Genomic DNA, 213192 nt, shown 5'->3' with positions numbered 1-213192 from the left:
GAAATGGCTATTAGATGTTTTCAAACCCGAGGGTGCATATGACGTCACACATTATGGCGCGTAAACTAGCGAAAGAAAATATGCATATCGCAAGATTTGAATTTCATCGCTTTCAAACGCGAAAACTATGCAAAATATTTCATTTAAAACACATTTAAAGTAGTTTTAGGCATAAAAAGAATTAATTTTGATGAAAAAATGAAAAAGTTTAGAAACATGCGTGGTGTCCTTTAACAGTAACACCACGCTGTCAACGTATTAGAAGGTACAAACAACGAATTACAGTGATATAATAACCAGTTTTTGTATTTCCATTCCCCATGAATGCTGATTTACTTCTTGTTTTTTCTATCAACCAAAACCATGCGATTTAATTGTGTACCAGAGACCCGCATATTTTGTGCCTTATGACCTATCAAAGTACAATGACTCAGACTTATTGTGACTTCACAATAAACTTCGTTTACCGTGACGTTAAAATGGAAATGCACGAGGCTGTGTCTTTGTTGTTGCCCGCGTCATTAGGAACACTGGGGTTTCTTCATTTAACTGGGCATGAAAGTGAAACAAGAGATATCCGAAGGGGTGAAACACGATGTTTTGTTGCAGGGCAAACACGATGGTCACGTGACCTTCTCGACCAATCAGATTCTGTTTTACTAGTGATTCTTTATATGAGGTATAATAATACAGAATTCATACTCGTATTGTCCGATATTCACTGTTTTGTTGTGCTGACTGATATTGCCAGTTGATTAATTAATTAATGATTTATTTCTTGTTGTGCTGACTGATATTGCCAGTTGATTAACTAATTAATGATTTATTTGTTGTTGTGCTGACCTGATGTTGCGTAGATCCAGTACAGCAACGTGTCCATCCTGTGTCCCGATGACCACCGACACATCAGACAAAAATTGACAACAGTTGACTGGACCATGGGCAGGAAATTCAAACACCTACAACACACAACAGGGGAGGTTACTCAAACACTTACAATGCACAACAGGGGAGGTTACTCAAACACTTACAACACACAACAGGGGAGGTTACTCAAACACCTACAACACACAACAGGGGAGGTTACTAAAACATCTACAACACACAACAGGGAAGGTTACTCAAACACCTACAACACACAACAGGGGAGGTTACTCAAACACTTACAACACACAACAGGGGAGGTTACTCAAACACCTACAACACACAACAGGGGAGGTTACTCAAACACCTACAATACACAACAGGAGAGGTTACTCAAACACTTACAATGCACAACAGGGGAGGTTACTCAAACACTTACAACACACAACAGGGGAGGTTACTCAAACACCTACAACACACAACAGGGGAGGTTACTCAAACACCTACAACACACAACAGGGGAGGTTACTAAAACATCTACAACACACAACAGGGGAGGTTACTCAAACACCTACAACACACAACAGGGGAGGTTACTCAAACACTTACAACACACAACAGGGGAGGTTACTCAAACACCTACAACACACAACAGGGGAGGTTACTCAAACACCTACAATACACAACAGGAGAGGTTACTCAAACACTTACAATGCACAACAGGGGAGGTTACTCAAACACTTACAACACACAACAGGGGAGGTTACTCAAACACCTACAACACACAACAGGGGAGGTTACTCAAACACTTACAACACACAACAGGGGAGGTTACTCAAACACCTACAACACACAACAGGGGAGGTTACTCTAACACCTATAACACACAACAGGGGAGGTTACTCAAACACCTACAACACACAACAGGGGAGGTTACTCAAACACCTACAACACACAACAGGGGAGGTTACTCAAACACCTACAACACACAACAGGGGAGGTTACTAAAACATCTACAACACACAACAGGGGAGGTTACTCAAACACCTACAATACACAACAGGGGAGGTTACCAAAACACCTACAACACACAACAGGGGAGGTTACTCAAACACTTACAACACACAACAGGGGAGGAAACTCAAACACTTACTACAACACACAACAGGGGAGGTTACTCAAACACTTACAACACACAACAGGGGAGGTTACTCAAACACCTACAACACACAACAGGGGAGGTTACTAAAACATCTACAACACACAACAGGGGAGGTTACTAAAACATCTACAACACACAACAGGGGAGGTTACTCAAACACCTACAACACACAACAGGGGAGGTTACTCAAACACTTACAACACACAACAGGGGAGGTTACTCAAACACTTACAACACACAACAGGGGAGGAAACTCAAACACTTACTACAACACACAACAGGGGAGATTACTTAAACACCTTCAACATACAAAAGGAGATATAATATATTGATATATGGTGATGTACAGATTATCACTGACTTTCGGTCAGTATTTTTTTAATGATATGAATATCCCTCCCACAACTTAACTAAAAACAACAAGAGGCCCATGGGCTACATAGCCAACCTGAGTCATCTTGGACCTGCCATTGTTTAGCTTTTGTGATTTTCAAACGATTTTCTTTTATCAATCTTTATTTCCATGAAAAATGTTGACCCCTTATTGTGGCCCCAATCTAGCCCCAAAGGATCAAACATAACTGAAAATGAATTTACATAACAACGATTCCTAAAAACCAATATGACTAACATATGACCTTGCTGTTCTGGATAAGACCAAAGTCAGAACGACATAGATCATGATATGATATAAAGAGCTTGCCATAAGAAATCTATGTACAAAATATGAAAGCTCAATCTTAAATAGTTCAGCAGACATTAAATAGGTAAGTTTTTATTAGAAGTAGGTCAAATTTCCAGGTCAAGGTCACAAAGTCAAGCTTCACAAAATAATAAGGTCTTGCCATAAAGAAACTATATACAAATTATGAAAGCCCTACCTTAAATAGTGTAGGACATACTGAATAGGTCAGGAATTTTTTTCTTTCAAAAAGTAGATCAAACTTCAAGGTTAAATGATCAAACATCATTGTGTAGAAGTTCTTGCCATAAAGAATCTATATACAAAATATGAATGCCACACCTAAAATAGTTCTGAATATATTTAATAGGTTATGTATCCTTAAAAGTAGGTTAAACTCCCGAGTTTCAGGTCACAGGGTCAAAGATCATGATATCAAATAGAAGGTCTTGTTATAAGAAATATATATACATGATATGAAAGATCTACCTCATATAATTCTATGGGGATCCGGGTTAGAATAGATCCTCAGTACCCCTTTGCTTGTCGTAAGAGGCGACTAAATGGGGCGGTCCTTCGGATGAGACCGCAAAAACCGAGGTCCCGTGTCACAGCAGGTGCGGCACGATAAAGATCCCTCCCTGCTCAATGGCCATCAACTTAATTAGTAGATTATCATCCAGGGTCACCAAAAAGTATGGGGCGGGTGGGAGGATTTTATTTTTTAATTTTTATTTTCTGGGAAAAATATTAAAGACAAACGAGTTTTTTCTTTTCAACAGATGCGCATCATTTAACAGTTTAATGCCAGATGGATATAAATGTATGCTATTTTCACATACGAATTCCAGGTTAAGTTTTAATTTCAAACAGAAATATATCTAACTTCTTCAACATTTACGCCTGTAAGAACGTGAGAAATTAAGAAAACCATATAGATCTATTAGACTATTTTCTTCACGTGGCTTTTCTCGTTGCTACATGTATACCGGAAATGTAAACAAGAAGTGTAAATACCGGAGTCGGACATGAACATTTTCCGGAAATCGCAAGTTTCACAAAATAAAAAAATTCGGGGCGGGTAAATTTTTGAGGGGCGGGCGGGGATGATAATCTATCAATTAAGTTGAATTGGCCTAAGTGCCGAGCATAGGCTTAAATTTTACAGCCCTTCACCGGCAGTGGTGACGTATCCATATAAGCGAAATATTTTCGAGAGGGACGTTAAACAATATTCAATCAATCAATCTGCCTTATATAGTTCAGGAAATATAAAATAGGTAATATTTTTATTAAAAGTAGGTTTAACTTCCAGGCCTAGGTCACACAAAATTGATTACACAAAAGGTCTTTTTGTAAAAAATATATATACATAATATGAAAGCCCTAGCATAAAAAGTTCAAGAGACTTTTAAAGATATTACCATGTATCAGCATAGAACACTTTGATCCCCCATTGTGGCCACATCCGACCCCCGGGGACCATGAAGTGCACAAGCTTGGATCTATTCAATATCAGGAAGCTTTCATGAATATTTGTACTTTTCTGGCCCAGTGGTTTTTGAGAAGATTTTTAAAGATCTTCCGTATATAATCGAATGTAAAACTTTGATCCCCTATTGTGACTCCACCTTACCCCCGGGGGCCATGAGTTGAACAAACTTGAATTTGCACTATGTCAAGAAGCTTTCGTGTTAATTTCAACTTTTTTTGACCCAGTGGTTCTTGAGAAGATTTTCCTTATATATTTGCATGCAAAACTTTGATCCCCTATTGTGTCCCTAACCTACCATTTTGAACAAACTTGAATCTGCTTCTACATCAGGAAGCTTTCATGCAAGTTTCAACTTTTCTGGCCCAGTGGTTCTTGAGAAGATTTTTAAAAAATTCAAATTCATTTATTTCCCTATATATATACTCGCATGTAAAACATTGATCCCCTATTGTAGCCCTAACCTGCTACCAGGGGATATGATTTTATCCAATTTGAATCTGCACTGTGTCAGGAAGCTTTCATGTAAATTTGAACTTTTCTGACGCAGTGATTCTTAAGAATAAGATTCTTAAATGGCCCCAACCTATTTTTGTAATTATCTCCCCTTTGAAGGAGGCCTGGCCCTTCATTTAAACTTGAAAGCCCTTCACCCAAGGATGCTTGGTGTCAAGTTTGGTTGAAATTGGCAGTGGTTCTGGAGAAGAAGCAGTAAAAAATGTGAAAAATTTACAGACGGACGATGTACAACGCCCGGGGTGATCAGAAAAGCTCACTTGAGCTTTCAGTTCAGGTGAGCTAACAATGATTGTTGTCAAGGAATGATTCTGTTTTGTCATATAACTATTATAACAGTACAGAAATGAAGGTGTAAAGTGAGGCAAACTTTTTACAGTGTTTTACTAATAATACAAATAGATCAAACCAAATTATGACATCAAAAATATTAATAATTACAAAAATAAGAATTTTCTTTAAATCAGTTCACTCTGAAAATGGCTTGAGTAATATATGTAAGAAAATGAGTTCATGGAGCAGCATTCAGCATTATAAATAGAAATGAGTTCATGGAGCAGCATTCAGCATTATAAATAGAAATGAGTTCATGGAGCAGCATTCAGCATTATAAATAGAAATGAGTCTGAAAATCAACTCTAGATGAATCTGCTGGTTTTGAGTTACATGCATGTTTTGAAACTTGGAGTGTATCGACCTTGCTCTGCACTGCGTTTACTAGACAACTCTGGATTGAATGTTTGTCTATCTCACAGACATGTAGTAGATATATCTGTTACAGAGTGAAGGTGACCAGTTTTATCAGGAGGGACACGGAGATGTTCCAGGACGACTCTAGAGACACATGGCACTGCATGTGTACTTACAATTTTTAATATGATACAGGTCTGTACTTTTGTCAGATTGTGTGTACTGATTTTGGTGTAATTAAAATTTGACAAATATGTACATCCTTTCGATGATGTGCAAGATGCACATATAAAAATATGAATTTGAGGAGTACACATTTTCTTGACCAAGACTTATTGTTGACCTTTCACCCTGACCTGACCTTGATTTTTGATATCGTTCTGACTTTGACTATTCACCTCATCATTTATGAACTGTGGATCTCACTAAGGCTAAAGTTGCAGACAAACAGACAAACTGAAAAAAGGACCAACCTGTCCCTAACTTCAAAAATAAGTCAGCATTAGAATTCTCACAGTACCTTTTTACGGTTTTGGAGTCCGTAGCCTTGTACAGTAGAATTCTCACACCCCAGTAACAGCAGCTTTGCATCAGTACCAATCTCTCTATCAGCTATAATAATTACACAATATCAATCTATCAGCTGTAATAATTATACAATATCAATCTATCAGCTGCAATTATACAATATCAATCTATCAGCTGTAATAATTATACAACATCAATCTATCAGCTGTAATAATTATACAACATCAATCTATCGGATGTAATAATTATACAACATCAATCTATCAGCTGTAATAATTATACGACATCAATCTATCAGCTGTAATAATTATACAATATCAATCTATCAGCTGTAATTATACAACATCAATCTATCAGCTGTAATAATAATTCAACATCAATCTATCAGCTGTAATAATTATACAATATCAATCTATCAGCTGTAATAATATTATACAATATCAACCTATCAGCTGTAATAGTTATACAATATCAATCTATCAGCTGTAATAATTATACAACATCAATCTATCAGCTGTAATAATTATACAATATCAATCTATCAGCTGTAATAATTATACAATATCAATCTATCAGCTGTAATAATTATACAACATCAATCTATCAGCTGTAATAATATTATACAATATCAATCTATCAGCTGTAATAATTATACAATATCAATCTATCAGCTGTAATTATACAACATCAATCTATCATTTAAAATCATACAATATCAAACTATCAGCTGTAATAATTATACAATATAAATCTATCAGCTGTAATAATAAAACATCAATCTAACAGCTGTAATTATACAATATCAATCTATCAGCTGTAATTATACAACATCAATCTATCAGCTGTAATAATTATACGACATCAATCTATCAGCTGTAATAATTATACAATATCAATCTATCAGCTGTAATTATACAACATCAATCTATCATCTAAAATCATACAATATCAATCTATCAGCTGTAATTATACAATATCTCTCTATCAGCTGTAATTATACAACATCAATCTATCATCTAAAATCATACAATATCAATCTATCGGATGTAATAATTATACAACATCAATCTATCAGCTGTAATAATTATACAATATCAATCTATCAGCTGTAATTATACGACATCAATCTATCAGCTGTAATAATTATACAATATCAATCTATCAGCTGTAATTATACAACATCAATCTATCAGCTGTAATAATTATACAATATCAATCTATCAGCTGTAATAATTATACAATATCAATCTATCAGCTGTAATTATACAACATCAATCTATCAGCTGTAATTATACAACATCAATCCATCAGATGTAATAATTATACAACATCAATCTATCAGCTGTAATTATACAATATCAATCTATCAGATGTAATAATTATACAACATCAATCTATCAGCTGTAATAATATTATACAATATCAACCTATCAGCTGTAATTATACAACATCAATCTATCAGATGTAATAATTATACAACATCAATCTATCAGCTGTAATAATATTATACAACATCAATCTATCAGCTGTAATAATATTATACAATATCAATCTACCAGCTGTAATAATTATACAATATCAATCTATCAGCTGTAAATATACAACATCAATCTATCAGATGTAATAATTATACAATATCAATCTATCAGATGTAATAATTATACAACATCAATCTATCAGCTGTAATTATACAATATCAATCTATCAGATGTAATAATTATACAACATCAATCTATCAGCTGTAATAATACAACATCAATCTATCAGCTGTAATAATTATACAATATCAATCTATCAGCTGTAATTATACAACATCAATCTATCATCTAAAATCATACAATATCAATCTATCAGCTGTAATTATACAATATCTCTCTATCAGCTGTAATTTCACAACATCAATCTATCATCTAAAATCATACAATATCAATCTATCAGATGTAATAATTATACAATATCAATCTATCAGCTGTAATTATACAACATCAATCTATCAGCTGTAATAATTATACAACATCAATCTATCAGCTGTAATAGTTATACAACATCAATCTATCAGCTGTAATTATACAACATCAATCTATCAGCTGTAATAATTATACAACATCAATCTATCAGCTGTAATAATTATACAATATCAATCTATCAGCTGTAATTATACAACATCAATCTATCAGCTGTAATTATACAACATCAATCCATCAGATGTAATAATTATACAACATCAATCTATCAGCTGTAATTATACAATATCAATCTATCAGATGTAATAATTATACAACATCAATCTATCAGCTGTAATAATATTATACAATATCAACCTATCAGCTGTAATTATACAACATCAATCTATCAGATGTAATAATTATACAACATCAATCTATCAGCTGTAATAATATTATACAACATCAATCTATTAGCTGCAATTATACAACATCAATCTATCAGATGTAATAGTTATACAATATCAATCTATCAGCTGTAATTATACAACATCAATCTATCAGCTGTAATAATTATACAATATCAATCTATCAGCTGTAATAGTTATACAACATCAATCTATCAGCTGTAATTATACAACATCAATCTATCAGCTGTAATAATTATACAACATCAATCTATCAGCTGTAATTATACAATATCAATCTATCAGCTGTAATTATACAACATCAATCTATCAGATGTAATAGTTATACAATATCAATCTATCAGCTGTAATTATACAACATCAATCTATCAGCTGTAATAATTATACAATATCAATCTATCAGCTGTAATAGTTATACAACATCAATCTATCAGCTGTAATTATACAAAATCAATCTATCAGCTGTAATAATTATACAATATCAATATATCAGCTGTAACAAGAGGTACTGTGAGCAATGCTCACTAAGAATACCCCCCGCTTACCCCAATCTCCCAAAGGGTGTTGGTAATAGGTATAAACTACCTCTTTTCTGAGTGTTGCTACTTCGATGTCCAGTGCGCATGACCTCTGACCTTTTGACCCCAAAATCGATAGGGAACATCTTCATCCCACGGGTAGTCCATATGTATGATATGGTGACTAGGTGGAAAGGATAACGCTTTGGAGCCCGGAAACCATATTGCTACTTCAATGTCCAGTGCGCGTGACCTTTGACCTTTTGACCCCAAAATCGATAGGGAACATCTTCATCCCATGGGTAGTCCATATGTATGATATGGTGACGGTAGGTGGAAAGGATAATGCTTTAGAGTCCGGAAACCATTGCGTCTACAGACGGACGGACGGACGGACAGACGGACAACCCGATTCCAGTATACCCCCCCCCCACAACTTGTTGCGGGGGGTATAATAATTATACAACATCAATCTATCAGCTGTAATAATTATACAATGTCAATCTATCAGCTGTAATAATTATACAACATCAATCTATCAGCTGTAATAATTATACAACATCAATCTATCAGCTGTAATAGTTATACAACATCAATCTATCAGCTGTAATAATTATACAATGTCAATCTATCAGCTGTAATAATTATACGACATCAATCTATCAGCTGTAATAATAAATAAGAAGTAATGATCGCATTTTAATGTATGTTGCAGGTTAACCTCTGATGTTGAGAAATGTTTTGAAATATAGAAGCCAATGTGTTAGCCAAGACATTTATATTTCAAACAACATTTCGAGACCAAGGAGGTTATCCTGCAACATACACAAAAACGAAAACTTTATTTTCATTTTACTACGGCTCAGAAATATATAGCTGACCGTTTTCCTATGTAGCTCCGAATTACGTGTAGGTCTATCAATAACCTCCATTCACAAGGGTGTATCATTTATGTCCATTCACAAGGATGACACTGTATCAGTAATTTTGGAGGAAAATTTTCAAGCTGAGCCACCCCCCCCCCCAAACCCCCAAAGAGTATAAACAAAGAGTGACAACTCTACTACATGACCATACTACATTGAGATAGACAGAGTTATCTTTCTTTCTCATGTGTATTCAAATTTTTTAGAATTTATTCAACCACCGTGGGGATCCGGGTTAGAATAGGTCCTCAGTAACCCTTGCTTGTAGTAGAAGGCAACTAAATGGGGTGGACCTTCGCAAAAACTGAGGTCCCGTGTCACAGCTGATGTGGCACAATAAAGATCCCTCCCTGCTCAAAGGCCATAAGAGCTGAGCATAGGCCGAAATTTTGCAGCCCTTCACCGGTAGTGGTGACGTCTCCATATGAGTGAAATATTCTCTAGAGGGACCTTAAACAAAATACAATCAATCAATCAATTCAACCACCAAAATAAACCAAAAATTAGCATCCTGCCAAAAAATCCTGCTAGACAGTAAATGTGTATCCATTTTATGTGTAAGGTGTTCTGTAGCACAGATGTTAAGTGATCAAAAGCATTTACATTTTATGATCCCTACAGCTGTAGTGGTAAGCCGGGTTTGATCGCCGGTGGCCAGTTAGCTGAAGTTTTTAGAGCACTTGACTAGAGATCCGGAGGGCCCGGGTTCGAATCCCAGTCTGGTCTGTTGCATTTTCTCCCTTCCTGTTACATTTGGTGCCATTGACCACCACTGGACTTGCAGGTGAGATTAAGTCCTGCCAGGGGCAAAATAAGCCGGGTTCGATCACTGGTGGCCAGATAGTTCAGTTGGTAGAGCACCTGACTACAGACTGGGGGGGGGGGGGGGGGGAGGGGGGGGGGGCAGGTTTGAATTCCAGTTTGGTCCGTTGCATTTTCTCCCTTCCGGTTACACAGCTACATTCTCATCTTCACTATTAAACCAAGGGTTTACGATCCGCTCCGCTTCTCTACAAACCCTTGGCAAATTTAGTGCGATTTTCATAGCTTTGAGTGGCGCTCTCTAGCGGATGGAGAAAGCAACCTGTTTGGATTTTATCATGCTTATCCAATGAAAAGGTGTGTTTCAGCTACTGTTAAAATTTGTTTAGAAATGGCTGCGCTCGTTGTTTAGAAATGGCTGCGCCCAGAGAGTAATGCAATGTGGTATGCAAATCATTAATAATAAATTTAACTATCTCTTAATTGCATACTTGAAAAAGAAATCAGGGAGAATATTATTTAGAAAATAAACATGTGTGAACCCATGAAATATATGTAGTCGTTGAGTCTATGTCTAAAAATAACCCCACGTGTGCAAGGTGAATTCCAAATTGAGGAAAATAGCTCTGACGCAACTGTCTAAATCTGGGATAGATAAAACATAAAGCAACGAATTACAAGAGATGTTTGATATTAAACTTATGGTACAGTATTGTAGTAAAAAAATGCACTTCTTTATGCAGATATGAGTCTGAACTGCGCACATGGCATCATTGGTTTGGAAAAGTATTTGATACACGGCCGACTGACAGTTGTAGGTATCTAAATTCCTTTGTTTTGCACGTGATCTAACGTAACACGTTCTCTGATTGAGCAGTGGACTTTCCCTGCGTCCAATCATATGCTGAAAGTTGAGGCTACGAAAACCGCACTAACTCTGCCAAGGGTTTGTAGAGAAGCGTAGCGGATCATAAACCCTTGGCTAGCGAAGATGCCACATTCTATCATATCTATATTTTTGTATGACCATATCTCACAACTTATGATAATACTGTCATCACATCTCTATCAAATATCCCGAGCATATTCACCCTGGAATCTTAATATCTGACTTGTTCAGGAGACACAAATTTCATAATTTTGTGTCAACCAACAATGCTTGGAAAGCTGGCATAGAATCAAGCCAACTGTTGTCAAGCAGCTGGGATTAATAAAGCAGAAAAAAGAACAAAACCGGATAGTGAGTTTACTGAAGGAGTGGTAGAGGCCATCGCACTCAACACCATCCAGTCTATTTATCAGAATTTCCACAGTGAAATTTTTAAAACTTCAGTACATGTATTGTCTCTTTACAATCTATTCTAACAATACCCACCCCTATCTAGCACCACCTAGGGGCCTGAACCATTGACTCATGGGTCATAAATTTCAATAAAGGCCTGTAAAAGTTTGTCTTCTAGATGTCTCAGAGTAGAAAAATCTTTTTTTTTTAAAAAAATACTGCTACAGTTTTAAAAGTTTTGGTCCTGTCCCTTGTTAGGGGAGGAGGTGTACACCTGAGTGAATACTTTGTTCTCTGTGAGTATCTGTAATTAAGTGACATACTTACTAGGTAACTCTGAAGTATTCTATATTGAGGGAATACTATTACAGCGACTTACTAGGTCACTCTGACGTATTCTATATTGAGGGAATACTATTACAGTGACTTACTAGGTCACTCTGACGTATTCTATATTGAGGGAATACTATTACAGCGACTTACTAGGTCACTCTGACGTATTCTATATTGAGGGAATACTATTACAGCGACTTACTAGGTCACTCTGATGTATTCTATATTGAGGGAATACTATTACAGCGACTTACTAGGTCACTCTGATGTATTCTATATTGAGGGAATACTATTACAGCGACTTACTAGGTAACTGTGACGGAGCTTCCAGGTTCAACGAATCCTCGACGTTCTGAATGCAACAACAGTTGACCTCACCCCCATTCTCATCATATGACCCTAAACACTGCTGTTGGCCCACATCCCAGAGGCGGGCTGACCCGTCCTTACTGCATGAAAGAACATTCCGTCCTCGATCCACTATGGCTGTGTCATTTATTGCTGAAAGACAGTGACAAATTCAAGCATAAAAAGTGTCATACATGTACCCAGCAACACAGCCGGCATCCAATACACAGCAACATAACTGGATCTAATAATACCCAGCAACACAGTTGGGTCCAATACCCAGCAACACTGCCGGGTCCAATACCCAGCAACACCACCGGGTCCGATACCCAGTAACACAGCTGGATCCAATACCCAGCAACATAACTGGATCTGATACCCAGCAACACCACTGGGTCCGATACCCAGTAACACAGCTGGATCCAATACCCAGCAACACTGCCGGATCTGATACCCAGCAACACCACCGGGTCCGATACCCAGTAACACAGCTGGATCCAATACCCAGCAACACCACCGGGTCTGATACCCAGCAACACAGCTGGATCCAATACCCAGCAACACCATCGCGTCCGATACCCAGCAACACCACCGGGTCCGATACCCAGCAACACAGCTGGATCCAATACCCAGGTTTATTTCTGATATCTATATTCTACTTTCACTTCAGTTGGAATTCCAAGTCGTTGAAATAGAAGTACTATATTTATCTGTATGCATACATGCACTGGGGCTAAGCCCGTTTGGACCCCAACTCTGTGATACCATAAATATATACATATATATAAATATATATATATATGGTATCACAGAGTTCAGGCCCAAAACAGGCTTAGCCCCTGTGCATACACATTGTTTACAACAGCAGCACCTTCATGAGGAAATGGCTATCATTACAATACGTGTATGTAAAAATATCAAAGGCAAAATCACTGGAAATCTTTGTACAAAGTCTACTGTAACTTAAATGTGCTTCTAGAGGTTGCTACAGTACACGTGATTCTCCCCATCTAATTAGAGTTACCTGCCCTGTGTCCTGTTAAGGTGGCAGCACATTTGCCAGTTTCTGCTGACCAGAATTTTAGCTGCATGTCTGCTCCTCCGCTGAGAAGTACAATCCCCGACGGGAAAAATCGGCATGTGTACACGTCACCATAGTGACCGACAAAGTCCCTCTGTATCAATAGTAGAAAACAAAGATAATAGTAAATTAAACAAAGATACAGTGTAATAGTAAATTAAACAAAGATAATAGTAAATTAAACAAAGATAATAGGAAATTGTGTCTGATTGAATATGTACTTGATTTTAAATACAACATCAACTTCTGTACCAAAATATCATTCCTTTCTAAGCAACATGAAGAAAACTTCTGCAGGAAATTCAAATGAATCTCTTCACATTATACAGTCAAATCTGTATTAATTAGTCACCCGTGGGAATCAGGAAAAGTGACCTTTGTAGAAAGAACTCATTATGATATATGCTAATAGATAACTATTTGCTCATCCAACTAATCGATCTAATTCAACTGAGATTATATTCTCAATCTTGCCATGCTTAATTGCTTGTATTTATTAATTTAGTAGCAGCACATTTTGAAACCATCTAGCTGCACTACATTCAAAAGATAAACCCTGGATGTAAGTCATGTGATAAATCAGAAGGGCTGCTATACACCGGGGAAAATGGCGGTTTTTGGTATGAAATTTGATGATCACTCGCCCCCTTACACAGGTGGTCTCTTGATAAAGTTATGCTATAATTAGATGGGATTTTTAATTGGGAGGAAATAAAATGACTGAATGATTGATATAGAGGTGACCCCTATGGCGAGTCTGACTGTATCTTGATGAGGGTATGTTTAGCTGTGAGAGCTAGGACTGAAGGAAGACATGCAGAGTGCATGGAATGAGAACACTGTACTTTTTATCTAAGGGAGATTAAAGCTGAACAGAGAGAGAAAAAAATTAACAGACCAGACTGGGATTCAAACCTGGGCCCCCTGAATCTCTAGTCAGGTGCTCTATCAACAAACCAGACTGGGATTCAATCCCGGGCCCCCTGAATCTCTAGTCAGATTCTCTACCAACAGACCAGACTGAGATTCAAACCCGGGCCCCCTGAATCTCTAGTCAGATTCTCTACCAACAGACCAGACTGAGATTCAAACCCGGGCCCCCTGAATCTCTAGTCAGATTCTCTACCAACAGACCAGACTGGGATTCAAACCTGGGCCCCCTGAATCTCTAGTCAGGTGCTCTATCAACAAACCAGACTGGGATTCAATCCCGGGCCCCCTGAATCTCTAGTCAGATTCTCTACCAACAGACCAGACTGGGATTCAAACCTGGGCCCCCTGAATCTCTAGTCAGGTGCTCTATCAACAAACCAGACTGGGATTCAAACCCGGGCCCCCTGAATCTCTAGTCAGGTGCTCTACCAACTGACCAGACTGAGATTCAAACCTGGGCCCCCTGAATCTCTAGTCAGATTCTCTACCAACAGACCAGACTGGGATTCAAACCTGGGCCCCCTGAATCTCTAGTCAGGTGCTCTATCAACAAACCAGACTGGGATTCAAACCCGGGCCCCCTGAATCTCTAGTCAGATTCTCTACCAACAGACCAGACTGGGATTCAAACCTGGGCCCCCTGAATCTCTAGTCAGATTCTCTACCAACAGACCAGACTGGGATTCAAACCTGGGCCCCCTGAATCTCTAGTCAGATTCTCTACCAACAGACCAGACTGGGATTCAAACCTGGGCCCCCTGAATCTCTAGTCAGATTCTCTACCAACAGACCAGACTGGGATTCAAACCTGGGCCCCCTGAATCTCTAGTCAGATTCTCTACCAACAGACCAGACTGAGATTCAAACCCAGGCCCCCTGAATCTCTAGTCAGGTGTTAACTGAGCTATCCAAGCTACTGGCGATCGAACACCTGACCGCCACAAACTATTTGTCAAGGTCATAGATTAAACTGTTTGGGTTAAATTCATGTGATAGAGAAACATTGCCTGATGTTATTTTGAAAAGACATTAATATGTTTTATGGTGTGACCGTGTTTGAGGGCGAAGCAAACAAGTTTTGGCATTAGTCTCTATATCCAAAACAGGACAAAAACAACCTGAAGTTAGCATGCGGACGGAGCTGTATCAAAGCATCCTAATTTTGGACATTTGATCCGCCTATATATTGAACGCGGGAAATATAACGCAATCGATGTAAACAGTACATTGTGACGTCATATTCAGCGTTGTTATTTAGCAAATTTACAAACATAGCGTTTGAACCACAACAAAAAACATGGTGTTAATCGTGGAGTGATTATATATGATTAAGAAAATAAGATTTACATGCTTTTACGGATTTTATGTAACATCTCAGTATGACGTGAACTAGGGTATACGAGATTCAAAATGGAGGAATACATGTCCACACACTAATATTCGAATCGACGCCATTGGTACCAAACTTTTCAAGTTCCAGATGTTTGTAAAACACATATGCCCCCCATGGTGCAAAATTGAAAAGGGTTATACACACACCTCATTTAATTAATAGTATTATCATCAATTCAAAATATTGAGCAGACAATATCTTCCTATGTCAAGAGTGAATTGACCATGTGACCTAAAAATCAATAGGGGTCATCTACTCCTTATGCTGTACCAGTGCAGTGAAAGCGAAATGTCGTCGGACCAACGGACATGTCCGGTAATTTGACTCTCGGTCCGGTAAACTTCATTATATTTTCGGTCCGAATGTCTGGTGACTTTCCAGCAACGGTTTCGAAAACTACGCAGCATTGTCCCCCCTTATATAACTGGTACCGATAAACGGTACCATTTCCAATGCCAAAAACCGTTGATTTTTCCCAATTTTGAGACTAAAAATTCCCAATTCACTTGCCGAAAAATAGACTGCTGAAATCGTAATTTTCTTAGTCTGAAACGTTGTACGAGTTAACTAAAATGTTCCCTTCCGGTATTAAATCGAAAGTACAGATCATGGCAGTGTGTTTTGTACGATGATTCCTTATGTTTCACAACAACAAATATTACCGTTAAGAAGTTTATAAAGAGATGAATACTTCTTGTTTTGTTGTATTTTTTCTTTTCTTATAGCTGAAATCATTTGCCTATACATTGGTAGAAAATTCCCAATTTGTTCGATTTTGACGCTATTTTTCCCAATTGAATGGGTACCGGTACCAGTGGGTAGAGAAAAAAATCGCTGCTACGTTTCGACTTCCAGTTCCATTTATAAAAAAAAACATACAAAAACGGCAACATGTTCCAATTAAAATGGAACAGTAATGCAGTCCACAGTAAACCTTTAAAACGAAAATCCAATGACCAGGAGGCTCAAAGTCTTTCATGTTTTAATATAAAAATACTACTACTTTTTTTCGGTCTGGTAAAATGTGATTCGGTCCGGTAATGTTCCTGTGTTTACCAGACCGAATGTCCTGTAAAACATTTCAACATTTCGTGATCACTGCAGTGTACCAAGTTTGGTACGTGTCAATCAAGCAAATAATTCTTAAAATATAGGAGACAATATATTACTATGTCCAGTTCAACTATTGACTTTTGACCTCAAAATCAATATGGGTCATCCTCTCCTGAAGATGTACCAGTGTACTAAGTTTGATGTCTGTCAAGCAAAGGGTTCTCTGGACATTGAATGGTCAGTATATTCCTATGCCCAGTTTGACCCTTGACCTTTGACCATATGACCTCAAAATCAATACGGGTCATCTACTCCTTAGGATGTACCAGTGTGCCAAGTTTGATGTCTTTCAAGCAAAGGGTTCTCGAGATATTGAGTGGACATTATATTCCTATGTCCAGAGTAGATTGACCCTTGACCTTTGACTTTTTGATCTGAAAAACAATAGGGGTCGTGTTCCACTCATATCCAATCCACATATGAAATATCATTATCATCAAGTGAATGGTTCTCAAGATATTGAGCGGACAACATGTGGTCTACAGACCGACCGACAGTTGCAAAACAATATGCCCCTTCTTTTTCAAAGGGGGGCATAATAAAATAAATCTACAAATTTCCAAACTTGCAACAAGTGAAAAGAAAAGAAAACCCTTGAGTTACCTACCCTGACTTCTCCAGTGTCTGTCTGCCATAGGCGTAACTTTCCCTCGCTGTCGGAGGACACACCCAGACCTCCATTTGTAACATCCAGACAAACCACCTGAAACATAACCAATCCAATATACAAAACAAAGCACCTGAAATATAGAGATTCTGATTTACAAGACAAACCACTTTATACTTAAAAATTTCAACTTATTTCTAGTTTAGTAGACTAACCACCCTAAATATCAAGTGTTTTAAATTACACAGTATATGAATTCAGCTTACGTTCCAAATAAGCTGATGGTCTAAGGGCAATAACTCAAACTTGAGTCTTGAATCTCAACTTTTCAAAACTTAAATCATCGTTACGTAGAGTCATTATAATGATAGGTGCAATTTTGTGGATTTCTGATCATAAAAATTGGATCATCGGATTGTAGATGTGTCCGACGTCCCACGTTTCATGTCCAGACTGGGAACCCGACGTCCCATGTTTCATGTCAAGACTCGGAACCCGACGTCCCACGTTTCATGTTTGGGAAGCTACATAAATCAAGTTAAGGCCATATGAGCAGAATATCTAACGAGGATTTAATTTTGGCATTATTAGTGAGAGTGATGAAATTGCTAAAATTTATTCCATATCAGATGTAATATTTATCTTTCCTGGAATTATAAAGTCACTAAAATTAGCTCTCATTATATATATGGCGAGAATTCCATCGTCATCTAAAGTATGCTTTTAGACTTGCTAGATGGTCAAGCGGTCTAGCACGTTGGTTACACGCTGCTAGGAGATTTGGTTCCGCAGGTCGTGAATTCAACCCCGGGTAGGGGCGGAAGTGGGTATCCAAATAAAGTGAAATTTTCTGAGCTTTATATATATATATATATATATTGGTCTCCCTAAAAATACCACTTATACAGGATTCTGAAAATAGCTGCAGACTGAAAGAGCTAAAATTGGTACTGGTATCTCACTGCTGTTATCACAGTAAATACACTATTGACATGATCTCCGTTTTGTGTTTTCTATATAACCATTTACAGTCTATGACCTACATTTTGTGTTTTCTATATAAATATTTATAGTTTATGACCTACATTTTGTGTTTTCTATATAAACATTTACAGTCTATGACCTACATTTTGTGTTTTCTATATAAACATTTACAGTTTATGACCTACATTTTGTGTTTTCTATATAAACATTTACAGTCTATGACCTACATTTTGTGTTTTCTATATAAACATTTATAGTTTATGACCTACATTTTGTGTTTTCTATATAAATATTTACAGTCTATGACCTACATTTTGTGTTTTCTATATAAACATTTACAGTCTATGACCTACATTTTGTGTTTTCTATATAAATATTTACAGTCTATGACCTACATTTTGTGTTTTCTATATAAATATTTACAGTCTATGACCAACATTTTGTGTTTTCTATATAAACATTTACAGTCTATGACCTACATTTTGTGTTTTCTATATAAACATTTACAGTCTATGACCTACATTTTGTGTTTTCTATATAAACATTTACAGTTCATGATCTACATTTTGTGTTTTCTATATAAACATTTACAGTCTATGACCTACATTTTGTGTTTTCTATATATAACCATTTACAGTTCATGATCTACATTTTGTGTTTTCTATATAAACATTTACAGTTTTCCTTTCACTGTGAATTGATCTGAATGTAGTGTTTGGAGCCACAAATTTCCTGGTCAGATTACTCGAGTCCTCTGTGTATGATATCGTGATGGACCTCTGAAAAAAAAATGAAAGTATATTTCAAATTCTCCGTATTTATAAATATAGACATCTAGACTCAAGTCATAATGAACAAGCCATAATTAATTGTACAGTCATTTTTCATTTTTCTACACCCAGTTTAGGTCTGAATATAAGTCCCTTCCCCTTTCAAAAAGTTAATATTTACCAATTTTCCCCCATTGATTAGATTGCCTTTTCCCCACATTTTGCATTGTTGTTTTTGTAATCATATGAAAATTTAGAGAAAATAACTGAAAGCGTTATGAAAGAGAAAATTTCAAACTGTGACAGTGTTATTTTCATAGCAAATTATTTGAGTAAACGATGTTAGAATTACACACTAGGTTTTGACACTAGGCACGTCCAACCGACCGAGTTCACTATATGATAGGTCCAGTCGGATAAAATGTTGATTTACTAGTCCGACTGGTCGTGTTGAAAAAATCTAGATCTAGAAAATATAAACATCACAAACACCTAGAATATGTAAACATCACAGAGACTCAGAAAATGTAAACATCACAGACACCTAGAAAATGTAAACATCACATAGACCTAGAAAATGTAAACATCACATAGACCTAGAAAATGTAAACATCACATAGACCTAGAATATGTAAACATCACATAGACCTAGAAAATGTAAACATCACATAGACCTAGAAAATGTAAACATCACATAGACCTAGAAAATGTAAACATCACATAGACCTAGAAAATGTAAACATCACAAACATAGAAAATGTAAACACCACAGAGACCTAGAATATGTAAACATCACAGAGACCTAGAATATGTAAACATCACAGACACCTAGAAAATGTAAACATTACATAGACCTAGAATATGTAAACATCACGGAGACCTAGAATATGTAAACATCACAGAGACCTAGAATATGTAAACATCACAGACACCTAGAAAATGTAAACATTACATAGACCTAGAATATGTAAACATCACATAGACCTAGAATATGTAAACATCAGAGAGACCTAGAATATGTAAACATTATATAGACCTAGAATATGTAAACATCACAGAGACCTAGAATATGTAAACATCACGGAGACCTAGAATATGTAAACATCACAGACACCTAGAAAATGTAAACATCACAAACACCTAGAATATGTAAACATCACATAGACCTAGAAAATGTAAACATCACAGACACCTAGAATATGTAAACATTACATAGACCTAGAATATGTAAACATCACATAGACCTAGAATATGTAAACATTACAGAGACCTAGAATATGTAAACATCACAGAGACCTAGAATATGTAAACATTACATAGACCTAGAAAATGTAAACATCACAGAGACCTAGAAAATGTAAACATTACATAGACCTAGAATATGTAAACATCAGAGAGATCTAGAATATGTAAACATCACAGACACCTAGAATATGTAAACATTACATAGACCTAGAATATGTAAACATTACATAGACCTAGAATATGTAAACATCAGAGAGACCTAGAATATGTAAACATTACATAGACCTAGAATATGTAAACATCACAGAGACCTAGAATATGTAAACATTACAGAGACCTAGAATAAGTAAACATCACAAACACCTAGAAAATGTAAACATCACAAACACCTAGAATATGTAAACATCACATAGACCTAGAAAATGTAAACATCACAGACACCTAGAATATGTAAACATTACATAGACCTAGAATATGTAAACATCACATAGACCTAGAATATGTAAACATTACAGAGACCTAGAATATGTAAACATCACAGAGACCTAGAAAATGTAAACATCACAGAGACCTAGAATATGTAAACATCACAGACACCTAGAAAATGTAAACATTACATAGACCAAGAATATGTAAACATTACATAGACCTAGAAAATGTAAACATTACAGAGACCTAGAAAATGTAAACATCACAAACACCTAGAATATGTAAACATCACATAGACCTAGAAAATGTAAACATCACAGACACCTAGAATATGTAAACATTACATAGACCCAGAATATGTAAACATCACAGACACCTAAAATATGTAAACATCACAGAGACCTAGAAAATGTAAACATCACAGACACCTAGAATATGTAAACATTACATAGACCTACAATATGTAAACATCACAGAGACCCAGAATATGTAAACATCACAGAGACCTAGAAAATGTAAACATCACAGACACCTAGAATATGTAAACATCACAGACACCTAGAATATGTAAACATCACAGACACCTAGAATATGTAAACATCACAGACACCTAGAATATGTAAACATCACATAGACCTAGAAAATGTAAACATTACAGACACCTAGAATATGTAAACATCACAGACACCTAGAAAATGTAAACATCACAGAGACCTAGAAAATGTAAACATCACAAACACCTAGAATATGTAAACATTACATAGACCTAGAATATGTAAACATCACAGAGACCCAGAATATGTAAACATCACAGACACCTAGAATATGTAAACATCACAGACACCTAGAAAATGTAAACATCACAGACACCTAGAATATGTAAACATTACATAGACCTAGAATATGTAAACATCACATAGACCTAGAATATGTAAACATCACAGACACCTAGAATATGTAAACATCACAGACACCTAGAAAATGTAAACATCACAGACACCTAGAATATGTAAACATTACATAGACCTAGAATATGTAAACATCACAGACACCTAGAAAATGTAAACATCACAGACACCTAGAATATGTAAACATTACATAGACCTAGAATATGTAAACATCACAGAGACCCAGAATATGTAAACATCACAGAGACCTAGAAAATGTAAACATCACAGAGACCTAGAAAATGTAAACATCACAGAGACCCAGAAAATGTAAACATCACAAACACCTAGAATATGTAAACATCACAGAGACCTAGAAAATGTAAACATCACAGAGACCCAGAAAATGTAAACATCACAAACACCTAGAATATGTAAACATCACATAGACCTAAAATATGTAAACATCACAGAGACCTAGAATATGTAAACATCACAGAGACCTAGAAAATGTAAACATCACAAACACCTAGAATATGTAAACATTACAGAGACCTAGAATATGTAAACATCACAGACACCTAGAATATGTAAACATCACAGACACCTAGAAAATGTAAACATCACAGACACCTAGAATATGTAAACATTACAGAGACCTAGAATATGTAAACATCACAGACACCTAGAATATGTAAACATCACAGACACCTAGAAAATGTAAACATCACAGACACCTAGAATATGTAAACATTACATAGACCTAGAATATGTAAACATCACAGACACCTAGAAAATGTAAACATCACAGACACCTAGAATATGTAAACATTACATAGACCTAGAATATGTAAACATCACAGAGACCCAGAATATGTAAACATCACAGAGACCTAGAATATGTAAACATCACAGAGACCTAGAAAATGTAAACATCACAGAGACCCAGAAAATGTAAACATTACAGAGACCTAGAATATGTAAACATCACAAACACCTAGAATATGTAAACATTACAGAGACCCAGAAAATGTAAAGCATCTAGTACAGCAGAGAGAAGGAAACTATAAAATGTAAACATCAGAGAGACCTAGGAAATGTAAGCATCACAGAGACCGAGAACATTCACCTTTGTGATCTCCTGTACGGTGAATCCGTCACTTCCTGTCACGTACGGAACACCGTCACTAGACAAGCCTTGGTTATGTAGACTTCCGTGAATGGCTGGTTGGGCTGTGATAGAAACAGACTATATCATTAGATATCAGTACAGAGCTGTGTAATAGAGACAGACTATAACATTAGATATCTCTACAGAGCTGTGTAATAGAGACATACTATAACATTAGATATCTCTACAGGGCTGTGTAATAGAGACAGACTATAACATTAGATATCTCTACAGGGCTGTGTAATAGAAACATACTATAACATTAGATATCTCTACAGGGCTGTGTAAAAGAGACAGACTATAACATTAGATATCACTACAGGGCTGTGTAATAGAGACAGACTATAACATTAGATATCACTACAGGGCTGTGTAATAGAGACAGACTATAACATTAGATATCACTACAGGGCTGTGTAATAGAAACATACTATAACATTAGATATCATTACAGGGCTGTGTAATAGAGACAGACTATAACATTAGATATATCTACAGGGCTGTGTAATAGAAACATACTATAACATTAGATATCTCTACAGGACTGTGTAATAGAGACAGACTATAACATTAGATATCTCTACAGGGCTGTGTAATACAGACAGACTATAACATTAGATATCACTACAGGACTGTGTAATAGAGACAGACTATAACATTAGATATCTCTACAGGGCTGTGTAATAGAGACAGACTATAACATTAGATATCTCTACAGGGCTGTGTAATAGAGACAGACTATAACATTAGATATCTCTACAGGGCTGTGTAATAGAGACAGACTATAACATTAGATATCTCTACAGAGCTGTGTAATACAGACAGACTATAACATTAGATATCACTACAGGACTGTGTAATAGAGACAGACTATAACATTAGATATCACTACAGGACTGTGTAATAGAGACAGACTATAACATTAGATATCTCTACAGATCTGTGTAATAGAGACAGACTATAACATTAGATATCTCTACAGAGCTGTGTAATAGAGACATACTATAACATTAGATATATCTCTACAGAGTTGTGTAATACAGACAGACTATAACATTAGATATCTCTACAGGGCTGTGTAATAGAGACAGACTATAACATTAGATATCTCTACAGAGCTGTGTAATAGAGACAGATTATAACATTAGATATCTCTACAGGACTGTGTAATAGAGACAGACTATAACATTAGATATCACTACAGGACTGTGTTAAAGAAACAGACTATAACATTAGATATCACTACAGGACTGTGTAATAGAGACAGACTATAACATTAGATATCCCTAATAATGTAGAGACAGACTATAACATTAGATATATCTACAGGGCTGTGTTATAGAGACAGACTATAACATTAGATATCACTACAGGGCTGTGTTATAGAGACAGACTATAACATTAGATATCTCTACAGGACTGTGTAATAGAGACAGACTATAACATTAGATATCTCTACAGGACTGTGTAATAGAGACAGACTATAACATTAGATATCTCTACAGGGCTGTGTAATAGAGACAGACTATAACATTAGATATATCTACAGGGCTGTGTTATAGAGACAGACTATAACATTAGATATCACTACAGGGCTGTGTTATAGAGACAGACTATAACATTAGATATCTCTACAGGACTGTGTAATAGAGACAGACTATAACATTAGATATCTCTACAGGACTGTGTAATAGAGACAGACTATAACATTAGATATCTCTACAGGACTGTGTAATAGAGACACACTATAACATTAGATATCTCTACAGGGCTGTGTAATAGAGACAGACTATAACATTAGATATCTCTACAGGACTGTGTAATAGAGACAGACTATAACATTAGATATCTCTACAGGGCTGTGTAATACAGACAGACTATAACATTAGATATCACTACAGTGTAATAGAGACAGACTATAACATTAGATATCTCTACAGGACTGTGTAATAGAGACAGACTATAACATTAGATATCACTACAGGACTGTGTAATAGAGACAGACTATAACATTAGATATCTCTACAGATCTGTGTAATAGAGACAGACTATAATATTAGATATCACTACAGGACTGTGTAATAGAGACAGACTATAACATTAGATATCTCTACAGGGCTGTGTAATAGAGACACACTATAACATTAGATATATCTACAGAGCTGTGTAATAGAGACAGACTATAACATTAGATATCTCTACAGGGCTGTGTAATAGAGACACACTATAACATTAGATATCTCTACAGGGCTGTGTAATAGAGACAGACTATAACATTAGATATCTCTACAGAGCTGTGTAATAGAGACAGACTATAACATTAGATATCCCTAATAATGTAGAGATTGACTATGACATGAGATATGAGGATATCTCTACAGGTCTGATTTTCTTTTTTTTTTCATGTACAAAAGAATCAACATTATTACTATTATACATTTTACGATGTTTAAATACAGTGCTCCCTCGATATGTTGCCAACATTTGTTCAAGAAGAATTCGGGCAATAAAGAAGGAGTGGCAATATAACGAATTCATAATTACGGACAATTCACTGAGCAATCAAAAGAAATTCAATATCATAAAGTTATTTGGACTCCATTCTGTATAAACATTTAAATTAGCTTGAGTTTAATTCTACAATTATCGGTAACTAACCTGGCCACCAGAATACCTTGTCTGAACTGTCACACTTCAACGCACCCTATCAAAGTACAGGTGTCATTACAGATGGGTGTTAGGTAATTCGCATTATTATCAAGGGTAAACCCTATAAAATTTGACCATTCGTTTGTGAAAATCAGTGACATATGGCATTATGCTGGGTTGGCATTATAACGGGGGTGTTAACGTGGGAGGAAATCTGTTCTTTAGGATTTTCAGGCAATAAGTGGGGCGGCATTATAACGGGGGCAATATATTGAGGGAACACTGTATGTGTTTGTACAGATGTAAACATTTCTTAAACCTGAGCAAAATAATGTAACTTTTTACCTCCAGATTTGTATGAGACCCAGACCTTTTCTTCATATTCTCTGAAATGAATTCATTATCAAATTATCAGAATTGTTTTTGTTCATACTGGAAATGTTTTTCTAATGAACATACAATATAATCCTGGGTTTTGCATCAATTAAAATTCTTTTTCATAGTAAAGATCAACATAGACTTTGACTCGGTTACAATCACTCAGTACCACCACCCCAGTACCACCACCCCCATCCTCCTTGTCACAGTATATGAAGTGTAGTCTACAACTCTCTGTATTTTTCTGTATTTTGATTTGACAAATGCATGACATATTTTTACATTGTCTCAAAATTGGGAATTTTTAGACTAGTAAATTGGATATTGAACAAGGTCCTAATCAATTTAGCAAACACATTTAAATCTAAATATGCTGCAATCTTTCAATATTATGATGAGATTAAAAAAAAGTGTTCTATATCAAACTATCAGGGATTTATCCAGCATTTAGATGTTACTACCCATTTTATATTTAATTTTAAGGGGACTTTTTGAGAATGAATGCAGTTGTGAGCTTCCAGAGGATGGGGGTGGGGGACGACAATGGAATATAAATTGACTGATTACTCATTTTATCTATATTGTAAGCCTGACAATTATAGAAAATTACTTAAAATATATAAAAATGATTTTGTTGAAAATTCTCATACACTTTTGTTAAGTTTCTACAAATGAAGGGGATTTTTTATCTGTGGAAGGGGAAATATCCATTTATTGCCAAAGGCCTTTAGGGGAAAGGTACCTTTTACCGGTAGTAAATACAACCTAGATAAATACCTGGCTATATATGAGAATTATAGTTATACATTTTAAATGAAATTTAACTCAAACGGAATAAAAAAATAATAAAGCTAATTTCTTATTTAATCATGTATTTAGTGAGCTCCATTTCAAAATATTCATGATCACATGACGTTGCAAGTGGAATTTCGAAAATAAACAAATACAAAGTGAAGTGAAAGCGTGGACGACCTGCAGGCTGTTGGCGGGACACATTCAGCGATAAAAGACAGTCTGAACCAGGACAGAGGGAGCCACTTTAAGCTATGGAGGGGGTTAAATCCCCATTCAGTACGACTACATACTCAGAGTTCTTGAAATCTCTTTTGAAGTGTCAGACATTTGGTCTGACACTGTTAGAAATAGTGTCAGCCCAAACAAAATTTTGTCAGTCCAGAAAAAAAATGCATCGCTTTAGAGGTTTTCATAAATTTTATTTAAAATCAACTACATATGTAACTGTATTCAATCTCCATCTCAGCTATAAGTTAATAAATTATCTTTTCATACCCTTTCTCATCTTCCCTACACTCTGAATGAATCTTCCTCACTTTCACTATCTGAGTCACTTTCTTGTTCTATTTCTCTCTCACCCTCCACTTCTCTCTCATCTTCCATTTCTCTCTCTATCCTGTATATTCCTCTCAACTTTTTTCTCATCTTCCTCTGCAATTGTTGTAACAACTCTTTCTCTCACTTTTGCCCAGGTGTATAAAATTTGGTCTTTCTTCAGTTTCGACTTTGAGCAAATTGTGTCACCAAGCAATAGGTAAAACCGCTGCAAACAAAAGCCGTTGTCTCCCAGATTGCCAGGCGGATTGAAACAATGGGTTTCTCTTCTCCTCGTAGTTCCTCACAACTGATTCCTCGCGTTTACGTTTCACTGTGTTGCTGGATTTTGCATCAGTTTGAAAATCTATGGGCCACACCGCTGCCATTTTTTCCCGGTAAAAAAACGGACTTCGATCCTGATCTTATATCGGCCATCAGGACCGACAATTAAGTAACTTGTGTCGGACATTTACTACTTTTATCGGATAATCCGATATTACCGACACTTTTCAAGAACTCTGCATACTGTAAATGAAATCCTCATCTCCCATGGTATTTCTAAGTCACGAGCTATTGTGGACCGGTATACTAGAAACTTCCCAAATCATCATATTCTCCTTACATTGAGTAGACCAGTACTCCTTTAATACCACTATATAATTTGTCGAAACTGTCAAATCTTATTACTTTTTTATAGTTTTTATAGTTTATCATACTGATAAACTTTTGGTATGGTTTCTAAAATCGAAAGAAATCATATTTAACACAGCACACGTCTTGTTTAAGCACTTTATTTTGTTTGTTAAACATGTTAAAGTTGGCCTCAATTTTGAAAATAAGTGTCGACTAAAATTTAAAAAAAAAGAGAGGAAAATTGCACTTCAGCTTCATGAAAATTGAGGATGAGGCATTCTACAGGTTAAGAACACTTCCCCTGTAGCGAAATCTTGCTAAAAGGTGATTACCATAAACAGGTGTTTTGATTAAAAATAATGGCAAATTCCCAGCAACGCTGAATAAGCGAGACACACTCAACATGACACGAATTGTCTCTATAAAATTGACAACACAGTCAAGAAAATTCTTATCAACGTTGCTGCATAAGAGGGAAGGAGGCTGAAATCCAACATCTTGAGTGTTCGTTTTTTGGGTTTTTTTGGGGTTGGTTGGTTGGGGTTTCCTTTTTCCACTTGCATTTTTAGAAGTATCACACATTTTAGCACCTTTTCTTCTTTACATGTGAAACATGAGGAGATATGCTCCAAGGCCACGGGTGTTTTTCTCGGTTGTACGGGATATATTTACTCTTGCTTAAAAGGGATAATCGCATTTTCCAGAGAATATCTCGCTGTAGGGGAAGTGTTTCCAACCTTAGTGTGGTTATGATTACTGGATCCGTGGATGAGAGTCTTAGTGTGGTATTACTGGATCAGTGGATGAGTCTTAGTGTGGTATTACTGGATCCGTGGATGAGTCTTAGTGTGGTATTACTGGATCAGTGGATGAGTCTTAGTGTGGTATTACTGGATCAGTGGATGAGTCTTAGTGTGGTATTACTGGATCCGTGGATGAGAGTCTTAGTGTGGTATTACTGGATCAGTGGATGAGAGTCTTAGTGTGGTATTACTGGATCAGTGGACGAGAGTCTTAGTGTGGTATTACTGGATCAGTGGATGAGAGTCTTAGTGTGGTATTACTGGATCAGTGGATGAGAGTCTTAGTGTGGTATTACTGGATCAGTGTATGAGAGTCTTAGTGTGGTATTACTGGATCAGTGGATGAGTCTTAGTGTGGTATTACTGGATCAGTGGATGAGAGTCTTAGTGTGGTATTACTGGATCAGTGGATGAGAGTCTTAGTGTGGTATTACTGGATCAGTGGATGAGTCTTAGTGTGGTATTACTGGATCAGTGGATGAGAGTCTTAGTGTGGTATTACTGGATCAGTGGACGAGAGTCTTAGTGTGGTATTACTGGATCAGTGGACGAGAGTCTTAGTGTGGTATTACTGGATCAGTGGATGAGAGTCTTAGTGTGGTATTACTGGATCCGTGGATGAGAGTTTTAGTGTGGTATTACTGGATCAGTGGATGAGAGTCTTAGTGTGGTATTACTGGATCAGTGGATGAGTCTTAGTGTGGTATTACTGGATCAGTGGATGAGACTGGGAGTCTTGGCTTGTGAAGGTGTACTCAGTGCTCACTACTGCGAAACATGCATCAGAAAGAACTTCCAGTTAGATAGTGGCAGAGAATTGTTTGTAAGGGTTGAATAAATGAGTTTGCTTAATAAAATATTCATGGAAAAAGAGATACTAACTTTAAAACTTCATCCCAGTCCGACTGCAATATAATTCTGTTCATCATGTTTATTGTAGTGAATATAACTCAGATCCCGAACCCGATGCATTTCATTTGTCCAAAAAGAAATTATGACTTTTTAATTTCGGGCGGTATTACGAGATTGGATGTCGTAATTACGTGATTAATTACTTTGTAGTTACGAATTCATTTCCAGGCAGTATACAGAACAAATAAAGTCAAATTCTCTTCTTTTATGAATATAATAAATGTACTATTTAATTGCGTGTGCATACATATCTACTCCGAGAATAAAGGTTACTGAAAGCCACTGAAATTGATAGGCTACAATTTCCATCATTCGCGTTGATTGACGTCATGAAAGACATTCCCCCCCCCCCCCCCAATCGATCGGTAATCTTGCCTCGAAGTTGTCTAATTTACATTTTAAAAATGTGAGATTAATGAAAACCCAACTAATTTCAAATCGAATTCCTGAATCCGCCGTATAACACAGAGATTCGCCCATATATCTTACAATTCTATCAATTATATCTAAAAAGTGCATATTACACAGAAAACATAGTAGCCTTTACCAGACAAATGTCCATAGCATTTCGTCAAGGAGCTGTGACTGGGTGTGTATATACTTGGTTAAGAAGCAGGGTGGTCAAAAACCCGTTGGGATTTATTATTTTTTTTATTTTTTTTTTTTATCTCTTTTCCTTTAAAAAAAAAAATCTTTGTGTGTTTGTGTGTTCAACAGCTGCAGTACTCGCATCAACAACAACATGCTGGTTGATATTTTATCTAATATAAACTTATTTTCCGTAGCCTATATGCTATAAAGTGTTTGAGATTGATCACTGTTCATTATTTTCACCGTTTTCATCAGACATTATTCAAGATCCCATTTTTTACAAACAGATTCCTCAGCATGCTGGAAAACTCAGAGAAAATGAGGATGATTTGCCGTGATTTTGGTACAATGGTGTACTCAAAGTCAGTTCCGGTGTATGTGGAAAATTCGGAATATGCAATCACATACACTATATTAAGGAGGTACTCTACATCGTCATAATGGCTGACTCACTTTAAAAACATGGATGAAAATATAAATATCAGCAATATTTGTCTCTTCATTTCATAGATTATTGCCTAGCTGAGTAGCTCAGTAGGTTAGCACGTCGATTGCCGCGCTAGCTGTGGGTCACGGACTCGAGTCCAGCAGAGGTTTTTAATTTTTTTTTCCAGATTGCTTTTTACTAAAACTGCATTTTTTTTTTACTAAATGAAGTAAATTTGAAAGTTTTCAATTTTAAAATATTGTTGTACATATCCTCCACTTTTCACCCATTTTAAAGTTCTCTGGTATAGCATTCTCCATAAACGTTTAGACTAGGCTGAGAACGTATGCTATGTAAATGCCCCGTGTCCGCAGCGCGTGAAATAGACTCCGTATTACTGATAGAATTAAATACCCCAGCCCGAGTAAACACACGGGAATTAGACTGTTAACAATTGTTTATTAAATAACCAATACCCGACAGTAAATAACGCCGCATCGTTTTACAATTCTGTCAATGAACAAAGTCTTATATCGGAAAGTGAATTTGGGGAAGGTAAAAAAAAAAAAAAAAAAATCGAAGGTCTCAGTTTGTTTAAGCATATCACGAGCAAATAAATCTATCAGTGTTTGAAAATTGCTTTAGTGAAAGTGAAAGGTGCAGGCGTTTGTTTGGCGTCCCCGGATACCAAGATATGCGGTAAATGTATTAAAACATGGTGCATATATTATCTTTCCGGAGAGAATATGGATTCTAAACTGCCATGATTACAGGTTAAGTGACCCATACATTGGATGTAGGTTTGTGTCAAACTTTCATTTAATTCGGATTTGCATGAGTCAATGTATAAAACCGCAGTATCTAAATATATATGCCGTTCTAATATGCACAGGGAGAAAAAACAAAGAGATTAAGAATCTGTGACAACGATTAACTTTATTTATATATTTGACGTTCTTTGGACTTTGGAATAACGAATCGTGAACCTTTCTGTTGAAGACTTAGCGTACACCTTCTAAATCCAGACCATACCAACTGCCTGCCAGGGTATCAGTTGCTGGATAAACTGTTCTTAATCTAGCAAATTAAATAATCCGTTTTAAGTTGTAAGATTAATTAAATACAGCGCCAGCCTTTCTATTTATGGTACTTTACCGGGGCAGTAGAGTTTATTTCGAGGTTTCCATTGTAACACGATGGCCTCCTCTCCGTCCGCAGAACGCCAGTCGCCCTCTGGAGTAGCAGGCAGAAGGGCGTACATTCCATCCTGGCTGTTTCATTTACCCCCCACACGAGAACAACGAATGATGGATAAGATTATCCCGACCCCTCAGGAAAGAAAGGCATTGCGGGACCAGGCCCGCGCTCTGCAGCGCGGAAACTCTCCAAAAGAGAATTTGATCAAGTCAATTGAGGACTTTGGTAACAACAAGACAATCAAAGCGAGGCCAGGTTACACAATTTTATCCCTCGACACCAACCGGACTTCCTTTGAACACGAAGAGAAGGAACAGGAATATCAAGATCTCAGGAAATTATTATTTGATCCGAAACTTAAATCTAAGTCTGATTTGGATGCACAGACAATTGGGTCCAAATCCACCGGAAATCGACGTAAAAACCGCGGGAAATCTTCAACGACAGTTTCAACGACCATAACGGCAACGACGCGTGACTCCAGAAACGACGGGGGCACCCAGAGCTTGTCCGTCAAAGACTTCATGCAGACCACCGGTATCGGACTAGATCATTTCCAGAAACATTTAATGTGTGTTAAAAAATTAGCTAAGCGTTACCGGAAAACCAGGAGAACACACTGCATCCCGGGGATCACCGTACAAGTGTTCGATTGAATGTCACGTGAGCGATTGATCACACCACACGAATACTGCGCAATTTGTGTCTCGTTGAATCTGTTGAGAACGATAACTGACGCTTGTGACTATTACACCGTGTGTATGTCCACAGTACCCCAATGCTTAAAACGGAACGCTTTTATAACTGAGTGTAATGTTAAATACCAGGTTTGAAGTGTTATATGTATAAATTATTGTGTTATAAAATCTAATTAAGCTGTTTAAATGTTTCTATGTTTGCCTAGCTCATATTTCCATACACGACTCTCTCTCTCTCTCTCTCTCTCTCTCTCTCTCTCTCTCTCTCTCTCTCTCTCTCTCTCTCTCTCTCAGGAATGTGCTCTCTGAATATCCATAGTTGTGCATGCATTTCAAACCTTTGAATGTTGCATTGTATTGTTCATTCAATAATTCTAAACATGATATATTTTACCTACTGCGTTCTACTTTTTTGCATACCATGCCATGTTAATAAAAAAGGTACGTTATCTCTGATTATCTTACGTTATCTCTCATTATCTTACATTATCTCTCATTAGCTTACCTTATCTCACATTATCTTACATTATCTTACATTATCGTACGTTATCTCTCATTACCTTACGTTATCTCTCATTACCTTACGTTATCTCACATTATCTTACGTTATCTAACATTATCTTACCTTATATCTCATTATTTTACGTTATCTCACATTATCTTACGTTATCTCTCATTATTTTACGTTATTTCACAATGCCTCTGCTTAACCTAACCGTAGCTCTGCTAAAACTAACCCTTGCTCAGCTTACCTTAGCTCCGCTAAACCCAATTCCTTATCTCGGCTAAGGATAACACTAGCTCAGATAAAGCTAACATTAGCTCTGCTAAAGCTAACCCTTGCTCAGCTAACCCCAGCTCTGCTAAACCCAATTTCTTACTTCAGCTAAACTTAACACTAACTCAGCTAAACTTAACAATGGCTCTGTTAAACCTAAAACTAACTCTGGTAACTCTAGCTCCAGCCCTGGTATCCCTACTATTAACCTAGCCTAAAACTAACCCCGGTAACTCTAGCCCCAGCCCTGGTATCCCTACGATTAACCTAGCCTAAAACTAACCCCGGTAACTCTAGCTTCAGCCCTGGTATCCCTACTATTAACCTAGCCTAAAACTAACCCCGGTAACTCTAGCCCCAGCCCTGGTATCCCTACTATTAACCTAGCCTAAAACTAACCCCGGTAACTCATGCTTCAGCCCTGGTATCCCTACTATTAACCTAGCCTAGTACTAATCATAATCCAACGAAATCTAGCCCTACTAACTCTAAAATGGTAAATCAAAGGTTCAAAATATGTGGTATACAATTTAATACGTCATACTGAACCTACACTGTATATCAATAATTAACATAACAGGAAGGATCTAATTTAATAAATCTATGTTTTAATGATTATACGCGATATGAAACAACTCAAACATGATATCGTATCAATATTGTCAACACTGAGATAACGATAATATCGAATTTGTAGAGTGAACTAGACATGGATATTATCTAATATCATGTTATGTTATCTTACATTATCTTATATTATCAGACGTTATCTTACATTATCATATCATTTACGTTATCTGACATTATCTTATATTATCATACGTTATCTTACATTATCATATCATTTACATTATCTGACATTATCTTATATTATTTTATGTTACCTTACAGTATCATATATTATTTTACGCCATCTAACAAAATATTTCACGTTATGTCACAATATTTACATTTGCCAATGAACTTCCTTATATGATAGTACTAATGAAATTGAGATTCAATTTCGTGTAACATTAAGTTGGTCACGTGATCACTCGTTTCATGCGCATGAATACAATCACCGCTTCAAAAGTCAGTTCCTGTACTTTCACCTGGCCTCTTGCTTATGTAATGCAGTGGGGGGATTTAGACACACACACCCCCATTTGCCACAAATTTAAATAATAGAAATAGTGTGAGTAATATTCCAGATTGGCACCCAAAATGGCTGAGTATTTTGGCTAATACTTGACTTTCACACACACCCTTCGTAAACCCTGGACCCGCCACTGTAATGACATCATAACAGAAACAAACACAGCAGGATATTTTTACGGTGTTTAATTTGTAAACAAACAAGAATTTCATCAATTTATAAAATAGAAACATTAAACATACCGTTCTGTTGTTTCATTTTTAAAAGTTTTAAATACCGTCTGCAAATATGCCTAAATTGCAACTTGTGCATGGTGAATTTATAAAATTAAGTTAATTCTAAGATATTGGAAGCGAAAAAATGTAGGCAGAATTATAAGCGTATTTACTTTATGATGATAAGTTAACTTGTTGTTTCCTGGCAACTGCCATCACGGCTATGACTCGGCATGATCAAAAGCGAGGCTGGTTTTGAGGCTCGAAAAATTATATCCATGTCAGGGTGTCGGTGCGAGTCTTCGTTAAAATCCTGCAACAGAAATCTCTAAAGTGAACAGGGGCGGATCCAGGAATTGTGGTTACGGGTGGCGCCACTTTATGAGGCAGTGGGTCCAGGGCGAAGCCCTGGTCGGTGTCAAGGGGGCAAAGCCCCTGGAAGCTCCTGGATTTTACAGATTTTTATGGCACGCCAAATTCACAAAAATGAGCTAAACATAGTTTCACAGTTGATAAACTAGGTTTATCGACTGTAAACTATAGTTTACGAACTGTAAACTATAGTTAACGATTCGTTAACTATAGTTTTATCCATAAAACCATATTTAACGGTTGTAAACTATAGTTTACAAATGCTAATCCAAGTTTATCTGTCTTTAAATAAACGTTAACAATAGATTTTGCTGATAAATACAGATTCACATTTGTAAACTATAATTTACATTCGTTAACTATAGTTCACAATTGTTAATCCTAGTTTCACAAATTGTGATATCATATTTATCAGACTTGTAAACCGAAGTTTACAATCGTGAAACCGTATTTATCAGATAAACTATGTTTTGCAATCGCTAATGATTGTTTTCATTGTTAATTATAGTTTACGCTTGTGAAAGATAGAGTATCTGTTTACTATGGTTTACAGAAGTGAAATATAGATTAACGTCGTTAACTATAGTTTACGGTCCGTAAACTATAGTTTACAGTCGATAAACCTAGTTTATCAACTGTGAAACTACGTTTAGCTCATTTTTGTGAATTTGGCGTGCCATAGATTTTATATGGTTTGAAATATTTCTCCTATTTAGTCATTTGTACTATTTTCTATCATTTTGACAAGGTGAAATTAATAAAATTATCAAAATTTTAAGGGTTTTTTTTTGGGGGGGGGGGAAATTAAGTTCTCCCAATAAAGCAATTCAAGAAATCAAAAGATTTTGTCATTGATTTCTCCGGGAGTGGAAGAAATTATTGCTTCTTTTATCGTTTAGTACATTTTCCGAAACAAAATACCGCGATCTACCTTAAATTTGAAAAATTAAATCCGCCACTGTTGAACAAAAACTCCATCAGTTCGTTTTTATTTTCTCTTACACACACTGAGAGCAACCTACTTGCACTTTGTCTGAATCTATCCTACTGTCCCGAATCGTCTCCTACATGGCTACAAACATGTGTCCTAATGATGAACATGCCGTTGTTTCTTTCCAAAACCTGACTAAGAGCTTAACGTTAACTTGACCCATCATATCCCCATCAATTCTCTCAGATCGCGACCAAATTACATCACGGATATAGGTAACTCCACTCTTCTTGTCTTCATTTCAGTTAACTTTACGCTCTAAATTACCTTTATTTTACACCTGTTTCGTCTTTTTCTAACCTTTTCAATTGAGTATCCATATCATATATTCTCTTTAATATTGTTCCTAATTTTTCATTCGATAAAACTCTTACGAATTATATTTTGTGTTCTACGATCGTTATTTCGGTCATCTGCTACATAATCATGGAAGCTCGGTAAGAACACAAATAAAATTTAAATAGAAAATATAAATATAAGAAATAAAATATAATTTTTGAGTGTTATTGGGATAGGACATGAAGTTGGTACGTGATCAAATCTACTATAACACCCTTCGGGCGTTATAGGATTTAATCACGTGACCAATTTCATGTCATATCCCGATAACATTAAAAAATATCTTCTTTTTTAATTATCTTATAATATTTTACGTTATCTCACATTTTCTTACATCGTCTTGTTTTATTTTGCGATATCTTATATATTATCTCACTATCTTATATTATCTCACTATCTTATATTATCTCACTATCTTATTTTATCTCACTATCTTATATTATCTCACTATCTTATATTATCTCACTATCTTATATTATCTCACTATCTTATTTTATCTCACTATCTTATTTTATCTCACTATCTTATATTATCTCACTATCTTATATTATCTCACTATCTTATATTATCTCTTTATCTTATACTATTTGAAGTTATCCTATATTATCTCACTATATTTTGCTTTATCTCACATGGAGAGAATGCATGGATAGTAACGTACAGTCAGTGGCGTAACTACACGGCAGCATTGTATGCACGTGCTTACAAATATTTTCGTTAAATTTTTATTACATATTACGAAAAATGTCCTAAGCTCCTGGGGGCTGCCCCCCCCCCCCCCCGACTCCCTCCTTACAAATATTTCAAACCTAGCTCCGCCACTGATAGTTGTTCTGTGGTCATCCTGTAAATATGGCTTTCGTGATAGTATGTCATCTTCTAAATCGAAGTCCAGTATGGCGTTTCGTGATAGTAGGACACTACCATCGAGTTTGAGATTCGGTCTTACTGGGTATTTCCAGAAAATGCGGGGGTGGGGGTATCCCTGTTTTTGACGTATCCAGCACTTTAAACCCGTTGCAGCGTTAAAGGTTATTCGTGAACAATGGTAGAGGTTTATTAGTTAATCCATACGTGTATATTTAAAACTCCAATGAATACAAACCTTTACGGGGAATTATCGATTAAAGCCCCAAGTTAATCAACAATTCATTATATTAATCTTCAAATACATCTAATCTATGAATAAATTAAAACGTTTGTTGTTCAGTCTCTTGCAGTAAGACGGTAGAGATGAGAATTTTTAGAAGTAACCCTGTACATACCTCATCTCTTCGATTGTTCGTTTGTTTTTCAACCCTTCGTGAATTATTCACTCATATTGAAACCATCTGTAGGCAACATTCAACAAATCCACATGAATCATGCTGTTTAGAGTAGCAGTGAGGGCTGACTGTGTCGACGTCTGTCATGAAATGACACTCCGGGGTTTTAAGGTCTCATTCAGGAGACCCATAACTCTCTAATTGTTTTATATATACCTCCTTAACTAATTGTCTTATACCTCCCTAACGAAGTGTTTTATAACTCTTTAACTAATTGTCTTATTTTTTTTTTACTTTATGATACATACAGATTCTTTATTTCTTAAGCTATACAGCTCATCGGTTATAAATACAAAATATTTACAAATATATACAAATAATACAGTAGAGGGTGAGTAGACATACAGATACAATTTTGAGGATATAAAATCAATGCATTTCAACATACGTATAACAATACACGTGAATAATATGTCGTAGCAAGTACAGGAATTGTCTTATGTATACCTCTTTAACTAATTGTTTTTATATCTTCTTAACTAATTTTCTTATATACCTCCCCAACTAATTGTCTTATACCTCTTTAACTAATTATCTTATACCTCTTTAACTAATTGTCTTATACCTCTTTAACTAATTGTCTTATACCTCTTTAACTAATTGTCCTATACCTCTTTAACTAATTGTCTTATACCTCTTTCACTAATTGTCTTATACCTCCCCAACTAATTGTATTATACCTCTTTAACTAATTGTCTTATACCCCTTTAACTAACTGTTTTATATACCTCTTTAACTAATTATCTTATACCTCTTTAACTAATTATCTTATACCTCTTTAACTAATTGTCTTATACCTCTTTCACTAATTGTCTTATACCTCCCCAACTAATTGTATTATACCTCTTTAACTAATTGTCTTATACCCCTTTAACTAACTGTTTTATATACCTCTTTAACTAATTATCGTATACCTCTTTAACTAATTGTCTTATACCTCTTTAACTAATTGTCTTATACCTCTTTCACTAATTGTCTTATACCTCTTTAACTAATTGTCTTATACCTCTTTAACTAATTGTCTTATACCTCTTTCACTAATTGTCTTATACCTCTTTAACTAATTGTCTTATACCTCCCCAACTAATTGTATTATACCTCTTTAACTAATTGTCTTATACCCCTTTAACTAACTGTTTTATATACCTCTTTAACTAATTATCTTATACCTCTTTAACTAATTGTCTTATACCTCTTTAACTAATTGTCTTATACCTCTTTCACTAATTGTCTTATACCTCTTTCACTAATTGTCTTATACCTCTTTCACTAATTGTCCTATACCTCTTTCACTAATTGTCTTATACCTCTTTCACTAATTGTCTTATACCTCTTTAACTAATTGTTTTATTATGGGATTAAACATTCTTTTTGAAGAATTTATCGATGTGTCAAACTCTGGACATTTTGCTCACAAATTGAATAAAAGTGCGAAGCACTTTTGTTAAGTTTGTGAGTAAAACGTCCAGAGTTTACACATCGATAAATTCTTCAAAAAGAATGTTTGATTCTTATAATTCCAATTCGTTCCTTGTGTTATCAATTTGAAAATTTTGAATAGTTTCCCCGCATTATGTTATTTGTTTTCAGTCGCGTATATATACATGCTAGCGGTTTTTTTTTTTTTTGTTTTTTTTTTTTTTTGTTTTGGACTAATTGATGTGTAAATTCTCGTTTAGATTTATTTTTGTCCAATCAAAACAATTGTAATAAATAACATTGGAATGATACCTCTTTAACTAATTGTTTTATACATCCTTAACTAATTGTCTTATATACCTCCTTAACTAATTGTCTTATATACCTCCTTAACTAATTGTTTTATACAGCCTTAACTAATTGTCTTATATACATCCTTAACTAATTGTTTTATATACCCCCTTAACTAATTGTTTTATATACCCCCTTAACTAATTGTTTTATACCTTCTAACTAATTTTTAATACCATTCCTCGTCTCTCTATCCTTGTTTTAGAAATGCCCGTGATACATTGCAGTGATTATGTATTTGTTACATAGACTCATTTCCCATTCCCAAGAGTGGACATGTTCATTAACGACGCCGATATGTTTTTCTGTAAATTCCGTCCGGATATAATCGACACCCGACATTTCTTCAATTCAAACTCATCTTCCAGCAGTACTAGCTTTTCATGATAATTTTAGTCTCCATATTTGATTGCATTTGGTCGGATTTCTTCTTTTCATCGCTTATCTAATTAAAAATATGAATATGTGTATAAACAAACAAACAGAGGTTAAATTGAATGTGATGCTTCACTTTAATACACTGGTTATGAATTGTGGGCATTTGTGGTATTCCTCACTCAAACTGACACCTATTTCATTTCGTCACTGAACACCTAAAGTAATATTTTTGGTCACCAAGTGCCTATTAAATTATGTCCTTAAGTACCTATTTTATTTTGTTATCAAGCAATTTCATACCCAAATACTGATTTCACGCGGTCGTTTTAAACCCCATAAACCAATCTAATTCTGTATCGTGTTTACACACCAAATTCCCTCCCCTTCAATCAATCAACGCTTTATTCTTATAAATATACAGTCATACATTACATAGAGGAGGTTGGAAAATACAGAATACTGCATATACAACATGTACAGGAATAAATATTTTTATATTACTATATATAAAGTATATTCTATTTTGTTATCAAGCAATTTCATACCCAAATACTGATTTCACACGGTCGTTTAAAACCCCATAAACCGTTCTAATTCCTTCATTACTCGCCTGTAAACACCTACCCCCCCCCCCCCCCCCCACACACACACACACATAACCCAATCTAATTATGTCATTACTAGACTGTAAACACCTAATTCCCGCCCCATAAACCAATCTAATTCTGTCATAATTCTCTAATTCTGTCATTATTCGGCTGTAAACACCCAATTCCCTCCCCATAAACCAATCTAATTCTCTAATTCTGTCATTATTCGGCTGTAAACACCTAATTCCCTCCCCATAAACCAATCTAATTCTCTAATTCTGTCATTACTCGACTGTAAACACCTAATTCCCTCCTCATAAACCAATCTAATTATGTCATTACTCGCCTGTAAACACCAACCCCCCTAAACCAAATTTAATTTAATTATGTCATTACTAGACTGTAAACACCTAGTCCCCCTCCCCATAAACCAATCTAATTCAATAATTATGTCATTATTCCGCTGTAAACACCTAATTCCCTCCCCATAAACCAATCTAATTCCGTCATTATTCGGCTGTAAACACCTAATTCCCCTCCCCATAAACCAATCTAATTCTGTCATTACTCGGCTGTAAACACCGACCCCCCCCCCTAAACCAAATTGAATCTAATTATGTCATTACTCGACTGTAAACACCTAACCCCACCCCCCCCCCACATAAATCAATCTAATTCTGTCATTATTCGGCTGTAAACACCTACCCTCCCCATAAACCAATCTAATTCTATCATTACTCGCCTGTAAACACCCCCCCCCCCCCCCCCACATAAACCAATCTAATTCTGTCATTACTCGACTGTAAACACCTAATTCTCTCCCCATAAACCAATCTAATTATGTCATTACTCGCCTGTAAATACCGGATTCTCTCCCCATAAAACAATCTAATTCCGTAATAACTCGCCTGTAAACACGCCCAGCTGTGCCCCACGTTATTTCATTGTTATCTAAATTTTTAACGAAAGGCTTAATACATTATTCTAACAAGACAATTTAGAATGAAACCCGCTGAATACAGTGGACTAACGTTGTGGTGTGATAGTTGGTCAAAGAGGAACAACTCTTCCTTTTCCTGTGCAGTATCCCCCCCCCCCCCCCCCCCCCCCCAGTGACGGGTCATGAGAATGACGTACACTGTATGTATTATGTTTCTGATCAGGTTACCAGCGTGTATACAATGACTAGCGTGTCGTCGGCGTGTTTTCTGATTCTTCAATGGCTTCAAATCCCCCCCCCCCCCCCCCCCGCGCTCTAAGATATTCAATATAAAAGCGATTTTCAAATGGTGAGAGTTGTATATCAAAATTGAAGGGTCTTATTTCACAGCTGGAAAGGTTGTTATGATTTAATTCTGTCGTTGACCATCAACAGAAGAAGGAAAGTAAGATCTGTTTCAGACAAGATAATTTTTATGCAAAACATCAAATCGACCATGAGAATCTTTAGGATTCTAACCTATCTCTGTGGAAACACACGGGAATTTTTTATCTATAATAATGAAAACAGAAGAAACAATTCTTTAAAAAAAAAAGAAGAGGCATATGGGTCACATCGCTCACCCGAGCCACCCTGACCCTGCTATTGTTCAGCTGTTGTGATTTTTAGTAGATTCTTAAAAAAAATTCCATGAACAATTTTTACCCCATACTGTGCCCAAAGCTAGCCCTAAACTTGAATTCACGCTACATTCAATTCACACAACAATTTACATGTACCAATATGACTAACATGAACTTACTGTTCCGGAGAAGAGGGTTTTCTAAAAGATTTTCTTTCCTGTATACATTCATTTTGTTAAATTTGATCCACCTTAACCCCAGGGCTATAATGATCTGAATAAAACAAAACCCACTTGAATGCACACAACCTAGGAGCGTTTACAGTTTGTTATGATTTAATGTGGTCAAGTGCAGTACGCTTCTAAAAAGAATTTGTATTAATTGATTTCCTGTATATTCCCATATAAAACTTTGATCTCCTATTGTTACCTCACCTTACTCCCAGGGACCCTGAATTGAACAAATTTGAATCTGAACTAACTGAAGATGCTTGCATATTGATATAACTAATCATTCGCTCAGCTGTTGTAGAGAAGAAGATTTTTAGAGATGATTCCTTATACATTATATACCCATGTAAACTTTCATCCCCTCTCCTAGCCCTACCCTTCGAATCTACACTACCTGGGTATGTTTGCATGTTAATTTGATACGAGTAATCATAGATCTTCTGTTCCTGAGAGAATTTTCTGACAAATATTCCTATGTAAAACTTCGATCTCATATTGTGGTCTCAACCTACCCCCCCCCCCCCACCCCCCACCCCCATGTAAATGGAAACTCTTTGGTCTTGTGGTTCTTCAGAAGATTTTTTGAATATTTTCTCTATATACATTCCATGCAAAATTTTTATCCCCTATTGTGGCCCCACCCTACAGCCTGGGGGCCATGATTTGAACAAACTTGAATTTACTCTACATATGTATATAAACAACTTTTCTTTTCTAGTGGTTCTTGAGAAAAAGATTTTTAGGGGGTCTGGGGGCCGCCATGAGGACCCCATTGGGTCCAGGGCGAAGCAATTTTTAAGAGGTTTTGGAAAAATGTAAGTTCTCCCATTAAAAGTAATTCAATAAATCAAAGGATTTTGTCATTTATTTCTCCGAGAGTGGAAGAAATTATTGCTTCAGATCTTTTATTGTTTACATTTTTCTAAACCAGATACAACAATTTACTTTAAATTTGAAAATTTTAGGGGGAGGGGGCGCCCCCACTTAATTCCGCCACTGTCACCTTATTTTGCCTTTTCTTCATTTTCTTCCTTTTGAATGGGGCATGGCCTTTCATTTGTACAAACGTGAATCCCCTTTTCTGAAGGATGAGTTGTGCCAAGTTTGATTGTGGTTTGATTGTGGCTTGGAGAAAACGAAAATGTGAAAAAGTTTAGAAACAGACAGACGGACACACAGATGGTGATCAGAGAAGCTCACTTAAACTTTCAGCTCAAGTGAGCTAACTACTAGGTAAAAAAAAAAAAAATAACGTTGGTACCAAAAGAAAGGTCATGCCACAAGCAATGCACATTTGGAAAATGAGAGCCCTGTTACTCACCATTCAAAAGCAATGCTATTTTTAAAGTTATTTCATGTTGTCATCATTCGATATTTTGTTGTTGTTGTTTTTAATTCCCCATGCACAATTTCTAACACACCCACAAACAGACCGGCCGCTCTTGCAATCGATAACCTCACGCATACAAATTGCTGCTACTCAAGGATTAAATTAAGTATAATACACCGCAGCTTATTCGAATATTCCGCGTACTAGTTATCTCACTTCCAATGTTTCGCCTCTGACATCTCCACAAATATGTAATGATAAGCATTTCCTTATTCAAGAACCTGATTGTAAACACTGTATTTATAAGTATTGGACTACAAGTGCTTCATAGATATAATACGTACATTATAACTGCTGGGAATTCCGACAGAAATGAAAGTAGAATTTTAAATATTATAATAAGAGACACGAGGGTATGAACTACGCCGGCGTTCTTAATGAAGCGCTATCTCGCCGTGAAGCGTAGCCGTTCAGGATCATACAACATGCATTTTCAAAAATGAAATTTATTTGTTATCTGCAGATATTTTTAGCGGCGAATCCGACGAACTAGATTACAAATTAGCATGGCCTTACTCTCACGGAAATATAAGCTGCGGTGTAGGAGAAACTTCAGAAGTGCCAAAACGTTTGCGAAAAGTGGTGTAAATTAAAAGCGGATTCTCAAAAATTCCAAAGAACTGTTAGAAAAACTCGAGATTGCAAAATGTTTAAAAAATCAACAACTTCAAAGCGCGCGACTTTTCAACACTTTACATCATCTTTTAATCTCCGATAAATCAAAGACTGGGCCTTTGTACATTACATAAAAGCTTCGTCTGCAGTAGAAATGGAAGTAGAAAATATTCATACCTTGAGATCATTCACCCAACATTTCTTTGTTAAACGTTCTGACACTATTCTACTCACAAAACACGCTGAAGATGATATAAAAAAAGATGCTGGATTTCTCATTGACAATATCTACGTAAGTTTTGGTGATCAGGTATTCCAACAGTCCATTGGAATTCCAATAGGCACAAATTGTGCTCCTGTATTAGTTGACCTGTTTTTGTATTCTTATGAGATAGAATTTATTTTTGAAAAAAAACCCACCAAAACACTCTTCTGCACGAGAAGAAGAAATATCTTGCGGTGTCCTTCAACTCGGCATTTAGACACATCGACGACGCTTTATCTACCAACAATATACAGTTTTATTCATACATGCATGATGCTTTAATGTAACCCATCAGACTCCACAGAATCTTCCACATCTGTTTTGCATTTGAATACTGAACATAGACGTTATCGGCAAGCTAACGAAACCAACATCTGTGTTTGTCCATTTCTCTCATGGACTTTTCATTGTGGACGGATGAAATTCACCAAAAAATACAATCTGAATATACATGTATATGGCTATAGACAGGTATGATGCAATGACAGGAATTGGAAACGCAGATTACAATTTCATACTTTTCAGGAATTAAACTGCAAACATTTTCAACCGCAAAAAATACCCGTAAATACGGTAGATCGCATGAATATTATAGAAAATTGCTTTATAATCTAGAAATTTTTGACACACAAACTTATACTGTTTTTTTAAATATGCCCCAGGGGCATTTAGTTTTCCTTCTGTTCGCAAAAACTTGACCATAACTTTTGAATGTTCAGTGTTAGGGGTATGATATTTGACATGTGTATTTCATGTGATAAGATCTTCCTTTTGGTATCAAAATGTTTGACATCATGACCTTTACCTTGGAGCTTGACCTATGAAAAACATAACCTTGGCCGTAACGTTAGAATTAATGTTAAATCAGTGCTAGGGCCTTAATATGTCACACGTGTATCCCTTGTGACAAGACCTTAATTATGGTATTCGGAAGAACTCGTCTCGGGTTTTCTCGTTCAAAAAATAGTTGACTGCGACAGGTATATCTCAGCATCAGAACTTCCGTTCGTTGTAGTCAGAAATGAGAAGTGGTGAGGTTAAAAGGATGAAATAGAGCGGCGTGAAGAAATAATTGCGCACCAAATAGCAATGCATCTAATCCACGAATCACCGGTAGATTTCTAAGAATTGGCGTTTCCTTTCAGTTGGTAGGTGCAGTATTGGTGTTTTTTCGATAGGATTTCTCAGCAAGATGCAGATTTTCTCAAAATTTTGCTGGATGAGTTGCACATCTTGTTCATGAAAGGTGAAGATAACGAACAGTGATCAATCTCATAACTCCTATAAGGGTGAAGATAACGAGCAGTGATCAATCTCATAACTCCTATAAGGGTGAAGATAACGAACAGTGATCAATCTCATAACTCCTATAAAGGTGAAGATAACGAACAGTGATCAATCTCATAACTCCTATAAGGGTAAAGATAACGAACAGTGATCAATCTCATAACTCCTATAAAGGTGAAGATAACGATCAGTGATCAATCTCATAACTCCTATAAAGGTGAAGATAACGATCAGTGATCAATCTCATAATTCCTATAAGGGTAAAGATAACGATCAGTGATCAATCTCATAACTCCTATCAGGGTGAAGATAACGAACAGTGATCAATCTCATAACTCCTATAAGCAATACAAAATATAGTGAGTTGGGCATGGTCAGTGATCTGACATTTCTATATAAAAAAAAAAAACACAAAAAAAAAAAAAAAAAACCCGGTGTCAATGTGAGATTTGTGTATTCCATTGAAATAAATACACTCTGAAAGTATTCATTTTCAGGAATTGAACATTAAAAAATACGAGAAGTGGGGTACCGGAAGTCCTGTCTATAATCTTTTGTGAATTGAATAAGCTACTAGCTTCCATAGATTTCATTAATTCTTAATGTACAATGTCGAAAGCGTACGTCCATGGTTCCTCTGGCGTTTGGCTCTCATGTGGGTGTAAACGTTTAATGTACGCAAGACATAGGTGACACATTTTGATTCATATGAATCATGCTACAAGTACAATATTATACAAATTGTCTGCTGCTTGAGTCACTATTATAAAAGGAAACAATAAAATGATAGTAAGAGAAGTGACGAGTTACACTTTCCAGTCAGGTGACGAGTTACACTTTCCAGTCAGGTGATTTGCTCTGTAAATTACCCATAATTCCTCTGGGAAAATCCCGCTGATTGGTGCTACACACAGACACGAGAGAAGCGAGTCCTACAGGGGTTCCAGTCACTGCCATATACTCCACTGACAACGCCGTAGTTAAAATGAAGATATTGTTAGAAAGTACCACAACCGTTTTTAAATTCCAGGAAGGTGAAGATAACGAACAGTGATTAATCTCATAACTCCTATAAAGGTGAAGATAACGAACAGTGATTAATCTCATAACTCCTATAAAGGTGAAGATAACGAACAGTGATCAATCTCATAACTCTTATAAAGGTGAAGATAACGAACAGTGATCAATCTCATAAGTCCTATAAAGGTGAAGATAACGAACAGTGATCAATCTCATAAGTCCTATAAAGGTGAAGATAACGAACAGTGATCAATCTCATAACTCCTATAAAGGTGAAGATAACGAACAGTGATCAATCTCATAACTCCTATAACAGTGAAGATAACGAACAGTGATCAATCTCATAACTCCCATAAGCAGTACAAAATAAAGAGTTGCGCAAACACGGACCCCTGGGTATACCAGAGGTGGGATCAGATGCCTAGGAGGAGTAAGCACCTCCTGTCGACCGGTCACAGCTTTCTCATACCTTCGTGTGCTTTGTTGTTGTTGAGAATTGCTTGGTTTGAGAGAAGAAACATTGCAGCTGATGCAAGTCAAAATGCACAATGTTAAACGAAGAGGCAGATTAAATGTCTAAACTCGTATTGCAAGACGTTAAGGGTCTTCGTTCGTCTTCGTCTCAATGGTCATACCGCACAAAATTAGCGAGGGGTGATTATACAGATGAAAAAACAATTATGGAGATTACCCAGAGTGCTCTGAAGAAAATGTCGCGTAACTGCGATACTTCATCGAAAAGCCTGTAGAAAAAATAATCGCTTGGAAAATAACACAAACATTTTCAATAACCAGAGAAGTCTTCTCATTCCTTCGTACGTTTTCAGGGGCGGATCCAGGAATTTTGAGGGGGTGTTGTGTTTATACCCTCATGTATTTTCAAAACTACTTTATATTTTCGATTACGTTAGGATCCGGGTTAGAATAGGTCTCCAGTACCCCTTGCTTGTCGCAAGAGGCGACTAAATGGAGCGGTCCTTCAGACGAGACCGCAAAAAAAACGAGGTCCCGTGTCACAGCAGGTGTGGCACGATAAAGATCCCTCCCTGCTCAAAAGCCGTAAGCGCCGAGCATAGGCCAAAAGTTTGCAGCCCTTCACCGGCAACGGTGACGTCTCCATGAGTGAAATATTCTCGATCGATCGTTACGTTAAATAATATACAATTAATCAATCAATCAATCGAAAACAACCTGAAGTAACAATTTAAAACATGCAATGGATGAATCTTCTATATTTTTCTTCTTCTTTAGAAATAGCGATGATCATAAAAATAATGGGTCATCCAAATGTTTGAATCCAGTTCCGATCGTTATAACATATTTATCTGATGTCATTCCAGGTGTATGAATCTTCGTGTAAATACGTCGACGTAGGAGACCCCTTTCTCTCATTTTGTTTTATACAAACGCACATACATGTAGTACTTCACAATACTTTAATTAATTTTCGCAGTGCGCGTTTACAAAGTGATTTTTATTACATACTGAACACCCGGACAAATCTTTACAATAACACATTGTCCTGTGTACATATACCATTCACGTATTACACTTCAATATTTATAACCATCCATTAAATTAGTGTATTAAATCTTAGAGGGATTTTAAGTGCTGCCAAACGGCAGACGAAAAAAAAAAATCCGATTCTCTTGATGCGAGTTAAGCGTCTGGTTTTACCTCGATCGTGTGCACGGGTTAGAAATGTTGACGTACGTTTATCGGCAAGGAATAATCTCTAATCGTAGAAAATAAACAGACTTCTGTCGATCACAGTTCTTTTTTTTTTCGCGGAAAGTTTTATATCTGAATTGAACGGACAATGTCACCATTTTGGAAGTGGAAATAAATTGTGTTTTGAAATCTTAAAATCAAGGTAAGAGAGAGAGAGAGAGAGAGAGAGAGAGAGAGAGAGGGGGGGGGGAGAGACAGGCAGACAGAGAGAGAGGAGAGAAAGAAGTAATCATCCGTATTATGTAATAATTATGAAAGAAACAATCCGTAGAATTTTGGAAAATAAAATACCTGAATTTGTTCATTTAAGCTCAGCTAAGACAGATGCTTAAGAACTAAAAAAAATATATTATCAAAATATTTTCTAAAATGTTGTAATAATACCAAGTCCAAACAAATACTACAGTGTATTCATAAACAAATGTAAGTTCTAGTCCACACTCAGAATTAACACAACTTAAGATTTAGTTTAAATATTTGTCAGATGTATAAATATAGAGATTACAGTTGTCGACTTTTCAAACGGAACAAATGACCAGACAGCTCTCTCTCTCTCTCTCTCTCTCTCTCTCTCTCTCTCTGTGTTTATTTTTCTTTCTTTCTCTTTTTTAAATGTAGTTGCTAAAACATATTTTCTAAACGATAAAAATTCACCTTCTTGATAACGCGCACACAACAATGACTTATTTACTTCAAAATTTATGGAACGTCATTTTTTTTATATATATACATGCATCATTGAAAGTAAGAATAAAATAACGAAAAATTAATTTCTTGTTCGGAGTTATCTCCCTGGACGGCCATGGCGCAACCAATATTGTCAGTGACCTATCCTGACTCAATCAGGCGTCGCTCGAGATCTATCGATTAGGCGGCTTATAGATGTGTTTTTAAAAAGACCGGTGTTAATTTTAAAACCCTAAAATAAATATCTCTCTACTCTTTTTATCATCGCTCTACAATAATATCAGCTTGAGAAATACAGAGTCAATTGAATCGCAATCGCTCCCTGACAGAGAGATACGGCAGAGCGGGAAACCTTTACATGGGCGAAGCGCTGATTTATTTCCGATTCAGGGATGAGAACAATTTTCTAGGATTGCAGGATTTACATGTATATAATGAGACCGTTTCTTCTATGATTTCAAAGTGGTAAGTATCAAACGATCGGATTTAAAGACATTGTTCGTGTGTGTTATAGAGATTGTGTAGACAATACTGGGTGTATATACAAAGCTTCAGAATGCACCCATACAACAAAAAATCAATTCTGCTTAATTTCGTGAAAAAGTGGAATAACAATTTTATTTTGAAAAATCATGAATGAATGCAATTTCTTTAAAATCAAATAATCAATAAATGTTAATCTTTCCTAAAACGGAATCGCCGTATAGCTCTGTGGATGGTAAAACCCGTCTTAAAGGTTCTATCTTAAAAACTTTCAGTACTTTAAGAGGCTTAAGAAGTCGACCGGTATGGGTTAATTGGAAAGAATAATTCAAAACGAAATTAACCTCAACTTAGCAGGGATCAAATGGATTAAGCTAACACTACGTGTGAACTGGATGTCAACACTGGCACCAGACTGATTAATGAGAGAGAGAGAGAGAGAGAGAGAGAGAGAGAGAGAGAGAGAAGAGATTATTCTTTTTCGGGGTGGGTGTGTAAAATTTCAATTTGAAATACACGTACATGTCTGTGATGTCTAATTTTACCGAATACCTTCCCAACTAAAATTTGGACAATTACTGACGAGATAGTTTTGAACTAGCTGGCAGTGTGTATTGCATTGGGCATTTAACAAGTTTTAATTTTTTTTAATTGACTCAATACAAAATGCGTAACCGTCTTTTAGTTCTAGGTGACGAGGTCGACAAGTCGTTTAAGAGATACCTCGTATTCCGATCCGTCACGCGATTACAGACGAACGCCAGGGAGGAATTAAATACTTAATTACTTATCTAATCTACATCGTTTGATCGCTCGATAATCGCAGAGGACGTAGATCCGTTTTGAGATTATGGGTTGACTATTACCCACGGAGAATTCTGTTAAATAAGTTCCAAAGACAAAATTCAACATCGTGTAACATCCCTCCCGACGCCATTTCAATCACAGATTTTATTGACGATAAAGTCGAACCTCAGTGACTAGCCCGCTAATGCACAAACACTAGTATTGTCACGACTTCAGAAGTGAAACAAAATGGTCAGTCCGCGCTGGTCAGAGACAGGACCTTCAAGTGTGAGCGCCATCTGGATCATTTCCCACTGTACATGGGATTAATTGTGTTTCCTTTTGAGCCCCTACCCACCCCCGTCACACACTTCATTTTATTTCCTTTTGAACCCCTACCCACCCTCATAAACCTCTCCATTTTGTTTCGTTTTGAGCCCCTACCCACCCCGTCACCCTCTCCACGTGATCAGCTATAGAACACTACATGTGTACGCTGTTTCTAACATTGTATAACATAAACTGAAGTATTTAGTGCAAAACCGTAATTTTCTCCAATTAAGTCTCTCTAACAGAGATTTTAAATTACTTATCAACTATCAGTACACTAGAATTTTAAACCAATTAATTTTTAACAGATTCTGACTTGCATTAAGCCGGTCCCATGCATATAAATTCTTTCAAATGCACATGTCCCCAAGTCTAATCGTTAAAACATATAAATTATATCAGAATTCAAATCATTTGACTTCTAGTGAGATAATGTCTGTAGAGAAATAGTGTGGCCAAGTTCTAATAAACAGTGTGCCTGGTCGCGAATTACTCATGTCTAATTACAGGTATGAAAGATTTTTGGGTTAAAATACGTCGAGTCAGATGACTGAACTTTCGTGTGTGTGTTTGTAAAACCAAGACCTTGGTTTGTTGCATTCAATCACATGTACATAAAAAGTTACATAGTGTTTTCTCGTGACTGCGAGGCCCGGGTTCGATCATTCGCCCAACGCCCAGTTCACGGATCTTCGTCGGTGCATGACCTTTAAAAAGGAGGCCCCGACCCGCATCATAGTGCATGTAGGTGTTTGTACGTTAAAAATGTATCCTTGTTATGGCTCCGAATGCCAAATAAATAATGATAACAATAAAATCACACAAAAACTTTGAATAAATATTCTTAGCAGTATTAAAAACGTTCATCCCATTTGCTTCCACGCTGTACAATTAAGTAGATTGGAGCTGGTTTTATAAACTAAGACAGACATTACTAGCATATTATTGAATTCAAATTTTGAAATATACATGTATGTATTCGCTAAAGAATGCATAAACACAATCATTGTAAACCCCCCTGTGCTGATTCCAATGCTTCATTAACATAAACATGTGACTGAAATTTAACGCGTTTAACAGTCCCATTTAAATATCGACTCGCTTCAATGTGGAATATCTAAAGATATTCAAGTCCCATCGGAGAGAGAAAAAATAGATATTAACTTGCCGTGGGTCGCACAACGTGTATCTCCCCAGATCAAAAATTCTTTTGTTTTCTTCAGCGCGATAAATGCCGTCCTCGGCAGTATGCGAGACATTGATTTAATGCTCTAATCAGACCCATAAAGCGCTGGCATCGATTTCGTACCCCGGAATAAGTGGGAGAAGGTAGCTATTTTATAAAAAACTCATTTAAATTAATCCACGAGAGGGAAATGAATTCTAAATTCCAAATTGCTCAGGTGGAAAATGATCAATCAAAAAAATAAAAATAATGTAGATATAGATTAACCGCTCTTGACATTGGGAGCTGTGCTGCATAGTTGTGTTTGTGGCGAGATTTCCCAACAGCTAGTGAGTTGGTTGTGAACTTTGATAAGGATTTATGGTGATGGAGTATATAAAAGCAGATTAATCTCGATGGATATCTCACAGGTACACTGTAGTAGATAAGCAGAAAACATTGTTATTGTTGAGATTTTTTTTAAATCGATTCAGCGAGAACGGGGGAAGGGGGGATCTACTGGCCTGGCTCCTGTGTATCATCATGTACATGTACATATATGAATATATTCTAAAAGTTAGGGTTTTTTTTTATTGAACATAGATGTCAACGGCAAAGTAACCAATCAACTTTATGGCAAACTGGATGACTTCAGCTTCTCCATCGTCAACTTCCCATATTTATGTAGCGATATTCCATTTTCACCTGCATATGGTGTTTATGTCTCTCAACTTATTCGATATGCAAGAGTTTGTTCTGCGTATGATCAGTTTTTAAGTCGAGACAGGTTACTAACAAACAAGTTCATGTTACAAGGGCTTAAACAGTCTTCTTTAAAGTCAATATTTTGCAAATTCTATGGTCGTCATAACGATCTAATTTACCAATACAATCTGTCATTGGGTCAAATGCTGTCTGACGTATTTCATACCAATTATTAGACCGATCTTTACACATTGATATTTACTACGTCTAGGGTTCGTGGTCCGCGTTTGCTAGGTTTTCATGTACGTCACATGTGGCAAGGAACAGGGACATTGGATGGAATGCTGACCACAGTAGTGCTGAGCGTCTTGAGCGAAATGTTGTCTGCTGACCAAATATTATAACATTTGCTATATACATTGTATTCTCATTATTTCATTATTTTAATTTTTTTTTTATATTTTGCAGATGGTGATGACAACTGGCAGTGCGAACGTCCATAGCTACAGTAATGATCCGCTGGGGATAGACGATATTTTCCGCGCGTCCCCAGAACCCGGAAGTTACTACCGGTGCCCCGTGTCAACTCCTCTGCATGGAAAGAGACCTACACAACAGAAGATACCCGAAAGCCTTACCTTCGTTTCTCTCGATTTTAGTCAGGTTAAAAGTTCCCCCAAACAAAATGTCTACAAAGGAATGCCCGCTGGAAAGAAAATTATTCCTCGCCGGAAAAATATGGACTATTATTATGTCGATAAATCCTTTCAGAAGCGCATTGCCCAGCAGTCAAACACGACATGGTTAAGAGGACTATGTGCTCAGCCCGTGGATGAAATCTTTACTAAGTACAGACGACAAAGCGAACTGAAGAGACATAACACGATACTCACGCGGAGTTTCTCTACTCCTGGAGAAAAGTCTATACTGGAAGGCTGGGAGAGCAACAGCTCTAAACGGCTCGGTTCTGCCACGTCACGCTCCTCCTTCCACTCGCTCACTACACAAGACACGGGGTCACCGCCGCTAGAGGTCGTGTCTAAACCCTACCGTCATCACGGTTCAGAAGATGAGGTCACGCGCACCAGCAGCCGTGTTGACGCTAACCCACATTTGACATCACCGGGGGAAACTCCTCGCGAATCGGGATCGGTGTTCAGTAATTCTGCAACACGTCGGCAAAACGATACTTTGAGAGATAGCACTTCTGTGCGGCTGAATATCAGCACGGTTGTTGACGATGACTTTTATGATCAGTTCAAACGACAGGAGACCACACTTCCCGATATACACAGAAAAAAAATTTATTCATTTCAAACCAGACAACGGAAATACTACAGTAGTCCTAACCTATATGCCAGTCCGCGGGACAATTCACCGAGATTCAAAGGCGGTTTGGCGCCTGCGCAGAAATTAGAAACCTCTGGTGCCCTAAACTGTTCTTTGTGTGCATGGGACGAAGGTTCGGACTCTTAATGAACAGCTATACTTTGAGGAGTGAGCCTAATTTGTGAAACATTGACATTAATACTCAAATGAGTTCTGCTTTCGAATTTCAGCCTGTGCATATATTCCACATATACATGCTATTGTTACAACTTATACTTGCTATACTGTGAAGTTCATTTATTTTCTTGAGGTTTGATTTTCGTTTTTTATTGTTAATATTTTTCATGGTAAACTCTACAGATTAACAACTCTCGGATCACGAATTTAAATTAAATTTAAATTTAAATTTAGTGTGAACATGTTTTATTATTTTCAGTCAACAAAAAATTGACCCAACAAAAATGAATGATTTTACAGTTTCCTTAATGTTGCTCTTTTCATAGTCTCGGTATGAACAGAGAGAAATCACGTGGTCTGGTGATTGACATACTGTTTCTTACTGTGTGTTGTCAGAGACATACAGGTATACCATTGTGATATATTTCTCTGGTATTGTCGATAATTTTCAAGATATGCTCTGAATTACTCTATGAAAATAAAATCTAATATCAATATATCTTTATTTGGCGTTAAATAACCGTCACGGTAATGTTCCTCTTATTCGAATGACAAGTTAAAATACATGAGGATGAATTTATGAATTATGCCTCACGAAAATATCCACTACATATCTAGATTCCACCTGATTATAAACGTCTGCCCTGTAAACTCCATCCTACAAACTCCGCCCTGTAAACTCCACCCTGCAAACTTCGCCCTGTAAACTCCGCCTTGTAAACTCCACCCTACAAACCCCACCTTACAAACTTCGCCCTGTAAACTCCACCCTACAAACTCCGCCTCGTAATCTACAAACTCCGCCCTGTAATCTCCAACCTACAAACTCCACCTTACAAACTCCGTTCTGTAAACTCCACCCTACAAACTCCGCCCTGAAAACTCCACATTACAAACTCCGTCATACAAATTCCAACCTACAAACTCCGCCTTGTAAACTCCATCCTACAAACTCCACCCTTCAAACCCCGCCCTGTAAACTCCATCCTACAAACTCCGCCCTGTAAACTCCATCCTACAAACTCCGCCTTGTAAACTCGATCCTACAAACTCCGCCCTGTAAACTCCACCCTACAAACTCCGTCCTGTAAACTCCGCCCTGTAAACTCCACCCTACAAACTCCGCCCTGTAAACTCCACCCTACAAACTCCGCCCTGTAAACTCCACCCTGCAAACTCCGCCCTACAAACTTCGCCCAGTAAACTTCACCCTTCAGACTACCCGCCAGGGAAATCGTGTGCTTACTAGGGCGCTCGCTTAGTAATTAGGGATATCAGGTTCAATTCCGAATATCGGTGTTGTTTCAAACCTATGACAGGAATTTAACGTATATGTATAGATTAATTATCCCTTCGTGTCGCACCCGACATCATGAGTAATGGACTAGACACGTAACATTGTTTTTCAAAGTGTGTGTTCGGGGTTGGGGGTGGGGGTAGCAGCAAGAGAAATCAAAAGCTGGTTTGTCTAAACATCTTAACGAACAAAAAAGAAAGGGTTTTTACTAGTTCTTTGAAATCCTAAGTCGTAAGGGGGGGGGGGGGGGGCTCTTCTACTTCAAAACTTTTCGTCAGATCTCAATGTCTCAAATCACCTCGTTGTACAGTGGGTGTTGACACGATCACGAATCCTCACGGCTACAGCTTTGAGAGCTCTGCACAAGCGAAAGTTAATGACACCTTCACCATTAGCTGGTGATATTTTATATGATAAGTAAAAAAAACTCTCGATTGGGAGTATAAAAACAACAACAGCATGCAAACAACTTTACAAATTCCAGCACATAAGACTCCACCCGGCAAACTAAAAAGACGAATCCAGAAAATTATCGGCAGGGGGGGGGGGGGTAGTTGTGGTTGAAAACTAAAAAAAATCGGTAAAAATGACCCTATTGTTCGATAGATTTATTCAACCAAAGGGGAGACTGTGACCCCCTTAACTTAACCACCTCTACTGCCACTAAACTCCAATCGACAAACTCCACCTTACAAACCTCTACCACCACTAAACTCCAACAGAGAAACTCCAACTTACAAACCTCTACCGCCACTAAACTCCAACCGAGAAACTCCACCTTAAAAACCTCTACCACCACTAAACTTCAACCGATAAACTCCACCTTACAAACCTCTACCGCCACTAAACTCAAACCGACAAACTCCACCTTACAAACCTCTACCACCACTAAACTCCAACCGAGAAACTCCACCTTACAAACCTCTACCGGCACTAAACTCCAACCGATGAACTCCACCTTACAAACCTCTACCGCCACTAAACTCCAACCGATGAACTCCACCTTACAAACCTATACCGCCACTAAACTCCATCCGACAAACTCCACCTTACAAACCCCTACCGTGACTAAACTCCAACCGATGAACTCCACCTTACAAACCTCTACTGTCACTAAACTCCAACCGATAAACTCCACCTTACAAACCTCTACCGCCACTAAACTCCAACCGAGGAACTCCACCTTACAAACCTCTACCACCACTAAACTCCAACTGACAAACTCCACCTTACAAACCCCTACCGTCACTAAACTCCAACAGAGGAACTCCACCTTACAAACCTCTACCGCCACTAAACTCCAACCGAGAAACTCCACCTTACAAACCTCTACCACCACTAAACTCCAACCGAGAAACTCCACCTCACAAACCTCTACCGCCACTAAACTCCAACCCAGAAACTCCAACTTACAAACCTCTTCTGCCACTAAACTCCAACCGAGAGACTCCACCTTACAAACCTCTACCGCCACTAAACTCCAATCAAGAAACTCCACCTCAAAAACCTCTACCGCCACTAAACTCCAACCGATGAACTCCACCTTACAAACCTCTACTGTCACTAAACTCCAACCAAGGAACTCCACCTTACAAACCTCTACCGCAACTAAACTCCAACCGAGAAACTCCACCTCACAAACCTCTACCGCCACTAAACTCCAACCGAGGAACTCCACCTTACAAACCTCTAACGCCACTAAACTCCAACTGACAAACTCCACCTTACAAACCCCTACCGTCACTAAACTCCAACCGATGAACTCCACCTTACAAACCTCTACTGCCACTAAACTCCGACCGACAAACTCCACCTTACAAACCCCTACCGTCACTAAACTCCAACCGATGAACTCCACCTTACAAACCTCTACCGTCACTAAACTCCAACCGAGGAACTCCACCTTACAAACCCCTACCGTCACTAAACTCCAACAGAGGAACTACACCTTACAAACCTCTACCGCCACTAAACTCCAACCGATAAACTCCACCTTACAAACCTCTACCGCCACTAAACTCCAACCGACAAACTCCACCTTACAAACCTCTACCGTCACTAAACTCCAACCAACAAACTCCACCTTACAAACCTCTACCACCACTAAACTCCAACCGAGGAACTCCACCTTACAAACCTCTACCGCCACTAAACTCCAACCGATAAACTCCACCTTACAAACCTCTACCGCCACTAAACTCCAACCGACAAACTCCACCTTACAAACCTCTACCGTCACTAAACTCCAACCAACAAACTCCACCTTACAAACCTCTACCACCACTAAACTCCAACCGAGGAACTCCACCTTACAAACCTCTACCGCCACTAAACTCCAACCGAGAAACTCCACCTCACAAACCTCTACCACCACTAAACTCCAACCGATGAACTCCACCTTACAAACCTCTACCGCCACTAAACTCCAACCAACAAACTCCACCTTACAAACCCCTACCGTGACTAAACTCCAACCGATGAACTCCACCTTACAAACCTCTACCGCCACTAAACTCCAACCGAGAATCTCCACCTTACAAACCTCTACCGCCACTAAACTCCAACCGAGAAACTCCACCTTACAAACCTCTACCACCACTAAACTCCAACCGATAAACTCCACCTCACAAACCTCTACCACCACTAAACTCCAACCGATAAACTCCACCTCACAAACCTCTACCACCACTAAACTCCAACCCAGAAACTCCACCTTACAAACCTCTACCGCCACTAAACTCCAACCGAGGAACTCCACCTTACAAACCTCTACCGCCACTAAACTCCAACCGAGAAACTCCACCTTACAAACCTCTACCGCCACTAAACTCCAACCGATAAACTCCACCTTACAAACCTCTACCGCCACTAAACTCCAACCGAGAAACTCCACCTTACAAACCTCTACCGCCACTAAACTCCAACCGAGAAACTCCACCTTACAAACCTCTACCGCCACTAAACTCCAACTGACAAACTCCACCTTAGAAATCTCATAAATCCTACCCCACAGATGTCATCTATAAATTCTACCCCACAAATTTCCATGTCACACAAGTGTGTGTGTGTGTGCGTGCGTGTTTGTGTGTACCTACGTGCGTACACGCGCGCGCGTGTATGTAAAACTTATACAGTACCAATTTTGATGCACCAGATGCGCATTTCGACAAATAATATCTCTTCAGTGATGCTCAAGCCGAAAGTTTGGAAATTCTCTACTGACAATTCATAAATATTGTTTATGTATTTCGTGCAGTTTCTGAATCTCTGCGATATCCAGTAATTTCAAATTTTACAACTTTGCATAATACCCTTTTCTACAAGACGTAACTAGCATGCACGTAACCAAGCTTCACCAATCTTTACAAAACTATAGATCTAGTTTCACCCCCTTACTCCTATTACAAACAGTCTTGAAAACAATGTGCAAGTTATACTTTTATTCCAAATATTCGAATTTCACATGAAATGTCAATCTCCGGACTTTGTTGTGGTGATGAACAGTTGTGCAATGCCCGACTTAATGTATGTGGCTGAAAAGGAGAAAAAGACGCCAGTATCAGAACTTAAGGAGATTTATATCAGAAAATAATTGCATATCACAATTTTACACATACTCTCTTTTGAGACCTGATATACACTATATACATATGTACGTAATTCCAATTCCCAGCTAATCTAAAAAAAATATTCCCTTTAATTTATTATGAGAACACGTTTCCCGCCAAAATACGCTTCAAGTAGCGCCATCTCGTGGTCGCACGTGACGTTCTTCTAACTCTACCTTATTTATGATGTCCATGATGCATTAGTGTGCTCTCTTCAGTGGCGTGACACTTCGTTCCGCAGCAATCCGCTACACAACGGAAATGGTGCCCGTGCACATGACAGTTAGAGTCACTTGTGCAGTGAACCGTGAAAGAACAATGACAGCCGAACACTTCCTCGTTCCATCTCCTGACCAGATGTTTTAAAACTGTGTGTCCCTTCAGCTCCGCATGACTTTTCTCTACTGAAAGATCACATGAATTATTTGAACATTCATAATTTACTGCAAGTCCAGGCCATGTGCTATTATCAGTACTGATAACATTAGTGCTCAGCACAGTCTCGTGAAATATGGATACCGGGGATTAGCGTTATATTGGAATCATGAATTAGTATTGATGCTTTAAAAGTTTTATCAAAATAGTGATTTTACGGATTAGCGGTGAATTGCTATTACGGATGAATGTAATACTGATATCAGTGATTAAGTCGATATCGATATCAGGGACGAGCGATATACCGATATCAGGGACGAGCGATATACCGACATCAGGGACGAGCGATATACCAATCTCAGGGACTAGCGATATAAATTTACCGATATCAGGGACTAGCGATATACCGATATCAGGGATTAAGTTGATATCGATATCAGTGACTAGCGATATCAAGGATTATCGATATATTGATGTCTGGAACTAGCGATATATCGAAATTGGGGACTAGCGATATACCGATATCAGTCATTAAGTCGATATCGATATCAGGAACAACCATTATCGGGGATCAGCGATATACCGATATCGGGGATTAGCGATATACTTATGTCAGGGACTAGTAATATATCTATATGAAGGATTGCTTCTAAATCGAAAGCAGGAGTCAACAATATATTGCTTATGGCGATCTACAAACTATTGATATCATGAATTAGCGAGATAGCAATATCAAGGATTGGTGTTATATCTAAAATAAGAGTCAACACTACATTACTTGAAAATAGTGCAAAAGATGAAGTCAACCAACATCAACACTGATCAATATCATGAATATCGGAAATTCTCAACATCAACACTGATCAATATCATGAATATCGGAAATTCTCAACATCAACACTGATCAATATCATGAATATCGGAAATTCTCAGATCAATATCATGAATATCGGAAATTCTCAGAAGAATACGAAGCTGAGGAAACACGGACCTCTGAGAAACATCAAAGTTGAAAGTTCATAGAAGGATCTCACAGATGAGGGATTTCTTTTATACATAAGTATTACTGCTATGTTGCATCTAGCTGGTGTCAGGAATATGTGTTGTGAAATAAGAAAATGTTTTGCTGATGTGATTAATTCTATCCAACACAAGCAGACCGACGAAACCCAGAAAAAACACCGTGATTTAATTTTTTTCGCATATTAATTTTGCAACCCTCATTAATAACCAAAATGTAATCAACAAAATAAAACATGGAAACATATCAGTGTTTCATGAATAATGTCCACTAGTTAATTCTCCTTTATTAGATGAAGCACTTGTACATTTTCATGTGGTAAAATTCATTCAAAGGCTTTTACATGAGAAAAAGAATCACTTGTTCCGGTCTTCAACTGAAGAATTAGATATATTGACAACATTCTGTCTATGAACAATGTCCACATTCATTTATATTGTTGATTCGATATATCCCAGTGAACTTGTAAACAAAGAATACACAGAGTCTTCCGCATCTACTTCACATTTGGATGTTTTAATGAATATAGACCTTAACGGCAAACCTACAACTCAACTTTATGAGAAATGGGATGAAATCAGCTTTCCCATCGTCAACTTCCCAAATAGGCAGCAATATTTCACCATCACCCGCATCAGGATGTTTATGTATCTCAACTGATTCGATACACGAGACCATGCTTTGCGTATTATCAACATTTTAAACGGAGGCAGGCTACTGACAAAAAAGTTAATGCTACTAGGGATTCGCTTTCAAAATCAGCATTTTGCAAAATCTATGGTATTCATGACTATCTAATTTGCAAATACACTATGTCATTAGATCGAGTGTTGTATGGCGTATTTCACTCCAATTGTTAGGCCATTCTTTGTTTTACTTTGACAACGGATTACACCGTTTACTTGATCACGGTAGAGGATTCACAGCGGGCGTCAATGATCGACAAAGGATTCGTACTCTTTGCTAGACACTTGATCCCCCATTCTTGTGTTTGGAATTTCGTATTTTTTAATAGAATTTGTGATATTGTTTGATATCTTTATCTTTTTTATATGCATATAAGCAATCTAACTTAGGCATTCGATTTCTTACATTATGGGATCTTTAACAATATAAGTTAAGAAATATGTAAAAAGGGGACCTGTGTTTTACAAATTTAGCAAGGAAACGAAGGTTACACAATATTGTTTAAGGATTTAAAGCATAATCGGGAAGTTTAGAAATTTTGATGACAATCTACACATGTATATTGAAATTCCTTTTGTAAACAAATAGTATTCGGTATAAACGCCCATCAACTCAAAACTAACAAATAAAACACAGAATACTTACCCAAAATCAGTGAGAAGACCACACACAAAACAAACTGTCGGAGAAACATGGTGGGATTTAAGGAAGAACTTTGTTGTGCTTCATGCAGATGGAGTTAACATAAGATTAGAAATGTCTACCCTGACAGTGAGATCACCAGTCCGCTGTTTTCTATAACCCGGCTTTGTTTTGACGCAAAGATGTTGACATCGCCAAACATTGTAATGTCGCCCCTTTCATGCCGCAATTCAAAACATAAACACGTGATAACTCACGAGATAAACACGCGATAATTCACGAGACTATGGATCACGATAACGGAAGGCGGCTCCCGATGTTTACACAACACCAGCGTTTGAAGATAATGCGGGAAAGAATATTAGGCGGGATATTAATTAGTCTGCAATATACACGTGATTTGGTAATAGTAATGTTAATCATTGGGTGTGTTGATGTCTGTGATGATTATGACGATGACAAACAGCGTCCCATTGATCTATCATGTATACACACAATAACTGTTGCAGAACACGAACTTCTGACGATACAGGTGTGATGTAAGAATTAAATACCTAAGATATATCCAGGACTGTATAAAATAAGTATCAGACTAATTTGTACAATTAGTGAAGACAGTCATGCAGAAATTCTTCTATGCTTCCTTTGTTTAAATTCCGTACGTGTGTACACATATTGTCAAGGAACCTGCGACTGGTATGGTGGCTGATTTGTGCCAATTCACAATAAGTTGTCTTTTCGTTATTTTGAGGCTAAGTATAACTAATTATCATTTTGTCATCTCTTCGTTATATCAGGACGAAAAGTCGCTAAACATAGTTTTCCTGTCTTTTCGCCTCAAAATTACAAAAAAGAAATTAAATTGTAGAATGGCACAATTCAGCCACCACACCTAGCCCCTAATAATACTACTTTAATGCAGGAATTTTCGAAATTAAAAATTGTATGTTTTTAATGTAAAGCGCTTTAGAGATTTTAAATTGATGAGGGCGCTATAAAAATCTTAATATTGTATCAATTTGTATTGTTCGTAATTTTGCTATAGAAAATACGAACTCTGTGTTTTCTGCACCCTCATGAAACATTCTATCCGGGATTCCAGAAAGACACCACCCAAACAATGTTACAGAAAGCAAACCCAGCATAAGATTCCAAGAAAACAAGCAAAAAGTCGGTAGGTTATTTCATTATTTACTATGTTCATGGAATGTTTCTCGGAATGGATATGAACTAAATCCGCCACTATCACCCATTTTCTTATAATGCCAGTGAGTTTCTCGATTGACACAGAATGCCTCTGCTTTCGAGGTTCTTCCGAGTACACACCCACACTCCTCTTCCACTCTAGCGATCGCTGGACAAGCATGCTAATTGTACTGGGGAGGAATGTAAGCGCTGAACGACCACTAACACATTCGTTGATTTGTCGGTTTCCAGAATTGCCTTCAGTTCTCAGCCCGCGTGACCCAGCACAAGTTGCCGTTGGTTAATTGACACCCGGATGTAGGTGTACAGTCGTTTCGTCTCCCTCTTGGTGACGGTGTATTTTAGGGTGCTTAATCCGTCCTGGTGGTTATGTTTCTTCTCTAATTTGATCAGAGCAAATCTACGAAAAATGAAAAGTAACAAATCTAATTAAATTTTTGGTAAACATTTCAAGAATTTTAGCAGACAGTGTCATGGTAACAAATCAACATGTGGGGGGAAAGCCCTTGAATTGACTATTTGGGTAAGTTAGTGCCCTTGAATTGACTATTTGTATAAGTTAGTTCCCTTGAACTGACTTGTGCGGAGAATGCTTTTTTTTTGGATATTTGTTTTTTCATGAGGGCCTTCCCTTGACCTCACTATTTGTATAAGTTGGTGCCCTTGGATTGATTTATTATTGGGGAAATGCCCATGGGTGTGTTATCAAATGGGAGGTACCACTGATGTAATAAATTTCAATAGAGTAAATGAGGAATAACCAATATAACGATGCTCTCTGGTTTTAAATCGGGACATGAATCGGGACGTCAAAACACGAAGCTTTCAAGCTGATAATCTGCATTTGCTTGGATTCTATTATTCTTCCTCTGATTGGACCGCGATCACATGACGCACCTGCTAGGATTTCCCTGATCCCGGCGGTGAGACAACATCTTGTATCGGGCCACGTCTCCCGTGTACCTACTGATTGTCATGTTGTGAAACTTTATCCTACAAACAGATATACAATCATTCCAGCATACAAATATTATACATCTATAATATACATATATCTTAGTAGAGACTGAAAAAATAGAAACACCAAATAAATCTCCGTAACAAAGGCGGATTACACAATATCACGTGTCATGTAAGGTATATTCATTGCCTGATTTTCACGTACATACATACAGACAGATTGACGGACAGAAATACAGACAGATTGACAGACAGACGTTCGGACAGACTGAAAGTTTCTTCAAAATGAAATTCGCATCATTCAAACTTTGATCAACATTATACCTATGCTAATGAATTAGTCAACATGGTAAACTGTTTGACCTGCCCTTACCTGTTGTACATATCGTCATCTTCCCCACCCCAGCCAAAGAAGCGATTAGAGTAACCATTCACAGTCAACATCTGTTCCCGGGTCATAGCAGACACGCCCCCAAATATCGTCACATACGGAAGTCTGAAAACAGAAACATGCGCATTACTGGTATCACAAATGTGTGCAAGACTGAGACAAATGTCAGACAAGCAAGACTTATATCAGACAGGCGAAGTCTCAGACAGGCGAGATCTCAAACAGGTGAGACTTGTATCAGACAGATGAGGCTGATCTCAGACAGACGAGACAAATCTCAGACATGCGAGACTGATCTCAGACATGCGAGACTGATCTCAGGTTGCTGAGGCGGCTTTTAGAAGGGAGAACTTACACTGTAAATGTGTCTTGAATTCAAAATTAGGTTACCACAGAATTTCAAAACTTTTATCTACATGCAGTGATTTATTCCGGTAGTCATTTTGTCAGACATACCTACCGCAATGAAACCTTCTGAGGGAGAAATTGAGATACGCGGACTACTTCAGCCATTGCGACAAAACAAAAGCAATTTATGAACAAAGCTGTTTGTGTAGAGTTTTGTGTGGTACATCACTGGATATCGGAATTAAAAATGGAACTCTTTAGAAAAAGGAGTTACGAAAATTATGATTCAATTAGGCATATACAAATTAGTTATCTTTACACGGATCATTAATGTGTGCCCGATTTGAAGAGAATGTTGCTAGCGAATATCCTAGTACCAAAAACATGAGTTATTGTATTAAATTTCTGATGTTTAGTAGCGGAAGACGACTCAGAAATACAATTTCTACCCAGAGTTATTGTTCCTTACACTCACAATGAGCATTTTTATTCCATGTGTAAATTTCTTTTTCACGGTTGATGAAAATAAAACTGAGAACTAGTTTATGAAATATCACGAAAATGTAGGACAAGCAACTTATTATAGTCTATCTCCCATCACAATGTATATCTGACTACATTGTATATATAGTGCATTGAACAATATCCGCGTTTCAACACCATTCAATGCTTTTTTATATCACAGAAAGACTTGTCATCTGTTTAATATTGATTTATCTAAGAATATTGTTCAACCGAAGTTGAAACTATATTCTATTTAAGATTTTTTTTATCGTTTTACAAGAATGTTGAAAAATCTTCCGAGACGTTGGCAGAATGGGAGTGTAAGGAACGATAACTCTGGGTAGACATTGTCACAAATAACTCACAGTTCCGCGTATTTCCTCTAATATATGTGGATATTTATTCAGTGTATTATACTTCTTCAAGTCAATATAACGATGCAATGAGATCATAAATAATCACGTGTTTTAAATCAATCTCCAGGCAAGTAGCAACCGGAGGTGGGGATGGGAGACTCCACCCCCCTCACACATGACGTGTTTCCCCGTTACTATCAAATATATAAAGTTCCTAATATCTACTTATTTACTACTTAATTTCAGATATATATATCTAAAGAGTTTAATCTTTGATTATGTACAGATAACTTATCAAAAACCTGCACAAGCATGCAGACATCTTTTGTCTGATTTTATCCAAAGTTTTAAAACTTCCCCAATTATTACACCTGTTCAGTTTCCAAATTAAAGTTTTGTGTAGTTGCTTTATAATATCTAAGGAAAACTTTAGACCCCATTCCCAGTGAGACTGTTTCAAGGAACCACAAATAGTTCTACGATCAATTTGCAGATTGCTTGAATTTTAAAACTCCCCTAAGAGAGTGAGTTTGACTACATATATTTAGAAAGAACAAAACGTTCCGTATCTCTTCTTCTTTTTTTTTTGTTTTGATTTCACAATACCAGTAAACCGCTGTAAATAGTATAGACATTACTAAAACAGCTATTTTTGAGTATTTAACCCCAATTTTCATTTTGTAGAAATATTTAATGAAATTTTGGAACACGCTTACTATCCCTAGTAGAAAAAGCCATACAGCATGGACACAAACTGATTATGCTCTACTCGCTTCCAGAGCTACCTGTATATAACAGGGTGTGAATATCTAACGCGTAAATACGCGAAATATTAAGTAAAATGTGTCATCTAAAAGTTTGATTTTTGTCTTTGCAAAATTAGGGTGATGTACGAGTATATCACAAAATTAACATTTCACTGGTTTGTTTTTAAACATGAACAGAATCGAGTCGTTTAGATAACACAGAATTATGGCTTAAATATTAATTTTATTCTTGCATTCAGAAAAATCAAACTTTGGGCTGTCAACAATAAATGAGTTATATTTTAAATGTTTAACATCAAAACTTAATTTTTTTTTCTTTCAAAAATCTTGAACTTGTCCCTCTAGAATATCACGGAATTTTAAAGTAGTATTGGATGTAAGTAAATAACCAATACATTTTCAATGGGCTTTCGCAGTTTAGTTATATGTGCTTGTTTACCAAAACGAGATCTCGTTGGACACACTAAATGGACATAATAAATATTAAAACCGCGACAGAATCAGAGACGAAATAAGGGGGAAATTCCCGACGGCATGTAAAACAACCACACAAACAAAGGCGAAATAATGGTTCCGATGTTCAGTGAACTGTAACATATACCAACTATACCCTCAAAACAAAATTCATCAATGGCCTTATTCAAAATGAAAAGCTTCAAAACCGCGCCTGATTATGTCTACGTCACGTGACTACCTGTAGTTCATTTTGTCCACGGCTACAGACATGTGTCTGGGTTGCTCCGGACAGGAGTACATGTTGTGGTCATTCTCCGGAATCAGGTCGACATCATGGAATACGTAACATTGATAATCGTGGACTTTGTTGGCTTCCAGAAAGCCCACATTTAACAGTAAGGCTCTGTTAAACGGAATTGTCTCCTCCTGAAAACGGAGAAAATAAAATCCTCCAGTTCTTACACAGTATAAGTAAATGTACGAAGGCATGTGTTTCATATATTCAAATAGCTGATGAATTAATTTCTTTCATGTATAGATGTTTTTGATTTCCATTTTGATTGACTACCTCATCATTCATCACATCCGATTATAAATCATGTTTTGTTTTCTTTCTGTTTTTACAAAGAATCCATTCAACTGCATTCCGATTTTAGCTTGATAACAATCTAATTAAGATTAGATCTTCCATCCGCTCCCCAGTTTTCGATACGTCGCGTGGAAGATCTAATTTTAATTAGAATGAGCTTGATATCAGATAACTATTACAATAAATGAACTGTAAGCTAATTCATTTGCCGTACCTTGCATTAAAAATTAGAACAAGTCGCACATGAATTGGCGATGAATTAAAACGTATTTCGGTTGTTATAACCGATGTAAGTAAGAACGAATGACACGCCAGATAAATCTGATATGTGAAGAGGAGGATATGTACGATTTAAAACTTTCAAATTTACCTTATTTAGTTGAAAAATTTGCAGTTCGAGTAGAGAGTAATGTGAAACACAATTAAAACCCGTGTTAAACTCGAACCCACGATCTACAGATCAGTAGCCGACATGTTAACCAACTGAGCTACCCAGCTAGGCAATCAAATCTTAAAAGAGATATACAGATATTGTGGACGGTTTATTTTCATTCATGTTTCATAAAGGAAGTCAGCCATTATGTATCAATCCTCCTTAAAACATGAATTGGTGAAGATAACGAACAGTGATCAATCTCATAACTCCTATAAGGAATACAAAATTAAGAGTTGGACAAACACGGACCCCTGGACACACCAGGGGTGGAATAGGGTGCCTAAGAGAAGTAAGCATCCCCTGGCGACCGCTCACACCCGCCGTGAGTCCGATATCTTGACCAGGTGAACGGAGTAATCCGTAGTCAAAATCAGTGTGTAAAGAACGGCCTAACAAGCGGTATGAAACACGTCAGACAGCATTTGACTCAGTGATAAACTAGATCGTTATAACGACCATAAAATTTGCGAAATGCTGACTTATACGAGACTGTTGAAACCCCTGTAACATCAACTTGTTTGCCAGTAGTCTGTTTTGATTTAAAAACTTATCTTACGCAGAACAAGCTCTTGCGTATCGAATCAGGTTAACCTGGTTTAATATGTATTTATATTCATACAGGTAAGAATGGTCTGATACAATGTATATTTATATAGAAAGTGGTGATATCGAATAGGGATCAATCTCATAACTCCTATAAATAATACAAAATTGAGATTTGGGCAAACACGGACCCCTGAAGACACCAGAAGTGGGATCAGGTGAGCATTCCCTGTCGAATGGTCACACTCGCCGTGAGAACTATATCGTGATTAGGTAAACGGATTAATCTATAGTCAATATCAGTGTGTAATGGTCTAACATTTATACAGATCGGAGTGGTCTAATATATTTATACAGATGAGAAAGGTTAAATACATTTATAAAGGTTAGATTTGTGTAGCATATTTATACAGGTTAGAATGGTCTGATATATTAATGCAGGTTATGATGGTCTGATAGATTGGAGGGCGAGATTTTACACAATTTCATTCTTTCAACATAAATATATTCAGGTAAAATGTTGTTCACTAGAGAAAGGGAAACAAATCGTTTAAACACACGAAGTAAATCTCTTAAGTAGGTAGACTATTTCAACAATTCAGTGTCATAAGGGGCGAGATCAACAGATCGATGTGAGATAGGGGAAGGGGGAGTTGAAGCTTCCATCAGTCCTATCATCTAACATCGATTACATGATCTCGTTAACGAATCAACACTTCTGAAGTACATTTAAAGTGTTATGTAAATACATGGGAGGGTATTCATAGAGAGATTGTTATATGTATTAGTATTCATATCTGATGAATCAGTTAGGATCAACATTCATCATATTTCGTTTCAATGCTGTGGGGTCTTGCTGAAAGCTATGTGGATTTAGTATTTTGTCAGAATTTGAACTTTTAATCTTGTGCCCATATTTAAATGAATTACCTAAATGAAAATCTTGTAGATATACATTCTGTAATCAGCAAAATCTTGTAGATATACATTCTGTAATCAGCAAAATCTTGTAGATATACATTCTGTAATCAACGTTTGTGATTTAGTGACTAACTCTCTACACGGCAAATTTACCTTCCATGTCACTTTTTACACAGATATTTCTCCTATATAACTTTTTACTCAGATATTTCTTCTATGCTTTCCCCATACCCTTCAACGTTAAATCACTTATTAATAACTGATAGTTTCCGAAGTAAATAGTTATTCTAAATCCATCTCATTTGTTAAAATCTACAGATTGATATTAATGGGAAATACATGTACTCTCTGAATTACAGATGCGATTTACTAAACGTCTGTCTATAACAGAGGTCGTTTATAAACCTCCTAACAGGCTATTAATTAGCATCACTAATTACTCGGGCGATCACTCTTGTGAACAGTATAGAGGCGCCATTCAAGGTATCACACCGGTAATTAATTCCACTATATATATTACTACATAGACAAAAATCAGGGTACCTCAGGATGTCACCTCATCAAAGACAAAAATCAGGGTACCTCAGGATGTAACCTCATTTACCAGCATCAAATAGTTCTTTTGAAAACAATTGCTAATCTCTACAAATTACACAAAATGTCTTAATCAGGGATACAAAAATTAAAAGAAAAGAATAAAGGGAAATGAAAAAAATGCTGCATAAAAATATTCTTTTAAATAAATTGAACTACATTTGACTAAGTTCATTTTGATTGGACATTGACCAGTGGGATACCTTTTAAATTAACCGACTCAGCAGGAAGGTGCTGACCGCTAGAGAGACCAATAAACTGTTTATTCAATTAAACGAATTACAGACAGTTAATTAGAGTCAGTTTTAATTACAGACAGTTAATGAGAGTCAGTTTTAATTACAGACAGTTAATGAGAGTCAGTTTTAATTACAGACAGTTAATGAGAGTCAGTTTTAATTACAGGCAGTTAATGAGAGTCAGTTTTACGCTCATGAGTTGCTGGAGGTATAAATTATCAAAGTCTGGAGGAAGCCTTACAGACTGTACGGACACGGAAGTTAACTATACAGCTATTTAAAACTTCATAAAGTCGTTAAAAGATTGACAACTATAGCACAATACAACTCTTGTAAACTCATAATTGAGACAATCCACCCTCAGTAATATGTTTCTACATTTTCTTTACACCAACCCACCAAATCAATGACAAAAATTCAGACAATCCACCCTCAGTAATATGTTTCTACAACATTTTCTTTACGCAACTCACCAGATCAATGGCAAAAATCAATATATGCACCCAGGGGTGCATAAGCCGAGATGCATGGGATACATTGTAAAGTCAGGAATGATGTGGCATATTTATAATTGTGAAGAACTAATTTCAGTTTTAAAATTTTCAAGTTACTGTCCAGAAACCATATTTGTCTGAAGTTTTCAATCTATTTTTGGTCACTGTGACCTTGACCTTTTTTCTCCAAAATCAATAGGAGCCTTGCTTTGCTGGTATCCAACAATATAACCAAGTTTCATTTGATTCAAATTAAAAAAAATTCAAGTTATTCTCTGGAAACTAATTTTTTTTGGAATTTTAAATCTATTTTCGGTCACTGTGACCTTGACCTTTGACCCATTTTCTCCAAAATCAATAGGGGTCTTCCTTACCTGGTACAGAACAATATCTCTAAGTATCATTTGATTCGGATTTAAAATTTATGAGTTATCATCCGGAAACCAAATATTTCTGAAATTTTCATTCTATATTCGGTCACTGTCACCTTGACCATTGACCTTTTTTCTCCAAAATCAATAGGGGTCTTTCTTACCTAGTACCCAACAATATATCAAAGTTTCATTTCATTCGGATTTAAACTTTCTGAGTTATCATCCGGAAACCAAATTTTTCTGAAATTTTCATTCTATTTTCGGTCACTGTGACCTTGACCTTTGACAATTTTTCTCCCAAATCAATAGGGGTCTTTCTTACCTGGTACCCAACAATATATCAAAGTTTCATTTGATTAGATTGTAAATTTTTCGAGTTATCATTCGGAAACCAATTGTTGACGCCCGCCCGCCCGCATCACCAAACCAATAGCCGAGTTCAACTTCGTTGCAACTCGGCTAAAAATTCAGACAATCCACCCTCAGTAATATGTTTCTACATTTTCTTTACACCAAACCACCAAATCAATGACAAAAATTCAGACAATCCACCTTCAGTAATATGTTTCTACAACATTTTCTTTACACCAACCCACCAGATCAATGACAAAAATTCCGTAATCCAGTTGCTGCCGCATCAGAAGTGCGTGGATGTTGTTTAGAAATATTTTCAGGTGAATGTCACGGTCCCGGAAAGGAATAATCAACGCCACCTTGTGGCGAGATTTGCAGTTAGGCGGCTGATAGCGACCGCCATTTTGTAACATGGGATAGTTGTCTTCTATGGTTTTCCACGCAGGAACATAAGTCTCCACCTCCGTGATACCCACTGCAATAAAATATTGTGACATATATTCATTGAAGAAATAAACAGCCATCTTAGATATTTCACCAGGACATGAAATGAAGCGGTCATTTGAAGCAGTAGATTTGGTCACATAATCACGCACTGATCCACTTCATATCTCAGTGAAGTTTTTAGAAGTGTACTTTATTACTAAATATGCAATTAATATATATAACATTTATCTGACCCAGGATTTTTTTAGGGTCTGTAGGGGGCCGAAATAAGGCCCCATTCCCAATGCTAAAAGGTAGGTATTTTCCCAATGCTTGTTTTAAAATTCCCAAACAATGAAAACAAATCAAGCAGGGAAGCCAAATCGTTCATAAATCTTCTTCACAGGCCCACAGATTGCAATTTTTGCTTCAAAATTCTCAAGTAAACCTAATTTTTTGGCCTCTGCTTCTTTGAATGAGGTACGTGTATAAGCTTTGACCAAATTGAAAGTCAGAAGGAGCCCAATTATACCTTAAAGCACTCTGAATTGGGTTTTTTCCTATTTCTTTGTATGAAACATTTTTCCCAATTTCAAGCAAATGTCGCTATTTTTCCCAATTGGAAAGGCCCTGACCCTTGAAATCATGACCTTAAAAAACCCCTGATCTCCCAGTCACCGCACACCCCATCGAAGTTGAACGGATTGAGGATTTTCAAATTATACCTGACTGTAGATTTGTCATTTCAACAATAAACATGAAAAGCTCTTCTTCTGATACATGTAGAACACTTTTTACACCTGATCGTATATGCATGTTTCTATCTGATCGATGACACTGCTTCGAACTGGCGTCAACGCGTGACGACTAGTATGAATTTTGTCTGAGATGTTCCTAAACTCTTCCTTGAGATAAGAAATAAACATAAATTGGACTAATGTGTCGGTATTTGTTATGACTCTACGTGTTACACAAGACATGCTCTCTGTTTGATTAACATGCCCATATTCTGACTCAATCTCTACCCAGCGCTATCGTTCCTTACACTCATATTGTGTAAGGAACGATAACTCTGGGTAGAGATTGCTTCAGCACTGTAAACAATTCATTTAGTTTGCATCAACAGTTAACCAAACTGTTATTCATGTCCTTTCACATCTACCTTGCGGTGAATGTTAAACCTCCATTTCTCACCGGCCTTGGTAGAATTTTGCTTAGTATTTTTGGTACCTGTATAATTCTCATTTTTTAATTGGCGCGTTAAATGGCCCGACATAGGACAATCCATATATTCATACCGAGTTTTCAAATATACTTTTTAAAAAAAATGAGGAATTTGTATGGGTCGTTTTGTATGGGTCGTTGGGAATTTGTGTGGATCATTGTGAATTTGTATTGGTCATTGTGAATTTGTATGGGTCGTTGGGAATTTGTATGGGTCGTTGTGAATTTGTATGGGTTGCTGGGAATTTGTATGGGTCGTTGGGAAGGAATGGAATGCACACTTTTACTGTAACTTACTATAGAGGAGTACAATGTACTAGTTGCAACTAGATCTAAAGAAAATGGAAGATGAATATCACTTCATTTTGAAATGTCCACAGTATAGTTTGACATTGGCATATTCTATACATAAAAATATTATCGGACACGGTAATCTACCTTTAAGCTTGTTCAGTTACTTAGCCTTAGAAACAGAAAACAACATCACAATCTTATCTCCCCTTTAAAGGGGTGTGGCCCTTCATTTGAAAAGCCCTTCATCCAAAGATGCTTTTTGCCAAGTTTTGATTGAAATTGGCCCAGTAGTTCTAGAGAAGTCGAAAATGTGAAAAGTTTACAGACGGGTGACGGGCAACGGGTGATCAGCTGAGCTAATGATAACTATACACAACTATAAACTTGTGTAGTTCGTGTCTGTAAGAGTGAACATGTGGTAGAGCATCCTTACTCGTATGGAATAATAAAATGTTTAATTTATATTATTACATGTGTTCAGTGTTTTTAATTTTACGATAAATAATATATCAGCTTAATATGTGCAATAAATACACAAACAGGTTTCCATAGTTGGTATTGAACAACTTTTAATATTTATGACCAGCTATAGTTTAGGTTGATTACGGATTGTTTTTCATGGTTCAATGGTTCGTTTCTTAATTATTGGTCACATGACAGTTCTTGGTCAGTGTAAGATTCAGTTTGAATTTAGAAATTGAATTGGGCAGTTGTTTCATACTTTAGTTGAAAACTTTGGACATTTGGACTTACAGACTACAATCTACTAATCAGGTCAGTTACTAATTATGTTAAGGATTTTATGCATAGAGTGAGTGAGAGTAAGAGTAGTATGATTATTTTATTTCTATTTATTTCATAATGAGTGTATTGCTTCAGAAATCTGAATAATATATATGTTTGTATTAATTGATAGATATACACCAGATCTACACATTACTATAGATCCATCCGGATTCTAATACCACATATTTGGTAAGAGTGTGTTATGTATTGTTTAGGTGGTGTTTGATATGTTTGTCTTACCATTATATGTTCTGGACAGGTTCTTAGTTTAAATGCAGAATATTAAGTAAATTTGATTAATTATGATTTTATATTAATGATGTGATCTGATGAAGAAAAGACAATTCTATTTATGTGATTAATGAAGATTAATATGGAATTATTTCTTTGTCATGTCTGTCCGTGATTTTATGTCGTGTCATATGTAATGTGTGCATGTTTAAAATATTTGTTATTACTTGTTGTAGAATCTTTTGGATGATATTTATCGGATAACATTTGGATGATCTGTGAATGATGTTGTTCTGAGCGATTGTGATAAATAAACCTTGTGACCGGTATACTTGTTTGAGTTATCACCCAGTAACAAACAGACACGTGTTAGAACTCACCGAGATGTGGGGAGATCAACGGGCACCTGGGTTTTTCCACGACACACCCTCTCCACAACCAAGATACGTAGGAGCACTTCCGGGGGAAGACGACAACAACGATCACTAGCTGAGTCACTACAAACGCCAGCAGCCCGAGGTACAAGTTCCGGGACCGGCAGAAGACCATTCTCCGACTTCAGAATACCCAGACTGCCTCTCAATTCTCTCAGAATGGAATCAGTCAGTCATTTTCGTGAGCGGGGTCATTTGTGATCTCAGTGGGGAAGTCCGAAGTTGGAGTAATCCCGTCTTCTAAATCTAAAAGTAAAAGTACGACACACGTCTACAAAATCTGGAACTAATTCGCCATATTTGTCTGTCTACGCGTGCAGGTTTTCGCCTCGGGGCAGAAGGCGACAGGCGATGACTTTTGATCATAAATGGTAATTAAGCATGTCTCGATTCACTTATAATGCTAAAGTGTGCACATACTAAGTTTTTCCATTCATACATAGATTAATAATGGAATGCAGATAGTACAGAGAGTGACTGCATGTAGTCTACATACCGCTGCGCTTTCTCAAACGGGCTCTTACGTAATTCTGAGATTATTCTTTAATAACATGCACTTTTAAATAATCTCCATGATTAAAAAAACAAACAAACATTCCACAGCTAAAGAGACGCATTAAACGAACATATTTTAAACCCCTATATACTATTTATACACTGTATATATAGATATATACACATATTCAGAAGCATCTGTTCTAAGAATGACAGTTCAAGATTTCCCCAGAATGGCGTATAGAGGGGGTCACATACACATCATTTATGTCTGGTGACCATCCGTTAAAATCAAAATCTAGAAATTGCAATTTACGTACCCTCATTCTTTGTGTGTAATCTCAGCCTCCCCAGGAATCGCTATCTGTTTCCCCCAGACATGCTTCACGTGTGGCGAGGGGCATCCTGTGGGGGAACTACAAATTTAGAGGTGCGCAACGGGAGTTTATCTGGAAAATAAAATACATGGATTACACGTTAAGAATGTATCAATGTAAGTGATGGCTGAATAAATATTTTCATTTTTACTGAGCGATGAAGAACTATAAAACAAATAAGATAAATGAATAAATTATGGAATTATAATCTAAAAATGAAATTAAAACATTTCAACGCGATGAATGAATGCATAGATAACAAAATCGTTTCTTAGCCATTAAATCAAAAAGCTCTTGATACATGTATGTAAAATTATGAATGTTTATGTAGAAATTAAAAACAGAAAAAACAAACCTCAATATTATCAACTTATATATAATTCAAAATTTATAGTCACTTTTCGCTACCTACAGTGTTATATTATTTTCGTGCATGTATATACTAATTTCATACTGTTCAAATTTTAAAAAATTCAAAATATCAAAGTTCTGAAAATAATTTTTAATGAATGCGGAGTTTTGTTTGTTTCTTTTTTTCCTCGCTTTTTTTTGTTTTGTTTGTACAGTACGATTTGCGGATTGTTGTTTTAGTATGTACTAATTATTACAGTGTATATATTTAGGTATTGTTGTTTTAGTATGTACTAATTATTACAGTGTATATATTTAGGTATTGTTGTTTTAGTATGTACTAATTATTACAGTGTATATATTTAGGTATTGTTGTTTTAGTATGTACTAATTATTACAGTGTATATATTTAGGTATTGTTGTTTTAGTATGTACTAATTATTACAGTGTATATATTTAGGTATTGTTGTTTTAGTATGTACTAATTATTACAGTGTATATATTTAGGTATTGTTGTTTTAGTATGTACTAATTATTACAGTGTATATATTCAGGTATTTTTGTTTTAGTATGTACTAATTATTACAGTGTATATATTTAGGTATTGTTGTTTTAGTATGTACTAATTATTACAGTGTATATATTCAGGTATTTTTGTATTAGTATGTACTAATTATTACAGTGTATATATTCAGGTATTTTTGTTTTAGTATGTACTAATTATTACGGTGTATATATTTAGGTATTGTTGTTTCAGTATGTACTAATTATTACGGTGTATATATTTAGGTATTGTTGTTTTAGTATGTACTAATTATTACAGTGTATATATTTAGGTATTGTTGTTTTAGTATGTACTAATTATTACAGTGTAAATATTTAGGTATTGTTGTTTTAGTATGTACTAATTATTACAGTGTATATATTCAGGTATTTTTGTTTTAGTATGTACTAATTATTACAGTGTATATATTTAGGTATTGTTGTTTTAGTATGTACTAATTATTACAGTGTATATATTCAGGTATTTTTGTTTTAGTATGTACTAATTATTACGGTGTATATATTTAGGTATTGTTGTTTCAGTATGTACTAATTATTACGGTGTATATATTTAGGTATTGTTGTTTTAGTATGTACTAATTATTACAGTGTATATATTCAGGTATTTTTGTTTTAGTATGTACTAATTATTACAGTGTATATATTTAGGTATTGTTGTTTTAGTATGTACCAATTATTACAGTGTATATATTCAGGTATTGTTGTTTTAGTATGTACCAATTATTACGGTGTATATATTTAGGTATTGTTGTTTTAGTATGTACTAATTATTACAGTGTATATATTCAGGTATTGTTGTTTTAGTATGTACTAATTATTACAGTGTAAATATTTAGGTATTGTTGTTTTAGTATGTACTAATTATTACAGTGTATATATTTAGGTATTGTTGTTTTAGTATGTACTAATTATTACAGTGTATATATTTAGGTATTGTTGTTTTAGTATGTACTAATTATTACAGTGTATATATTTAGGTAATGTTGTTTTAGTATGTACTAATTATTACGGTGTATATATTTAGGTATTGTTGTTTCAGTATGTACTAATTATTACAGTGTATATATTTAGGTATTGTTGTTTTAGTATGTACTAATTATTACAGCGTATCAAACAATGTATTGTACTGAACCTCATGGACTGTATTCAAAATATTCTGGATTCAAGTGTCCAGGGCCTTTGAACATGTACTAGTGTTTGGAATGACATTTATGGCATTCTAATGTCATAATATTTACCATTATTACAGCTATCATTTCAATTAAAAAATATAAGGACCAGTTTATACGGAAAGCTTAAATAGACATCCAAACAGGAACAGCTCGTTTAAAGGACCATGTAGTATCTAATTAGGGTGTCCGGATAGTGCAGAGGTAGCGCTCCCTCTTCTCACCCTGTGATCGACAGTGGTTGTATGTGAGAGGTCGCCCGCTCGGACACGTGGGTTTCTTCCGAGTACTCCGGTTTCCTCCCACATAAATAACCCCCTAGCGCAAACATCCGTGCATCAAGGAACCCCAATGGAAATAAGCTTTCGAGCTTTCATGGGTTACCCTTGGTATGTATGTATGTATGTATGTATATACCGAATAAACACTTATAGACATCTCCTATCCACAGGTGCTTGTGGACAGGACTTCCGGTACCCCCCTTCTTGTATTTTTAAGTGTTCAATTCCTTGAGTATTCCGGACGTTTGTTTTTTTTTTTATATAAAATATGTAACTTCAGAGTTAATGGAATACAGAAATCTCGCATAGAAACCGTTTTTAAAAATGTCATGTCACCGATCATAATATGTTCATATATTATGATCGGTGAGAGTGCATTTTATATCATTTATATAATTAAACATTGACACTATAATATGAAATCTATGATTAAACATTGAAACTAATATCAAATTTATACTTAAACATTGATACTAATATTAAATTTATAATCAAACATTAAAACTGATATCAAATCTACAATAATACATTGAAATTAATATCAAATTTATAATTAAACATTAAACTTAATATCAAATCTATAATTAACTTTGAAACTAATATCAAATTTATAAAACATTGAAACTAATATCAAATTTATTATCAAACAGTGAAACTAATTTAAAATTTATAATTTCAAGTGCATACACGCCAAATCAATTTTTTGCGCAAATTTGCTTCCAGGAGACTGACCGGTTTGGAGGGGTAGTATCATGATGTGGGCAGCAATGTCCTATACAGAAATGACGACATTGGTTCACATGAACGGTACCCTGACGGCTCAACGATAAATTGCAGAAGGCATACAGATACACGTGCTTCTATTATTGCAGCATCCTGGAACATCATTACAACATTACAAGGCCAGACTATATACTGATCGTCTAACACGTGATGTTCTGCAAAGACACATTGTCCAGGTTCATCCTTAGCCATCCAAATCACCAGATTTGAACCATATCAAACATGCAGGGAAAGAACTGGATAGGCGCATCCACCAAAGACAGCTGCGGTCTTAGTCTCAGACTCAGCAACAACTGGCCCACGCTCTGCAGTTAGAGTGGAAGAACACCCCTTGTCATTATTTATGATACTTAATTGCGTCCATGGGAAGGCGTTATCGGGCAGTTATTGGTGATTTTGATGGCATACTAGATATTAAACTTGGGTGACCTCGATGATTGATTGTATCTTGTTTAACGTCTCTCTCTCTCTCTTTCTCCCCCGCCCCTCTCTCTCTAATTTCCCCCTCATATGGGGACGTCACCAAGACCGGTGAAAGGCTTCCAAAGGTCTTAGCTCGGCACTTACGGCCATTGAGCAGTGAGGGTTCTTTAGCGTGCCACACCTACTTTGACACGGGCCATCCGTTTTTAAGGTCATCTCCGAGGACCCGTGACATTCACACCTAATGCCGAGTGTTTGGCGATGGAACTGTCACTACCTGTTTTAACGACTTAGGTTTGTCGCAGATTCGAATCCCGGGCTTCCGCGTGCGGGGCAAACGCTCTAACCTCTAGACCACCGCGACAGTTTGTTAACATTAATAATGATAATATTAACATTAATAATGATACTGATAACATTGATAATGATAATAATAGCGATCTCGTTCCAAGCAACGAGTAAGACTTCCCTTCGATTCTGATATAATGCGATGCATTGTAAATTATCATAGGGGTTTCAACAACTCAAAATTTTCAAATTCTATGGTCGTTATAATGATATATATAGTTTTCCAATACAACATGTCATTTTGTCAACTGCTGTCTGACATGTTTCATACCAATTGTTCAACCCTTCTTTACACACTGATTTTGACTACGGATTACCCTGTTTACCTGACCAACATATAGGGCTTACGGCGGATGTGACCGGTCGACAGAAAACACTTTCTCCTCCTAGACACCTTATCCCACCTCTGCTATGTTCAGGGGTCCGTGTTTGCCTAACTCTTAATTTTATTTTCCCTAAAGGTTATGAAATCAAATACTGTTCGTTATCTTCACCTCTTCATCTAAGGGAGTGATCCCAAAACATTTATAGTGTTGAATAGCTTTCCTCATTATCTATAACGTCTGTTCTACAACATTTGAGAAATGCTTTCAGTTTTTAACATGTAGGATATTCAGATTTCAGGGCCGGTCATTGAATTCCTCAATAGTTGACGTAAGACAACGTTTGATGATGACATATTGTTTAGAGTCACATTCTGACCAATTTATGTTCATAATGCTGTACACATATTTTTTTTTCGTTCGATAGATAGAGAGCATCCACCTTTATATGTATTACCCTTGTTACGTAATATGATGCTGACATCACATCGTCAAAACTAGCAACTTTGTGTCAATAATGCTTGATAAATTCGGTTTGGCTTTCGAAATATGAAAAAAAAAAAAATTAAGATCCGTTGGAAACATAAGACGTCGATATTATTATTATAACTAATGAAATGATAATGTAAGTCGCATTATTACAACTGCATTTCAAACGAACTTAGCTTTAAGACGATATTTAGTAATCCTATTTTCGATTTACCAATACTACCTGTCATTGAGTCAAATGCTGCAGGGCGTGTTTCATACCAATACTTATCATTTCCATTAGTGGAACTCTTCAAATTAAAGGCGCGTAAAGTCCTGCTACCAGGACAACATAATGTAAGCACATTACTTAGGCATACATAATAATAACTGACTGCAAACCACAACACTGATTAAAATTCTAAAGTCAAATTTAGGAATTGATTATTCTTACAAGAAAACAGACGAACTTATTAAACTATGTGAGGAAGAGAAGCTACCAAATTTGCCAAATCTGACCGATATAAAGCGTGAATCGCAAGAAGAACTGTGAAGGGAAAAACCAATATGCACATCCAACACAAGACCTTTTCTTGTAATTAATGTAATGAATATGTTTTTAAAGTTATTCTGTCAGACTATGAAGACATTCTATTTTATCATACAATTAGGACAGGTTCATATGGCATGGACTTTGTAATCGTACACGTACACCCCCTCACCCCCGTCAATTTCCATATTTTAGAACAAGTTATATACATGCATGTATATGCCAAATTGCATTTTTAAAAGACGTTTATAACACTAATTATCACACCTAATGCGTTTCCAAACTGCATCTAAGTTAATTTGAAAATTACAAAATATTGATGGACTTGGGTGTCCAGAGAACATCCTTGTTTGGAATTTTTAATATAGGTGTGGTGGAGTTTTAAAAACATGTAACATCTTTAATAAGATAGTGTTAGAATGTTTGAAAAATGCAGTTTGACTAATGGTAATTTTATTTAAAATACATCATGTATTTTAACTCTTAAAAAGGGGAGGATGCTCTGAACGTTTCGTTTATGTCCCAGTAATCTCGCACTTGCTCGCGAGATTTGTGCATTTTCTTACCAATGACGCACAAGAGTCATCAAAGCGCGATAACTCCAACGAGCTGGTAATGAGAAGTATTGTTTGACCGTTCTTTAAATATTGGTTTTGATTACGAATTACCCTGTTTACTTGTTCAAGACGCACGGCAGTTGTGAAAGGTTGACAGGGGATGATTGCCCCTTCTAGGCACCTGATCCCGCCTCTGTTACATCCAGGGGTTTGGTCTTTTTTATATGACACAAATCATTTCATAGAATTTTATCGCGAATCGAGCACCGTATTGATCTGCGTTATTTATAGAGTAAAAATGTCATATCATATTCTTTGAGGTTAATAAAACAAGTAAAATATGTATTTAACTTTCAGATACAATTTAATACTAATATTGTGTGTTTATAACATCTCTCCAGGTAATTAAGAAATTGCCAGTTAAGTTTAATGACTCGGAATGTGACTCACTAAGCTGCACGCTCGTCACTCTGACGCACAGTGTGCTCCATAGGAGTTCGGGGTACAAACTTTATTATTGGCAAGTCAATTTTGATAGGTTGTTTGATACTTTATCTTAGATCAGTATTGTAATTATAGTATCAATACACCTAATCGACTTAAGTAATATTTTTAGCATTTTATCAATTTCATAAATATGCTAGTTTACATGTTCATTTACAGTGTATAGTTGTAACATTTCGAGGGTATTAACAACATCATGGGAGTGAGTTTATACATTTTTTCCTTGTTATCCATAAAAGCATACCCCTTGTTCCGATGGCGGGTTTGGGTGTGGTACTGTCATTATTATTGTATTCGTGTTTTTAACTTTTTCCAAAAATATTCCTGACAATATTTTGAATATCTGATATATCGTATATTTGTTTGTAAGGATCAGAACATTTAGTTTGTTTTATTTCTTTTGTTGTAATAGCTTATTGCTGATTTAAATATAAAGAAAATAAAAAGGAGATACTGAACCTAAATCTTTGTTATATATAAATTCTGCATCCCCTATCATGGGATCTACGAAATTGATCACTGTTCGTTATCTTCACTTCTTCATTGCATATACTGCTGATGTGTAGAGAATATTATTTTCATCTAAAATTTCTTGCTTTCAGTCAAATTTCCCTCGGATGACATGCATCTGATAGTTTATACAAAATCACACATTTTGAGTGTCAAACATTTAGTGTACGTTTTAGGACTACATATGCCTATCCAAAGAGCCGTCTTTTTAGATACAGTATTTCCTTAAATTATTCACCAGTTTAGTAATGAACTTAGGTATTTCCATGTCTTGTGAGTTTGACAATGTTTGTACATAGGCCTAAATTATTAACAAATGTAGTGTATCATTTGTCTGAGTCTAGTGTTATTTTAAAAATTTCACCACGAAAAGTCCAACTGGTTTCATTTGATTTTGGAAACAATTACAAGATATTCTAGTGGAAATCATAACACAGAAGCTTACGCCATCAAGAGTAAATCTTGAATCATGCAGCATTTTAAAAACATTAAATCCCTGTCTGAGTATTTCATCCACACATGTTTGTATGGTAGGACATTTTGAGAGATACTATCAGACTTATGCAACATCATGAGAAGTCGGATGAAAATGTCAATAGCCTGGTTGTTTGGTTGTCCTCACTTTTCTTTACTACTCATCGATTTATAATTAAATTTCCGATACATCTGTCTATCATGACTGGATTCTCTTTCAAATATACATGTAAAAACAATATGCTGAGGTTCGGCTCTGATTCTATTAAATCCCCCGGTTCCACAGACGCCTGAACATCGCTGTCACCCCCTTATAATATAGTCAAATATCAATGCTAGTAGTGACAATTTCATACCAACCTAAACGTTATACAAAGTGTAAAAGACTTTCATTAATTCTGGATTAGATAATCCCTACGTGACCGCCATGTCCGGAATCTACACTGCTGTAATGTTCAGTAACTTTTTCTGTAGTGGTTTGGAAACCCTGTGGCAGTGTCATTATTAGTAGGGGAAAACAGTCCCAATGAATTTACACTGCACAGAGTGCGTACAGCTACATTTTAAGCTAATGTGGTAAGCATGGGATCTAAGCGGTCATCGTACTTTAGATGGTTACTAAAAAAGATGAAACTATTTTTTTCTTTGAATTTATTTACCACTTTAGTTCAGTCATCACCCACATATTAATGGCACCATTATTAGGTATTCATGTACATATTGTTCTTTAGTTCTGTGTAATAAACGTTTACAAACATAGGAAAAAATCACTGAAACGAATCGGAAGATGTATTCGGTTATCTCGAACTCTCAAATTTCTCGAAATTTTGTCGAAGAACCTTAGAAGTTAAGGTAGGGATGTATATTGGATTTTCTTCACTTTATTTTCATTGCCAACCACAAATAGGTTGTCTCTAGTGTCTACACATAAACTGCATGGCCAATCTAAACCACAATTATCAATGTAGTGGAGGAACTGTCCGTCCTGATCTAGGATGTGGATTCGGTCATTGTTATGGTCTGCTGTCAGGATGTGACTCTGGCTGTCTGTAGTGATACCGACTGGATCAAATGATTGCTTGGTATTAGAGGGATGACCAGTGTATCTAAATCGGAGTTTTCCTGACTGATTGACCACCACTACTGATTTAGCTGCATTGTCAGCCACACAGATATCCAGGTTCCTGTTCTCACTGATATATTTCAGGTAACCATATGAATAGAGAGGACGATCCCGGTCATCAAACTGAATGGTTTGTGTCTCATTGAAGCCCGAGTAACGGACAACTTTGGATTGTGTGACATTATCACTGACCATGGTAACCAGGAGGTCATCAGAAGAGGTACTGCAGACATAGAGAGGTACCCACTCCTGTAATTTGATCATGGTTTGCATTTGTTCGTTCCTCATTATATTTATAGTTCTTGCTTCATGGTCTGTATAAACAAGCTTTCCGTCCAGCTTCAATGTTATGTCCTGAGGCGCGTTCCCTGAAACGGTTTGGATTGTCTTTAGCAGTTTGCCATGGAGGTTAACGAGCTTCATGGTATCATCATATCCATGTATCCAAATTTCTATATCACTGAGACAGGTAACACTGTAGAGTGGGCTATAATCAGTGTCTATGGTGGTTATGAGTTGAGGCATAGGAAATCTTTCTTCGATTGGGATAGCTGGTGTATAATTTTGGGGCTTCATCGTGTTGTTATGTTCTTCTGTGTTAATGGATAATGGCGACAGAGAACCGAACATTTCATTGAGCTGATCTTTGTTTATTTTCTGAGAAGAGAAATTCGGTGATGTAATTCGGACTTTAGGAGGTAATGTTCTGAATTCAGAATTCCTAGATTTGTAAGTAGAAGTTAAGAAGATGTCATTGGAGTCCAGCATTTTCTTCAGGTCCTGAATGATCTGTCTGAGCTTTGTAATTTTGTGTGATATTTCATCTGTATGTTCTTCTAAGATAGCCATGGATTTGTTTTTGATCTCCTGAATATCATATTTACGATTTCGGTCTCCTCGTTGGTCGTCAGCTCTTGTCATTTTCCTGCAATTCGTTTCTAATTGCATTTTCATAGTTTGGACATCGGAGACCATTTCTTGATATCGGGGGTAAATTCTGGTCTCTAGTTCTTCCAAATCTTTTTGTATATCTTTTGCTTTAGAGTTGATAATTTTTTTTAACATCGCATAAATTGTGTCCTCTATGATTATTTGAAACGCAGGTAGAACAGACAGGAACGTCACATTTCTCACAGAATAGCTCACAATGTTTTTCAGTGTGTTTCGGACATTTTGGGTAGTCAGGAGTAAACTGTCGTTGTTCATAGGGCATGGCATTGTGTTTTTTTTAGAGGAATCTGAGAGATGTTTACCAACACAGTTCATACAAAAATATGTATTACAATATTCACAGTAACTCTGTATGTGGACAGTTTCACAGAGGTCACACAGTAGGACGTACTGGGCACTGCGCCGGGGGTGCATTTCATCAAATTTTGCTGTCACATAAGTAGTTCACTATTGAAAAAAAAATTAACATTGGGATTTTAGTTTCATATTTTCGAATGAACAAGAAACAATCTTTGAAGAATAGATTAAAATCTTGAGTAGAAATTTTATGTCTCAGGCTAAAACTGGAGATATACTATAATACGAGTATACAGCTACGATCATTTGTTTTAAATTCATAAATGATCATAAAATTGATTGTTTATATGTACAACAAAATGTACCATCTCACAAGTTCTGTATGGATTCATCACACTTTACCAGATGCCATAAACAGAGGTAACTCGGATAAAGATAATTGTATCATATTGATTGATTGAATATTGTTTAACGTCCCTCTCGAGAATCTTTCACTTATATGGAGACGTCACCATTGCCGGTGAAAGGCTGCAAAATTTAGGTGTATGTTTCGCTCTTACGGCCTTTGAGCAGGAAGAGATCATTGTCGCGCCACTGCTTTGATACGGGAGCTCGGTTATTGTGGTCTCATCCGAAGTACCCCCCCCCCCCCCCACACACACACACCGAAGTACCGTCCCATTTAATCGTCTCTTAATACATGCAAGGGATATTGAGAACTAATTCTAACCTAGATCCCCACGGTATTTGTGACAGAATGATATCCACTGGTATACGGTGGGACTTCCGCTGCTCTATGTGATCGGATAACGCTGACGGAAAAAATGTCAATCCGTCCGTCTATTTTCCTTTGCGTTCTTGTCCATTTCTCTTTCGGCCAATGCGTCCCTTGTCCGGCGAAGTTCGGAGAAAATTTTGAAGATGTTCAAAACTTGAAACGGACATCACCGGACTATGGAATCCGCTTAGTGTATGTTACATGTAGGTATGCGTTATTACGCATTTTAATCGGAACTCACAAGTTTCTTATCCTACACTTGTCCAGTTCGCATTCGTTAATGTCCGGTGTACATGAGTCACGGCCGGACTACTACTGGATATGCAGCGGGTCGACCGACGATGTAATTGACACCAAACACATGTTTACGGATAAGAAATGCATGAAACTGCCGAATAACTGTTGTCAAACGGAGATTCACCGGACAGTTACAAGCCCGTTCGTCTAACGTTGAAGGAAGGTTATGCACCATACATTCCTTTAACCTGGAAATTGTTTATCATTGAGACGGTAATACCTCCTAGACCATGGGCCAGTAACACATTACCTCCCCCCCTCTAGGGATTTTTCTACACTATAATTTTTTGAAAGTGTGTATTATATAAAGGTAAATGAAGGTTGTTTGATAAATCTATGTTGGAGCATTTTCAAGATATGGCCATTTGAATTTATCAAAATTTTGGCAAATCAACATGGCTGTTACGGTGTTCCATACCGCATTAAAAACGACACATTGTAAACACAAACAACGGGATAGGGACTTCCCAGAGAGGACATTTGTGAGAAATACGTATAAAAATTAGAAAACAGTGTATTAAGGAGAGTGATACATATTTTTAAATGTCTACAAATTCATGTCTTACGAAATTATAGTGTATACTACATTCCCAAAATAACATGTACCTATTAACATGTTCAATACTAAATAAACAGTATGAAAAACTGTTCATTCCTAGATACTATAATCCTAAAGATAAGAAATAACTCGTACATTTCTCACCTTCTGTTATCAATTTGGATCTTGATCGTATGAAAACACCTTGGCATTTCTTGTTATATAGGCTGTCTAACTCTGCCTCGATATTTCTTTTTCTATTCATATCCATATTTTGATAGTCTGATTCCTCAATATCATTTATTTCTTTTTCTAAATTTCTAATTCTTTCATTTCTAAATCTTTTAGATGAGAGTTATTCAATTTCCAGTATCCTTTTCCTCTTTCGTTATGATTTGTTTTAAATAGTAGTTTTAGTACTCTGTGATCCGATACTCTCTTTTTAGCTACATTACCTGGAATTTTACGTATGATGTTTTCTAAATCATATATGAAATTTTTACTTATAAACACATAATCTATTCTGCTACAAGGAATGTCGTTTGAATTGCGCCATGTATAGCCATTGAATCAAACAAATCTGATGAGGTTAGTGTTTTGTTTAGTTTTCTAGAACTTGGATCCTGTGTATTCTCTATTTTACAATTGAAATCTCCACATATTATAACACTCTCTTCTGATATTTTCTTATTCAGCAAATTATGTAATTTTGAGAAAAGAATACATCTCTCTTTGGGGTTGTTTGGTGCATAAATGTTTAACAAAGAAAAAATATTATCATCTATTTTTACCTTTAAATATAATCTTCCGTCTATCGTTATGTGTTTTTCTAGTATATCAATATTCAAATCTTTTTTAAATAATATAGATACCCCTTTACTAAATTGTGATTCGTTGAAACAGTGATAAGATTTTCCAAACCTTTTTCTATGTAATGGGTTTCTTGCAAAAGCAAAAAAAAAAAAAAAGAAAAAAAAAAAAGATAATATAAAAAAACCCACTCTCAATCTCAATCGGTTACCAGACCCCCCCCCCCCCCAATTCAACGACACAGATGAACATCACACAAACGTTAACCAGTGTCCATAAAAGAAAACAAACAATAAAAAACCTCAAAGCCAGTCTTCTCGCTCTCCTCCGACTCATCGGACATCACGTAATTCTGCAAGAAATGCCAGACAAAATTGCGATTCAAGACAGCAAAGTCGCGATGGACAAAGCCGACGAAACCTCCACTCCAACGACAAAGGGTAACGTGTAAATTACAGGTATAATTATCCCAAATAATTTTTAACCGGATCGTCTAAAGGACTATGTTTTGTATTTACGGAATGATCATTATTATTATTTTTTTTCTTATCTTCATGTGAGGAATTTGAATATTTCTTACAATATATAACAATGAAAGATTCAAGAATTTCTATTATAACACATGAACTTATTTGATATTATATCAGTAAATGTCTGAGGTATAAATTCGGACGAAAAAGAATAAAACTTTATGATTGGTTAAGAGACACTAAAGTTGATATTTCTGAAAGTTATGCATTGAATAATTTGACCCCGTCTTTCAGTACTTTCTGTACTTTGATTTTGTCTATTACAATGATAGTAGGGTCTATAACATACCACCCCTAGTACATGTAAGAGATAATAATAATTTATTAAGGATGGTATAGTATTAATTACCTAACATTAATACAAAATTTGGCCTATACCGGCTCCTGTGGGCCGACATGCAGATACATGTAACATACGCGACAGTGTCCATACGCCTAGTGATTCGGTCCATGAATTAATTAAAACGTAAATATCACTAAAACTCTCTAATGCATTTCATTAGAGGATTGAAAATTAAATACAGATAAGTATAACAAATATTTCTACTGTATGCCACACTGACCCATGTGTTCATAGTGCTTTCCCTCCGTTCAGAATAGAGAGCGGCAGCCCCCAAAATGGTGCTAAACATTCTTTCTATGGAAAACATTTCCGTTCCTCGAAAATCTGTTAATCCGCAAGTGCATTTTAATTTAACCAAGCATATCAGAAAAACTGGTGGAAGCTCCCCAAATCGCATCAAACCAATGAAGTAATTCATATTACGAATGAATCACCCATTAATCAATAGCTTTAGAAATATTGTTGAAATGTAGGGTTTTTTCACCCCATTACAAGTGTAAATTAATAGTGTATGTATAGCATTGAGTGATGTTTGCAAGATATCTAGTGAGACAAACTACTGCTGTGGGATGAAACAGCTTCAGAGTCACAAATAAAATTGTGAATATATGTACATGTACAATCTCAAGTGTGCAAGCTGTCAATTTTTGCTACCATATGGATTTTGCGTTATAATAGCGTTCTATGTTTTTTTGCCGTGCCTAGATATATCAAAGCATAACTTAAGGCACACATTACGTCAGAGGTTCGCAATCGTGAGGCCCTATAACAGGGGCAACATCAGTTTTTACATAGTTCTAGAGGGAAGCTGTTTTACCTGGGTCGGAATTTAAAAACATTCTGACGTGTTTTATACCGATTGTTGGGCCGTTCCTAGCACACTGATTTGGACTACGGATAACTTCATTTACCCGATCAGGATATAGGGCTCACGGTGGGTGTGACCGGTTGACAGGAGATGCTTACTCCACCTAGGCACCTGACCCCACCTCTGGTGTGCCAGGGGTCCGTGTTTGCCCAACCATCTATTTTGTATTGCTTATAGAAGTTATGAGATTGATCACTGTTCGTTTTCTTCACCTTTCAAAGATGAGTTCAACTCCAGAATGAAAGAAGAAAGTCATATAACAATGTTTTGAGTGACCTTGACTTTTACAAATTGACCTTGGGTGATTTTTGTCAGCAATCTATTTGCCTATTACTGATTTTGTGTGATAAATGATCAATACCTATAGTTTTAAAAAGTATTGAAATAAGGACCTTTTACTTTATATGAAACGTGTGTCCCAAATTTATTCACATTTGTGTGATATATAATCAATGACTGTGGAAATATTGTTGAAAAAAAAGGACTTGGCCTGAGTGACCTTAATTTTTACAAAATGACCTTGAGTGACCTTTTCCCGAAAGTCATTCGTACAATGATCAATAACCAGAAATATTGTTGAAATGAGTTCAATAGTACTTTGATGTTCTTTTTAGATTGTTGCTGATCTCGCTATTTTAAATTGTATTTATGTTGAGTTTATTGTACATGTAGTTTTTTTTCTGTCAGCGTGAATCACGGGGAACTTTCTGAGACCATGGTTTCTTTGGATTGCATTTTCGTAATAGTCGATTTTGGGGTGGCATACTTGCGCGTCTAGGTACAACTCCTTTAGGCATTTTAAAATAATTGATGTCCCGTGTCACAGTAGATGTTTCACGCTAAAGAACCCTTACTACACAATGGCCGTAAGCGCCGAGCATAGGCCTAAATTTGAAGCCCTTCACCGATCTTTGTGACGTCTCCATGTGAGTGAAAAATTCGCGAGAGAGACGTTAAGCAAGATACAATCAATCAATCAATATCATCGCACTAATATGCTCTACATATTATTTGCTGCTATCGATACTCTGACCAATCAATGAGTACCTTCTATGCCAGTAGACGCACACTAACTCGCTAACATGGCCGACCGGTCGCACCCTCGCTCAATGCGTCCAACTCACTAGAGAAACGGACGAAAGTAAAGTGCGTTACTCTAATATCTATCACAAATCTTTCCAAAAATCAATGAGTCAATTTCAACCAAACTTGTCACAATGCATCCAAGGCAGGTCGTTTTCAATCTTTTCACATGGGAATGATTAGGAAATAGAGACAATGGGAAGATCCGTTAAATGGTATCCTTTCCTTGATAGCCCAGCAGATTATGTCTATATATGGAAAAATCTTTCAGTTGGTGATGCAAGCATCAAACTTGGTACATATATTAACCAAACATAGTTGAATAAATAAAGCACGTTAGCCACCCGAAAAATACAATATGGCGGCCATTTTTCAAGATGGCGGCGGCCTACATTAAGATATTGCATATTCCTTCCTCTATTGTTTGTTAAAAGGGATCTGTGTTTTATATTTTCGGAATTCGTGCTTTTTTGTCTTCCAAACATGATGAGAGACATTTGTGAATCGTTACGTAATGAAATGCAGGCCATTTTTTTTTCAAAATGGCGCCAAAGCATTATGTAAGTGTTCAGTACCCAATAATTTGTTTTGTGCTTTTGTTTTTAATTGAGTAAAACACCGCTTATTCATTATTGAAGGAGTATTTTATACGGTTTTAATCTTCAAGAGATATTTATTTAAAAGAGTGACAGTCGAAGCACAACCAGGGCACTCTGGTGACGTCACTGCTGTGGAACTCAGCATGGGGTCCAACATTAGCTTTACTAATTTTGTGATGTAAAGTGTCCCAAATGTTACCTTATGAGCCCCTACTATTAAGTATCCTTTTATAAAGGTAGTCAATAGTATTAGTAAGGTAGCCGCACCTGAATAGACAGGATGTGCCAGCACGGGAGAGCCGAGCCAAGGGTAATGGGGCAATTGTTACCTGGATGATGTACAGATCGCACGGGACTTAAATAATGTTGGATGAACGATCGGGCTAGATGTAGGGGTTACCATGAACCTAGTTGAATCCCATATTTCAATGAGCTTTGGATAATTTAAGGTGGTAAAAGGATATACCCTCGGCCTTAAACATTGTCAGTTTCTAGATTATAAAACATCAATTGCAATATATACGCTGATACATCTATGACCTTTAGTTTGAAAAATGGCAAATGTGAGACCATTGTCATCAGACTTGGAGACAGACTGGAGTAAATGTTGTCTCTGTCAGATTGATAAAGATGAAGATCTTAAATCTCCTCCAACCCGTTACGAAACGGACAGATAATGATGGGTACGTTATGATTGCAAGAAATATTCCTCTCTTCCATGCGATTCATCAGATGCCAATCAAACAAAACCTGAATCGGTTAGATCAAGGTGGTGGCATAGAGGAAACACTAAGGGAAAACAATGCTAAATATCATCAAAGCTGTAGACTTTCATTTAGCAATAGTAAGCTTGAAAGGGCACGCAAACGATCTGCTACAAATATGTCTGATGATGCCCATAGTGTACCTACAAAAAGTAGACGGAGCTCTCTTGAAGATCAAGTATGTTTCTTGTGTGAAAAAGATGCTCCAAAATCTTAACTTCGTCATGCTATGACGATGGATTTAGACAAGCGATTAAATGAATGTGCCAGAAATTTGAACAACGTTATATTGATGACCAGATTAAGTGGTGGGGATATAATTGCACAGGAACTAAAATATCATCGCTCTTGTCTCACAGCCTTTTACAACAGGGAGAGGGCTCATTTTACAAGTCAAAGTAGTGCGGAAAAATGGCAACAAGAGAGAAGGAGGCCCATCCCATCGTCTTTTCAGAGCTTCTTGTCTACATTGTTGAGTCGAAAATAGGTACTGACTGTCCGATGGTTTTTCGCTTGGCTGACCTTGTGAGCCTCTATAATCAACGTTTGATACAATTGGGAATAGAAGCGCCAAGTATAAATTCCACGAGACTTAAAGACAAGTTGTTGGAAGAGATCCCTGGACTAGAAGCTCACAAGAAAGGTAGGGATATGTTATTAGCCTACAAGGAAGACGTCGGCGAAGAATTATCACAGGCGATGGACTATTCGGAGGCACTGATAGTAGCGAACGCAGCAAAGATATTGCGTAAGCGTATGCTGGAACATAAAATGTCCTTTCAAGGATCTTTCCATGACAGTTGTATTGAAGATTCAATGCCATCTCTTCTTGTACAGTTTGTTTGCATGATTGAGCATGGTGCTGATATAAAATCTCAGCTAAGATTTGGTGCTTCGAAAACGGACTTAACAATGGCACAGCTGCTTCAGTACAACTGTTACGCAAAATACAGAGAAGAGTCAAAAACTGTCAGGCATTCTAAAGAACGTGAGACGCCATTTCCTGTATTTATCGGTATGTCAACTTATTCAAAAACCAGGAAAAAGATATTAGTTGAAATGCTTCATGATCACGGTCTTAGCGTCTCTTATGATAGGGTGCTTGAAATATCTGCTCAACTAGGGGATGCAGCGGTCTCCCAATTCTATACGGAAGGTGTTGTTTGTCCATCAAATCTTAGATAGAATATTTTCACTACTGCTGCTATGGATAATTTTGACCAGAATCCATCTTTAACGTCTGCATCAACATCATTTCATGGAACTAGTATATCCATCTTTCAGCATCCAACATCGGATAACAAAGGTGAGGTGCGGGAGAAATTACCAGTAAATTCGAAAGCTAAAAAGGTTCCAGAACTACCGGACTCATTTACCAACATACAACCAGCTTTGATAGTCCTGTTTCAGTTCCAAGTTTACAGCTTCAGCCAGAATATGAATGGTTACAAAAGGTCAGTCTCATTGAATCCGTAAACGAGCATGAAATCAATGTAACATGGTCATCACATTATGCATCTAAAGGTAGAAGCCCACCTTTTGAAGTTAGTATAACATCTTTGTTACCATTACTCCGGAACCAAGCACACTCAGTTGCCACAATCAGACATGTAATGGATAAAATTAGTGATATTGTTGCTGTTTTGAACCCTGGTCAGATCCCCGTGATTGCTGCTGATCAGCCTATCTATGCAACAGCCAAACAAATTCAATGGCACTGACCAGAACATTATGGTGAAGACAAGTTTATCATGATGTCTGGAGGGTTGCATATTGAGATGGCAGCTTTTAAATCAATTGGTTCACTATTACAGGATAGTGGTTGGACTGGTGCTTTTGTAGAGTCTGGGGTAACAACGCCTGGTACAACTGAATCATTTTTATCTGCTTCCAGTGTTACTCGAACACGCCAAATACACCAGGTAACATCATGCTGTTTATATAAACTTATAATAAATGAGGCCTATGAAAATTATGCCACAGAGGGAAATGAGAGCAGTCTTTCCAAAGAAGACTGGGTGAAGAAATGTGAAGCGGAAAGTCCACAGTTTCAGTTTTGGAATTTGATCCTTTGTATGGAGTTGGCTATATTTTTGCTGATTCGTTCTTTTCGAGAGACAGACTGTTTGCTTTACCTACAGTCTCTGCAAGGAGAGTAGGATGTAATTGTATATAGGATATTTAGTACTGCCTTTTTGTAGTTTTGACTCGTTTTGGTGTCCAATTGTACGCATTTTTATACATCAAATGTGCGATTTTCAGTTGCACCTTCAGTCTTTCCAATTCACGAATACGGTATGGCCGCCATCTTGAAAATATATGGCCGCCATTTCTAGATATTTGGTGGCTAACGTGCTTTTTTGATAAAATAGTGTCTAAGGATGTTTCATACCAAATTTCATGCTTGCATCACCTACTAAAAGATTGTTAGGGTTATCTGCTTAGCTATGAATCACTGGGACTAGAATTATAAAATGTATGCATAGTGTAAGGCGAGTTCGTCCCAGGGTCACTTTGTATTGGTTAGCTGGATTCAGATAGTTCAGGTGATAGAGGAGCCAGGGACCCTGGGTTCGACTCCCGGTCAAATCTAATCTGGGTTGAGATTTGGCTCGCCTGAATATTTGGACTGACGCCTTCACGAATCTCGGAGCAGTCCTTCATAATTCATGTCTGGAATTGGAAATTCACTTTCAGCTTCGGTCAGTTCTAGCAATTATTGTGCACTTAAGGTGACACTGCTGTTCGCTTCAGATAAGTTATTTGACTATCAAACTAACTGTCTATCACTAGGAATTTGTATTGCTTACCGTCTAGGTATGAAAATCCCAAAATGATAATAGACACTAAATTTACCGTTCAAATGAAGACTTCCACGGCACAATATTTTATCTCCTGGAATTGAAGAGTTCCTATAGTCTGCTTTATCAAATTACTGATACATTGTATCTCTACATACTTACTTGCATTTCGCTAATTTAAAAACAATCTATAGGAACTCTTCAATATTGGGAGATAAAATATTGCGCCATAGAAGTCTTAATTTGAACGGGAAAATTAGTGATGGTTTATTTTATGGAATTTACATACTTAGACGGTAAGTAATACAGCATTAATGGAGTTTTACGAAGAGGCTGACTTTTACAATTTAAAGAGGCCAACTACAAATATTCAAAGACTTTACGGCATTCTGTTGTTGTATAATTAACGTCCCACTCGAGAATTTTTCACTCATGGAGACGTCATCATTTCCGGTGAAGGGCTGCAAAATTTAAGCATATATGCTTGGCACTTATGGACTTTAAGCAGGGAGGGATCTTTATCGTACCACACCATTTGGGACACAGGGTCTCGGCTTTTCCGGTCTCATCCGAAGGACCGCGCCCCATTTAGTCGTCTCTTATACGACAAGCAAGGGGTACCGAGGACCTATTCTAACCCGGATCCCCACGGGGTACGGCATTTAGGACAAGCACATGTCAAATGCTTATATCGATAAGATAAAGTATTTATTATACTAGTGAGTAATCGATTTCCGTAGGTGCCAATTTTCATGTTTCAAGCGATTTGAGCTTGTATCTGTAGATCTCTTTCTTTCAGTCAAGCCTTTCAAGGCATTTATTTGTATGTGTAATTCAATCTTGGGTGTCATAAATTCATGGAGAAAAGGGGGAAATACTAAATCAAGGAAAATTTAGTTACCACAAATCTCGTAGATTCTACAGTGTATATTGATATATATTGATATACATGTAAATATACGAACGTATTAATTGTCTTAACATTTAGACCTAAAGTTTAAACACGAAAGAGAGGGTAACAAGGACTTAGTATTGGTTTTTAAAAAAAAAGGGGGGGGGGGCTTATAACAAAAAATGTATCTCGACAAGCCTAACACCTAACACCCCCTCCCCTTAACTTTGGGGTGTAGTATAGAGCTTCCGTAGAAAAGTATGTGCGAATGGGTGGGTGGGTTTTGCTTTTTATCTGGAGCCAGAAACCCAAGATGTTGATATATAGAGAACTTTTAAGTTTTGAGGACTGTTGTCCCATTATTTAGATATGTCAGGATATCTTGAGTTTGTTTCCTTACTGTGAGTGCGCTGTGTAACACTTATGATATACAGTAAATCTCACTCTTTCTTATTGTCTCAATTTCTGGGTCCCTTCATGCATTTCTTAGCTTGTCATTTGCAGTTAAGGAAATTACATTTGAAAATCGATAGATTTAACTTAATAAAATATCAAAATAGGTAGCGCATTGCGAAAGTGTCGAACAAATATAGAAAGAATAAGAATTGCTGAAGAATTTATAACATTCTATTAATGAAAGGTGAAGATAACGAACAGTAATCAATCTCATAACTCCGCAGTCAAAATCAGTGTGCCAAGAACGGCCTAACAATCGGTATGAAACTCCTCAGAGGGCATTTGACCCAATGATAGGTAACATAATTGTCGGTTTGGTGTTTAAATACTGAAGCGGTCTGTAAATCTGTTTCGGTCCAAATTATGTAGTTGGAGTTGATCCCTTTAAATTGTAAAAGTCAACCGTCGATTGTAAAAGTCAGCCCCTTCGTAAAACTCCAATAGTGATACAGATTTGGTTTAATAGTCAAGTAACTTATCTGAAGCGAACAGCAGTGTCACCTAAGCGCACATTAATTGCTAGAACCGGTCGAAGCTGAAAGTAAATTTCCAGACATGAATTATGAAGAACTGCCCCGAGATTCGGTGATGGCGTCAGTCCAAATATTCAGCCGCGCCGAATCTCAGCCGATATTAGGTCATATCTAATGCCTCTTCCTCTTCCTATTACAACTTTACACGAAAGGTCGCCACATGTTGATGTTCCCTCATTAAAAGATTCAATTCTTGTAGAGCCGGGCACTTGTTTGATGTTTTATTTGAAATGAACCTACAACAATGGGTCAGGACTGTTTACTTTTTCGATTTTTACACTAACCCTATAGTTTGTGGGCCGATTTATCAACAATGTGCTAGTGACGTGAGTTTTTAATTTCTGTATAACTGTAAACAATGTAAACAACGAGTGTGTGTGCTTAATCCGTGTTTGTACGGAGACGGTTGGTTATGATAAGATTTTATTCTGGAAGCTGCCTCGTCTTGATAGATAGGATATTCAATTAAGACTCTTCATCTGAAGTTTTGACGTTACGAATTTATATGATCAGGTAAATCAAAGCCAATTCTTTTGTTATATATCTAAAGAAAAATATGTAAATACCGAGGAAATTTAGAATAAAGGATGAAATTCTACAAATTTCGTATTCAGTGTTTTATTTCATTTCATTTTTAAAACTTTTCTTCGGTTCGATGGTTATTTTTTCAATGACTCATAAATTGAAATTATTTATCATTTTTCTAAAAAGGACCCCTCTTCTAAAAATAAAAATATCCACGTAGATGAAAAGGTAGAAATAAGGTGGAGATAAGGAATAATTATCAATCTCATAACTCCCGTAAGGAATACAAAATAGAGAGTTGGTAGAAAGAGAGAAACTTTTTATATGTATATATATATATATATATATATATATATATATATATATATATATATATATATATATATATATCCAAAGTCTCTATTTTGTAAGAATACTAAAAAAACATTAGTTTCAGCCGTTTTACCAGCCTTCATCAGTCGTATTTATTAAAATGCATAGCAACTAACGACTGATGAAGGCTGGTGAAACGGCTGAAATATTTCGAAAAGTGTTTTAATGTTTTTTAGTATATATATATATATATATATATATATATATATATATATATATATGAGAGAGAGAGAGAGAGAGAGAGAGAGAGAGAGAGAGAGAGAGAGCGCTTTTAGATTCCGGATTTCCAGAATAATAGGTTCACAGTGTACAGGGGATGTTATTTGTAGAGGTTAAAATAAGGAGTTTCTCTTCTAAAATCATATTCATTATTTTGGAGGTGTGTAATAATAATATACAGGTATATACAGATGGATTTGAATACTAGTATTTCTTTCTAAGTCTGAATGATGCAAATAATTAAGAAATTGTATTTAATGATTTCATACCAATCATTCATTCAGGAAAGAAAACAATTCACACTGAATGTCCATAACAAATAATTTGAAAGAATAACCTTAAAAAATGCACTTGTTGGGGGGATTGAACAAAATATTTACGGATGTTTCAATACGGCGAAAAAAAAATATTAAAAGTTAAGTTTTCTCGACATTATAATCATTCTACTTTATTAACATTAATCATAATTAGATAAAAAAAAAAATAACTGGACATGAGTTCAGCATATCTAAATGAACCATACGGATTTTAAAGACGAATGAATCGACCCCCTCCACCTCTCAGAATACAATAGACCGATAAAAACACACAGCTATGTCAACGTATGAAATTGTTGATCAATCGTTTGTAAATTCACAATCTGTGTTCGATTTTATATTCACTTCCTTAAAGACGATTAAGGTAGGTCTATCAATTAAAGGACTTAAAGATAGATTGATTGATTGTATCTTGCTTAACGTCTCCCTCGAGAATTTTTCACTCATATGGAGACATCACCAATACCAGTGAAGAGCTTTAATATTTAGACCTATGTTCAGCGCTTACGGCCATTGAACATTAAGGGTCCTTTATCGTGCCACACCTACTGTGACACAGGTCATCCGTTTTTAAGGTCATCTCCGAGGACCCGTGATATTCACACCTGATGCCGAGCGTTTGGCGATGGAACTGTCACTACCTGTTTTAACAAATTAGGTCTGTCGCGGTCGGGATTCGAACCCCGGACTTCCGCATGCGGGGCGAACGCTCTAACATCTAGACCACCGAATCCTCTGTCTCATTAATTTGGGAAAAAATTACAATATTGTTTAGGTTTATTTTGTCTGTGATTGCGGCATCTGAACAAATAACTTCGAGTTATGCAGTAATAGACAAGTGTTACTACAAGCTGGAGTTGTCGTTCGTTCCACATACATGTAAATACGCGACAATTGGCGGAATCAAGTTATTTTTCGACTTGACGGAGATCCAGTTTATGTACATGAAAGTAATTTCCTCACCACAGTGCGCGTTACACAAGCTTTACTTTCACGTTTGTGTAACACATGCTTTACTTTCACGTTTGTGTAACACATGCTTTGGTGAGAAAATGCGTAAGATAAAGAACGACCACTCTGGGCAGAAACTTCAGCAGTCTCTGAATGGCTGGTCTGTAACCTTAATTCTAACCCTAATGTTATCCCCGACTCTTATTGGATAGTGCACTACTCAGAAGAAGAGCGGAATCATGGGAATATAATCAGAGCATGCGCAGTGTGACAATTTTGAGGTTGGTCTATTCACGTAAAACACAGAAAATGGGGGTGGAGGGAGTTTACGAACTTCTTACTATTTTATTTTACCTATTCAAATTCACTAGAATAAGAAAAGTAAACAATACCTATTTTGTACAATTCCTCGTGTAATGTCTGTGTCATGTTTGATCATTGTCACCGCAGGCTTCCCGTAGTTGTGGATTCATGAAGACAATGGTGCATAGGTTTATGATTTCGAGGCTGTCCATGATGGAAATCAATCCCGTTACCATAGTAATGATTGTGTGTGCTTTATCAGGTGAGAATAAAATAAATCATAGTCTGTATCAACCGATTAATCATTGAATTGTAATTCATGTTTTATACACGTCATAAGGGACTTTTTAACCTCATAAAATTAACAGATATGTCTATATGATATTTAAGTGTAGATGATTATAGCAAATATTTATCACAGCAGATGTTTCTTTATAATCATTCATGAAATATCTTTCTATATGTAATACATAGAGATATATGGATCAAACAGATTTGATGTGTTCGTGTAGTAGGATCAGGAGTCTAAGATGAGTAAGCATCCCCTGTTTGACTGGTCACACTCGCCGATATATTGATCAGATTAACGGAGTAATCCGTAGTCAAAATTAGTATTGGATCTAATGACAGTGTACTTGCCTATTACATTATAGCTTTTGCGAACTGCTGACTTTTCATGAGACAAGAGTCTCCGTGTAACATCAGCTTACATAAGTGACGAGATGATTTTTTATGGTTTGGATATCTTCCTTACGTTTAAAGTTCATTTATATCTTAAAAGTACTAATTACCACATTTTAGCTAGAACTCTTTCGGATATCGAACTTTCTCAAACCATTAAACAATGGCATAGAATTATAAATTGGACTCGTTTTCAATATTATTTAGTGTACAGAGGTTACAGAACTCTTTATGCTTTAATTTGCTGGTATATCTGCCATTTTCAATACATTAACTGCAAGCTAAGGTCTTTTGCGGGCGATAAATTTCTTATGCAAATAATCACTGGGTTTATGTAAACTAAATATTTATCGACTAGATGGCGATAAATCAAATAACAGGAATTGTAACAGATGTTTGACGATATTTTTTGTTTATACTTAGTCAAAATCAATCCTGTACTTTAAGCATTCAAAAATAATATTAGTTACACGATTAATTAGTGACCTGATACGAAATAATACATGGTTTGAAAAGAAAATCCGTATCGGTCTCGGCGAACGAGCCCGATACGGGTTTTCTTTTCAAGCCATGTATTTTTCCGTATCAGGTCACTAACTAACTGTGTAAGGAATCTATCACGTCGAAGACTGTATACGTGGGGTCTATATCATACAACGTAGTCCGCCCAAATCGCTCCGCCATTTTGTCACGGCTGCAAGTCGAACCTGACAATAACTTACACTCACTCGAATTTTTCTCCCATGAAATTATTTGTTTTTCACGGCGTCATGTGACCAAAATCTGACCATTTAGATTTCAGCAGTTTTGTCTGAGGCGTGATAAATATCATTATAAAACTCTCAAATCAACAAATGGCCAGCAAAAATCAGTTACAAACAATTCACAGATTTAATAAGTTAATTACAATTATTTGCAGAAAAAATATCAATACGCAAGAGCTTGTTCTGAGTATGGTCAGTTTTTAAATAGAGACAGTTTACTGACAAACAAGTTGATGGTACAGGTGTTTCAACAGTTTCGTTTAAAGTCAGCATTTCGCAAATTATATGGTCATTATAACGATCTACTTTGCCAATACAGCTTATCATTGGGTCAAATGCTGTCTGGCGTGTTTCACAAAAAAAGAACAAGCTCTTGCGTATCGAATCAGTTGAGATATATAAACACCATATGCAGGTGCTAATGGAATATTGCTACATAAATATGGGAAGTTGACGATGAAGAAGCTGAAATCATCATGTTTGTCAAAAAGTTGAGTTGTTTGTTTGCCGTTGATATCTATTTTAAAAAAAAATATCCATATATGAAGCAGAAGTGGATGACTCGAGTTCACAGGGGTGAAACGTAAAGATAAAGAACAGTGATCAATATCATAACTCCTATAAGTAATACAAAACAGAGGGTAGGGCAGACATGCATCCATGGGTATATCGAATCGTCCTATGGTTAAAAATAATTATTGCTGTGTTAGAAATGAGCAAGTCATTATACAGTAGACAGCTGGTTACAACAGCTAGATTTCCAAGATGGCGTCATGTTTGTTACCTGTACACACATGTACTTGTATTTGACGAATTAATGTGTTATCGCTGACTGTATTTATTAGGGTTTAATTTACTCTTGTTCAAGACTTGGAACATTTTCAAAGCTTCTGACTTACTGATTACAATTAATGTAATGAGTCATGCATTTTTCGTATGCTTTAGATTTAAGTTTTTGTTGGTTAAATGTTTGTTTGTTTTACATCCCGTCGATAATTCTTGACTCATCTTGCGACGTCACAAGCTGTAGATGACCTATGCATAGCGATCAAGGTCGTATCAGTGGCTTTCTTTATTTGCCATTGCCTACCATGACACAGGACCTCTGTTGTTAAGGTCATATGCGAAAGAAACATAATTCTCACTTTTAAATTCCGAATATTTGTCCAAGTAGCCGAGTGATTAGAGCATCGCGCTTAAAATCACATGGCCTCTCACCTCTGGTCGGTGCGGGTTCGAATCCCGCTCGCGCCGGTAAGTGAGAAAGTTTCCCAGTTTACTTTCGGAAGGTCGGTGGTCCTTCCCAGGTACATTGTATCTGGGTTCTCTCTTCCACCAATAAAAACTTGGCGCCACTAGATAACTGAAAATGTTTTGATTATGGCGGAAAACATCAACCAATCAATCAATCCAAGGAGCAATCACTACCTACGTGTAAGTCTTAGGTTTGACGCGGCCATGGACCGAGCGAGGCTTTAACTCACAACTTTTCAGTTACGATGCGAACGCTTTACCACTGAGCTTCCGCGATCAGTCCCAGAGTTAGTAAATACCACGTAAGGAACATGTCACCACGTTTACACGAGATTTGCACATTGTAATATACCACTTGATTCACTTTACATTGTTCTCTAGTGTTCGAGTGATTTTTGTAGGAAGCCAGACCACTGTAATGACGTCAGAGAAATGTAGGATTACATACCAGGGTCACGGTCCAGAAATTCAGAACCGGATATCGAGTTACTATGAAAGTCACGTGAATGTAACCCTTGACGACTGTCGACTGCTGTGTGACAACGATGCGCAGTGTAAGGCGTTTGGGTTATATATAGAATCAAATGAAACGAAATGTGGTCTAACACAGGACGTCGAAATGGAGGTTGCGCCTGGTTGTAACATCTGTTTTGTTCACATGAAGAATTGTTCTTCAGGTATGATACCTTTTTCGTAGTTTCATTTTATCATTAAAAAAAATACATTTGAGAAAACAGCCCAATTTGGCAAAGAATAAAATAATTTTCCTACAGTCGATCAATAATATAATTATAATATTGAAAATCACAACATACATGGAAGATCTACTGATTGAATATGGATTAATTACATGATGTTTATTCTTATCTAGCATATCAGATACGTACATCTACGGACTGTTTACATGTGTTAACGCCTTTTATATCATTGCTTTTTAATGTTTTATTTATTTTCTATGTGTTATGTGTATAACATGCTGTTGTAAGGTATATATGCATTGTAAAGCACCTTTGAGCATACATAGTATATGAAAAGGGTGCTATATAAATTTGGTATCATTATCATCTATCTGAAAATGTCAATGACTCAATCAATATCAAGAAATATCCCCGTTTACACTGTGACACTTTTGACAGCTGTCAGATCGTTGATAACATGTGACTGCTGACACTTTTAACACTGTCAAAACCATAACTTTATAAACTTTTGTAACACTGTTGACAGCTGAAATATTGACATTTTATTACTGTTGACAACCGTGTAATTGTTCACATCATAAAACTGTTCATACTTGCTAACACTGTAAACATTTGTAACCCTGTCAACATCGGTAAAACTGTTAATCATTCTGACACTATACCCTACTGATAACTATTTGTAACACTGTCAACACCAGTAAAACTGTTAACCAGTCTGACACTATACACTACTGATAACTAAAACAATGTTCACACGATAAAAGTGTTGACACCTACGATAATGTAAACATTTGATAACTGTAAACATTTGTGTCACTGTAGACACCTGTAACACTATTGACTATTGACACGTGTGACTCTGTTGATATCTTCGGAACTGTTCATATCTGTGACTTTGTTTACACCTGTGACACTTTTGACACTTGTGACTCTGTTGATATCTTTGCAACTGTTGACATTTGTGACTTGTTTACACCTGTGACACTGTTGACACGTGTGACTCTGTTGATATCTTTGGAACTGTTGATATCTGTGACTTTGTTTACACCTGTGACACTGTTGACACATGTGACTCTGTTTATATCTTTGGAACTGTTGATAATTGTTACTTTGTTTACACCTGTGACACTGTTGACACATGTGACTGTTGATATCTTTGGAACTGTTGATATCTGTGACTTTGTTTACACCTGTGACACTGTTGACACTTGTGACTCTGTTGATATCTTTGGAACTGTTGAACTGTTGATATTTGTGACTTTGTTTACACCGGTGACACTGCTGATACGTGTGACTCTGTTGGTATCTTTGGAACTGTTGATATCTGTGACTTTGTTTACACCTGTGACACTGTTGACACATGTGACTCTGTTTATATCTTTGCAACTGTTGATATTTGTGACTTTGTTTGCACCTGTGACACTGTTGACACATGTGACTCTGTTGATATCTTTAGAACTGTTGACACTTGTGACTCTGTTTATATCTTTAGAGCTGTTGGAATTTGTGACTGTGTTTACACCTGCGGCACTGTTGATACATATATCTCTCTGTGGCATACTTTAATTCTGCATGATATCATCTCACGGAAACAAACAAATAATGTAGATTTGTAAATAATATAAAGATAATCTATTGACTTGTTCTAAAACAGATTGCGTCACCTACACCCTATATAGTGCTGGTTATATCGGAAGTGAGCAATACGCTCACCACGGGCGATCACCCTATGACGTATGTAAGATTCGCTGTACCAATGACCCGGTATGTAACGGCTTCATCCACAACGCCGTGACTCGCGCCTGTATTTTGGTGGATTCCAGTATACCAATCCCTTACCCTACAAATACTGACTTCTCCTTCAGCCGGAAAGAGTGTGATATTGGTATGTCGTAACTCTAACTAAATCTGTAATCAAAAGAATTGAAAATTTAGAATATTTGTATTTCTTGTATATTTCAGAGAATTGTGTGTATTTGAAGATTGTGTGCGCTTTAACGGGACTTTACTTTAAATATTTAATATTTGTCATTCTGTCAATTTTTTTTAAAAGTACTGTTCCGTATCTTCAAGTCTTTCAAACTAAGTTTGACGACTAAAGTCTTATTGGTTTTTGTTCGGTTCTTATTATTCTCCAATGGCCTTGGTCTTGATCATAAAAAGCCATTGCTTTAGAATAAAGTGTTCAAGGTCAAGTGACTCCAGTGACTTTGACCTCTTATCTTGAAGATAAAAACTCATATAAATTCAGAACTAGGTCTGATGGGGATTCATAAATGATGAGGGGATGATTGGACCTACAAACTAGTATCATGGTAAAGAGACCCCATTGATCGTGAACTTCATAAACATTTGTATATCTTTAGAATCGGGACTAATAGAGACATGGGGTCTTCAGAAAGAATGTTGGAATTTACAAACTAGGACCAAGGTCAAGGCCAGTTTTACCGAAGGAAACATGGAAGTTTTAAAAGAGATTAAAATCATGGTCTTTGTGATCTAGATTTTTAAAATGAAATTAAGATTGCCATGATGTTGTACAAGGGAGTTATCAATGTTGGGGGATAGTAGTAGTCAGAAAAAGCACATTTTTACCCAGTCAATTTTTAGTTTGGGATACTTTATGATCGGCAGATTATAATCATATCTTGTGATAGTCTTTCGTTTTAGCAAACAAGCGACACGTTTCCCCAAACCATATTAAGGAAACTGGGTAGTATACTAGTATACTGAGTTGTCTTTAATTCATTTCATTGAGTTCGATAAAAATCAAATCGCAAAAACCGGGACAATTGAATTTTATTTCGTATCAATTAATGTAGTATATTGAGTTCTAATTTTTGTTGCAGTGTACAACACATGTAGCTGATAGATAGATATTGTTAGTCATGTTATTCACTAAGATGTACAACAATGGTGTAAGTGCTGAATGACGTTTATCCTTTATGAGTTTTACCGGTACTTTTCTATACAGATGTCAGTCATTATATTCTATAATTATACACAAACAACACAGACACAACACGTATTCTGTTGTCTGTATCAGAATGTATAAACTACTTTGCCTATACACACCGCGTATTATGTTTCTTTGTCAGGTTGTACAAACTGCTTGACCTATACACATCGCGTATTATGTTTCTTTGTCAGGTTGTACAAACTACTTGACCTATACACACCGCGTATTCTGTTGTCTTTGTTTGGTTGTTCAAACTATTTGACCTATACACACTACGTATTGTGTTGTCTTTGTTAGGTTGTTCTAACTATTTGACCTATACACACCGCGTATTCTGTTGTCTTTGTCAGGTTGTACACACAACTTGACCTATACACACCGCGTATTCTGTTGTCTTTGTCAGGTTGTACACACTACTTTGCCTATGAAAATGAGTACATCCTATCCTGGGAGTCGTATTACGACGTGTTAAATGACACCAACGAAAAGGAATGTGAACTCAGATGTAACAACGACTCCAACTGTCGGGGCTACGCCGTCAAAGCAAATGAGCAGCTATGTGGCTTGGCATTCGCAGCAAGAGAGCAGGACGTGGGCGTTTGTGTCACGTGTTCTGCTTTCTCTAAGCAGTGTCCAGTTGGTAGGATGTTTTTTCTTGTACATTTATTCCATTTCAAACTAAATCCGTTTATATGTTAGCAAAATGAAAACTATAATTACCCAGATATAGAAGAATGTTATCAGTACAATAACTACCCGGATTTAGAAGCTATCAGTACTATAGTTACCCAGATATAGAAGCCATCAGTACAATAAGTACCCGGATATAGAAGCTATTACTACAATGAATACCCGGATATAGAAGTTATCAGCACAAAAATTACCCGGCATAGAAGTTATCAGATGTAAAAGCTATCAGTACAATAATTACCCGGATTTAGAAGCTATCAGTACAATAATTACCCGGATGTAGAAGTTATCAGATGTAAAAGCTATCGGTACAATAATTACCCGGACATATAAGCTACGAGGCGAGTCAATAAGTAGCCAGCCAATCCCAATTCCGATTAATCGAAACGGTCACGATTTTCACGCCTTGTTTCAATACATGTTTTATACCTGGGTACAAAATTCTACGCCTATCGAGTCATTCTTTAATTATATATTGAATGTCAAACATAGCTGGTGATGCAAAGGCATGCTTTTCATCTAAAATTGAGTACCATGCTATAATTTGGTACTTGTATTTAAAAGGTAAAACAGGCAAGGAAATACATGATGAGTTAGCCGATGTTCATGGGTCTTCTGTGCCATCTTATGCTTAGGTTAAATTCTGAGAAGGGGAATTCAAACGCGACAGAACATCGTTAGAAGATGAAGTCGGGTCTGGAATCCCACTGGATGCCACCGACGAAGGAATGTGTAAGACAGTTTGGGATCTGGTATACTCTGATAGGCGAATTCAGGTGGAAGCACAGGCATTAGGGATTTCACATGGTAGCGTTTCAACAATCTTATATGATCGTTTAGGTATGCGCAAGCTAACAGCCCGTTGGGTCTCCAAATCCCTTAGCGATGAGCAAATGGCAACCAGAACATCAGTAAGCGTTTTAGGTCCAAAAATGATTTTCTTTTGCGTCTAGTGGCTGTAGATGGGACTTGGGTTCATTATGAGCCAGGGGATAAAGCTCAGAGTCGTCAGTGTGTAGGGCCTGGGTTCCCGAGGCCAAAGAAGTTCAAGACGCAACCATCTCCTGACAAGGTGCTGGTCACAGTATTTTTGAGACACAAATGGCGTTATTATGTTGGACATTTTACCCAAGAGAAGTACAATACCTAGAGTGTACTATGCAAATGTCCTATAGCAGCTGAGAACATCCGTGAAAAAACGCCGAGGTAAACTCTCTAAAGGTGTATTGCTACAACAGGACAGCGCGACAGTCCACACTTGCAAAGTTGCAATGGATGCTGTAGAGCGAAACGGATATAATTTAATACCACAGCGACTAGCGACTTCTTCCTATTCCCAAACTTGTAAAAAGATATCCGTGGAAGTCATTTCCGATCTGACGAAGAAGTCGTGACGGCAGTTGAGGAGTGGGTCAATGGAAAGGATCTCTGATTTTTTCAGTTTTGGCCTGATGACACTTGAACACCGTTGGTCTAAGTGCATCACAGGCAATTACATGGGAAAAAATAGGTGGATCTCAATCGGAAATAAGTTAGGCTGGTCACTTATTGAACTAGCCTCGTATCAGTACAATGATTGACGGATCATGTAAGTTATAAGTACAATAATTACCATGATATTAACAGTACATTTGTAGGTCAATCATAACTTGAAAAACAAGACTAACTCTCATTTGTGTTATAAACCATTCAACATAAAAATGATCCAGAGTGACTTTGATCTGGTTCATCTGACCTAAGAATTATGAATCACGCTTAAGACAAGCAAAGTAAAGTATGAATAAGACAATTCTTTTCTGCTTAGGAAACTACCCAGTGGACAGAATTTCCTGTAGTGCCTCGACTTACACCACTTACAGCCGTCACCGTGAAGCAGCCTCCACATTCTCCGTCTTTAACTCTTCCTATGATGACTGTCAGGACTCCTGCACAAAGGATTCCTTTTGTCAGGGCTTTGCGTATAATTCTAAGACCCACACCTGTGCCCTGTCAGAGAGCTCACTACCAAAGTTTATAAATTGTGCTGTTTGTTCATTCGCAGCAAAGGAATGTTCAAGTAAGTGGTCTTTCAAATTACAGGTATCATCCACCGACATTATTCTGTTATAAATTACACGTATCATCCACAGAGATTATTCTGTTATATTCATAATGTTATGTTAAGTGTGCATTTTTCGGCTGAATGTACGCTACACAATTATATGTACATATTTCTGTTGCATATGTAATGTACAGTTATATGTACAATTTTGTTGTGTATATGTATTAAAGTTACATATAGTTTGTCTGTGCGTGTACACTGTATAGTTACATATAAAATGTTCTGTCGTGTGTACGCTATATATCTATATGTACATTGTTGCGCTATACAGTTATATGTACAATGTTCTGCTGCTTGTACATTATACTTTGATATTTACAATTATGCACTGCCATGTACAGTGGTGTGTTACATTGACAGTGTTTTAATTTGTTCAGTATACTGTTGCCGTTATTGTTTCTTAAGCACTGTACCATTACATGCACAATTCACTGATACTTGTACAATGTTTTGTTACGTGCAGAATGTATTGTTACGTGCAGAATGTATTGTTACGTGTACAATGTTTTGATATGTGTGCAATGTGATGTTACGTGTACAAATGTTTTGTTACATGGGCAATGTACTAACTGTGCGCAATGTACTGTTACGTGCACAATGTTTTGTTACATGTACAGTGTTTTGTTACGTGCACAATATTTTGTTACATGCACAATGTACTGTAACTTGTACAGTGTATAGTGTACTGTTACGTGCACAATATTTTGAGATGTGTACAATGTACTGTAACTTGTACAGTGTACAATGTACTGTTACGTGTACAATGTTCTTTTCAATATACGATGTCATTCTGCATGTACTCGGGCGTTGTCCTCGGAGAATATGATTTTTCTTGGGTGAATAAATCTTCATATCTCCCTCACTATTATGCAATAAATGTATTAAACAACATTCTCCGCATAGTTGTATAGTATATATAACATGAATTGGTTACAAAATTACTAGTATATAGTCCTACTGAAGATTTCTAAAGTGTTCTTTTTTCATACTTTTAACCAATATCGTATATATGTTGCTTCTGTTTAGACGAATCGTCTAATTCTTCTACACCAGAGGTTTATGTGTTTTACCTGGACATATTATTATGTCATTATCTCCTATGTTATTCTTTGTCTCACATAATCACAAGTGTTAAACAGAAAACAGAAGATAGCGAATCTCGTAACCCCAACAAAGATAACAAAATTAAAAGTAGGACAAACACGTACCACTGGACACGCTAGAGGTGGGATTACAGGCATTATCCATGTGTGACGGCTATATGAGATGATTTTGTCTCACACTACTACGATTTTGCTGATTTAACTTAGACGTAAAGGATAAAGCACGTCCGAATATGTTTATTCCCACCGTCTAATATTGATATTAGCTTCGTTCAATTTAGAATGAAAATTTTGATAATTTCTAATTTTTCTCAATGTTCATTAATTTGAAATGCACCAAATGTTTCATAAATGTGAAAGAATGTTCTTAATTTACCCGTGTTGGGGAGAGGAAAGTTTAACTTCTTGGATATGATTCGTTGTGTGGGATCTGTAGAGTCTCCTTCTAGAATTCGAATCTTTTCCCCTCGAAGAAATATAGATTCAATCGTCTTTTTCAAATGCATCGCCTAATTCATCTATAAAAGAAATGTCGTTGTTTTACTTTTCGACAAATGATCTAATCATTCTATAGAAGAAATGTCTTTGTTTTTCGTTTAGACAGATCGTCTAATTATTCCATACAATGCTCGTCTGTCTTTTCTGTTGTGGGACTGAAGATGATCGTGTCCACAGAATACAAGAGTTACAACAAAACAAACTTCGCTACCTGCGAAAAGCTCTGTGTAGAAGACCCAAAGTGTATCTCACTTCATCACAATTCAGAAAACAATGAATGTCAATTGTCGAAATCCAGTGTCTCGGCGCCCTCTGCCTGTGAAAACTGCACGTACTACGTCAGACATTGTTTACCAGGTACTCATCAAAATATTGTAAATAACATTTACTTAGCCAGACTTTATTTTCGCAATATTGCTTTGTTGGATTCAATCAGCAAACATAGTTACGTATGGGTTCAGTATTCATCATTGCTTTTATTTTGGCGTCAAAGTTTCCTTGATAGGTTAAGTAAAAATGAAGCCATTAAACTTAACAGTAATGTGTTAGGGGCATTTTGCGCGTTTTGATAATGTGTCACTTTTTGCGTGCATTCATGCCCTCTTCTTTGAGCAACTTTTATCAATTTCTTTAATTGTTCGAAAATTATTATTATTTTTATTATTATTATTATCATTATCATTATTTTTTTATTTTGTTTATTTATTTATTTATTTATTTTTTTTTTTTACATATTTTTAAGATTGAAATTGTATTATCGAAGGATTTGGTCGTTTTTATTGGTATTTTTCTTTGACCCTAGCGTGCAGTTCAGTGGCGTATGAAATACATGATTTTGGATACATAATGGAAACTACAAGAGCAGATGCCGGCCAAAATGTTTCTTTCGAGAAATGCCAGCACCTATGTAACAACGACACATTTTGTTTTGGATTTGCATTCAAATCTGATACGGGACGATGTGTGTTGTCAGATTCCAGCCATCCCACGTGGTATCCATCCGATATTACCTGCTCGTTTTCAAAGAAACTATGCCTACCAGGTAGGTGTCATCTATATACTGATAAAGGTAAAGATAACAAACAGTGATCAATCTCATAAATCATATATAGAATATGAGATTGAGAGTAGCGCAAACACGGACCCCTGGGAACAACAGAAATTGGTGACTAATAAAAGCAATAATTCCCTGTTCATCTGTCATACCCGCCAAGAACCCTCTATCTTGATGAAGTAAACGGAGTAGTCTGTAGTCAAAATAAATATGTGAAAAAAGGCTTAACTATTGGTATGAAACACACCAGACAGCATTCATCAAGTGACATGTTGTATTTGTAAATTAGATCGTTACATCGACCATTGAATTTGCGAAATGTTTATTTCAAACGAAACTGTTGACACCCCTGTGACATCAACGTCTTTGTCAGTACCCAACTTCTGTTTGATGCAGAACATGTTTTCGGGTATTAAATCAATTGAGAGACTTAAATGTCATATTTCAGTGATGATAGAACATTACAATGATGATGAATGCATTGACGATGGAGAAGCCGAAGTCAACCCGTTTAACAAATAGTTTAGTGGTTAGTTTGTTCTCAACTTATATATTGAATAAAATATTCAAATATGAAACAATACAACTTATCATTGGATCAAATGCTGTTTGACGTGATTCATACCGATTGTTAGACCGTTCTTGGCACACTGATTTAACTACGGATAACTTCGTTTACCTAATCAAGATATATGGCTCACGGCGGGTGTGACCGGTCGACAAGGGATGATTACTCCTTCTAGCCACCTGATCCCACTTCTGGTATATCCAAGGGTCCGGCTTTGCCAAGATATCTATGTTGTATTGCCTATCGGAGTTTTGAGATTGATCACTGTTCGTTATCTTCACCTTTCACTAATGTATAAGACTATTTCATGTATTTTATTTCGACCTCACTAGAATATGACAAAAATAAAATAAATATTTTTGATAGATGAAACGTCATCGATGTATTTAAGTACCGAGTGGTCACCGGAAACGTTTTCTTCTCATGTAGAAATAATTGAATAATCTCAACCTTGTGACTGCGAAAACAGATCATCTAATAAAAACATCTCAATTCGTTCCCATGAGAATTGCATGAGAATTCCAATATACATGATCTCCCCAAAGACAGCAAATTATTGTCATGAGGGGATTTTGTCAATATCTCCCAAGCACCTATGCATAGAATTAGAATGAATTTAGCAATGCCGATCGTCGGTAACTCACGGTTGATCACGCTTCGTTCCTCTCTCCATCACCCGTGGGTCCATTCATTCCTACTCGATCGTTCTCATGAATATAGAATGAGACAATTTGATTGGGCGCTCAAAGTACACCTGAGCTTTGTCCAATCCACAAAACGCTTCAGCCAAATTTTGGTATACAATTGTTGTGATAGCAAACGTTAAGTGAATGCTACCTTAAAAAGCAAAAGAGTTCCGTTACCATAACAATTCCTTTAATTTTAAATATTTATTCATGAGAACGAGCGAGTAAGAAAGGATGGACTTATGGGTGATGGAGAGAGGAACGAAGCGTAATCAACCGTGGGTTTCCGAGCAATGTCATGTTTTGGATTGGTGATCAAAAGAGATGAATATTTTGATTTCCATTTACATCGAGAAAGCAGGTGCCAACAAAGTAAAAAAAAAAACAACATAGTTCTTTCTTTCATCCTAGGAAATGGTAGCGTACCATGTTCAAAATTCGCACACTATAAAGCCGTTGATATTTGGAAAAGTCACATTTCAAATTCACCAACTTCCAAAAATCAAAAGTATTTCTTATAATGTTTTGTTGCGTATATTAACTGCATTAGGTAAGATAATCGACGACCAGGCAGAGCAAATTTTACACAGGACAAGAAGGAAAAGGTCAGGGTGTTTCAGGACTTCAAAACCTAGTAAAAATATCGACCCTTCCTTCTTTAAAACGGCGGTGTCATTTTTATCCCATGGGTGTAAAGACTCGTGGTCCACCTCCAGCAGCATCCAGAAAAAATTGTCTCGTTAGCTATTTTCCTGGCCAGTACACAAAATCGCATAACAGCATGATATTCCAAGACGTCGATTGACGTTGCCGTTTCTATCCATTTATTTATATCCTGTTTACGGTTCATCGTGAACGATTACAGAGTGGTGCCGTTCCTGATATAATTTAAACTTTCAGAAAATGACGTTTGATTACTACTGTGTCCTGATATTAAATTTCATTAGTTTTACAGCGCTACAAATGTTTTTTTTTTCCTTCAATTAATACGTGCAAAACACACCATGCTCCGTAAAAATAAATTTAGACTTTTCAATTGGCTGTAGAAGTTTTAAAATTCATCGAAAAACCGATCTCAAAGGAACCTTTCCTCGAAGTTTCCGAATAACCACCTTTACTCATCTAATTCTTCCACCCCTTTACAAACCGCGGTAGCTTTGTGTTTAGACCATTTGTTTCCTAACGGGAGGTCGTGAGTTCGACCCTCCACTTGTGCCACTTTTGCGTCAAATGTAGGACAAAAACATAGGTAGTGATTGCTCCTTTGCCAAACGCTCCACATTTAGTTATAAATCATGAGGTTTTAGGATTTAACCATAAAAAACGAAGGTCCCCAGATTTGAAAATATGAAAAAGTGGCAATGACGAATCTGGGGGCATCTCGTTTGTTATGAATTCTGAGTTTTCAGTTGTTAGGTAACATACAATGTATATGTTTAATAATATATAATAATAAGCAGATATGGAAGACTGTGCCGTCCTTTATATCGAGTTCACTTGGATATATCGAATCGACATATGGATGAAAATCGGTATTGTTAATAGATAAAACATTACCATTAGATTTTTTTTCTAATGCATAAGTTTTTGAATAAATTATACCTAATTAAAAGTACAAAAAGTTTGTCAGCCAATAAAGGAGCAGTTCGTGTCCATTGAAATTCCATTAGACTGTGCTCACGAAAGACAATGTAGATATTGTAAATGAGTAACATCAATATCTTTGATATCAACTTCAAAGTTTATTGTGCATAGTATCAGAGAGGTGTTAACAGAGTAATCTTTGGATGCCTGATCAAATGATATGAATGTTTCCTTTTCTCATTTTCTATTGAAGAAACAGCAACTTTATATGATTTCAACAACCTGGTTTTTGATTCATCGCGAGGAAAGGTCGTTTAAATTGTTTTAAGATAATTCGTTTTGATGTTATACATTGTAGATTTAGAACAAGTTCTGTGATTTCAAATTAACTAAAAGTTCCCTGAAATTTTTAGAATTCACATTTGCAGAACAACAGACAACAAAGGTAAAACAGACAACAGATGAACAAAAAATAACATATGGACAAACAACAGAACAGCAAACGTTTCATCAGCAAACAACAGAAGGACAACAAACAATATTTCAGCAACAAATAACAGAGGAACAAACAATAAAAACAACACAACCACAAACAACAATTGAACAAACAACAATTGAAAAAGCAACGATTGAACAACAAACAACAGTTGAACAACAAACAGCAGAGGAGCACAAAACAATATCAGAGGAACAAACAATAAAAACAACACAACCACAAACAACAGTTGAACAAACAACAATTGAAAAAGCAACGATTGAACAACAAACAACAGTTGAACAACAAACAACAGATGAGCACAAAACAACATCAGTTAAACAAACAATAAAAACAACACAACCACAAACAACAATTGAACAACAAACAATAATTGAACAACAAAAAGCAACTGAACAAACAACAGAGGAGCAACAAACACAAACAATAAAAACAACACAACCACAAACAACAATTGAACAACAAACAACAGAGGAGCATCAAACACAAACAACAATTGAACAACAAACAACAGAGGAGCAACAAACACAAACAACAATTGAACAACAAACAACAGAGAAGCAACAAACACAAACAACAATTGAACAACAAACAACAGAGGAGCAACAAACACAAACAACAATTGAACAACAAACAACAATTGAACAACAAACAACAATTGAACAACAAACAACAGAGGAGCACAAAACAACATCAGTTAAACAAACAATAAAAACAACACAACCACAAACAACAATTGAACAAACAACAAATAAACAACAAACAACAACTGAACAAAAAACACTTCAGAAACAATCAACGGAAGGACAACAAACAGAGAAGCAAAAAACAACATCAGAGGAACAAACAATAAAAACAACACAACCACATTCAACGATTGAACAACAAACCATAATTGAACAACAAACAACAATTGAACAAAAAACAACAATTGAGCAACAAACAACAGAGGAGCACAAAACAACATCAGTGGAACAAACAATAAAAGCAACACAACCACAAACAACAGTTGAACCACAAACAACAGTTGAACCACAAACAGCAGTTGAACCACAAACAACAGCTCAAAAGCACACAACACAACAACAAACAACCGTGACAGTTGAAAAAGATCATACAACAGTACAACTAGCAATAGAAGAAATTGTCACCAATGGCACTGTTAAATGTGTCTGTGTGTGTACAGAAACAAATAAGACGTTGGGGGAAATCATGTCCCAAAGAAAAAAGGCGTTAACGGTGGATACAGAGAACCTCTCATCTACAACACGGAAGTTCATCAGCGCTCCGGACTTCCGTATGACGTCACAAGCGATAGGAGCAGTGGGGGCTTCCATTTTGGGGTGTGTCATGGCTGCGATTGTGTTACCAGATTTATGTGTGACTGCTTACTATGTGATTCATATGATTAATAAGTGTATACGAAAGATATCAACATAATGCTGCATAATATAGGGTTATAGGATTTACAATCTCACGATATACATGTAGTGTAAATATTCCGTTACTAAATGCTGAAAGATTGTTTTGAAACGCGTGCAATATACAATAAATGGATATTTAGGGTTATAGAATTTACAATCTCACGATATATATGTAGTGTAAATATCCCGTTACTAAACGCTGAAAGATTGTATTGAAATCTGTGTAATACAAACAATAAGTGGATATTCAGGGTTATAGAATTTACAATTTTATTATATATATAGTGTAAATATCCCGTTACTAAATGCTGCAAGATTGTTTTGAAATCTTGTGTAATATAAACAATAAATGGATATCTAGGGTTTTAGAACTTACAATCTCACGATATATATGTAGTGTAAATATCCCATTACTAAACGCTGAAAGATTGTTTTGGAATCTGTACAATATAAACAATAAATGGATATTGTGTAAATCTCTATCTGAATTAGTTTTACAATTTATTCTCAAATTACTTCACTTTTCTGCGCTTGTTCATTTTTTTCTCGGAGGTATATCTTGTGACGTGATATTAAACACATTCTGTAAACCAGTCGTCAAATACGGAGAAAATAAATAGTCTCATGCTATCCGAAACTCTATGAATAAACTGACTGTAAGTGTACTATAAGAATACAAATTTTAGCGGCTTTGGCGATGAAGCAAGAGGGTTTATAAACAGTTGTGTTAAGATATGAAATTCTCTATTTATTCCTTATCATGCATAAAACATCGCAAAACCATAACTACGCTAAATAGTGCACCAGCTACGATTGAGCCAAATCTTGATTACGCTAAATAACTACACACGCAGCACATGTTCATTTTATAAGAATAAATTGAATGATGCTTTCTTCGCTACTTCATGGAAACCAACTCATGTAAGGGTCTGGGAACATTTTCGGCATAACTTTTGAATCGTTTTCCGCACATTCAGTGAACCCGTTAGTCTATTTATAGACGGGAATACACAGGATTTCTATTGGCTGCGTATCGGTCTCTGCGGCCCAGTGGTTAAAGCTTTGAGACCAGGAGGTCGTGGGTTCGAGAAACCTAAGACGTGAAATACTGTTATACGTACTGACCCCTCGGCATTTAACAGACTGTGAGTCAATTTACCAATGTTTCGTATGGCAGGCGTTAGCACGATTAACCACCTTCACCGTTATGACTCCGAGCACCTATTGAGACCTAGATTCGTGGCACGTCACTCACAGCCGGTGACTTCTCATTATGAATGAACAATTCTCCAATGGAATATAAAACAATGTAAATCTTTGTGCTGAGCATTTTTTATTAATATAACACTTCATATTTTGAAACTCCCTCACACTTGACTCTCAAATGTATTCGTCTTGATGGAGGGCGCTTTGCGGGATGGGGAGGACCAACCTGAAAAAAATATATTTGTGTAATGTTCCTTTGTTAAAAGTGAAATGGTAAAAGATAAACTTATCCGAATATATACAGTACTTAAAGTGTGCAGTGCATAAATTGTAATTGTCATTAAAGGATTTATATAGCGCCCTATCAACATTAGTTCTCTAAAGCGCTTTACAAATTTGAGATAAAAGATAATATAAAATCGACGTGCACATACATGTGAATAAAATATTGATAGTGTCAGAATTGAAATGCTTAATCATTATTATCAATATATAGGTCCTAATGTAATGATATAATTACCCTAATAACATATAAAACATTTTTTTTTAAAAACGTAGGAATAATTAAATACATAGAAAGGACATCAGTATAATAACAAACTACAGTTTAAAATGCAACTCAAGGTTTTTTCTTTTTGTTTTTTTTAATGTAACAGCACTGTAAGAGCTGTAATATAAAAGCACTAAGTATGTAAAAAAAGAAATCACAATTTAAAAGCTAATCTTAAAAGATGCGTTTTGAGGTCGGCTTTAAGACTAGAGAGTGAAGTACATTGTCTGAGTTTAAAAGGCAGAGAGTTCCAGAGACTCGATGCGGCCTTATCCAAACGTCGATTCCCATATGTTTCCGTACGTATTCGAGGTACTTGGAGAAGATGCAGAGATTCGGATCTTAGTGATCGTGTGGGATTGTAAACTCTAAGGATATCTTTTATGTAAACTGGAGATAGGTTGTTGAGAGATTTGAAAGTATACAATATTATAATATGAAGACAGGCACAAACACAGGATAAAATGTAATATTAGGACAATGAATAAAGTGATACCCTCTTCCAAAATGATATCATTGATCTCAGTTGATTTCCGGGTATCTTATGACATCAGGTTATTTAACATTGACCTTTGATCTACAATTCAACAACTAGCCTCTCCCTCCAACCTACAGCATATGTTACGAGCACGAGTCTAAGAGATGAAATCGTTTTCTTCATATTATTATTGCTGTCTTGTCACCATCTTAAAGCATATCGTACCGATCTTTATCTATCTTAATATAGCTAGTGGAAATCATTGCCTGAAAGGTGAAGTTAACAAACAGTGATCAATGAAAGGTGAAGATAACGAACAGTGATCAATCTCACAACTCCTATATGCAATACAAAATAGAGAGATGTGAAAACACAGACCCCTGGATATACCAGGGTTGGGATTAGGTGCCTAGATCTTCATCAGGTAAATGGAGTTATCCGTAGTCAAAATCAGTGTGCCAAGAACGTCCTAACAATCGACATGAAACATTTCAGACAGCATTTGACCCAATGATAGGTGGTATTGACAAATTAGATCGTTATGACGACCATAGAATTTGCGAAATTCTGACTTTAAGCGTGACTGTTGAAACCCATGTACCATCAACTCCTTTGTCAGTAGCCTGCTTATCATAAAATGTCATAAATTTTATAAAGATTACAAAATGAGGAGAAGAGTAAACACGAACCCCTGGACACAACAGAGGTGGAATAAGGTTTCTAAGAGGAGTAGGTAGCCCCTATTGACCGGTCACATCCACAGTGAGCCCTCGATCTTGATCAGATAAACGGAGTAATCAGTAGTCAAATTCAATGTTTAAAGACTGGCATAATAATCGGTATAAACACGTCAACGATCATTATAACGACTATAGAATTTGTGAAATACTGACTTTAAACGAGACTGATGAAGTCCCTTCAACATAAATTTATTTGTCAGTATAGTTTCCCTCGATTTAGAAATTGTTCATATGTAGAACATGCTCCTATGGATTGAATTAGTTGAAATACATAAACACCATAACCAAATGAAAATGGAATATAACACCTTATTGCATGTACTGTTGATCAATTCTTATTCGCCTGCGAGAAAATTTGGCGAGAATCTCTTCTTCGCAAAACAGTCCATGAATGTCTGTCATAGGCTTAAAAAAAATCGATCGCGAAAATTACTCGCTGTGAATCTCTTCACCACATGTGAATCGCGAAACAAAATAGTCGCGAATAAAACTTGGTATAAAGTATTTCCCCGACAACTGTGTATGGGGGTAGTAATAGGAATAAGATATGTACATTTTTTTCCCCGCTAAAATCATGTACATTTTGTTGAAAGTCAAAGCTTAACTTAATTTTTCTTAAATATTCTTTTTTGCTATGGGAAGCAAAGTAAAACCATGATTGGTTACCTTTGATATCAATTCCAAAACAGTGTACATGATCCAGACTTGATGTTGAGCTCTCAGAGACGACGACACCGCGAAGATTCATTAGGGAGGAGTGTGGGCTCGGGGTAAAACGCTGTAACCTCACCGGACTGGAGTCTAACTTCTGTCTCAGTGGTGATTCGGGGTTGGAGAGAAGCATTTCCTGTATCTGATAAAGCTTGTCGCTTATATCCTTGCCAATCAACAAATCAAATATGGCAGACACGCTTGGATTTGATTCAAGAAACTGACAGAGTTTATCGAATGGCCAGGTCAACAAGAGGCTCTGCTCTACTGCAACAATGGTGACCTACAAAGAAATACAGCGTTTAGTCGGAGTAAATGAAATCAAATGAAAATTGTACCAGCTTCCAGTTACAATTTTTGTGACATATCTTCTTCATGCGGAAATTGGCAAAAACAAAGACGACCAGAGACAGTCCATTCCGGTAGTTGTATATTGTGATTTAGAGTTGGTTGACTTTCTAGGGTTATTTACTCATTGAATAATTCAGAAGAGAGTTTGAATTCTGACCGGTTCAGAATTTTGTCAAATGAAAACTGAGAACGAGAGTCTGTATATCTCGATCTCTATTTAGGTAGTGCTACCAACAGAACGGTCACTGATCACAAGCTTAGAATGTATGGGGTGATGAATTGATTGGGTACTTAATGGTAAGTTCAAACAATCCACTGGTATGTCATCTGCCATGTTTACAGCCATTGATATTAACCGACCAATCAAAGTAAATAACTATTGGTATGTCAAATACAGATTTGTTTTCAACTATACCTATAGATTGGATAATAACTGTACGCTGATACATCAAGATAAAAATGTTGGTATTAACTACTTATAGCCTAGTAATCAACTAACCATAACCATAACCTTTCACTATAATCTATTTTAATCCACTCATATTGACTCAATATAGGCTGATATTGATTAATTACAACTATTGGTATTGACTAAATATAGATTGGCATCCACTAACATTAGGTCTATATCGACTAGCTATAGACTAATATCGATTCGTCAACTAACTATAGACTGATATCGGTGGCGTCTTACGTGTAGTATACACATATAATTATGAAAGAAAACGAATAACAGATCACCATCTGAATTTGATTAATCAATGAAGGGTGAAGATAACGAACAGTGATTAATCTCATAACTCCTATAAGCAATACAAGATATAGAGTTGGGCAAACACGGACTCCTGGACACACCAGAGGTGGGATCAGGTGCTCAAGAGGAGTAAGCGTCCCCTGTCGACCGGTCACAGCCTTGTGTTCAGCAGGGAATATCTCCAAACAAAATCGAACGGATGCATTTCAATTGTAAAGGTAGAATAGAGATTGATCTACCTCTTCTAACCAATACACTTAACTCCATTTTCCCCTCATTTTTATTGTTTTATTATATTTTTATTATGACACTCAAAGAGCCGATGCCCAAAATGTAGAGTTCATGACCTTGTTTATATATATATATATATATATATATATATATATATAAAGCACTAAATAATCACACCTAGGTACTGAAAATGTTCGCCCCAGCCCGGGGCGAACCAGCGACGTACGGCACCCACCGCCTAGCAAGATTGTCAAACCAGTGCGTAAGTCCACTCAGCCACAACGACTTTCCTGGTAAGGAAGTTTTGTTATGCTCCTAAAGCGCTACTTATAAACACTGATGCAATCTCACACAGTCGCTGTGTCATTCAGTGTTTAAGATATTTCATAAGGAGAGTAGATCTCTCGATGCAATTGTATAGAATATTTGATATAAAGCACAAACAATTATAACACCCAACCTTACGTTTACCCCTAGGATCTAAACGATACATGTGATAATCAATTAATTAATATATAAAGCACTAAATAATCACAATAATCACAATATCACAATCACAATATATATATATATACATACATTTCGGTAGGAGCACTAGTAACGTGCCTGAGAGTCAATGTACAGCGGACAACACCCACCTGGTATCTCTCGTGTGTATGTGAAGATGACAGGGATCGGTTGATCAAATCGTACTCTGGTGAGTCGACAAATTGATTTCTCTCAATGCAGTGGACAAACATGTTTTCGTATTGCACCTTCAATCTATGGATAGAGAAAATTACGTTAATGTTATTTTGCTATCTAAGGCTCGCTAACTCTTCCTGATTTAACGCACTTTACATCGTACTACTTTGCGCTGATATTTCGGATCAACTCCAGTATACGGACAAATAGTTCATTTTAGCGTAGTATTAAGCAGTAATTCGTCCCACGTTATTATGGTTGACAGGTCGACATTTGACAATTGAAGCATTTGTCAACGGTTGACAGGTCGATAGTTGACAGTTCAAACATTTTATTGATGGTTGACAGGTCGACAGTTGACACTTCAAACATTAATCGACGGTTGACAGTTCAACCTTTTCCTCCTCGAGACATATGAAAAGTATCGACCTGTCAACCTTACCCTTCTCTAGTGATATCATAAAAAGCGTTAACTGTCAACCGTCAACCTTACCCTTCTCTAGTGATACCATAGAACGTGTCAACTGTCAACCGTCAACCTTACCCTTCTCTAGTGATGCCATAGAAAGTGTCAACTGTCAACCTTACCCTTTTATAGTGATACCATAAAAAGCGTCAACTGTCAACCGTCAACCTTCTCTAGTGATATCATAAAAAGCGTCAACTGTCAACCGTCAACCTTACCCTTCTCTAGTGATACCATAGACAGTGTCAACTGTCAACCGTCAACCTTACCCTTCTCTAGTGATACCATAGAAAGTGTCAACTCTCAACCGTCAACCTTACCCTTCTCTAGTGATACCATAGACAGTGTCAACTGTCAACCATCAACCTTACCCTTCTCTAGTGATACCATAGAAAATGTCAACTGTCAACCATCAACCTTACCCTTCTCTAGTGATACCATAAAAAGCGTCAACTGTCAACCGTCAACCTTACCCTTCTCTAGTGATACCATAGACAGTGTCAACTGTCAACCATCAACCTTACCCTTCTCTAGTGATACCATAGAAAATGTCAACTGTCAACCATCAACCTTACCCTTCTCTAGTGATACCATAAAAAGCGTCAACTGTCAACCGTCAACCTTACCCTTCTCTAGTGATACCATAGAAAGTGTCAACTGTCAACTGTCAACCTTACCCTTCTCTAGTGATACCATAGAAAGTGTCAACTGTCAACCGTCAACCTTACCCTTCTTTAGTGATACCATAAAAAGTGTCGACCTGTCAACCTTGCCCTCCTTGAGTGATACCATAAAAAGGGTCCGCTGTCGACCTGTCAACCTTCAACCTTACCCTCTTCGAGTTATATCATGAAAAGTGTCAATTGTCGATATTTCTATAAATAAAATTTATTGTAGAAATAAGTAACTGAAAGATTACAGATGCATTAACAAAAACATATATCAAAAAGCATTGATAAATGACAACTTCTCCCCACTGATTCTCGCTTTAATCATAGTCTGCTGCAATACGCATGGCTAGTGAATAATTAGCATTTTTATCAATTCAGTTATTTTGATGCTCATCGCAAAATCGTCGTAGCTTTCAAATCTTTAAGAGAAATATTGCGGTTTTCAGCTGTAACTAACCAAATATTTTGTCTTTGTATTTTTGAAAATCTTTCATCGAATTTTGTGTTTTGTGATATCAGTATAAAGGTGGGTAACTCTGCATGATATTTTCAACAATTGAGCTAACAAAGCAGGCTTTGTAAATATTTGCTACGACGATGAACGATTCGTGTTCTTCTCAATAAAAATATGCATATCTATTCTCATATTATGTTCAGCAAATTGACGGGAAAATATTCTTTTCAAATACCTTCAATGATTATTTTAACATGTGAAGAATCTTAGAAACTCGACGTTTCCAAATGAACATTCTTAGTTCATGCCTAATTATTTCTCTACAAATGCTTAAGAAAGGTGTCTATAAATAAAGTATCTGTATGTGTTAGTTTTATAGCATACCTGCCTTTTATCAAAATGGATGTTCTTTGTCCACATGGAGTTATCCCCTCTTTAGCATATTCACAGAATCTTTCCATTTCATGGACGTAGCCTTGTTTGACAAGGCAATCATACTCTACCTTGCTCACTTTCAGTGGCTCGAATAATTTCTTGTACAATTCATCTAAATCTTTATTTGCTTTGTTGGGAAACATCTTGTATCCAATATACGACAGGTGAAAAAGATTCACAAGGAAAAACCCGGCAGACCATCCGAGGACATCCGGCATACACACAATCAGCCCCGACCACAAGGAAAAGAAAAGGTAGCCCGTACCAAGAAATATTCGTAGACAGAACGGATAATGCCGGAAACTGTTTGGAATCAGAAATGAGAGAATGAGGCACATATTGGCTAGCTGAAACAGAGAATGTTGAGCTTCTTTCCAGTCCCCACAGGTACCCTGGACTCCCTCAGACTGGGGTGGAGTCTGGTTCAGTGCCGACACATCGATCAGCATTTCCTCAACACTTTCTCAGTAGTCTATATAAATCCAATGTCTGTAAGAACCGATTTGCTAGCCGCCTGTAGGAAAGAAATGATAATAAAGGAATTAAATCTTAAAGGCATGAAAAAAATCCACATTGTTCCAAGTAAGATTGCGAATATAAAACTTATTCGTCCTCGCTCTAGAAGATAACTTGGGATCAATACTTTGGTTTTATGCATTGACATTTTAGTAAATGTGTTGTCAGTAGTGAAGTTTTATTAAACAAATAACGCATAAGTAGCGATTTCTAATTATTTTTTAAACAAATAACGTAAGTAGCGATTTGTATGTAACTCTTAACACAAATAAAACGATTAATGTGTAGCTTTACTGACAAACACAGTAATGTAGCTACAGAAAAACTGTTATATCAAACCATCAGTTTGTCACAATAACCAGGAATTTACAAAGATACAATTTTATGAATGGTGTAAAGAATGCCTGTAATTACTTTAGAATGTAATCAATGGCTGTAATTATATTAGAAGTTAATTCAATACCTTCACTAACAATGCTAATTACTTCAGTTGAATTTAATTACTACATGTATTACAGTTTCACTCAAATGTCATTGCATTCTTCAATTACTTTTCTTAAAACAATGAAATAATCCAATTATTTAGAATGCATTCTTAACATAATCCCTGTAACACAGCGCGCATATACACACGAGCCTGAGGTGCAACAAGAAATAGTGTGTCAAAACTAACTAATGAATAACTTATAGATAACTAATGAATAACTTATAGATAACTAATGAATAACTTATAGATAACTAATGAATAACTTCAGTATAACTTGTGAATGACTTATATATAACTAATGAATAACTTATAGATAACTAATGAATAACTTATATATAACTAATGAATAACTTATAGATAACTAATGAATAACTTCAGTATAACTAATGAATAACTTCAGTATAACTTGTGAATGACTTATATATAACTAATGAATAACTTATAGATAACTAATGAATAACTTCAGTATAACTTGTGAATGACTTATATATAACTAATGAATAACTTATAGATAACTAATGAATAACTTATATATAACTAATGAATAACTTATAGATAACTAATGAATAACTTCAGTATAACTAATGAATAACTTCAGTATAACTTGTGAATGACTTATATATAACTAATGAATAACTTATAGATAACTAATGAATAACTTCAGTATAACTTGTGAATAACTTATATATAACTAATGAATAACTTATAGATAACTAATGAATAACTTCAGTATAACTTGTGAATAACTTATAGATAACTAATGAATAACTTATAGATAACTAATGGATAACTAATGCATAACTTAAGGATAACTTGAATTTACTTCTCCATCACTCAAGCCGCCTCTGCTTGCATTTAGATTTTGAAATTTTACAAACACAAACTATTACCACTACTATTGAATTTGTCAAATCAAAAGGTGAAGATAACGAATAGTGATCAATGCAAAGGTGAAGATAACCAATAGTGATCAATCTCATAACTCCTATAAGGAACACAGGATAAAGAATTAGGCAAACACGGACCAATGGATATACCAGATGTAGGATCAGTTGCCTAGGAGGAGTAAGCATTCTCTTTCGACAGGTCACATCCGCCGTGAGCGTATATCTTAATCAAACCTAGGTAGACAAAGTGAACACATTCGTATCTTTCCTCAGATGATACTTCTTGGGTAGATATTCACACATAGCCCTGGGTGGTCGTATTCATGGCGCTGTGGGTATTTTATTTAAGTCTCTTCAATTAACCGTCCAAGCGTATTTAGTATGTAATGTAAATTGGAGATAAATAAAGGTAATAGAAGTCTTGCAGAATGTTATGAGGAGTAGGACTGGGCAGCCCCGCTAGATATAAACTGCACCAAACAATTTCACAGACCCAATAAAATCGCTTGCGATAACCCTTTCCCTTAAAATATCACGATAAATCAATTTTAATGCAGAAATAAAAGACGTCAGAATGCTTTTTAAGTACTTTTGAATTGCAAAATAGAATTATTTTCTGAGTTAATTGATGTTCCCCTACCATTGAAGTTAAGCATGTGTGGCACATAGCACTCTTAATTGTATCAAACGTCTGAAAGTAATTGTATCATTAATCCGTTTATTCTATTTCGGCTCCTGGCTCTACCATTTGTACATGGAAAAAGACAAGCATAGTATGATGGCAATCAAATCCATCAGTCTATATAAAATTCACTTGTAGATACTGAGAGCGTTTAACCAGTTTTCAGATGACCCCGTCTGTATTAGATACTCAGAGCGTTAAACAAGCTTTCAAACGACCACGTCTGTGTTAGGTGCCGCGAGCGTTTAACAAGCTTAGGGCGATTCCGTCTATATTAGATTCTGAAAGCGTTTACAAGCTTTCAGGTGACCCAGTTTGTATTAGATACTCAGAGCGTTTAACAAACTTTCAGACGACCCCGTCTGTATTAGATACTCGGAGCGTTTAGCATACTTTCAGATGACCCCGTCTGTATTAGATACTCAGAGCGTTAAACAAGCTTTCAAACGACCACATCTGTGTGCCGAGAGCGTTTAACAAGCTTAGGACGATTCCGTTTATATTAGATTCTGAGAGCGTTTACAAGCTTTCAAACGACCCCGTCTGTTTCAGTTCTGAAAACGTTTAACAAGTTTTAAGCCGACCTCGTCTATATTAGATTCTGAGAGCGTTTAAGAAGTTTTCAGACGACCTTGTCTGTATCAAATACCAAGAGCGTTAAACAAGTTTTCATACAACCCCGTCTATATTAGATATTGAGAGCGTTTAACAAGCTTTCAGACAATCCCGTCTGTATTATATACTGAGAACGTTAAACAAGCTTTCAGACGCCTTTATCTATATTAGATTCTGAGAACGTTTACAAGCTTTCAAATGACCCCGTCTGTTTCAGATTCTGAAAGCGTTTAACAAGCTTTAGGACGACCTCATCTATATTAGATACTGTGAGCGTTTACAAGCTTTCAAATGACCCCGTCTGTTTCAGATTCTGAAAGCGTTTAACAAGCTTTCATACGACCCGTCTATATTAGATACTGAGAGCGTTTAACAAGTTTAAAGACGAGCCTCTGTTTGAGAGCGTCTACCAAGCTTTCAGACGACCTTGTCTATATTAGATACTGAGAACAAGCTTTCAGACGACCCTGTCTATATTAGATACTGAAAACAAGCTTTCAGACTACCCCATCTGTACTACATGTACGTGAATGTGATAATGTAGCGCTCTGGTATTGTCTCCATATTAACAACCTGATCAAAGAAGCTTCATTATCAAACGCAGACGGAAAACAAGCTAAAATTACAGCTATGGAATTCGCCTTTCAAGGATAACAAAACTTTGATATCTTGATGCTTTCAAGAACAAACGACTAAGAGCCACTAATGTTTTCTGTGCAGCCGGTATGGTTTCCTTTTTTTCCTCTTTCTTGAACGTGGTGATAACATGTTAGAGACTGAATACGACCGGGTCCTAATTAAAATGTCTAGGTATTAAAAGGGTTGAATTGTCTCATATATATGAAGCAGTGTCACGCTGATTAGAAGATGTATAAAACTAAAAGTTCTTGTAAGAGGTTTTTTTTAAAAAAAGATATAGATACGGTCAACAGGTACGCCAAATTGAGACTGGTCTCAGAAATGTAGGTCAATCTGGTTCTAAGCTGTGATAATAGGTCTCAGAAATGTAGGTCAATCTGGTTCTAAGTTCTGATAATAGGTCTCAGAAATGTAGGTCAATCTGGTTCTAAGCTGTGATAATAGGTCTCAGAAATGTAGGTCAATCTGGTTCTAAGCTCTGATAATAGGTTTCAGAAATGTAGGTCAATCTGGTTCTAAGCTCTGATAATAGGTCTCAGAAATGTAGGTCAATCTGGTTCTAAGCTGTGATAATAGGTCTCAGAAATGTAGGTCAATCTGGTTCTAAGCTCTGATAATAGGTCTCAGAAATGTAGGTCAATCTGGTTCTAAGCTGTGATAATAGGTCTCAGAAATGTAGGTCAATCTGGTTCTAAGCTCTGATAATAGGTCTCAGAAATGTACATTGTAGGTCAATCTGGTTCTAAGCTGTGATAATAGGTCTCAGAAATGTAGGTCAATCTGGTTCTAAGCTGTGATAATAGGTCTCAGAAATGTAGGTCAATCTGGTTCTAAGTTCTGATAATAGGTCTCAGAAATGTAGGTCAATCTGGTTCTAAGCTGTGATAATAGGTCTCAGAAATGTAGGTCAATCTGGTTCTAAGCTGTGATAATAGGTCTCAGAAATGTAGGTCAATCTGGTTCTAAGCTGTGATAATAGGTCTCAGAAATGTAGGTCAATCTGGTTCTAAGCTCTGATAATAGGTCTCAGAAATGTAGGTCAATCTGGTTCTAAGCTGTGATAATAGGTCTCAGAAATGTAGGTCAATCTGGTTCTAAGCTCTGATAATAGGTCTCAGAAAAGGAGACATATTCTGATAACCAGAACCTTACTGTCACGGGACGCTTCTTGTCATTTCTATCTTTCTATTAACCTAGATAGAAATCTTGAGAGAGAGAGAGAGAGAGAGAGAGAGAGAGAGAGAGAGAGAGAGAGAGAGAGAGATTTAGAGAGATTTATTTGAAATATCAACGAAATCCTCGATTAACGCCTCGGCTTTTATATTTCAAAACAACATTTCTGGGCCTCGGGGGTCATTCTGTAACATACACGACAAAAGTATCTTTATTTCTTAAATATTTCTCTAATAAAATATCACTCTAATCAATATTACGATCCATATTTCTTTCTCTAGATATCCCTGTAACAATTAACGACCAATGTTTCTCTCATTAGATAGTCCAGCGGTAACTGCGGCACGAGAACTTCTATAGTATCACAAAAGACATATTTTTAATTAAGCCCGGTTTAATTAACAATAGAAACTACTTCTAACTGTAACGGCGACTGTTACAAACCCAAGAAAAAATTGGTGACATTTGTTTAAGTTCTATTGAATCGTTTAATCTACACTTTAGCTCTGAACAGTATATCCTTGAGTTATCAGAGAGCTATAGATGTGTATGTCAAAGCGTTATCCAACAAAATCAACTGAATGCTTATGCACTTGCTAGTCTGTGATTTTGACTACATCAATCCGTTCAGCGTCTCATTTATAGATATATATTTAGTGTAACCCTTTTAGTGTTCAATAAAATGTGGAGGGTGTGCGGGTGTGACCGGTCGACAGGGAAAGCTGACTATTCCTAGGCACCTGCTCCAGGGGTCCGTGTTTGCCCAACTCCCTATTCTGTATTACTTATAGGAGTTATGCCATTGATCATTGTTCGTTATCTTCACCTTTCATCTGCAGTATGATTCTTAATTTAATTCATTGAAAAGCAAGAAAGATTTAGACGTTTAAGAATTACCCAATCAAACACAAGAGGACGTACATGAGCGTTGGCATATGTGATTTTGATAATTCCAATCAATTAAGCATCTCAATATGTATGGCATGGCTTTCAGTCCATTTCATAATGTTCAATTATTGACATTTAACTAACACCGGCACCCAATGAAAATGAATCACACGTGGTTGCGCATGCTGGTAAGTGATTTTGACCACAATCGGTAGAGAAAAAAAGGTCACATTACATACGAATAATCTTCCGAGCGTGAATTTGAGTCGGATTTGGTCTCTATCATTCATTAGGCATTTCTATCATAAGCTTACAGTGTAAGATTCGTTTAATTGCATTCTTTTATATGAAAGTTATGGGTATTTTATTACCATGGACTCGAGAGAAAATTAATGTCCTTGCAATCATGGGTAAGCCAGTATGACTGCTCTTGTATTGATGTCATTCAACAGACACTCCAATCATCTATAAATAATACGGATTCGATAAGTTCACATCAAATATATAAGACAATCATGGTGATTTGAAAACGTCCAATCAAAATTTAAAACACTTGAATGCACGTGCTGGCCGATAATTTTGAGTACAGTAAATTGCAATGCGTATCAAGATACATATACAGTATCATAATAAATTTCAAAACTTTTTGATGGAAAACATTCAAAGAATCGAATCTTCAAAAGACGATGTCCTTGCACGCGCGAGTGTGTTGGCATTTTTTTATTTTGCTAATTTATAAATATGTATATTAGCTATGCATGCAGTGACTATCTTCTGATTTCCTATATTCATAAGAGAGCTACAGATGTTTTAATATTATCCAAGCAAAACGAAGCACACCTGCATGCACGTGAGATTGGTAGTTTTTACAATGCCAATCAGTTTAGACTCAATATCAAGAAAAAGTAAAAACAGTTAGACTAGTTGTTACGTGAAATCCACGTGAACATTTCACGTAAATTTCACGTGAATAGCTTTTTAAGTAAAATTCACATCTATTTCACGTGAACAGCAAACTCACGTGAAATTCATGTTAAAATGTTCACACGAATTTCACGTGAAATGCAATTCACATGAAATTCAGTTCCATCCTAGGACCTAGTCTGATCAGCACGGACCCGATCATGACCACGGTTGTACAGATGGGAACCTAGCTGTATAGTAAATATACCACCGTGTCCACTTTAGTCCAATTAAGTCAGATCGTGATGCAGTCTAGACGACGACTCATTAACCTGTTAGATTAAAGCATGTCTCTCTGGGATATCAAAGACATCTTAGCATTGCAAATGACCCGCCTTAGAACAACGCAGAACTGATCTCAGCGAAGATAACAGCATTTTGTCCTATTCTTATGCTTGACCTGTTACTGAATCTGGAAATGCCATAAGCTGAGAGGATAAAAAAGAGCTTGATGGTCGGAAAGCTGTGGCTGTGATTAGCATTCGATAGAAGAAAATCACTAGTAACCACCGCGGTGTCTTTCATCTTTAAGACATGGGGACTTCTCAATATCAACGTTTTATTGTGATTGCTTTTAACTATTTCTTCTTCTTCTTCACGATGCCGACTACAACGTATCAACTCATTTGAAATAACGCCGGCGAATTGAACATTGATAGTATTAATGATTACGAAATTTCTCTTTTTGATTTGCATAACCCAATCTGTTTCGAAATTTTAAGAACATTTGAAATGAGAAAAACAAAATGCCAGAACCAGATACATTTCTTTCATTCTTCGTTTTTACGAATTATAAAAACACAATTGTATAATGTTAATGATTCACATTGCACGAAGCTCCATTTCCTACTAAAATATGACTTCATGCTAAGATATTCATTTTATGCTAAGCTATCATATGGCATAACGTATTATTTTGTGTAGCGATGATGTTAAGCTAAGATTTATCTAATCTACATCATTTTACAATATATATATATATATGATTTCACAATAAGAATTGTGTTGGTATAATTGCATTTTACACCAAGGATTATGTAAGTATTTCAGTTTTTAATGAGATCATTTTACATTCAGGATTTTGCAATTAAGTATTTCATGTTACATTGAGATCATTTTACACTAAGTATTATGTAATTATTTCATTTTACACTAATATCATTTTACATTAAGTATTACGTAAGTATTTCATTTTACACTAAGTATTTCATGTAAGTATTTCATTTCACATATATGATATATATATATATATATTTAGAGAGAGAGAGAGAGAGAGAGAGAGAGAGATCATCATCATCATCATCACCGTCATCACCACGATTACTGCAATATCATTCATAATCATCGTTGTGATCATAATCATAGTTGTCATCGGCTTTCGAAGACTATTTTGTTCCATATGACTTACTATCTTTACATAATTTCCTCTCTACAGCTGTCAGACATAATTTCCTCTCTACAGCTGTCAGACATAATTTCCTCTCTACATAATAAGATACAGGTAACATGCACTGCTCAATCTATCGGATGTAAACTTTGAAACAAGATCTAAAATAATCTAATTTTCACCCGAGGGAAAGTTTGTGTTCATTTCAAATTGCCGGATTCTTTTTTTTATATCCGCATGAGGAAATCTATTCTTTTCCGATGATGCAATTCATTAAGAGAATATGACTCATTGTGACGTTCATAATGGTGTTCCTCCCCAGGCCCTGGCAGAGAGGGGGTGTGGCAGTCATCAGGGTTTACATGCTGTCGATCTCCGTTATTCCTGTGCCGAGATTCGGGTACTTATTACATAACTTTACAATTATACAATTCATCTACTAGCATTTAACATTATATATTGAAAACTGCAAGTACTGTCAGGCGGTATCTACAGGTATTTTATAATCTGGTCTTATAAGGCCTACATATAAATATTCGGGGAAGGGGGTTAAGATTTAGAAATTGTTTCCAATCCCGAATTGTAAATTATGTTTATGCTCCACTCCAATCATTGTAACTTATTGGTGTGTCCAAGGGAGGGAGGGGGGGGGGGGTGTTCTTATATTCACTTTTCATATGTATGCACCCTGTCCCATGAAGTTACATTTCAGATGTTTAACTCTTTCTTTATAAATGAATAGGGAAACTGATAACTAAGAGAAATTTTAAGGAAATCGAAGAAAAAAAAATGTATGAATATTTTTTGGGGTAGTTTCTCGGTAGATTTCTACATACCGTACAGATACTCAGGTCACATCGCACGAGATTTCAGAAACACGTGGCTAGTTATGATCAATACTGACATTGAAATGGAGACTGCACAGCTAAAAAAAAAAAGCTCAGTCTACAGCCTGTTCACATTCTCGTCAGACGAGAGACCGACCCTGTGTTAATTTTGTATTTCTGTTTAACACCATTACTCCTTGGCCTCTTGTTCATGTGATTTTCCGACACGATCAGAGCTGACTTGGATGTGACATATATATGTCTAAACTCTGTGAATTAGTTTTAGAATGTCAATAATACTTAATGACGCTATGTAACATTTGAGATTAAATAATATATCCAACGATTGTATTAGCTGCTGGAGAGGGGAACCAGAGAGCTACATACCCAACGTTATAAAAACCTTCCATTTACAGCGCAATTTGTGTGCGTGCTATTGGGGTATCATATACATATGTAGCTGTATCCCTGTACAGCCGTCTAATAAGTATATCATATTGAAAAAATGCTGACATGTTTTCCTACTACACTCATGAGAAATTATACATATAAACGTCTTGTTTACAGCCTCATGCGAACAGTAAACTCATTTATAAACGTCTTGTTTACAGCATCACGCGAACATTTAACTCACTTATATAGCCCGTTAAAGAGATCATTAGCTCATGTTATTTGTTTACTGTAAATATTCCCGACTTTAAATAAGAATTATTTACTTACTTGCAACTTCAAATTATGTAGTCATGTTGACTTCGAACCTCCTAGCTTTACCTTCCTTACTCATTTGTTTCAATAATATCGCTCTATTTTTATAAATAATTCTGAATACCCCCCTTCCAAATACAACAACACAGGCTCAGTCTAATTAAATTCTTAGATCCGCGCCATAAACTCTACGTAGCACACGCATAGTTTACGGCACGGATTGGTACATGATGATACACCGGTATGTTGTCTCCTAATACTGTACAGCATACTACACCTGTAGGGGATTTAGGCGATGGGGGTGGTGGGGAGCAGATTTGTCAGCATTTAGATGTTTTGTTAGTTTGTCGTGCATCGTATCGAGAATCGTTTAGTACCTATCAAGGGTCGTTTAACGTGCCAATACCTACCTCATTCTCAGGGACCACGTTATTGACGGTGGGTCTGGCGAAGTAGCATCCACCCGCCTAAAATCTAACGAGCGGAGTTGGAGCCCACGAACTCACAGTCATGCAGAATATACTCTAACCAAGACTTGGTTAATGATTTTGATATTTATACACGTGTAATAAAATCCCACCGTGGACCTGTTACATGAAGTTTGCTGTTGTATGTGTATGAATGCCTCGCCGTTCGTGCGATACGTGTAATATTGTCCCGCGTCCATGTGATATGTGTATGATTGCCCTATAGTGAATGTGGTCTTGCCGTGGATGGGATACTTTATTGAATACCCTGCTGTTTATCTAATACGTGTATTAATGCCCTGTCGGGGATGTGATATTTGTTTTAATGCCCTGTCGGGGATGTGATATTTGTTTTAATGTCCTGTCGGGGGTGTAATATGTGTTTTAATGTCCTGTCGTGGATGTGATATTTGTTTTAATGTCCTGTCGGGGGTGTAATATGTGTTTTAATGTCCTGTCGTGGATGTGATATTTGTTTTAATGCCCTGTCGGGGATGTAATATGTGTTTTAATGTCCTGTCGGGGATGTGATATGTGTTTTAATGTCCTGTCGGGGATGTAATATGTGTTTTAATGTCCTGTCGAGGATGTAATATGTGTATTAATGTCTTGTAGGGGATGGAATATGTGTTTTAATCTCTTGTAGGGGATGAAATATGTATTTTAATGTCTTGTAGGGGATGAAATATGTGTTTTAATGTCTTGTAGGGGATGGAATATGTGTAGGTATTCTCCTCCGTGAGTGTGATGCATCTAGAAATGTCACACCGTAAATGTGATACCTGTATGTGAATGTCCAGATCGCTGTAAATGTGATAGGTGTATGAATGTTCAGGTCGCCGTAAATGTGATAGATGTATGAATGTCCAGGTCGCCGTAAATGTGATAGGTGTATGAATGTCCAGATCGCTGTAAATGTGATTGGTGTATGAATGCCCCGCCATGGATTTTCAGAATCGATTTATAGTATGTACACACGCGACAAGAAAATCGTGCAGAGGGTCAAGGTAAACACAATCGTGTCCTTAAACGCCAGCAAAAAGTGGCTGTCAATAGCAAGCATAACATCGTAGATCTTTCCGTAACAAAAAAATAAATAAATAAAAACCTAGCTTGCCGAAAGGCTGAAAGAAGTTACAATTCGTGACTGCCTGACGTTTCATGAAGACAACCTCATCCCCCCCCGGGTATACTTCATGAAGCTTCCGGGAGTGATCTGCGACGCTCCCCCCGGGTATACTCCATGAAGCTTCCGGGAGTGATCTGCGACGCTTCCCCCGGGTATACGTCATGAAGCTTCCGGGAGTGATCTGCGACGTTTCCCCCGGGTATACGTCATGAAGCTTCCGGGAGTGATCTGCGACGTTTCCCCCGGGTATACGTCATGAAACGGTTGTCGGAGTGAAGCGTTGTAGTGCATGCCATCATGTACTTTCAAAGACGAAATTTATTTCCTTTTTCATATTTGCATTCCTCCTTCATTTCTGTCGGAATTCCCAGCCATTAAAATAGACGTACTATATGTATCAAGATTCATACGCGCATTGCTCACAACTGCAACGCATTCACGAAAAAAAAAAATGACTATCATAACAATTTGTAAAGATATCAAAATTGAAAACATTGGAAATGCATAGTGGTCATAAGCGAGCTTACATGTACATGCAATGTAAAATAAAATCAGCTTAATCATATGGCGGAGGTAAATGGTCTTTTATCCAAGGTAGGAAAACATCATTCATCCCACAGTGTAAACGTAATACAGGACTGAGGTATTAATTCACTGATTCGTTATGTTGTGATTAACACATGATCTCTTAAACAAACATTTTTTTGGCTAGGTTTAGTGATCATATCAATATATAACTTACTTGTCCTTTTAATTTTTTTTTTTATAAGAAAAGGTCACGGAGAGGTTAAGGTCATGAGATACCCATAGCAAGATGATTGGATGGGTCACAAGAAGTAGAACTTTGCTATGTTTATGTGGGATTTTCTACATGTATCATTTGTTTAAACAGCACTGTAAAACGGTCATCAATACATGACATGCACCAACAAAAGAAGTTTTAGATGGATTTCTGTTTTTGAGTAGTATTTTCCTATTGATTTCTGTTTTTGAGTAGTATTTTCCTATTGATTTCTGTTTTTGAGTAGTCTTTTCCTATTGATTTCTGTTTTTGAGTAGTCTTTTCCTATTGATTTCTGTTTTTGAGTAGTCTTTTCCTATTGATTTCTGTTTTTGAATAGTCTTTTCCTATTGATTTCTGTTTTTGAGTAGTCTTTTCCTATTGATTTCTGTTTTTGAGTAGTCTTTTCCTATCTTTTCCTATTGATTTCTGTTTTTGAGTAGTCTTTTCCTATTGATTTCTGTTTTTGAGTAGTCTTTTCCTATTGATTTCTGTTTTTGAGTAGTCTTTTCCTATTGATTTCTGTTTTTGAATAGTCTTTTCCTATTGATTTCTGTTTTTGAGTAGTCTTTTCCTATTGATTTCTGTTTTTGAGTAGTCTTTTCCTATTGATTTCTGTTTTTGAGTAGTCTTTTCCCATTGAATTCTCAAGTAAACATTTGTAAATAATGCGAAAATAAATGTGGTTTCATAGGAAAATATTGAGGTTAGTATGGGTTTTAACACTATCCCAATTTGTGCAAGTAATTTTACAAAATTCTATAAAAACAATTTTGGACGGGGATATCATATTCCTTAGCGGAGAGGTCTGTAAATCGGCAGGGACACGCACGATGACAGAGCAGGGGCGGTTTTCGATAAATTCGATATTGTTGAGTTTCGTTTATTACTAGAACAGACAAACACCCAGCATTAATTCCGTGTTTGCATCTATAACTGCGATCCCTCTTAGTCAACTCCCCCGCCTCTTAGCAATAATCAACAGGTCGTATTTCAGTCTTGAGCATAAAACACTTCAAAGAATCGCTTTTAATATTACAAGTTACAGTTGCGGTAATTGAAGATGTTAAAAGACTCGCCTGATCCTATTGTTTACATTAAAATGAGAAAGGATTTTCAATGTACCAAATTTCTTCTTTTGTTAAACTAATTTCCAAAAACAGTCAAAAATTTGTTTTAAAACGAAGGAAAATGGCCTTTACTTACAGTTAATGAAATTTGGGTTCTTTTAAAATTCTATTTATTCTACACAACTCTTATGGGTTTTATTTTAATTGATACAAAATAAAAAGAATTTACTTAATGTTTTCCATGATTTCAAAAACAAAATAGTACGTACCTTTCAGTTCCCGGGCCCGGATAAATAACAGCCAGCTGTGTGCAGCTCGTGGATTGTAAACATGTCAGAAATCAATACACACAGACAGCGGCCGTATCCGATGATCACAGCTTTTAGCCCCCGCCTTCATAAACACCACTCGACACACCTCGACTAATTCTAACATCCAGCTTGGAAAGGAGTACTAATTCATTTTCCATATAGACCTCAATACCAACTTTTGGTTCTCTCTCGAATTTACTAATTACAGTTTTAAAAATATACTCTTCATTTAAAATAAAATACTACCATGCTAATTTGCTCAGTCGTTTCTCGATTTTATGCGGTAACTTCTCATCCCCATAATTAATATTTACACTCCTTTAATATTTTGTTAAATTCCAAATAATTTCGCTCATCATTTTGGCCAATCATGTACACTTAGACATTTACACCCCTATACAATCTTGGATTTACAGTCTCCGAGTTAATCGTCCGGGGATTTAGTTCATACCACCTAACCTCAGCAGTATGACGTAACTACCACTACCGGAAGTTTGACGTTTTTGATGACGTTTGACTCGTGGTAACGACTCTAGGATGGTTTACGCACTCCTCCAGTCAGCTAGCGGTCTTATTTTACATCACCGTGTGTTATTTTACATCACCATGTGTATATATATTCTATTTTATTTTCATTTTATTTTCATCCTACATTATTTTATTTTAATTATCTATTGTTTTACTACCGCATCACTTCTGGTAACAATACACCTATCAACACTTCGCCGCGAGTTACGTCCCTTTGAGGGGTCAGCCAAAGGTCAATCGGTGAAAAACCAAGTTTTCCTTCTTTACCTTACCAAATGTAAGATGTTATTACTTTGAATTTTAGCCAATTACCAAATATTCATACAAATGAATGGGTTGCCCCAATCTGGGGCATATTGTAGTTGACTGCAATTGATGGGAAAATAACAGATGTCAAAGCTACAGATAGGAAAATTACAAAGGCCAACGTAGGGAAATACGATTTTTATCCGGGAGATGGCAGACAAGGGGCGTAACTTTCGCGAAGTGTTGATACGTGTATTCGTGCCGCCGAAACCACTCCCCTCGAATAGATTGCTTATGAAACTTCTAACTTATTCCACTTCCATTTGAGGTTCACTAATTCATGTTTCGTCTATTCCAACTTAATTTAACACAAATCACTTATGTAACATAAATTGTTAGCACTCGATCGTCAATATTTCGATAATGAACCGAACGCCAACATACAAGGTGGAAGTGGTTAAGGAGGAATGCTACACCAGAGAAATTTGATATGGATAAAAAGTGGAGGATATGTACAACAATATTTTGAAACTGAAAACTTTCAAATTTCCTTTATTTAGTCAAAAAATGCAGTTTTACTAGAAACTAATCTGGAAAAAATTAATTTAAAACCCCTGCTGGATTCGAACCCGCAATCTACAGTTCAGCAGTTGACGTGCTAACCCACTAACCTACTCAGCTAGGCGATGATTTTTGAAACGAATAGACAAATATTGCTGATATCTATATTTTCATCCATGTTTTAAAAGGAAGTCAGTCATTATGATGTAGAGTACCTCCTTAAGTTAACAACACATAAAATAGCGCAAAACAGGTTACAAAACGAAAATGGAACCCAGCAGAGGGAAGGAAATTTTCATCCCTATACGATGATAAAGATATGACTGAATTTCTTGGACGCTTGACAAATATTTTGCAACACTATAGGCAATATTTTCGTTTTCTGGTAAATCCATCTGAAATATTTTTCTTACGTCAACTCATAAATAAAAATTTATTTTTATAACAAATATATACATGCGATTCTAGCATTTCCAGGGGATATTAGGATTCAGTCGATTAAATTGAAGTTATTCAAAGGTAATGAAAGATTTAAGTACCAACAGATTAATATATTTGTGTAGAGTTTGCTCAGAAATGCGTCTGATCAAGATTCAGTCGGAACGAGCTCTTTAAGAATGGTGATTGGGTGTAAGAGTCTGAGATATATAAGGATTGTAGGGACGTTATCTGGGGCTCTTACTTGTAGGAGTAGTTTATACACCTTTTCCTTACCATATTCAAAATAAGCAGATACGTCTCACTTGACCAGAATCTGGACTTGAATCTCTGTGGACGTTAACACGTGAACATAAACCTATATTTCCTTTGTGTTGTAACGCAAACAGCTGGTTGAGTATATTTTCATGTAGTAAACACGGTTTAAAGGGTTGGATTTAGAACTTTAATTTAATGAATGTGGAAAATGAAATTGGGAATTAAAAAACGACACAGAAAATATAGATTGTAAGTGTTTACGGAAAATATTTCTTTCTAGTTTTGTTTTGTGCGCTAAAACAGGGTATGTAAATCAAACGAAATGTGGATCCGAACGCCTTGTGTCTGTAGGGCTAGTATTTACGTTACATAGTGTGACCTGCTTATTGTTTTTATTTATTTCGAGGCAATTAAGAAATACTAAAATTAGTGCCTTTAGACACCGACAATCGTCATGAGTTACATGCACCAGCTTCAGGGGATTCTTTCTCCCAGAATCCTCGTCAGGGTTTCCCTCCAAGCAGCCCCTAACCCCTTGCATTAGTTGTGCGTACGGTAAATGGGCGTGGTTCCGCGCCCGTAAAGGTGATTGTAACAAATTATTTGTGTGCATGTAACTTACTGAAGTGTGAATGTAATCAGTGGGAGTGTGACTGTAATCAATAGGAGTGTGACTGTAATCAGTGGGAGTGTGACTGTAATCAATAGGAGTGTTACTGTAATCAATAGGAGTGTGACTGTAATCAATAGGAGTGTGACTGTAATCAGTGGGAGTGTGACTGTAATCAATAGGAGTGTTACTGTAATCAATAGGAGTGTGACTGTAATCAATAGGAGTGTTACTGTAATCAATAGGAGTGTTACTGTAATCAATAGGAGTGTGACTGTAATCAATAGGAGTGTGACTGCAATCAATAGGAAGTTGACTGTAATCAATAGGAGTGTGACTGTAATCAATAGGAGTGTGACTGTAATCAATAGGAGTGTGACTGTAATCAGTGGGAGTGTGACTGTAATCAATAGGAGTGTGACTGTAATCAATAGGAAGTTGACTGTAATCAATAGGAGTGTTACTGTAATCAATAGGAGTGTGACTGTAATCAATAGGAGTGTGACTGTAATCAGTGGGAGTGTGACTGTAATCAATAGGAGTGTGACTGTAATCAATAGGAGTGTGACTGTAATCAGTGGGAGTGTGACTGTAATCAATAGGAGTGTGACTGTAATCAGTGGGAGTGTGACTGTAATCAATAGGAGTGTTACTGTAATCAATAGGAGTGTGACTGTAATCAATAGGAGTGTTACTGTAATCAATAGGAGTGTTACTGTAATCAATAGGAGTGTGACTGCAATCAATAGGAAGTTGACTGTAATCAATAGGAGTGTGACTGTAATCAATAGGAGTGTGACTGTAATCAATAGGAAGTTGACTGTAATCAATAGGAGTGTGACTGTAATCAATAGGAGTGTTACTGTAATCAATAGGAAGTTGACTGTAATCAATAGGAGTGTGACTGTAATCAATAGGAGTGTGACTGTAATCAGTGGGAGTGTGACTGTCACGATAGAGATGAACTATCATAAAGACAAACAGTCCCAACAAGATGCTAACCTATATGACGTTTACAATAAGTAATTATTCATCAGAGCGACATACAATTTGCACCCGGTCCATGGGGACTTTTAATTCACTTTATATTTATTATGAATTATTTCATGTATTTAAAAAAAAGAGATTATTTAAGGACAATAATAGATAACATCTCATTGATTATAGTGGCTTCAAGAACTACCCTGTCAGTTATCTCTCTCTCTCTCTCTCTCTCTCTCTCTCTCTCTCTCTCTCTCTCTCTCTCTCTCTCTCTCTCATGACGTACAGTAATATACGCCGGTGATTGATGTGACGGAAGAATGGATCCCCCCTATATGTTAGGGGTTTAGAGTAATCCAGAGTCAGTTGTTGAATTTCCTGTAGTTTTTTCTGAAGGTGACAGGAGGTTTTATGAAGATTATTTCATCATGTGAGTAGCTCTCACGCAACATCAGAATCGAGCGTTCGACTGAGGACAAAACAACATCTAATCATTTCTTTCTTTTCCTATTTGTTTGATTAATGTTAACAGGAATGATTTCAGGTCTGGGAATTAGGTTTCATCTGAAATAAAAGTAGACAACAATGTTTCTGAAATTTAATTTTAAAATGGCACGATTTTGCTGCAGTGTAGATTGACATTCTGGTCACGTTATCATTATCTGAATTCTTTGGAACAGATATCTTTTAGCAATATTAATTCTATTGATTGGTCGTTAAAAAATTATTTGAAATCATTTCGGTAAATAGGATGGAACTAAACAAAGGATATCCCTTCTTATTTTGTAATGTTAGCGCGCTGAGTTATGTGACAATTCAATATTTTCAATGTTTTAACTTTCAAAATCTAAATTAATTTCCCCTTGAAACACAAAAGTGGTTAAAACAACAATCACTGTGTATCTAAACACACTACTAACTAGATCTAATCTGATCTAAACCACGAAAGTCAATGTGCTCAACATACTATCAATCTCAATACTTCATCTGACTCGATGCTTTTAGAAATTATTATATATTCGTCTGTCAAAGTCATGCAATACCCCTTCTGTCTTTTCTAGATATCATATTTTGCACCAACGAATGTCACATGATAATTTCCATTAAATAGAAGCTTTAATTCACATTTATTAATGCCATTATAAATAACATATTGAGAGACGTGACAGACAAGGGCTGCCTATAAACACTGCACTCTACTGCATCAATCCGGGCAGCGTGTTTTCATATTGATAAACTCCGCGGTCGCTGGGAAGCTGCTTCTATAGGGAGACACTAACAATCATCAGTGTGTAATGAGATCATAGCAGCAGAGTGAATCAGTCCCTCAGGGCTACAGAGAGACGCGGCAAACTTACCAACCAATCGGAGAGGTCGTAACCTGCCTCGGCGCCTTTCAATATTACGCGACAAACTTACTGACTAATCAGAGGGGTCGTAACCTGCCTTGGTGACTCGCACTGGGACCCAGCAGAATTGCAGAGTTATTGACCAATCACAGAGGTTGTAAATTGCTTTGGCACCTCACACTATGACACGGCAAACCTAATGAATCAGAGTGGCCATGACCTGCCTCGGCGCCTTTCAATATGATACAGCAGAGTTACCGACCAATCAGAAAGGTTGTGACTTGCCTCGGCACCTCGCATTGTGACACGACAGAGTTATCAGAAAGACCATTTCCTGCCCCGGTGCTTAACACTACGGCACAGTAGAATTATTGACTGATCAGAGCGACCGTAGTCTGCCCCAGCGTCACGCACCATGGGACTGAAGTTACTGACCAATCAGACAGGTCGGGAGTTGTCTCGGCGCATTAAACTATGATGCAGTAGAGTCGTTGACCAATCAGATAAACTGGTCTGCCGCGGCCCCTTGCTCTGTAATTACCCCGGCAGAGATACCAACCAATCAGAGAGATCGTGTGACCCACTGTCGCTTCGCACAGTCACTTTGACATGGTTGGGTATGCAACATCAATAAGAATGGTGGCAGTGTGAATGATTTTTATCATCTATTTTTAACCTAACCAATCAAAATGATAATGCAAGTTCCAAATGTACACCAGGTGATTTTAATGCCCAAGCTGACTTTAATTTAGTAGAGAATCTTATATACAGAGAACTCACACAATCCAAAACAAACAACAACAATCAGTAATATTGACACAGGTGTCACATTCTCACAGTCACGTGTTTCCTGCCAGGCAGTCACGTGTTTCCTGCCAGGATCTTGACCTGGTCATCCAAATGAAGAACTTGGCGGAGATCTGTCAACGAATCCTTTACTAGAAATACCCATCACCCCATTCAGTAGTTCAGTTTTCTCCGTCACTTCCGGTGGTTCTAAAAAAAAACCATATAGGCTTGTTAAAACATGCATCCTATACATACCATTAATCAACGTAATATCTACCTTCAACATTTAATAAATACCAATCTACACTGCTATAGGCATTTAGTTGAATTTGTTTCAAGTTTAAATCTTTTGATATTTTTTTTTATTTGTTTAACATATACATAAGAAATACATATACATGAAAGTATGAACAGCGACTCTTCAGACCGGTATACCTGATGAAACGCGTAAAACTAGTGGTGCGAAGCATTGTAACCCATACCCTCGTGTATCTACATTCTACTTTCATTTGTGTTGAGTAAATAGACGTTCTATCAAGATTCATTGTTCATAATTTCATTGCATTCAGGGGGGGGGGGATAACGGAAATGTAAGTATAATACTAGAGCAAAGCTCGTTGCAAAGCAACAAGAGGTCTTCCGTCGGAGCTATGTGACATAAAAACCTTGAACTTGACCATATGTCCTTGGGTCAGGTCCTAATGCAGCCTCAGTTAACATGAAAATCTGTTGTAAGTATGAAATCTAAATGTTTCTTCATTACTTGATATGACCAGGACAGGGTTTGTATTTTCTAAAAAGTGAACTTGACAATGTGATCATGATTCAGTTAAAGTAGTGTGAAATCACAGATCGCTATTCCAGCAGCGATGAATCTCCGATATTAAACACACATTCAATTAGACATGATTGAGAAACGAACTGTATATTAAATTGCAGATTTTAAAATTGATGCCTGACTCAATGCTCTAGAGTTTTGAATTTAAAACAAATCAAACGTAAGACCAGGGACGTATATAAACAAGTATATACATCCCCGGAAAGACTGAATTATTCGAAAAATCCAATATGATCAAAAACATAACATTCTGTGTTATATTTAGGATGACAATGTTTACTTTGTGTACATGCCCTGGTTCACACGCGATGGTTCCTCGAGGCGGTTACGTAATTGTAAACAAAAACAAACCCCGTGGTGTATGTAAGATGCGTGTAGTTAATAACTAAGTTATTCTATGCTTGAAGGTTTGTTTCCTCAATTAAATATATCGTTGTTTTAATAACAAACGTAGAAGAGATAACCTTTTCCTCTTTTTTTCTTTGGAATGATTGTTTATATTAAAGCTACTAAATAATAAAAACAGAAAGTTGTCGATAGATGATTTTTAAAGGAACCATATATCACGTTAAAACCTTATTTTAAAAGAATATTAGCATTTCATGAAGTCAGATTTATCAATTAAAGCAAGTTTATTTAAGTAATACGCATATCCCCCCTTCATCTACCTAATGACACGGTTACCTGTTTGCGGGTCAAGCTTTTTACTCATATATTACACAATACTCAAGCAAAATATTATGTTTATGAGATCAATAAGATGTTAAAGAACAACTTTTCCAGCGAAAGCCATATCGAAATATTTACCGTTTTTGAGTTATACAGCGAAAACTTTGAAGATCCCCAGATCCCTAATTTAAGGGGCCAGCCCTTTTTAGGGATATCAAAAGAAAGTTCTTAACATTTTGCACAACTTTTGTTCTACACGTCTTAACAAAATATTTTTAGTTTAAAAGATACAAAGGAAAATATGTGTAATTTTTTGCTCCTTTAGGCGTCCTAATTTTTTAACCCTGTCAACCTCCATTTCGAACACTGTAATCAAAAAACAAAAAACGATGTGCACAACTACAATGCTCCTACTTTTCATTTTCAATGCATTTTCTGCTCAAGCTTATACAGTCTCGGAGCCTTTGTCTGGAAACCAAAGCCCCTAAAATTTCATTCAAAGGGGAATAACTCGTGAACAGAAGGAAATTTCTGAAATGTAGTACATGATTTTAAAGTTGTTCTGTAAAGTTAATAAACCCTGAAAATTTGAGCAAAATCCATGCAGAAATGAGCGAGATATGAAGCTTCAAAGTTAGCGTCTAGGAAAAAGAAGTAATAAAGAATAATAAGAATTATCTTAACCAGCACAATCAGTAGAAGGTCTTCCGTTGTTACGGAAGGCCTTAATAAATCTTTCTCCACGGGGGGAGGGGGGGGGGGGGTTACCGGGAGGAAGCTCATGTGTCTAAGCAGGTGAAATGAACATCAGGTAATTAGAACCATCAGGAGCAGTGGCATACCCCCCTCCCACTTTTTGTGACATATTCTATGTGCTTTTTACGTAATATTGCATATTATTTGAAAATTCTATGTGAACACGCTTTTAAAATTTCAAAACAGTCTATCCAGAAAACTACAGAAGAATATTTCCAAAAAGTTAGATATTTGTAAAACGACTCCCAATTATATTTTGTGTTCACCACGGCACGAGGCATCACGAGATTGCATTAAATGTCTCTGATCACACTGTTACCACAGCGCGTGAGGCACCGTGAGACACTGACCACACTGTTAGTTACCACAGCTCGTGAGGCACCGCGAGACACTGATACACTGTTACCACAGCACGCGAGACACCGCGAGACACTGACCACACTTACCACACTGTTAGTTACCACAGCTCGTGAGGCACCGCGAGACACTTATCACAATGTTACCACAACACGTGAGGCATCGCGGGTTTCTGACCACACTGTCTAGTGAAGACCGACCTCAAAGTGGACACCTTAGAAAAACCTATCCAGTTCAGGGAATGGAGTAAATGACTAGATTTGTTATTTCTCTTTTTCATTTTATGCTTTGTTTGTTTTTCTCTATATCCTCATTCCCCTGTATTTGTAACGTATTTACATTCAATTCTGGGATCGTACCTGGTCAATTCCAGGGTTTGGGGAATTCAACAATAACTAATTTAAACTAATTGGTATGATTTTAGTGGACTGCCAAAATATACAAATATGTCCTAACCTTATCTAGGTAAATTATAATCAAACAGAGAATCACTATATCAATCAGAGGCAAGCAACGATAAACTGGTAGTGCGAACTTAACAAAATGTAGAGCCCAGTCGCCCTCGGATTACCCCATATACTGTAGGACGACTTATTCAGGACGGACAGTATATGTGGTAGCCCTTCAACCACTACACTCACTGTAGGATGCCTTATTCAGGACGGACAATGAGTATAGCGGCCTGGACGACAGTCTGTTCAGCCAATGCGGACGACACCAAAAACGAATTATGGCTAGCCTCTTTACTGGAGGTCAACCTATTCGTGGCAGGCCAGACTTCTGATGGCCTTCCAAATTCACTCTCTAACTGTAAGAACAGGCGAGGAATTGTTTACTATGAATACTTTATTAGTACACATAATCTCGTCCTCTCAACTTGGCTGGGTCTTCTATCTGAATGACACTGACGACTGCGGAGTCTCGGTATTTATACACAAATGAGATCACGTGATGTAAAGTGACTAATTGAGAACTCCGCATGGTCGTACCTCAAATATCCGGAATCATTACACTTTGTTCGGCCTTGGACGGTGTTTTATAAATGCAGTAAGTTGATATTACATTTTGCATTTTAAGCGATGCTAGACTTTGTTTTTATAGAGTCGTGCATTAGACGACAGATATTGCACTTATTCATAAAAAGGTATGCCATTCAAAAAGTTGAATTAAGAACATGTTAGATTCGCAACACATCAAAGAGCCACATGATTGCTACTTGTAAGCATTATTCGTCAATCTGTACCTGCTCCGCCGCTAATGAGCGAGAATATCGACATCTCGTTATTAATTGAGCATTATGAGTTTCTTGCGCGCAATAAAACGAAGAGAATGAAGACGATGACTGGCTTTTTAGTTTCCATAGCTTTTATAGAATCATCAATAACCACTTCTACACAGACGGGGTTTGTGTGGTAACTTATTTCTGTACGTGTTGGAAACTATCGGACGCTGGACATGCTGAAAAGATCCATGTATTCTTTATAGCCAGGAATGGCGTGAAAAACTGAGATTTCTAGTTCTCTCAATAAACGATATAGATGAATAGTTGTACAAGTTATTTGATATTGACTCTTTTTTAGATGAACTACGAACGCGATTTGCTGCATTATCTTAAGGTACTTCAGTTCTGTGGGCCTTTTCACAAAATCCTTAAGATTAAGATGAAAATTTTGCCTAGTCGAGAATTTCAGAGCACTGTCTTTCTTTAATATATAATTCTCTGAATGAGCAAAACTAAGTGAATTTCTGGTGATGAAACCTGACTTTTACTCGGGGAGCTGTTACACACAGTTGAGTGTAAGACAGAGACAAACAATTTTCCTTAGTGGTAACATTTTTTGGTGAAAATGGCCAGTGAGATTATGAAATTGAAGACAGGAAGTTATAACCTGAATGATCAACATTTTCTTCCGTCCGCCGTAAAGTGGCTGAAATAATGCCAAAAAATCCTGGCGCAAAACCACAACCAATATAATCAATCACTCCCTCCGTATACATCATAATTTTAAGATATACCACACGGAAGTAGAACGCAGCATATCAGCAACATTAAAGTAAATCGACGCCACTAATGGAACACCTTCTGTCCTGTTTCTCTCTGACATTCATTAAAAGGCAAACACTTGCATAGTCGACAGTACTTGAAACTCGGTATGAGTGTTTAGTTAGAGAAGGTAAAGAGCGTCAGGACTTTCAAGGTCATCAATGTGATCATCAACTCAAGGTCATTTAAGGCAGTTGAGATTTTTACGCGAATCAATATTTTTCTGTGCATCAAGTGATCTACATGTATATATAGAACGACATTCAGGCAAGTTTACCCGGAAAGCCGTTCAGATATTTTATTTTTCAAAAGACAAATTTATAAACATTTTATTTTCAAACTGATTTTGTAGAAAACTCTTAAGCAAGTATAAATGCAATCTTACATTTATCTTCATCACCGTCAATCATTTTTCCTTATAACAAGATATCAGGCTTCTATATCGTCAATCATTTTTCCTTATAACAAGATATCAGGCTTCTATATCGACACGTAATTGATATACGAAACCAGTTTCATTCTGTTTTCTAAAATAGATATAGACTTCATGTTAAGTAGTTTTTCATTAAGTTTTTTAACAGTTTCATATCAAAGTTCGTAGTCTTGTTTATATCTTACAATTTACTATGTTACATTGTATACACTTTCACTTTCCCTTACAATGTACATAAACACTTTTTTGTATTACATATATACAAATTTACACTTTCTCTTAAAGTACAAAGTTTCACTTTTCTCTTACATTGTACAATGTATATATAAACTTATACTTTTTTTTTTAGAATTCATATTTTCTGGAAGATTTCTTTTTAAGAAATGTATGTTAATTGAATTAAGATGTTTTGCTACTGCAAATACTAATTATCTTGATATGAAAATGTAACCTAGACCCTAGTGTTAAAATCAAATCAATGTGACAAAAACGCTTTACCAAAGGTAAACATTACAAATGTGGTTACATAAAAATCGGTTTGGAGAGAATTATAAATGTAGAATTATGAGTTATAGAGAAACAGTCTACGTAAAACTTGCAATTACGCGCGCAGTTACCGGAAGTAAATACTGAATGACACCTCTAGTGGACTACGTCCCCCGAGTGTTGGCTAGACCACGCACAGTGTTAGTTACCGGAAAACAACAGGTTGCTGACGGTGAACGTAACACGGTTCTGAATGTTACCTTTATCTGACTCCTCGCCCGCGTCCTTAGTGACCGCTCTGTGTCTGTACAGTGACCAGCTGCGACCCAAGCTCGCTGTGTGATCATCGTGTTCCTGTTCCCCCTGGACCATCGCCGAGAAACTGGGCAGACGGATGTCCATTCGGAACCCTTTAGCCGTCATAATCTGGACAATATAAAAATTTGCTGGTTTGCTATTTCTGCATTAACATTTTTTCCCTATCGCATAAGACGGTATAATGCACCAGCGAAATTTGATATGGATGAAAAGTGGAGGATATTTACAATGAAATTTTGAAATTGAATACTTTGAAATTTGCTTTATTTAGTCAGAATGCAGTTTTAGTAGGAAGTACTCTAAAAAAGAATTAAAAGTCTGCTAGACTCGAACCCGCACACCACAGACCAGCAGACAGACTACTCAGCTAACAAATCAGATTTAAAAGGAAGATACAAATATCCCTGATATTTATAAAGATTTTCATTCATGTTTTGAAAGGAAGTCAGCCATTATGACGATGTAGTACATACCTCCTTAACTCATCAGGTGACATGATTTGACATGCATCATTACTACACAATACGTCTCCTTACGTCATACGACGTGTGGAGTAGAGATTTCAATGGATATGCTTACTCAGAGAAATATTTAGCTAAGGTTATGATGCCTACCTTGTCGTTGAGGGCATACAGTTTATTAGTGATGTCACGACCTAGGACCGTCCTCAGGAGACTGGCCAGGTAAGGCTCCTTAATTAACAGGTATTCCAGGCCACTTCTCTGCCAGAAGATATAACGAGCTGGTGACGTAGCCAGGATTGACACCTGTAAAAAGTGATTAAGGGTTCCAAATAATGTGTTTTCAGGTAAAGTATACAATATTTCTAATTATACTGTCAAGTTGTATGAGAAGTTTCTTTATTTCTTCAGTATAAAGCACGGAAATAGCAATGAACTCTTAAATTAACCAAATTTCCCTAAGTTAAGAAATATTTAATACAGAGCTAGGAAATTTCACTTTATCTTATTCGGATACCCAAGTCCGCCCCTACACGGGGTTGAACTCACGACCTGCGGTAGCAAATCTTTTAGCAGCATGTACATGTAACCAGCGCGCTTCTAGACAAGTTCTTTGTATGGGGACATTTGTTTTGTGGAGAAATAGCACCTAATGGTAAATTTCACCATTTCCATGGTCACTATAAACACAGGAGAAACATTGACGCATTTTCTATCCTGATATAATGGTAATATGCAATTCTTACATAATCTTTATTGACCAACGCTTAATGTATCTATGCGAAAACTCCAGATCTGTGGGTGGCCAGAAATAACCATAAGAGAGGCTAGTATGATTTCACAGATTTTTAAGATTTTTTTTTGCAAAAATGTGTTTTCCTAGTTTAATTATCGCCAAAATGTCAGGGAATAGATTACCTAAAATCGTTGACGCCCTGATGGAGACTATTTTCCATTACTGATGAAAGTGACACTTTCTTTCCTTGAAATTGAATTATAAGGCAGAATGTGCGATCATATTCAACAAAACAAAGTGCAACTACATTAAATGTGACAATTACATAATAGTGTTTCTGTTTAGTGGCTGATGGCAGATTTAGCTGATGGGGGTCATTTACATCAGTCGAGAAAATTTTTATGGATTTTCCATGATTTATTTTTGACCGAGTAATATACGTCACGTATTCACGTATCCAAATGAAATTTCTGCTTGAGATTTGACCGAGATTTGACCGAGATTTGACCAAGACTGGGAACAGCTTGTTGATGGGTGTGGGACTCTACCTCTAACATCTCAACAAAATCCGCGGAAAAACATTACATTTTTGCTGAGAAACAAAAACGGTTTTATCATTAAGTGGTTTTGATTTGTTGTTCGGCAGTCCCATCTGATTACAGCTGCCTATAGATCAGAACTATGGTGCATCATAGGGTATCTGCAAAGTTCAAAACGAAACGAAACGAAATGAAATCTATCGAAACGAAACCCAACAAAACTAAACGTTGTTAGTTGTGTTTATATGTGTTGTTAGTTGTGTATATACATGTTGTTAGTTGTGTATATACGTGTTGTTAGTTGTGTATATATGTGTTGTTAGTTGTGTTTATATGTGTTGTTAGTTGTGTATATACGTGTTGTTAGTTGTGTATATATGTGTTGTTGTGTATATACGTGTTGTTAGTTGTGTATATACGTGTTGTTAGTTGTATATATATGTGTTGTTAGTTGTGTATATACGTGTTGTTAATTGTGTATATACGTGTTGTTAGTTGTGTATATATGTGTTGTTAGTTGTGTATATATCTGTTGTTAGTTGTGTATATATGTGTTGTTAGTTGTGTTTATACGTGTTGTTAGCTGTGTATATACGTGTTGCTAGTTGTGTTTATATGTGTTGTTAGTTGTGTATATACATGTTGTTAGTTGTGTATGTATGTGTTGTTAGTTGTGTATATATGTGTTGTTAGCTGTGTTTATATGTGTTGTTAGCTGTGTATATACATGTTGTTAGCTGTGTATATATGTGTTGTTAGTTGTGTATATATGTGTTGTTAGTTGTGTATATACGTGTTGTTAGTTGTGTATATACGTGTTGTTAGCTGTGTATATATGTGTTGTTAGTTGTGTATGTATGTGTTGTTAGTTGTGTATATACGTGTTGTTAGTTGTGTATATACGTGTTGTTAGCTGTGTATATATGTGTTGTTAGTTGTGTATGTATGTGTTGTTAGTTGTGTATATATGTGTTGTTAGCTGTGTTTATATGTGTTGTTAGTTGTGTATATATGTGTTGTTAGTTGTGTATATACGTGTTGTTAGTTGTGTATATATGTGTTGTTAGTTGTGTATATACGTGTTGTTAGTTGTGTATATACGTGTTGTTAGCTGTGTTTATATGTGTTGTTAGTTGTGTATATACGTGTTGTTAGTTATGTATATATGTGTTGTTAGTTGTGTATGTATGTGTTGTTAGTTGTGTATATATGTGTTGTTAGCTGTGTTTATATGTGTTGTTAGTTGTGTATATATGTGTTGTTAGTTGTGTATATACGTGTTGTTAGTTGTGTTTATATGTGTTGTTAGTTGTGTTTATATGTGTTGTTAGTTGTGTATATATGTGTTGTTAGTTGTGTATATATGTGTTGTTAGTTGTGTATATATGTGTTGTTAGTTGTGTATATATGTGTTGTTAGCTGTGTTTATATGTGTTGTTAGTTGTGTATATATGTGTTGTTAGTTGTGTATGTATGTGTTGTTAGTTGTGTATATATGTGTTGTTAGCTGTGTTTATATGTGTTGTTAGTTGTGTATATACGTGTTGTTAGTTGTGTATATATGTGTTGTTGTGTATATACGTGTTGTTAGTTGTGTATATATGTGTTGTTAGTTGTGTATATACGTGTTGTTAGCTGTGTATATATGTGTTGTTAGTTGTGTATATACGTGTTGTTAGTTGTGTTTATATGTGTTGTTAGTTGTGTTTATATGTGTTGTTAGTTGTGTATATATGTGTTGTTAGTTGTGTATATACGTGTTGTTAGCTGTGTATATATATGTTGTTAGTTGTGTATATACATGTTGTTAGTTGTGTATATATGTGTTGTTAGCTGTGTATATACATGTTGTTAGTTGTGTATATACGTGTTGTTAGTTGTGTATATATGTGTTGTTAGTTGTGTATATATGTGTTGTTAGCTGTATTTATATGTGTTGTTAGTTGTGTATATACGTGTTGTTAGTTGTGTATATACATGTTGTTAGTTGTGTATATACATGTTGTTAGCTGTGTATATACGTGTTGTTAGCTGTGTATATATGTGTTGTTAGTTGTGTATATACATGTTGTTAGTTGTGTACAGTATATACATGTTGTTAGTTGTGTATATACCTGTTGTTAGTTGTGTATATATGTGTTGTTAGTTGTGTATATACGTGTTGTTGGTTGTGTATATACGTGTTGTTAGTTGTGTATATACATGTTGTTAGTTGTGTATATACGTGTTGTTAGCTGTGTTTATACGTGTTGTTAGCTGTGTATATATGTGTTGTTAGTTGTGTATATACGTGTTGTTAGTTGTGTATATACCTGTTGTTAGTTGTGTATATACGTGTTGTTAGCTGTGTATATACATGTTGTTAGTTGTGTATATACCTGTTGTTAGTTGTGTATATACGTGTTGTTAGCTGTGTATATATGTGTTGTTAGTTGTGTATATACGTGTTGTTGGTTGTGTATATACATGTTGTTAGTTGTGTATATACATGTTGTTAGTTGTGTATATATGTGTTATTAGCTGTGTTTATACGTGTTGTTAGCTGTGTATATATGTGTTGTTAGTTGTGTATATATGTGTTGTTAGTTGTGTATATACGTGTTGTTAGTTGTGTATATACATGTTGTTAGTTGTGTATATACGTGTTGTTAGTTGTGTATATACGTGTTGTTAGTTGTGTTTATATGTGTTGTTAGTTGTGTATATATGTGTTGTTAGTTGTGTATATATGTGTTGTTAGTTGTGTATATACGTGTTGTTAGTTGTGTATATACGTGTTGTTAGTTGTGTATATATGTGTTGTTAGTTGTGTATATACGTGTTGTTAGTTGTGTATATACGTGTTGTTAGTTGTGTATATACGTGTTGTTAGTTGTGTATATACGTGTTGTTAGCTGTGTATATATGTGTTGTTAGTTGTGTTTATACGTGTTGTTAGTTGTGTATATATGTGTTGTTAGTTGTGTATATATGTGTTGTTAGTTGTGTATATATGTGTTGTTAGTTGTGTATATACATGTTGTTAGTTGTGTATATATGTGTTGTTAGTTGTGTTTATACGTGTTGTTAGTTGTGTATATACGTGTTGTTAGTTGTGTATATATGTGTTATTAGTTGTGTATATATGTGTTGTTAGTTGTGTATATACGTGTTGTTAGTTGTGTATATATGTGTTGTTAGTTGTGTATATACGTGTTGTTAGTTGTGTATATACGTGTTATTAGTTGTCTATTTATGTGTTGTTGGTTTGGTTTTTACGATTCGGGCTAGTAGATAGGTTTTAGTGTGATTTACTTTAAGATTATGGATGTAAATGTTTAATCTTATAATGACACTTTGTCAGAATTTGCTTCATACAGGTTCCTGTTTTACAAAAGAACTTACAACTAAGACTAGAAATGTTCTTAAAGTCGTCAAATTAATCAATTTTCTCAGATTATACTTGTATGAAGTTAAGTAATTAAATTCTTCTTATTCACATTAAAGCCAAAATTTAATCAACGTAAAGAATGAAATAAATTGTAAAAATGATTTTGGTCTTAGTCGTAATTTCTTTGGTAAAACGTGGCCCAGATCATTTGAGTCAAACGTATGCTGCGACATGAAGTGTAGGGGTTGCGATGGGTAGATTTAATCTACATAAAATGAAATGTGTTCAATCATAAATCACCAATAGAAAGAGAGCATTTCTTCAAGGTCGCGGTCAAGGACGCTCTGAATATTCCTGGAATCGTGTCATTATGTTTAATTCATTCACTCTACTCAGATGAAATGAAAAGAGATTTCTCCATATGTTTCTAAAATCTTGCGTCTAGCGTTGGAAAGCCGGTATAACCAAATGCATGAAGGTCGGCGAATCTAAAATTGCAATCGCGATTGGACATGTATTAGGTACTTAATAATAGCTGAACCATTAAGACAATAACGCATCATGATGTCCTTACCGATTACAATATTATTAGCTGTGCTTCATTGGTACAAGCTGTGATTATAATCTCATACGATGCATCATTTGAGGAGCGATGATAAATTGTTTCTGATGTATATGTAATGATTAACAGACATCGAAATGGCGTAAATGAGAAATCAATAAAACGTCGGGGTCGGTGTTCAGTTCGGTGTTAATGGACTATTTACACAGGAAATTGTTCGCGTGACACTCTATCTTTCGTTGAAATTTATTAGCTTTGACTTTGAATTTGACGGAACACGATGGCTGATTACGATAAGGCGCTGTATGAAAGCCAGCACGCTGTAACATTTGTAATTCAGCCGATAATCCTCACGCATCTCGGTGATTGTCTCTCATGTTGGATAAATATTGGAAACGTGAAACTTTCATAATCCCATAAAATCGGTAATGACAAATGTGATACAAAGTCAAACGTTCAATAGACGTCCTCCACAGCCAAGCATCAGTGTCATGCAAATGCCCGGATTTAACCTTGCGTGTCATCATACGCGTGAATTGTGATCATTGTATCAGGTTAAATACAATACATGTTTTAGTATTCAGCGGTCGAGTTGACCGCTCAACAGATGCAGGAATCATTCTATGAATCAGTATCAGATTCCTCATTGAGATTGACTATCACACTGTGTAATCTAATCGCCGTATCATACTGCCATTGTTATCAACAAGTTGATGAACCATTGCCTGTAGAGAGTTATGACAATGTATGTTTGTATGTCAGAATTGCATTGTGTGAGTGTGATTTTTCCACTGTAAGAGAAGTTCATTAATCATAAGTATCATTAATTGTATTCTTTGGATCTGCAATAGGGCAGAGGATAAAGTATTATGCCTACTTGTGATTTGAAATAAAGTAGCAATGGGTCATTAAATAAAATTACTATTTAGTGCACCGGTCGCGGTAGCGCAGTGACAGAACGTTTGTTTCGTAACCGGAAGGTTCTAGCTCCGCTCGTGCCATGGCAGGTAGTAAACAGGTAGTCCTTGCTCTTTCACCAAACGCTCGGCATTTAGAAGTGATAATCACTGGTCTTTCGCATTTGACCTTAAACATGGAATCCCATGTAGCGGCAGGCTTTGGCACGCTAAAACACTCACTGCTACGACCCTGAGCGCTAAGCATAGTTCTAAATCTGTGGTATTTCACCTACAGCTGGTGACGTCTCAATATGAGTGACAAATCCTTAACGGGACGTAAAACAAACAAACAACAGCAATCACGTAAAGCATTGTATTCGCAATCTAGCGTTGTGGGCTCTATCCAGACGCCGCTTTAACCGTAAGACATTTAACACAGGTAGTTACATATATCACAAACGAGAAATCACCATATATATTACGACCGAGGTTTTACGCAGCTATGGCACGAGCAGGGCTCGAACTCACAACTCTCCAGTCACGATTGATTGATTGTATCTTGCTAAACGTCTCGCTCGAGAATTTTTCACTCATATTGAGACATCACCAAGACCGATGGAGGGCTTCAAATTTAGGCCTATGCTCGGCGCTATGGCCATTGAGCAGTAAGGGTTCTTTAGCGTGCACACCTACTTTGACACGGTTCATCCGTTTTGAAGGTCATCTTCGAGGACCCGTGACATTCACACCTGATGCCGAGCGTTTGGCGATGGAACTGTCACTACCTGTTTTAACGACTTCGGTCTGTCGTGGACAGGATCCGAACCCCGGCCTCCCGCATACGGGGCGAACTCTCTAACCTCTCGGCCACCGCGGCGGTTCCTCCAGTCACGAAGCGAATGTTCTACCACTAAGCTACCGCGAACAATCGTTATATGGACATATAATGAACGGTTCAGTTTGAAACAGTACATTGTACAAATCGTATAAATTCCAAGGTCTCATAAACAACGTGAAATAAACCCCAACGTGACAAACGTTTTGTTGGCATGTTGTTTTCCGTTCCATTCGATGGCTTTTCTCTCTTGTTGAGACGGTACCAGGTTGAAGTAAAGATCCACACACTTTGACCCACATGTGTATGCATGAAAAGTTGAAGATACGAACAGTCGCTTATAACTGCACTGGTACGTCCTCTTCATTATGTCATATATATTATTATATATTTCTCATCCTAGCACCTGATCCCACCTCTGGTATATCCAGAGGTCCGTGTTTGCCCAACTCTCTATTTTGTATTGCTTATAGGCGTTATGAGATTGATCACTGTTCGTTATCTTCACCTTTCATTAATTTATATCATGCCAAGGGACCTCTAATTTTAAAGTATTATATGAAAGACCCATGATGTTCATTTCTAATGATGGGCGTATTGCGAAGTAATCATCATAAACTAAGTTCTAGGATTAACGCGACGCTGGGATTGAAAATGAATCTGGACTTTAACCATATGGCTACCGCGACCAGTAATTCTGTAAACTATCACTGAACGAAGCCCTAACTCATTGTCCAGTAATTCTGTAGACTCTTAGTGCACGACACCCTATGTAATTGTCCAGTAATTCTGTAACGTATCGGTGCATGACGCCCTAAATCATTTTCCAGTAATTCTGTAAACCGTCAGTCAACGACGCACTAAATCATTGTCCAGTAATTCTGTAGACTGTCAGTCAACGACGCCCTAGATCATTGTCCAGTAATTATGTAAACTGTCAGTCTACGACGCCCTAAATCAGTGTCCAGTAATTCTGTAAACTATCACTGAGCGACACCCTATATCATTCTCCAATAATTCTGTAAACTGTCAGTAAATAACGCCCTATATCATTGTCCAGTAATTCTGTAGCCTCTCAGTGCACTACACCCTATATAATTGTCGAGTAACTCTGTAACTTATCAGTGAGCGACGCCCTAAATCATTGTCCCTTAATTATGAAAACTATCGGTGCACGACGCCCTAAATCATTGTCCAGTAATTCTGTAAATTAAATCATTGTCTCTTTCAATATTTCAAACAAAGTCTGATTAAAATGATAGAATAGCGTTTGATATGGTAGTTTAATGAAAAAAGCTATAACGGCTCCATGACAATTTTGTCTCTTTTACTGCGAGCACACTTCTTTTACCGATTATTACAGAATATAAGAAATATGTTCTATATGCTGCTAGTCCGGCCACCAGGGGAAGCTTACTTCTCCGAGAGACTTGATCCACATATCAACTAAAAATGATATAGTCGAAGATACACTTGGTGGAAAAGACTTACTTGATATTTTTCGTCTCCGCAAATTGCCGATTCGAATTCCGGGGAGTCGATGAACTCTTTTGCCTTGATGTGATGGAGTTGTTGATGGTGACTGTATACCACCATCCTGTCAACAAAACGTTTGTCATTATCATATTAAAACACGAAATCCTGTCAACAAAACGTTTGTCATTATCACATGTAAACACGAAATCCTGTGAACAAAGCCTGTCGTTATCACATTAAAATACGAAATCCTGTGAACAAAAAGTTTGCCGTTATCATAGTAAAACACGAAAACATGTGAACAAAAAGTTTGCCGTTATCACAGTAAAACACGAATCATGTGAACGAAAAGTTTGTCGTTATCACATTAGAATAAGAGAGGACTTACAGAAGTGGTGATACTGGAGTCTGTGTAGTTGTTTGTACACATTTGTCGTTTTATTACTGTGAAGGTATGCGAGACCCAGTCTGTTTATTCCACTAAAATTTTCCATTTACATTTCCTTTAGATTTGCCTTTGATGCATGTAATAGTGCAATGATAGTCATTTTCTAAGGGATGCACTGTAGTTGTAAACAATGCTCACGTGGTTGTGATAATTCAGATTAGTAAAGGTGAGGATAACGAACAAATGATCAATCCCATAACTACTACAAAGAACACAAAATTTAAGAGTATGACAAACGCGAACCCTTTGGATATACCAGAGGTGGGATAAGGTGCCAAGGAGGAGCAAGCATCCCCTGTCGACTGATCACACCCACTGTGAGTTCTATACCCTGATCAGGTAAACAGAGCAATCCGTATTCGAAATTATTGTGTAAAGCATGGTCTAACAAATGCAATGAAGCACATGAGCCAACATTTGAAATAATGACGGGTTGGATTGATAAAATAAATCTTTTTATTGCCCACATAATTTGCAAAATGGTGACTTTCAACGAGACTTTTGAAACCCCATGTGACCTAACTTCATTTGTCAGTAGCCTGCCTCGTCTTAAAATCTGATGATACGCAGAATAAGATCTTGCGTATCGAATCAGTTGCGAGAAATAAACACCAATTCCAACTGATAATGGTATATTGCTACATAGATAAAAACTCTACACCTACTACTATGTCCAGTCTCTCTACTTTACTGATAATTTACTGTTTGCTCTATGACTTTACCTAGTGTTTTTCCTATCTGAGTGTCCTCCTCGCTAGTGCGTCACATTAATAGCATCTTACATCCATGTAATTGTCTATTCTCTTTACTCACCATCGTCATTATCTTCCAGACAGAAGTCACCCAAACCTGTCTATTTTATCGACAATCATATTATACGTTTGCTAAAAGATTACCCATAGTGCAATCTGTTTTGTTTTCCTGTAGCTATAAGTAACATTATCATGAGTGTTGTAATCATATTTCGCATTTGACTTTTGTTTTCTTTGTCGACTGATTTGTTCAATCTCCTAGTTATAAGGTGGCTAAGCGCACCCAATTTACTGATGCTTGAGATCACCATTCTTCTATTAAAAACTACCTAGTCTGTCTGTGTGTCAGTTCTAGCAGCTTCCTGTTATAAAATGATCTCTTCATCTATGAGTTCTATCACCATCCTGTTATCAGCTGGTCTAACTTGTTTCTGTAGCTTTCTAATATTCTGCACTATTTTTACACTATGGGATTGGCTCTACGTCTCCTTTCTGTCGTATTCTGGAGATAAGAAGCCTCGTCGTTTAATTAATATCTTGTTTTGTGCCTTTGATCAAAGATGATGTATCCTTATATACTTATTGATGTTTCATTTTCAGAAATTTAATTTAGATATGATTGTCAAGGCAGTGTTCTGATATTTTCCTTAACCTTCCGGATGTTCGACTATCTTACTTATATGGTATCCGTTTTTAAGCTATCATTTGAAATTGCGCAGTCTATATTTGACTCTCTGTCTATAAATATGTCTGTCCACGTTTCTTACCCCCACACATCATCTTTTTGTCATACGATTCCCATGCATTCATTAATTTTACAACATTCCACTTATAAGGAGACCGATTTCGTTTTAAATATACTGGCATTTATTTATTTCTTCGCATGTTTGTTCACTCACTTATAATTAATTCCAGTATATCTACCTGGTCCTTTTACCGATCCGTTATATTACCTTCTAGCTATAAGTAATATAAGCCTGTCTACTGATCCCTTGACTATTACCTTCCAGCTATAAGTAATCCTCATATGTCTATTTCACTGATCTCCTGACTATTACCTTCCAGCTGTAAGTAATCCCAGTCTGTTTATTTTACAGATCTCTTGACTATTACCTTCCGGCTATAAGTAATCCTAATATGTCTACTTTACTGATTCCTTGATTCTTACCTTCCACCTGTAAGTAATCCCAGTCTATTTTTCTGATCCCTTGACTATTACCTTCTAGCTATAAGTAATCCCAGTCTATTTCGCTGATCCCTTGACTATTACCTTCCAACTATAAGTAATCCCAGTCTGTTTCACTGATCCCTTGACTATTACCTTCCAGCTATAAGTAATCCCAGTATATTTTGCTGATCCCTTGGCTATTATATATAGATAGACCCAGTCTATTTTGTTGATCCCTTGAATATTTACCTTCCAGCTATGAATAATCCCAGTCTGTCTATTTTGTTGATCCTTTGACTATTACCCTCCTACAATAAGTAATCCTAATCTGTCTATTTTGCTGATCCCTTGACTATTACCTTTCAGCTATAAGAAATCTAAGTCTGTCTACTGATTCTCTAATTATTACCTTCCAGCTATAAGTAATACCAGTCTATTTTGCTGATCCCTTGAGTGTTACCTTCCGGCTATAAGTAATCCCAGTCTGTGTATTTTGCTGATCTGTTGAGTATTACATATAAGGAATCCCACTCTATTTCGCTAATCCCTTGACTATTATCTATAAGTAATCCAAGTCTATTTTGCTGATCCCTTGACTATTTACCTTCCAGCTATAGATAATCCCAGTCTGTCTATTTTGCTGCTCCTTTGACGTTTACCCTCTGGCTATAAGTGATCCTGATTTGTCTATATTACCTTCCATCTATAAGTAATACCAGTATATTTTGCTGATCTTTTGAGTATTACCTTCCAGCTATAAATAATCCCAGTCTATTTTGCTGATCCCTTGAATATTACCTATAAGTAATCCCAGTCTATTTTGCAGATCCCTTGACTATTTTCCTCTGGCTATGAGTAATCCTAATCTGTCTATTTTGCTGATCTCTTGACTATTACCTTCCAGCTATAAGTAATCCCAATCTGTCTAATCTGCCGATCCCTTGACTATTACCTTCCGGCTATAAGTAATCCTAATCTGTCTATTTTGCTGATCCCTTGACTGGCATACACCTCCCCTTCGTGTAGGGTACCAAGAGTGCAGTATTCTGGGGACATGAGTTTCCTATAGAGGTGCCTAAACGAAAAAAATATAGGGTTTATATTGTTTTATTGCACCCTACTTTATAAATCTTCCACATGAAATATATCAAAGCATGTACCTTGACTTTCCTAATTATCAAATTCAAATTGGCATTTTTCAGGACTTGCATATCTTATTCAGTACCAAACATACAATGCATAAACTAAGAGGGAAACATCATGCTTAGAATAGTGTTCGTTTAAGTCTAAAATAGAGATTGGATACTATTTCATTAATCTATTGTGTCATTTCAATAATAGCCCAAAAGAAGTCTGTACGATGATTGCGCTAAAATCATGTTGACTGGAATAAATAAACGCTCATGGTAATCATTATGAAGCACAAAATAAATTTCACCTAGGGACTCTGAAAGGCTGAAACAGTGTGACGTAAACATCTTCAAGGTCATCGCAAAACTTGACTGGCCTGATGTTATATAGAATGACCAACGTCTGGACAGCGTTGACCACCATGAAGCTGAAGTTCCATGAAAAGTAGTCCGGTGCACAGAGAATCACCCAGGACCAGATGGACAGCAAGAGGAACCCTTGGGAGGTAGAGTTAATAAAAGGTAGAATTCAACAAAGGTAAAATTAAGTAAGAATCAACAAATAGTAGAGTTTAAAAAAGGGCAGCATTCCCCGACTAACCAAAGGAAGTTTTCTTCGATTTATCGAAAATGATGAAAGGTAGATATAATTTATCGATTCAAAATTCAATGTAGAGTTGATTGCCCAACAAAGGGATAATTCATTATCTGATAAAACATAGAATCCATTGCCTAACACAAGGTAGAATTCATTGCCTAACACAAGGCATATATCATTGCCTACAGAAGGTAGAATTCATTGCCTACAGAAGGTAGAATTCATTGCCTACAGAAAGAAGAATGCATTGTCTACAGAAGGTAGAATTCATTGCCCACAGAAGGTAGAATTCATTGCTCACAGAAGGTAGAATTCATTGCCTACAGAAGGTAGAATTCATTGCCCACAGAAGGTAGAATTCATTGCTCACAGAAGGTAGAATTCATTGCCTACAGAAGGTAGAATTCATTGCCCACAGAAGGTAGAATTCATTGCTCACAGAAGGTAGAATTCATTGCATACAGAAAGAAGAATTCATTGTCTACAGAAGGTAGAATTCATTGCCTGCCTACAGAAGGCAGAATTCATTGCCTACAGAAGGTAGAATTCATTGTCTACAGAAGGTAGAATTCATTGTCTACAGAAGGAAGAATTCATTGTCTACAGAGGTAGAATTCATTGCCTACGGAAGGTAAAATCCATTGCCTGCCTGCAGAAGGTAGAATTCATTACCTGCCTACAGAAGGTAGAATTCATTGTCTACAGAAGGTAGAATTCATTGTCTACAGAAGGTAGAATTCATTGCCTACAGAAGGAAGAATTCATTGTCTACACAAGGTAGAATTCATTGCCCACAGAAGGTAGAATTTGATGCCTACAGAAGGTAGAATTCATTGTCGACAGAATGTAGAATTCATTGTCTACAAAAGGTAGAATTCATTGCCTACAGAAGGTAGAATTCATTGTCTACAGAAGGTAGAATTCGCTGAACTATCTACCCACTGAGTAAGCGCTGATTACATGCTACAGGTTGTAACTAATTCACATGTTTTGAGTTAAACCCTGTCTAGAATAGAATTTCAAATTAAAGGTGCTGACTTTAAATTGCAGTCTAATATAACAAATGAAATACTCAGTATTCGCCAGACGGTTTGCAATCAGTGACAGCCCAATCTAAAGAAGAATGGGACCTTGACATGATTGATTCTTCAATGGATTGAATTACAGAATTTTAAGGAAGGAATTTGCTTTTAGAGATGGTCTCAGTATATTGCCTAATAAATTCCCCAAATCACTCTGTAAATGAAGAACAGCGAATCACGAATTGTCTGTTGAAACGGAATACTGCCAAACATATTGCGATATGATATGATTTGCACTAAGTGCAATTGCAAACTACATGACGAGGTTCGTTATTCATCTGAATATTGCAAAAGAGTCAATTGAGAATGTATTGATTGAATTGAATGATTTTTTTAAAATTTTAAATGCAATGTTGAGGACGATGACTCTTGTGTAACTGATGATGATTAAATACTGATAAGAAGGGGAAATAATAATGAATATTCTAATGATGATGATGATGATAATAATGATGATAATGACGACGATTATGATGATGATATGATGATGATGATGATGATGATGATGATGGTGATGATGACGACGACGATGATGGCGGTGGTGCTGGTGATAATGTCGATGATTGTAATGATGATGATGATCCTTACCCAGAATAAAACATGAATGCATAATCAGCGTGCCATGTTTTCCGGCGGGACACGTCAGGGCTCCTAGCAACACGCCATTCGCCACTTGAAACAGGTAATGTTGCGGGGACACCCAATGACACGTGACTGGAAGCTGTGAAGTATTTAGTGACGCCATGTTGATGCCTCTCGGTGATTTTCGTGTCTAGACAGATTGGAGTAGAAGAGAGTAGACATCGTTAATGCCAGATTTATAAGGTAATATCACCTGATATATTTTCATTTCGCAAAATAGCATTAATCTGCCAGTCTGTAATAATAGCATGCCAATGTAGGAACAGAATAAGCACTATGCATTTATATATCACTACTGGCTACACGTTACACTACATAATGTTATATATCACTACTGACTACACGTTACACTACACAATGTTATATATCACTACTGACTACACGTTACACTACACAATGTTATATATCACTACTGACTACACGTTACACTACATAATGTTATATATCATTACTGGCTACACGTTACACTACACAATGTTATATATCACTACTGACTACACGTTACACTACACAATGTTATATATCACTACTGACTACACGTTACACTACACAATGTTATATATCACTACTGACTACACGTTACACTACATAATGTTATATATCACTACTGACTACACGTTACACTACATAATGTTATATATCACTACTGACTACACGTTACACTACACAATGTTATATATCACTACTGACTACACGTTACACTACATAATGTTATATATCACTACTGACTACACGTTACACTACATAATGTTATATATCACTACTGACTACACGTTACACTACACAATGTTATATATCACTACTGACTACACGTTACACTACACAATGTTATATATCACTACTGCCTACACGTTACACTACATAATGTTATATATCACTACTGACTACACGTTACACTACATAATGTTATATATCACTACTGACTACACGTTACACTACATAATGTTATATATCACTACTGACTACACGTTACACTACATAATGTTATATATCACTACTGACTACACGTTACACTACATAATGTTATATATCACTACTGACTACACGTTACACTACATAATGTTATATATCACTACTGACTACACGTTACACTACATAATGTTATATATCACTACTGACTACACGTTACACTACATAATGTTATATATCACTACTGACTACACGTTACACTACATAATGTTATATATCACTACTGACTACACGTTACACTACATAATGTTATATATCACTACTGACTACACGTTACACTACATAATGTTATATATCACTACTGACTACACGTTACACTACATAATGTTATATATCACTACTGGCTACACTTTACACTACATAATGTTTCTAATATAACCTATAACACATAACATCAACCGTTCTATCTAGAACAACAAGAGATGCCAAATCTAACAACATCGTAAAAATTACACTAAAGTTTTTATATCTAATTCTGTAACACAGGTTCTATCTATAGCAAATTGTTTACATTGCAAAAGAAAATAATGAACATCAATTCTCAATTTATGATTCGACACACTAAACACAGCTACTGCTAAACATATACCTTTGACTGATTACCTCTTCTGCAGGAAGCTTAAAATGGCGTTATGCTGTCTTCGTCCTCAGAATCAATATCAGGTTTGGTTTGCAAACAAGGGAGACTAATCTTAAATCCGATTCACTCGGTGTCTGTCACTTCATAGCTAATGGGCCGTTGTCTCTATTTGTGAGTAAATTGTGTTTCAATGTGATCGTTCTTACAATAACATAAAACCCTTTTACGTGATACTTTTTACAATTATCCTCGTTAACTACAAGATACAATAACATTTACATGGTTAAATCATATAGGAAATACTCCAGTTGGTAAAAATACTATACCTCCATTCAAACCTATTATTTTGTTTAGAAGCTTTAAAGGAAAAACAACAAGACATCACGTGTTATCATAGAACGCCATTACCTCACTTATATTCTCTAATGTCCCTCTCCACAGACTGTATTACAGAGTTGTAACTTGTGTATGCCTCACTTCTATTCTCTAATGTAAGAGTTCCCCTCCACAGACTGTATTACAGAGTTGTAAATTGTGTATGTGAACTTTAAGTATCTAATGTAAGAGCCCCCCTCCGGAGACTGTATTGCAGAGTTGTAACTTGTGTATGTGAACTTATTTCTGTGACTTTGTGTGGTTCACAGTTCGACATAACTAGGCGTATCATCAGTACATTGCAACATACATGGCGTGCATCTTCCTTTTCAAGAGTAATTGGTTATATTAAATGCTTAAACATATACTTGCACAGTATGCTGGACGCCGTTTCATCAATAAGTGTAAATTCTCAACTAACTAAGTCTTACGCTGACTACGTAAATCTAGTTACGTATAATCTTAATTTAGCGCAAACCGCGTTACACGAAACGACGTAAATACATGCGTACGTTACTACTCGACTAAGTTTTCAACTAAGCTTACGTGCTTAGTTACCGCGTCCTGAGCATGCGAAAATCATACTTTCGTTTTTTAACTTGTCGTCTGGACCAAAATAATGAATGAAAAGAACGCAAAGAAAATGCACAAGCAGAATTGGGAGAAGGAAGACATGGCCGTGTTGACAGAGACAGTCAAATTTTCCTATACCATACTATTTGGGTACTGCATACTAAATCAAACATATCACTCCATAAACAAAATTTGTTTTTATCTATGTAGGCCTATGTATATATTTTACATCTCTTCTTCTACAAAAAGTAGTTGTTTTGTGATTTCAAAGGTTATCATATTTTAAGTGCATATAAGTCGACACGATACATCTACATTGTATATAGATATTAACTACATAAATTTATACTTTTATTGGATAATTAATGTAGACTCATAGGCCTAAATGTGTTCGAACAAATTGAATATGTGTGCATAGTTTACAGTTTGGGATTATATACAGGCACGTACCATCGTTTTACAAAGTGACCGGGGGGAAGATTGCAGCTGGGACATAAATTAGATGTTGGCTTTTCAAATAATCTTTTGTCCTATATGCAAAACCCTAATTTGGAGGTGGGTGGAGTGGGTGGTGTTGGAATCTTTTGCAGTAATTTCCACAATTTTTTCTCTCTCAGGTTTTATTTTCTTCAATCGTGGGGGTGCTAGAGTCTTCTATTATGAGTGCCTCAAAACATTTTCCTACAAATAAGATGTGCATGTGGGGGGTGGGGGTGTTAGACTTCTTCTATTAACGCTCATTGATCACGACGCAAAGCTCGTCGGTAAAAATTCCATATATATTTACAAACAGCTAACAGTCGGCCATGATTTTTGCTTGCGTAGGTACTTATGTAAGGGTTCGACCTGATATAGTGTTTCTACTAATAAGTAGAAAACTTGCGTAAATTCTAATCTTACGCCATTTGATGAAACGGACTTACGTAAAATACTTAGTCTAGTCAGAAAGTTACGCCAAACTAAGCTTACGCAACTAGTTATGATGTTTGATGAAACGGCGTCCTGATGTTTAGATTCAAATATTCAGAATCAGAGGAAAATATGTGCATATGAAAAGAATCTAAATTCAAATTCTTATAGTTACCTGATTTCAACACTGGTCTTTCGAAAGGTTGATGTTTGCCCGGCTCTCAATTCTGATTTCTTTTTAGGATACAGGTATATGACATTTCGTTAAGCATTTCGCTAAATGTAAAACTTATACGGTACCAATTTTGATGCACCAGATGCGCATTTCGACAAATAATGTCTCTTCAGTGATGCTCAACCGAAATGTTAGAAATCCGAAATAACTATGGAGTTTTAGAGCTAAATATAGCCAAAAACAGTGTGCCAAAAAAGTGGAGCCAAATTCGTCCAAGGATAAGAGCTATGCATGAGGGAGATAATCCTTAATTTTGAAATGAATTTCTAAATTTTATAACAGCAATTAAATATACATCCGTATTTTCAAGCTAGTAACGAAGTACTTAGCTACTGGGCTGTAGAGACTCTCGGGGACTAACAGTCCACCAGCAGAGGCCTCGACCCAGGGGTCATAATGTAAAACTTATACGGTACTAATTTTGATGCAACATATGCGCATTTCGACAAATAATGTCTCTTCAATGATGCTCAACCGAAATATCTGAAATCCGAAATAACAATATGAAAGAAGTTTTAGAGCTACAATGCATTATAGGGAGAAACAGTGTGCCAAAAAAGTGGAGTCAAATTCGGCTAAGGATAAGAGCTATGCGTAAGGGAGATAATCCTTAATTTTGAAATGAATTTCTAAATTTTATAACAGCAATTAAATATACATCCGTATTTTCAAGCTAGTAACAAAGTACTTAGCTACTGAACTGTAGAGACCCTCGGGGACTAACAGTCCACCAGCAGAGGTCTCGACCCAGGGGTCATAATGTAAAACTTATACGGTACCAATTTTGATGCACCATATGCGCATTTCGACAAATAATATCTTTTCAGTGATGCTCAACCGAAATGTTTGAAATCCGAAATAACAATGAAGTTTTAGAGCTATTATAGGGAAAAACAGTGTGCCAAAAAAGTGGAGTCAAATTCGACTAAGGATAAGAGCTATGCGTGAGGGAGATAATCCTTAATTTTGAAATGAATTTCCAAATTTTATAACAGCAATTAAATATACATCCGTATTTTCAAACTAGTAACGAACTACTTAGCTACTGGGCTGTAGATATGGTCCTTATAACGATCTAGAGTGTCAATACATCAGGTCAAATGCTGTCTGACGTGTTTCATACCGATTATTAGGTCGTTCTTGTCACATTGATTTTGACTGGATAACTCCGTTTACCTTATCCGAATATAGGGCTCACAGTGAGTATGACCGGTCAACAGAGGATGCTTACTCCTCCTAAGCACCATACCCCACCTCTTGTGTACCCAGGGCTCACTTTCTATTTTGTATTGCATATTGGAGTTATGATTGATCACGTGTCGTACGTGTCGTTATCTTCACATTTCATTGATATAAATCTGTTATCTCATACATAAGAAGTCAGCTGTCTAGTATTTTGACAAATCATGTTCATAGGCATGGATTCAGAGAATGACAAATGTGTTTCAGTGGAAGTTCAAAAGGAGATATCCAACTCATGGAAAATTAAGTTCCTTAAAACCCTACAAGTTACTTCACCAATGAGCTTTTCAGAAACGAAGACCACAACTTTGTGACAAACGAGATGACTTCAGCTTCTCCATCTTTAACTTCCCATATTCTATTATCTGTATATGATGTTTATATCTTTCTTATCATTTGATAACCCCAGAACATGTAATGCATATGATCAAATTTGATTAGAAATAAGCTACTGACAAATAGGCTGATGTCACAGGGGTTTCAACAGTGGCATTTGAAGTCAGCATTTCGCAAATAGGGCTGTTATCACAAATACAACTTGCCATTAAGTCGAATTCTGTCAGACCTGTTTCGTGGCAATTGTGAGATCATTCTTTTCACGCTGATTACTCGGTATATCTTATTAAGATATAGGTCTTACACGGTGTGACCACTTACTCCTCCTAGGCACTTGATCCCACCTTTGGTGTGTTCAGCGGTCCGTTCTTGCTCTTCTCTGTATTTTGTATTCATTCTTGGGATTTATCAGATTGAACCCCGTGCATTGTCTTCACTTATTCATTCCAGAAAATTGGCAAAATAAACGTCGTAGTAAATCTGCGGACAACCACCTTCAACTGGGCGTTGACTAAACTAGGCATGAACGAATTATCACAGAGAACAGTGGTAATGCAAATATTTTGTTATCATTCTTTCCAGCTCCATTTTCTTGATTACCCCATATACTGAATCAACATGTGCATTTTTCATTTGAATGTAAATCAACAACTTGTCACGACGTCAGTGGGCAGGAACATTTGAAATTAACATTGAATGTCATGTGCATTTCAATTTCTATCAGACAGACGTCATAAGAAGAAGGTATCTGATGCTAAATCTCCACATAGGAATAGAACAAGAACTAAGGGAGATAATTCATACATTACTAACCTGAAACGTGCACATGATTTACAGATACACAGACAACTTTAATGATATTACACATTAGTTATACATCTAAATACATAATTGATGACAAATGAATATAGTGAAAAGCAAATCGAAAGAAAAGTTTGACAAAAGACATCAATTAGAGAACACTGTGCCTGTATCTATCACGCGACACAAGACTATCTATTGAACTTCTGACAGTTTATCAAAAATTACAAATTTCAAATAAAGATACCCATTCCTACAGGTCTATTTCCCAAATAATGATCTTGAGTTCCCTTTAAAACTGACGTGCATAGACTACTCCAACAGACAATGTGCTGCTAATATCCGGCAGTGCCATCTAACTCCCTCCATCTGGAACCACGCCCGATGCAACTGCCGTCTTTGGAATCAGCGGAATCATGTAGCCAAAGGAAACATAATGGTCGTCGTTTTGAGGATTTGTGATATCTCTTAGGAATGATGCGTATCCAGGAAACTCGAACCTAGCCACGTCCCCTTCCTTCAAACAAACGCCCTTTATCAAGTAGTCACCGTTGTCATTAGAGGTGGTCAGAGGTGCACAAAGACAATCAAAGAGGTAGACCGACACGTTGACCATTGGTGTGTTTCTCGTCATGGCATCCCGGACGGTACCGGTCAAAGTGACATCGGGACAGGAACACAACGAAGTGCAGCATGATGGGATTGTTGTGCCGTGGAAATTCTTGTTGCATGTTTTACCTGTTGAATAATAATATCATAAGGACATTGGTTACAAAATAAATAGCACACAATTTATACTGAGGTAAACCTATACATTTATGACTTAAATACTTCATAAGTATGTGGTATAGTATTTATTGCAATTGAAGTCGGGAGACAAAAGACCGGGACTCAAACCCAGGTCTATGGCCAACCATGCTGGTCCTCTACTGAGTAACCGACGGTAATTAAACCCAGGTGTTCTAGTGGGACCTGGGAGATCCAGTGTGATATGTCAGGTGTAACTAAAACATGGAAAACTCAAGAGACACATGTATGGTGTAGAGTGGAGATGACGAGGGATACACAATTCAGATATAGAGATTAAACTGAACAATAAAGGAAGGGACAAATAACCCCAGAGTGTAGCTGAAAACTGATTGGATAATGCAGGTCGAGTGTTCAGTGTCCAACAGCCCTCCATATATCTACTGTCAACACGCAGACCTCCAATCAGGGAACCAGACAACATCTACAGACAACACTCAGCTCTCCTGTCAGGGAACCAGACTACAGACATCAACAGACAATACTCAGCTCTCCTGTCAGGGAACCAGACAACATACATCTACAGACAATACTCAGCTCTCCTGTCATGGAACCAGACAACAGACAACACTCAGCTCTCCTGTCAGGGAACCAGACAACAGACATCTGTAAACAATACTCAGCTCTCCTGTCAGGGAACCAGACTACAGACATCAACAGACAATACTCAGCTCTCCTGTCAGGGAACCAGACAACAGACATCTGCATACAATACTCAGCTCTCCTGTCATGGAACCAGACTACAGACAACACTCAGCTCTCCTGTCAGGGAACCAGACTACAAACAACACTCAGCTCTTCTGTCAGGGAACCAGACAACAGCCATCTACAGACAATACTCAGCCCTCCAAACAACGGATATATACAGCTAACTAATGCAGTAATCAGAATCAAAGAAATTTCTCTAACTTCTGACATGCACTCAACGATTGTACATAGAGTACATTTATTTCAATTGGTTTAACATTGTTATCTGTATCAATCACCCTTAAACTTTGGTTTCGATGACCTAATTATTTAGTCATTTATTAAACAAAATCCCGTGTTTCTTATCACATGTACCTTCAGCTATATTGATCTTGCACTATGTCTATATACAACTAGGTGTGCTGGAGCGACACAAATGCTTCCTCTCAAGGACCATACTGTAAACGTATTATATTTGGCGTGTACGATATTTGGCGGAAATCGTATTTTCAACAAGTTAGCGTAGATTTGATTTAACACATTCCTGAATTACTTTAAACATCTAGATTTACGGATGGTATTTAACGATGTACTTCATTTAGCGGAAGCTGCGTTCCGCCAAAGACGCTAAATAGAATACACAGCCAAATGTAATACATTTACAGTAACTCTGCCAAAAAAGTTAACCATCTGGATCTAAACAAGTACTTGAACCGCGTATCTATCACCAGTATGAGAACGATATTACTCACGTGATACTGTGAGCCATGTGATATTTACCGTGTATATATATATATATATATATATATATATATATATATATACTCTACTCTACATGGATATAAGAAACCATAATCATGTATGTCGATTAAATAGGGGAAATTATTACTGCAATTTGTGGTGAATATCTTAGGCTTGAAGTTTTGTTAATCATAGAATTGAATCTGCATTGATTATATTCAAATCCTGGTATGAATTAACTTTCAATGATTTTCAAAGCAAAATAAATGAATAAATAAAATCCCCAAAACTCGTTGACTATATTATTGGTTCTTGTAGTATTTAAGGGCAGTCAAATTGAATGGTACATTATAAACAGACTTGGATTTCTCGAAACAATTACAAACTTAAGTTTGAGGTTTTTCTTTAATTGGAGTAATCTCAATTTTAGTAAAATCCCAGACTATACAAATCAAAGTTTCGAGTTCACTTTTTTTTTTGTTGGGGGAGGGGGTCCTATATTTTCCCCACTGTATTACAAGTGTTTGTGTCGATTTACTCTTGGATTTGACATATTGATTATAGGGATATATGTTGAAATACCTTTCTTCATGTTTCAGTTAAATTCAAATTATTATACACTGCATGACTTGATTTTCTGAATTTTGAGTCTTTACACTATTACAATTTACAATAATCTGACATACCTAGGCGGTGGTAGTTAATATGTACATACCGCAGAAATATTTTGATCGCTTCTTATGTACCAATCATGCATGTTATTAAAGTGGAAGCGCAATGAATGCAAACCAAATAAAAGGACAAAGTTCAAAGGAAGGACAAATAAAACTGGGTTCAAATGATATTATCAAACCAAACTAAATTTTACTATTTCAATTTTATTTTGCACATCTGCTAATTAACATGTCCATACTAAAATCGCTGATTCTATTTATAGAAACTCTGCGTCTAACATCACAGTGTGAGTAACAATGGAGAAACAATCAGAAAGAAGCTGGGCATCACAACTCATCTAAAACCCTCTCCCTACTCAGTCTGAGTGACCCCAGTGAAGCAGCTGTCCGAGTCTGTTGTCTGAGTGACTGACGTCTGTTGTCTGTGTGACTGACATTCGGTTGTTTGTGTGACTGACGTCTGTTGTCTGACTGACCCCAGTAAACCAGCTGTCCGAGTCTGTTGTCTGTGTGACTGGTGTCTGTTGTCTGAGTGGCTGACGTCTGTTGTCTGAGTGACTGACGTCTGTTGTCTGTGTGACTGACGTCTGTTATCTGTGTGACTGGTGTCTGTTGTCTGAGTGACTGACGTCTGTTGTCTGAGTGACTGACGTCTGTTGTCTGTGTGACCGGTGTCTGTTGTCTGAGTTGCTGACTTCTGTTGTCTGAGTGACTGTTGTCTGTGTGACTGACGTCTGTTGTCGGTGTGACTGACGTCTGTTGTCTGTATGACTGGTGTCTGTTGTCTGAGTGACTGACGTCTGTTGTCTGTGTGACTGACGTCTGTTGTCTGTATGACTGACGTCTGTTGTCTGTGTGACTGACGTCTGTTGTCTGTGTGACTGGTGTCTGTTGTCTGAGTGACTGACGTCTGTTGTCTGTGTGACTGACGTCTGTTGTCGGTGTGACTGACGTCTGTTGTCTGTATGACTGGTGTCTGTTGTCTGAGTGACTGACGTCTGTTGTCTGTATGACTGACGTCTGTTGTCTGTGTGACTGACGTCTGTTGTCTGTGTGACTGGTATCTGTTGTCTGTATGACTGACGTCTGTTGTCTGTGTGACTGACGTCTGTTGTCTGAGTGACTGACGTCTGTTGTCTGTGTGACTGGTGTCTGTTGTCTGTGTGACTGACGTCTGTTGTCTGTATGACTGGTGTCTGTTGTCTGTGTGACTGGTGTCTGTTGTCTGTGTGACTGACGTCTGTTGTCTGAGTGACTGACATCTGTTGTCTGTGTGACTGACGTTTGTTGTCTGAGTGACTGACGTCTGTTGTCTGTGTGACTGACGTCTGTTGTCTGTTTGACTGACGTCTGTTGTCTGTGTGACTAGTGTCTGTCGTCGTTATGCTGATTTTAGCGGTGATTACAGGGATTATAATATGGCGTATTGTCATTTACTGTCAACAGGACAAGGAGGAAAAGACCAAGCCAGTCTCCATGAGAATCAAGCTGAAACAGACCGTAATCAAGTACAAAGTTTATATCGCTGTGGGGAGTTGTGTCTCCTCCGTCGTGGGGGGGGGGGGGGGGGGGGGGGGGGTTCTGGATCTATTTCATGTACATCCATCCGATCCTCGGGAAAGATCTAGACTTCCACTTCGAGGCCCACTGGGAAATCGGGCCCCAAGAATCGTGGGCTGCTCATTTTGAGATGTTGACTGCATCATCAGAAGTGGAACCCCAGCCCTGTCCACATTTCTCCCGGGAAAACTTTATACACATCATAGAAACCTTCAACAATGTATCCTCGGGGGAATTCCTACACGACACAATGGCGAATGTCAGGGTTTCCCGAGACGCTGGGCTGTTCGGCATGTACAACGATAACGACAGTTTCCCGGTAGTCGTCTTAGAGACCTCTAGTTATAACTACCGAGCAGTCAGGCACTTCATACGACACAGAGAACAGGTACTGCTACAAACATTCCCCAGTCTAAAGATTCTGGTATACGACATGGGGCTCACGTTTCAGCAGAAGTACAAGCTCCTAAACTATAGTCAGTGCGAGATTGTGGAGAACCTGCCCGGGGTGCCAGCGTACTATTGGACACCTCTGTTGATTTATCTTCCCTCCAGAGGTCTCACTCGATCATCTGGCTGGACCCCTCCTCCGACTTCGACAATGACACGCGGAAAAAATCAGCATTATGCTTGTGTTTAAAGAGGGCAAAATCAGCAATATATCATTGACGCCTTAGTTCTGCCTATATGTTATTACAAGGTGAAGGTCAGTATGCTAGTGTGTATTGAATTTGAAGACCAGAGCGAAATGCATATGCTGCAGGCCTACATGTAACAGTACTGAGCTTTGGTAGAACCATTTCTCGCAGTTAACTACGTCTCTGTCCAAATGCTTTTTTTGCAAAAGTACAGCGACAAATGCTACTGTGTTTTTTTTTGTTTTTTTTTTTGGTTTTTTTTTTTTGGTTTTTTTTTTTTTATGGCAAAGTAAAAAATATCCACGTCTTTTCCCTGATATCTTCCTTCGAAAATCTTTACTATGACAGCTAATACACTATTAAACGGCACAAAACATCCTAACGCCGTGTTATTTACGAGCCCTAAATGTGATATTTGAATTTTATTTTCATTAAATCTAATTTGTTTTCAAAACCTTCTCGCTCGAGGTCGCATATGACGTCACAGATAATGGCGCGTAAAATATCGAAGAAGATTTGAATTTCATTGCTTTTAAACTAAAAAACTATGCAAACTGTTTCATTTAAAACACATGTGAAGAAGTTTTTAGGCATGAAATAAATTTCTTCTGAAAAAAATCAAAAAGTTTAAAAACATGCGATGTTTCTATTACAGAGGGCAAAATCAGCGTTATGCTTGTGTTTATAAAGGGTAAAATCATCGTCATTTTCACGTGTATAAAAGAGCGCAAAATCGTCATCATGCATGTTTAAGAGAGAAAAAAGCAGTGACATACTTGTCTTTAAAACGGACAAAATCAGCATTATACTTCATTGCACTCAGACAATGCTAATTTTCTGATATCTACACAAAATAAATCAGAATGCCATGGCTTTTTGGAATTTGAAAAAGAGATAACGGAATTAGTTGTATTTGACATTAAACAAAGAAGCTGATCAATTTCAACTGGAAACTTGCCTACACTGGTAGGAGTCAATAATAGGTCCTACAGTACTTCGATGTACAAGCCTGGAGCCAGAAACATCTGCATTAATACTCTGATCCATTGAGGTCTAAATACACTATACGTATTCTTTGATACTGTAACTGAATGAGATCTTCATAGTGTGTAAATAGTCTATAATATTGTAACTGAGTGAGGTCACCACAGTGTGTAAATAGTCTATAATACTGTAAATGAATGAGGTCCCCACCTTTTGTAAATAGTATATAATACTGAAACTGAATGAGGTCCCCACAGTGTGTAAATAGTCTATGATATTGTAACTGTATGAGGTCCCCATAGTGTGTAAATAGTCTATAATACTATAACTGAATGAGATTCCCACAGCGTGTAAATAGTCTATGATACTGTAACTGAATGAGATTACCACAGCGTGTAAATAGTCTGTAATACTATAACTGAATGAGGTGACCCCATAGTGTGTAAATAGTCTATAATACTGTAAATGAATGAGGTGACCCCATAGTGTGTAAATAGTCTATGATACTGTAACTGAATGAGATTACCACAGCGTGTAAATAGTCTGTAATACTATAACTGAATGAGGTGACCCCATAGTGTGTAAATAGTCTATAATACTGTAAATGAATGAGGTGACCCCATAGTGTGTAAATAGTCTATAATACTGTAAATGAATGAGGTGACCCCATAGTGTGTAAATAGTCTATAATACTGTAAATGAATGAGGTCCCTACAGTGTGTAGTCTATAATAACTGGGTAAAGTCCCTACATTGTTTATTTTCTATGTTGTAAATGAATGTTTCTGTTATTTGTAAATAGCTGTGTGATGTTCTTTTACTTTTTAGACTAACATTGTAGCATCATTCCCTAATTCATGACTCCTCGACGGAATACGAATCTGTCACTACGTCCCACAGTTACACAAACTCTAGGTAACAAGCTCTCCAGTCTTAATGGGAAGTAGTGTAAAGGTTACCTGTAGAAAATCTATAACAGGTATCGAACACTAAAGCTCAGTTGTGAAGGTTTATACACTACAGTACTCACCCCTCACTAACACAACAGTACAGGTATCAAGGTCTATGCAAAAATCAAATCTAATACTACAGAAGTTTACCCCTCACTAGCCCTACAGAAGTTACACTTCAGTAAAGTACTGTACTTTCCCCTCATTAACACTACATAGCATACCCTTCACTAAACACTAAATTACATATCCCTCATTAAAACTACGGTACTTATCCTCACTAACGCTACAGTACTTAACTTCACTAACACTATGATACTCACCTTCACTGAGTACTTATAGTACTTATCCTTGCTAAAACTACAATACTTACCTTCAATAACACTACAGTACTTACGCCTCACTAACACTTCAGAATTTTAAACATATACTAATAGTAGGGAACTTTAAAACTCTAGATTAACACTAGGAACATTAACCTAAACTAATACTATGGAACTTTCACTTTATACTAAAACTACAGAATGTTAACCCTATACTAATACTACAGAATGTTAACCCTACACTAACACTACAGAATGTTAACTCTATACTAACCCTACAGAAGGTTAACCCTATACTAATACTACAGAATGTTAACCCTTTACTAACACTACATAATGTTAACCCTATACTAACACTACAGAACGTTAACTCTATACTAACCCTACAGAAGGTTAACCCTATACTAATACTACAGAATGTTAACCCTTTACTAACACTACATAATGTTAACCCTATACTAACACTACAGAACGTTAACTCTATACTAACACTACAGAACGTTAACCCTATACTAACACTACAGAATGTTAACCCTATACTAACACTACAGAACGTTAACTCTATACTAACACTACAGAATGTTAACCCAATACTAATACTACAGAATGTTAACCCTACACTAATACTACAGAATGTTAACCCTTTACTAACACTACAGAATGTTAACCCTATACTAACACTACAGAATGTTAACCCTATAGTAACACTACAGAATGTTAACCCTATACTAACACTACAGAATGTTAACCCTATACTAACACTACAGAATGTTAACCCTATACTAACACTACAGAATGTTAACCCTATACTAACACTACAGAACGTTAACCCTATAGTAACACTACAGAATGTTAACCCTATACTAACACTACAGAATGTTAACCCTATACTAACACTACAGAATGTTAACCCTATACTAACACTACAGAATGTTAACCCTATACTAACACTACAGAATGTTAACCCTATACTAACACTACATAATGTTAACCCTATACTAACACTACAGAATGTTAACCCTATACTAACACTACAGAATGTTAACCCTATACTAACACTACAGAATGTTAACCCTATACTAACACTACAGAATGTTAACCCTATGCTAATACTACAGAATATTAACCCTATACTAACACTACAGAAGGTTAACCCTATACTAACACTACAGAATGTTAACCCTATACTAACACTACATAATGTTAACCCTATACTAACACTACAGAATGTTAACCCTATACTAACACTACAGAATGTTAACCCTATACTAACACTACAGAATGTTAACCCTATACTAACACTACAGAATGTTAACCCTATACTAACACTACAGAATGTTAACCCTATACTAACACTACAGAATGTTAACCCTATGCTAATACTACAGAATATTAACCCTATACTAACACTACAGAAGGTTAACCCTATACTAACACTACAGAAGGTTAACCCTATACTAATACTACAGAATATTAACCCTATGCTAATACTACAGAATGTTAACCCTATACTAACACTACACAATTTTAACTCTATACTAATACCACAAAACTCTATACTAATATTTCAGACTTACCCCCACAATATCCACAGTGGACCGGACAGTTATGAATGGACCAGGTTATAAAGGCACCCTGACAAGATTACTGGGAATGCTGGGTTCAGTTTTCTGTGGGGCGGCCCTTGCAAGCTAAATCATAATTGGGGTTGTTAGTGACAGATTTCCCAGTGACATGTGACTGTCCTGTTACACTCTATAAACTATCACTAAACTTACCCATACATGTAGGTATTGTTTTGATGGAACAAAGTAATAAGGGTAAGTCAGAAATTTTTCATATTTGTTTATTGTAAATAATAAAAGTAGCATGACTCAATATAATAATGGGTTAAATCGATATTAAATATCAATTTCTAATAATTGTACCATGAAATAAAAGTCCATGTTGTATTATTCAAAACCAGCGATAACATCATTATTTTACTCTAAACATCACATGAATTGAAAGAAATCAACACAGTGCACATCCTTTGAACCAAATTTTTGTTTTCAATAATAATAATTGAGTTATGTGTAGAGAATTTATGATTTTACTGTATGAAAGGTAAATATAATAAACAGTGAGCAAGCTCACAACTCCTACAAGGAATACAAAATAAAGACTTGGGCAAACATGGACCCCTGGATATACCAGAGGTGGGTTCAGATGCCTGAGAGGAGTAAGCATTCCCTGTGGACCGGTCACACCCACCGTGAGGCCCATGTCTTGAGTAATTCGTAGTCAGAATCAGTGTGACAAGAACGGCCTAACATTCGGTATGAAACAAGTCAAACAGCATTAGACCCAGTGATAGGTTATATGGGAAAATTGGATTATCATAACTACTATAGAATTTGCAAAGTGGTTACTTTGAAACAAGACCATTCAAATCCCTGTAACGTCATCTTGTTTGTCAATAGCCTGCCTCGATTTAAAAACTGATCATACGCAGAACAAGCTCTTGTGTATCGAATCAGTTGAGATATATCAACAACATATGAAGGCGATAATGGAATATTGTATATGTACTTCTAAAATTTAATGCTTTTAAAATATAGCATCGTCTAAGCTGTTGCACTTTTTTGTGTAATCATGGTTAAGCAATTGTTTTGTGTTTGATGAATAGAAATGTTCATACTTCAGTGCAACTACAATTCTAATGAAATTGATTTGTAATCTGCATTTTGAATGGTTAATGCACTATAGTATGCGGCAACTAAACGATCATTACAGAAACGGAAAGCTGATCTGATACAATGACGCGAAACATCATTACGAAATATATTTCATGAAACAAAAAAACCAAAATTCAATACAAATATTAAGCAAAATTGCCGTGTAATGGGAATTTAACTATCTTCTCGTTTGCTAATTACTGTGGTTCTTAATGCCAACTTACTGGTCTCAAACATCCATTTTACCGATTCCACTAACATGTCGCTGTTAAAACGCCGATATATAACACTGACAGGATAGTCATCCTCTAGACTAAGCGCTCTTACTTCATCACCAAAGCTCCTAACTCAATAAAGTAAATACACATAGATTATTGCAATCAGAAAACTGAATGTAAAAGACAATCAGAAAACTGAATGTAACAGACAGCCTATTTTTAACGATCAGTGGAACATCACTAGAAAGGAGTTTTCTGTTTCCCCCTGTTTACAACATTAAGGGGACACTGCACTATAGATTGACTACTCTGAGTATAGATTAACAATCCAGGACATAGACTACACGCCGGATGAAACAGGTAACAGTTAACACAAATACAACTTCTTACGATCACCGGTGGAGATTGGGGGAACAGGTTGGGAAGGGTGTGTGCATGTTGGCTGTTAGGATTAGGGGTGTGGGCAGCTTGTGAACCTGCAAATCATGATTAAAAGCTGTCATTAGACAGTTTGTAATGTATCAAGATTCGTTAGAACCAACACATTTTTGTTAACAGAGTCATGTATACGCCTCTGTTGAGGATTGAACCTGGGACTGCTGACATTACAGTCCAGTGTTCTACTGATCAAGCTAAAAGGTTAACCCACTAGCCAGAACTAGTAGAGAGGCCATGTATCTAACACCACTACATTCCCCCTCTTCAACTAAAGGGTAGAGAAGCCATGTAACTAACACCACTACATTCCTCCTCTCCAGAGAGAAAGCAGGGCCCCGATCTCCCAGAATGCTGAGATGGGGTACACAGTTTTGAGGCAATCGTTTTCACCCACCAGAAAGTACTCGGGTCTCATAATGGACACTAAATGTGACAGACTGAAAATCAAGTCCAGTTCCTCTGATACAACCCCCAGTGTTCTACCTAGCAAGCTAAAAAGTCAACCCACTACCACATGGCGATAATAAAGCAATACCTGAAAACAATATATGCTGAGGTTTAAAAAAATCCAAGGCCCAGGGGCCACAATGCTGACCAGAGTACTCTTACTTTTACTAAATCAAATATTCAGTTCTGAATCAAGCTAATACTTGATGACTGCATTCAGAATGGATGGTCCTTTGTACACGTAACATTACTTTGCAAATTGTAACCTTCAACGCTGAATCCCGATTGGTTATTTTAAGATGTGTTGTACCATGTTTGATTGGAAATGTTTCAGTGGTTCTCAAAATGCAATTTTACAATGTAATTCTCTATTTGAGAGCAGATCCTTGATTACACACACACTGGTACCTGTTGTTGATGTTGCCCCCCCCCCCCAAACACACACAAACACTAGTACCTGTTGTATAGCTAGATGGTCTGGATGGAACAGGTTCAGAGGAAGGCTGCTCAGAGGCGGTTTGTTGTGTTGTCATGGATACATATGTCGTGTACGACCCTAACCCTGAAGGTTTGGTCGGCACCATCATCGCCTCAGTTGCACCTGTGACAGCAGGCTTGGCGGACACAGCAATTTCTGAACACAGAAAAAATAACCTGAAGTTTACATCATCAATTAGCATCAATACCCCCCCACCCCTCCACCCCCCCCCCCCCACACACACACGAGTGAAACCTCAAACAACACTACTTAGGGTTACAAATCATTAATGATTTTATGTTCATCCGGACAATGATTTCCAACTTCCTTCAGATTTGCAATCAGCCATTTGTCCTGCCAAGAAATTTTCTTCAATAGATGGAAGTACAGCACCTGCCATTACCAGGTGGTATACAATCGGTCGCTTTTAAAGTCATCATCAGAATGTAAATAGAACTTTATCTTAAATGGGGTCATCATCGCTAATAACATCATCATCGAACTGTAAATCGACCTCCACCTTAAATCAGGTCATCCTGTGTCAGATAATGATGACCTTTTCTTTACTTCTTACATGTATAACAATTAAGCATTAAGTTATAGATCATAACGGCTAGTCTAGGAGTTAGGTATAGTGACTGATTTGTGCCATATAACAATTTGTTGTCTTTTCATTATTTTGAGATGAAAAGTATCTAATTATAATTGTGTTGTCTTTTCGGTATTTTGGGACGAAAAGTCACTAAATATCGTTTTATTGGGGTTTTTTCTCTCTCAAAATAACAAAAAGACGATGCATTGTAAAATGGCACGAATCAGCCCATGTCATCGTATAAGTTGTAGTGAAAATAATGATACATAAAACATCAAAAGGTTTTCTTTAATCAATCATTAAGTTATATACATTTACCTCATTTTCAGAAATAAAAATGCATGGTTTGATATATGGTAAGTGAAATGGGTAACTTACCTGTACATATATTACAGAATTTACGACATGTCCTTTCTGCAAATTTACGATATGAGGGATCCGTGCACAAGACAGATGGAAGCTTGTCACATTCCTCATAATCCCGGCACTCCGTAGAAGCTACGCAATAAAAACTCAACGTCAAGTGCAATATGAAATGATCATTCATTTCTGAAACTATCTAGGATATGTCCAAATCTTAAATCTGTCCACATGAATGCTATCTATCTATGATGTAACAATACAATAAGGGACAATAAAACATTCTCCTAGATGTAAAACTTATACGGTACCAATTTTGATGCACCACATGCGCATTTCGACAAATAATGTCTCTTCAGTGATGCTCAACCGAAATGTTTGAAATCCGAAATAACTATGAAGTTTTAGAGCTAAATATAGCCAGAAACAGCGTGCCAAAAAAGTGGAGCCAAATTCGTCCAAGGATAAGAGCTATGCATGAGGGAGATAATCCTTAATTTTGAAATGAATTTCTAAATTTTATAACAGCAATTAAATATACATCCGTATTTTCAAGCTAGTAACGAAGTACTTAGCTACTGGGCTGTAGAGACCCTCGGGGACTAACAGTCCACCAGCAGAGGCCTCGACCCAGGAGTCATAATGTAAAACTTATACGGTACCAATTTTGATGCACCACATGCGCATTTCGACAAATAATGTCTCTTCAGTGATGCTCAACCGAAATGTTTGAAATCCGAAATAACTATGAAGTTTTAGAGCTAAATATAGCCAAATACAGCGTGCCAAAAAAGTGGAGCCAAATTCGTCCAAGGATAAGAGCTATGCATGAGGGAGATAATCCTTAATTTTGAAATGAATTTCTAAATTTTATAACAGCAATTAAATATACATCCGTATTTTCAAGCTAGTAACGAAGTACTTAGCTACTGGGCTGTAGAGACCCTCGGGAACTTATAGTCCACCAGTATCCACAAAGAGAATAAAAACCCACGTACCTGTACAGTATCCACAGAGAGAATAAAAACCCACCTACCTGTACAGTGTCCACAGAGAATAAAAATCCCTTACCTGTACAGTATCCACAAGTTCTGGGACAGTTTGTGAGGCCCCATGTTTTGAAAATTCCAAGACAGGATTCTCTTGAGTATCCAGTACAGTTGATAGCATCTTTACAGTCTGAAAAAGCCAAACTGGATTTCACGAGTTAGATTCATCAATCCATCTCCCTCTAACTATCAACACTAAATGTCTGAAAAAATCCCAGCTGGATTTCACTATAGATTCATCAATCAATCTCCCTCTAACTATTAACACTAAATGTCTGAAAAATCCAAGCTGTATTTCACTATAGATTCATCAATCCATCTCCCTTTAACTAATAACACTAAATGTCTGAAAAATTGATTGATTTTACTATAGATTCATCAATCAATCTCCCTCTAACCATCAACGCTAAATGTCTGAAAAATCCAAGCTGGATTTCACTATACATTCATTAACCCATCTTCCTTTCACCACTAACGCTCAATATTTGAACCAGTTTTCTGTACATGCTATAAATGTACTTGCAGATTTTAAGATGCACATGTAATTTGTTAAATATGACTTTACAGTACAAATTTATCAAGATCACACAGTCGGTCATGATAAACCCCTGGGTTTTATAAATAGATAACAATATGGATGAGAATAAAACCAACTTGAGAAAAGTTCTAGTCTTAAGACCTTACTCTCATTTGTAGAATATTTTAGTTATAGAGTCGTCCTCATGTGTTAGTAAAGTGCCAAATTCGGTATGAGAACATGTGGACCAAATATATCATTAGGGTTACATATAATTACACATATAACACACATTTCTATGTAAGACATGATTTTATATGTCAATGGGATTATAGATAGTTCGAGCCTCGCTCAGGTCATCGCCACGTCAAACCTAAGAGTTAACATAAGAAGATTGTTCTTTCGCCTAACATGTCGCATTTAGAGATGAGAATAACGGGTCTTTCGGATATGACCGTAAACCAAGAGGTCCCATGTAGTGACAGGCACTGGCACATTATAGAATTATCACTGCTACATTCTTGAGTGCTAAGTATAGGTCTAAATTTGCGGTACTTCACCTACAGCTGGTGACATCTCAATATAAGTGAAAATTCTCATTGGGACTTCAAACAAACAAGCAATCAATCTATGTAAGACATGATCTCACCTTATATATGACTATATGCATCACACGATACTATATATATATAGAATTAGATATATGTGGGTAGGACTATGGATAGGAATATATTTTTGTATTAGGTATCGCTAATTAACTCTCCCTGTGGGTAAGACTATTTTTGCATTAAATGAAATGTGAAGATAACGAACAGTGATCAATCTCATAACTCCTACAAGCAATACAAAGTAGATAGTTGGGCAAACACGGACCCCTGGACACACCAAAGGTGGGATCAGGTACCTAGGAGGAGTAAGCATCCCCTGTCGACCGGTCACACCCGCTGTAAGCCCTATATCCTGATCAGGTAAACGGAGTTATCCGTAGTCAAAATCAGTGTGTCAAGAACGGCCTAACAATCGATACGAAAGACGTCAGACAGCATTTGACCCAATGATAGTTTGTATTGACGAACTAGATCGTTATAACGACCGTAGAATTTCCGAAATGCTGACTTTAATCGAGGCTGTTGAAATCCCTGTACCATCAACTTGTTTGTCAGTAGCTTGTCTGGATTTAAAAACTGAATATACCCGGAACAAGCTCTTGCGTATCGAATCAGTTGAGAGATATAAACACCATATGCAGGTGATAATGGAAAATTGCTGCATAAATATGGAAAGTTGACGAGAGAGAAGCTGAAATCATCCCGTTTGTCATACAGTTTGCCGTTAATGTCTACGTTCAATAAAATATCTAAGTAGATACGTATAATTACCTTCCACTGTGGGTAGTACTATATTTGTAGTTGTAGGAACTTGCCCTATAGTCGATGTAATGTGGTTTATGGGGTGTATAGTTTCTGTTGGTCCTGGGGTGCGGGTTTTGATTGTGGTGGGGACAGTAGAGGTCTTAGGGAACATTGGAGCAGGGTGTGTGTTCGGTTTCAGATTCTGTGCAGGATCTGAAAATATAAAGCATAATAACAACAATATCATTAATGGACAATCACTGTTACCTGTGTAATGGATTATCGTACTTGTTCCGTGCATAATGATTTACTATACTTGTAACCTGCATATCATTACTATCGTACCTGTAACTTGTAAAATATCATTTTTTTTAACTAATCGATGTCTTGAATTCCTGTATGCCACTGCACATCCGAATTTCTCTGTATGTTGTGAATGAAATGGAACTGACACGATTTAAGGATAACTGAACAAGGGACGTTATTGGCTATATACCGCCCAGATTTTATTTTCATTTTTTCAACTTTCATACCATTCTTAATTACTCTTGTTATCCCACTTTCATGAAAATGAATTAATATTTTGTTATGACGTCATGAATATACGCTAAGGATGATTTGAAATAAAATATGAATAAACTTTAGCAAAAAGAAACAATTTTTCATGCACAACCAGATTTATATTTTGCATGTTTAATTATCCATTAATATTTTCCTTTCAATATCAATATGGTGTCAGTTGTTGGTGGCAAACAATATGAATGTTTAAAAAGAATGAACGCGGAAATCTACTGTTTTAGATGGGCTAAGTCAATATTTTGCATGTCATAGAATTAAAGCAAACTGTTTCTTCATTTAATCTCATAACCTTTTACTTACTTTACGATTTAATAAGTATGTCCAGTCAAACAATTAATGCTTTACCTAGTTTGCCATAAAAATCTGCACATAATAAATGCAGACGATGTCTGCCTTTTAAGTCACAGAGGTGGATCAAAAGTTCACTCATGATGAATAGGAATCACTCTACTTTCGTTTTAAAGGTCACGGGAATATGTTTGTCTTTTCAAAATAAAATTATTTAAGAATGATTTTAATAAGAAATCTAATTAAACACACGAATAACTCAAATTAATTTTTGTTTTGCAAAACTCGGACCAAAATTCGTTCATTTTCGGCAGTAATGGGTACTGATACGCAATATCTCTAGAACTAAATAGTTGAGATCAATCGTAACTACTCGGCTATTTCCGTAACCGCAAATGAACCTCGAATGTGGATCGACGCCATCACAAAATATATAATTACATGTAGCAGACCGAGATAATGTACCGATATCTATGATTTATGAAAACGTCAAGAATTCTAAATATCATAAAATATCATAAAATATTATATGTTTCTACTTTCCATGTTTAAATGCATCTCTGTACAAGGTTTGCTGTAAACAATGTACATAAGACACTTTCTTTTGTTTGTCTATGATTGCTGCGTGCATTGGTGTGAAATTTACGATCATTTCATGAGAAATATACATCCAATACTTGTACAAAAATAGTCTGCTTTGTTTAGACTGAACATACAGATACCGGATTATAAAATAAGTAAAATCAAGGGAAAAATCAGAAGTATTCCGAATGAACAGACTATTTTGCATTCACCATACGTGTAGTGTATTATTATGAATGATAATGTAAAGGGACATAACTGTATTTGGTTAATAATTGCTTAAGAGTATAGTTTAGAGTTACGGCTCTTTATAATCCGGGGATTGGGGGAGTTTAGAGTATAGGTGCCAAAGTGTGTATGTGTGCGGCATGTATGATGTTGAATAAACTTTGAACTGTTATAAGGTGTAGTTCTTCAGTACGCTCACCATTCACTTAATTTGCGTTCACCGTGCGCTCACCGTTTACCAATTTCGGTTCACCGTACCCCCTGCGTGCGTTCACCGTTTCCTCTGCTTGCACTCACCTTTCGCTCATCGTGCGTTCACCGTTCATGTGGGAAAGTAGAACGTTTTAGGGACTGTCAGGATCCCCTGTTGACCCGTCACGCCCGCCGTGAGCCCTATACTTTGATCAGGTAAACGGAGTTATCTTTTCCAGTAACATCACACACACACACACACACACACACACACACACACACACACACACACACACACACACACACACACACACACACACACACACACACACTTCAGATATTTCTAAATAACATAACATACACCCTTAGATCCTCTCCTATAACATTACATACACACTTCTAGATCCTCCCCTATAACATCACATACACACTTCTAGATCCTCCCCTATAACATCACATAGAGCTTAGATCCTCCCCTATAACATTACATACACACTTCTAGATCCTCCCCTATAGCATCACTGTACTTACAGACACACGCATTGCACGTTTTTCTGCAGTTTATCCTCATGTAGGCGCGGTATGTGATGTTGGTGCAGGACCCCGGGGTGAATTTCCCGCAGTTCACATCCAAATCCACACAGGGAGGGTAAAAACCTACAAAACATCACACTACCTTGTTTATTTACAAAATAGTCATATCAGACCTACAACAAGTAAAAAAACATCGAGAATTATCACGATAGTTACAACAGGTCTATGACAAATAACATAATATCATAAAATATCTACATTGGATGGATTGACTCCTAGATCTACATTGAATGGGCGGATCCCTGGCTCTACATTGAATGGGCGGATCCTATATCAGCATTGAATGGGCGGATCCCTACCTGGACAGTATCCACATCGGAATGCACAGTTTTTTCTGGCCCAATTCTCGTAATTGCCCACGCATTTCTCATCTGGGAAATACCAACAGTTCAATCTATCTTGACACCATTCTGACACTAAAAACACAAAACCAGGTGTAATACAAAATACTAGTCTCATTAATCATGTACTTATGAATACCTACAAATACTTTTACATATACCAACATATGCGTATAGATATTTCTCTAAATATCTATGCAAAAAGCAAAATTAAGTGTCAAACATACATGAACTCTTAATACCTACAAATATTCATAATCGAAAAATCTTCAATTCATAAACATGGAAATGAATCTGCAAGGTCACAATCTATCCACACACTGTTTATATTTTTGTATCAAAAGAGATATAGTGACATTACAGATACTGTAATTGTTGTGATCATTCAGACAGTTGTGAACCAGATGTCCTGTCAAATGTTTGAATCAACTTACGAAACATTCTCTCTACGTACGAATTACATATGTACGAGTTAATTATATATTAGAGTATGGAACTCTTTTGTATTTTGAGTTAACGCACGTTTTTGCTTTGTTGTTTAGAGCATTCTGTGTATTCATCTTTTCTTTTTGGTTCGCCACGGTGTAAGTATTTACATTTACTTGTAAATTATATGTACTTATCATGCTGATATATTTGTGTTTACAATTATGATCTATTGTTTACATTTACAAATTATTGCACATCGAATTGAGTTGTGTCAATCGTACGCATACAACATGTGTCTAGTCAATGAGTCAACTTAATTATCTTTAAGTCATAAGTAATTGATGGTATTGTTGCAATACATACTTGATTCTTGTAAATATTTACTGATTTATTCAATTCCTACATTCTACGGTTCACCATTAGTGTCATAGTTGTATCGGCATAAGCTACCATCTTCTATGTGTGTCATTCATCCCAATATTTGATACTGAATTAATTAGATATCAGATGACTTTATATTTCATTTGGAGGATACCATGCATGTATGTGCATGTTATATACATTGTATATAGATGTGTGTCATGACTGTTTTGTTTGTAGACTTTTACCACTTTCACTCATTCACACCGAGTCTTAGCAATAACTTTGACCTTAGGTTATTGTCATGTCTCACTGTCGGCCCCAGATTGTGTTAAGGAACATATGTGCCAATTATGAACAGCTGATTTTTCTCTAATATGGCACAAGCACAACATGAAAAGGCAGGGTAAAAATTCAAACTGTAGACGAACCAAGTGATTCTTGCATATATACTTATTGACCTCTATAAACTTTGCAGAGATAATTCAGAATTATAGCGAGTGATGGATTACCCATAGTGCAATACTGACCCGGGTTGTATGGAGTGGTAGGAGTTGTTGGCACTGAAAACAAAAAGTCATCACAGAAGTTAGTCTCCGTGGACTATGAATATATAACACAGATTCAAACACACACATTCAAATACACACAAACACACACACATTCAAATACACACACACACACACACACACACACACACACACACACACACACACACACACACACACACACACACACACACACACACACACACGGATTATAAATATGTGAAATACATTCAAACACTTCTTTTCTGATAGATAAATTACTGCCCGGTAATTACAGAATGATAGATAAGTTACTATCCAGTAATTACAGAATGTTATATAAATTACTGTCCGGTAATTACAGAATGATAGATAAGTTACTGTCCAGTAATTACAGAATGATAGATAAGTTACTGTCCAGTAATTACAGAATCATAGATAAGTTACTGTCCAGTAATTACAGAATCATAGATAAGTTATTGCCTGGTAATTATAGAATGATAGATAAGTTACTGTCCAGTAATTACAGAATCATAGATAAGTTACTGCCTGGTAATTATAGAATGATAGATAAGTTACTGTCCAGTAATTACAGAATGATAGATAAGTTACTGCTCGGTAATTACAGAATAATAGATAAGTTACTGTCCGGTAATTACAGAATGATAGATAAGTTACTGTCCAGTTATTATATAACAGCGATAAATCATGCCAGAATTAGAACTATAATGTATAGGAAACCTTGTTTTATTTTGTGTGTAATTTGATTTGGGGTGGAGTATATAAAGATAAAGATGAAGATAACGAACAGTGATCAATCTCATATCTCCTATGAGAAATACAAAATAGAGAGTTGGGCAAACACGGATCCCTGGATATACCAGAGGTGATATCAGGTGCCTAGGTGGAGTAATGATCCCCTGTCGATCGGTCACACCTTGAGCCCTATATCTTGATTAGGTAAATAGGGTTTTCCATAGTTAAAATGAGTGTAAAAAGAGATGAAGTCACTGAATACATCACACTTATACTCAGACCTATAAAGCTAGTATTTGCTCAGAGATAATAAATTCCTCTGATTAACAATTTTCTTACAATGTTTCCAGATGATAAGTTCCTCTGATATGACTGCCCGACAGTAAAACTAACTTACAAGGTTTACTAGTTAGTAGTGTTATGATTGTAAAGATAATATTACCACGGTAATTACAATATTACCATAGTTACATCATCATTACCATGGTTACATCAGTAATGCCATAGTTACACCACTATTACCATATTTTAACCATTATTACTATAGTTGCACCAATATCACCATGGTTACACTATTATTACCATGGTTACACAATTTTCATCATAATTACAATGACTGACCTGGAGTGGTTGTGGTAGTTGTACTGGACACTAAGTACTCTGTTGGAGCTGAAATATATCATAATTACCGTCAGTATTTAAACCCATATAGTGATAGAAATGCAAGGTGAAGATAACGAACAGTGATCAATCTCATAACTCCTATAAGCAATACAAAATAGATAGTTGGGCAACCACGGATACCTGGACACGTCAGAGGTGGGATCAGGTGTCTAGGAGTAAGCATCCCCTGTTGACCGGTCACACCCGTCGTGAGCTTTATATCCTGATCAGGTAAACGGAGTTATCCGTAGTCAAAATCAGTGTGCCAAGAACGGCTTAACAATCGGTATGAAACACGTCAGACAGTATTTGACCCAATGCGAGGTTGTACTGACGAAGTAGATTGTTATAACGACCATAGAATTTGCGAAATGCTGACTTCAATCGAGACTGTTGAAATCCCTGTACTATCAACTTGTTTGTCAGTAGCTTACCTCGATTTAAACACTCACTATACACAGAACAAGCTCTTGCATATCGAATCAGTTGAGATAAATATATATATACACCATATGCAGGTGATAATGGAGCATTGCTGCATAAATATGGGAAGTTGACGATGGAGAAACTGAAATCATCCCGTTTGTCATACAGTTGAGTTGTCAGTTTGCCTTTAATGTCTACTTTTAATAAAATATCTAAGTATGAAGCAGAAGTGAACGACTCTGTGGTGTCCTTTATTTCGAGCTCACATGGATATATCAAATCGACATATGAATGAAAGGTATCATTGTTAATAGACAAAATGTCATCGATATATCATAATTATTGACAGTATTCAAACCCATGTAATAAGATGAAATATATAATAATTGCCAAAAATATTTAAACCCGTGTAATAATACAAACATATCATATTACCGGCAGTATTCAAACCCATGTAATGATAGAAATATATCATAATTACAGTCAATATCTAAACCAATGTAATAATAGGAGTATAACATTAATTACTGTCAGTATATAAACTCATGTAATAATACAAATATTTCATAAACATCCTCAGTATTCAATCCCATGAAATAATAGTAATTATCGTAATTAACAACAGTATCTATGTAATGGTATAGCTTGTGAATGCATTTTGACAGCCAATATTCACTAATATAAGTTCAATAACCCTTTCACTATATAGCTAAAGTATTTAGTTATTAAATTATATCCCTTTTCACTCAAAATACTCCAAAATACCCCGGTAGATGAGAATCGATCAATATTGGCAGTGTGTAATAACAGCATGCATTTCTTAACTTTTCAATATTTAACCCGTCATTAATGCATGAAGCAAACTGATTTTGTAAATGGGGACATCATAATTTATGCACAGTAAACATTTTGTTTAAGCAAATAAAATGAATATTAAATACCGGCTCTGTCAGATTCGGGGGACTGTTGTCTGCCATTTTGGCTTGTTTACATCGTTACGGTAAGGTCAATATTGAACACTCATACTCGGAATGTTTCGGGCGCACACAATACTTACGCAATGCAAAGTTAGCGTTCATTAAATTCTCAGTATATTGAATGTTAATATTCTCTAGATCATAATTACCGTCAGTATTTAAAACCATGTAATAATAGATTTAAAGACATGTAATAATAGAAATATATCATAATTACCGTCAGTATTTAAACCCGTGTAATAATAGAAATATATCATAATTATCCTCAGTATTTAAACCCATGTAATAATAGAAATATATCATAATTACCGTCAGTATTTAAACCCGTGTAATAATAGAAATATATCATAATTCCCGTCAGTATTCAAATCCATGTAATAACAGTAATATAACTGTACCTGCCATGTCACAATTGACAAAAGAATGAAATGTTGCCTTTTTAGACACATGCCTCTCTATTGATGTCAAACACAAATTACTTTTCACAGATATTACAGTAAAATTTCAAACGTAAGATGTGGGGCCTCTATAAATATCAATAAAATGTCAACCGTACATTGTGGTATCTCTTCTGAGCTCGTAGTGTAATGACAAATTATTCAGGATGCTGTCCCTCTATAAAATACACAGAAAGCATGTCAAACTTAATATGGGGAAGATATTGTCTACAGATGTCATAGTTAAGAAGTGGTACCTCTACAGTTGTTACAATATTTCCGACAGTTCTCCCTCATATACTGTCCGTACAGCTCAATCTGACAAACATCATCTACAAACTGGTCACAGTAGTCTATCTTGTCCACGCAGGGCAACTTCTCTGTAACACACAGACATCAGAAACAATTCAAAATGTCAAATCTAAACACACAGGACAGTTTTTCTGTCACACACAGACCTAGACATTTAACCAATTCAAAAATGTGAAATATGAAGATATTTTTAGCACGGAAGAGAGGGGCATTTTGTACGGATGATCTACAAAGCATTAAGCTTGAGTCTTTCATCAAATCTGTCATAACATGATATATGTCTGACATCCTGGTAACAATTAACTCAATACAGGGATTGGCTATGATTTATTTTTCTCTGTTACAATTCAAAATAACAATTTGAATGTGATATATATTTCTTTCACACGTTCTTCTGATATTTTACCCATCACAGCAGGAGTACCACAAGGATGTCTTTTAGGACCACTTCTATTTGTATTCTATATATAGTTTACCTCCGTTTATGTGTAAATTGTTCAAATGTTTATATGTTTGCAGAGGATGCAACTCTGCATAACTGAAAACTCTGCATGACTGATAACAATGTATGTAATATTGAAAAACCTCTAAATTCCGATTTATGCGAAATTGAAAACTGGCATTTACAGAACGAAATGATTCTGAACACAGAAAAATCAAAGTGTATGCTTATGTGTACATGTACATAAAAGACGGGGTCTAGGTTAGAAAACAAAGCGTTTAATACAAACACCTGTGGTGGAAAAAATTTGAGTTTGCTGAAGTTTAAAAATGCTTAGGCATTCAGATAGATAAATCTCTTCAGACATAGATTACGTTTATAAATCCTTATTTATCTATGCTGCTTAAATTTAGGAAATTCCCTGCATTGGGTACCAGAAACATCTTGTATAATGCATACATTTTGACCCCAATTAATTATTGTATCAGGTTTTGTGTTAATGCATCTAAAGTCAACATTGAAAAATTCCTTAAACTTCAGAAATCACTCTTGACGCAGCACCTGAGGAGCCATCAAAACCATTGTTTGAAAAATTAGGATGGTTAGATGTATTTGAATTCACTACATTACATAATTGTATTTCATTATACAAAACGTTTGATGGAATGAGCCCCGCATATACACGGGATCTTTTTGTTCTTCAACCTCATGATTCATTTTCCCTGTGTTCCGAATTAAATCAAAATCTTTGTTGACCATACCATCGAACAATCTTTTTCGAAAACCGTCTTCAACACTGAGGCGTCTATTTTGTATTGCTTGTGGGAGTTATGACATTGATCACTGTTCGTTGTCTTCACCTTTCATGCATGGAATGAGCTACCACTAAACATGAAATTATCCCCGTATATACCTATTTTAGAAGAAATATTGAAAAAATCGTAATTAGTCGTTGTTCATTTTTAATACACGTTCTTATATACATGTATATGCTTATGAATACATACACTGTATGGACATAGCTTTTTCTCATATACTACACGTGTGTTTTCTTTACCATGAATATTGTCCTCCATACTTGTTTTGAATGAAAGGCGAAGATAACGAACAGTGATCAATCTCATAACTCCTATAAGCAATACAAAATAGATAGTTGGGCAAACACGGACTCCTGGACACACCAGAGGTGGGATCAGGTGCCTAGGAGGAGTAAGCATCCCCTGTCGACCGGTCACATCCGCCGTGAGCCTACCACTTTGTAATACATTGTATATTATTACGGAACCTATCACCGTATTCTGATCTTTGATTGTACGTATCACTATGAGTATATTGTTTGTATTTCAGAAGGCTCCGGGGGTAAATAGTAACATTTACTGATCGGGTTATATTCTCAAAATAAAACATCATTACTATTATTAAGGTTTTCCGTTTCCACATTTTAGTGACTGCACTGTTTGTTATTATTGTTGTTCTTTCTGTGGAATATCCCTATTTTTATACTGTTTATCATTATTATTTTCCCGCCGTCAAAAAAGTTTTGTCTTAACCTTATAGAAAGACTTTATAGTTCACCATACAGTACTTCTCGAGAAACGATCACATACCACCCTGTGTGATTGAACTTCCTTTATGGAGTCATTGGACCTAATGTAAAAATCCTTGATAGCGCTGCTCTTCTTTAGTTGTAAATGCGACGAGTATCAAGCCTTTGTTGAACTATATAGGTCATTTAGTAAAATTGATTTTGACTGCGGATAACTCCGTTTACCTGATCAGGATATGGGGCTCACGGCGGGTGTGACCGGTCGACAGATGATGCTTACTCCTCCTAGGCATCTGATCCCACCTCTGGTGTGTCCAGGGGTCCGTGTTTGCCCAACTATCTATTTTGTATTGCTTGTAGGAGTTATGAGATTGATCACTGTTCGTTATCTTCACCTTCCATTTCGACACATTTACCTCCCCTTTAATGCTTATAATGTTTCAACTTTTATCATCTTTGATACTATTAACGATGATAAAGCGAAGGTTTCAACCTTCGATCTTAAATCATCGACTTTGAATTTAGGTCAAGGGTCAACATTCAAGGTCATCAATAATTTGTAATTCTTGTTTAAGAGTTTAGAATATAAATTTTGAGTTTACGATGTAAAGCAATTCACCCCTCATTTACGAAATATTACATTTAAGTCCTTTTGGGTCTATTGCATCACCTTCTTATCTTTTTTTTTAATCATAGAAGGTGGAAAGTCATCTAATTGTTCGCGAACAATTAGGATCATTCATTATTATTATTACTCCATTTCCAACGGAAGACCTTTTAGTGATTGTTGTGTTCAGTATCATTAGTTTTCCTCTTTTCTTGTACACACGCTTTATCAGAAACGGTTGGATTGATTTTTTTTTTAACTTTCAGAAATGATAGAGAATGAAAATATCTCTCGACACTTTTGTTTTATTTTATCTTTTTCAACATTCACTTCACTTCGTAAGATATGTCAACGTTCTGTTTTTTAAAAAGTCATTTTGTCATGGGGTAATCTAAAAAACGACTGAAGATAATCAAATGAAACTTTCACGGATGATATATCTCTCAATTGTATAGTGTAATCTTGTAGTTTCGTTTATCAGCGTCATTCCGGTTATCACCAGAAGTGATTAAAAGAACAGAAAATTCAAACTTTTTTTCTTTTAAATTGAAACCTATATCAGTTTATTAGGTCTCTTTTTAAGTCTTATAAAATGTTAACCCCACTGGCAATTGAAACTCTAACTTCCAGTTATTTCAAAAATCCTTTTCATTTTCTCATTTTTCAGTGCCTTAAATCGTGTTTACGAAACATGTTATTGAATTAAATTTAGCACAGGTTATAGACACTATAAATATCTAAAATAAAGTGATATGTTTTTGTAAAATTTAATTCCGGTCGTGATATATGGTGTTGACAGCTATCAGTAAATATAGACACTTGACACTTGCAGCGATGATATATTAGCCATAATCCATGCAATAAAAGTTGTCTATATGGCTGTCTCTCACTTCCGGTATAAACAGGAAGTGATTTAAAAATTGACAATATTCAGATTTTTTAGATAGAGAATTGTAATATCCTTAGATATTTTTTTCATTTTGATAAAATGTATTTCCATTCTTGAGATATGTCCGATTTCCGTTTGTTAAAAAGAGTGAAACGTTCGGGGACAATATTGATGCAAGGTGAAGATAACGAACAGCGATCAATCTCATAACTCCTATAAGCAATACAAAATAGATAATTGGGCAAACACGGACCCCTGGACACACCAGAGGTGGGATCAGGTTCCTAGGAGGAGTAAGCATCCTCTGTTATACCTGATATATCTCTCAATTGTATAATGTTTTCTGGTAGTTTCGTTTGTCGGCGTAACTTCCGGTCGTCACCAGAAGTGATAAAAGAAATAAGGAATTTGAAACTATTTTCTTTTAAACTGAAACCTATACCATTTTATCAGATCTCTTTCGAAGTGTCAAAAAATATTGATAATCATACCGTTGGACATCGAAACGGCAACTCCCGGTTTCCCAATAAAATGCCCTTAAAATTTTCGTCTTTTGTGTCGTAATAAATCTCGCTTATATTTCAAGTCTTTGATATTATTTTCATATTATGTTAATGACAGTATCAATATCTAAAGCTTTAACTATTTTGTTTTTAAAAATTTACTTCCGGTCGGTAGTAACCCACCACTTTTTCTTTATTTAATCCACTTCTTTTTGTCACATTCCCCCCAGATAGAGATGTGAATCTTTCAGAGAATATAGACAGTGCAAAATCGCTGTGACTGATACGAGAAAACATCTAAATAATGCTTTCGGTCGTCACTGAAAGTTATGAAAATGAGTAAAAATTTATAATTTTCTTTGTTTTTTTTTTTTTATATCATTAATATATTTGCTATGGAGTGTGTAAAAGATACAAAATTGAAGTTCAAGATCGGTTTGTATGTGTTTACCAGCGTGCGCGTGCGTGTGCGTATGAGACTTAAAATCATGTATTTTATTATTTCTTGCTATTTCTCAGAAATTATTTGAGATTTCATTTCGAAACGTGGATGGATGATATACTTCTGATATAGGTCTCTCATTTTGTCCATCACTTCCGGTCGTCACAAGAAGTGATCGAATATGATTTCTAATGAGAAGATTTCTCATCTCTGAAAAATTCAATCCAACTGACATCTTTATAGATGAAAAACACTACTTGGGTTGTAATTATATGGGAGTCACTTCCGGTCGGTAGATTCACGCCACTTTTTTCCTCCTCTCTTTTGTTTTGAACACGTTTAGATAGAGACATGGAACTTGCGGGGCTTAAATTAAAAATGGAGATGCTGGGATCTAAGGGTAAAAAATCACCAGAAGTACTCGTCCACACCAGATGTTATAAACTTTAATTATCCGTTCAAACTTCAATCACTGGTTTCCTATTTTTGTCAAAGCAATTTCTCAGATATATTTGATTGATTCTGGTAAACGTGAACGAAGTGTTTGAGATAAGTACGGGTTTGTGAACTTCGGTGGCAAATTTGATTGATCTAGATATATCTACGACACTCTATGCAATATGATGTTTGCAGAAATATGGTGTAGTTAATGAGAAAATCGATCTCATATTCAGTGATACCGCGTTTGCTCCGCTTCGGAGCCGAGCCCTCGTGTTCCACAGTGACGATTCCTCGAGTGTGACGTTGTATACGGTGTGGTATGAACTTTAAGCTGTGTACCGGGAGTACTGTAACGGAAGACCTACTCAATACTAGTAACACGTTTCTAGTTAATATTATTATCATCACCATATCAATTTAATTATGCTATAATATGTCGGTTAATAATTCATTATGACAATTTGACTAAGGTATATCTTAGTTAAGAATTCAATATGACAATTTGACTATGATATATCTTTGTCAATTATTCAATGTGACAATTTGACTATGACATGTCATTGTTAATAATTCAATATGACAATTTCAGCATGACATTTCAGTTAATAATTCAATATGACAATTTCAGCATGGCATTTCAGTTAATAATTCAATATATCGACTTACTAGCACAGTATCCACACCTCAAGGAACAGTTCTGTCTGGCCCATGTCTCGTATGGGCCCACACATTGATCATCATTATATCGGAAACAATCTCGGCCCAGGACATCATAACAAACTGTAAAGGAAGACGAAACAAAATTATTGAAAGCCAGCTTTCATGCACATGAGAAATTTTCCTTCGAATGTTAGAGGTACTAAGAAATACACACACAAGTCTCCGAGGGTATCTACAGCCCAGTAGCTCAGTACTTCGTTACTAGCTTGAAAATATGGATCTATATTTAATTGCTGTATTAAAATTTAGAAATGCATTTCAAAATTAAGGATGGTATCTCCCTCATGCATAGCTCTGATCCTTAGACGAATTTGGCTCAATTTTTCGTGGCACTCTAGTTTTCCGCCTTAGCTCTTCAAAATGAATCATTATTTTGAATTTCGAAATTTTTGGCTTGATCATCACTGAAGAGACATTATTTGTCGAAATGCACATCTGGTACATCATAATTGGTACCGTATAAAACGTTTACACACACGTGTTTATTCACGTGTAACAGAGAATGAGGGGTAGGGTGGGGGTGATGGGTGTTTTGGTTGGGAGAAAGTCTGATGAATCATCAAACATTTTTTCACTTTGAAAATGAATAAGAATGTTTGTAATATACTATCGCTCTGGTTAACATTTTCAAAGATTTTCCTACTGTTGGTCTTTCATTCCCCATTCGGCTAGGAGAGATATCCTAATTTGAACAGACTAGAAATGACAAGATGATTAGAGAGTACTTGCATATTGAATTAATCAGACATAAAATGTGAAGATAACGAACATAGATCAATCCCATAACTCCTACAAGCAATACAAAATAGATAGTTGGGCAAACACGGACCCCTGGATATATCAGAGGTGGGGTCAGGTGCCTCGGAGGAGTAAGCATTCACTGTAGACAAGACTTATGGATCACTCGAATTATTTTTCTCTGATATTGTCCAGAAATAAAACTCATCCTATCTTCACTTTCTATTTCACTAATTATCCCCCTAATTATACCCTTAGACCAGCACTACCATGCGATATTTCTTTGAATGAATTACCCTCGTATATTTTTCTTTCTCTAAGTATTCTTTGAACCAATTATCAGTGAAATTGGTCCAGGAATTCTGGAGATATTCACATTGGGAACACTTAAATAACAAACAGAAGCAAATACTTCATGTATGATTTCTAATTCACTAGTTCAGTAAAATAAAAACTTTTATCACTTTTATCTTTCAGCATCCAACTGAAAAGAACACCATTATCAATCACTGCTTTGTGCAGTGAAAAAATGTGGGTTTTTTATTATCACCATTATTGTTATCATTATTAGGTATCAAATTATTCATTTATTGCATACATTAAAATAAAAACAGTGCCTTTACCAAGCCTGGGTTATTTAAAGATTACAATAAATGTGATCGTGATCAAAAAGCTAAATTTAAACCCAAAACGCATCTCTCTCTCTTTCTCTCTTTCTCTCTCTCTCTCTCTCTCTCTCTCTCTGGTGACAAAACCCGGCTAAGTTCACGACAGGCATGAGTTTTAATGGAGTGATGGGGTAAACTTTTGAATTGCTTAGACAGCTGATAATCGGTAACACTAACACGGTAGGTACACTTAATAATGACTGATGGCATGTTATAAACTGGTCATTGCTGGGGGGGTGATGAGTACGTGATTCAGGGGTGGGGGTAGACACCTCATGCCAGCATACTTTTTTCTTTATAGCGCTTCATGAAAAGTATGCTAGTGAGGAGTGTTGCTGGTTTTCGCCACAAAAAAAAAAGGATCATTGCCCCAACTTGATAGCAAATCATCATTTTGTTTTTCATTTAAAATAGCTATTTTCTGATTAACCTGAAACTTGAAATCAACTTGCAATTAAAGGTATGCAAAAGTTCAGCTAACACTACATTTACTGAATTATAACATTTTTAAAAGACTTGTGCATGTTTGGTAAAAATTGCATTATCTTTACAATTATTATTATTATTAGTAGTAGTAGTAGTAGCTAAAATAGCATGGATTGATCCCATGATAAAAAAAACAAATACTTAAAAAAAAAAATAGGTTGTTCGTTTTTGTTTGAAATGTTTGTTCTCAAAAATACCAACATTAAAAACTTCATAATTTCATAACAAAAAACAGATGATATCTAGGGCATTTCTGACCTTCATTCGTGATATCGTTAACTTCCACAGCGTCATTTTGACTACCCATATCGTCCTTAGTGGAAGACACCGCGTCCGTGTTTCCATCCGTTCCAGTGTCAGCGGTCTTCATCATGATCAAATCATCGGTCATTCGACCGGACACCAACCCCACAAACGCACACACCAACAACATAGACACTGCCATTGGATCAAAATATCTGCGAGAAATTTTATAAAGAAGTTTTTACCAGAATCCTGTGTAAGTTACGAGTGACGGTACCGGCAGCCTGAGACCTACTTTTATACCGCCCTAAGAACAAAGTCTCTTTGGTTTGACATTATTACTCAGTGACGCCGGAATGTTATAGAGTACTCGCACCCGTTTCTAAATGTCAGACCAACAGCGGTCAGATTCCGCGGGTACCGATAGCAGCTCGCATTATCTTGCGGTGTACTGAAGACACTCTGGCGATATTAATGATGAATATAGACTTTCTGTGCAGTTTTTTTTTCTTACCTTTAAAGCAGTACCAACTGTAACTGACAGTAAATGAATTGAAAAATAAAAGAACAAATATTTAACATATTTGTGATTAAATACATATGACTTGATAGAATAAGAGTGAATCTGAAGCAAGAAACCCGTCAAATCAGCAGAAAATATCGATTTATGAATCATTGTCATCCTGTCAGTAATTCCTACTCGTAATATCCGATGTGCATTGACCTCGGAGGTCACCCGTTCGGAAAAAAGCGAAAAAGAGGCACTAAGTATGTGTCAGATTTGTAAACAATTTAGCATGCCAATTGTATAGAACAATTACCATCAAATTTCATTTGAGTTGCACATTTGAGTGATTATTTCTTTCTTACACTTATAGTATTTTTTTCAATTCACACAACATTTATTCATTCAACGACAGTCAGGGTTTAAACATCATGCCCTTACAAACCCGCCTGACTAGGGAATACAGGGTATTTTATCTACCATTTACTCACTCATCCACTCTAATAGGCATTCATTCAAAGAAAGAAGAGGAAGAGGGTTAAAAAAGAATGAAGTTACTCTGGCTTATCATATGTACAAGATAATGTTAATCTGATAGGTTGTCAAAACTAAAGGTATCAAATGTACTGCTATGGCATTGATAATAACTTAGAGGATACATATATCAAGATATAGGGCTCACAGCGGGTGTGGCCGGTCAACAGGGCATGTTTACTCCTGATCCCACCTCTGGTGTGTCCAGGGGTCCGTGTTTGCCCAATTATCTATTTTGTATTGCTTATAGGAGTTATGAGATTGATCACTGTTCGTTATCTTCACTTTTCATATGCTAATGTAAAACTTGTACGGTATCAATTTTAAAATTCACTCGCTACCAGAGTTTTATAACTCGATTCAACACACCAGATGCGCATTTCGACAAGCAATGTCTCTTCAGTAATGATAAAGTATACAATTACATATCATATATTCTGGATGATTTAAAATCTATAAATCTTTTAATTTATGAAATGCATTCCATTTCTTTTCAAAGACATCTACATAATCATTTTGCATGCAAACTGCCTTTCTACTTTGTAAACATTTGTCCAAGTGGTAACAAAGTTATTCAATAATTGCGCATGACCTCTACATTTGCAACAATATACAAAGTCCTTAGTTTTTTCATCAACAACACTATTTACTGGAGAGAAAAAAATCCCTAAACACAATCTTGAAAAATAAAACAACATTTTAAAAGTCATACAAAATATGCTCTATTTATTCCTTTTCTTTTGCACAAAACTAACATGAACCATTGTCTGTTTTCTTTATTTTTAACAAAAATAAAGAGCAAGGTACATTAAGGCCCAAATTTCGCCACAAAATTAGGATAAATTTAAAATGTGGTTTCACTTGGATTAATCATTATGATTATGCACTAGGGCATTGGCCCTGATGATACATGTGGAAATTAGTGACATAATATGTTCTGTGACGTCATTTTCCTTATCTCCGATTGACATGATTTACCGAAATCGCCGAAATTAGCCGGTTTTTTTTTTTTTTTTTTGCCTTTGAAACCATTTTAAAGATAGAGCACATGCAACAACCACAAAGATATTTTGTGTACAAATTAATCATGTTGAAAGTCAATAATGAGCAAAATTTCGACTTGGTTGTTAAATGAGCAGACTATTAAATTTAACGTTTAACCATTTCCCGCGTTCATCTGTAATATAAATTTCAACGTTGATGGTGTTCATATATACAAGCTTAATGAATCAATAATATGCATATGTACAGCATATTGAATTTTATAAGACTCTACGTAGTTTGCATTGAAGAAGATAGTGTGTGATCAGAGAATTGGAATCTTCGACACAGATATTTCCGATTCCAATTTTATGTTTGATATAGATACGCAATGATATCAACGCAATTAATGTAACCCAGCTTTAAGAGTGAATATGGGTAGTTGATAGATGAACGATGTAGTATCTAGATATCTAAATTATTACTCATTTGTAAGCTAAAAGATAAAGAATACGCTTGTATTGTGTGTTCCAAGAGGACAAAACCCGGTGAACCCCGATCATTACATGAAAAAAAAATAGATAAAAAACATTTAAGAAAACATTTTTAGTAGAAACGAACGACTCTGACTGCATTTGCAATCAATGTCAACAGATCTACAACTCTAATCGTTTCATACTTATATTTTCGCAAGCATTCAGTATTACCATAAAGGGGGGGGGGGGTAAACCAAAATTCGCATGTAAAATTTATGGAAAAACTACAATCGCAAAACAAAAGAACGTGGGCCAAATTCCCCTGTGGCTACGTCGCTGTAATGATTATTTGTTTATAAAATCGCCTTACATTTATCGATAACTGACGCACGTGTACGTTCTGTGATATAGTCTTATTTAAAAATACATGATAGCTTGTCATTGGTTACTATTTTCAGCATTAAATCGTGGAACTGGTGTTGAAGTATTAGAACGCGATTTTCACACATAAGGAGAACTTTCTTTTCCTGCATTTACACTCTAACAATCCCACTCACCGTCGGTCACTTAGCATTTAGTGGCATGTGCACAAAACACCGCTTAATGACTATATCCGAATCATGCGCGGATTTAGAGTGGAGGTCCGGACACCCCTCTCCCCTCTGGAATTAAAGCTGCATGTAATTTGTGCGCAAAGTAATGAGGACTAAAGCAGAGCACAATGTTATCATTTGTATAAAACTGGAACGATTGTTTGATATCCTTTTCCCAATATACATTGTACATAATTACATGTACCGGTGATTAATGTAAACATTCTAACCAAGCAGTATTCTTGGCTTTTTTCAATTTAAATTTCACTAGAAATCTTTATGGAATAATGTAAGTTCTCAACAAAGCACAGGAATTTGAATACAGTGCGGTAATAATATATTAATTTTAGCAAAGCATGGTATTTTGTAGCATTAAAGTTTGAACACTCGATATTTTCTTTGTTTAAACTTCAAATTATTCAAATAGCAGACGTTATAGAAATAAAGTAAAAGTATTGAATAATTGTTCAATGTGTTGTAATCGTACACTACCATTATTTGGAGACGGTAGTGAAATGAAGAATTCAAACATAACCCTCCGAAATTTCGCTGCATTTAGATAGATGAAATACGTCAGTCGCGTGTCATTTACTACAAAAGAAAATCGCATTACCCAGATCCATGGAAATCGTGCAGCATGCAGAAAGTAACCTGAATATGTGTCTGACAAAATCAAGTGACGAAGGATGGCTTCGAAAAACATGTGCCGGTCATGGTTACGGTCTGATGATATCGTGGCACTTTTGCAAGATGATGAATATCGAATATGAATGTAAGATCGAATGAAACATAATTGGCTGTTTCATAATAATTTAATTATTTACATATTGTTAAGTATAACATTTTCTACAATTTTACGTTCTGTAGTAATTTTCTTGAGATCGATTAGGTGAACAACGTGAACAAGCATACGATATGTCTCCGAGTAAATTAACCGCCGAGTTTATCTGGGAAAACAAAACTATTTGGTAAACAATGCGCAACCCTTTTTTACACCAAAATTCCTTGAGAAAAGTGCATATCATATTCGACAAAATACGGTACTATGTTACACATCGACGTATTCTTCATGATATTCAAGCATAAATATGATGGTTTGATGAGAGACTCAGGAAAAAGAGTCTAGATTTGGTCATAAAATTTTCATTTATTTGTCTCAAATGAATAATTTGCATCAAGATTTTTTTCCCGGACTCCCGCCCTCTTTAAAAGGGGACAAACCCCTCCCAAACTCTTCCCCTCGTCGCATCGCGACTCATCTGTCTACTTTCAGCAGCCGGACTAGTCACAAATCAGCAGGACTAGTAAATTATAGATTCTAGTAGTCCTTTTCGCTAGTATAGTGAAAAACTTAGAGTGAAAAACTGATTAGATCTTACACCTTTCATTATTTTGACAATTGCTGGAAAATATAAATATCTTTGACTGACGGCATTATATATGCTGATGCACTGTCATAGTGATTGACTTTGGTACTGTTAATAGACAGTCTCTGCTTCATTCACCATTAGAAACTGGCCGAAAAGGAATTGTTGAATGATTTATTAGATAGGGAAACCAAAGTTGTTTTCATATCTCCGACTAAATCGGCATGTATCAAAAGGTAGAAGGGGAGGGGGGTCAAAAATATACGATCCTCTCTCATGCGGACTTCGGACATGGTTTGAGACAATGCTATGATTTATGATTCGAACTTTTTTCCTTTGCGTAAATACTAATGCATTGAAAGATTTGTTATATAAAGATAATTGTCAGGAGCCTGTATATTTTATTTTTTCAAATAAGGAGTGTAATTAATAGATGCAAGTGTATATGCTAAACCATTGAATATAATACCGACAAGATTATCTTTTCTTAGGTTTTTTCATGGTGTCAGTGTCAACTCCTGTGTAGAACTTATCACATTGTTTGTAAATCTTATCACATCCTATAAGGTTCACATTCGGTCGCATTGTCATGTGTTGAATTTTAAAAAAAGTTCGTTTTATAATATGTCTTTTCACATATATTCTGAATGAATTTCATGTTCTTTTTACTACATATACAATCCAATCTGGCATTGGTTAGTGCGTGTTCCTTCGCTGAAAACATTTAGTGGGCTCGAAAAAAAAAAGAAACGAACAAAGTGTACATATACACACAAGAATAACTTAAGGTAACCACGCGCTACGTACATATATGATATTCATTTAATTTAGAATAAAACAATGCAAATTGGATGCAAATGTAAATACAATGTTAAAATTGAATGAATATAAGAGTTATGAGATTGATCACTGTTCGTTATCTTCACCTTGCATATGGGTTGCTCTACAATTCTTAGATACAATTACACTAATCGTCCTTCAAATCACAGCATCCGCCGCATCGAATCATCTACAATTGAATACAACTTTCGGAAAAAATCAATTAAACTTTTCAAATAAAAATCATAGTGCACATTTGTTTAATAAAACTTTGAGCATATGGCGACATAAATTGGATTATTTTCATATTGAGTTCATGACATAACTTTCTTGTTGAAGACGTCGCATAAAGTAACGTCAAAATGGCACAACGTTATCGTAAACTATACTGTATCTACATATGTATTATACATAAGTAAAACTTTTTACGAAGACATCATAACCATTTTATGGAAGTATACACCATATGAAAGAATTTTGAGAAATATCATTTAATTTGGACGCGGGGCCAAATTTGGCCCCAAACGTACCTTGTCCTTTGTGACTAAAATTTTATGATTATACGATATTGTAGCCCCTGTAACTTTGTATCCTTTGTAAGTAAAAACATTATTATTTTATTTATTGTATTCCACTCTTCTTGAAAGATGTGAAATCGTATATCAACAGGGGATTCTAACTCCTCCTAGGCACCTGATCCCACCTCTGGTGTGTCCAGGGGTCCGTGTTTGCCCAACTATTTATTTTGTATTGCTTATAGGAGTTATGAGATTGATCAATGTTCGTTATCTTTACCTTGCATCCCACTTCTTTTGACCTGTAGGTTTTTCTTCACTATAATTAAAAATGTGGAAGTTTTTCTTGTTTTTTCTTTTAAATATGTGAAAGGGGCTATAAGTAAAGTGATGGTACAAGACAGAGCTCTACAAATTTTATCTATGTTACAAGAGCCAAAACAGAATATTTTAGAAGATCTTTTATCATTTCAGCAACAATTTTATGGAACTCGTTACCAGATTTTATAAGAAAATGTACAACTACCACATCTTTTAAATCAGCCTATCTAAAACATTATTTTGACACTCAATGATACTCGTGTGTTTATTGTCTCTTTTCATTTAGTTCTTATCTGTATGTCTATAAATTGTGATATTTCCATGCTTTGTGATATATTATGTTCTCGATATGTATATATGTTATAGACAGGACCACAATGTAAACTAATTTATACAACTAATTGTGCAATCCTGTATAAATAAAGGATATTATTATTATTATTATTATTATAGGTTCTTCAACTTTTATAAACTTGTATATTCCATTAACTCTCATTGTTTTGGCAATGCTTTTCTTAACCCACAAAAATCCAAAAAATGAGATTTCACTCTATACATCACTGAAGAGACATTATTTGTCGAAATGCGCATCTGGTGCATCAAAATTGGTACCGTATAAGTTTTACATTATGACCCCTGGGTCGAGGCCTCTGCTGGTGGACTGTTAGTCCCCGAGGGTCTCTACAGCCCAGTAGCTTAGTACTTTGTTACTAGCTTGAAAATACGGATGTATATATAATTGCTGTTATAAAATTTAGAAATCCATTTCAAAATTAAGGATTATCTCCCTCGTGCATAGCTCTTATCCTTGGACGAATTTGGCTCCACTTTTTTGGCACGCTGTTTTTGGCTATATTTAGCTCCAAAACTTCATAGTTATTTCGGATTTCAAACATTTCGGTTGAGCATCACTGAAGAGACATTATTTGTCGAAATGCACATCTGGTGCATCAAAATTGGTACCGTATACGTTTTACATCTAAATGTCGAATTGAAGGCCACAGCAAGGAATTATTTCTTCTCAAGAAGTTTCTGAATAAATTCTGCTTTATATGAATATAAAAACAGGTCAGCTAACAAAGGAGTAGAATTCGCGCCCATGGGAATTCCGACAGACTGATCGAAGGCCTGATCACCAAAGACCACGAAGATATTGTCAATGCGGAACTCTAGCATATTTTTTTATTTCAACTTCAGAATACTTGTGCGTGGAATCAGATTGGTGTTTGACAAAGTAAGTTTTAGGATGACTCTTCAATATACATGTATATGAATATTTCCGTTTTCCATTGTTGTTGACGACGCAACTGCCTATGGAAACGTAATAGATTTCGATGTTGTTGATCTGAGACAAGTTTTGCGATTTCAAGTTAGCTAAGACTTCTTTATAATTTTTAAGAATCAATATTTGATTCACACCACTTTTGGCATATTTAGTCGCACTATAAGTTTGCAGTTTCTTTTTCACGGCTGTTAATATTTTCGTAAAGAGCAACGATAGGGGCTTGGTAAATCACTTATTGGATCCAGCGATGAAATCTTTGTTTGTAAGGGTTTTTGTGTAATTTAGTAATCCGGTATAGGTACAGTAACTCATATCCATTCAACCCACCGACTGGGGTACCAAATGTGCTTAAAACTGAAGCGTGGTTTTGAAGAATTTCATGTTTTGAAAGGGCAGTTGGAGTAAAAGTACGATTACCAAATGTCGAGTTAATGTCTAGTGTGTTTATGATACAGTTATAACAATGAGCCTTACAAACAAAGATAATGTTATTGCAAGCTTTGTCAGCTGGAACCAAAACATATTCCTCATGTAACCTATCTAATTCTTTTATCGGTTCTGGTTTACTAAACGAAGAAGGAGATGGCTTGTACTACTGTTTTGATCTGTCTAATGCGGGATTTACACACTCATATCAAGTTCTTTTTCGTATTTAGCCCATCTTCTGACATAATCTTCGACATAATTAATAATACAGATTAAGTTCTATCGCCAATTGAAACACCGAGGTTCTCTGTATTTAGGACCTTTTAGAAAATGGGATATGAGGTCCTCATTTTCAACTCTATCCACATCCCCAGTAATGACACGCCCAGCTGGACTATAGATGAAAGAAGATGAAGAACACGTAGGTGAATGAAGTACAAGACGGTCAACATCTAGGCACTGCAAAGTTTGTTTATGATTAAGAAGATTGGGTGCAATACCGGTAGTAGGACGTTTCGTTACATGGAAGTAAGTGTTCGGCGTCTACGTTAACCGCTAACCGCTTAAAAATGGTATCCATGTGCTATCAGGGTATTCTATTGAAATAACAACACTTGTAAGTTACATATTCTGAGGCAAATGTATCCTACATACACAAGTCACTGAAGATTGAAAAGTCCAGTGGGTGCCAGCAGCCTGTCCACAAGCACTTGCGAGTTTGACGGGTCTACATAAAGTTGGGTTTACATGTACATGTATATGTAATTGACGTCATCAGCAAATGAAAATTGAAAAAAAGCCGCAAACTCTTTAAAAGCAAGTTCTACTTTTGCTTTCTGGACGTAACAACAGTCATACATATAATGTTTAATTTATTTTATATACACTCTGAACATACACTTACTTTTACACACTACGTATAACATTTGCTATGACCTTTGATTGATAATTTTTGCCTGTAAACATATTTGTTAAAACCTTTGGACAAAGATATAAAAGATTATATAATAAGAAATAAGATTTCGGTTATCTGACCACTGGTTGAGTTTTGAAGTAGGCGTGCATCGTAATGTTGCTAGGACTAATATATTAAGTATTTAAGGCTACTAGATTAAGCATACACACCTTGTTGGTTTTATAGCATTGATTAATTAAGTACATAAGACTAACACATTAATCAAGGGGCTAAGACTAATTAAATAACTAAGATTATAGATTGATTAAAGACATATCATACCCTTCATGATATTTGAGGACGAATTTCATTTCATACCAAAATGTCCGCTGTATAAAGACTTAAGGAAGACATTTCTAAAAGAAATATCATGTCGATCAAATCAAGTGTTCTCAAATTAATTCAGTTACTTAGTACAAACAATTTTAAAGATCTTTCGAGTATAGGAAACATTTTGAGTGTTGTTACTAGAAAGGGAAAAAACCACATTGATGTTTACGTATCTATACATTTATTTTGCACGTTCACTCATTTTCTCTCTTTCCCACTTTTGATCTGTGAATATGGCGCAATGCTTGCAAAACACTTTACTTCAATTAATAAGGGCATCCCATGCTGATGATCAGTCCAGCTAACCCGAGAATCTTTTGATGTTAGTAAGAGGTTCTAAACGAAATCCACAATGCAGTGTACCTGCAGATCTTGTTGAGTTTATAGCGTAGAAGGGTAGGTCTATATAGACTTAGCATTTACCATTTACAAAATTGATAGGAGAGACCATATATAACCATGACGTGGTTCGGAATTTAGTATAAAATTTGGGATGCGTCTTCATTTTGGATAGTTTAAGGAAATTGTCTGAGTGTCTCAAACAATTCTTGGTCCTAGGATACCTTCACAAAAATGGTCCCTGCTATCTAGCCCAATATCTTGGTCGTACTTTGAAGTTACATAATTTAAATCAGAAGGTGTATTTCACCGCACGTACGCTATTGACTAATCTCGGCTGTAATCAGTCTAGAATTCAATACACTTAGTGTGTTCGTCTTCAGCTTATCAAACTGTCAATATCTTTATCAATTTTCGGAAAAAATGCTTTATATTATATCATGAATAGAATCTAATTCAATATTAAATTTAAAGATTCAAGTCTGGCATTTTTCATTAAAATAGCTAGATGTATTCCCAAGGTAGTAATATCCATGTCCCTAGTAGCCCAGTTTTTGTAATAGGTGTTTTCACAGACCACAACCCTCTGCAAGCCTTCCCCATATAATTTTAGCAAAATTAATCACCACCACCACCCTCCACCAGATCTAATTCTAACAAATTCCATTATTAAAATGTGTAGAGTTGTCCAGAGTTTCGAAAAAAAAATCACATTCCGACACCCGATAAAACTGAAAATAAAGTATAATGTGATATATCAAATCTCAATTATTTTTTTTTTTCATTTTCTAGTTTTGTGAATACGATAATAATATTCTTAAAAATATAACTGCAATTGAATCACGAAATCAATTTTGATTCTTAGATACACATGTAAGTTTTGCCTCTTAAACTAAATCTGAACATGTATCAATGTGCATTGCTTCATACTACAAATACAAATAATGAGAGAAAATATTCCTTACTGTACCTGAAGAAGGAATGAAGGGACGTCACTATGACTATCTAAGTACGCATGCGCTTCCACATCAATCCTTAACAAGATGTATTTGTGAAATTGTACTCAGAGAAAGGTTTTATTACAAGGAATAAACATGTTAAAATAATATATAAGTAATTCCTATAACTACACAATCAAGCAGTATGAATATGGTTATTTTTTTTCCAAGGTTAAAGTCATGAGGTAAAATAATTTGTTACCAAATAAATGGTCTTGTCAAAAGAAATACAGATGAGAAAAATGAAAGACATATCACTAACCATTCAAAATTAATGACCTAGTTTAAATATTTTCTAACGTAAGTCAAGCTTCAAGATGAAAGTCACAATGTCCAAAATGTTGCTACCAAAAGAAATATCTTGTAGCAATGAATATATGTAAAATAGAAGCGCCCCATCACCATGCATTAAAACATATGGCCAAGCTTATGTTTTTTGTGGACAAACAGACCGTCACTAAATAGATTATATGCTCCCGAATCTCCGATTATGGAGGCACAAAAAGAAATATGCCAGTGAGAACCAAACTGAAATAAGTAGGATAGTTCAAATGAGTACAACATTTAACTAAACAATGTCTGATTTGCAGGTGTCTTTTTGATTGCTTCTCATATTTGAAAATCATATCTTTCACAATTACCTGGTTTGAAACAAAATGTGTTAAAAGAAACATGTTTTAAAAAACCAGCGGTAAACTGTCTTCAGAAGAACGGAGCAAACAGAGAAAAAATACAAAGAATTTTAAATCTGAGACATACTTTAATGGCCCCGACTTTCCTAACATTTTAGTGCTTATATTTTGCTTACACAGATTATTCAACATAATAACATGAGAGTTTAGAATAAAAAATTTGAGATTTTGTTTTAAATTTCCTACTCCAGAAATGCTGAAAATTCACAAAGATCACTGGACCCATTGGCAATCCCAAGAGGCAGCACAAAACCCATATCTTAATTTGTGAGCACATTAATTACGTCATGACAACGCCCCTGGAATGGCAGCACATTCAGTGCCATAATATATAGATATTTAATTCCGCCGTCCTCAAACATATAATTATCAAATTTTATGCTGTAAACACAAACAAACATGTAATTATCAAAACTTATGCTGTTAAAGCAGCACGATGAACTCAATGTGGCAGGTAAAAATACTGTTTATTATAAACCTTACTAATGACAAATAAGTTGATGTAAAGGTTGGGACATGAACTTAGAAATATTATTATTATAATTGAGACGTTCCTAGCAATAAAAACACCTTATTTTATCCAACAATGTTTTGTTTTCAAAGAACATCACCATAAAATATATGTGGTGTCATTTTTGCATACTTTTTAAAGAAAAAAGGTCATGATTACCAATCACAAGCATTGCTCTAATAATTTGAGGATTTTCTCTATAGTTCACACTTTAGCATTAATATACTGTGGGCCCTTTTTTTCCTAGGAACCGCTCATATTATGATAACGGGAAACTAAGACCACAACTTTGTCACAAAGAAGATAATTTCAGGTTTTCCATCTTTAACTTCCCATTATCTGCATATGATGTTTATATATTTCATCTCATTCCATACCTCAAGAACATGTTCTGCATATGGTCAAATTTAATCAGAAATATTCTACTGAAAAATAGGTTGATATTACAGGGGTTTGACAGTGTTGTTTAAAGTCAGCATTTCACACATTATATGACCGTTTTCACAAATACAACATATCATACTGTATGACGTGTTTCATAGCAATGGTGAGGTCATTCTTTTCACGCTGATTAGTCCGTTTATATTATTAAGATATAGGATTTACAATGTGACCGCTTACTCTTCCTAGGCACCTGTGGTGTGATCAGAGGTCCGTACTTGCCTTCCTCTTTATTTTGTATTCGTTTTTGGAGATTTTGGAGATTGAACCCTGTTCTTTGTTATCATTTGTTCATTTCAGAAAATTGGCAAAATAAAAATCGTTGTAAATCTGCGGATAATCATGTCGAATTGGCCGTTAACTAAACGAGGCATGAAAGAATTATTTATCGAAATGCGTATCTGGTGCATCAAAATTCAGTCCAGTATCTAAGTACTTCGTTACTAGATTGAAAATACGGATATATATTTAATTGCTGGGATAAAATTTAGAAATTCATTATAAAATTAAGGA

At 36.2% G+C, this 213192-nt stretch overlaps 8 protein-coding genes, 1 long non-coding RNA gene and 1 pseudogene across 11 annotated transcripts in view; 3 read left to right on the top strand and 7 right to left on the bottom strand.

The window, feature by feature from the left end:
- Nucleotides 1–29828, bottom strand: part of LOC125677108 (proteasomal ATPase-associated factor 1-like) — a 33952-nt gene extending 4124 nt beyond the window's left edge. The window contains exons 1-9 of the mRNA XM_048915083.2: nt 29765–29828; nt 26082–26122; nt 23046–23149; nt 19263–19364; nt 17602–17697; nt 13499–13649; nt 12433–12627; nt 5927–6018; nt 844–959 (exon numbers count right to left, since the gene is read on the bottom strand). Coding sequence (XP_048771040.2) covers nt 844–959; nt 5927–6018; nt 12433–12627; nt 13499–13649; nt 17602–17697; nt 19263–19364; nt 23046–23149; nt 26082–26122; nt 29765–29811 — 944 coding nt within the window. The 5' untranslated portion in view covers nt 29812–29828. The remainder of the gene's footprint in view (nt 1–843; nt 960–5926; nt 6019–12432; nt 12628–13498; nt 13650–17601; nt 17698–19262; nt 19365–23045; nt 23150–26081; nt 26123–29764) is intronic.
- An 18692-nt stretch (nt 29829–48520) lies between these two features.
- LOC125677362 (uncharacterized) lies at nt 48521–54860 on the top strand. 3 transcript variants are annotated; one of them, XM_048915375.2, is made up of 2 exons: nt 48521–48843; nt 53326–54860. In XM_048915375.2, exon 2 carries the CDS (start codon nt 53326–53328, stop codon nt 54331–54333), a length of 1008 nt encoding a protein of 335 aa, XP_048771332.2. In that variant the 5' UTR covers nt 48521–48843; the 3' UTR covers nt 54334–54860. The 3 variants fall into 3 exon arrangements, with proteins under 3 accessions (XP_048771332.2, XP_048771330.2, XP_048771331.2); XM_048915373.2 differs by having other exon boundaries at nt 48647–52583; XM_048915374.2 differs by lacking the exon at nt 48521–48843 and adding an exon at nt 49551–49853.
- A 4225-nt stretch (nt 54861–59085) lies between these two features.
- On the bottom strand, nt 59086–62502 carry LOC130052974 (uncharacterized). The gene is made up of 3 exons (XR_008801393.1): nt 61997–62502; nt 59445–59672; nt 59086–59193 (listed from the first exon to the last, which is right to left on the bottom strand). It is a non-coding gene; the product is annotated as an uncharacterized LOC130052974 (long non-coding RNA).
- A 666-nt stretch (nt 62503–63168) lies between these two features.
- Nucleotides 63169–75842, bottom strand: LOC125675745 (beta-1,4-N-acetylgalactosaminyltransferase bre-4-like). Its single transcript, XM_048913535.2, has 7 exons — nt 75736–75842; nt 74867–75166; nt 71768–72000; nt 67220–67407; nt 64533–64655; nt 64097–64192; nt 63169–63599 (listed from the first exon to the last, which is right to left on the bottom strand). Exons 2-7 carry the CDS (start codon nt 75033–75035, stop codon nt 63446–63448), a joined length of 963 nt encoding a protein of 320 aa, XP_048769492.1. The 5' UTR covers nt 75036–75166; nt 75736–75842; the 3' UTR covers nt 63169–63445.
- A 7891-nt stretch (nt 75843–83733) lies between these two features.
- On the bottom strand, nt 83734–85614 carry LOC125672965 (uncharacterized). Its single transcript, XM_048909166.2, has one exon. It carries the CDS (start codon nt 85583–85585, stop codon nt 83945–83947), a length of 1641 nt encoding a protein of 546 aa, XP_048765123.2. The 5' UTR covers nt 85586–85614; the 3' UTR covers nt 83734–83944.
- A 17151-nt stretch (nt 85615–102765) lies between these two features.
- LOC125674516 (uncharacterized) lies at nt 102766–116445 on the top strand. The gene is made up of 8 exons (XM_056161058.1): nt 102766–102823; nt 104499–104729; nt 106207–106443; nt 107145–107300; nt 108298–108549; nt 110268–110552; nt 110944–111237; nt 115707–116445. The coding sequence occupies exons 1-8, from the start codon at nt 102766–102768 to the stop codon at nt 116021–116023; spliced, it is 1830 nt and encodes a 609-aa protein (XP_056017033.1). The 3' UTR covers nt 116024–116445.
- An 878-nt stretch (nt 116446–117323) lies between these two features.
- LOC125677356 (blood vessel epicardial substance-like) lies at nt 117324–137314 on the bottom strand. The gene is made up of 5 exons (XM_048915368.2): nt 137224–137314; nt 123688–124252; nt 121667–121790; nt 119648–119975; nt 117324–117439 (listed from the first exon to the last, which is right to left on the bottom strand). Exons 2-5 carry the CDS (start codon nt 124185–124187, stop codon nt 117375–117377), a joined length of 1017 nt encoding a protein of 338 aa, XP_048771325.1. The 5' UTR covers nt 124188–124252; nt 137224–137314; the 3' UTR covers nt 117324–117374.
- Nucleotides 137315–142938: 5624 nt separating this feature from the next.
- Nucleotides 142939–165310, bottom strand: LOC125675290 (popeye domain-containing protein 3-like). The gene is made up of 8 exons (XM_048912824.2): nt 165183–165310; nt 163571–163754; nt 161611–161800; nt 161125–161247; nt 157820–157925; nt 149541–149693; nt 148869–149034; nt 142939–143232 (listed from the first exon to the last, which is right to left on the bottom strand). The coding sequence occupies exons 2-8, from the start codon at nt 163725–163727 to the stop codon at nt 143129–143131; spliced, it is 999 nt and encodes a 332-aa protein (XP_048768781.1). The 5' UTR covers nt 163728–163754; nt 165183–165310; the 3' UTR covers nt 142939–143128.
- Nucleotides 165311–169628: 4318 nt separating this feature from the next.
- Nucleotides 169629–201014, bottom strand: LOC125676895 (uncharacterized). The gene is made up of 12 exons (XM_048914766.2): nt 200607–201014; nt 198403–198516; nt 192812–192934; nt 190673–190720; nt 189299–189331; nt 187938–188054; nt 187576–187701; nt 185203–185388; nt 183329–183436; nt 182276–182395; nt 181285–181461; nt 169629–170382 (listed from the first exon to the last, which is right to left on the bottom strand). Exons 1-12 carry the CDS (start codon nt 200791–200793, stop codon nt 170000–170002), a joined length of 1722 nt encoding a protein of 573 aa, XP_048770723.2. The 5' UTR covers nt 200794–201014; the 3' UTR covers nt 169629–169999.
- On the top strand, nt 173937–175352 carry LOC125676896 (uncharacterized; annotated as a pseudogene).
- Nucleotides 201015–213192: the final 12178 nt, after the last annotated feature.

The sequence above is a fragment of the Ostrea edulis genome, chromosome 3 (genome assembly GCF_947568905.1).
Source record: "Ostrea edulis chromosome 3, xbOstEdul1.1, whole genome shotgun sequence".
NCBI classification, from domain to species: Eukaryota; Metazoa; Mollusca; class Bivalvia; order Ostreida; family Ostreidae; genus Ostrea; species Ostrea edulis.
This window is presented reverse-complemented; position numbering and strand designations above follow the sequence as displayed.

Excerpts from the sequence above, each read along its gene's own strand:
- LOC125672965 (XM_048909166.2), bottom strand. The coding sequence starts at position 85,585 with ATGCACCCCCGGCGCAGTGCCCAGTACGTCCTACTGTGTGACCTCTGT.
- LOC125674516 (XM_056161058.1), top strand. The coding sequence starts at position 102,766 with ATGGAGGTTGCGCCTGGTTGTAACATCTGTTTTGTTCACATGAAGAAT. Across the intron at positions 106,444-107,144 it reads CTCTAAGCAGTGTCCAGTTG|GGGAATTCAAACGCGACAGA; the intron begins GTAGGATGTTTT and ends AATTCTGAGAAG. Across the intron at positions 111,238-115,706 it reads AAAGAAACTATGCCTACCAG|TACAACTAGCAATAGAAGAA; the intron begins GTAGGTGTCATC and ends ATCATACAACAG.
- LOC125677356 (XM_048915368.2), bottom strand. The coding sequence starts at position 124,187 with ATGCTGATCGATGTGTCGGCACTGAACCAGACTCCACCCCAGTCTGAG. Across the intron at positions 121,791-123,687 it reads TCCATTTTGATAAAAGGCAG|ATTGAAGGTGCAATACGAAA; the intron begins GTATGCTATAAA and ends CTCTATCCATAG. Across the intron at positions 117,440-119,647 it reads TTTTGGAATTGATATCAAAG|GTTGGTCCTCCCCATCCCGC; the intron begins GTAACCAATCAT and ends TATTTTTTTCAG.
- LOC125676895 (XM_048914766.2), bottom strand. The coding sequence starts at position 200,793 with ATGGCAGTGTCTATGTTGTTGGTGTGTGCGTTTGTGGGGTTGGTGTCC. Across the intron at positions 198,517-200,606 it reads TAACGATATCACGAATGAAG|TTTGTTATGATGTCCTGGGC; the intron begins GTCAGAAATGCC and ends CTTCCTTTACAG. Across the intron at positions 192,935-198,402 it reads GAGGTGTGGATACTGTGCTA|AGAAGTTGCCCTGCGTGGAC; the intron begins GTAAGTCGATAT and ends TGTGTGTTACAG.
- LOC125675290 (XM_048912824.2), bottom strand. The coding sequence starts at position 163,727 with ATGGCGTCACTAAATACTTCACAGCTTCCAGTCACGTGTCATTGGGTG. Across the intron at positions 161,248-161,610 it reads CAGCCTTTCAGAGTCCCTAG|GCACCTCTATAGGAAACTCA; the intron begins GTGAAATTTATT and ends TTTTTCGTTTAG. Across the intron at positions 149,694-157,819 it reads GCGGAGACGAAAAATATCAA|GTGTCAATCCTGGCTACGTC; the intron begins GTAAGTCTTTTC and ends CACTTTTTACAG.
- LOC125675745 (XM_048913535.2), bottom strand. The coding sequence starts at position 75,035 with ATGGTCTTCTGCCGGTCCCGGAACTTGTACCTCGGGCTGCTGGCGTTT. Across the intron at positions 64,193-64,532 it reads GATGACGATATGTACAACAG|GATAAAGTTTCACAACATGA; the intron begins GTAAGGGCAGGT and ends ATCTGTTTGTAG. Across the intron at positions 63,600-64,096 it reads GATCAGGGAAATCCTAGCAG|ATTTGCTCTGATCAAATTAG; the intron begins GTGCGTCATGTG and ends CATTTTTCGTAG.